Source organism: Strigops habroptila, chromosome 9, assembly GCF_004027225.2.
Source record: "Strigops habroptila isolate Jane chromosome 9, bStrHab1.2.pri, whole genome shotgun sequence".
NCBI lineage: Eukaryota > Metazoa > Chordata > Aves > Psittaciformes > Psittacidae > Strigops > Strigops habroptila.
Window position 1 is genome coordinate 23,482,142 of NC_044285.2, and position 265,107 is coordinate 23,747,248.

The window sequence follows — 265,107 nt, forward strand, 5'->3', positions numbered from 1 at the left end:
CAGAAGCTCTTCCCTGGGAGGGTGCTGAGGCACTGGCACAGGGTGCCCAGAGAAGCTGTGGCTGCCCCATCCCTGGCAGTGTTCAAGGCCAGGTTGGACACAGGGGCTTGGAGCAATGTGCTCTAGCGGTAGGTGTCCCTGGCCGTGGCAGGGGGTTGGGACTGGATGAGCTTTAAGGTCCCTCCAACCCTGGTCTCTTCTTCTGAAAGAGATGGAGCATTTACCACTTCTTTGGGCAACCTGCGGCAGTGCCTCTATCTTTCAAAGTAGAATCTCCTACTGCTATCCCCCGCCACGCTTTCTTGGCTGCACTAGCAGTTATCCCCTTCATTGCTGTGGCAACAGGTCGTTCCTCCGTTGCGCTGCGTGTTGCCTCGTTAGCCCCCCGCAGAACTGTGAAGCGGTTCTGGGTGGGGACATCAGGAGGAATCCCCTTGCTTTTACTTGTCCTCTTCCTCCTCTTTTTGTGCTTTTTTTTTCTGGTATCAAGTTCCCAACTGCCTGGATTACTGCCCTCTTTCCTTTCTGTTTGTGTTATGGGGGGAACTCTTGTGGTCCCTGCACAATTTGGGCTTGGAGCCAGCAGCTCAGCTCCCTCTCAGCTTCCCTGATGTCTCTTAGTCTCTTGTCTGTCTCCCACATCTCAGCCACGTGCTGCCGGAGCTCATGCCCAGGAGAGGTGTGTTCTTCCCTGGGTTGGACACTGGCTGGATGGCTGAGCCCCAAGAGCAGCAGTGAATGGTATCACATCTAGTTGGTGACTGGTCACTACTGGTGTCCCCTAGGGCTCAGTATTGGGGCCAGTGTTGCTTATTATCTTCATTAGAATCATAGCATCACAAAACCAGATCATTGGTGATCTGGATGAGGGGACTGAATTCACCCTCAGTAAGTTTGCAGACGACACCAAGTTGGGTGGGAGTGTTGGTCTGCTGTAGGGCAGGAAGACTCTGCAGAGGGATCTGGTCAGGCTGGACCGATAGGCTCTATCCAATGGTATGAAGTTCAAGAAGGCAAAGTGCCCATTCCTGCACTTGGGAGCATCCTGACTTCTATCAGCACTAGTGCGTCCAGCAGGACCAGGGCTGTGCTCGTCCCCCTGTACTGGCCACTGGTGTGGCCACCCCTCGAATCCTGTGTTCAGACCTGCGGCCCTCATGACAAGAGAGACATTGAGGTGCTGGAGAGGCTCCAGAGAAGGGCAACGGAGCTGGAGAAGGGCCTGGAGCACAAGTGTGATGAGGAACAGCTGAGGGACTGGGGGGGGTTTAGTCTGCAGAAGGCTCGGGGGTGCCTTATCGCTCTCTACAGCTACCTGACAGGAGGCTGGAGCCAGGAGGTGCCTGGTCTCTTTTCCCAAGGAACAAGGAATAGAACAAGAGGAAACGGCCTCAAGCTGAGGCAGGGGAGGTCTAGGCTGGATATTAGGAAGCATTTCTTCACTTCAGGTGTACTCAGGCATTGGAACAGGCTGCCAAGGGCAGTGGTGGAGTCAGCGTCTCTGGAAGTGTTCACACACCGTGTTGACGAGTCCCTCAGTGACATGGGTTAGTGGTGGCCTTGGCAGTGCTGAGCCAAGGGTTTGATCTGATGATCTTAAAGGTCTTTTCCAACGTGGTTGTCTCTACGACTGTCGGGAGCAGCCCTGGTGTGCCCAGTGGCCATGGGCACGATGCCGCCAACATCACCAAGCCTCGGTGGTCACTGTGGAGGTGCCCGTCACTGGTTGGGACTGGTTGGGATGGGTCGCGGGCATGGGTATCTCCATGGCGACCGCGGGGGCTTTGTGATGTGGGGGGGGGCCTCCTTGTGCCCAAAGGCCATTGTGACAGGGGTGGCCCCGTGGTGAGCGTGGGGTATCTAAGAAGCGAGATCCCTGGAGTAGCCCAGTCCAGAGGAGCAGCCTCCCTCAGGAGGCAGCAATTTCCCTGGAAGCCCACGGCAAGTCAGTGTCCCAGGACGTGGAAGATGCCCGTGGGTAAAGAGGCAAACGCCCGTTCCCAGCCCGCTGAGGGCAGGCCAAGCGCACAGAGGATGCGCCAGGTGAGAGCCAGGGCAGGAGGGAGAGGCCAGTGGTGGGACGGGGCCGCACAGAGCTGCCTCGGTGCCGGGGCTGGGCTTGCCGGCACTGCTGGGGCCTCTGTGCCAAGGCAGCCGCCTCCATCACACACCTCTTCCTCCTCCTCCTCCTGCCCGCAGGTGGCCAACAGGCAGCCCGAGGAAGCGCCGCAGGGCAGCCCGAGCCAGGCCTCGTCCCACCATGGGATCACGCTGCCACGGGTGCCCTACCCGGATAGGTTTCAGCCTGTCGTCAACCAGCAGGCACAGGTAGGGAGCCCGAGGGAGACGGGGCCGAACGTTTTCCTGACCCCGGGAGCTGCTGACGGGCAGGCGGGAGGTGCAGGAGGGAGCAAACTGAGCCCCTCTTGCCGTGCCCGGCAGGCTGCCCGGGCATGCCGGGGGTGCTCTGAGCAGAGGCCGTGGGCTGCGGGTGGCCAGCCCTGTCCCCAGCCGGCTCTGGGAGCAGGCGGCAGCTGCCTGCGGGGCTGAGCCCTGCCCTGGGGCTGGCAGGGGCGCCCAGCTGCATGAGCTCAGCCAGCTGGGACGCGGGCGCAAGGGACACCGTCACGCAGCCTCTCTCCTCGCTTCTCTTGCAGGTGGGCAGCCTGGGCATCGAGTGCACTGCCCCGCACCAGCGGGTCAACACAGGGCAGACACCCCCGTCTGCCATTGTTGGTGGCAATGGCACCGCGGCCACCACCTCGTTCAGCAAGAGCCATCGTCAGCTGCTGCGGGCTGCAACCTGTTCCACCAGCAGCCTCTCCACCTTCTGGCAGTGTCAGTGACTCGGCCATCAACAGCTCAAGCAGGAGCCAACGAGAGCTTCTCACAACTGCTGCCCAGCTGCGCCGCGTCCCCAGTTATGGCAGCAAAGCTGCATGGCCACACACATTTCAGTGTGCCCCACTCAGGTCCACAGCCTCTCCCCTCACAAGTAAGACCTCAGGCAGCATGAGTGCAGTCATGCGCAGGGACAGCACTGGGAGCCAGGGACCCCGGCAACAGCCAGTGGCACGGCAGGACCCAGCACAAAGCAGGGCTGCAGGGGCACAAGCAAGAAGAGACACTGTCCGGGCGGCCGACACCAGCAACGCTCCAGCCACTCAGCCCTCACTGAGGAACACTGGGCCAGCGGCAGAGCACCTGCCAGCAGTGCCGGCGGCAGGCAGCAAGGGCAGCCTCAACAGCAAGTCCCTGGGGCTGCACCACAAGGTGTTTCCCCAGCGCCTGCCCCCTCTGCCCAGCAAGATCAATCCTTCAGAGCAGCCAAAGAGGAGCTGCCTGGCCGGAGCTCCTGAGAAGCACCAGGCGCCTTTTCCACCAGTGGCACCGGCACGAGCGTCCCCTGACTTTGGCAAGCGGGAGGCACCAGCACAGGCACGGAGACAGGCACCTGTCCCGCAGAGCACTGAAGTCATGGACGCAGCTCTGCAGGTGCGCCCTGCAATGCACAAAGAGAAGAAGCCTCTGGCCCAGTCTGTGCCTGTGGTCGAGGGAACCAACCAGCAGCGAGTGGAACACCAGGACACGGCCCAAAGTGAGGATGTGACGATGGCAGCATCGTCCTATGCAGAACCAAAGGACATTGAGTCTCCTGCGGCTGCAGCACCTCAGGGACAGCCTAGCAAAGCCCCTCTTGTCCCAGCAGGAAGCGAGGCTGGAAAACACATGGTATATCCCATGTCTGGAGTCCATCAAGAAGAGGCCAGCAGAGCTGGTGTCTACCCGGCAGAACACGTAGGGGACGTGACAGATTCGTTGACTGAGATCCCTGGGGCAGAAGCTAGAACACCCAACCTTGCCCCAGGACCAGAGGATGAAGGAGAAGCAGCAGCTTCTCTCCTGGCTAAGGACTCTCAGCACCAGGTGAGTGACACACGTGTGGCTGTCGCCAGGGATGCCAAGGTGCTGGAGGCAGCCCCAGATTCCAAAGTATGTGTGGCAGGGACATTGCTGGTGCTCCCTGTGCCATCCTGCTGACAATCCCTCCCTCCCCTGCCTCTGCTCTTGCTCTCCCGTCCGGCATCCCTCCTCTGGAGCAAAGGCACGGAAAGAGAGCAGCCCGTGAGGGACCTCCCCAGTGAGCAGCCATCAGCAGCAGCCCCATAGCCCAAGTGATGGGCCAGTGCACCACCCAGCCCTGGCGCTGGTCACAGGGCTACAGGGGAGAAGGCAGCCAACAGCACAGCACCCACACAACTAGCTCCAGCCCCGAGAGAGACACGGCTGGGGAGAGCTGTCAACTCCTCATGTTCTGCTGTGTGTTTACAGGAGGAGCCAGCGGACGTGCCCAAGAAGGCAGAAGAGTGTGTTGGGGACATTGACAACATGCTGTCCCAAGTCAAACTTGTAAAATTACGCAACATATGGGCCAACCCCTTGGTCCCAGAGCTCTTCCAGGCGCCCCAAGTGGATATCCAGGGGGGATCCAGCAGCCACAGCAGCGTGGGCACAGATGAGGCAGGAGAGGCAACTGGAGACCTGCAGAGCATGTCTCCTGCCCCAGCCAGTCCCACAGACACCGAGCCGGCAGCTCCAACCCTGTCTGGAGATGCTCAGGAAGAGCAGCAGCACACACCTCCCGCTGCTATGGAACAAGAGCAGGAGGAAGCATGGGCACCCGCCTCCCCTGGCTTTGATGAGCAGGAGGCAGAAGCAGAGGCCCGGAGGAAGGCGTTTGCCCTGCTCAGCCCAACGGCCTCTGAGTTGGTTCGCCAGGAAACAGCCCGGCTCATCGTGAGGGGCATCGTGCACAAGGCTTTGGCTGTCATCCAGGAAATGGATGAGCAGCCTCAGAAACAAAAGGACATGGACCGAAGTGCGGATGTGTCAATGACACCAATGAGGAATGCAGCAGTTGAAGACATCGAGACTCCTGTGGCTGCAGAGCCTCAGGCAGAGCCCAGCACAGCCCCTCTCATCCCAGAAGCAGGTGAGGGTGGAGAAGACATGGTGTCTCCCATGTCTGGAGAACAAGAAGAAGCCATAACAGCAGGTGTTGGCCCAGCTGCTGAGGAAGAGGAGCAGCACGCACCACTCACTGCTGTGGCAGAATTGCAGGGAGAGGCACCGGCACCAGCTTCTCCAGGCTTTGATGAGCAGGAGGCTGAAGCAGAGGCCCAGCAAAAGGCATTTGCCCTGCTCAGCCCCACTGCCTCTGAGTTAGTTCGCCAGGAAACAGCCTGGTGCATCGTGTGGGGCATCGTGTGCAAGGCTTTGGCTGTCATCCAGGAAATGGATGAGCAGCCTCAGGAACAGCAGGATGTGGCCAATAGTGTGGATGTCTCAATGGCAGCAATGACACCTGCAGCAGTTGTAGACATCGAGACTCTTGTGGCTGCAGAGCCTCAGACGGAGCCCAGCACAGCCCCTCTCATCCCAGAAGTAGGCGAGAGTGGAGAAGACATGGTTTCTAGGATGTATGGAGACCATCAAGAAGCGGCCAACAGAGCCGGTGTCTTCCCGGCAGAACACGTGGAGGACGTGACACCTTCATTGACTGAGATCCCTGGGGCAGAAGCTGGAACACCCAACCTTGCCCCAGGACCAGAGGATGAAGGAGAAGCAGCAGCTTCTCTCCTGGCTAAGGACTCTCAGCACCAGGTGAGTGACACACGTGTGGCCGGCACGAGGCAGCCCCAGATCCCGGGCTGTGTGTGGCAGGGATATTGCTGGTGCTCCCTGTGCCATCCTGCTGACAATCCTTCCCTCCCCTGCCTCTGCTCTTGCTCTCCTGTCCCGCACCCCACCTCTGGAGCAAAGGCACGGAAGGAGAGCAGCCCGTGAGGGACCTCCCCAGTGAGCAGCCACCAGTAGCAGCCCCATAGCCCAAGTGATGGGCCAATGCACCACCCAGCCCTGGCGCTGGTCACAGGGCCACAGGGGAGAAGGCAGCCCATGGCACAGCACCCACACAACTACCTGCAGCACCAAGAGAGACACGGCTGGGGAGAGCTGTCAACTCCTCATGTTCTGCTGTGTGTTTACAGGAGGAGCCAGCGGACGTGCCCAAGAAGGGGGAAGAGTGTGTTGGGGACATTGACAACATGCTGTCCCAAGTCAAAGTTGTAAAATTACATGACATCTGGGTCAACCCCTTGGTCCCAGAGCTCTTCCAGGACCCCCAAGTGGGTATTCAGGAGGGATCCAGCAGCCACAGCAGATGTTTTGCTGTGTGTTTACAGGAGGAGCCAGTGGACATGCCCAAGAAGGCGGAAGAGTGTGTTGAGGACATCGACAACATGCTGTCCCAAGTCAAACTCGTAAAATTACATGACATCTGGGCCAACCCCTTGGTCCCAGAGCTCTTCCAGGCGCCCCAAGTGGATATCCAGGAGGGATCCAGCAGCCACAGCAGCGTGGGCACAGATGAGGCAGGAGAGGCAACCGGAGACCTGCAGAGCATGTCTCCTGCCCCAGCCAGTCCCACAGACATCGAGCCGGCAGCTCCAACCTTGTCTGGAGATGCTCAGGAAGAGCAGCAGCACACACCTCCCACTGCTGTGGAACAAGAGCAGGAGGAGGCCCAGGCACCCGCTTCCCCTGGCTTTGATGAGCAGGAGGCAGAAGCAGAAGCCCGGAGGAAGGTGTTTGCCCTGCTCAGCCCAACGGCCTCTGAGTTGGTTCGCCAGGAAACAGCCCGGCTCATCGTGAGGGGCATCGTGCACAAGGCTTTGGCTGTCATCCAGGAAATGGATGAGCAGCCTCAGGAACAGCAGGACATGGACCAAAGCATGGATGTGTCAATGGCACCAATGAGGCCTGCAGCAGGTGAAGACATTGAGACTCCTGTGGCTGTAGGGCTTCAGGCAGAGCCCAGCACAGCCCCTCTCGTGCCAGAAGCAGGCGAGGGTGGAGGAGACATTGTGTCTCCCATGTCTGGAGAACACCAAGAAAAGGCCATAACAGAAGAAGTCTGCCGAGCTGCTGAGGAAGAGGAGCAGCACGCACCTCTCGCTGCTGTGGCACAAGAGCAGGAGGAGGCACTGGGACCACCTTCCCCTGACTTTGACAAGCAGGAGGCAGAAGCAGAGGCCCGGAGAAAGTCATTTGCCCTGCTCAGCCCCACTGCCTCTGAGCTAGTTCGTCAAGAAACAGCTTGGCTCATTGTGAGGGGCATTGTGCGCAAGGCTTTGGCTGTCATCCAGGAAATGGATGAGCAGCCTCAAGGACAGCAGGACGTGGCCAATAGTGTGGATGTCTCAATGGCAGCAATGACACCTGCAGCAGTTGAGGACATCGAGACTCCTGTGGCTGCAGAGCCTCAGGCAGAGCCCAGCACAGCCCCTCTCATCCCAGAAGCAGGCGAGGGTGGAGGAGACATTGTGTCTCCCATGTCTGGAGAACAAGAAGAGGCCATAACAGCAGATGTTGGCCCAGCTGCTAAGGAAGAGGAGCAGCACGCACCACTCACTGCTATGGCAGAATTGCAGGGGGAGGCACCGGCATCACCTTCCCCTGACTTTGACAAGCAGGAGGCAGAAGCAGAGGCCCGGAGAAAGTCATTTGCCCTGCTCAGCCCCACTGCCTCTGAGTTAGTTCGTCAAGAAACAGCTTGGCTCATTGTGAGGGGCATTGTGCACAAGGCTTTGGCTGTCATCCAGGAAATGGATGAGCAGCCTCAAGGACAGCAGGACGTGGCCAATAGTGTGGATGTCTCAATGGCAGCAATGACACCTGCAGCAGTTGAGGACATCGAGACTCCTGTGGCTGCAGAGCCTCAGGCAGAGCCCAGCACAGCCCCTCTCATCCCAGAAGCAGGTGAGGGTGGAGAAGACATGGTGTCTCCCATGTCTGGAGAACAAGAAGAGGCCATAACAGCAGATGTTGGCCCAGCTGCTAAGGAAGAGGAGCAGCACGCACCACTCACTGCTGTGGCACAAGAGCAGGGGGAGGCACTGGCACCACCTTCCCCTGACTTTGACAAGCAGGAGGCAGAAGCAGAGGCCCGGAGAAAGTCATTTGCCCTGCTCAGCCCCACTGCCTCTGAGTTAGTTCGTCAAGAAACAGCTTGGCTCATCGTGAGGGGCATTGTGCGCAAGGCTTTGGCTGTCATCCAGGAAATGGATGAGCAGCCTCAAGAACAGCAGGACGTGGCCAATAGTGTGGATGTCTCAATGGCAGCAATGACACCTGCAGCAGGTGAGGACATCGAGACTCTTGTGGCTGCAGAGCCTCAGGCAGAGGCAATCACGGACACCGAGCCGGCAGCTCCTACTCTGGCTGGAGCTGCTGAGGAAGAGGAGCACCACGCACCTCTCGCTGCCATGGAAGAGCAGGACATGAACGAAATCGAGTATGTGCCAATCGCACCAATAAGGTGTGCAGCCATTGAGGACATCGAAGAACACATGTATGAAACAATACCACCAATAAGGCGTGCAGCCATTGAGGACAGTGAAAAACACGTGTACGAGACAATACCACCAATAAGGCGTGCAGCCGTTAAGGAAGAGCCCAGCATGCACAAGCGGCAGACACCAGAACAGGCACCTGCCCCAAGGCGACGCACGCTTATCGACAGAGCTCTGCAGGTCTCATTCAGGCACAAAGCGACAAGAGCACCTAAAAAGCATCAGGAAGAGGCCAGCACAGCCACCGCCTCCGCGCCATTACGCAAGGATGAACTGGCAGTGTCACCTGCAGCCGTTCACGACACCCAGGACGAGCCAGGTACATCCCTGAGTCGAGGGGCACCCAGGCCAAGCCAGCTGCAGCGTGTGCATGAGTTCGGCCGTGCCCCGGCCTCCCCTCCCTGGGCGAGGGCTGACAGCCTTCGGTGCAAAGCCCCCGCGGAAAGCCCTCGGTGGTGCGTGGCAGCAGGAGCTTGCCCAGTGCCTGCCCAGCCCCGCGCCTACAGCTCTCCTTCTCCCGCAGGCATCGCTGCCCTCCCAAATGCAGGAGCAATCCAACGGCGACGACCATCCCGCTTCAGAAGGGTGCTGAAGGCTCTGCGCAGGGCTTTCTGCTGCTCCTGCATGAACCCGCAAGTGGAGGATTAGTGCCCCGCTGCCAGCTCCAGGCCCGAGGGAGCTGCGCTGAGGACATCGTGCTGCAGCCTGTGCTCGCTATGGACACTTACTCGGGCCAATAAACCATATCCCTTTCCCCCCAGTGCTCGACTCTGCCTGCTCCAGCTTTTCCCTCGTGTTGGTAGCAGAGATGCCTGTGGAGCCACCTCTTTCCTTGCAGCACTTCCCAGCTGGTGAGCTTGCAGTCCTGCTGGCTCTTGGCAGCTCATGCTGCCCATGCAGGAAAAGTGCATCCCAATGGGATGAAACAGTGTGTAATGCAATGGCTCCCACGTCAGCTGGCTTTTGAAGCCCGGTGCATGCTGCAGTCTGGTGACCGGAATGAGAGGGGTGTAGAAGGGATGGGAGGAATAAGGAGTGAGGCTTGGCGTTGCCAAGGCCAGAGAAAAGGGACGAGAGATTGCGATTCTCCTGCTCCTCTTACATGTGCAAGCACTGGAGCAATGCAGTGAGAAGCTGGCAGTGTTTCCAGAAGCAGAACTGTAAATGGGAAGCAGATGGCTGACCTCGATCGATCGCCCCCGTCCCCATCCTGCACCTTCCAACTGGCCCAGCACGGGAGATCTTGTATCTGCCTTGAGCCACGGTCTTGTGTCCCTGGAGCTGAAAGTCCCCGGAGGACTGAAATACTCTTGGGACACAGGAGCCACCTAAAATGCACTTGGTTCCTCAAAGAACATGGAAGGAGCATCAAGCTCTCTACGTCCCCTTGGTAGAGAAGCCACGGGTGCCAAAAAGGTGAAATAGCAAAGAAAGCAGCTTAGCAGTTTAAAGCTATAAACCTGTCCCTGGCTGCTGCCATCCCCTTGCTGTACAATAAAGTCAGTCCCAACTGGCCAAGTCAGCCCTACCGTCTTACAAGGAGAGCAAAGGCTGCACTCAAGCAGTGCAGTGCCTGCCTGCAGCTGAGCCAGGGCTGTTCCGTCCTTCACTCGCACACCGCACGGGCACTGGTACAGTGCTCAGCTCCCATGCATTGCCGTGAAGACAGAAGCATCTTGACGCTTTCCAGTAGTGACCTTTGGTAATGCCAACAGGAGCAGCATCCCAAACACTGAAGAGCCCGTTTCCTCTCCTACGGACAGGCAGAACAGCCAGGACCTGCTAAGGTTCATGTGACAGATACCAGCTACAGGCACAGGGGAATCCTTTTACCTTAGTTAACCTCCTGGGCCCAAGGGGGTAATGTCTCTTCTTATGCTCCAAGGGCAAATTCAATCACTCCTGCATTAGCAGCTACACTCAGACCAACACTTGAGCCTTAAATCGTTCAAAACCAGTCTCAGATTTGCACTTCATTAATATTGCCATGAACAGATGGGCAGGAATTCGTCCCAGCTCTGGACATGGCCATCACTTGCTGCATGTCTCTGACAGTGACGTCCTTCTCCTCTGGTAGAGTTTCCCCTGTGTTTTCCTTCCAGACATCATCTATTAAAACCAACATCATAAAGTTTGGCCAAGTGTGAGAGAAGAGAGCTGAGATATCAGCAGGAAACAGGACCCCTTTAAAGCTCTTCTACTGCACTGGCATCCAATGGCACTTTCCCATCCTTAGGAGGTCTCCCTTAAGCTACAACCACGACCAGGACCAGCAGGTTTCAGCTCAAAGAGAAAGTAACAACTATCAGAAAAGGAGTTTTCAGCTGCTCATGGAAATGCAAATGCAAAGCCAGCTCCCTGCTGCCTGGCTCCTATTGCCCTTCACAGGAAGAGCTGTACAGTTACGGGCATGCACATCCCTCCCTTGCTTCCGCACTCAGAAAGAGTGGTCCTTGCAGCTCAGCTCAGCTCAGCTCAGCCCAACAAACATGCAACTGGCCCATAGCATCCCCTGGATGTCAGAGGAAGTGACCAGCAGGTCAATGACCAGTGGGTTGCAAGACCTTTTTAAAAAGTTGCTCCAAGTGATGGAGCAACTTTCAGCACGAGGAAACCAGCCCAGGCAGGAGCTAAAGGCCTCTGAACACAAACCACTGCCAGCCAGTCAGTGAGACCAAGCCTATCAATTCCTATTTGAAAGGGTGCTTTTCTAGAGAAGACCTGACATTTTACATCCTCCCTCTTATTCCACTGTATGTTAATAAAAGATGGTGGTGTTTGAAAGGAGAATCTCTTTCTCCTGGGTGTTTCTCATTAAGCAGCAATCTCCTCTCTGTCAGGTGAAAGCCATTCCCCCTTGTCTGGTCCCTGTGTTCCCTGGTAAAAAGCCCCTCTCCAGGTTTCTCAGGCTCTCTCAGCCTGGCTCCAGAGCAGAGCTGCTCCAGCCCTCACAGCAGCTCCGTGGCCTCCTCTGGACTCGCTCCAACAGCTCCATGTCCCTCTTGTGCTGTTGCCCCCGAGCTGGATCAGGACTGCAGCGGGGTCTCCCCAGAGCGCAGCAGAGGGGGAGAATCCCCTCCCTCAACCTGCTGCTCAGGCTCTGGGGACGCAGCCCAGCACATGGGAGGGTTCTGGGCTGTAAGCGAATAATGATCAGTTTAAAAAGGAAGTCTGGTTGTATCTGTTGAAGTCAAATGCAGTGGTGTCTGTAACAGAAAGATTTAAATTGGGAGAGGGTGCTGCCTCTCTAAAAGCTGGATTTTGCACAGTGCTGAACCCCTCTGCTCCCTGTGGACTTGGGGCAGACTAATTCTGTGCACAAGGCTACCTGGAAACTGTGTGATCTGAAAATCCTGGGCAGGAAACAGCAACGAGGCTTGGAGAGGGAAAGAAAGAAGAGAGAAGAGTGGAAGAACTGCCTTCTATCATTTTCCATACCCTGCTGAGCTGAACACAGTGTCACCTCTGCAACATCAAACTCCATAAACTTTATTATAAGAGGAAATACAGGTTTGCATCAAAGCAGTCATAAAAAACACAACTAAACAAAAATACTTGGCACAGGGAATTCAACACACAGGTGTTACACACGTCCATGGAGGCTGCCATCCCCAAACGCTACTGCATCTCCTCTTCCCTCTGGGCCCTGTACTCCTTCATGCTCCTCTGCAAACAAGAGCAAAGGACAAATGTTACCAGTATATGCCTGAGCGACTCATACATCCCATGCCACCACCCTGCTCTGTGCTGTGACTCCTCTGCGCAGTGCAGAGTAGTCTGAGCAGCTCTGACAAAGCTCCAGGTACCTTCAGAAGTGACTGAGATTTAAAGTCACTCCAAGGAAAAGGAAGCCAGGCCATGCCACAGGTCAGGCAGAGAAGGTCTGAGACAACTATAGGTTCTTTATGGCTACAATACAGCTGTCAGCCCCCTCCTCTCGCCTCTGAGACCAAGAGACAGAAAAGCTCCCTGAACTTTTCAGGAACGGTCTCACCTCAAAGGTGTTGAGCACATGCTGGCAAACACCCATCAGGTCGTTCAGCCCTTTCCGGAACGGCTCAACAGCAGGAAGGGCCCCTTTGGGAAAGAAGATGGGTCAGTGGTTTCCAAAGGGGTTGATAGCCCTCTCCCTCACCACTCTGGGCAGTGTGGTTGTTCCCCCGTGATGGGAACAGGTCTTACACCAGGCACATGCCACACACTTCTCTCCTACCAGCCCACCCTCAGCACCCTGAGAGCTGAGCTCAGGCCCAGGCTACAGTATAGGAAGAGCAGAGCCGAACCCTGCCGCAGCCCCCCAGGGAAGGGGTGCCCTTGGCAAGAACAGCCTCAGCACTACTCATTTTTAGGAAATTACAGAGTTGGCAAGCACAAACTAGATACTCAAGGGAACAGTCCCATAAGGAAGGAATGAAATAACACCGTCCTCCTGGGGCAGCAAAGCTGTGGAGCCTGGATGGAGGGCAGTGGACTGAGCTGAAGGGGTTGGTATGCTGGGAGGAGTGAGTGATGGCCAGAGGCTCAGAGTTGTCGGTGCTGCCTATCAAGGGGGAACACAGACCCCTCTGGGAGGCAAGTCAAAAGACAGCACAGACCGATGTGGCTTTTCAAGAGAGCTTTGGTTCACAGCTTGATGACCAAAGCTGGCAGACAGCCAAGAAGGGGAAGCAGAAGCAAATTATCTCATTGCAGCTATGTATGTCAGCATACTTTGGGTTGGCTTTCCAAAACCTCTGCTGATTCAGGGGCAGATGAAGCACCCATCACCTCTGACAGGACACAGCAGATCTACCTTACCCCAGCACTACAGTAGAGTGCTTGCAAAGAAGAGGGAGAAGAGTGGTTTCTTTATTGAAATGACTCATGGTGGAAACCTGACATGAGCAGAGGGGATGCCACAAAAGAAGGGACCTGAATATGAAAGCAATGCACCTCCCATACCTCTGGTCTGGATCCGGAAGTTGATCTTGCTTTCAGAGGGGTGTGTGATGCAGTAGCCACAGAACTCCACATCAGGGCTGCAGGAGGGGTGAGAGGAGAAGACAGCAGTGAAACCCAGGCCAATCCACAGCAAATCTCAGGGAAGTCAGAGGCTTGGGCCACCCGAGACCTGCCAGGGCTCAGGATGTTTCTAACATGACTGAGGGTCTTTTGGGAGGGATATGCTGAAAGGACACTACCCGTGTAACCTTATTCACACGCCTCCATCTATCTCTGAGCTACAGCTGGAGCTTTGTAGGGGAAAGACCTGGCTGGCACCCTGTTCAAACAGGGGATCCTGGGTGCTTGGAAACCTCCCTCCACACAAACCTGTTGCACTTCTGCTGGACAAAGGAGGCAGATGGGTTTAGGGCACCACAAGATGTTTGCAGACTGCACGACATCTGCCTTCACAAGCCGAGGTGACTGGTAGAACATTTGTGCACGCAGCAGAAAGCACAGCCCCTCACAAGAAAGCTGCTCTTTTTCTTGTCATGGTGATCTATCAGAGGAATCCACAAGACATTTGCAAGGCAACTGTCACTTGAGATGCTGCATTGAACTTCCTGCTGGAATTCTTCCGAGGCTTACAAGTGAGTCTTCACAATCCCCCAGTGCTCCCCAGCTCAATAAAATCAGAGTGAAGCCATTTGTATATTTTAATGGGGGCAGCAGGATAATTAATTTCCAGCATCAATTCATGCATCTTGATGGAAGCATCAAAGATGATCAATCTGCTTCATACTGGCTGTTCCCATCCTCCTTTCTGACAGCACTTGCCCCAGAAGGTGACATAGATACTGCCTGGCCACCTGTACTTACACAGAGTTGCACATCATTTCACCCAGAGCCACGTAAGATATTCAGAAGTCTGTCACAAGTCAGGCATTACATTTCCTCTGGAACTAACCATCAGAGCAGTGAGGGCTGGCTGTTCCCTCACTGGGATGGGGAGCTGGGAGCATGAACTGTAAGCCAGCCAATAGGGCAGAGGAGTCACTGGCCAGCCCTGTCCCACAGCACCCAAGCAAGGGAGTAAGGCGGGTGCAAAGGTGTAGCCAGGGCCAGCCAAGGGTCCAGGTCACCCGGCAGGTTTGTGGGGGTCAAAGAGGCTCGAGGCCAGGCCAGGAAGACAATCTGCAGGTCAGGTGAGGGTAATGAGGGTCAGACAAAACCTATGACCACCAAGCAGGTGTACAATGTACAACAATGAGGAGAGGCTGATGTCAGGTCAGGAAGTCAGCCCATGGGCCAGCATCCAACGGCCCAGTACAGGCTGAGCTGAAGACCCATATTCATACACCCTAGCTCAGGAGGGACTGAAAGCCCTGAGCTGAGCTTAAAGGGGGCTCCTGAGCCTGGGGGCAGGGTGTGTGTGGAGGCCCCAGGTGAGGCTGCTCAGATCCATCAAGGCCTATTAGTGCTCTCAGGGGCTAACAGTACAAGGAGAAAGTTAATCCAGTGAAGAGAGGGAGTAGGTAAGGAGCCTTTGGAACCAGGTCTGATATAAATACCCCAACAGGCACACACAGAGGTAGTTTTGCCTTGTTCCAGCAGCAACTGAGATGCAACTCAGTAAGGAGAAGGGCAGAGCAGGAGATAGAGGAATGTCCAGTAGTACCAGGGGCTGTGGGAACTCCACTTACTTCTTCATGACCATGTATCGGAGGGCATTGCCAAGCGTGTGGTCCTCATTGTGCAACACAAAAGTGATGCAGTTTCCATCTGTCCCATCTGCCTGGACCTGCCATGAACAGGGAGAGAAGAGGTGCTGTAAGGCTCTCTGAACACCAGCCCCAGGGTGAGAAATCAACAGTTGTGCTCAGCTTCCCCACAGGAACTGGGAGGACCAGTAGCTCTGGCTGGGCCATCGCTGTGGCTCATGTCTCAAGTGCTGGAGTGTGACCACAAGCAACTTCACAGAGGAGGGAAGGTGGCAAAATTATCGACCTCAGAGAAACCTCTCCCCGGTTATCACAGTGCCTGTGCACCCTTGCTCCTCACAGGAGAGAAGAGGAGCCCAAAGCAAGCTGCACCTTCAGGAGCCATGGTGGCAAAAAGCTGGGAGTGACTGTTCAGGTTGGTGTGATTCCGGGTCCTGCCACCAGCCCAGGGCTAGACAGCAATGAGAGGGACAGTCAAAACCTCCCCAGGGAGGCGTGCTGCCTGTCAGCAGGGAAAGCTTATCGCACCTCAAAGCCAACTGTAAGCTCAAATTCACACACTTGGGAAGCCCCTGGCGAGCCTCGGGCTGCTGAGCCCACATGTAATGAACCCCCGAGGCCAGCAGCCAGCCCCTAGTGTGGGAGAGCACTTTCCTCCTGCCTGGCTGTCCTGGAGCTCAGCTCTGCCCAATTCCCACAGACAGACAGGGACAGGGAGCGCCCGATGGTCCTGTGCCCGCTCTCCCGGTCGCTGGGACTTAGTGAAGTGCCCGCGGGGAGCCCACAGCACTTTTCCTGCAGGGCAGTGCCATCTAGTGCCTTCTGCTGCCGCAGCGGCTCTGGAGCGGGACTCAGCGGCCTGAATGGATGGGGTGAAGGAGAGGAGACAAAGCCGCTGCTGGCAAAGCCACCCAAGGCCTGACGTTACGCAGTGCTGGGCAATACCGCCAGAGGGGAGACTCAGCTGAGCTCTGAGGCAGAAGCTCTTCCCTGGGAGGGTGCTGAGGCGCTGGCACAGGGTGCCCAGAGAAGCTGTGGCTGCCCCATCCCTGGCAGTGTTCAAGGCCAGGTTGGACACAGGGGCTTGGAGCAACCTGCTCTAGTGGAAGGTGTCCCTGCCCGTGGCAGGGGCTGGGTGAGCTTCAAGGTTCCCCTTCCCTTAGATCTACCCTCACTGTCGCGATTTATCCCGAGGCCCGCACACTCCTCCTCAGCCTGCCCGTGCTGAGGGGCCCAGCCCAGGGAGGCTCCGCCGGCCGAGCACGGCCGAGTCCCGTCCCGTCCCTTCCCTTCCCCTCCCCTCCCCTCCCCTCCCCTCCCCTCCCCTCGGCCGGGCGCCGCGCTCCCTCCCGGCCTTCCTCACCATCTCCAGCGCCGCCTTCCTCTCATCTTCCTCCGCCATGCTCTCCGGACTACAGCTCCCAGCAGCCAGCGCGGCGCAGTCCCTGCCGGAACTGGCGTCACGGCGACACGGTGTCGGCGCTGGCGGGGCTGGTGCCCGAGTGCGGCGGGCGGTGGCGCCCAGGGAGCGGCCCCTCCTGCCGCGGTGGCCGGTGAGCGGGGCCGGGGCCCGCGGGGGGGAACCGGGGCCCGCGGGAGAGCCGCCTGGTGCCCTCACACGTGCAGCTCTGCCGCCTCGGGCGGCGGCGGGGCCGGCACTGACTGAGGGGCTGGGCCCGGGAGGCCTGGCGGTGGGGGGAGGGGGTGGCTGGATGCTCGCCGGGCCGGCGGTCGGAGGCCTCGTTCGGTATCAGCGGGGCTCGGGGAGCGGCTGCTGGCGTGCGAGGAAGGGAGTGCGGTGCGGGAGAGGTGGGTAAAGGCCGTCGGTGCTGCGCTCGATGCGGTTGGCCCCGGAGCGGCGGGTGGCGGAGCTCGGAGCCCGGGCTCCCGGGACCGGACCGTGATAACCGCCTGCGGTTACTTCCGGGGGGTGTCAGCGTGCTGGGGCCGCACCCGCTGCCTCCCCGGAGACTCGCTTGTGGAGCGGCTTCTGTTTCCCTGCGCCTCTCCAAAACACGGAGCGCTGCCCGCCGGAGCGGGTGAGGGGCCTGGAGCGGAAACCGGATTGATCCTGCGGTTTGTGTCCGAAAGGATGAAGCCGGGGGTACCTGCACTGAGCTCTGCGGGCAGGAAGGGTGCTAAACTTTAACTTGGTACATGGATGAGAGAGCTGGAGCAGCTCTGCTCTGGAGCCAGGCTGGGAGAGCTGGGCTGGGGCAGCCTGGAGAAGAGAAGGCTCCTGAAGGGGAGACCTTAGAGCAGCTCCAGTGCCTAAAGGGGCTCCAGGAAACCTGGAGAGGGGCTTTGGACAAGGGCCTGTAGGGACAGGACAAGGGGGAATGGCTTTAACCTGCCAGAGGGGAGATTGAGATGAGCTCTGAGGCAGAAGTTCTTCTCTGTGAGGGTGCTGAGGCGCTGGCACAGGGTGCCCAGAGAAGCTGTGACTGCCCCATCCCTGGCAGTGTTCAAGGCCAGGTTGGACACAGGGGCTTGGAGCAACCTGCTCTAGTGGAAGGTGTCCCTGCCTGTGGCAGGGGGGTGGAAATGGATGAGCTTTAAGGTCCTTTGCAACAAAAACCAGTTTGGGATTCTATGAATGTTGTGCTTCTCAGGCTTAAAATGAGCAAATAAACTTCAGGGCTCAGTGTTGGAATATCCTTTAAAGACATAATAACTTATTGCAATGCCAGGGGAAGGTTAAAGGGAAGTCAGGACTACTTGCTGCTGGAGTCACTAGAAGTGATCTTATTGCAGTGGGGCAGTTTGCAACTTGCAGGGTTGCAACATGCTCATTTCATGTTTGGAACCAGTGGGAATGGGATGCCCTTTGCTTTCTGTAAGGAGGATTTCTGGAAATGTAAGCAGTGATCTCCTCTGTCACTAGCTGGCTCTCAGGCTGTGAATCTCCTGGTGGAGAACAAGAGGGGCAGTACTGCTGATAGAGGTGGGGTGCAGGTTTCTGGGCTCAGTTCTTGCCCCAGCTCTCTTAACCATCAGATGGGTTATGGGAGATCTTCAGTGAGGTCACAGCAACAAACAAGTCAGTTTGTGTCTGACTTGAAAATCATCAGCCACCCCTAGTGAAGCTTTAAATGTCCTGTTGAAGACTGAACCTGTGTTTTGGCTGTTGTGCAGGTTTTTTGGTGCCCTTCTCTCCAGTACCATGGGCGACCTTGCAGACAGCAGAGCATGACTTGCCAGGAGTATATCAGCATACAAATGCAGTGCTTCACTCACCTTTGTGCTTCGTCTGCCTGAGCTGCCAGATGCTTCTGGCACTGCTTATGGAGCTCATTGGATCCGTAGTGTTTTCTGGGTGTCTGTGGAGTGCAGCTTCTTTCCCCTCCCCTCCTGATCTGGAGCCTTTCTGTGCAAGTCCTGCCTGGTGTCTCCGAGTGAGTTTTTCTTTTAGGATGGTTTGGTCTTGGCTACTTCCAGCCATTCAGTGTTGTAAGTTTAGATAGAAACCAATTGTGATCTCTAGGTTATACAAAGGGGTTGATTTTAATGGATTTAGTTCCTGACTCTTTTAACTTCCGAGCAGAGATGCTCTCTAACAGTTAATAGATGTGTGTTACATGAGTTTCACAGGACTGCATGAGACGCTGCTTACAGAGAGAAATATGCTCCTTCTCAAGCTGTTTTACTTCATTTAATCCATCCTGCTTAAAGCTGGGGGCAGGTGTCATTGCCAAGGATGTGGATTCTGTCTCAGAAGTAAGGCTGAGGGCTGTGGATCCAGTGAGTTGATGTCCTTGCTGTGGCAGGACTGTGGGATCCTGCAGTGCAGCGAGTGTCTCCTTCCTTGTGGTGCTACTCACTCTCGCCTCACTAATATGAGAACTGAGAATATCCACTGTTAAAAGAAGAGAGGCTTTTGGGAGTCGTCTGAACCACTTTGTAATCCTCAGTTTGAACCTGGAGTTCTGCTCCTCTGGGATTAAGGTGTCTCTTTGGTTGTGGACCTCGTTCTGAGGTTGGTCACTTGGTGCTTTGCAGGCTGCTGATCTCTTGCAGTGTGTGTGGTAGGGGAGGATTTTGCTCAACAGGTTGAGTTGTGTTTGTGTGTCCCTGGCTGTGCCCTGGTGTAGTACCATGCACTGACATAGGTCTGGTTCCATTTCTGGACTGGCCAAAGCATCACAGACAACTTTATTGTGGCGGATCTGAAGGCACATGGTTGTATAATCAATTCCTCCTTGTTTAGTTAGTATTGCTGCAGATCAGTGTGCTGTGGTAATGCTCACAGGTTCTTTGATTTGTTAGGAAAATGAGGGTTGGCAGCACCTGAAGAGATCCGCTGTGGAGTGAGTAGAGAAGAGTATAAAGTGCAGTTTGTGTAATTTGCATCTTCTGGCTAAATTAGAGCTGAGGTGTGGGATGCAGGGAGCCTGAGCTTGTAGAGAGTCACTTGTGAAGGACTGGGCAGTTGAAATGGGCTTTATATATATATATATATATATTTTTTTTTTTTTTCCCCCACAGGTATTACTTTTTTGCCTGGACAATGTCTATGCTCTCCCTGTAGCTGTGTCAGGAGTGAGCTGCTGTCTCTTTAACCAGGAGAAATGAGGAGCACTTGCATGGCTGTTAATCATTACTTCATACAAGATCAGGATCAGCTGTGCGCTGCCCTGGTCTCTCTGGTGTGATAAGCTTTTCACTGGAGTTATCCAAGGCCTGGGTTTGTTTCAGCTTTGTAAACTTTTTGGGTCTGGGTTTTGGTTTGGCTTCTCTTGTGTTACAGCTTCTTCAGGTGGAGGTAATGGCTCCAGTGGGAAGGCTCTAAGGAATTGCGTATTCCTTTGTTTTAACTCCGAGTAATCTCCACTTCTGGTCCAAATGCTCCCACCTTAACAATGCTGTGAGCAGCAGGCTGAACAGAGCTTTTGCCCTCTTCAGGTCTGTGGAGGGGGGACTTGTGGTTAGTAACTTACTCATGTTTAACTAGAGGTAGGTGAGTCTTGGAGTACTGGAGTCTTGCTTAGAGACCCTCAGACTTCCATGTCTGTAGCACTGAAAGCTTTTTCGTAAGGTCAGAGGCAGCAAAATCTCACTGGAATCTGAGTGCTTTTCCTGCTCTAATGCCATCAGTGAGTGGTTGATGTGGTAGTTTAAAGCTGGCTTAGAAAGAAACTAAACTTCTCTGTTGGCCACTGAAGTCTTCTGGTGGGTGTAATCAAGCTCGAGTGTGGATGCAGGTGATCAACCCGAGAGCTCTTCGGGTACAGCTTTCTGGAAGGCAGATGGACTTCTCTAGTGGGGCAGCTCAGGCACTGTGAGATGTGATGTGGCAGAATGCTTCAGTGGTGCTGGAGGGAGAAGGTTGTGGTCAGGCTTGTAAGAAGCTTTCCAAATGATGTGGCTCTCGCTTGTCACGTGAGGTTCTTGGTAGTTGAAGTGTTGCAAGGGATGGTGGGACGCCTTGGAAGGGTGTTTTGAAACTCTCAACTGGGACTTTGCCTTTGTGCAACTCCTAATTGTAGAAGAGCAGAGTGGGGAGCAAGAGCAGCCCTAAAGCTCAACTACTGTGAGAGTTGTGACCTCGGCTGGGGCTGGACCATGGACCTGACTTGGTGGGCCACCTGCTTGCTGCTTGAGGCTATTACTTGCTCTTCATAGTATTTCTCCCTGGGGATAAAAAACCCCTGAACTTCTGTGGCGTGACTCTTGGCGTTACACATGGCAGCACTGAGCCAGACTGAGGTGGGCCTGGCTCAGTGGGATGCCTTGAAGAGTGGAAGAGCAGAAGAAACTTGTGGTAAACTCTTATGCTCCAGTGAGTGGCTGCTTGGGTGAGATTTAATAGTGATTCTTTCTCTTCATAAACTTGTCATTTACTCCTGTGAACTCTCCTCCTCCACAGTAGCATGTGGGAACGTGCCTCAGAGGACACGGTGTGAAGACCTTCTTCCTTCTGCTGGAACCTGCTCTTGAGCTTTCTTTTCATTTTTGTGTTACAGCTAGTGAGTAATCACGACTTTCTTCTCTGCTTTGTGTGCTTCCTCCTGTCTTTGTGCTGAGGAGTTTCCTTCGGAAGTGTGTGAGAGGAAAAACTTGGTACCCTTGCTTTTCCATTTGTGGTGACTTCCACAGTCACCTTCAGGTGGACATTGATGTTGTTCCATTGGCCATAATAAGCACCCCCTGTCCTTGTGTTTAAAGATCCTCTCCTCTTAGATATAAATGAATTTGGGACTGTGACTGTGGGAGGAAACAAACCCAAACCTGGCTCTTTGTCACCTCTTTGTTCCCACGTTTTTAGGTGAGCTGGAGCTTGCTTGCTTCAGAATGGGAGGGGGACAGGGCAGGGGGTCTGTTAGTTTGGGCACTCTTCACCTTCCTTTTTCCTAATAGATTTTGTGCAAGCTGGGTGTAACTCCTGTTGTTCAAGTCCCAGAGCCATGTCCAGATGAGGCTGGCACCCAGGTGGGAGTGGTGGGTGGGAAACAAGCAATGTGGGAACCCGTGGACATGGTGAGTGAGGACAAGGGAAGTTGCTATCTCAGAGCAGCAATGCAACAAGTTGCCTTTGTTCTGACAACAGATCAAGATGAAGAAGCAGCAAGTGGTGCAGAGCAGCACAAGGGGCTTCCCTGTGCCCTTGGCAGAGGGAAGGGGCATGTGTCTGTCAGAGGAGAGGCAGCTTTAGCCCAGGAGGAAGTGAAAGCAGTAGATCTGTTTGGGCAAGCTGCTGCTGAGTGCTCTGGGGCTTCCTCCCCCTTCAGTTGGTGGTGCCCTTTGGTTGTGTTCCTGGTCAAGACGAGCAAAGGAGAATTCGCTTGTCTGGGAACTCACATGTACACTGTGTGAGGCTTCATCTGGCACGTTCTCCCTTCCCCTTTGCTGGCACTGTGACCCCTCTCAAGCTTTCTAGAGCGCACTTGGCTGGGTGCTCTGCTCCAGAGCAGTGTCCTTCAAGTCCTCTCACTGTTCTGCTTCCTGCTTTGCTTGCTGTGGCCTTTTGTCAGACTCACCCTTTGCCTTCTGCTCCCTTCAGCAGTGCTGGGTCTGAATGCCTCAGTTGTATATGGTTGTATTGACATAGGGGTGTGAGCTTTCCAGCCACAAGAGAGGGTTCTAGACACAAACCAAGGCAGGCAACATGAAGGCGGACAAATGCAAAGTGAAAAATAAGATTTTTGGGGGTTTTGCAGGGTCAAAAGTCTTCCTAAGTCTTTCCTAAGCAGAAAAGAGGCTTATGGAGGTACTGGATCAGCTGAGCAGATGTCACAGCTGTGGTCTGGCATGTGGTTTCACATGTTAAGTCTTGGCTCTGACAGCAGATTAACGGGATGATACTTGGGCTGATTGTGTCCCGTTATATGACAGCAGACATCTTCTTCCAGCTCTGGAGACTTCACAGAAGGCTGGCCCTCAAACACTTGCACGCTGTAACCTGCCTGGTTCGATACATCTGCAGGGATGTTGGCTTTAGAACTGGTGTGTGGCTGAGGATAATCAGCTTGCAATGGTGCTGTAGTGCTTTGAGACAAGGTCAAGTGCTTTTACAGCAGTCTGGAGACAACAGGCACCCAGTGAGTGTCCCCAGACCATGAAAAGAGGATGTGTGTGGGGTGACTCCACACAGTGGCAGGCTTTTTTCTACTTGAATTTGATAGCAATCAAAGCCCAGGCCTCACCCCTGAGCAGTCATGTGTTAGGGATGGGGGCTGGTAGGTATAATGAGCTGCTGTTAGTGTAGCTGTGAGGCTGTGACTTCCTTTCTGAACTGGAGCTCGCTGGCTGCAGGCAGTTTTCTCAACCTTGTTTTCCTCAACAAGCAAGAAAAAACTTTAGGGTCAGGTAAAGAGCAAAGAAATGTACTCATCATAACTGGAAATCTGAGTGGAACCAAGGTAGGTAGAATTCGTTATGGGGCCTCTGACTGTAGGACGCCAGGGAGCTGCAGTGAGAAGAATCCTCTAGAGGTTGTTGTAGCCTTGGTGGTGTTCTGAACAGAACCTAAAAGGAAATGGGAGAAGCTTTCTGATAATGGCATCCTGTCAAAGCACTGAACAAGCTTCTGCCTCCCTCCTGTTGAGGGCTCAGTGAGTGCTGTTAAGATGATGCTGCTTCCTTTGGCAGAACACGAGTCTGATCCTTGCAGTGTTCTGTTCCAGGTGAAGCCATGGCTATCCTGTTCGCTGTTGTGGCGAGGGGCACAACCATCCTTGCCAAACATGCCTGGTGTGGAGGGAACTTCCTGGAGGTGACGGAGCAGATCCTGGCAAAAATACCTTCTGAAAACAACAAACTGACCTATTCACATGGGAAGTGAGTAATGCTGCTCTGCTGGCTATGGGGAGAGGCTGGTGAATGTGCACGAGGACTGGAATAAATGGAATGTAGCCAGATTTGGATGTGTTTGTGTGCCCATAGAATGTGCTGTCAGCTCAACAGCTGCTTTTTTTCCCAAACACTTTGCAGCGTAACCAGGATTTGAATTTAGCTTAAGCAGTAAGTACCAAGACAGTTGATACAAACCCAGTTATCTACTTTTATGCAACTCCAGAGCGAGTTGGAGGGTGCTCAGCTGTGGAAGTTAAACTGCTGGAGTCTGGAGTTTGGCCTGGGGAGTCTTTTGCTGGCTTTGCTGAGGCTAGGACATGGCTTTAGGTAAGAACATCACCCTTCTCAGCTGGATCACTTGTGGCTCCTGGTTGCTTTAAGATAAGTTGTGCTGACAGACTCCACAGGTCATCCTGAGCTACCACAGGTCCAGTCTGTGGGATGGAAGGATTCTTCCCAGGCTTGCACAGAGCTCTGAACAGGCCTGGGTCAGTGCTGATAGAATGGAGGGATTAAATGTTACAACACCTGAGGCTGTGCTGACCCTCTGCATATGTGTAGTAGGTAAGTCAATGTGCTGGTGTGCAAACTAAAGAACAGACTTTGGAGAAAGCAGGTTTAGACACATTGGGCCCCACTTCAGCTCTGTTTGTAGCACGGGCAGCATGGCTGCATTCACACTACTGCCCGAGCTGCTGTGTTAAAGCTGTTCTGGCTGCCTGAGCATTCAAGAGATAAGAATCAGGGTAGTTTCCCCACATTCTTCCCTGTTTTGGGAGCCCTAAAAGTCCCTGGGGAGAGCTTTCTGAGGAAGCTGCCTGCCCTGTGGTTTAACATACTTCAGATGCTAAATCTTTCCTACTGTCATTTTAGGGTAGTTCTTTTCTTTTGTTTCATCTTTGCCTTGAGTGCTGTTCAGCCAACTACAAAGCTGAGTTTGAGGAGCACCATAGTGTGTTTTTAGAGATGAAAACTTGAATTGTGCTAGAGATTGGTATGGGCCTAAAATAACATCTTGGCTTAATTGTAATAGGTAATACTGCTTTGAACTGGTTTGCAGTGTTATTCAGGATGCTGAGGATTGCTTTAACTAAAGTCTGTGTTTGCTCAGCACCACATCTTTACATGAATGGTTAACCTGGGCGATGGATTCAAGCCTGCTTAGCCTGATTACTGTTCTAATTCACTTTCTGCTGGGGTTGCTTTGTCCATTAGCCTTTGTGGTATTGGAAAACCAAATAGCACAAGCTGGTGGTCACACAAACCAGGCTACAGAAGCAAGTCACTGTGCCATGGAGGCTCGCTAAGGGGTTATCTTCCTGGTCACCCCAGGTAACTGCAGCTCTTGTCACATGTGAGCTGGTGAATGGATGCTTCTGTGCACACTGATTAGGATTAGACAGAAATCTTACCCCTGGGTATCCTGTCAAGGTTTTGTTTTTACAAGGAAGTAGCTGGAAGGACATGGACCTGAAGTTGTTTGGCAACTAAATGCCCCACAGCATTATTGCTAAGCGTGGAGTGCTGTGCAGCACCTGAGGCCAGTGATCCTCTAACACGTAGGTGGTCTCTAATTCCCTGTAGCTTATAGGAGTGGAAACATTTACCTGAACAAAGAGGGCTGGCATATGTTGGCACCTGTGAGAGTTCCTGTAGAGTAAGTGGAATTTGCTGCTCTCCTCCTCCAGCCCTCAAGGGCCCTGCAGGCAGAAGTGTCTTCTGGAAGATTAGTCCTGTGGCAGCTCCAAATGACCTTTTTTTTCCTCTTCTCTGCAGTTACCTGTTTCACTACATCTGCCAAGACAGGATTATATACCTCTGCATCACAGATGATGTAAGTATTTTGGTTACAGCTATTGCCCAGACAGGCTCTTTGCAGGTTTTGGCTTTTCTTCTATTTATATGTCAAAGAAATTCAATAGTGGGTGCTAATCTGAGGTGCCTTTTTTCCATTGGAGCTGCTGCTTATGTTCCCACTCACATCACTTACAGCCTTGAAGTGTAAGCCTGGAACTGAAATGCATGTGAATGGTTAGTTTTGAGGTGAAGTTCTTGCTTTTGCCTCGTTTGTGTCTTAGCAGCCTCAGTGCAGTAGAGTCTAGATGCAGAGCCTTGAATTGTCAGTGAAATTGGAAGTGTTGTAGCAAAACCTTCTCCCTCACTGAAAGAAGGTACCAGGCACAGAATTAGAACTATGGATTCCCCAGTAAAGTCTGCTGCCATCCCACATCCAGGAGGCTAAGACTGGAATCTGGCTGCTGCTGAATCCCAGGATAACCAGTCAGATCCCATCATGTTACGTGCAGCATGAACTGATAATTACAATTTCTCTACCTGCCCCATGTACTTTGTTATTCCTTGACACAGCTCTGGATGCGGTCTCCTTTCTTCTTTGCAGGACTTCGAACGATCCAGAGCCTTCAACTTCCTGAATGAAATCAAGAAGAGGTTTCAGACCACGTATGGCTCGAGAGCACAGACAGCCCTTCCCTATGCAATGAACAGCGAGTTCTCCAGCGTCTTGGCTGCACAGCTGGTGAGATCTGTTGCTAAATGGAGTTTCCCAAACTTCTCCCCAGAAATCCTCCTTGTGTTTGCTCCCTTGGAGCTGAAGCACCGTGTTGAGCCTGGGTTTAAAGCTGGGGAGCTGGCTGTTCACTCTTACCCTGCTTCTGGGGTGCTTTGGTGGTAAAAATGGGTTTTAATGGGCATTAGCTGGTCACTGCACTGGAAACTAGATCTTAATGGTAGCATTTGGAACCAACCTAGTTCCAGTTGACCATCCAGTGCAAGCTGATGTCTCTAAGAGCAGGACAAACAGTTTCTGTTAAACCAAAGTTCAGAGCTTGAGTACCTGGTAATCCTGAACTGCTCTCACTTCTCTCACCTTTACTGCACAGTGTGACAGGGTATTTGCTTCTGGCACTGTGTCCTTTTCAGGAGGAAAGAAAATTGGGCTTGGGTTACAGGCAAGGGCTGTACACAGAACCAGGATAGGCTCTCCAGCTGGCTTGCACAGAGGCTCCAAGGATTTCCATTCCCAGGATAGGCAGAAGGTTAAAGAGCAGGATAAACAGCTTGTGAAACCTCCCATGTTCCCTGAGTTGGGATTTTCCTTGCACCCTTCCAACCTCAAGATTCAAAGTGTGAGGGTGTTACAAAAGTAAGGGGAGTATCTGCTTTACCCTCAACTTGTCCTTTTCAACTGAGGCCATGGTGTGTTCAGGATGATGCTGATGCTGGATTCCAAGTCTGGAACTAGGCACTGTAGGCTTTGCAAGACAGGTCACTCCACTGGTATGATTCCAGCCAGGAGTGAAGATGAAGCCCATGTCAGTGGGGTCTGGGTAGGTGCTGGGCGTATGAAGGGCTGTGGGACAGAGCCCTGGCACAAAGCAGTGCATCTCCTAGAGCACTTTGTCTTACACAGCATTGACGTGATGTGTGACCCTGCCCTGCAGACACCTTGCCCTGCTGCACAGGGGGTTTTGTGAGGGAGAGCAGGAAGAAAAGCAGGGAGCAGATGCTCCAGGTGTGGGGTTGGGCTGCTCTTAAAATAGGAGCTGTTAATGTTGTGGGAATGCTGCACTTCCCACCCTCCCTGGTTCTGGTCTGCAGAGGTGAGCTTCCAGCACCAGCAAGGAAAACAGGCCTGGGGAAAGCACAGACCTGCTGCTAGATGGAATTTCAAATTAAATTAATCAAGGCAGATGGAAAACATAGAAGGGATGAATGACTGCCCTGTGAGTCCTGATCAATAGTCTTAATAGTGCACAGAACCTCAGGCTACAAGGAAAGTGGTTTCAGTCTTGTGCTGAAGACTCTTAAGATTCCCTAATTGACTGCAGACAACTTCATAACCTGAGCAGTGTTGGCTTGGGGTGAGGTTTCTTTTGCTTTTGGGTTTGGTTTTGAGACCTCCTTTGAATTAAAGATAAAATGTCCGTGGAATATTGGGCTTCAGAGCTTGTACACAGTCAGTACCTGGGGCAGCTACACCTGGTGGTGCAGGAGGTTCTCAGTCTGCTGTGGCTGGTTAGTGCTTGTGCTGTTCTCCATGAAGGGCTTGGCTTTTTCCCTGCTGATCTACTGATAGCGCCCAGTTTGGTGATCTTGCAGTGCAGGAGGAGAGGTCCTTTGCTGGTAAGCCATCAGCATGGCTCCTGCCTGTAAATGTAAACACTGGGCGAGCTTTATAACCCTCTGCAGCAGCAATAGCTGCATGTTGAGGTGCAGGGTGAAGCCAGGACACTGAGGTGGGTGAAGGTGAGGTGAGGATTTGCGCTGTCGCTGCCTCTATTGGAGTTTGTGAGGAGCTGTTTGTGATGTGCCCTCGGTCACTACCCGAGGCCATGAGGAGCACAGACCTGCACATAGTTCTCTGCAGAAACTGGTCTTTGGCTTATGCAGCAGATAGAAAGCTATGAATGGTAATGTCAGCATGGCATTGTGCATAATAAATCAGCTTAATTCCTATCTGGAGTGAGGAGTTCTCCACCAGGCTCTGATATGTGGAGATTGGAACTATACAGGTGGTGTCAGAAAGCTCTCCCTCAAATGGCTCTAAAGCCTGCTGAGGCCAGAGCCCTACTGATCAAACACTGCATGTAGTGCAAGAGCAGGACTGTTACAGGTGATTTCTGTGGCTGCAGGAGTTTGGTGTGAGGCTGAGGCTGGAGGAGGAGATCAAGGCAGGTCAGAACTCAAGTTTAGCACGCAGGTAACACCACAGAGGGAGGCTGCACTTCCAGTACAACCAGTGAGCAGCTTTGCTGACAGGCCAGTCCTGAACCTTTGCCTGAAAAACAAGGAGAAGGTTTGAAGGAGCTGTTGCATTCGGTGCTATAACTGATGATTATGTCTCTGATATAACTTGAAACCTCTCATCCTTGTCTGTGCTGTCCTGCGGTGCCCGGGAACACGGCACTGCAGGGCTGAGGGTCCCTGCACTCACTGCCTCCTCCTTTGTTCCAGAAATACCACTCGGAGACCAAGAGCACTGACCAGGTGGCGGAGACACAAGCTCAGATTGATGAACTCAAAGGAATCATGGTTCGAAACATAGGTACCCGCTTCCCTCAGCAGCCGGCATTCCCGGGATCCCCGCAGGGAGTTACCAGAGTGTAGCTGATGTGGGGTGGCCTCTCTTGGCAGAGTGAATAGATGAAGAAGGGGCTGGGGGAGCCTGGAGTTTGCTCTGTTACTTGCCTCGCACATGGTAGAGGGTGGCCCATGGGTGTGAGGAGCGCACTGAGATGAACTTGCACAGGTTGTGGTGGGGTGAAGCGTGGTCTGGATTTGGGCTGCTTGTCAGGAGGCTTTCCTGCAGCTGCTCAGAGGAAAGTGCTCCTTGGTAGCTTCCATATCGTGTGTGTGTGTGTGTGTCTCAGACTCTGGTTTGGGTTTTAACAAGTCTGACCACTTAAAACAGAGGGTTAGGTCTGGAACTGACCAAAATTGAGTGAGGTCAGTCCCTAAACGTAGCCTGTGTGCTGTGAAACTGCTCCTTAAGTGCTCCTGCCTGGCAGTCTCTGAAAGGCTTGGAAGTACTTGATGTCCAATAAGCCACTGCCACGAGGTCCAGGATGGCAGCGGAGCCGGGGTGTGGAATGCAGTGTTTTTTCTGGGATTCTACCTGCAGCTTTGGATTTTTGTCTCTTTCTCCAGACCTTGTGGCACAAAGAGGAGAGAAGCTGGAGCTGCTGATCGATAAAACAGAGAATCTTGTGGATTCGGTAAGTCTGGGGAAGGACTTAGAAAAGGGGAATGGTCTTAATTCATCATCAGGGAGGAGTGGCGGTGATGACCAGTGTCTAGAGCTGCTTTTAAATAGACAGTGAAGCATCATCACTCTGGAGAGGGACTTTGGACAAGGGCCTGGAGGGACAGGCCAAGGGGAATGGCTTTAACCTGCCAGAGGGGAGATTGAGATGAGCTCTGAGGCAGAAGCTCTTCCCTGTGAGGGTGCTGAGGCGCTGGCACAGGGTGCCCAGAGAAGCTGTGGCTGCCCCATCCCTGGCAGTGTTCAAGGCCAGGTTGGACACAGGGGCTTGGAGCAACCTGCTCTAGTGGAAGGTGTCCCTGCCCGTGGCAGGGGCTTGGAACTGGAGGAGCTTTAAGGTCCCCAAACCAGTCTGTGGTTCTATGATCTAGATCTACAGATCCCTTCCTTCCTTTCCTGTGTCACACACAAATTGTGCCTTGCCTCCCCACTCCTCGTAGCTGTTTGACAAGCTGCATCCCAGCCCTGCTGCTCCATGAGGGAATGAGGGCACCCTGTGTCTGCTCTGGAGTTGTGGGTGACTCAATGCTGGACTGTGCTGCTGGCCATTGCTCCAGTCCTGAGCATATACACCTGCCCCTCCTGTATATGGAGCAATAGGGAAGCTAAAGATCATAATGAAACCTTCTCTTGCAGCCTGGGCTGAAGTCAGCTTGATCCAGACAAACTGGAAACATGTAGAGTTGTTCTAGTGTGTCAAAAGGGAAGGTGTAGCTGATTTAAACAAAAACCCACCACCAATAAACGTGAATTGTACTAAATAGTCTGTAAAAGACTCTGGAGGTTCATAGGGTGTTTCTAAGTGAGAAAAGACTGACACCCTCTTCTCCCCCCCAGTTTAATGTAGTTATAGAGCACTATGTTATCTAGTAAAGCGTCGTGCGCTTTGGAAGCTTTTTTGTCTTTCCCCTGGGGATCTCTGGAGGAGAATAGCTGCTTCGGGTTACTGGGGAGGCAGTAGCTGGGAAAAGTGTGTGGTTCTTGGGCTGCAGCTTCAGGAACGAATGAGCTGTTTGACTTTCTTTTGTAGTCAGTCACTTTCAAAACTACCAGCAGGAACCTTGCTAGAGCCATGTGTATGAAGAACCTCAAGCTTACCATCGTCATAATCATCGTATCAATTGTAAGTATGGAGCACAATAACCTTTAGCTCTGAAGTCAGGTTCAGCTACTGGAACATGCCCCCAGCACGCTGGTGTGTTCTCAGCTCTGTGCCTGGCAAGGTCTCAGCTGTAAACCCAGCGTGGTGATAGTGGGGTTTGCTAGCGTGGGGTTTGCTAACATGGGCTTTCCAAGCGTGTGTGTTGGGTGCCAGGCCAAAGCAGCGCTGGGCTGTGGCTGTGGAGGTGTAGCTCTTGTCTGAAGTGGCTGTTTTCTCTCCCTAGGTCATCATCTACATCATCCTCTCGGCTGTCTGTGGGGGCCTTGCCTGGCCGAGCTGCGTGCAGAAGTAACTGGAGGCAGCTGGTGTTCGTCACTTGGAGATGAGAATCACAGGAGTGTGGAGAAGCAACCTGCAGGATAACTCTGAGTCTTTCACTACTGACACCTCCTCTTTCTTCCATCCCTCCAGGACTTCAGACTTTTTTGCCTTATCACCCTAAACAGGCCCAGCTGGTCACTGCTTCAGTGCAGCGTTAGCCTCAAGCGTGGGCTGGTTTAAATTACTTGAAGGGATTATTATTATTTGTTTCTTTTCCTGTCCCAACTCCAACCTCCCCAGCTGGGTGGGTGCTGTGTCCAGCCCCGGGGGGTTATGTGCATGCTCACCCCGTGTCCATGTAGCTTTGCACTTTCATGTGAGTGTGCAAGTGGAGAGCAGGATGGCTGGCAACTGTCCGGCTGCGAGGATGGGGCTAGGGGTGGTTTTGAGCTCACCTAATGGGGCAGGGACGAGGTGAGGGGGTGTGTGAATTCCCACTTCCTACAAGTATCAGAGGTCCAGGTGCCTCTCCTTGCACATCTGGCCTCATGTGGTTATGGAGTGTTCTAGCACGTGGAGGTTGTGAGGGTGATGGTGGGAGTAATGAGAACAGCTTTGGGCACTGCAGGATGTGGGTGCTGCCGCTGTGTGGAGCCTCCCTTTTCCTGGAGGTCTTTGTGCAGGTGGTAGGAGAGGGTGTTGGGTCACCTCAGCATTTCCAAATGGCAATGGCTGCCTCTTCATCCTCTTCATCCTCACCTCTTCCTCATCTCCCCCCCCTAATGTGCGCTAAACCGATACGGTAAAGGAGGCGGTTGCATATAGTTAAGGTTGCAGTAATCTATATCTGCTTTCTCACATGTTTCTCCTGTTGTTCTTTTGAGGGTGGACTAAAATGCGTACTAACGTCCCTCACTAAGGTGAAATTGAGGGCCAATCTGTTGATCTGATTGATGAGGTGTCAGGTATGTGCTGCTTGTGCCTCTGCTCTGCAGGTGAGCGCTGTGAGGACAGAGAAGGGTGGAAAGTTGGAGTCGATGGATGGTGACTTTCTCTAGGGGCTAGGGAAGAAAAGCTCTGTCAGAGGATGTAGTAACGTGTATTCCTCTGACAAGAAAATAAACCTAAACCCACGGCTAATAACCAAATGTCAGGCCAGGTACGCTGCTGCTGTGCTACTGTCAGGGGCCAGAGGATGCTCTGCCAGATGTTGGCAGCTGTGAGCATTGCATTTCTGTCCCAGTCAGCCCTCAAGTCATGGGGCCCAGCCCAGCTGACCAAAGCTGCTGTTGCCTGGGTGAAGGCTGCAGAGGCTGAGGGCTTGGGTCTCACAGGGGAATAGAACTGAAAGCTCATAGAAGCATCAGATGGGTGGTGCAGGAAGCTGTATCTTTCTAGCCCAGGGAAGTGGCTTCTCGGGATGGGAGGAAGCTGTTGAGGTGGGGAAGGGAAAGCTCAGTTTGGTGACGAAGCTTGAGCCCTGGGTGGGTGCCATGAGTTCCTGGTGCCCTGCAACACAGGCTGGCCACAGGCAGGGTGACGATGAGGAGGAACTGCTGCCTTGAGGCCTGTCACACTGAGCGGGGAGCTCTCCAGGAGAGTTCTCCTATCGGCTTGTACACGTAACATGGGATTTACCTTCTATGAGGCTGAAACCTGGCTGAGGGTTATCAGGTCTCCATGCCCAGGAAGTGCCGGTGGTTCTGCTCCGCACTGGGGTCTGTTCCTGTAACTGAGTCAAATGTGAAGCTTAGAGAGAGATTTCCTTCCTCCTGCCGCCCGCCGCAGCTCAGCGTGGGCTCTGCATGTTCTAGGGGTTATTGATGTTCCCGTGTTCATTTCTATGATCTGTTGTCTTCTGTACAAATACTTTTTAAAGCAAATCCTTCCTTTCCTTTTAAAGGATGCACCAAGGCATTAGTGTAAAATCAAAAGTAACTTGGTTTAAATAAAATTCCTGTACAGAAAGCAGATTTCCTTAGTTTTGTGAAAGGCGGGTGTAGCACTGAGCGTAGGGACTACTCTGTGTAACCAGTGAGTACCGGGGGGGTGCGTCACCTGCAGTTCCAGCCCGGTGTCACCCATGGGGCTGCCTGGGGGGGTCACAGGGGCAAGTCTGGCTGTGAAGTGGTTTTGTGATGGCCGTGAAAACCTCCCTGTGCTGGAGGGATTCTGACTTGTGTTGATGCAGGTTCCTGAGCCTGTCCTGACCTGACAGGGGCTCATGTCTGGTGGTGGAAAGAAGCCACTTCTCCATGTTGTGAGCTTGGGGCATGTGTGAGTGCCCCAGGCTGAGGCTGGGGAGGACACAATGTAAATACCTGAAGGAACACACTTGGTGTGAGAACAGCTTAGAAAAATTAAAGGATAAAACTTAACCATTGCCCTAATGAGACTTTAATATCTTATAGAGTTCGGGTTTGTGCTTAATGTCCCTGATCTGTGGTGATGGCCCCATCCTGAAGTGGGACAGCCCTTCGGGTGCTGGGCGTATGGGATTTGCATTTAAAGTGCCCATGAATTCAGGCAGAATGAGGCCCTGGTCACCTCTTTGCTGCTTCTCTTAAGCCTCTGGTCTGTCTAGAAACGTGTAACAGAGTCTGTATTGCCGTAGATATCAGTTCCTTGGTTCTTCACAGCAGCAGTGTCACAGCCTGATGCACTTCAGCTGTGAGATAACCTTAAGTTAAACGCTGCACTCCTCCAGAAAGGTTTTGTTCTTTATCTAGCATTAAATAGATGTTCAGTGGCCATCAAATAGGAGGAGTTGTCCTGACTCAGGAGCCTGCAGGGAAATGCTGGCGTGCTCTTTACTGGGGGCTGTAGCCCAAAGGTAAGACAGAAGAGAACTCAATAGATAAAACCTCTCAGATCTGCTGCTCTTTGTTCTGTACAGGGAGAAGGTAAATAAGTAAGTTCTATATGATCCAGGTTCCAGCTTTACCACCAGGCCAGGTCCTGGAAAAGAACCTTCTCCATAAAAAAGCGTAAACAGGGCAGTGTTGTAAACCTGCAAAGCTTCATCAGGGAGTAGAGAGAGGCCTATTTGTGTAAAGAGAGTTGTCTGTGACACACTCATGGGGCAAGGAGGGGTTTGTGCTCTGAGAATGAGCTGCTGTAAAGCTTCCTCTTTGCAAGTGTTGGTTCCTGTATTTTGTTGTGCTTGGGCTACTTGTAGATGTTTTTCTAAGAAAGCCATGAACTGAGTGAGGGCTGTGAATGGAGTTTTCCTTTTCCTGATGAAATCCAAGGAGCTTAAAGGTAAATATCAGCACTTGCACCACATGAGACTCTCTGAGCCCTATTTACCTATGCAGAGTGCTAGAGGTGAAGTGCAGAAGCCAACTCCCGCAGGCTGGGAGCTGCTGCTCATTCCTAGCACAAAACCAGTCCATAGTCAGGCTCAGTTTGAATAAAGCAGATCTATTTCAGCACCATAACATTTTATTAAACTACACTATCAAAATCACATTGATGGCAGGGAGAACATTGCTATCAGTGCATATTTTCTGTACTAAGACTGTATTCAGAGCATCCAGCACTTGCTGAGGAAGAGGACACTGGAACAGAATCCTTCATAACCAAAGAGACAGTAGAAAACTCTGCTACAAAACCCAGGGCAGTTGGGAGCTGGGTGGTAGAGGGAACACTTCAAGTCAGATCAGGCAGGGAGGGTCATTGTTAAAAAGTTCACTTTTAACTGGTATTTAACTTTTCATCTGAGTTAAGATGCTGCTGAACAGCAGGTTTTAAATAGCAGCCCCTGTCCCTGCACCTGCCTGTTCACAAACCCACACAAATATTGTGTACTGCTCCTTCACTTGTGAACGGTGACACACGTTGACCACAACAGCCTGAAGTGTTACTACAGTTATAAAAACCTGCTTTGTCTTCTAGAACAAACAATAAAAAGGAGCAGGAACACATTCTATACAGAAGTAAAAAAAAAAAAGTCAAACCAAAAAACAGTTGAGTTTCAGACAGAGTCGAGAGAACACGAGGTTGAGTTTAAAAAGTCACTTCTAACATCTCTATAACTAGTTCTAGTCTCCCCGAGCTGCTGCTGTGGAACACCACAGCGACAGCTCCAAGCTGCGCCCCGGACCCTCAGCAGCCTGCTGAAGCCAGCACCCTCCAGCGCAGGTCCCAGAGGGCTGCAGTGGAGGTTTGAAGGAGATAAGGCTATTTTCAGTCTTCCTGTGAAGACTCGTGTTGCAGTAACGTTTAGAGCAGTGGAAACGCAGCAAAGGAGTTGTCTGTTCCACTGCTGCGAGGTCGGGCTCTTGGCAGGTGACATGGTGAGGACAGTCTGTGGCAAGAGAAGAGGAGCTATATACATCAGTCTGCAATGGGATGGGTCTCTCGAGTTCCATTGCATGCCCAGCCAGCTGGGGTCTGCTTCACAGGGGTGTTGGGTTGTCAGTAGCACCCATCCTTCCAGGAATCGTCCTCCGTGGTCTGTGCTGCCTGTAGAAACCTGGGTTGAGAGACAAACAGGAAAAAGTCACTAACAAACAGCTGCAAGAAGGAAGATCCCAGAAACCTGCTGAGCACAGGGAATGTTTGTTTGAGACTTTACATCTATTGATGCCAACATCTGCCTGCCTTGCGCAAATGGCTGCAGCCTCACATGTGCCACGGAACAGACACAGCAGCAGCAATTCCAGGCAGTGCAGGGACATTAAATGATGTTCATCCTGCTCTGCTGTTAACACGGTTGTAGGTTTTTCCTGCGACTGAATCCAGGAGAAATATTTTCCCTGCAAATATGACTGAACACCTGAAAAATAACCGGGTTTTGTTGTGTACTGCAAAATAAGACACTGATTTTAAATTAATACTTAGATGAGAGTTTTTAATTAGATACATTTCAATTGAAGGCTGCAATGGGACGTTAAAAATCAACAAGCACTTACTGTGTATGAGCCCGATACCAAATCAACTTCATTTCTCTTAATCATAAAAGTTTATGCTACAACTGTACCATAAAGAGCTGTAAAAACCCAGCTTTTGGCAATTTAGCACAGAGGGAAGCACAGCGGATGCCTCAGGATGATGGGATGAGCACATGCGTTGCTCCAGTGCACAGAGCAATCGGGCAGGTACATGTTAACCTGTCTTGGAGGCCTTATTCTTTAAAGAGATTTAATATGTTCTAACTAAACAGCTGCTGCTTCAGACAATCTACAGACTTCAGGTATCCACAGTGTAAGTATTTAGGAAGCTAATTGTAAAAGCCAGAAATAAATGTCAAAAAAAGCAAAGTCCAAACCCCTGCTGCATCTTTGTGGATTAAGGTGTGGCCCCTAAATCAGTTCAGATTCATGCAACAAGAACAAAGATTGTAAGTTATTGAAGCCATTTTCTATGCTCTGCTTTCCCATGTTGTAGAAAGTTACTCTAAGGATACAGAATCATTCTACAGACAAGCCTTGGTAATGTGTCCTACTTTCCAAACCCTTTAAAAACTCATTAGGCCTTGGCTGTGCCCACTTCAAGTCCTAACCAAAGACTAAGGAAGAAAAAAAACACAGCAACCTTATTTTAACAGTAGCAAAGTTAAGAAGCACCAAAGTAGGGCATCTGGGAAGATTATTATATGAACAGTAAAGAGTTTACTGGTCCTTTGGAAGAGTTTTTCCCCTTCCTACTGAATAAATATGTGCCATAACGTTCATTTCTTATAGAAAGAAGTTTGATCCTGTGGCTTTTCACTTTCCAAGATAATCAGTTGGTTTAAATAATACACTTTTTTAAACAGATGGAATAGTGAAATACTGAGTGGTTTGGTCACTGCTGATGTGGTGAAAAGGGGCATCTCGCTGATGTCCCAGTCAGTTCCCAAAGACATTCACAGAAGGGAACTGCACCCCTGTAACATCCATCTCCCACCTAAGTACTAATCTTCCCCAACCACAACCCTACATCTACAGTTAGTCAGTAGTTTTGACCCAATTCTATACCCACGTCATGCTTTAAGACTGGAGATGAACGTAATTTAATAAAGTGGTTTAATCTATGAACCAAAAGGCAGCTGTTCAAGTCTGTGAGGTTTGGAGCCTCACACTTACCTCCGGGATGCTGGCATTGGCTTGTTCTTGGGCACCGAGATCCCCCCAACAGACGTGCGGGCTTTGATGGGTGAGTTTTTTGCCACAGTGACCATGTTACTGCTTCTGGTAGTGCAAGTGCTGCTGGAAGAGCCTGTGTGGAGCTGTGAAGACGCCTGTGGCTTTCGAACTCCACTGACAGGACCTGTGTAACTGCAGGCTTTCACTGGCTGCCTGGGTGTGAGGAGAGAGTTTGTGCATGACCCTGCCTTCATCGGCTGTCGCACTGTCAAAGGAGACTGCCCAGCACTGGAGGAATACCTGAGCTTACCAGGAGCCAGACCTAGGAATGGAGCAACAAAAGGAAGAATAACCCAGGTGTCAAAGGTAGTTTAAGAACAATTAGGATAAGAGGTCTCTTAAGGTATCCTTAGGCTTGGTTAGACAGACAGAAGGGAATCAGCTGCAGAGGTGCACATAGAGCACCTCACACTGACCTGCTGACCGCTGCTGGGTTCTGGGAATTCGGCTGCTTGGCACCTGCAGATCCGACTCCAAGCTCCGACTGCTCCTTACGGACTCCAAGGAGCGGAGGCCGGTCCTGGCCAGGTTGGGCATGCTGTGCCGCATCTCCTCTGAAACCAAGAGCAAATTCTCTATTGCTGCTTCTTGTAGCAATGGGGATGTGTAACAGGTTAGGCTCTCTCTTGAAAAACATGTGTGATTAAAAGTAGACAAATCATAGAACACCAGGTTGGAAGGGACCTCGGGGATCATCTGGCCTAACCTTTAACCATCAGTGTATAACTAATCCTAGAATCCCAGACTGGTTTGTGTTGGAAGGGACCTTAAAAGCTCATCCAGTTCCAACCCCCTGCCACGGGCAGGGACACCTTCCACTAGAGCAGGTTGCTCCAAGCCCCTGTGTCCAACCTGGCCTTGAACACTGCCAGGGATGGGGCAGCCACAGCTTCTCTGGGCACCCTGTGCCAGCGCCTCAGCACCGTCACAGGGAAGAGCTTCTGCCTAAGAGCTCATCTCAATCTCCCCTCTGGCAGGTTAAAGCCGTTCCCCTTGTCCTGTCCCTACAGGCTCTTGTCCAAAGCCCCTCTCTGGGTTTCCTGTAGCCCCTTTAGGCACTGGAGCTGCTCTAAGGTCTCCCCTTCAGGAGCCTTCTCTTCTCCAGGCTGCCCCAGCCCAGCTCTCTCAGCCTGGCTCCAGAGCAGAGCTGCTCCAGCCCTCGCAGCAGCTCCGTGGCCTCCTCTGGCCTCGCTCCAGCAGCTTCACGTCCCTCTGGTGGTGTTGCGCCAGAGCTGAACACAGTACTCCAGGTGTGGTCTCACAAAAGCAGAGGGGGAGCATCCCCTCCCTTGACCTGCTTAATTCTTTGCTTCCATTAAATAACAGCACTTTTGAAATGTGTATGTCAAAATTACTTCCACTGGCTCACATCAAAGCTCAGCCCCAGCTTACCCTCGCTGTTGGCATACTTGAGCCGGTCCTGCATAGGAATTTGCACAGATCTCCTGGGGGGACGGATCCGGGAGGTGGATGACCTGCTGTAATCTGCGCTGGAGGAAGGGGACTGACACCGGGGTGAACTGAGCGGAGACGGTGAGTATCTGTGCGCACTGCGGTACGACAGGGAGCAGTCGTAGTCATCCTCATCCTCCAGGCTGTACGTGTCGAACTCCTGGTCGCTGTAGGTCCCTCTGCGCAGGGAGTGAAGGGAGGCGCTGGAGCTGCGCCGGGACACGGATGCGGAGCTGGAGGCACAGTCCTGACGGAGGCCTGGAGACAGAAACAACCTGGATCAGAGGCAGGCTTTAAATAGGAATCCCTTATCCAGATGCAGCACAAGTTCAGAAGCAACTCTTTTATCAGTGATTTCACCTTGGGAGGAGAGTCAAGAACTCGCTTCACTGAAGACACTCCCAGCTTATGGCACATCTAAAGTGGAACAGTGCCACCCAGATCAGCACTGTTAATAGAGCTAATATTCAAATTGACCTGAATTACTCCCTATGTCACAGACACAAGCAGCTGAGACTGTGGACTAGATACTGCCACACAAGCTCTGTGAGGTTAACTAGATGGAGGCTAATTCACAGTATGAATGTTTTAGTTCAATTAATTATGCACCCACCAACATTTCAACTGGTTGAAACAAAGATCTGAACTTCTGTGTCCAAGGGAAAACACAGCTGATTCTTACTGACATCTTCAGTGCACCTGTGTGGTGTATTTACAGGTCCTCCCCCAACTTACACCTTTAGTTCATCTTCTTGCCTAACAAAATACCAGCAAATTCCTACCAAGAACTAATACCGCAAACTGGCAGGAGGGACTTTGGAGACAGGCATCACTTAAAGGTCTGAAAAAGCCTCTTCCCAGTGCAGGGATTAAATAAAGCAAGTGTTGCCCACTCCTCTCCCTTCACAATGCAATATGAAAAGCTTCCATCATGCCAAGGATGAAGCACTTTTCATATTGCATTGGAAAGTTTGTAATGTGACAGGATTTTTATCACAAAGCATGAGAAAATACTCAAGTTTAGAAAGAAAAAGGCTGTTATTTGCTTTATTCACTTTAATACAAATTCTCCTCAGCTGCAATAAAGTGATAAAAGATCTTGTGTCTTTTGCCCTTTTTGATCTCATATCAATCAGTTCTTATCAACCAGTTCTCATACCTATCAGTTCTTAGATCATAGTGCTTTTTAAATGGATAAAGGCACAGATCTGAAGTCAGTGAATGTTCTCCAAACCAGAGAACTTCATTCTCCATTTCCTGTAAATCAAATTAAGGATTCATTTGCACAGAAAAACAGATCCAACCACTTTGTTCCACCTTCAATTAGGACCTCATCCAAATCCCACTAAAGTCAACTGAAAGTTTACCAACAATTTAATGGAAATTGGATCCAGGCCTCAAAATCCCCCCACTGGGACACAAACTTGTTTCATGTTTAAGTTAAATCCACAGAGCTGCTTCTGAATGGTTTACCAGAGCAAAACTTAAACTGTAACTCCAGCTCTTTCAGGTTTAGCACTCCTGAACTCCTGGGTTTATTCAGCACAGCAGTGAAACAGTACCTGCATCTTCTGTGCCACAAACAACATGTAAAACCCAGCCCTGCAGACAGCTGCTAACAGGGTTCCAAGGCTGCAGCCACTGCTCAGAAAAACACATGTTTACAAGGACAAAAATTGCTGGGTTCTTATTTCAGCTGCATCGGTTCTCCAAAGCAATCCACAGGGAATGTCCTGCTTGTGTTGGCTCAAGTGAGGGGGCTGCAACCAGGTGGGAACCGTGAGCTGCTGCTGTTTGAACTGCCATGACAATGAAACAGTCCCTCGTAAAACTACACCTGTACTTCAGAGACAACAAGGGATGGAGGAGTTCTGAGTATTAAAGAGTGCTTAGGTATTTAACAGTGGTGTTTGGGATAATACTTTCAACACTATCCTCTAAGAGGTGTGATCTTGAGAATGTTCTACAACTGCTAAGTTTGAGTGGCAGTTTGGGCCTGTAGAGTTTTAAAGGAAGCCCCTGCAAATCACAAACATTTGAAACGATCTTTTAAGTTATTCTTTTGTTGTTGGGGAAAGGGGAAGAGAACTCCAGTTGGAATCCACCTATGTATTTCTACAGTGCTAAAACTACAACACAAAGGAGATGGCCATCACGTACTTTCTTCCTGAAGGCGTGCCATGACCTGGACATCAGTCAAGTCCTGCAGTTTATATCCCATAGAGATGGAGTCATCAGATGTACTCAGCTCGCTGTCCACGGATGACTGAGAGCTCAGTGCAGAGTGCATGCTCAGATAACCTTCAGGAGGGAAGAGGAACACAAAAAGCATTCAGACATCCACATCCAAACCAAGAACGAGCAGCAGAGCAGGTATTCTGGTAATACAACCAGTGCAGTTGTGAAGTTGAGAGATGGTTGCTAGAAATAATTAAGTAGTTAGAAATAGTTGAGAACACAATGCTCAGTGTTTTAACCTGCAGTTTTCAGGAGGCAGAGTTGTGTCTGTGCAGGGAACAAGCTGTGGAAAAGGTAATTTTGGGCTTAGAAACATTAAGAGTATCAGTATTATTTCCACCTATTTTGAGAAAGAGGCAACTACTGATCTAGATACGTATTTGTATAAAACCCCCCAAACAAATCAACCAAACCCCACACAACAGAAAAACACCCCCCAGAAAACCACAAAAAATGACTAGAGAAATTTCTGGGAGCACAGAAGGCTCAGTGAATGCGAAACCTCTACACGGCAAATGTGCTCATCTATGCCACATGCTCCCACCATAACCAACTCTTGAACACAGACACATCAGACCATGTAACTCACAGAGCTATTTTAGGAGAAAATACATCATTACCTTAAATTAATTCCAAGAGAAGGTTACAATTAGTAGTATAAAGATTTAGACCCCACACTCTGACAGCAGATTGGATGATGCAGGTAGATATGCAAGAGCCTGAGAGCACTTAACATCACTTTCAGCTAAAGTAGGCTTAAGAGATACAAATCCTGTTCAAGCAGGGATTTGAGATCATCCCTTAAATAAAGAGCAACGAGCAGGCTGAGGCACACCAGCAGACACATCCTGAGTGGAAGTCAGCCTCCCAGAGAGCATCCATGGGATGTCATTCACCACCAACTTCCACTTCAGCTTCGGGCCTGGCCTGCTGTGTTCTGAGGAGTCTCCAAGGCAGCACATTGACTGAGTAATTCTCAACAAGGATGTCAGCAATACAACATTTTGCCTGTTCTCAGCAAAATACCTAAAAGCCTTTGCTGAGCAGCCCTTTTAAATAATGGTCAATTCCAGGCAGGCAGGAAAAAGTAGCAGGTTCCCAACGCTATTTCTTCAACCAGTTTTGAAGAGCAGTAACCAATGACATGGAAAAGACACATTTAAAGTCCAGGTGTAAAATACATTGAGCAAACTGCTTCCTAGCAGGAAGCCTCCAACTCCTCATCTGCAAAGTTCTTCAAGCTTCAAGATGCGACACAATACTATGAGAGAAGTGTGACTGTAGTGTAAGGAGTACGTCTGTGCACATGTGCTGCACAAATACACGCTCCAAGTCAAGACCCTCCAGTATTATAACTGTGCAACAAAATCCTGTTTTTCCTTCTGGTGTCAGGAAAAGACATTGGAGGCAACATGAGGGTAAGGATTGCACCTGCGGGATGCAGGATAAGGAATAAGCAGTTTCCCATACTAAAAGCTGTATTTTTAATGCAGCTGTATCCTGAATACAGCTGTTTAAGAAGTTCCCACTCAGTTGTATGTGCTTAGTTTGGTTGTTGCATTCCCAACTGCAGGTCTATTTTAAAACAGTCAAGGAAAGAAGAAGGAAAACATTCACATTCTTTCATCAGTAAAAAGCGCTGTGGCTCAACACTGCAAGATGAACTGATTGTGGTTTTCATTACAGAACCTTCACATATGGGTTTTGTCACAGGCTCTTTGTTTAGTTTCTCAGGGCAGTTACTGTTAAACAGTTTGCATTTCAGGGGAGGCAAGCTCCATTTTTCTCAGAAGTAATACTAGATTTGAGTCACTCAAGTTGCTGGTGAACTTTAAACTCACGTTAGCACTTCCTCAAGGGATGAGCCACCACACAGGTGAAGCAAACTCTAGTGCATAATCCCACCTGGATGACACCTGTTCTATACCTGCCTTTTTATGCTGCACCCGTGACAGCTTCTGATTTGCAGGGTGAATGAAGAAGCCTTAGAAGTTCCACAGACACTTTGGTTTTACACATCAGTTACTGTTTCTGTGTGAAAAGGTGGGCAGACATCTAGATTGCCAACCAACCTCGTGTTAAAAACAAGAGACTAATTCAGAGACTTTTCCCTGCAGAATCCAGCTTGCAAACCCAGCAGTCCTACATGCATCCTTTGTTTGCAAACAGAGATCAGTGTTCGTTTCTATTTACAGCAGAAACCCAACAGCTCTCAAGAGCATACCTACGCCTGTGAAAACATCCAGATCAACCCTTTCTTCGGTCCTTAAAAAAAGGGCTCATTTAACAGCAAGTTTCAATCCAGAACTGTTAAACATGCTTTAGGTTTTTAAACATGCAAATTAGGACATAGCAATTTCCAAGAAAACAAACAAAGAAAGAAATCAAGGAAGACTCCTTTGATCATAAAGCCAAGGGGCAAAGCCTTTGTGCTCGGAAGCTGAGCACGACCTGCATCCAGGATAAACGAGGCTCCTGGAAGAGCCCACATGGACTCCTTAGGCAGCAGCTTTAAATGCAAAGGCAGAACTGAGGCTTAGAAGCTTCATTATCATTCCTACAAATATGGGCTTCCAACAGGAATTGTGTGGAAGTGGCCTCTAAGGTAGGAAATCTTACTCCAAACACAATTATGTCTGACAAAGCTTTTGTTACGCTGTGTTTAGCTGCCCACTTAGCCAATTTAAAAGCTTCTCCTGGAGATTACACCTTTTACCTTAAAGCACAAGGCTTCTTTCCGTTGTCTACATTAATCAGGATTTACAAAAGAAACTCACAAGCCAGCAAACTGAATCCAAGGAACTTTATAAAGTTAACACCTACAGAGGATACCATTATTCAAGAGCTGTATTTTCTTTGCCCCAACAGCTATTTTCTGCCTTAAGTCACTTAAAATTAGTACAATTTATAAATATATAAAGTTATAAAAACCAACACCATGACATAACTACAAGGCATTTAGAATGCAAGGAGGTTCCTTCTAATGAATCAGAGGAGATCTGGGTCAGTCAGCAAGCAAAATAAAACGAGAAACCCCCACGAGTGAACTTGCATCTCTTAGTAACTCTTCTCGGTGTCATTTACTAAAACTCCTTGCATTTTAAATACTGGAGGTTTGCAGTGCTCTACTGACATGCCATACCTGAGCTGCCACAGGTTAGTAGTGCTTTGTTAGTCGATTTGAGATGCCCGGGAGAGTTTAGTGCATTGCTACAGGAGCCTGGCTCTGTATTCAGATTATGGGCGCCTGGTGATGCCAGCGGGCTGCAATACAGGTTTTTCCATCTACTGGCTAGAAGGAAAAACACAAAAAAGCCATCAAGGTTATCGAGTTATTTTGAAAACCAAAGAGCATAAGATAAAGAAAGGCAACAGATCAAACAAGATTCAATACTGTAACAGATGTACTTCAAATGAGACATCTTGACGGTGTCGGTTACCACTGTAGGAAGCAAAGCAGCGCCTGCCTCCTTCTTGTTCTCCCCTTTAACTTGTTCTGTCACTTCTGAAGAATTCCAAGAATAACTGCTGACAAACTGGGCTTTAAGAAGCCACACACTTCTGAAAGGTTCAGGGCTGGTCTTCAGAGATGGCTGTTTTCATGAGTATCTGTCACTTCTACACTCCATATTCCTTCTGAAGAACTCCACTGACCTGCATCTTTACACATCTGTTATTTTGACTTCTTCCTGACGGATTCAAACCAAGGTTACACCACAAAGCTGTGCCTTGGGATTGAACTGAGAGCAAACTAATATGGAAAACAGCCATTCTGAAACACTCGTTCAGCACACAGACTCACATATGAGGGAAACAGTCAAAGTAAGCCAGGTAGCAAAATTAGTGCACCCACACTTGTGACGCAGGAAATGAGCACCTAAGGAATGTGATTTCATCTGTGACCTGTATATTCAAGGGGCTGCTGGACTGCCCATGAGCCATTACCATTGAGAGAACAGTAGCTAAGAAAATAATGAAGATTCACTATATAAATAAGTTTTCTTGTTTATTCCCTCCCCCCCCCCAAGTATAAGGTCAGACTATTTGAGTTCGGAGTGATGGGGTACAAATAAAACCTGATGTATTTCAGACAGAAAGCAAAGAGTTAATGAAATGAATCTTCATTCAAGTTTTTAAGCGCAGATGGTTTATGAAAGTAAATGAAGTTTGGTCTCAAACTACATTCAGTTATCTCAAATGAGGAATTTCAAGGCTAAACTCAAAATAAGCCTGATCACAAGCACTGCCAAAACACCGTAAGAATGTAAACTTAAACCCAACAACAAATCAAAACCCAAACAACGAAAAAAGCCACCCAAAACCCCCCAACAAAACAGTGGCCTCTCAGACTTCAAATCACTGAGGTCAAATTACTGTCCAAACTGAAGTCAGAATTCTTGCATTCACATGGAGGACAAAGCCAGTTCAAACAAGGCAGACAGCAACTTCTGCACCAAGCTGGCGGCTGGATTTCAGCAGTTAAGAACATCCCTGAACCATTAATTCAGTTGGAAACTGCACTGTTTCAAACACTAACCCCTGCTTTTGTGTTTAGATGTTGGTGAGTGAAACAGACAGATGAGGTTATAACACGTCCTGCTCTGCGAGACTTTTCAGTGAGGAGTTGTTAGAAGAACACACTAAAACTGATCACCCCTCCAGCTGCAGGGTAAATCCCATCTGCCTACAGAGGAAAGCTTACGCTACAGAAAGCTGTACAGTGTAGAACAGGGTTACTTATCCACTTCAAACCCCTCAGTGGCTTGGCTACCAGCAATTCAGCCCATTTCCCATGCAAACCCAGAGTACATTTGAAAAGACATGGTAGAATATCCACCACATGGATTCCAGGTGATGTACGACAGGTATGCAGAAACAGAACAACCTTCTCAGTTTTGGAATGAAGTAAACTCTGCAGCTATTCTAACAGCTCTTACATCAGTGAAAGGCTAATGTGGTATTGATCCTTCGGTGCTCTGAAAAAGAAAACACACAAACCCACAGCCCCAGAATACTGCTGAACAGAAGGCTCTGTAGCATTTCATTTCAGGCAGATTGATTAAGGGCTTTTCCCTCCGTGGTGAAGTAACGCAGCTAAAAGCCACCACAAAGTGCTTGTAGGGAATGATAAAACTGGAATTGAAACTAGGTTTCCACGTGACTCCATTTCTTCAACCTACAGATTTTAATGTTTCATGATTGTAAGCTTTGAGCAGCAGACAACTACCCAGGTAATGGTACTAATGGTGAGGTACTGTAAGAATCATCACTATTAGAAACACTCAACACCACCAGAACTTTTGATATAGAGAAAAAGCTGCAAGAAAAGTTTTATATGATTCTCTCCCCCATTCCCCTGAAGCATATTATTCCCTCTACATATTTTTACACTGAAGATGTTTAAATATTAAAAAAAAAAAAAAAAGAAAATCAAGAACCTGCAAACACTAAAATGTATTTTAGAGTTTTGGCTCTAATAATCAAAAGCCAACAGAAAGCAAGGTGGTCAATCTGCCCATTAAATTGAAATGCCTCTATTTGCTTCTTAACAAATACATAGAGGTGAAAGACCACAGAGTTCCATTTGTTTGGTGTGTTCCTTGCTATCAGCACAGTTTTCTTGCTGTTTACAGACTGATCTCTTACCTTCACAGCCAAGGCATGACCAGTGTAACCAAAAGCAGGGAGGTTTCTATACACCACCACACAGGGCTGCACAAACATGCACAAATCTAAGCCAACACGTGAAGTGCTGTGTCTGCAGACATTCTGACCACTGCAACTGCACCCTTCAGGCCTCCTCTGCTTCACCTCTTCTCACTGATGTCAGGTACACAAGTGGAAATGAGGGACACTTGAGGCAGCAATGCTCCCAGATTACATACCTTGATCGAGTCTGCTCAGCAGCGTTCGACAGGCCACCTCTGTCTCGGGGCTGGGGTTATCAAGCACCTGCCGGCACCATTTTAAAGGTGAGCCTGTTTTCTGATCCACAGATTTCCTCGGGGATACGTAGAGCCTTTGCAAGGATGGAAAGGAGACAGGGAAAAATGCCTATTAACTCAAAGCACAAAAGCCAGTGAAGCAGCATTTACTAAAGTGCATCTAACAGGAAGCAATAGAGAAGTTACCCAAATTAAAAACAGGGGAAGAAGATTTAGATTAGACATTAGTAAGAAGTTCTTCCCTGTGAGCATGCTGAGGCGCTGGCACAGAGAAGCTGTAGCTGCCCCATCCCTGGTACTGTTCAAGGCAAGGTCCAAGTATTTGAGCATGAAATGATGATGAGGATGGTTTTAAGATTTCAAGGAATGTCTGCACGCACTTTACTGGCCTCCTACCCTCTCTTGAGCAATAACTTTTGACACTCCTGCAGCGAGATACATCAAGTCTTTCTGCTCCAGTTACTCATTCTCACACAGGCATCTTGTATTCAATTCATAAAACACTCCTTTCCACAACAAAACCAATACAAATCAATGGATATTTCAGTAATTATCCCATTATTTTCTGAAACCCTTCATGTTTAAAAGACACAGAAACATACTACAGGGCTCTCAGGTGTCTATCCATGTTTGGCCAAGGTAAAACAGACAACTGGTGTATTTAAAACACTGACATTAAAATGTCCATCTCAGCTATCACCCTGCCTCCTGTCTTGACTCCAGGGAAGGATAAGTACAGAAACAATCAATCCCAAAGCCATACTGGTGCAGAAAGCTGTCCTGGACTCCCTCAACCTGGTAATCTGAGAGTGTCAGATTGAGCATTTATCAGAATAACATTCTTTAGTGAAGCATCTAAGCCCTGTTTTGAATTCATACCTGCTTCTAGCACCCACAGCACCCTACTGCAGCGAGTCCTGCAATGCCACAACGTGCAGGGTGAAGAACCACCTCCATCCATTCACCTGCCCTGAAAATGTCACCCGCTATTTACTCTTATATTCCTCTTGTCTGGCTCTTGAGGGGTAGGTACAGGTGGAAGGTCATTATTCCCTATTGCCTCTTGACACGTTATTCATGACTTTATAGATCTTAATAACATCCCTGCCCCTGGTCAGACCCATCTTTTGCAGTCTCTTCAGTCACGTCTCCCGCAGAAGCTTTTTTATACCAAGCTTTACAGGCAAATACCAAAATCCAAAGGCTAATTTGCTATTGACAAAATAAATGCTGAGAAACACGAACACAATTTTTCTTGCAGCTGCAATATCCCCACGAGCACATCTTGCTGTGCTCCTGCACGGGTAAATGAGCATTGCAGCCACTCAGATCCAATAAACCAGAGAGAGCCAAGTGCTCTCTCTCTGGATTTATTTTACAGTTCAGACAAAAAAAGCAGCAATAAAACCATCAAACAAAAAAGAGGCCAATGGCCTCCTTAGGGCAGGTCACGCTGTTCTTCACGTATTTTAGGTTAAGGGAGGAAATCCTGCTCTACTTCAGGAAGTAGTAGTTCTACCCAGCTCCCTCCATACTTCTAATCATGTTTCTATGTGACTAGATGTATGGTAACACTTGTTTGATTGCCAGAACTGTTCCCACATGGGGCAGGGTGTTGGAGTCCTCTGTAGTCTGGCAGAGGACTCTCATTTCCCAGCTGACAAGTCTATTGGTAAGAGATGGTCCCACTTACAACTTCATACTATCACAGGATCAGTCCCAGCCTGGTCTGGGTTGGAAGAGACCTTAAAGCTCATCCAGTCCCAACCCCCTGCCACGGGCAGGGACACCTTCCACTAGAGCAGGTTGCTCCAAGCCCCTGTGTCCAACCTGGCCTTGAACACTGCCAGGGATGGGGCAGCCACAGCTTCTCTGGGCACCCTGTGCCAGCGCCTCAGCACCCTCACAGGGAATGGATTTCACCAAAGTCAATGAAGAAAGCTCAACTCAGAGCACTGACAGGCAGCTTAGTCGAACAAGAGGGGAATTCTGGTTTGATCCCACAGCATCTGGTTTACTAATTTTCCTTTTTAAGAAGTTTTGGGGAAGGCTTCAACATACCAACTTCTCAGGTCCGCTGGCATCATGTATCCTGTGCTTCTGATCCTGTAAGGCTGTTTGATTTGTCAGGTGAACTTAATCCAATAAGCATTGGTACAAATATGCTCAGGCGTGCCATGAAGCACGCACACAACTGCCAGTTCACTAGTTAGCCAAAGTCCTCTGGGTTTAACAAATATCTGATTCCTCAGTGAGCTTTACCCTGCATTTTGCTCCCTCAACTCAGCAGTTGGGGTGTGAAGTGTGTGCTGTTTAAATGCCAAAAGGTAACGCTTTGAATGTTTTCTGTGCTCAAATTGCAAATGACAATTTAGAAGCTATTTGGGTAGTTACAAAGCCTAATACAAAATTCAGAAAGTAAACATTTGGGCATATATCCTCAATGTGATGTACTGGGGTTTGCTGTGGAACTGATTAAATATAAATGAGGTTTTCTTCAGCTGCTGTGAGGAGACCCTTAGATAAAACATCTTTACTTTCTGCTTATTAATGTTGCACTTTCCCATAGCAAGTATTCTATGAAATGCAGATCTGGTGAGTGCCAAGTAGTTCCAGTTGTGCAGCAACTGTGACAACTTTCCCAACCTGCACAATGCATTGAAGAAAGAAGCATCTTCACAATTTAGGACACATCAGATGAGTTTTAAGTGTGCAAGCCTGTACTGCCTGAGAGTTTAAGATCCTAATCACATAAGATATTTGCACTAGTATGTCTATAGGTCGTAAGAAGACAATTCAGACTGCAGCAAGCTCTGTAACTAATGCATTAGGACATTAAACTGAGAGTAAAATGAACTGCAGTTTTCAAGGCATGTTGGTTTATTACACGTCTGCCACAGCACTTGGCACCAGTAGCTACTACAGCACTAAAAGTGAGTTACATACATCAGAGCAAGAAGGAGACCCGAGGTAGCTAAAGATGTTTAGAACAATTTAGGTTTATATGATATACTTCCAGAAAGTGCTCAAAAGGCAGCTAAATTCTTCTATAAAGGTATATTTCAAACAGGTAATACATCCATTTTTCTTTCCTTTATATATACATCAGACTTGAGAGAGTTGATTTTCACATGTTTTTCTGTGCTTTATGTTGTTCTAGTCTCAAATCTAAACACTATTGTTGAATAGAATAGTTCAACAATATACTGGTGTGGAACAACAGTGAAACAACCCTATATTATGATAGAAACTAAGGGGAAAAGGAGGAAAATCCTGTGGAAAACACTCCACACAAAGACATTCCAGTATTAGCCCAAGTAGAGGTTTGAGCCTTTCTTACCCAGAAACTGGAAAAAGAGGAATAAAATGATACTGCAAAGCCCTGAGGAGGCGCTGCTTTTCCTGCCTATCTGGTGACTAATCCTGCTCAACAAAATCCCCAAATCTAGACACTAAGTCCCAGAAGCTCTAAACACACATTAGCTTAAGCTCATGACACAGCCAATAGTCTGTAAGATGATCAAAAGGCACCTTGTGGAACAACTCATGAGCTGCATTATACGAACGCGGCACAAGGCTGCTGAGCAGCGTGCGAAGTGGGTTCCCCCCTCTCCTCTGGCAGCGGGACCGAGCAGACACATCCCTGCCCACACTCCATCCTAAGGGAAGAGCAGGAGCCAACACCTCGAGCACTTCACTAAGAAAGCAGTCGACTATTTCAAGTTAAAAATACCTCTGGAAGGTTTTCATAAGGTGACCAGCCTGAGAAACTAAGGCCTGGTGAATTGCTTTTCATAGAATCACAGAGTGGTTCTATGGGATCTCAAAGTGGAAGGGACCTCAAAGCTCATCTAGTCCCAAGCCCCTGCCACGGGCAGGGACACCTTCCACTAGAGCAGGTTGCTCCAAGCCCCTGTGTCCAGCCTGGCCTTGAACACTGCCAGGGATGGGGCAGCCACAGCTTCTCTGGGCACCCTGTGCCAGCGCCTCAGCACCAAACAATAAACTAAAAGCAGAGAAAAACACAACTTAATTCTTCCATGGGGGAGCACCTATGAGTGGCAAACACTGAGGAAGACCAGCAAGGTCAGGGTGCTGCAAGCACGGCTGACTGGATCCCTTCTGTGCAGGGAACAGCCTTTCTGCAAACCACTCAGGAGCTGACCTGCGCTGAGATGCAGCTTAAAGGAGCAACCCCGTAAGGGGAGAGCAGCACTTGAGCCTGAGTGGGGCCGAGCTGTGCTGACCCAGCAGCACACAACACTGACTTCCGCTTGATCAGGTCTAGGGGATATTTACAATTGTGAACAGCTATTTGAGAAAGGGACCTAAGGAAGCAAGTCAAAGGAGAGGCACCAAGAAGGTAGAGAGTTACAGCTGCAGCACCTCACGTTTCACAGAGTTCAGTCACTGCAGGGATGTTGTTATAAACACAAATCCTGTTGAAGCTGAAGGAAGCTGCGCAGAATCATGTGCAAGTTTGATCCAAATAAACCCAATAATTTCAAAGCAGTGCAGAAACAGAGCCTCTGTTTGCACCTGCAAACCAGACCCTCTGCCCTGCACCTTTGTGCTTCTGCCTTCCCCTCCTGGGGCGATGGGTTTTGCTGTTATCACATCAGTCCAAGGGCAGACTGCACCAGAGGCTTCAAACCTACTGAGAAGTTATGGTCTGTAAGAAAAATACCACAACAGAAATCACCCTGAAGTTTGGAGCTGTTCTTAGAACTAGAATGACACGAAGATCTAAGAACTGAAGCCTCTCTTTCTGAAAGCTTCTCATTTCCCAACACTTTCATATTTTAAAAGAAAACAAACTGAATTCTTGGGTGCTCTTTAAGGTACAAAGCATTACCCCCTCTAGTAGGTGATTTTAAAGATAAGGTCAGCAGACCAAAAAGACCAGGCTGTTAATTGAACAGATAGAAACAATGCAACATGATCAAAGGTTATTTATGATAACAGCACTTGCACAAATGCTCTGTAATACCACCATTATTTCAGCTCCTTGGGGCACCTCTTTTTAATATGTTTGCCTGTATGAGCCAAATCTGACAAGAAAACAGAGGTATCAACAACAGGAAGATCCTACACGGTCGAGTGAGAAGGGCACCTGGTAAAGAACAACCTCATGAGCCAGTAGCTCAAGGGAAGGTGAAGACACAGAGCTGCTGGGAGCAGAATCAGTCCTGATAGCACCAATGGCATCCATTGCCCGTGTAATCTCAGACTCCCTCTGGTTCCTTCACCCAGTCAATACAATTTGAAGAATCTCTCATGAAAATGAACATAAAACTGGCTGCTTTCATTAAAATGGAAATAATGAAGCCTGTCTTCCAAATTCAACTTGGTAAATATATTCTCTTTTAAGAAATCTGCTCCAAATGCTGTTTAGGCACGCTAAGGAGTTTCAGCAATCGAGTTAGAACCAGTATATAGGTTTTAAAAGAAAGCTTGCAAAGAAAAAAAAAAAACCCAACAAGCATGTTTTTAATATAACCTTGAATTTAGAATTGACCTGAGCTCATCACATTAATGAGCTCCATCCCATCAAGAGAAGTTTACCTTCACTTATAACGGCTAAAGTTTCAAGTCACAGCTACTGCATGAGCTGGAATTAGCCTCAAACTTCACCTAGCTTTGGAAGGGCAAAGGGAAATTAATCTGCTGATTTATAAAACAAGTTGTCAACGAGGCTGGTGAAGCAGAGAGTCCTACACAGTAAGCATGGCTGAGGATTACATCACTGATCTGTTTCAGTTCATGTCTCTAAACAAAAGAAACAGGTTAACTGTGAAGAAACAGTATTCAGGAAATAGCAATGATTTGTTGTCTTAGATACTAGCAAAAGCCACAAATTCCAGACAGCCTGAGGTCTCACTTTGTGTTTGACAACACTCTCATTTGTACATAACTATTAAATACTGTATCTAAAGTTTAAAAACGCCATTATTCATTCACCTGCATATGTTAAACACAAACTGGCAGGGAAGGGAAGTTTTCTGTGCTTGCTACAGCAGTGTCAGGAAGAAAGGGGAAAAGACAAAGCCTTACAGTTAAACTGTAAGGCTTATTAAGAAATAATAATAAATCATAATGCTCTAACAAAATGGTTTTAAAAATAAGACCAATCAGTAACAGGAACTGCATTCTTGCTACTAACAACCAAAGCACTGTATAGAAATCACTTCATACCCTTAAAAATCACTGCGCACCTCAACACAAACTCCCAACCATAGCAGGAGTTCTAAGTATCACGGAGGGTTTGAAATACCTACCAGCAGTCTTCTTCTTCGTTGCAATTTTCAAGTTCTAACACTTTGACTTCATCCAGATCCGTGTTATTGGACAGATTTTCTGATTCTCCACATTTCTCACTGGGATTTTGTTCATTTGTTTTAACTGAGGAACCAACACCTGCAAGGACCACACTTCCCGTCAGCTCTGTGCTATCACTCGTGGCTGTACGTGAGGAACACCTCATGTCACCATGGCCCTTCACTTCCACCTTACACACGCTGGAAGACAATTCCTCAGTGGCACTGCTGCCACTATATTGCGTTTGGGCATCTATATCTCTTTTGAAGCAGTTGTTGTCTTCTGCCTCTTTCCTTATCTTGCTTAGCTGGCTGTGCAGATCCGCCATGATTTGCAATTCCTGCTTCTCAGTGATGGCATTGATGCTGTTATTGATCTCCATCCCATTAAGACCAGAGCCGTGGTTATCCACACCAGTATGGAGCTCGCTCTGCACTGTTCCAAGCACGCTCCTGCTGCTCTTCGATCTGGGGTGCTGGTTCTCCATCTCCAGCCTCCTCACCAGCTCCCGCAGCTTCCGAACCTCCGCTAGCTCCGCACCCATCTCCTGGGGTGCCGGTGCCGTGGCAGGGCCCATGGCTGAGTTCTCCATGGAGTCTCGTCCTAAGGCTGGCTCCAAAGCATGATCCTGCTGTATGACCGGGACATTTCCAGGCACCACCATCATCCAAAGCACACAGTGGCACTGCAAGACACGAGAAACATCTAAAAGCTCCATGAAGATGCACCATATTTTTAAGCCAACTGGAATTAAACCCCCAAAATTCTCACTTGAGAATTCTCACTTCTATAAGCATAAACTAATTGGGGCACAAGGACATTTAATCAAAATCTATCAAAAGAGAACAACTGAAATTAGTAGAAAACATTTCAACAAACATGAATTACTCGTTGGAAACAGCAAGGATGTGTGACTTGTGCTACAAAGTGGCTGTATAAAAGGAAGCTGATTTAATCACAGTTTCCATCTGTTTACTAACAAAATATGTGAGAAAAGCACTGCCTGAGCAAAGCCAGGAAACATCATTAGCAGGTGGTGACGTCAGGCAACGACAGCACGAAGAAAATGCTAAAAACATCCTTTGTTCGTTACCAGGTTTATCCTGGAAAAGCAGAAAAAGAACTGGAGAATGTTTCTAGATCAACTCAAGCAAAGACTAACGACCAGAACCACAGTTACTGTGGGAGGTGAAAACAAGCATCATTCATGTCTTAACTGGCATCTTTTCCTGTTACAAGTGCAAAGGGAGAGGCAAGTTCTTTGAGGCCAACACAGCAAAAACCAGAACAAAAAGAGAGCTAAATACACCCCACCATAGATTACATATTCTAGTAAGTTTCATAAACCAAAGCCTTCTGTTTAGTTTTTGTATCTTAAGTGCTACTGTTCAGCCTGTGGCTATTGACCAGGGTGTAGAGCAGAGCACCATCACTCCGGCAGCTTTACACTGCCCAGGTACCCAGACTTCCCAAAAATCCACATGCATTTAACATCCAGCTTTTCACCACTTACAGATAAGAAGCAAACACTTTTTTCCCTGCACTAGTGATTTACATGACTTTTCCATTTCAACATGTGATTCATTTCTGAACTGACTCTTCACTGAAAAGCCCCTAATACGAGATTCATGCTCCAGAGAGGGAGTAAAATGGATTCCCCCCAAAAATTATAAATCGTTTCTATTTCGCAGGCGAGCAAACAGACTGACAGATGAGGAAGTCAGACACAACTACTGAAGTTTAACAGAAGCTCTGATGCAGGCACCACGACTGCACTTGCACCCTGGTTTTCTGTGGCTGTAGATGTCCTTCCTCCTTCCTTTGCTGCCTCAAAGTCTTCCTTGTTTTGAAGGCCCAAGTGGCAGCAGGTGAGAGGAAACCACACAAATTCAGTGTTGCACAAAGGACACAAACCCAGCAAGGTTAAAAGTACACCCACACCCCCTCAGCATCTCCCTGTTACTTCAATCACTTGTAACTGCAGCACCTGAGCGTGTTTCCTACAAAACGCAGTTTTGTTTTGGGTTTTTTAACTAGACAGTTTGTGGTTTTATTTAGGCCCTGTGCAGAGAAGATGACAGTTTTAGGCTTACGTTTGAATTAGTAATGAACACAAACAGCCCTTGTGAAGAGCTAACTGCAGTGCGCTTTGAACACCACTCTCAAAATGACACCTCTAAGGAGCATCCCTGAAGTCATTTTGACTTGGGAATGAGAAATTTAACACGTGGTTCCCAGAAAATCCAATTCCTACTCTTATGTCCACTTGGAAAATCTCCTTGCACATGCTCTCCCTTCTATGGGATCATCCGCTCTCCCCACGAGTAATGAAGCATGGAAGATTTCCAAAGGAACACGGAGGATTCCCGGAGGCAGCTCAAAGCTCCTGCTCAGGAACTTGCTGAGGATGCACCAGTGAGGAGTTTGAGTTCTACTGCCAAAGCAGAAGACCACAGCCCAAGGAGAGAGCAACGAGATCTGTCACCCAACAAATCCCTTCCCCTCTAAGGCTGAGCAGCAGCAAAACCTGCTTTTTCATTCACAGGGAGGGAACAAACAGATTTGAAACCTTTTAGCTTTTTCCCACGACCACCAAGTCTAAAACCCACCCGAATAAAGGAGCAGGGATACAGGAGGGGAAAACGTGCATCTGAAAAACTTGATTTCATTGTATGAAGGGCTCAAAAGGAGGGGGGAAGAGAAGGGAAGAGGCGGCCCCATCTGAAACCCTCGCTGTGCCGGAGACAATCATTCGGAGTTTCCCATCAAGACATCCGGGTTTCTAACGCGGGTTAACGGGATGCCCTCACCACCAAAGGCAGGATGCGGCCGGCGAGGGGGGGAACGGACGCGCCCCCCCCCCGCCCGGGCTCCCCGCCCGCCGGTAACGGCCGCGGCCGCGCTCCGGGAGGAGGGTCCCGGGCGGGAGCCGCGGAACGTGGACAGCTCCCAGTGCGCGGGCACGGCCGCGCCGAGGGACGAACCGGGAGGAGGAGGGTGAAGGCGGGGAGAGGGTCGCAGCCGGCACCGGGGGCGGCGGCGGGGCCCTGCCGGAGGCGCGGGGCCGTGAGGGGCGAGGGCGCGACCCTCCCGGGGGGCGCGGCCGGTCCGCGCCGGGTGCTGCGGCCCCGCCGAGCCCATCCATCCCCGCCCGCCCCCCCCGCACGGTACCTGCCGCCGGTGGCCGGTGCTCGGCGCCGCTCCCGCTCCTCCCGCTCCGCCTTTCTCCGGCGCCGCCGCGCGCCCCGCTCGCAAACGGCGGGAGGGACGCGCCGCGCGCGCACTCGGGCCCCGCCCCCGATGCGAGGGGAGGGCGCGGAGCCGCGCCTGCGCCGCCGCCTCAGCGCCGCGGAGCCCCGCCGGGGTCCCGGTGAGATCCCCGCGCGGTGAGCGGGGGCTGCGCCGGGAGAGGGTCCGCCCGTGGTCATACAGCCCCGCACAGCGCGGGGGACCCGTCCCAGCCCCGCTCAGCCGCTGGCATCGCGTCACCCGCCCGTTACAGTCATGGAACCACAGACTCGTTTGGGCTGAAGGGACCTTAAAGCTCCTCCAGTTCCAAGCCCCTGCCACGGGCAGGGACACCTTCCACTAGAGCAGGTTGCTCCAAGCCCCTGTGTCCAACCTGGCCTTGAACACTGCCAGGGATGGGGCAGCCACAGCTTCTCTGAGCACCCTGTGCCAGCGCCTCAGCACCCTCCCAGGGAAGAGCTTCTGCCTCAGAGCTCATCTCAGTCTCCCCTCTGGCAGGTTAAAGCCATGGCCCCTTACCTGCCCTTGCAACAAGCCCCTCTCCAGGTTTCTTGCCCAGCTACTGGGAGTTGAGGAATTTCGCATTGGAAAACAACACAAAGGGTTGGATCAAAGGGCAGGGACAGGCGGGTGTTACACAGCGACACAGGCGAGGAAGCTGCACGTGAGCAAAGGCTGTTTATTGGAGCTGTATACCGAGGTGAAACCACTGCTACAGGGAAACAGTGCTGAGGAGAGATGGTGCAAACACACAGTGGACAGATCCTCTTCCCTGCAAGGCCACGTACCCGTCAGGAGCTCTGGAGCCAGTGAATACATTCTTGCTGTAGATACCTCCTCAGGTGCAGCTGTAGCCACAGGCCCATCTGATCTCATGTTTTAAACAATCCCCCTTGAAACACTGAACAGCTGCTGTAGCCATCATTGCCCACTGCTGGTACAGGTCCCAGTGCTCCACGACCCTCTTCTGTTCAGAACCATCTCTTTAACATCTTGATAACTTAAGAAACACAGCCAAACTCAGTAGTCATTTTTGAACCCCCCACCTTGGTGCCTCCTGGTGTGTCAGGGGGATTCCTTCTGCCCAGTCTCCAAATGGAGCTGCCCAATGCCCCTGTCGAGGACACGACTTTAATGTCTCAACCTGGAGCTGTGACTGCTTTCAGCTGGAGTTCCCTCATGGAGTTGCTCCTGAGGTCGTGCCTACAACTCAGTTAAATAACTGGTACAGTGGCCTAGAAAAGCAAAGTGGTACTTGCGCTGTAAACCCCTCACTCGCTACTAAGCTGTTGCATCCACACCAGCTTCCCTTGCTAAGAATTATTCAGCGAACAAGAGTCTGCATTAGAGCTTTTGCCATCACCTATTTCCATGTGAGAGCTGCTACAGAACTGACTCAGGTGCTTTGCAGACACTCGTGATGCTTTCAAAGAGAAAACACAAACTCTCTGGACACATTTGGGGCTGTACTTGTACAGCACAGAGATGGACAATGTTTCAGCACTCACCTTTCTCAAGCTCTCAGCTTCTGAATTAAGGGCTAAAATTATGTGATTCTGGCTTGAATGAGTACAGCATCAGCTAGAAGTTCAATTTTGACACCAACCATCAGAGGACAAGTTAAACTACCAGGTGAAAGCATTATCTTCCCAAACAGGCAGCAGGGACACATGCTGCTGCAGCATTCCACTGGGGAGTAGGCAGGAAAGGGAAATTAAAGCTGACACACAATTAGAGTAAAGTGAGTCTGCAAAGTGCTCCTGAAAGCCCATGGAAAGCAAATGGAAATCAGGCAGAAGCTATTTCTAGGCAGAATTTGGGGGTGAGAGCAGTAGAAATAGGCTTTTGCTCAAAACTAAATTCAAACCCTCCCAAGAACCCAAATTTAGTGCATAACACCTCCCGTATCTTGCTTCGTGCCAGCTCACACACACCAAGCTGCAGCCTGGTTGCAGAAATGAAAGGAAAACAGAATCGGGAAAGGTTTCCCACAATTAGCTTGGACAGACCTAAGGAGCTCTGCCCAGCTTTCAGCACAGGGAACACTCTCAATCCTAATGGAGTTAAAACAGGCGGAGGGGCTCAGCACCTTTGGAATATCAGCCCACTCATCTCTGCAGGTGACGCTGCCTTATCTCATTCACACCAGCACTTGTCCTGGTGCAGCTGCAGCATCAGCCAGTGGATGTGAAACTCTTCATCGTGATGAGGCAGCAAGAGGGGAAAAAACTTGAGGAAAGGGGGGAGCAGAAATTCTGCTCTTAGCCAGTCAGGAACTGCTAGATACATTCTCATAGGTGCTGCTGAGGACTTCCCACTGGCTGCCTTCTCCAGCGGTGCAAAACCCTGCAAGCACATAAACACCAGGTGAGGACAGGCACTGGGTACCACACACAACACTGCATTACAGAGAGCAGCAAAGCAGGAACAGGATGAAAAGGGCTGGCAGGTCACTGCAGTAAGAGGCAAACAAAGCCACTGCACATACAGTGAGGCAGGTGCCCCTCTCTTCCTCCTCCCTTCCACCATGAGGCCTCTTTTTACAACCCCAGTGCAGCAGCAGCATTTCTGGTTGCCACTGTGGTGGCTCCTGCCCCATCCAGATAAACAGACAAACCCATATCCCACCTACTCCCTCGCTGGTCTCTCAGCAGAGCATACAACTCTCTGGTTTTCCCAGTGGATCCCTTTCATCTCAAAGGATTTTTATGTAAAGGAGTAACTGCATCTGGTGCTGCCTTCTTGCTGGAGGAATGTTCTGGCTGCAAACAGCACGCAGCCTGCTCCAGGTTAGCCCAGGATGGAGGGGGAACCTCTAATTACCTTCCAAGAGGACCCTCCACCTCTGAGGGACGGTTTCTCTCATCACTGGAGCCTGCCCTCTGCTTGTCTCCCCACATGAAGCTGACACAGCCTGTTTACCACACGATGGCCAGAGAGCCTGGCTCTAACTGAGGCCCCTGGGATCAGCTCTAAAATGTTTCCAGCTAATTCTGCAACAGCAGTCACTGCTTCCCACTGCAAAGCCACAGGAAAATCCCTGTATGGGTCACTCAGTAACTGGGGGGGTTAAATGCTCTTCAGTCAGAGAACTCCAGAGCTTGCTCATCCAACCATGTGTGCTGACACTGCCCAGGGCACTCACCTAGAAGAGCTTCTCATAGCACTTGTCACAGTGGACAATGTCCCGGTGGATGAATATTTTATCCAGAAGATCTCCCATTGCTCTGTGGCAAATTCCACACTGCCAAAAGGAAAACCAGGTGGTCAGACAGTAACCAAAGCACCGTGCAGGAAGGACAGGGGCTGAACTTCTCTACAGCAGATTAATGCCACTGCAGGCTTCCCCCTCCCGCACTTGCCATTTCCACTGACTTGTAAACTCTGCAAGGTTTGAGATGCAGCAAGACCTGCACTGGGGCACAAAGGCCACAAAGCAACACACAAGGCTGGGGACATGAGGAAAAAGGGTAAAGGGTGCTGCTGCTCTACCAAAGGACACTAAAGAATTCTCCTTAGTCTAGTACACATTTATGTGAGGAACTACAAAACTTTTGGGGACACAACCAACACGTCTTTTTTTGTCCCAGTGTGGATGCAAGCATTTGGCACACACTATATATACACGACTCAAAGTCTGAGGAGAGATTTTAACACCCAGATTCCAACCCCCACCACCCCATTTCACGGCAGCACACAGAAGGCAGTCGGTAGCTAAGGAGTGTTTTTACCCTGAAGCAGTATTCATGGCAGCAGATGTTAAGATGCTCTATTATGATCTTGGGGCAGTCTCGGATCTCTCGGCTGCAGTAGCTGCAAACGGGTTCACTGGACCTGTGAGGGAACAGAAGTGTGAATTCCTGTAACACAAGCTGGTTCCAGGCCCAGCACTGGTAGCAGAGGCTCCTTATCTACCACCAGCACCACTCCCCCCCATGAGCTGCCTGCTCCTACCCGTGTCTGACTGCATCAAGTGACAGTACAGAGCGACATGTGTTAACCCAGGGACACCACCAGGGCAATACAGAGCTTAATGTCAGTATATTTTCCAAACATCATTTACACTTCACTCTGTTATTTCACCAAACCCATACCAGTATTCTGACAAAGCATAACCTTAAAACCATTTGTGCTTAAGAGTTTGCTGAAACCCCCAAGGCAGCCCCGTAGTGTCCTACCTCTGCAGGGGAGCACTGGACAGGTAGCGGTGGTGGCTGTAGGTTGCTCTCTCCAAATCACTCATATCCACAAGGCTGCCACTGGAGACAGAAGGAAGTATCAGCACTTGGCAGTGATAGAAGGGAAAAGCATCTCAGATGGAGCCATTAATCATTAATCTAAAGCCCTAAGTGCAACATCCCAGCTGCCTGCTCCTTAGAGAGGACATTGGTCCGTCCTAGAAGGCATTTCCCTAATAGAGAGGGAGTGGGGCTGTCAGCAGCAGCATCTCCACCTTTGCTGGATTCATGCTGCACTTCAGAGCACTGGGAGATGCATCTGGCTGCTGCTGTCCCCCCAGGGAGAGGCAGGATGTGGGCAGCATGGCTGGGAAATGGGGGGATGCACCCTGAAACCAGCCCCTTTAAGCCTGAGGCCAAGGGAGGTGGCACAGCAGCGTGCCCTGCAGGGTGGCCCACCCTGGCACCCTCCCCAGGAGCAGAGGACATCAGGGAGTCAGTGCTCAGAGTCCTACACAAGGGTCTGTCAAATGCAGCTCAGAGGGGGCTGAGAAGCTCTAACAACCATGCCAGTGCAAAGGGAAAGATCCTGCTGCTCCCTGCTTTCCACTGGCAAAATGGGATGAGAGTGACAAAATCCTGCTCTGGCTGGGTGGGCAACCTGTGAAATCCTGCCTCTGATATACTCATCAGGGAAACCTCTCTGGCCTCACCAGGGTCCTGATGTTTACATATGGACCCTACAAACAGCAGCTATTTCACTGCTTACCACACTCCCAAATCCTGACCTACTAGGACGAGGCACAAAACACACCCTCAGTCTCACCCAGCTGAGTGTTCCCTCTCTGTTCTGTTTGCCTGTGGTGTTTCAGGCGCTGCAGCAACACGCTGATCTTTGGCTGCTGACATCTGCTTTGCCAGCCTACAGGAAAGGCTGGAGATTTATGGAGCCTGTCATCAGCTACCACAGTAATGCCAGCACAGCACTGCGAGGACAAATGCCAGCAGGGAGGCATTGAGCTGGGTGTTAACTGCCTGCCACGTCAGGGTAAGCCCGAGGTACACGCAGCCACCTTCTGCTCTTGGTCACATTGGTGTTAATCTGGAGCAGCTTTACACAGATACCTTTGAGCAGAATACAAAAGACTGGAGATTTAAGCTTGAAAATGGCAGCTTTTAACTTGTTCTAACTCATAAATAACTTTTTTTAAGTGTCAACCCTCCACCTCCACATTTTTCTCAGCAATTCCAATCATTTGCTTATGTGTATAAACGCACAGTGATGCCTGACACTGCCGAATATGCAGCCTAAAACACTGCAGCGACATGTTTTCATCCTGTCTCTCACCCTAGAGGCTGGCTCACTTTGGGGGGGGGTGTTATCCCTCCACTTGGAGTCAGGAGACAGACGTCCTCCTGTCTCCACAACAGGACTGACAGCAGGGTGAGGTCCCCAGAGCAGCATTCCCTGCCCACCCCATGCAATCATCCCTCCGGGGCTAATCCACTCCCGCTGACACAGCACTAACTGTGAGCTTGCTCAGGGGGTGTGAGCTGGCAAAGGCATACGCTGTTGCTCTGCACATGTATGTTGACACATGACTGATGTGGACACTCTCATACCTGCCATAGCACGGGGAGGCCGATAACTCGCTGCTGTTCACATACTCCTTCACAAAGAGGACCCCTTTTCTAGGAAGGATGGAAACACAACGAGAAACATTTGCATTAGAAAAGACTGGAGCTAATGAGAGACAGAGCAAAGGGCCACATGTGTGCCCTTGGACACATCACGTGCATGAAAAGGCACGGAGCGAGAAGCTGTTATTCTTGAATAAATACTAAATATCAAGCCTTGTTGCTAAATAACACCTAATAGAACCCTGTAATTAACCCACCGAAACAAATCAAGTTAATTACAAAGAATGGGATGGATACTACAACCCTTTCATCCAGTTATCCCCGGTTTTGCAAGGATAAGTCTTTTCCAAACCATGTCAGGATTACGCAGACAATAAGTATTTAGAGAGCTCGTGGTTCTGCCCGTTAACAGTAAAGCTCTGCTGGCACAGCACTGCTCACTGTGGCTGTCACTGGAGTATCTCCAGCGTTGTCATCCATTCTCAATTGCTGCTGGCTTGCTTTGGGGATGGCTTAGCTTACAGAGCTGCCCTTTCTTGCATATTCCTCCCTATTTACAATTCTGATTTCAAAATGACATGCCCCCATCTGTCTGTCTGTGGCTCTGTTGCAGATCGAAGGGAGACACAGTGCCCACCAGCTCTTCCTCCAGCCATGAAATGAACTAATCAGCCTCTTTCTCCATGGTGCATTTTGGTTGTTCCCTATAAGCTTTGATTAATCCTCTCTCCTTACATGAGCAAACTAAGCCATGGCACAGCTAAAGAAAGGAAAGAAAAGCTTTTTTTTGTAACTTAGAATAGACACTTCCCATATAAAGTGTTTCAGATGAGTCTCCTGCTCAGATGGGTGTTGAAATATGCAGCTGCAGCAAGGCTGCAGGACCCAAATATTGCCCACCAAAGCCTCTACTGACCTCTCACTGCCCTGAAACCCCTCTCTAAATTGCTGAAAACTGGATAGTGGTTTTCACCTCTGAGGAGGAGCCTGTGGAGACCACAAATCCCAGAACACAGCCCTGAGCTGACCATTGCGCTGTGCTGGGGCACTATCTTCTCTAACACACCACAGATCAGGGTCCTGCACCCACCCCACTGAAGTCCATGGCTCCACTTGCTGTAGATTGCTCACAAGAAGACAGAGAGTCTTGCGAGAGCCCCACACCTGTGATGAGTGTGTATGGCCTGAGGAGCTCCATCACATCCTTCCAGCTACAATGTGTTATGGAGGATTTGTGATTTTGCCACGCTAAAGAGACACAACTCACACAGTGAGCTACATCCTGGTCTCTATAAAAGGGCACCTGGAGACAAGCACCCAGCCCATCTCCCCTTTTGGGTGGCTCTGTCTATGCTCTTATAGCCAGAAGTGGCTGAGAAGTGTCCCGTGGCGCAGAGCAGCAAAGCTTGGCTGGTGTTCACCAAACCTCTATTGCAGCAGGGGCATCACAACCCACTGATCCTTACGCAGCAGTGCTGGAGTCGGGCTGGTACCCTGAGGCCAATGCTGGGCTGTTGTGTGGTGAGGCAGTGTTTGGAGCACAGATCCTCTCGGTGGAACTGGAGAGAAGCCTGGCAAGAGAGAGAGAAGTCTGTGGGCACTGGGGACATGAGCTGTGACATGATCCCAGCTGGCAGCCAAGGAAAGACTGACCACTGGGAAGGTAGGTTGGGAAGATGCAGTATTACAGCCCTTAATCATACAGATGGATTCATCTCTATCACTGACCAAAAAGGCTCCTTTCTCTTTTTAAAGCTACATAACAGGACTGCTTCCCTGGAGAAGTGATTTGGAAAAGTCCCATTTATAGGGCTGTGAGAGAAAAGATCAAACAAGATCTTTAAACCAGCACAGCCTTAAGTGAATGATGAAGCCTGAAGGGGAGCAGCTATGGAGAGAAATGGCACACAACATACTGCAGGAGAGGAGGAGATGGGGATGAATTGGCCATAGTCCAGTATAATTATCCCCAGCATAACCATCCCCAATTTAGTAATTTCAGAAGCTGCAGAAGGGAAAAGGTGGCTACTAAAATGCCTTTGGACAACAGCTCTGCCTGTCCACTCAGTGAGACCTGTTGAGTTTGCCTTGGAGGGGTGAAGCTGATCTTGCCTGGAGCCAGCCCTAGGCTATCCAAGGATCTTGTGCCTCCTGCTCACACCCACAACGTACTCCCCTTTACAGACCCAACCTCAGAGCTAAGCCAGTGCCTCCACACAGTGTGAGATGCATGTGGATGGACTGACACTGCCATGAAGGAGTGCAGAAAGCCCAGGGTAATGGTATTCTGTACTGGATACCTCCTACACCTTCCAACAGCCATGCTCTGCAACCAGTTCATTTAATCACTGACATTCTGGAGACAGTGATCCTCTCTCTCGACATCTCACTTTGGTTTTAGCTCTCTTTTTCCCTGTAGCCTCTGCAAAGGCCAGTTTCTGGTCAAGGGAGGGCAGCCAGGAACAGCCCTTCATTCTCCTGTCCCTCTGTTCTGGCACCTCACATGGTGAAAAGTTTCCAGAGATGGATGTATCACAGACCCTGTGCTGGTGGCTTTTGCTAGGAATGGTTTAAGAGTAGTTCTGTGCCTCCAGATCACACATCCACTCCCTGGAAACCACTCATCTCTCTCTCAGCTCTTGGCTTTGCTTCCTAGCTTCTCTTCTACCACAGTTTTGCGGAGGTTTCCCTCACAACCACGCAGACTGCCCATTTACCTGGCGCTGTTACAGTTTAAGCTGTCCATGTAGAACGGCACCCTGTGGCTTCTCTGGGAAATGGACATGGTGGTGTCTCTGGGAAGGGAGTCGTAGCTATAAAAGGAAGTGACACAATCTCAAGCACTGAACTTGAGCACGTGTGGGATCCTCACAAGAGAATCTTGGCTAAATGTCTCCCTGCTTAGCATCAAAATCACCCCCACACCACAGCCATCCACGCAAACAGCTCCTCACTGCATATGCTTAGATCCAAGGAGGTGGGCTGGGACACTCCAGATAGTGAGTGAACGTAGCAGTGGGGTGTTCTTTGGGTTAAGAAGCCTGGATCCCCCCACTTTGCCCTCTTACCGCCCAGCCATGGGGTTGAAGTCGCAGAGCCCTCTGGCACTGGCACTGTCGTATCTGCTGTTCCTTGGGCTGCTGCTCTCATCATAACCTCTCCCTTCATATTCTGGGGTAGGTCTGGTAAGGAAACACAAAGCCTTGATTACCCTTGTAGACCCTGGAGTCCCCACAGTGGCCAAGTAGTGTTTGTCCCACAACCACCACCGTGGTGCATCCTGCCTCTGCTCTGCCCATTTCACCAGTGCTGGTTCTGCACCTGCAGGGTGCACACAAAGCTCTGGGGCTAGGAAAGCAGGCTCAAAACCTAACCCCTGCACCACCCACATGTGTGAGATACTGACAGCTGACCCATCCAGTGTCAGGCCTGAGCATTTTCCCTTTTCCAAGGAAGAAATCATCAGGGGAATGGCTTTAACCTATGGGCAGAGCTCAGGCTCTTTCAGCAGAGAAAATGAGCTTAGGGCTTAGTGTCATTCCCTTTCTTGCAGGTGCCCTGGGGCACAGATTATGTTTATATTGTATATGAGCAATTTGATCCTGATTAAAGCTTCAGGCAACTGTATAACTTAATGTTCAACAATGCTGAAAACCCCTGAGAATCAATGCTGCATGAAAGAGAGAAAGAGGGACAGACTGGGATCATCGTAAGATGAGAAAACCCTGCTCTGGGCAAGACATGCGTTTGGTCTCTGATATAAACTCGAGGGCAGGAGTCAGGAGTGAAGTGTGAGGTTCCTGCACTGCAGAGACGTGTCAGCATCACACAGTGCCAAGGGTGACATCAGGCTATGAAATACAATGAAGATCTGTCCTGGTTTTACTAGTCCCAGTCTCAAATGCCTCCCAAAGCAAGTGAGAGCGTTGTGACACCAACTGAAAAATGCTGGAAGAGGTGTCGGTGGCATTCAGATCATATGAATGTAGACACCAATGTAAATAGTAGTTTTAAGTGTACAATTTCTCTCTTATGTCATTGAGGGTCATGAGAAATAACAATCGGACTGCTCCTGAACTGCTCTGCAGTTACAGAGGAGAAGCAGATGTGGTTTCTACACATCTGTCAGGTTTCCATGCTTTGGGTAGGTGATCTGAGCACAACCTGCCAAGAACTCTCTGGTATTACAGAGCAATTATCAGCTTGGATCTCCTGAATCCCTTCTTCAGCCGATCAGGTCCAAGAATGATGCTGTTCCATGTGTTGTGAGACCTGCCAGTACTGTTGCTCCCTCTGGGAACAAAATCATGCAACCTGGACCAGAGTTTCTGGCACATATTTCTGTGCCAGCAGCGTTCCCTGTCTCTGCACCCCGTCCCTAGGCCCTTACCTTCTGGTGCTGAAGGCTTGGCTGTCCACATAGGATGGTATCCTGTGACTAGGTGCTGACATGCTGGTGCTAAAGGGCTGGCGGTCCATGTACAGTAGCACAGGCTGCTGGGTCTCATTGCCACTGAGAGCACTCTCTGAGCTGAAGTTGGACCTGCTGAAGAATTAGAACCAATTTGACCATAAAGCCAATGACTATTTGCTAGAACAGCTCACACAAGTGTTCAGAATTTGCTGAGGCTGGATCATGCCTCTTTTCACTGGCAACAAGGAAAACCTGGGACATAATGCTGTTGGAGGTGCTTAAGGCCAAGGGAAACACAGAGGTCTGTCCTACTTCCCCTCACATACACGAGCTGAATTCCCAGCACAATGAGATGCTGCAAGATTCAGCAGTCATCTAAGTTGATTTGTTATCTGAAATGAAATATGAACAGCTGTATGTGTGTGGAATCCTAAACCCAACAACATTCCTTTTGTCAGCATCATTTGATTAGCAAATGCTGGGCAAATGCACACAGGCCCAGGGTTTCAGCCAGGTTTGTATCAAGAACCAGGAATGGTGAAGGATGAGGATTTGAGAGCCACTGATGGGGAGAAACAAAGGAACAGCCCCACAGTACCTGGCTGCCTGGTCAGGCTCATTGTGCCTCCAGTCTCCCAGGCTCTCATGGTGACTGTCTGTGGTGGGGCAGGTTTGTTCTTCCCAAGCTGGAGTGATCCTGGTCAGGGAGGAAAAAGCCTGTTAGAAGCTTTAGCACTTGTGTCTCAACCTGTCCACTGTGGTGAGTAAACACAGTGACACACATGGCTGTGTTGGTTTCTGAATTGTCTAGCCAAGAACTGAGCAGAACAGAGCAAGAGGGAGAACACAGGATGTAGGAGACAGCCATAAAGCATGCCTGATCCCTGACTCCGTACCTTTCCCGGGGTGGCTCAGGTTCATTTCCACATGGGGCCTCTGGAGCAGTGATGCTGCTTTCTCTAGGCAGAGAGCTGGACCTGCCAAGACAGGAGATCATTACAGTCTGGAGGGGTGCCACTGTGCATAGAGTTACTATAGCATGCAGCTGCAGCCCCTGCCCTCCAGGAAAGTGCAATGTCCCCGCATGGGAATATGCTGGATAATCCAAGAGGTGTGGAAAAAAGAGGGAAAATAAAGAAGCCTTAAAAAAATAAAGGTGAAAAATAAAGCTCCTGATGAGCATCACTTACCTGTTCCTCTTTCCAACTTGACAGTTGAATTCTGGTCATTTAGTTATGACCATTATGGGTTATCCTGTACCTCTGTTACATTTCACACTGATGAGAACATGACCTGGCCTCACTTGAGTACCATCACAGTATCCACTAGATAACCCCACTGCAGAGCCACCTTGGACTTACCTATGCCCACATTAATCCAAGGAGAAGTTTGTTTGATTTTTCTATTTTTCTGTTCCTCTGGGAATACTGATGCCCTGTACGAAATCTGGCACTGGCTTGGATTCCTGCATCAAAACTACATTTAGCTACCTGATTCCTTACCTAGTCATGCTGAGTTCATGGTCAGTGTGTTCCCTCGACCTGGGAGGCTCCATGTGGACAGTATGGGCAGCAGGTTCTTGTCCCTTCTCAGTATGGTTGGTTGAGTCTGAATACCTAAAAGAAAGATCTATGCTTAAGGCACTGGAGATAAAAATGGGTGGACATCCACTCCCTAGGCAGGAGCCATCAGGCAGGGAGCAGGAGACACGGTTTGGCCAGAGCTATTCCAAACTGCCCAGGTACCAGATCTGATGGGAATCATGCTTACAAATCACATTCTAGTTTGCAGGTTGCAGCTAAAGGCTTTGCATCCAAGACTGTTGCAGAAGGAAAACATTAGGCACAGGAAAAAGCACTCGTGTGAGAACTCCCTGGACTGACAGATGCTTCTGTCACCTCAAGACACACTTATGCATGATTCTGCAGCATTCCTAAGTGCTTGGAGAGTACTTGCTGAGATCCCTGGGCAGTTGGTCTCAGTTACATCAGGAACAGATGAAGACATGAAGAATTATGAAGTGTGGGTTCCTGCTGACCACTCACCCTTCTTGGATCAGCTCTGGTTTGTGGTCATCCACAGCCCTCGTGCTCTCATGCCCCCTTTCCCTAGAGGTGTTCCCTTCTTGGAAATCTTGGGAAGACCTGGCAAAGGGAAAGAAACTCCTCTCGTAGCTGCCAGGCACAAACACCTGAAAGCTCAGTTCAGTGCACACTGAGAAGGAAGAAAGTCATGAAGCTTTGGTTCCAAGGGCTAAGCTGTACCCAGCACAGTGAAGCACTGACTTCAGCACAGCACGAGGCTCTCCTTAACTGCTTGGGATTCAATGGTCAAGCAGCAACATTTTCACATGCTGAAATCAGCTCTTTAAAATACCAGCCCAAACTATGTTTTCTTCTAGCATGAAAGCAGAGCTGCAGGGTATCAGATTATTTACTGTGGCTCTATCCTACATCAGGTGGTGTTTGCCAAGCCAGGCATCACATCTGGTCCAGTGCCTGATAAGACCTAAGGCTGAATTTGAAACATTCCTCCTTGTCCAGTATTCCAAAGGGTTCTTTTCATAGCCACACTCACTCACTGAGTGTATCCAGTGATACCCCTCCACACAGCTTCACCTCCCCTTGCACCCCAGCTCCTTACATCGCTTCATTCCAGTATGGTTTGCTGCATGCTGGGGCCTCAGGACTCGTGTATCTGCTCTCTTGGGTGCTGCTGCTTCTCTCCTTGTAGCCCAGGACAGATCTGATAAGCAAAGAAAGGCCCATGGCACCTTTAACAGCTGGCACATGAATCCTCACACTATCTACTCACCAGGCAAGGCCTGTGTCAGTCTGTACCATTCACTGCCCCACCAGGACTTGTCTCTAGGGACCATATTTAGACTATAGTTGCATTTCAGTGTCTTTCAGCTGCCTTTCAGCTCCCTGCTGCCCCTGCAGCACTTCACTGGATTATCAGTGAATGAGGAGGTACCAACTGAACCCCACCAAGCACGAGCACCACGAGGAGGGAAAAAGCTGGAGTGGGGCTGCTTGGTTTCTATCAGAGAAGATGGAGGAGGGATACAACACAAACCTCTTGGTTTATTTTGCAAGCTGTGCTTTAAGCCTCAGCTGCCTCCACCCCAGGGACAAGAGCTGTGAAAAGAAGTCTCTTTCTGTGCCTGCCCATTCAGATGTCTGGTAATCCTCAGTAGTACTCACACACTAAATGTACCCCGCTCTTACCTTTTGAAGGAATAGTCTGTGTCCTCCAGGTGCACAGGGGCTCTCTCAGTAGGAGGAATTGGGACATCAGAGTGCGAGCTAGACCTGTCAGAAAAAAGGAAGGAATCTACAGCTTGCCAAAGGCTTCGAGGGCACTTGTGTGAAATCACAGCATTGCACTTCACATGGCACCAGAAAACAGGAGCTATTCTCTTAGAGAACTGATTTTCCTTCAGAAAAACATATTTTCACTATCTCTGATCAAGGAGAATAGAGGCTTTTGGTGGAACTAATGCAGCTTGTAGGCTTCACTTCACACACGTCTTGGCTGGATACAAGACTTTTCCAGCCTCCTACAGGATCATGCACCTGGGATGAAGTACAACAGGAGTAACATCAGAGAAGATATTCCTGCATTACTAGCAGCAGCTCTAGGTCTCGGGATTTATCCAAGTGGGAGCCCTGTGATCCTCCTCACCTCAGTTAGGAGGTCTGAAGACATCATTTGCTCACCTCAAGTCTTTTGGTAAGCAAATACATGGAGTCAAGTCCCAAAGTAATGGATGTGTAACAGTGACCACCCAGGATTTTCTGCCTCCCCTTGCTTTGGTGCCCCATTTGGATTCTGTTTCCAGCTCTATGCCAGACAAGTTACTTATTCTCCCCCCAACATCTTCCCTCTGTGACCAGCACTGTGAGAACCAGCAGCAGGCCCTGACCTTGCAGGTTCAGACTTTGCATCATCCAGGTGGTGAGAGGTCTCATACTGGAGGTGCAGCTTGTCTGTGGCATCTGCAGCAACGTCCCTGCAACCAGAGTTGGAGCTGGCAAGAGAAGAGAGTCGTGGGTCACAGAAGGAAGCAAACATCAGATTTTCCTGTCTCAAACACATTATTTTCTCCTTCCTGCTGAGCTTGGTAAAGCTCCTGCAGCAGACCTGAAGGGCAGAGACATAAAACCAACCAACTCTCAATATTGCAAGCAAAAGAGCTAGAAAATCTCAGCCCATTTTGAGCTGGTGGAACAGGTCCAGCCCCCTTTGCAAGTGCTGCTCCCAGAACACGTTTGTTAGGGAGTACCATGTCAGCAGAAGACCCTTCTCACTCCAAAATTGAGGAGAAAAGGTTATTTTTACACTGTTAGTAGGTTTACACTCACTTTGGTGGGTAAAATCCATTGTTGGCTTCTGTGTGTTCAGGGTAACTGAAAAGGAGAGACGCCAACTTTAGAAAGCACCTTTGGTTTGGTTTGTGATGTTCTACAATGATTTTCTTCTGCATTTAATAAACGAGAGGAGAGGAAAAACCTAAAACTTCCCAGAGATGTTCCTCAGTGTATTTCTACAGGTAAAATGGCATGAAACTTTGGGAAATTGCAAGTCAGTGATGGAATTTCACCCCAGGTCTACCTTCCATTCGTGGAAACCACAGTTGCTCTGGGGGCCCGTTCATCCCATGGGAATGGCTCGGACTTTTCCTTCAGAGGTTTGTCACTAGAAAAAGGAAAATGCCAGTGAGAGATGCCCTGACAGCATTTATACTGCACCATACTAGAAGAGTCTACCTACACCCATCTTTCACCCCCTCAGACCTCTCAAGCTGTGCATCTGTCTCCTTCCTTCCCTCAATTACTCCCTCTCCAGTTTTAGGTGGCTTCAGTAATGAGGCAGCCTCTAATTTCTGCCTCACAATTAGGAGCAGTTATGTGACCCAAATGACCCCAGGCACAATGAGTGCCTTGTCATCAGCCTGTCCCTGCAATGACATACACAGATATATTTACAGGCCTCAGCTGAAGGACCATGACAATAGTCCAGCCTCTACCTTTTCTCAAGCACTCCAGACTCTGCTTCAGCTGTTGGTACCAGTCTGGGGACATTTCTACCTTTATTTTCACTGATGGAGGTGGACAGCAATTAACTGTCTATGCTACAGAAACTCATTTGGTCAATCCAAGCCTTCTGCAGCTGCTTAAGCCCAACAGAACAAAAGGTGAGGCCACGCTTACAACTGCCTGCTTCAGTCTAGAGACAGCCAAACATTCAGGGTGGTAACACTGAGAACAAAAGAGCCCTGTTAACATGGGGTATATTTTATGTATCTGAAATGCTCCTGTGTACAGTCCAGAGGATAAAGACCACTGGACATAAGTGTACAAGGAAGAAGTGATTTCTCAGGAGAGCCAGAAGCTTCCCTGCCCTCAACTTCAAGTCAGAGCTCTGCCCCTTAACATGCCCATCACCTGTACCCATGCCTTTAGCTTCCCAATCAGTTCCTTCCTCAGGTTTTCCTCCTTACAACAGATCTTTCTACACTTTCCCATTGCTCAGCCACCCCTTCAGACTTTCTACAGGGTGCAGAGGACCAGAACCAATGTCAGCAGGAGCCACCAGCAACCAAGGTTCAGCACATCCCTTGGAGGAGAAAGCAGCTCCCCAGGGAACAGCAGCGAGGAGGCAATTGGAGCAGTAATAAGAAGAGTGAATGCATGAGGTAGACTCTTTAGGGACTGATCCAGAGAGGAGAATCCTTGAGGGAGGTGAAGGAAGAGTAAGCTGGCAAGCTGCAGCTTAGCCAGCAGATGATGCTCTTGGAGTGCAGCCCAGGACCATGACTGGGGAGATCCCATCTGCTCGAGACCACTAGCAGGTATATGCTGTGTCTGAGCAAAAAGCAGGGTTACACCTTATGTTCAGCAGCACAGATCAGCCTTTCTCAACTGCTTACCCGTCCCCATGCTGTGACACGGTTTCAGATGAGGATTTCCCATTAGGGGCCTGTCCATTTTCCCCATTTCTGCAAGAGAAACAGCAAAAATGATTAGGCAGGGAGAGGAAGGGACACAATGTGAGGCATAGGAGCTTTGGGGCAAGGGGCTTGTTGGAACTGTGCTGCCTACAATGCAGGGATTGGATTAAAATGAAATCCTCATCAGTTAAGGAGACAGAAAGCTCTGCTATTTCTGGGCATCATAAAGAACCGGGTAATGTTCAAGCTGTGGGAGGCCCATAGCTTCCATCTGGGTGTATTTCCTCACAGATTTCTAAGGGTTTTGTAAAGCTCCTTTCTCAGATTCTCAGTGCTATGGTATTTATTGTTCCAGCACTGCACTGTGTCCAGAGCAATTGTGTGGTGGGAGACCACAAAGTGCAGCACGTCCCTCACTATCCTTAGCAGAGCTTTGGGGTGATGCAGGGCCAACAGCCCGACCTGATTTCAGCAGAAGTGGAGATTCTCTCTGAAGTTTCCCTCAAGGATGTGGTTGTTTGGCTCTTGGTGCCTGTTTCAGGGCTGCAAGAGAAGGCAAAGAGAAGCTGTCATTGCTGAAGGAGCCAGCTCCCCACTGCAGCTGCCCAAAGCTTCCCTGCGTTCAAGTGTGAATGAATAAAATGGAACACACTCATCACTCTTTTCAATACATTCACTTACAAAGTCATCTTATCAGAAGCAATTTTTACCTTAAAACACTGACATTGCCAAGAATAGCTGCCTTCTGCCAACTACACACATAGAATAAACCCAACAGAACCAGGTCAGTAAAGCAAAGTGCTCTTTGCAGTGCTGTGGCAACCCAGGTCAACATTTTTATACCCCAGTCATGAAGTCAACCAAAGTTAAAAGCAACTGAAAATCATCCCGTACACATCTTTAGTGAGGTGAATTTTGGCAAGTTTGAGTTTTTCCTTTCAGGTTAGAACACTTCTATCAGGGTGTTGTCAGATCCTTGCAGGACATAACATGGATTTCAGACATGAAACCTTCTTTAAAACAGCAGCCTACATCTAAGAAAAGTCTCCTGTGTACAAGGCTGACAAATGTGCTTCATTTCACCCCCCAGAGGGGTGCCCACAGGATTCTCTGACCTACGCAACTACCTGTGGGCTGATACAGCTGCAGATGATGTCCAAGACCTCCTGGCTGTGCTGCAGCACTTACCTGGAGGGAGACACTGCTGTTGTCTTTGGCTCATTCCAAGAAGATCCAGTGGTGGTTTTTCTTAGCCCATTAGTACTGACAATAAAACAACCAAGTAACAAAGCATTAAACCCAGAAGATTTTTAGGTGCTTTCTGTGTGTGGGGACACATCCTCATCTGGCCCACAGCTCTGGTGCCTGCTTCCTGGGCAGTGAGGCCAAACCTTGTTGCTGTGCAACAACTCCCAAGTGCTGCTGTCCCCGTGCACTGCTGCACTGATGTGACCAGAATCTGCCTTTCTGCTGAAATACTCTGTCTTTAGAAACTGCCTTTTCCTATTTAACACTCTGGAGCTGTTTCTAGCCCCAGTGTTTGAGTTTGCACTGAAACCCAACTTCCCCAAACAGATTAAAGCTCAGTGCATCCACAAAATTGATTTTGCTATGTGCATGTGTGTAACCTGTGAGGGAAGGAGGAAAACTGCTTCCCAGCCCTGCCTCAAACCCACACCACAATGGCACAGAATTGGTACCAACATTCATGAGGCAGCTCCTTCATCCTGAAAACAAAGTGGTTCGGGCTGAAAGGCCCCATTTATTGGGCTCCCTGCTGGGCCCACTAAGGACCAGAGTGGCAGAGAAGCCAATAATGCTGCTGCCTGGCATCAAGCCACCCCTCAGAGCAGGAACACAGAGCTGAATCCCAAATGAAACAGATCTGCTTGAAAACATAGGAGAATCCTATGAGGATTCTTCTCTGAATCCTTCCATGAGGACGGACTGAGAGTTGGGCTTCTTCATCCTGGTGAAGAGAAGGCTCAGGGAAGACCGTGCTCCAGTATCTAGAGAGGGCCAAGTTGGACGGGGCTTGGAGCAACCTGAAGGTGTCCCTGCCCGTGGCAGGGGGTTGGAACTGGATGAGCTTTAAGGTCCTTCCAACCCAAACCAGTCCATGATTCCATGATTCTCCCTCCTAGGGCAAATATCTCCATTTCAGCCAAGCATTTCTGCATCTCACTCAGCCCCACACCACGCGCGGCTGTTCTGAGCAGTGTGGGCTAAGGGACAGTGTCACTGCTGCCCCTTTAGACCAGAGACAGCCTGTCCCCAGGTCTCATACACGACAGAAAGAATGCTCCAGCTTGTCTGTCACTGCTCCTGCCCGCACTTGGGCTTCACAGTAGCCTGTGAAAGGGGCTGGGGGTTTGAAACCAGGCTAAACATTTCCCATCGAAGCAAAGATCAATTTAAAGCTAATGAACCTCTCCAACCTCTCTGCTCACACCTCTCTGCTGCCATCAGAGCAGAGTAATTAAATCTAACTCTAAGGGAAGCAGGGAGCTGGCTCAGGGGAGAGCAGATAGCGAGGCATTGAGTATTTCATGTCTAGGTGATGAGGTCAGGTCACACAGCCAGTCTGGGAGTAAAGGAAGATCATCACTATCTGATGGTTGCTCTGACTCCTCCTGGAGTTGTCTCTCCAGAAGTGCCACCAGGCTCATTCCTGTGGTGTGAGCTCCTTGGGAAGTCAGGGCTGAGGAGTGTGATGAGCAGAGGGGCTCAGGGGCAGGTTGACCCACATTAGAGTTGGTCTGTTGTTAAATGCAGTTTGTCACCCCCAGGACTGTCAGTTGGGCACTTTATGCCTCCCCCTGTGCCTGCCCGTTTGTTCCACCAAGTCAGCCCATGTCATTTTCATTTTGGATATTTCCCTTTTGGCAAAAAAAGGGGCAATTGGGATTTTCTGAGCAGCCTTTTTGAAAACCCCCATCTCTAGTTGTGTTCAGTCAGCTGCTACCTTCAGGTAAATGCAGTTATCTGCAAAGCTGGCAAATCAGGTGCTCTGAAACCAGAGAAAAACAACACACTACTCCAGGATGAGGTAAATACCTGGTGTCATCTGGCGTGAACCTGCAGGAACCAGTCGAACTCCTCCTCTGCTGTCCCTCCTCTTCTATCTCAATTCTTTCAAAAGGCAAAAAAAGAGAGACAAATATCACTGCTTCCTATTCCCACTGCTGACTCAGGCAGCTTATCCTTGTTTCCCATAAACTAGGTTTTCCCTCTGTTTCCCCTAGAGGCAGATTTTCCTGCTCCTCATGCTCCCTGTGCTCTGCCATGGGTGAACACCTCAGCTGAATGAAGTGAGATCAGTGGCATTCTGCTGACACAGTTGCTTTACAAATAGCATCAGCTGAATGCTGAAATCCCAGAGAGTGCCCAAGGCATCATTCCCCATCCCACCCACTGCTTTAGAAGGTAAATGCTTGAAGAACATTCACCCTGCTGGTTGGAGCCAGCCTTTCCTGGAAGAAAAAAGGCGGTGAAGAGCCTCTCTTTGTTTCAGGTTGCCCACAACCTAAAGCATCATCAGTTCTGTATTCTCAGTGTTTCCAACTCTTTGGGCTCTCAAAGGCCAGTGTGAGACAACTCAGAGCATCCTTTTTAAGGGACATGTCCCTCCTGTGCTTTGAAACACCCAGGATCTCCTGTCCCAGCACTAATAGCATCCCTGGTACAGCACAGAGACAAACACAACCCCAGCAGTACTTCAGAGGGCCAGTGACCTACCTCTTGGCAAACAAGGGTGGAAATTCTTGTGTTGGGCTGCTGTAAAGGAAACATAAAGGCACGAGTTAAAAGTTTGAAGGTAAAAAACACACTTTGGGCAGGGCAATGCCCACAGAGGCTCTGACCCAAACTGACCCAGACGGTGCAAGGCATTAAGGGGTCATGTAACACTGTTTGGGCAGAGCTGGCAGTGACCACATGTGTTAAACCTCTGCAAATTACAGAGCAGAGGAAATAAAAATAGGAGGAGCAGCTACTTACAACATGTGAAGTAAAGAAGCTCTCCCAAAGGGCTTCTTTAATTTCATACCTTCCTGATGGCTGTTTTTCTTCCTGCATATGAACCTGCCACCCAGAGGAACTAACAGCCAGTGCAAACACCCTTAATGGCCTCACGGATCCCAGAGAATCCCAGTCTGGTTTGAGCTGGAAGGGATGTTAAAGCTCATCCACTTCCAATCCCCTGCCACGGGCAGGGACACCTTCCACTAGAGCAGGTTGCTCCAAGCCCCTGTGTCCAACCTGGCCTTGAACACTGCCAGGGATGGGGCAGCCACAGCTTCTCTGGGCACCCTGTGCCAGTGCCTCAGCACCCTCACAGGGAAGAGCTTCTGCCTCAGGGCTCATCTCAATCTCCCCTCTGGCAGGTTAAAGCCATTCCCCTTGTCCTGTCCCTACAGACCCTTGTCCAAAGCCCCTCTCCAGGTTTCTTGTAGCACCATCCAAACACTTCTCCCACTCTGGGCACAGGTGAGCGCTGCTGGCACATCGCCTCTCTGCTTCCTCCTGCCCTTGCAACCTCTTGGTGCCTCATTGTGTCATCCTGAATTATGTCAAGAGGAAAAGGATTTACAGTGAAAGCAAGTTGCAAAAGTCACTGCCATGATGGCTCCCGGGGGATCAGAGACCTAGGAAATCTGCTTCATTTTACCCTTTCCAGGAAAGAGATGGACAAAAAAGCCCTGAACACAAGTAGCTCCCACACATCTTAACACTCCTGTTACACAACCACATCACAGTTTCTTTTTCCCTCATAGAACTATTATGAAGCTGCAGCTAAGATCAGGACCTTGTAAATCTTATTATCTACAGTATAAAGGCAAACTGTAGCAAAAAGCTGATCCATGGTGGACGCAGTTTGTATTTGCTCTGATTTTCCCCCTGCATGCAACACACTGCAGAGAGCAGTAGCAAGAACTGAGTCTGAACACTGAAGTCTTGATTGCAGGCCTCCAAATGCCTGGTGCCCCAAGTGCAGATACCCTTGGCACTCCTGAAGAGACAGCAGCTCTGTCTTCTCCTCTCATTGGAAAGGAACCCATCCCCTTCAGAGAGGCCTGGCTCAGGCCACCACCCCTGCGAGCCCCCCCTGCAGCTCCTGCCCTGCCCCATGCTGCGTGCTCACCCGCTGCTTTTCTTGGCTGCAGAGAGGACGTAAGCGCGTTCCCTGCTGGCGCTGCGCCTCAGGACACTGTTGGCTGCCTCTGTCCTGGAGGGGAGGGAAGAGAAGAGGTCACATTCTGCTCATGCTCTCAGTGGCTGCTGCCTGTAGCCTTGAAGAGACATGAGGTGAACAACCCATGCGCCAGCCCTGCTCTGCGGAGCAGAAATCCAGCCAGAGCTGAAAGGAGTAACAACATCTGGTCTTTTTCTTTAGTATCATTGATGCTGGGCCACAGCACTTGCATATGGTTGTAAAGTAGAAGGAAAAACAACTCTTCCTCTTCCAGGAGGGCACACAGAGTTCTCCTTTTGAAGACCTGGACTGTTAATATTGCACACCATGGGACCAAAAAATGGGACACAGGCGTTGGTGCTGACATGTTACATGGACTACACATGTCTTACAGGCATCAGTACCACCAGACGTGCCAAGGGAGAGGTGCAGATCCATGAAAGGACTTTTGCTGTGGGCAAATAACCAAGTTTTCATCTGTAAAAGCCTCGTATCTGAGGAAAAGTATCTTCAGAAACTTGACCAAAAGCAACAGGGACTCTGGCTACATCGATGCAGATCCACCACACAGACAAAACACATTCTACTCCTGGGATGAGAACCAGAGGCTCATCTGGATCTGCACTTAGGTGCAAGTCCCCCGTGGTCCAGAGTCAGTGGCACACATGTGGGCTCTGAAAGGTGGTTCCTCCCCTCACTAGTTCCTCCCCTCGCCAGCCTGGTTGTAGTCTCTATCTTTCCACATACACACTATGCAGCTGATGGATTCCACAACCTATTTCCAAGCTGACAGATTAATTGGGGTATGCTGTCAGGTTGAATCATGTCAGGCTTTTAATTATATGTGGTTGGGAGTGCAGTCACCCATGGGCATAGCTGTGCTCTGGGTAGAAATATCTGCTTATCATTATCTTATTGCAATGAGCCCTAATGGCTCAGCTGCAATCATCAAACTGACCCTCCCAGTAACAGTTAAACTGCAGTGAAGTCCACTTGTCACTGCCCCTGCAAGCAGAAGGTGGTTACCTGAGAGCATACCTCTTTTTGTGTTCATCTGGAGTAAAAGGCACATCCTCCTCATCCAAGTCCACTGATTTTTGCTTGACATTATATGGAGCTCTGAAACAGAAAGGGAAGAGCCAGGGTAAAGGAACTGCTTCTGTAGAAACCCAAGGTAAATCCAAGGGCAAGGTATGTGGCAGTGGGTTCAGACCCTGGAAGTGTTGCACACAAGTGTGGAAGACATATTTTCCATGCATGTGTCCCATAGGATTTTGTTTTCTTAGTCGAGGGCTTAAGCCTAGAGGCTGGTTCATCAATAAATGCTCAGCTGCATTCCAGATTAGAGCCACAGTCTTTGACAGGAAAAGCTGTGTAGGAAACATCAGCAGTGCTGCTCTGTCACAAGGACCCTCCTTTCCCCTGGCTGCAGAAAGGCCAGCATGCTGCAAACCAAGTCCCCAGGCTGCATCCTCCAGCTTCTGCCCTCACTACTACCTAGTGATAAAGCTCACTCTGCACAAAGGCTGTTACCAGTTTGAGGGACCCCTGATGCCCACCCAGGCCTGAAGGGAGCACTGGGAACTGCTTCAGTTTCTAGTGAAGCTCTGCAGCACCTGGCTGACGAAGCCATGTCTGGGTATCCTGCACATGGGCAGCCTCAGCCTGCACTGAGGCTCTGCTCAGCACTGAGGTGCTGCTGAGCCTGGCACAGGCAGAATGCTGCTCCCCTTGGCACACTCACAGCTTCTTGTAGTCCTCAGTGGTCATCCTGTAGCCAGAGGAGGAGCGGCACAGGCTGGGCCGCTTTGTGGTGGTGCTGCAGATGCACAAACCACACGTTAACATGACCCTCCCCATCTCCCATCCTTCACCTCCCTCTTCCCCAGGCGAGCCCATGCTCCATGTGATGGGGGAAACAGGATGATGCCAAATATCCACTCTCTGAAGTCGGGGAATGTTGTTTAACTAAAGGGCAGCGTTTGTCTCCTTTGCACAGGCTTGGACTAGGATTTGAGGTCTGCTTTGCTTCCCCAGGGCCACTGTGAGCTGCCAGTATGAGCAAACCCTCTGTGGGATGGTGCTGCTCCAAGACACACATGTACCTTTTTTGTGCTTCATTAGAAGACGAAGAATCTGGCACAGAAGAGGTCTTATCAATGGTTTTTGTGAACACCCCTCTGGGGAGGAAAGAGATACATTAAACTGTTTTGCTGAACAGAGTTTGGAACTCAAATTAAGAGACTTGCAGCCATTCTATGGCCTAACAGTGTCTGTGTGTCCTCTTGGAAAGTGCTGATCACTGTATCACACAGAGGAGATCTAAGACTCTGTTAACATCACCATCAAGCTACCCATTAAAGGAAACACTCTCTCTTGACCAAGGTATTCCCTGAGCATTGTAATGTTCCTAACAGGAGAACCCCAAGACATAGTAATATTTTTCATGCTTGCTGCTCCTGATCTAGTTCTCCTTCCCCAGCAGCCCAAATACACCTCACTTTATACTGACCTGATGAGGTAACCAGACTGAGGCTTGGAGGGAGCAGACCTGCACAAAGAACAGACATCAGTGAGTAAAGAAACATGGGGAAAACAGCAGCAGCAGCACCAAGATGAAAGGGAAATGTCTATGTTAGCATTCAAGCTAACAATCCAAATTACTGGGCTGTGTAACCTCAGCTCTGCACACAGAATTGTAGGACATTACACTGAACAATGCAGGCTCTCCCCAGAAGCTATTTTTCATCAGTCACAGCAGTGAGTGGCTATGAGGAGGTGAAGAAAGAGCACAGGTTTGTGAAGAACCAGTGAAAGTGTGCACTGACCCCATGAGATAACACAGAAAGGAAGCAACAGGATGGGTCCCCAAAATTACCTGTCACTCTGGGGAGCACTGGGTGTTGGGGCTGCGGGTCCCCCACCAGCACGTCCAGACCTGCGTAAAGAGAGAACACAGTGACATAAGGAACTTCTGCTCTTGCTGAGCTGCCTCACTGAACATGGCAAGGATGCTGGACATCAGTGGATGGGGGAATGGCTTTAACCTGCCAGAGGGGAGATTGAGATGAGCTCTTAGGCAGAAGTTCTCCCCTGTGAGGGTGCTGAGGCGCTGGCACAGACTTTTCCCAGAGGAGCTGTGGCTGCCCCATCCCTGGCAGTGTTCAAGGCCAGGTTGGACACAGGGGCTTGGAGCAACCTGCTCTAGTGGAAGGTGTCCCTGCCCGTGGCAGGGGGTTGGAACTGGATGAGCTTTAAGATCCCTTCCAACCCAAACCATTCTATGATTCTGTGATTCTATGTTTTTGAAGAGAGTTGCTAGGAGAAGACCGATTTGGGCTTGGATTTGTTTCTAATCAAAGAGGAGCTGGTGCAGGTTGTGTTCCCTGGTGCAAGGGTTGCTGTGTTACACAGCCCTGTGAGCTGCAGGGGGAGATGCAGACCTGGCTGTTTTACCACTTAAACTCCCTCCCATCAAGGTCTGCTCCTGCCTTTGTCACCCTGGAGATGGTGAAACACAATCTGGCTTCAAACAACTTTGGAGTTCTCCCAAAGACTTGAGACCTGCCTGTGCTGCTGAATTCCAGCTCCCGGGAAAGGGCATTTCCCAGAGCTTCTCCCCAGCCTGCACTTAACAAGAGATAAGCAGGAGCACCTCTTCCCTCTGGCAGCGACATTTCTTGGTATCATGGGGACCTCAAAAGATGCTAGCAGCACATGTGCTGCTTCTGTAGGCTGGAGAAGAGAGTACTCCGGGGAGGCTGATGTGGGAAAGGGAAGGGAGAAGAGGAGCATTCCTCATTGGCCACACTTACAGCGTGCTGCTGCTCTTCTCATCCTCAGAGTCCGAGTTGTGGTGGTGGATCCAGCTCTTATCTCCTTTCAGGGTGGTGCGAACCTTCATCTGCTTAATGATCCTCCTGCGGTCTTCATCCGTGGGAGGAAGGGCACGTCCTGGGAGAGGCAGAGGGAAAGGGAGGAATGAGAAGGGTTGCTGAGAGAGGGAAGGATTAGCACCGTCAGCAGGTGAGCTGGGCGAGAGCTCAGGGAGCAGTCAGAGACTCAAACACTGGGTGAGTCTTTTGCCCCTTCTGATGAAGGATGGAGACAAGTGGTCATCCAGACTGCAGGAACAACCGGCCCTGTTGCCTCACCTCTGCAGAGGTTCACACAGGTTTTTCTCTCCTTTCAGAGCCCTCTTTAACATTAGCAAGTCATTTTCTCTCAGGATGACCAAAGACAACTGCAAACTAAATCTATTGCTAATGGAAATAAGGCATTTCCACTCTTCTCCCTGTTACTGTTTCAGGTTACCTCTGGATTTGGAAGCATCATTCCATCTATTCACATCTAAGTCCCGTGAGCATGTTGCTTAAAATTAAATCTAAGCCTGACACAGAGTTCTGCAGCGTGGGGATGTCCCCGGGACCACTCAGAGCAGCCTGGCAGCCCCAGTATGATTTGTTCCACGCTCCTCTGATGATAACACATCCTTAGGAGTTTATCAGTAATAAAGGCAGTGTTCTCATTGCTGTCTGGCTACTGCACACTGCAGAAGGGTGGTCTCAGCTCAAAACCTCAGCCAGGCTCTAAGCTCTCCAGCTCTCCCTACCTTCATGGCTACTGAAATTATAGCCAAATGCATTGTCATTCCGAAGCTCACGTTGGAGCAGGTCCCAGCTAAGGAAGAGGTGTCCCCTGCCTTGGACACACTGCACTGAGGGAGTTGATCAGAGACAGATACAGCAAAGCAAAGCCATGACAGCGGACAGATCCCAGCAGCCTGGGATGGGGAAAGGAATTACCTTTGGTGACTCCCAGGGACATCATGGTTCTCGGAAGCACCTTCCCCTTCAGTCACTGCTTGAAGACAACAAGCCCCTGGAAGAAATGGAAAAGGGGAAAAGCTATAAAACCCTGTGAAGCTCTGTGGAAGGGAGAGCATCACAGCAGCAGGGCAGCCACAGAGCCTGGCGCATGGCGAGGCTCTGCCATATCAACCAGTCTTGCCCCTTTCTCCCCATGCCATGTACCTTCAGCATCAAGGGTAGGAAAAGTCAAATCCATGGGACTTTTTAATTTGTGAGCAAACAAAAGGAATCAAAACCCCTCAAAACAGACACACTGTTTGGAGATCAGTAGAATCTTTATCAGAAATGTTTCTTTTCCTTTTTCACTCTACAGTTTTTCATGTAAAATGGGATGAGCTCTTGTTTCAGAGGAGAAAATCAAAGGTAACTTCCAGCTTCTCCAACCTTGCCTTGCCAAAACTCTCTGCTGAACCTGGATTCCTAAGTGCCTATGCTATTCATTACTGAAAACACCCAGCCCTGTTCAGGAGCCTGCGAATCTAAAATTAGGCTGTTATCTCCTGGTGGGCTTGTTCCTGCAGTCCCGCCGCGAAGCCACACGCCCATGAGGAATGCCGAGCACTGATCTCACAGCATTGCTTCTTGGCAAGCTCTGCTCCTCTGCCTTGTCTCAGCTGCAGATCTACCCACTGCACCATCCACTCCTCATCCAGTTTGCACTGGTGGGGAACAAGCTCTCTGCTATTACCCCAAGGCTCCCTCTCCCTTCTGAAACACTCCCAAGCATTAATTCAGCTTTCCCCAGGAGCAGGCAGCCCACCTCTGTCCTTATCCTTCCCACATCCCCCTTCCCATGCCCATTTAATTGACCCTGCTATGAGGGTGCTGAGGCGCTGGCACAGGGTGCCCAGAGAAGCTGTGGCTGCCCCATCCCTGGCAGTGTTCAAGGCCAGGTTGGACACAGGGGCTTGGAGCAACCCACTCCAGTGGAACGTGTCCCCTCAGCTCTGAGCACCTCCAGACTTTATGTGAGACAAATACTTTCTCTCCCAGTGGGTTATGTCCCAGGCTTCACTGGAGTGGGCAGGATTTCTGGAGAGTTTAGGATGCAAAAGCAGCTTCCACCTTGTGAGAGTCATTCAGTAGCTGGGAGCACAGCCCGTGAGTTTGGGAGCCAGGAAAAGCCTCTCTGGCAGCACTGAGGGGTACTCCACATGCTCATGTCTACAGCACCCTGCTGCTGACAGAGAGCACTCTGCATGCACACAGCTTCCAGAGCTGGAGCACCACAGAAACACATGTAGCATGGGAGAGGAGCATAACAGCAATCAACTTGCTTCCTCTTCTCCTGGCACACAGAGGCGGCCAACCCTGAAATCCTCTGGGATGCTTATCTGCACTCACCAACAAGCAGGTCTCAGGTTTTGAGTATCTATACCTCTTGTATAGAGCAAAACCTCTTTCTTCGGCCTCAAACTAGACCCATCCCTTCCCTCTTACCATATAGCGAGAGAAGCAGCTCTGCCAGGCTGGACACACCTTTCTGTCCTCTGTTTATTCACTGTCTCACAGAAGATGCTTCTGCTGTGTGAGTAGGAACATCTCTATTACAAAAGGACATGCAATAAGTCACCAAGTCACTGTTTAGATACCAGAGCTGGCCAGGGAATTACAGTCTCTCCCAAATATTCACTACAAATAAAATCTGAGACAAAACAAAAATCCATTTAAATAAAAATCCCTATTTATACAGCAGGTTTTCCTCCATAAGTCCAGTGGGAGCCCTTCAGAGCCAAGTGCCTCCTATTAAGTGTCCACACAGCACCAGGCCCTTGATCCCGATTCGCACCCTTGGGTGCCATTGTTATGTGAATGAGCAATAGTCCTTCCCCACTTCCTGATCCCAACAGTTCCTGCAGGCCCTGCTGCACCATTAGGCATTGCCTGGTTTGCTCCAAAACACTGGGCTTTGGAGGACAATTCCCTTCACACGCTTTCCCTGGACAACCTCACAGAGCCACCTCAGGCTCCATGTGTGCAAAGTGTCCTGGGATGCTGAAACAAATGGGAGATTGGGTTGTGTGACACCCAGCCCAGAAAGGAAGGAATTGCATCCATTGGCTGTGGACACACAGCCACGTATCTCCTTTGCTGTCCAGCAGCTTCAGGCTGCTCCTGCGGTATAACACTTCCCAGGTGCCCTGTCCAGGTCTGGGATCTCCCTGTGTCCTAACTCCTCACTGAAACAAAGCCAGTGCAGGCCTTTCTTCCCAGTTACATACCGATTTCCATGTGGGCAGAGCCCTGGCACTTGGGCTTCAGGAAGCTGTGGTGTACTACAGTAGGACTTTTACCTGGGACTGACATGAACTCGTGAGCACAATCTGCTACAGAGACACTAAACAAGCAATAAACCCCCCAACTGACCATGGAGGAGCAGCTCCTTCCTCAGCAGGGACAGCCAGGCATTGCCATGGCAATACTTCAGACACAGCTATATCCATCCATGACCTACCTGTCAAACACAAAGCTAGGGATACTTCCTAAGTAGCACAATGGACACAATTCAGTTCCTCCTGCACCTTCTTAGAGACTTCTGAGCTAAAATAACTTGGATTTCATCTGTTTTAAAAGGTCTGTGACTCACAGAGCCACGTGCACTGCCCGTGCAGAGCACATTTGGGTGCAAATTCAAACACCATACCCCAGAGCTGGATCAGGACTGCAGGGGGGGTCTCCCCAGAGCGCAGCAGAGGGGGACAATCCCCTCCCTGACCTGCTGCTCACGTTCTGGGGGTGCAGCCCAGCACACGAGGGGGTTCTGGGCTCAAGCACACTCTGAAGCCGGGTCATGGGGAGCTTCTCCTCACCCAACACCCCAAGTCCTTCTCCTCAGGGCTGCTCCATGCAGTCTCCCCCAGCCTGATGAAGACATTACCTCTGGAGATCCTCACCACCTGAATGAGAGCAATTACAAGGTGTTTAATAAGGAAAGGGAGCTGAAACCATGTTTAGATTCAATCTGCAGGGCGCGTCCGCCTGCAGGCAAGGCACCAGCCCAGCTCCCCTTCGGCGTGCTCCGGGGCTGCAGTGGTCCCAGCCCTGCCCCGGGTGTCTCAATGCACTTTGAGTTCATAAAGCAGCTCCCAGCTACGCCAGTGCTGTAATGGGAGAGTCTCTGTCTCTCAGCAGCACTCCAGAGAGTAGGTCCTGGTGAAACCCGTCACCCTGCCAGGCGAGCAGGCAGCTGAGCTACCCGAAACAGGCTGATGAGCTGCTTTAGCTGCCCAGGGACCACACCAGTGGGAACCACCAGCAGTGGTACCAGCAGAAGAGATGGCTCAGGCACCACAAACTCCTCTCTTATCCTTAGCAGGGCGTGATCCCTACGGATCACAGCCCATGGGCTGATGTGCTCTTGTCTGTCCCCACGGCCACTGTTTTTAGCTCTGGGCAGCTGGCAGAGGGTGATACATCCTTACCCACTCAGAGTCCTCTGCGCACAAGCTGATGGGCAGCCACACCGGCCCTCTTTGCTAATAAATTCTTCAAGTGACTGAAATCAGCAGCCCATCACTTAATTGGGAATGATTCTTCTTTCCATGTAAGCCACTTAAAAAAGCTGTAATTACACCCCAGGAGATGAAACACTCACTGTTCTTTAAAAGCTGACTGCAGCTCCTATTACCTGCAAGCACAGAAGAAAAACCTGCCAGCATCCTCCTTTGTGATGGACCAACTGCAGCTTTACCATGTTAATAACCATTTTTAGCCTGCTGTTGTTAGGAGCTTGCAGGGCACTTGCAGTAATAGCCCTTAATGGGCACCTTGCCCTCCGTTCATCCCGGTGATGAGCTGGATCCAGTGTTGGACCCAGTTCGGAGGACTGAATGAATGCCCTGGGAAAGGAAGCAGAGCTGCTTTGATCCTGTAAATACAGAGTTCCTGGAGTGCCACCGGCTGCCTTTAGACTCCCCATCTGTCCACACAGCCCAGGCCAGGCATCAGTTCATGTTACAGCACTCCTGTTCCCCGTGCCTCACTCCCTGCTTGCAGGATGGGATCTCCCTTTGATGTCCAGGGCACCAGGATCCCTTTACTGTGCTGGTCCCTGCGAGAGCTGCACAGTGAGATGCTCTGTGCTGCATCAGCCAAGCCAGCCCCTTTCTGGCCAGGTACCTGCAGCTGACCCATGCTGACCAAGTTAAACTCTTGATACTTCAACACAAAGGTCATTAACAGGCAACAAACTGCCCTAAACCTGCTCTTTCCTTCCGCCCAAAGCCCTCGTGGCATCACTTATGCGACCAACAGCAGATCAGTCCTGTCTCACCTACTGTGACCCAGGACCTGCAGGCAGCAGAGCCCTCCCGTGCCACCTCGCTGCTTTCCAAGGAGCTCTCACATGCTCCCCCTGGCCCTGGGTTGAAGCACAAAACTCATTTCACCAGCAAGGAACTTGTGTGCCAATGGAGGACTTGGCCAGTGACCTGAATGCTGGACCTCAGCACCAGCAGGATTGAGCTCAGTCATGCAGAAGAACATCCTGGTTTAATTGAGGCCTGTTCTGACCTTCACAGTCCTCAAATTAAAATGTATTTAAAGCTTGCAAAAGGTGTCACCCTTCTTCATTTGAACCTCTTAAACCCTGCTGAGAATCCTGTCACCAGGACCTAAACCAGGATCCCAAGCCCTGCTCTGAGCCCATGTGGTGAGAGGTGGGACCCTGGTTCAGCACTCAGCACATCCAGCCCAGCTCTGCCCGCAGGAGGCAGAGGCAGGCTGTGGGACTGCTGCTCCTGACTGCACGGGTTAGGTGTGGGCACGTACTCACATTGCTCTTGCATTAGCCAGAGCACACAATGCAAACTTTGTGCCTGTGTTACGCTTTTATGTAGCTGTTACCCGAGCTGCTGTGAAGGAGAGCAGCCTGGCTAGACTGCGCCTGACCCAGCTAAGCCCTGCCAGGGCACACTTAACCCTTTCTACTAAATTCACCAAGTTTGAAGCAGTAAAGGAAGTTTACACTGGATCTGTGCCCGGAGGCTGTGACAATTTGGAGCCAACATCCTTAAAACTAGATTTATTTCACCTCTGAGCTCTGACCTGAGTGACATCCCGTGCCTGGGAAGGATGGATGCTTCCATCCCACTGCCTGCACTTGAGGAAACCAGTGGCAACAGGACTTACACTTCAGGCGTCACACTGGGAAGCCACAACCTGCAATTTAGGATCTCATCCCACCTCCTGCACACTGAACATGTTTGAAGTGGGAGGCTGTCAGCTCTGAAAGGGCAGACCACAGCCTGAGGCACGGTCCTGGACTTGGACTGAGCCTCAGTGGCAAATGACACTTATTGTTCGCATATTGACTCAGTATTAGGAGCAACTGGATGGCTGTGGGCTTTCAAATGGAGACAAACTCATGCATAACCACCTCTGCACAGCTAAAGCCCAGCTGGGTGATCATCTGTACAGGCAGGGTGGTGAGTCCTCACATTTTAGGCAATGTTCAACTTCTCTGAAGGACCAGCTTTACTCTTGCCTTTCCCCTTTACCATGCAGCGACTATTTAACATTGTTCCAATGGTGATATTTAAGAAGCACCAGGAGATGCCCCATCCCTGGCAGTGTTCAGGGCCAGGCTGGACGGGGCTTGGAGCAACCTGCTCTAGTGGAAGGTGTCCCTGCCCATGGCAGGAGGTTGGAACTAGGTTCATTTAAGGTCCTGAACTTTAAGGTCCCTTCCAACCCAAACCATTCTATGATTCGATGATATCCCAAGTTAAACTTGTGAACCATGAGCAATGCAATAGTTGAAGCAGTCCAGACAATCTTAAATCAACCCTTCTAGGCTTGTGCGACACATCAGCTCATCCCTACCTTGTTCAGTGCATGCAGAGATGCTCTAAGGAGCAGCCAGGCTACAAGAGGAGGGAAAAGATGAAACCCTGCAACTGCCCTGGGGAAGCCTGCACAGAACTCCTTCACAGCAGCACAGACACCTTTCAGCCATGTCCAGGAAAGCTGCAAATGCACCATCACCATTTCTTGTCATTCACTTGCAACCACACACCCCATAAGAACACAAGGATTCAGTCTGACCAGATGAAGTTGGCAAAGATGTGAGCTATTGGGTCAGGAATGTGCAGCATACACTGACTCAGAGCAGCACCCAAACCTGTCCCGGATCAACCTGGGGCTCTGCTGTAAAACCTCTGCAGTGTGACCCCTCCAAACCCAAACCTTGCTGCTGTTACTGCCCAGAACTGGATCATTTTTCCCTATACTGGGTATACAGATTCATTGCTCTAATTACAAGGCATTAATTCCTAATTGCTCAACTAATTTCTGTATTTGAAAAGGAAGAAGGATGTGGAGGGTGTTTACCGCACCCACATGCCCTTGACCTTAAGCCTTGATGTCTAGAGATGAAAGCAAGACAGAAGGAAAAGTTCCTTCTGCTTTCAAAGGCAGAGCTCTGTGTTTGCGTCCCACAAACAGAGCAGGGCAGAAAACCTCATGGAAGCTTCATGACATTGCAGAGAAGGTACCAAGTTTTGCCAAGGAAAAAGAAAACATTCAGGGAAATGGGACTTCCAATTAAAACCTGATAAATTTGGGGAATGAACTAGGGTGGGTGGTTAAAATAAACCAGTCGAACATCCTGATCAGTGTGATGGGGGGACATCTCTGCTCCCCAGCTTGAGGTGGAACAACCTGTGCTGCTGAACCCAGCTCATCCTCCCGCGAGGGGTTTGTCCTGGAGCAGCCCAGGGCTGAGCAGAGGGGTGGGGATGGAGAAACAGAGGAGGCTTCACCAAGCTGGGATGAAGCAAGGGCTGAAGGAGGTGCTCATCTCCTCCTCACCAGCTGTACCACACCTTTCCAGGGTGCTGATTTCATACTGATTCAGGGAGAGCAAAACAAGGCAGAGCAAGAGAGAGCAAAATCTCTCTACCTGCACCCACCTCCATCCCACACGAGTGCTGGGAGGTGGGGATGGAGAGGCAGAAAGAGCCACAGCTCACCCCAAGCCTCTCAAGAGGTTGTCAAGGGTCATAGGCTCACATTTACTGGTGTTGTCTGGGCTCTGCTCACTCCTGCCCACACAGGCTGTCCCCAGTTAGCTCACACCATGCCACTGCTCTACCAGGTAAATTAAGAGGGGGACAGGTTTTGGAAAGATGTGGAACAATGGGTAAAGGAGAGAACTCTGATCAGACAGGGGCGAGCAACAAAGAGCCACACTCAAACCTCCCCTCTTCAGCCTCATGGGTGTACTTGTGCTAACACCATCCCTGCAGTACTCAAGCATCATTTTAGAGCCACTCTTTGAACCAACACACTACAGAAAAGACCTTCAATTCCCCTTGCAGGAAGAGGATTGAAGGTATCTCCCTCACCCCCCAGATCCCTGCATCAGCAGGTCAGGAAAGGACAGCCCTCCTCTTCCTCCTTCTCCTCCTCCCCAGGCAGAGAGCGCAGGGAGAGAAGCAGCAGCACCCCAAAAACACCCTGAAACACCAGAAGCAGCACCTCTGTGGGGCTCAGAGGACCAAGCCCCTGCCCAGCCCTACCTGCAGAGGCTCCTCAGCTGTGGTGTGCCCCCAAAGACCGATGTGCAGCAGCCTGCAAGCAACCTCCGGGCACTTCAGCCCCCCCGGGCCGGCAGCGGGTACCTTGGATGGCAGCAGAGGCAGCTGTGGGTGAGGCTGAGTGTTACCTGCCAGGGCTGAGAGGGCTGGCTCTGGAAGCCAAGCCTTGTTTTGAGGAGGAGACTTGGGTGTGTTTTGCCCTTCAGGGGAATCAAACAGGTTTCTCCTTACAGGTCTCCCCTCCCCGTGAGCTCGCCTCTACATTCCTCACATTCTCCAGCAAATGCCGTGTTCCCCAGCCCTGTGCTGCAATGGGGCAGCACAGAGCAGCCCCCTAGCTCCCACCCCACTGAATTTCACCCCAAGACAAGCATTTCCAGCCCCCCAGCTCTCACCCCACTGAATTTCATCCCAGGCCAAGCACTCCCAGCCCTGCAGGAAGGGGAAAGCAGCCACCTTACAGCTATCAGGTACTAGCAAGCCGTTGAGACTCAGAGCCACTTGCAGCAGTGGTACCCAGGTAGCACGAGGGACTGGTGTAATTAGCACCCAGTAGTGATTGTCTAGTTGTAACTAATTAAATGAGGTGCACAGGTGTGAGTGAGTATCACTATTCACTGCAGAGGAAATTGCCAGGTACTCTGCTCCTCCTCAGCTCAGCTCCCCTTCTAATTGCTGTGGTCACCACAAGACCCCTGAGGCCCAGCTTTAGTGAGTCTCTGAATGGGCAAAACAGGACCCTTGGACACTCATTTTGCCAGTTCCTAAAGACTGGTGGTTGGGGACATGAGTTTAGAGCACTTGTAAGAAACCAGGGCTTCAGCCCAGGACTGCTGCATGCTGCTGAGAAGGTGATGAAGCCCCAACTAAGCATCTCTCAGATCCTCCCCCCACCTCAACTCACACTTTCTCCTGCCCCATGAACCAACCAGAAGTATTGCCACGCCTGTAGTAGATGAGCTGCTGGAGAGAAGGGCTCCTGTTCTCTCCTTGCAGCAATGTGATGGATCTGCTGTAGGACAGTGGGCAAACCCCAGCAGGCTGGGCTGGGATGTGCTCTAACAGGACTAGTAGCCCATCCCTGGCTCCCAGCAGCACAGGGAAGATAAGGTCTGAAAAGCCCTGATGTCAACGTTGTGACTCCGATCCCAGATCTTTGTTTCTGATGTACTCAGGCTGCAACACCACAAGCTCAGCTGAGCTTCCTTCCCCAGAGGCTGCTGGTGATCCCAGCCGAGATAGGGGCAGGAGAGCAGATGTAATATCCACAGATGCACACCCTGAGCTGGGAGTGGGCACAGTGGGGTGTCCAACCCAGGGAAACACGAGGTGTTTGAAGTGGGCTGTTTAAAACGCAGCCCAGACCCTACCTCTATGAAGCATCCTCTGCTTCAGGGCTCCAGCTGACAGTGCAGCTTTATTTTCAGTAACCCCTGAGTCATCCCATCGTTTGCTGAAGGTTTATTCAGGTTCTTTCCTGAAATAAGAGTGACTAACAGCCTGGCCAGCCTCTCGGGTGCAGGTGGTGCTCTGCCAAGCAAGCAGAAGGGACACCCCAGGCTCTAAGGACTACGCTTGTTTTCCAGTGTGAACACACTGTTCCCCAATGAACATTCAAACAAACAAGCAAGCACCTATCATGAGCACCTTGATGTTAAGACACCAAAAGAAATTGATAAGGAGAAGCTAAACCAATACACACAGAAGCTGAGTGTTGTTTTACTACATGCAGGCAACTAGTTTGTTGAACTGGCACCCACACAGGCTAAACCATCAGCTGTCTATCAGCACTCAGAGGAAAGGAGCACAACAAGAACTGCTGTTCTAATTAACTAAGAGGAGATAGGTGCAGGAGATGAAGTTACATTGAAGATACAGGTCCAAGCACATGTACAAAACTTCAAAAGACAGGTCATGGTCAGGGGTGTGGTGGCAAGGGAGAGCAGCAAAGAATCTATTTCCGAGCTGGCAGCTCCATCACAACTTGGGTGCATGAGTTGTTAGTGAAAGACATACAGCACAGCACGTAGCCTGGTGAGATACAGAGACAAGAGACTTCTCTTCCAAGTGAACCACCATTCAAGCCTTGTCAAATCGACTCTCTAAAGTCTCTTCACTCTCCAGCCTCCTGATGCCACCCAAAGCCCCACTGATCCAGCACTGACCTTGCACAGCCTTCCTCTGCTTCAGGAGTGCATTCCTTTGCTGCTCCAGTCTGAAACCTGTATCAGTGCCACAGGAGGTTCTCCACACTGTTCTTACCCTGCAGCAATGCTCCTGAGAGAAGGGACAAAAGGAGACATTTTAAGTTCACTTAATCGACCCATGGTTTTCTGGTGCAAACACTACCTGGGTAATTCCAGCTGCTGGCTAACACAGCAAGGCTCTGTAAGGCTGTTGCACAGCAGCACTTGTATGAAGGACAGTATTTGTCTACTCACTGCTGTACATCACACCAGCCACATTCAGCTTCTTAGGAGTAAAGCAAGAGAAGAGTTAAGGCTTACCTGGGAAAGCCAAGGCAGAACTATGACACTGCTACAACTGCCACACATCGACAGCTTGCATTGGAATAAAAGGGGCTTTATTCTGCTAGATCCACTCCCCCTCTCAGCTGATTTCCTGTTTCAGTGGGGTACATTTAAGAAGTCATGATCCACTTGTGAACTGTAGCCCTGGGGAGGGACAGCAGCACAGCTTCTTCCCCTTATGTGCATGGTCCTTCAGCGCAGAGGTACCTCTGTCTCCTGGCAGTGCACTGCTCTGCTGTGGCAACAGTTAAGGTACCAGCTTATCCTTGCGACTAAACCCAAGACCTACCTGGCAGCTCCAGTCGTTTCCCTCTTGTTTTGAAGCAGTGTCACCCTTCTCTTCAGGGGAGCTGCTTTCATTTGCAGCAGGGAGAATCAAGCTCAGGCATCTCAGAGACTCAAGGTCTGCACAGGAGGATCACCAAGGGCAACATCACATCCCTAAAACACTGCACCCTTGTCACCATCTAGCACATGGCTGCCAAACACTGTTTCTACAAAGAGTAAAGCAGGGAAGCTCTTCCAGCCATAGGTGCTGCCAAAGAGGAGCAGGGAAGTGAATGCTCCAAGGATCAGGGAAGTGGATGTTCCAAGGACAGCATGAACGTCACAGACCTCTCAGGGTTTCCCAATTAACAGCAAGAGAAGGAAAGAGAGAGAACTTCAAAAAGCCTGGAAAGAAGCAGCCTCAAGAACAGCTGTCTTCCAGGACTGGCAGAACATGGAAAGGGACCTTCTATCTTTCTCCCATGGACCAGGACAACACCAGAGGGTCAGGGACAGTGGATACCACAGGAAATGCAGTATGTATGTATGTATATGCATGTCAGTACACAAGTAAACCACAACTTTGCCTTATTTCACGGTAAGCAGAGTAGAACAGGAACACACTTTCCCCTTTTTCTTTTTTCCCCCTGTAGAAAAGGCTTTCCCTAAGCTTTGTTCAGTTGAAAACAACCACAGCCAACGATGCAGACAGCTTACCTTGAACTGGAGCTGCCATGTCACCACAGTTCAGAGTCCTCCCATTCTGCAAACAGAGAACATCAGTGGTGCTCAGCAGCTTGAGCAGGTCAGGACCATCAGTCCCGAACAAGCCTTTGTGGGTTTATCCCAATTAAGCTCTTAGATAAACCACTCTTTCCAAACTATAGCTGGATGTCACTCACAACAGCAGGCATAGAAACCCTGATGGGTGTTTTGCTTCCTCCTAATTACAGGAGCATGTTCAGGTTTTAATGACATGGCATTTCAAACCCACAGCAGTGGCCAGAGGCAGGAGGGTTTTGCCAGCAAGCAGCAGGCCTGGGTGACATGTGGGAGAGCCCCACACCACAGGGCCATCAAAAACACAGCACCACCAGGTACCTCCAGAGCAGAGGCTAAAGGTGACGTCCAGTCAGTCTGCAGAAGTCAGTTCACTTCAGGCACTTAACTGAGACAACCAAGTCAGGAGCATCATCTCTCTCAGCTTCCAGAAGAAGCTTTGGGATAAAGACTCTAAATTTACATTCAGCCTGGAGAAGAGAAGGTTCCTTAAAGGGAGACCTTAGAGCAGCTCCAGTGCCTAAAGGGGCTACAAGAAACCTGTAGAGGGGCTTTGGACAAGGGCCTGTAGGGACAGGACAAGGGGAATGGCTTTAACCTGCCAGAGGGGAGGCTGAGATGAGCTCTCAGGCAGAAGTTCTTCCCTGTGAGGGTGCTGAGGCGCTGGCACAGGGTGCCCAGAGAAGCTGTGGCTGCCCCATCCCTGGCAGTGTTCAAGGCCAGGTTGGACACAGGGGCTTGGAGCAACCTGCTCTAGTGGAAGGTGTCCCTGCCCATGGCAGGGGAGTGGGACTGGATGAGCTTTGAGGTCCCTTCAACCCAAACCAGTCTGGGATTCTATGAATCCATTCAACACACAGTGTGTATGTAGGTGTGTGTGTAGGGGAGTGAAACTGGGTCTTTCTGCTACACTCTGATACTACTCTGAAGTTAGCAAAACTGTAACTCTTACCACTGCGAGAAGTAGCAGCTTTTCCCAGCTAGCAGCTACAGGTTAAACAGTGACAAATTCACAGTGCTTCAGGAGAAAGCCACCAAACTCAGTCTCACTGGCAAGACCAGTCTCACCTGGAGACAGCACACCCAACCTGCACACCTCTGGAGCAAACTCTTGACTTCCTCAGTCCAGGAGTAGAATCCAAGAGGGGCATTTGTTTCCTCTGTACCAGGTTAAAAACAAGAGAATCTGGCTTGAACCCTCCCTGCAGGTCTGGGCTCCTGCCCCTGGTATGAGCCTGGAGTATCCGACTTCACCAGGAAATGGATCCTCCCTGAATCTCCTTCACAAGAAAAGCACAAGCACCTCATGAAGCTGTTTCACCATCAGCACTGCTTGATGCTTGTTTCACTGCTGTTTTTCTGCCTCTTACATTCTTAGTGCACTGCAAAGCAGATCATTCGGGATCAGTGAGACATGAGAATTGCGTCACATGAGGAAGCTGCAGCCACAGAAACCACTCACAGGCTGGAGAGAAGGTGAAACAGCAAAGGGCTTAAAGGACTCTGTTTAGGTACATAAATAAATAATTTAAAGAAGAAACAGAAGTGACTTCACTGGAGTGAAGAGAACTGCCCAGGAGAGATCATGGCAAGTATGAAGGGTACTTGCATCAAGAAATAAACAGAAAAATTGAGGACTGAGCTGCAAACCAGACAGTTTCTAACAGGAGGTTTTCTGTTTGGGGTTTGTTTGGAAGAGCTGTGGGCACTGAACACTGCATTCAACAGAGGAGATACAAACTCCTTAGACTCCAGAGGCTGTCCCAAAGGGGATCCCTCAGCCCAGCAGAAGCAGGTCAGGCTGGCTGTGGGCTGCAGTCATGCCTGTGCTGTAGTCTCTTCTTGCTGGGGTACTTGCTGCTCTGAGCTCCCTTCTGCCATGGACACACTGCTACCACTTCCAGAGCAGCCCATTTAAAACCAGCTTGTGCAACTCTGCAGTTGTGTTCCTCTCCAGGGGTGCAGTGCACATACCTTTACAAACAGTGATGTCTGTGAGGTAGGAACCTGCTCAACTCACAACCCAGGCAGCCAATGTCAGGGGAAGGCGGTTGTACCGAGCAGCACAGCAATTCTTGACATTCCTACCACAGCAGTGGAGCCAGAGGCACAGTCTCCCTGACAGGCTTGAATTCAGTTACTACAATATATCCTTATATTTTCATTACTAACTTCTAGTCACAAGAAGTTGGCCACCACCCTCCAGAGCACTGAACTTCATTGGAACATTTCCTGTTCGTTCAATAACGCTTTCTCATGTGTAACTCTCTGTCCCCCATCCTTGTGCTGAAGGGGGGAGGAAGGTGACTAACCCATCAATGCTGTGGGCCTTTGCCAAGGTGACAGAAAACCAAAGCTTCAGTAGAGACTGAGCAGAGCCCTGATGAGTAGAAGGGTGTAAAACCACTACACCCATTTGTTACAAGGGAATCAAACTGGTTTTTCATGAGGTGTCATTACAAAGCACCGCCAAAATGCCAGACCTCACCTTCCTAATAGCAGGTAGCAGAACAGAATCGTAGATCCTGGACTATTTAGTGCTAGAATACACTAATATCACCCGTGGTCATGAAGACACACCTGCACAGGAGGTCAGGAGCTCTCAGCACTGAGACAAAACCAGCTTGTCAGCAGAGGCAGGGCAGAAGAGCAGCCACGGCTCGGTGCCAGGCTGATGGCATTGCTAAGGCAGGAAAGCAACATGTGCAATCAGGTAACAGAAACACCACAAACATGCCCTGCTGCAAGCAGGGAGATGCTTATTTATTTCTCATCACCAGCTCAGCAAGCTTCCTCCAGGCTCCCAGGCAAACAACTTGCTTTCCTTCTCCTATAATAAGCACCGAGTTGCACCATCACTTACATCTGTGGAGCTGGCACTTGCCAAAGGCTTGCACAAGCCTTAGCGAAACTCAGTAAACGGAGCAGGGCCTGGCCCACTCGTGCCATGTTTGGCTCTGCAGTGCTAAAGGGTGTGGAAGCTCCCACTGGTGCTTGGGGATCACCAGCATCAGCACATCTGAGTAACCTATGTGAGGATCTACTGAGCCAAAAGGGCCCCTTCCACAGCTTCGCAGAAGGCTGTGTTTGAGCACTGCCACGCAGCACAGTCATGCTGGAAGCCACTGGAGATACTGAGCTTCCACAGTGTAACAATACACACAGTTTGGGTTGGAAGGGCCTTTAAAGCTCATCCAGTTCTAACTTCCTGCCATGGGCAGAGACACCTTCCACTAGACCAGATTGCCCAAGGTCCCATCCAGCCTGGCTTTTCTCCTCCACCTGAAACCACACCTCAGGCCTGACTTATGTCAGTCTCTGTGTAAGGGGGGATATGGGCTTCTTGGTTACCTTAACTCCACCTAAAAAAGCACTTTTTATTCCTCCCTTCCCTTTCTCTACGGTAAGCAACAGAAGATATCTCTTTTATCTCTCCCACTGCTTGTCAAGCCAAAACCACTCTCAGGTCAGCAAAACTAGGAGCTGCAGCAAGAAGCAGCCAGGAAAGCAAAGTGAGAGATAAGAAGTTTGACAAGAGCACTATAGGAAAGTCTTTGAAATCTTCAGCAGCTCCTGGTGAGCACTACTGAGAACAACAGACTGCATCTGCCCTAGATATTTGGAAGGAGATGTTGATAATGGCAGTTTTGCTCTGCAGCTCCTGCTCACTTGCCTGCTGACACACACACACACACGAGATAGAGATTGTGAAGAGGTGGCAGGATGAATAAATCATAGGCAGGAAAGTACAGAAAGATCTCCTTGGCTTGCCCAGAAAACACAAGGTGGGAACTAGGCAGGTGCTTATTAGGATGAAAACATGAGTTGAGAGGAGGAGGCTTGATCAGGGATAGGGGAAGCTATGGATAAGGCAAGGTTCCTTCTCTGTTGTGGCCAGGGAGTGCAGACAGAGCACAGCCAGGCTCTGCCACAGCAACAAGGCCTGTTTACTCCTGGTTTGGAAAACAGAAGCCAGTGAGCCTGCCAGCAGAAATTCTGGGAACTGACCTAATTACATAGGGAGTACCAAGTCAACCCGACTTCAGCATGATGCAATGCCCCCTCCCATGCCCAGCTCTGGGAACTGCTCACCCCCATGCAAGCCAAACCTCTGGTTTACCCTTCTTGGATGAACCAGACACACGAGGGAAACCATGGTGCTGCTGCTGCTCCGTACCAGCAGACTTGCCCTTCCAGTGCCTCCTGTTTCCGTGGCACCTTCTGGTTGGTACCTTCACCTCTTACCTTGACAGTCCTCCAAAGACAAGGGGAGATGAGTAACCCGCCACTGGAACTGTGTTCAAGGACTGAGACAGACATTTTGGGGCCTGATTGAAGCTGTAAGGCAGATCTAGCTGGGAAATGCCATCTAGAGGCCAGAATGTGCTTTTACCCGTTTTTGTATGTCCGGCTTCAGGCAGTGGTAGTGGTTGCTCCCTTCACTTCAGCACAATCCTATTCTCTCATCATCTCTGTGTGAGGGCAGCATTGTCCCTGCTTCACATGCAAGGAGCTGAAGTTCTCTGCTGTGCACCATGGGTTCTTTTTCTATGTCACTATGTATATACAGATGGGGCACTGGTGCACTTAGAGAACCACTGAGGGAAGAAAGCATCTTTCCATCGACACTGAATTTGTGCTGGCACATGGATGGATCAGAGGTTCGCACGGCTCAGGTCTTTGAAAGCAGCAGCTGTGTCCCACTGAAATGGGATGTGGGATGACACAAGCAGATTCCAGAAACCTAGCAACCACAGGGCTTATTCTCTGCACTCCAGAATTCAAGCTTTAACTATCTAAACTTGGATGGAGGGGAAGGAACAGAGAAAAGGCCAAAGTGGGTGACCAGTGCAAACCAGAACTCTGTGAACTGGCCCAAGCAAGTGGCTGGTATTCACTTCAAGATCCAGCAAGGCAAAGGTTGGTAAGACTGGTTATCTGCTAAAGCACCAGGTAAGTGTCCAGAAGGAAAAAAGCCCAACAAAACTCTCCAGAGAACAGCCAGAAGTTAAAATACAGCTGATTTTTGAGGACACCAGCAGCACACTGAGCTCCCAGATGAGGTTCAGGCTCATTGAGCAAGGCACTTCCCATACTTCTGAAATCTGAAACACCCAAACTCCTCGGGAGGCAGAACCGGCACAGAAGCAAGTTCCAACTCTAACCTAGACTTTCCATTTAAAAACTAAACTGAAGCACTTAGAAAGATTATAGGGTGAAGTACACTTAATATACATGTCAAACTAAACAGCTTGGTGAACACAGTATTATGAGAACCATTTTCTTGTGGAAAAGAGGTTCTTTTGATATACTAAGTGGCCAAAGCAACAAACCCCACCATTATCAGCAATAGCACGTCAGACAAGAGGAGAGCTTTGTGCAGGAAGATCTTCCACCCAATGCAGCTCTTGTGGGAAGCAAGTGAGTGATGGTACAATAGTGCAAGCTGACTGATGACAGCCCCAGCAAAGACTTCTCCCCCCTCCAAAAAGAGTGACTGAAATCCTATCTGTGCTGAGAGGATCAGAATGGGATCTGCCCTTTCAAAGATGGAACACAAAATTAGGAATTGATCTCTTCTTGATTTATTTGGGTTCTTTTTGGATAGAAATAGGCTCCTGCAGAAAGAAAGGTAAATGCTTCCTTACAAAGACAAGCCTCGCATGCCCTTTCTCAGGTTTCCTCATGATATCTTAGTAAGAAGTCAAATCACCCACCAGTCATGGAGGGAATAACAAAAGCAGCTTTAGTGATTTAAGAGATGATGGCAGGACTCCTTTTTGGCAGCCTCACTTTCATTTTTCTTGCATAAGAAAAAGCCAACCATGGAGGAATCAGAGGTGAGAAGTATCTCATTGAGAAGAGGTGGCTGTGATCACCAGAACAACAAAACAGAGGACAAGGGTGGAGAGAGGAATGCTGATGTGCTGGGCTGGGATTGAAGAGGGCACAGCAGGGTGTTTATTCATAGTCCACAGGGTTCAGCAGCTGTTTCGAAACAAGGAGTCACACCAAAAAGAACTGTTAGCACAGCTCCTACAGGAGCTTTCATTTCAACCCAGACAAAGCCATCTTGATAATAGCGAGAGGGAGGAGGGACTTCTCTGGACTCTGTTCCAGAGAATTAGTGAGATTTGGCTCATTGTTCATGTCAAGATGTCAAAGCAATCATGAAAATCAAATAGAAAAGAATCCCTGCAGGGCTCCTCAGGCCTTGGCCCGGCGTAGGTGGGGGTAGCTCTTCAGAGTCCTCTCTATTGCTTCATCCAGGCTCACCACTGGTGAGTAGCCCATGGCTCTTTTAGCCCGGTCACAGCTGTAGTAGTGGAAGGTTCCAGCTAAAGCCACCCGCATAGGGGTGAACGTGGCCTTGATGGAGACCAATGGGCTCAGCAGCCACAGCACCAGAGACAGGACCAGGGCCAGGTAATACGCCAGCCAGTAGGGAATGTGGTACTTGGGAGCATCGTAGTTCAAGCCAGTCAAGATACGGGACATGAAAGCCCAGAAAGGAATTGGTTCATCATTTGTGATATGAAATGCCTGGAAGAGAGGAAGACAAAAAGCCAAGTGATAAAATCATTGTGGTTTTCACAAACTGGTCTCTATGATGGTCCATCTCATGTTCATGCTGAGGAGAACTGACATCCCTGACTTAACTGAGACCATGAGGAACTGCTTTGTGCTGACCACCTCTGCCTGGAAAGCGATGAACCCCTCCTTGGCTAAGGAAGGCAGCTACTGCTGACGCTCCAGAGGTCAGGATCACTTGTAAACAGTCCAACTGAATGACTTAGCACAATGCAAACGCACCACAGTATGTGCATGGCAGTGCCATGGAGATTTAGAAGAGTTTCTCCTGCTTTGAACCCTATTGTAAAAGCTAAATAACTATGTTTCTCATGCACACATCTTGGCTGCCCACAATTCTGCCTGGATTTCCTTTCACAAAGAGTTTTATAGCATGAAATTAAAGTATAGTCCTACATCTTAGCCCATGTGGTTACATGCAATGGTCACCACATGGACAACCATTCATTATAGCCACAGACAGAAAAACCCTGACCCATTTGCGTGCCGTCTCCATTCATCTCCACAATAGAGGTTCAGGACAAACAGCAGCATGAATTACAGAGCAGACACACAAAGCCAAGCAGGGCCTGCAGATGAAGGTTGTCTGAGGGACACCCACTCCCCTGCCCAGCTCCTTCCTTACCTTCCCACACAGGGTAGAGCCTTTCTGAAGATTTTCTGCAGCCAGGATGTGTCCATGGACCACATTTTCCACGTAGGTGAAATCTACCAAGTTCTTTCCATCCCTGCACAGACAAAAGGAAGAAGTTTAGCCCTGAGGCAAGTTAGGCTGAAAGTCTGCTAAAGGAAGGACTTCCCCACAAGGTATATTTATTCCAAGTTTCCTCTTCTCCCACTCTTATGCTGCAACTTCACGCTATACCATGTCAGAGAGATGAAATCACTACATATGATTTTAGAGACAGAGGAAAGGCTGTTACTGGCTCAGCTTGTCTCCAGCTTTACATACCTGTAACAGTACCAGTTCTAAACCTCACAAGATAATCAGGTTTTTAGGTGTTGCAGATCCTACAGGGTCAGAGTGATTCACAGAAGCAGAACAAATAGAAACAGAGAGCAGAGAACAGCACAGAGAGAGTCACTTAAGGACAAGCTTTCCATTATGAATTTCTTGGCTCAGGAAGTTCTCACTCACTCCCTCAATGAGCCAACTTCAGCCCTGGCTGAAACAGATTTAACCCACTGTGTTTCTAGCCAGGTACAGAAAGTGAATCTGCACGTCACTTTCAAAAGCTCAGCTAAATCAAACCAACAGTTTGTTACAAAACCATCACCACACTCATTTGGCCATAAATCAGTATTGCTGCAATCCAGCATTCTGAGAAAGAGTGATTTTCATTTCCTGCATTCATTGATGAATAACTTTGATTTGCTTTCTTGGAAGGGATGTACAGGCTGTAGCTGTAGGAAAACTTAGATGGGGAATGCACACAAACCAGCTCCTTTTATGAAATACAAGTCTATTATAGATTAAAGAGCACATTTCTTCTCCATAGCATAATACAATCAATAAAAATATCCTCAGTAGTAGCTTGAACTATTTCTTGCTCTAAACTTCCAGCTAGAAGCACTGCCAGGCTCAATAACAAGGCAAATACCTTTGATCTTACAATCAGAGATATTCAAACACTGCCATAGAGGCCTTTTAATTGCTACCAGAAGTGTGTATTAATTAAATTAACAGCAACTAATCTGAGCTTTCTCATATTTAAAAGGGCAGCTCTTTACATCATGTAAAGACAGCTCAAGCTACATCAGCTCTCCCCACTGACAGCCTTTTTGCACTATGAACACTTACCTAAGTGCAGGAGTCCCTGACACAGAAGGATTGTTTAAAAGAGAATCCTGGATCACAAGTGATAAATCAAACCTCCCCATACTCCTTTCCGTGCCACAACAGCAGCTTCAATTTAATAACAGCTTTAATATTATTCCTTTCCAAAAAGCGCTTTGTAGGTTGAGCATCAGTTTTAACAAATGCTATTAAAGGACTGAGCCTTCCTCACCCAATGATGAACTTCATCTTGCCACTCTTAGCTGCTTCAATGAGGATGGGAACCAGCTGAGGGTCTCTAGGACCAAATATCCCATGGGGACGAATAGCAGTAGTGAAGAAGTTGTTGTCTGGGTCATTTGCGCTGAGCACTTCCTGTCGGGAAAAGAGAAAACCAGATCAGGAGAGAGGCTGGGAAGAAAAACACAGCTTCATAATATGTTCCCAGATCATCACTAAGGGGTGGGTGTTCCCCCATCTCCTTGAAAAGGCATTAGTGGAAGAAACAGTCCATCCATCTCTTTACAAATGATCCTACCTTTCTTCTCCCACTTCTCTTAAATAAGAAAAACAGACAAAAATCTGTTCTCATTATTGAGCGCTTCATGAATTGACAGACAAAGCAAGGGGACTCCTCACCTCTCTCATTTAACACCACAGGAACCAGGGGAGCCTTTAAAGTTCCTTCACTCCACTGGAGAAAAGAAGGACACTGCGGAATTCCATCTCTCTCTCATCCATCAATGGATGATTTCCACACGATTCAGGAGGAGTGTGATCCCACCTTCCTGCAGCACCAAGTGCTAAGCACATTTAGCCAGGCATCTTTGGAGATAATTTAACTCTACTGGGAGTTTCCGGTATTAAACACTAATACTTTCAGTGTTTCACCCCAAAGATGTGATTACTACTTTTAGAAGGGCAGTTTTAAGCATTGGGAAAAACAGTCTTGTCCATATGACAAATACCTTCTCCTGGAGGATCTTCGTCTCTGTGTAATAGTCGATGGGGTTTTTTGCATATGGGAGGTCTTCTGACCCGTTTTTTATGTCTGTGCCCTCAAAAACGACACTGGCACTGCTGGTTAACACCAGCCTCTGCAAAAGATGCAAAAAAACCCAGCTGTTTAAAGCCCAAGACAAAAGGCTCCTTATTTACAAAGGCTGACTAAAGACAGTAAGAATGTTTAATCAACTGAGATAAACTAAGTGTAGAAGAACATGGACTTGCAGGAGATGATCTGAAACTGCAGGTGAGAAAACTCCCACTTTTAAATCGAATTATTTAGTGCTACCTAAAGGAGATTGAAACATTTCCACCAACATCCAAGGCCAAACATGTCAGGAAAATCAGAGCACCCACTTGGCACATTTCAGCCCTTAACACACAACGAGTGTTTTTAAGATATATTCACTCCTCTTGATGATAACAATATCACAGAGATTAAAGCAGAAAAGAATTCTAATCTTGGATGGTTTTGTACACTCCTGGATCCAAACCAGGAAATCAGTGATGTCTTGGAGTAATCGGAAACATGTGGGTTTAAACAAGATCTACATTGTAATAGAAAGAAGACCAGATCCAACAGAGTTCCAACAGGATGGATCTCCTCGCTCTGAAAGAATCCAGACTAAGCCTGAAGGAAAACGCCACATGGCCCATTTCCTATAACAGTTTATTACATGAAGGGAGAAACCACCCCAGCAAATAAGAAGCTGTGGGCTGGGAGCCCTCGGTGATAGACACCAGTTAATTGTAGACATTAACACTGCTGCATTTGCGCTGGTTTCCTCTGGCTCTTTCTTTTTTGGGCAAATGACTTTCCAAATCAAATCCCACTGAGCTTATGGCACAAGTGTGTTCCTTCTCATTGTATGTTAAAGAATTCATATAGGTAATAGATACCATGAACACTTCCACTGCTGGAAAAGCTCTCTTTAGAACCATCCCCTTATTACAGCCTGAAAGAACACACTTGTGGGTGATCTCCCATGGGTGATTCCCAGACGACTGGTAGGACAAATTTTAATGGATGCTTTTCCTGCAGTCAGGAAGATTGCCATGAGTGGGTTTTCTGTGGCAAACACACCAGACACTAAGCAGGAGACCAACTGAGTCTCTTCTAATTTTCACAGAACAAGTAGGTATTTGCTGTCTCAGACACCTCTATCCCTCTCTCAAACTAGACTGAAATTGGTCCATGCTGCAACTGTTACAAAGTCACATCAGCACCTTATAGTCTGTATGTGCTTTTCTTCCCTTACCTGCACTCCAGCTTCTTTGCAGGCTTCAATGACAGCTTTGGTTCCCATAAAGTTCACCTTATAAAACAGTTCTCTGTTGTCGCTTGAAGGTGCTGGCGACGCGCAGTGAAATGCCACTGACACACCTTGTAGAGCTGGGAGCAAAGCCTGGAGGAGACATCACATGAGGCAGCAGTGAAGCAACAGCAGCACCACTCAGGGGAAACAAAAACAGGGAGGAAATAAAACACAGATCTTTTTCTTACGGAAACAAACCCACTAAATTTCAAGTCATGTCCCCTCTATAAAGGTGAGCAGCTGTAAGAGGATTAGCACCCAGGATCTCCACCATGTCCTCTCCTTCTTGCTAGGTAAAACCATACTACATCTTTCCTTCCCAGGGAAGAACCTGGGAATTTTCTAAGACCTAGAGGCTACCTTGACTTAGCAACCTGCAGTAGTCTCAGTGCAGGTACGAGAAATTACCTAGAGACAGGAGTTAGAAAACCCAGCAAGCAGCAGGTTTAGCAGCACCAGTACCCCATGGCACTGTTTGCATTGGAGATGACTGGCAGAGAGCTCTGAGCCATGGTTCATTACCCTGCTGGGGAGATGCCTGTTCACATCACATACAAATGTTTTGCCAAGGCTCATACAAGGCTGAGCTAAGGCAAGAGGTCTCAGCTGACTGTTAGGAGTGATGCATTCTGCTGTTCTCATGCAGCTGGGGTTAGCCAGGAGAGCACCCACACACCATTACCAACAGGGACTGTAATTACACTGTGTGTCTGAGCTAACAGTAATGCAAATCATGATACACAAACAAGTTCTGTTCTTTTCAGCTTCAAGCAGACATCAAGTAAGTTCCTTTAAATGCTCTAGATGAAGGTTTGAAAACTGCTTTGGCTACTGGCTTCCCAGGGCACAGCTGGGGGCCATATCCACACACCCTTTACAACCTGTGCAATGCCTTCAGGTGTTGCGGTGCCTCAGGCAAGGCTCAGTAAGCTGCTCAAGGGACCATTTATTTAAACAGACATCCCTTCTCTCTGCCCATATCATTAGTCTGTACCTCTTTGTCACAGAGGTCTCCCAGGAAGAACTGCACTCTGTCATTGTCAAACCTCTTCTGAATATCAAACACGTTGACTGCATAACCCTTCTCCAGGAGCTGCTCCACCATGTGCTGGCCTAAGAATCCAGACCCGCCGATCACGGTACATTTCTTACCAGCCTGTGAAGACAGGGAGAAAAGCACCTTAACATGCAGACATACACCAAAGTGCACAAGTAAACTGCTCTGAGATCTGAATGTGCTGGAATGTTGCTCTAATCAGTGTGTAGTTTAACTATAGGAGTCTGTACTTAGGTATCAAAAGACTCTTGAATCAGTCTGTGCTTAAAAGTTCAGACACACCAACAGTCCACATGGCTCACGCTGGTACTTTGACAGGACTCTGCCTTAGAACCAAGTGGCTCCCATAGTAGAGAAGAAAAAGAGGAATGGCTCTCACAAACTCTGCCCTGTGGCAAAGCAAACAATCTGCTTCAGCCACATGGCACAGATAATTCAGAACACCAGAACTGTCACCATTAGCAAGGGCAAAACCATTTTCAGACCATGTGAAACTTAAGTTTCTCCAAGCCAAGAAAGCAAACAGGTCAAGGCAAGGATTGTCCTTTTCAGCCGGCCATTGGTAGTTCCTTCCTTTTTTTTTACGCTTGTTCAAATCCATGGCTAGAGTCACTCACAGATTCCAGTCTGGTCACTCATGTAACTAAGACCTCACCCCCAACACAGAACATGCAAGCACTGAGTCTGAGGAAGCTTTCATACAAAGAATGCTCTGTTTGGGTTGGAAATAGGTGTACTTATTGTTGCTACACAAAACCCCACCTCTGCAGTTACACTATTGAGCTGAAGGGAATTTTAACCCAGTGAGACCGCACAAAAACAACAGTTATTCAGAAGTTTCCAAGTGCTACATCCTTAAACAAAGGTTCTACTGTGTCAATTACCCACAGCAGAAATTAGAGGAGCTCAGCACTGCTGCTCAGTCACAGTAAAGCATAACCAGTTATTTAGAATGGTGCATGCAAAGCACAATATGATTCAAAACATTAAAATAAAGCTCTAACCGGTTGGCCCAGCGGTCTGTGTGAGTTTGATAGTTGGAAGAGAACAGAAAGAGAAAGAATATGTGAGTCTAAGGACCCTCTGCAGCTCACTCTCCCACTACAACAGTTTTACACACACTTGCTCATCAGCTCCCTGATTCTCTAAACTCAGTCACATCCCTCTGCAGTACCCTCCCCCAGTCAGCATTTGCAGCCTCTTCAAAGGCAGCCACTCCATTCCATCAATATTTCTCCTTGCCTCCCCGTGTCCTTTATTCTAAGGCTCCTTCCAAACCAAACCACTCTGATTCCAGCTCATTCTTCATCAACTGAGAGCACCTGAGCTGTGCACCACACTTGGATGTGCTGAACTATGTTCTACAGCGGCAGAACAACGCCCTCTAGCCCTAACCATCAGGATCATCTTCTGCTAGTACAGATGAGACAGTCCAGGTTCTTCTGAATGATAGTTCTCCACTCCCCCAGCTATCCTGGCAGTATTCTAACTGGTGATGAGCAGCAGAGTATTTAAATAACCTTTAGTGCACTTTTAAGATACACAATCTAGTGCAACACCTCTTGGGAAAGGACTAAATGAACCAGAGTCTGCAACTGCAGCTAATGGGGCTGCACCTGGACTCATCAGTGGGTAGTAAGCCACGCTACACATGGTTGTATTGATTTTAGGATATGAATTACTACCTATCTAGTGTTGTTCTATGAAGATACAATAGCTTGTTCACACTCTACCATGATACTACATTAGGTTTTCTGTTTGTTTCCTAAATTTCTGAGATTCACTGGTCCCCCATAAGCTTCATATGACTTAATAAAATAGTTCAGAAGGTGGAAAGTTATCTACAAACAAGAGCCACAGGTAGTACAACAGCTGAGTAAATTGTACTTCTAAGATCAATGTCCAAACCCCCTTCTGAGCTAAGCAAAATGTTACTCTTTCCATGTTCTAACCTCCTGTGCTCAATGCAGTAACCATAGAAGGAGGTTACAATGGGAGGTAGATCTCAGGGACCTCAGCTGGGCCTTTATAACGAGAAATATGTTATAAAACATGTAGAAATGCTCTTGGAGTAACTAAACTCCAGCCCAATTGATCTGGCACTCATAAAGCCAGGGGTGTACTTGGGGGGCTGGAACATTCCTGGATCTCTTTGGAACTAAGAACAGCAAATGATTCCTTAGAAAAATCCCATTTTCTCTGCCAGTATCTCTAGAGTTGGTGTTAATGCAGCAGCAGTCTCGTGTCTTCCCTTGTAACACTCAGAAAGATCTATGAAAATGTTTCTGCAAGACAAATCTTCATAAAGCATCATTTAAACCCTGAACTCACCGATCTGAGGTGTGTGGCCATTTCTCAGGTGATTCCCTCTCAACCTGATTCCTTTAAGAGAGAAGAGGATTATTTCATTCACAATACCTTTTAACACATTTCCAGTTAAAGAAGTTGGAGTTTGAAGCCATTACACTAAAGCAGAAGCATGAAAACAGGTAATTCTCCCTGCCCTGCTGAACAAAATGAGCAGTACAAGAGTAACAGTGACTTCAAGCAGCTTTCTGAAAGGCGTAATTTTAATATCACAAAATCCCTTTGATAACAAAGGCACCATCTTATCTCAAATGCTAGTGTTAGCTTCACAGACTTCCTTTAAGCCTTAATATTTACACCCCAACCAACATGAACACAACTTCAGGTTCTGGCAACGTCCTCTTCAAACATACAGTTGTTCAAGAGTGTCAGGAACAACAAAACAAACTGGAGCTCAAGCATTTCAGCAGCACCAAGCCCACCTGCTCCACAGCAGCAAGCACAGCACAGCCAGCTTCTCCCACGCCGCCTCTCCTCACCCCTCAGCCCCTACCCCCAGCACCCCAGGCCCAGCTGCCCACCTCACACACCCAGAAACTACCCTTGTACCCCCATCTCCCCACACCACCCCCACCTCCTCCACACACCCCTGCCCACGCCCCAGCCCTCCTCACAGCCCTGCAACCTCCCTCAGCTTCCCTCCCCACACACCCGGCGCCATGTTCACACCCACTCTCAGCCCCCTCAGCGCCCCAATCCCCACAACTCACTCCCCGCCCCAACCCTCCCCACAGCCCTGCGGCCTCTGCTGCCTCCAGCCCGCCCCTCCGGGCCGCCCAGGACCCTCACACCGACCCTTCCCCACTCACCGCACCGACACCGCTCACACCCTCCGCCGCCCGCCCTCTCGCCCGCCCTCACGCCCGGCCCGGCTCCGCCCACCCCTCCTCGCCCACCAATCAGCGCAGACGCTTCCAGCAGACCCCGCCCACTCCGCCGGCTCCCGCCACTTCTCCTCCCGCGCGCCCTGGGCTGAGCATCGCGTTAGGTGCCTGTCGCTCGCTGATTGGCCCGCGGCCTCTTCCCTGGGGCCAATCGCGTTGACAGAGGAGGGAGAGGCTCTTCCCGCCCTCCTCAGTCGGCCTCTTGGACCCGCCCCAGCCACCTGTTGGCCAATAGCAATTGTCTAAGCGCTTCCCAATAGGAGTGAGGGTTGCCATGGCAGCGGCGTAGGGGCATTAGCCAATGAGAAAGCGCAGCTGCCGTGACCGGAGCCGCCGCGGGGCAGCGGCCGCCGGGATGGTGAGTGCGGCCCGGGCCGGGCCTCGGGCCCTGCCCCGCTCCGCTCCGTTTTCCCGGCGCCGCGGGGCGGGCTGGGGGCTGCGGCGGCCGCTGCCCTGCGGGCCTCACCCACCCTTCTCGGGGCGGCGCGGCCTGATCCTCCTTCGCTCTTGTGTTGCTGCGCCAAGGCCTCCAGCTTGCCGAAGCCCTCTCAGGGAGGCGCGTCCCGGGAGAGGAAAGCGAGCCCCAAGCTGGAGCTCACCGAGGAGCAGAAGCGGGATATCCGCGAGGCTTTCGACCTGTTTGACACGGGCGGCACCGGGAACATGGATGTTAAGGAGCTAAAGGTGAGAGTGTGCCCGGTGCTGATGGCGCAGTTCTGCTGAGGTTGCAAATAATAGAGGCACAAACGCCTAAATGTCCTTAAACGGGAGAGATCCCCCCGGCTTAAAACGCTGCTGTCAACAGGTCCATCTGCCTCTTTAATTCTAGCTCTTTCCTGCTGCTATCGCGTGCCTCCAGGGCTGGGCTGGCCAAAGTGCATGGATAGTTCTGTACTCTTGTACCATCACCTCTGCTACTAAAACATCAAAAAGGGGTTGTGTGTATTAAAAAGGTGGGGTTTTCCCTGCATGTGTGTTGCTGAGGACTGCATGCTTTGTAAATGAGGTTGTCCGAGCTATAGAACATATCAATGGGATTTATTTTCATGCTTTTATTGCAAAACATTTTCGGTCCCTCCCCACCCCTGTCCTGTTGGAAGAATAGTAACCAGTAAATCAGGACTTATTTTGCTTTCAGAATTTGCCTTTCCTCTTTGTAGCTGGATGTGCATGTACTTAAGACCACAGGGAGGAGAACTGATTCCAAACTTGCCACTTGTCCCTTTATCAGAGGAACTAAAGCTAAAGCCTGTAGGTGTGCATGGGGCTGCAAGGGAAGGCATCCTCGAGTGCTCTGCTTATGAGACTGTTGTCAAAGGCACACAAAGTGTTTGAACTGTATTTTCCCAAAATTCACTGGAAAAAGTTTTTGTCACTAGAATAAAAAATCAACTGAGTGAAGTTCCCTGAGGTCTCCCAGCTTCAGACCTTCCACGTTTGTGCCATCAGATCTGTTTGTTAGAGTCCAGCAGAGTTGCAGGTGTGATAGAAGCTTCTTTCATGGTGTCACTTCGCTTGAAGTTATTTTGTTGAGACACTTCTGGGTCTCCCACTTGCCACCTTGCTTACAACAGGCCCTGAAATAAGCTTTATTATCACTATTCCTATTCCTCAGTGTCACGTTTCTCATTGCAAAGGGAACACTGGTAGCAATTCCGCTGGCAGGAATGACATAACATTCAGTTTTCCAGCAGCTTTGGAAATTGCTCTCCACAACCCTGTGTGACAGTTTGGGATTTTTCCTTCAAAATATGCATGGAAGTGGCACTCTCTGAGTGCCCATCACAAGAATTTTACAAAGGACTTACCAAAATAGGCTGCGTTTAGACAAAAAATCCACATTTAATCAGAGAAAACACTTCTCCAAGGCTGTGTTGCAGAGCTTTGTCCTCCAAAGTCTCACCAGTTCTGAGCTGGGAGTGGGAGATGCTTTTTTTCTGGAGACACAGGACTTGGTTACAACATGATCTGGCTTAAAGTTCAACTTTCCCCCCTCCTGTGGTTCTGTTTAGAGTTTTCTATGATTATAATTGGTTTTTGTCCTTACAGGTGGCCATGAGAGCGCTTGGGTATGAACCTAGAAGAGAAGAGATCAAGAAAATGGTATTGGATATCGATAAGGAAGGAACAGGAAAGATCAGCTTCAGTGGCTTCATGAGAGTGATAACACAGAAAATGGTATGTGACTTCGAAAAGCACTTCTGAAAGTGGCTGAGCACTTTCATCTGGTTTTAGTAGGAGATGAAAGCACTATTTAATCTTAACAACGACATAGCTAGAAGTTAGAATTGCAAGACAGTTTCCCTGTCTCATTTTTTCCAGGCAAGGTTGAAATGTTGGTGTCATGAACAAGTTTCTTTAACAGTTGGGTTTTCATGTGTGTAAGAGAAGAGGAAAAACCCAAAATCAAGATTTTTATCACAGATTTAAACCAGCTCTGGCCTGCAGAAAGCTGTTGGGGGTATCACCACATGACAGGGGTGGTTGCATAGCAATGGACTGTGCTGTCTTTTCTTGAGCTTTAGAATATATTACAGGTGAAATCTCTGGTTTCAGAAATCTTAAAACATATTGAGTAAAACCAGATATTTAACAGTAGAAGATCCCTTTTTTGAAATCCCAGAGACATCTGGCTTGGTTAAATTTGCTCTTCAGAGAGCTTCTTAGTCTAATGCTTGTCTTAATAACCTAATATCAAGTGTTACCTACCACATAACCACTACTTTTTTCCCTTAAACTTATTCTTCCTTCTTGAAGGTTGAAAAAGATTCCAAAGAGGAGATTCTCAAAGTCTTCAAACTTTTCGATGACGATGAAACTGGCAAAATCTCTTTCAAAAACCTCAAACGTGTCGCCAGAGAACTGGGGGAGAATCTCACGGATGAGGAGCTGCAGGTTTGTTTGAATGGGAATTACCTCAGTGGGGGAAGGAAGCTCAGGGTCAGCTTCCAGCAGCAGCCACTTGGGTTTAGCTGCTGTCCTCTAAAGGAATTGTTAGGAAAATCTGCCTGTCCTGGCAGAGATGGAAGAGCCCCCATCAGGCAGGGATTGGAGATCTTCACAGTAGCTGGAGCACCTCTGCTGTGGAGCCAGGCTGAGAGAGCTGGGCTGGTTCAGCCTGGAGAAGAGAAAGCTCCTTAAGGAGAGACCTTAGAGCAGCTCCAGTGCCTAAAGGGGCTCCAGGAAACCTGGAGAGGGGCTTTGCACAAGGGCCTATAGGGACAGGACAAGGGGAATGGGTTTAACCTGCCAGAGGGGAGATTGAGATGAGGTCTTAGGAAGAAATAAACATTTTGTGGCATAGCAGGTCTGACGTTGAGCTAACACTGTCCCCTCCAATGCAATGTACTAAAAAGTGGTTCTAATTCTGAATTAATGAGATAGTTCTAATCCAGTCTAACCTGCCTCTGATTCCTGAACACAAATATCTTCCAGGAAATGATTGATGAAGCGGACAGAGACAGGGATGGGCAAGTGAACGAGCAGGAATTCCTGCACATCATGAGCAAGACCAGCCTTTACTGAAGGTTTCATTTCTGTTTTGCACATGTGTATAAACATTTAATCGGTGCCTCACTTTTTTACAGCGTTTATTTCTTTTGAGACAGCAGAAAATACAGGTCAGTGTTCTTCTTGAAGTGGTTCTTTTTGATCTTACACTCATGTTTGTGAGCAGTTTGCAAACCTGTTTACATGTAAAAACGTGGCTGCTGCTTTGTGCTCGTAGGATCTTTACACTCTGTGTATAAATCACATTTGTCAGTGCCGGTGTTCAGACCTTTCTCTGACCAAAACCCATGTGTCAAACGATTACGGTTTGGCAAAGAGAGGACTCAAAACTCGATAGTGCAAAGCTATTATTCAGCAGTTGATGGGTTTAGTTCAATGCCTGGGTTTGGGCCCAGCTGCAGTGGACTGTTTATATGACATATTTGCAGGGATCAGCTCTTTAAACTCTGTTTTACAGTGATTACCCTCTCCCCCCTTTTTAGTGTGTTCTTTAAAAATAAATAAGTAAATAGATTGCTGCAACTTACTGTACTGTTGCTCAGTACCAACCTTTAGAGAACTCTCTTTGCAAAAGGAGAGGAAAGTGGCCAGTGCTGCTGCTGCAAGCTCTGGATGTTTGCAGGAATCATCAGTGGCTTCAAATATAAGATTGTATTTAAAATAAAGTGTCTTATTTTAAGCCATCAGAGTTGTGGAAGGAAGCACACAAATGGCGCCACAGGCGCTCTTGTCTGCTGACAGAGGAACAGCTGACTCTTTGCTTGCCCTCATTTCCCCTCATGAACCTCCACACGGCTTCATTGCTTGTTTCATAGAATCCCACACTGGATTGAAGGGACCTTAAAGCTCATCCAATTCCAACCCCCTGCCACGGGCAGGGACACCTTCCACTAGAGCAGGTTGCTCCAAGCCCCTGTGTCCAACCTGGCCTTGAACACTGCCAGGGATGGGGCAGCCACAGCTTCTCTGGGCACCCTGTGCCAGCGCCTCAGCACCCTCACAGGGAAGAACTTCTGCCTAATATCTAACTACCTTTACATGTCTCTGGGCTCTGGAGAAGAAAACCTGGCCAGAATTGAGAACCTCTGGCCACAGTGAGCTTTTAGGTGGTGAAGTTGTCCCAAAACTCTCACCCACTTTCCTACCCTGATTGTGAATTTCCTCTGTCACATTTTCATGAGCACACCAGGATAACATTAACCTAGAAAGGTTGGACCAGGTGACCCTTGAGGTCTCTTCCAACCTGGGGTTCTATGATTTTGCTAACTCAAGAGAATAATTTTACCTCTTCCCCTCAGACCTGGATGCTAACATTGGTTTGATTCTGCTTTCACTGATATTACGTTCATGCCCAAGTCTGAGTTCTAACAAATCCCAGCAAAACAAGTGGGGTTTTGCTGCTGGTGACTTCTTCCTGTATAATTTTCCCACTCATTGGCCAACCAGTAGCACATAGAGCCTGTCCTAATCCCGAGTAAAAGGCAAAAATGAAGCAGAATTCAGCCTATGTAAAGTGTCAGCTTTTATTCAGTAGCACAACCACATTCCTGCCTTTTGCCACTAATTCATCTGTGAGGTGGAGGTGTGGGGGAGCCTTGCAGTGCTGGCAAAGATGGATGTGTGAGAAGTCTCAGACAGGGACTATTGCTGTTGACACATGACATGCTCATGTTGGGTCAGCCCAGTCACACTGACATGACCCAGGCAACTCCTCAGCCACTCCAAACCAAGTCAGTGGCTGTATTTGGGCCCTGTGGAGACCTGGGTTCTGCATGGCAGCTCCATGCGTGCCTACGCTCCAGTTCCTGCCAGTTTGCTGGGCTCTGTCCTTGGCAGAGCACAACAGCACTTATATTCCTCTGGAGTTCTGCCTCCTCAGCAGCACCCGTGCTCCAGTGTGGGGGAAGAACTTCGTTTGAGCAGCAGTTTGCCTGCTGAGATGTGGATGTGAAAGGGGAAGAACATTATCCGAGGCTCCGTGCCTGCCCTCCAGAGGAGATGGGTTCTGTGGCTTTGTGGCATTCAGGCAAGTCTGACCACTTCTTTGACCATTTTTCCAATGCCATCGTAGATGTCATGGATGGGGGCGTTGCACATGAAGGCGCTGGTGGTCACCAGCTTGTTCTTCACATCCACATGAATTTCGGTGACGTGTTTATTCACGTGCTTACAGCCAAGTTCCTTCATGGTCTCTGCAGTCTTGGCGTAAGGCCATCTACAAGAAGAAAAGAGAATGAACCCTGGGTGGGAAGTTGTCATTACACAGAGTGACTGATGAAGGCCAGGAGTGAAAAGTCTGATGATCACAGGGAGATGGATGGTCCTTACAGAAAGCCAGCTCAATAGGATCCAAATGTTTTTCTGTCAGGGGAGTTTCTCTGGGACTATAGAACCAGGAAAAACTTCACATTATGGTGACATAATAAAATGATTCTCCCAGGTATTCGAAAGGTTTCAACTTTTAACTGTTAAGTCTTCCCAAGGGCCCTGGTTACTAAATGCCTCACTCCAGAGCTATGGCACAGTTTGTCTTTGAAGTGGCATCTGTGGAAGTAAGAGCATAACTGAAGGGTGGCTTTTGCCATGGGTTGGAGGGAAACAAGCTCCCTCCTGTTACTTCTCTTTGTTCCACTGATCCTTCTGGTATCCTCCCTCCCTATTCTTAGTAAAGGAGAGGACATATTCCTCCTGTCCAGAAATCTTAACATTTTCCTGACTCAAACTCTCATTTATTCCCTTATGATTCTTGCAGTCTCTTGTACCCCACATGCTAAACCAGCCCCATTGCAGAAAACTGTACAAATAAAATCAGATTTCTAATTTTAACATGAGGAACATGTAAATTACAAGGGGGACATTAAAAACTCTGAGTATTTAGTTTATCAGCCAAGTTAATGCATAACATGGATCATTCATTCTCAGAAATAACGTTCAGCTGGGACAGGGTGCTATATACACCCAGGGGGCATTGCTGATTCCATGACATTCCTGGTGGGATTTCCTCTGGACACACTGAGGCTACTCACTTCTCACACTCTGTGTCATGACCCACGGTCAGCTCACAGCCTGGGAAGATCTTGGCTGCCAGCACTGGGGAAATGCAGCACAGGCCAATGGGCTTCTTGGCAGCGTGGAATGCCTTCAGGACGTCCTCCACCACTTTGGAGATGACGCAGTTCTTGCCTTGGGTAGCCCAAGTACTCAGGTTTTTAGCCACTCCAAAGCCACCTGAGAGAAGAGAAACAGATTAGACTGGAAGATCAGTACTCCAGGGCAGGATTTTTCCAGGTATGACTTGGTAGGATGCTAAAATGAACTGGGTGCATGGCAGCATTTGCCCAGTGTGATAAAGGAATTAAAACCAGACAAGCTGAATGTTTGTGAGCTGGCTGCCAGGAGATGAGACATCACAGCACCTTCCTTGCTTCCCTCCAGGACTGAAGCAGAGAGTTAGCAATGCTCTGTTGGGTGCTGTGTTTCACCCATGAATTCTTTTCTGAATTAGGGTGGAACATGCTGACAAGTTCTCACTTGTCTCTTAATCCTTGCTCCAGGCCTAACCCATCCCCACTGAACTGTACAGTCCTGATAAGGAAGTAGCATTCTGGGGAAGGAGAGGCTGCTTTTGCATCCAGTGAAAACAAAGCTCAGCAGGTGGCAGGATGCTGTCCTACCTGGTATGATGAGGGCATCCAGCTCCTTGACATCCAGCTTGGATAGGTCCTTGATGTTGCCTCGGGCTATCCTGGCACTTTCAACCAGCACATTGCGCTTCTCCTGAGTTGGCTGCCCTTTCACGTGGTCCACCACGTGCATCTGGTCAATGTCAGGAGCATAAACCTCTGCCTGGGGAACGACGGGAAAAGTCTGTTATCCTTCAGCCATGTAGCCTAAGCATGTTAAAGATGGTAGATAGTGAATGAAAACACTTGAGTTACTTCATTAGGAAAGAACTCTATTTTCTGTTCTCCATTCCCTGTTCTAGTCTAGTCTAGTCTAGTCTTCATTCCATTCTATTCTCAATTCTCTTCTAGTCTATCCTACTATATCCCACCCTATCCAATCCTCTCCTTTGCTTTGCTTTGCTTCCTTAGACCAGCATGACCGAAAAATAAAAGCCAGGGATTGAACTAACTCCTGAGTTTCCTCCACTAGAGGCCCCTGCTCATCAAGGGATGAGGCAGGACGCTGCTCCCAGCTGCCAGCCCCGGGAATGGCAGGAGGGAACCGACTGCAGCAGCTCCGGCAGAGAAGAGGCAAAATTACACACAGCGGACAAAAGGTCTGGGCAAGTCTCAGCTTTAAGCCGAAGAGAGAATTCACACTTTGAAGGCTTTGGGATTGGGTGCTCTGGCTCCGAGGCACGGGTACATCACCACGGTGGCTGTGTAACTGAGCAACTCCCATTGCCACGAAAAGAGCTCGGAGCTGAGAGTGGTGTTACAGAGGGCTTCTCTCCCTCCTCTTCCAGTCTCACAGTGGCTATTGTCACTAATGGAACATTAGAGCAGCTGCCTAAGGGTCTCCTCTTTTACCCCTACTCAAGTTCAACTAAGAACTTGTCTGTTTTCAGTTCTAATCTTCCGGGGGGTCAAAAAGATGAATTTCAAACAGTGCAAACCAGTAGTAATCTTTTAAGCAGAAGACGGAGTGCAAGCCAAAAAGAACTGAGAATGCGCTTAGGAAAGTTTGTTTCAGACTTTGGAAACACCCCACACAGAGCTCCAAGCCCTCATACAGCAAAGCTGTGAGGGCAGAGCAGAGCCCAGGGAGTTCTCCACGCTGGCTGCAACATCCCCTTCACTGTGCTGTTCATTCTGACTCCAGTCACTTACACTTGGCAATTCCCCTGGCAGCAATGGGGAGCTCGGGATTTGTCCAGCAAGCTGCAAAGCTCCATAGAGACAAGGCTTTGGAAAAAGAGAGGAGTTGGGAAGCAGAGGAGGGTGAAAGGAGCCGGAGACGGGCTTGGTGCTGCTGGGGTGCCTCTTACCTGCGCCCCTTCCCTGCTGAGATGCACCAGCACGGCTGAGGACTCATGGATCTCACTCCCATCGTACACCCCGCAGCCAGCCAGCACCACGGCCACTCGCTTTCCCATGGTCACAGCCAGAGCAGGAGGATTCCCTGGAGAGCCCTGACTCGCTGTGAGTCTCTGTTCAGCACCCAGAGACTTTTATAGCCCGATCCCTCCCCCTGGAGCAGGTGGGGCCGGGAGGGTTGGGCTCGGTTTCTTCCTGGCAGGAGGGGTTTATTTCCAGTACCACAGGCAGGGCATGTAAATATTATTTGTTTCCTCAATTGGCTGCTGCTCTGCAGATCTTCTTCCCAGCACGTTGTGTTCAGAGCATCCCCAGCTGACGTGACCCGCGCAACAGAGCAGCAGTGTTTTTCCTTCTCAGCCCTCCATTTTCCATTCTATTTCAGACCAAACTACCAAAGTCTTTGCACATAGGATGGTACCAAAGTGAGCCCATCCAGAGCGAGTATTCAAGCCAGCATGTTCCTCTATGTGCTCTGGTTTTTAAACCCTGCACTCAAGCCTCAGCCTTTTAACACCAAGATTTCCCTTTCTGACCTTCAAATGTTCTCATCCTCGTATCCCATCTCTCAAAAGTAGACATTTTGCACTCAGTTGTAGTTGTTTCCTGGCCTTTGGGTCCGAAGGTTAGACATTCATCACTTGAATTTGTTATCAACAGCACATTATCAACATCTTTCCATGTGCCAGGAAAGTGCTACCGGGAACTGGCAGAGCCTTGACCTCTGCAGGAGCAGATGGCAGCAAGATTCGCAGTGTGTGATGGGGAAAATCCCCTCCTCATCTTTGTTCTTCTTTGAGCTTTCTGTGTTCTCACCTGAGATGATTATGTACCTCTCTACTTCACCTTTGCGCTGTTGAAATAACTGTGGCCCCTTGAGGCTGTCTTGCCATTCTCAGAGAACAAAAAACTTCATACAACACGTTGAGGAATATTTTTCAGGGGTTATTTATGAGACATTTTCCTTGGGTCACCATCATATTTGCAGGAGACATGAAGTGTATGTATATAATGTATATAAACATGTATATAATGAAGTTATACTTCATTTAGTAGTCAGTTATAGCAGGCAAGAGGAAGATCCTCATTGGTAATGCAGATGGCGTCATTTATTCCATGCACTTAAAACTAGTGACCCCAGGCACCACGTACTCCTATTTGCTACCTATACAAGCAGGAACAAATAGCACGTGAGCAAGGAATTGCAGTCCAGCTGATCTAACACAGGCTTTGCCTTTCAGTTACTTCTATTACCCAGAACAGGAATTAAACTGTGAGCTCTGAGTGGAAAACACCCAAAGCCTTTTCACCCCTGTTTGTTATACGTTATCCAAGGTGCTTTAACTGTATTTTAGAAACCTATCATTTCCTCTTGCTTGAAAAAGCAGCTGAATCATGCTGCAACTTGAAGATAGTTTCTTCCTCCTTCAGCTGGTTAGGGAGCAGTCCCGTTAACGAAGGAACAGAGATGGCCAGAGGTGATGATTTCAACCAACTTCACTTAGCTCTTCCTGTTGCAAACTGATTGAGCAGGTTCCCCTTACCAGTATAATTCCACTTACCAGGTTAGGTGTAACTGGACACATCAGGCTGGTTCCAGTGCCTGCTTCCTCCTGTAATAAGGTCTATCTCAATCAACATATTGAACCTAAAAATCTATCTGCCATTGTCGTGGTTTGAGCCCAGCCGGTAACTCAGAACCACACAGCCGCTCGCTCACTCCCCCCCCCCCCCTTCTTCCTCCCCCCCGCTCCAGGAGGGATGGGGAGGAGAATGGGAAGAATGTAACTCCCACGGGTTGAGATAAGAGCAGTCCCGCAACTAAGGTATAACACAAAACCACTACTGCTACCACCAATGATAATAACGATTAGTGAAATAACAAGGGGAGAGGATACAATTGCTCACCACCCGCCGACCGATACCCAGCCCGACCCGAGCAGTGATCTGGGCCTTCCGGGTAACTCCCCCCGGTTTATATACTGGGCATGACGTGCTGTGGTATGGAATACCCCTTTGGCTAGTTTGGGTCAGGTGTCCTGTCTCTGCTTCCTCCCGGCTTCCCCTCCTCCCCAGCAAAGCATGAGACTGAGAAAGTCCTTGGTTGGAATAAACATTACTTAGCAACAACTAAAAACATCGGTATTATCAGCGTTGTTCCCAGGCTGAAAGTTAAAAAACACAGCACTGCACCAGCTACTAAGCAGGAGAAAAATGACTGCTATAGCTGAACCCAGGACAGCCATAAACATATTCTTCATAACACTTTTCAGCTGAGTTATTCCATTCTGTGTGTGAATGTCAGCACACATTTATTATGGCAAAGACACTGGGCTTTGATATTAACACCTTGCTTTAATCTGCAGTAATATTCCAGTGAAGATGAGTGTGGAGGAACCCTCTTGCCTCAAAGCTCTCCTGGAAGGGTGAGCACAGTTAAAGATGACTGTCCTCCAAAGCACTAAAGAAACCAGGGGAGCCTGAGGGGCACTGTAGGGATGCAGCTGTGCAATAGGAACATGCCATCATGCTCCAGCGGGCTGCCTAGAGGAACATCACAGCTTGCTGCTGTAGGGCCTCTGCAGAGTCACCCTTGACCAGCCCAGTCACAGCAGTGGGAAGCTCTTTACACTGTTCTACATCTGTCATCTTGTCAAGAGGCTGAGAGTGGAATTTGCTGTAACTGGGGCTGATGGGGACAGGAGCTGGGTCCTGCATGGGAACAGTCCACACACTGGCCCATTGCTCACCAACAGAACGATGGGGGAACATACCCGAGACCAGACAAATGTTGTCCCTCTTTTCCATCAGAGCTCTGTCAGCTCCCACAGAACAGTTCTCTGCCTAATTCCCACTGGATCCCAAGACCACTGTCCACAGCTTTCTGCAGCCTCTCCTCCACTGGTAAACACCTCTGCCCTGATCCCATATCCTCCATGGGAAGCAGTAGGAAGCAGTGAATAGGTCCATCATGTTGCCTTTGCGATACAGCAGCAACCATGGCAGTGCCTGGTGCTCAGTTATTGCCTGCATAGTTCTGTAAAGCCAGGAAGGCTCGTCTGGATTCATCCTCACACCAGTGGTCTCGAGACATGAATGTTTGCATGTTCACCTCACTCATGAGAACCACTTAGGGGGAGTTCCCCATGAGGGTATGCAGAGAGGCTGGATCAGATGGATGTGGAGTGACACATGGACAGAAGTCACCTTTAAGGGAACGGCACTGCCTCTGCCCTGGGTTTGCCCAGCACAGGACGGTGCTGCCAGGCATTCAGAGCTGTGACAGGGACAAACAGCAGGACCATGGCCAGTGTTAGGAGAAATAACTCGTCCCCAGGGAGCTCCTGGGCTTGCAAAGAGCTTGTTTGCTCCAGTGAGATGCAGCCTTTAAAAAAACCCTTCATTTTAACTGCTGCAATTTCCCCACTGGCAGCAGCAAAAAGGCAGCGACAGGAATAAAGCCTCGGCCTTAGTTTTTAAGTGTCTTTTTTAACAAGCGTTAATCAACAGTAAAATTAAGAGGCCCCTGGAGGGAGCTACCAGCAGCCCCGGCTGACTCACAGTGGGAAATTTATTGTGTCACGGAACTCATCTGCATTTCCTCCCGCAGGCGGAAAGGGAGCGAACAGGAGATGTTTGTAGGGAAAAGGGGTGGAGAGCAGGGAGGAACGCGGGCCAGAGGAGCTGCTTTGGTTATAAAGAGCTAGGGAGGCAGGAGAGCAGCACTTCAGCCGCTGCTGGGTCCGCAGCGGGCTCTGCGATGGCAGACAGGAAACCTGAGTCACTGCATTCCTCCATAGGGCTCTTGGGCATTTCCGCAGGTAGGGATGGAGTCTTCTTGGCATGGGAGGATGGGGTTGGGATTAGCTTGCCTGGACAGCCCCTTTCCAAAGGGGGCTAAAGAGCCTGTTTAGTCGGAATCTTCTCTGCCTGGGTAATAGCTTTTTGATCCGGAGATCCCGGTCCCTGTTTCAGCAGCCAACAAAATATTTGTCTTGGCTTCCAAGTGCTGGCCTGAACCTTTGGACTCAATCCATCCTGGGTGGGAAGCAAATCAAAACTTTGTGGTAGTCATTTTCATAAATGCTCTTGATTTGGATGCACTTTCCTCTCTTTTCCTTTCCTAGCTGTTTTCTCTGCAGCCGTTTTCATAGAGCCAGAGAACCCCAGACTGCTTTGGGTTGGAAGGGACCTTAAAGGTCATCCAGTTCCAACCCCCTGCCACGGGCAGGGACACCTTCCACTAGAGCAGGTTGCTCCAAGCCCCGTCCAACCTATTCTGTGTTCATTTTCTTTCATTTGCTCCTTCTCTGTTTCATCTCTCTGGGTGCTGCCCCTTCTCATTTTGGGCTAGTTTTCTGTCAGCACCAGGTTTATGTGACCATCTGTAGCGTGTCCATTTGTCTTCCTGCCTGTTGTGTGACCCTCAGCTGAGTTTTACCTTTTCCTGACAACGGGGGAGCCCTTTCAAACAGGATTAAGTTCAAGTTTCTTAAAGCTGAGCACTCAGAAAGAAGTGAGACCTTGGACACAAACTGAGTTACAACACCCCCTTCCAGCTCCCCTTAGGTTTCACTGTGTGCAGATCTTGTACTCTTGTTTGTTCCTGTTCCCTGCCCTCGCCACTGGTTGTCTCCTGGTTTTGGGGCCAAGTTTACAAGCTTTTCTTCTTTCCCCCGTCCCTTGTCACTCACAGGAGCGCTCTTACTGGCGGTGCATTTCTACAGCTTGCCCCGAGCAGCCCCTCTGATCCCCAGCACAGCTCTGGGCGTCCTTCTGTTGGTCTTATCATCTCTCTTGGCATATGCAGGTAAGACTCGGGGGGTGGCCAGCTTCAAGGCTTCCCCCTGCTATAGCTTTGCATGTACTTGGTCTGCTTCCCAACAGGGTTGTACACACCACATAGCCTTGTCACAACCCTGATTCATTCTGCTAGAGGAGTGTGTCAGCACAGCAGATTTTTCTTATATAGACAGTCAAAGAAATGGGTATTAGTTCTGACCAAATGCTTTACCAGCATCTCCGAGAGTTTTAACAGACTGAATACACAATTTCTCTAAAAACAGTTCCCAGGATTTCAGGCTTCCATGGGTTGAACTGGCAAATGTGCAAATGCCAAAAGAACTACTTATGTGAGAGAAAAAGTCACTGGCTATAACCAAGTCCACACTTTAGAATGAATGCTGAGTTGTTTCTCCGTGTTAATTTGGAGTGATGAGCTCCCCTCAGGCATTCTGATGGACACACAGTGTTGTGCTGATGAGTCTTTACAGTCATGTCTACACAGTGTAATGGGACATGGTACAGACCTACCCAAACTCATTATAGCTCTATCTAGCATCATGCGGGACCTGTGGAGCTCCATGCTAGCATAGTGATCATGCTTCCAACACACTATGTGCCTATAGCATAACCTACTGTCTTGAGCTCACAGTCTGTCTCCATTATCATTTGTTTCACAGGAATTTGGAGAAGCCTAAGAAATGCCTCTGTGCTCCTGTCCCTCTGCCTGACCATCTCAGTGTTCTGGTGTGGCTATGGAGTGGTCTTCATCCTGGAAGGGCAAGGAGTTTTGCAGGAGACTGGTGATTTCTGCAATGCCGTGGTGCCTGGCCTGGTCACCTTTACTTTGGCACTTCTCATTATTGCAGTGGTGGGCTTCCTGTGCAGAGAGGTCATCCTAGCTATGATTGCTTCTGCTGTCTCACTTGCCAGTGCTCATGAAGTTGCCATGTATTATAGCCCAGCTTTCGGTTCCTCTGCTGTGGCTTGCAATTATATGGTTGTCTGCTTGGCTGGTGGCTATTTTGCTCTGGGCAGGATTCTCTATTTCCTAACCAAAGAGAAAGTTGCCCTCCCTGGCACAGATCTGGCCAAGAAAAAGAGCCATGAACAGATCCAACCCTCCAATGGCAGTGTGAATCCCTTTGCAGTCACAGGTCTCATCCTGAACATGCTGTCTGCCAGTGTCTTTGGCTGCAGGCTTCTGGGCGTCACTGGCAAACTCTTTATTGGTCAAGTGCCCTGGCTGTGGGCAGCTGGGATCTACCAGATTGGCATCTGCATCTTATCATACCGTGCCATGGATGTGCTTATGGCTACATTCTTTGGTTTCACTTCCATCCTGAAATTGGCTGGAGGCTATTGCCTTCTGTACCCAACCTGGCAGCCAGAGGAGCCATCTTTCCCTACCCCATTCCTGGTGGTTTTTGCAATTCTTTTTGCTGTCTTGGCTCTTTTCCTCACCCTGAAGAGCCCGGTGGATGGCCTCTATTTGCTGGTTTATGTGGCCTACTGCATTGCATTAGCTTGCCGCCCCAAGGGGTTTTTTGAAGGTGGACCCCAAGGTGTGGATGTGGCCATCTTTGTGGCCTCAGCCTTGATGACGCTCATTCACCTGTACAATGTGAAAGCAAGTGCCAAGATCCCAACAGGGAAGGGTGCTGTGAAGGCCTTACTTGCTCGCAGCTCTTTCCTGAAGCTTCGTGAAGGGCCAGACCTCCATGCTCCCTACTTAGGGTATTCCAAGTATGCGGATGCAGAAGTACTTGGCTATGCATGCAGTGTCCTCGCTTCTTTTGCTATCACAATGACAGGGGACCCACAGGCTCCGCTTGCTACTGTTGTAATTCCATGGGTAGTGGTAGCTGGTGGGATCCTGAAGCTTCTAGGTGGCTCAGTGGCCTTTGCCCGGGGTAAAACCCTGGAGAGCAGTGCCTTCATTCTCTATGCTGTCATGTGGATCATCTGGGGCTTGACAAGATATGCTGGCCTCTATGGAACTACCAGAAGCTTCCACGCAGCAGTAGGCATCATTGCTTTCATGCTCTTCAATGGTTTCATTGTCTTCTGCACACTCTTCTTAAGCATCGCCTGGTTCTTTTACTCCCTCACCTTCTTCCTCATCACCGTCAGCTTCTTGCTGGATGCCATCCATGCTCTTCCAGCTGGCTATGACATTGCTGCCACTCTCATCTTTGGTCTGGTCAGCTTTTACTGCTTCCTGTCTGCCCTTCTCAACAGCATCTTTGAGGGTTCCTTCTTACCAATGGGTAGGCCCATTGTGCAGCTTAGTGGTGTGGGGGGAGGAATGACCAAGTGCCTTCACCTGCCTGCCAGGAAAGCTTCCTCAGTCAAGAGAATTGCAGGTAAGAGAAATACATAGGGTCTAAAGTGGGGTGGAGAGTAAATTCTGGGGGGTTTTGTAGCAGAACATTATTAAAAGGACATTGTTCAATCCAGAGGTGGAAAGTATGATAATCTGATGGCATTTTGGTGGAGTGGGCCAAGTTACAGGAGTCATTAGAAGATAAAGACCTAAGGGGAAAATAGGACCAATTTCTTGGTAGGAGCTGGGTTTAGCAGTGATTTTGCTGCTGTCTCTCCTGTATCATGAAGGTGCTGAGGCGCTGGCACAGGGTGCCCAGAGAAGCTGTGGCTGCCCCATCCCTGGCAGTGTTCAAGGCCAGGCTGGACACAGGGGCTTGGAGCAACCTGCTCTAGTGGAAGGTGTCCCTGCCTGTGGCAGGGGGTTGGGACTGGATGAGCTTTAAGGTCCCTCCCAACCCAAAGCAGTCTGGGATTCCATGATTCTATGATCATATCTGTCTATTCATCCAATCTGAAATCCTCGAGGCTGGGGCTACCACTGAAAGATTTGTACAGAGAAAGTAGGGCAAACGCATGGTGCTTGCTCTCTCCACAGGGCTGAATTTCTTCTGGCCCTGATGAACGTGGCCCAGAACTCCCCTAAATGCCAGCTCTCCTCTTGGATGAATGCTAGAAAATGCACTGTCAGAGGAAAAGCTTTGTTAGGTGGGAACAGGAGATGAGAGCATCGAGTTGGCTGTTTTGTCTGTGACAGCTCTCCCGTGAATTACAGCCCCTCTCTTCTAGTCACTCAAGGGGTTCTGCCCTGTTCACATGCCAACAGATATCCTGAAGAATGGAGGGACTTGCGGCATCCCCACAGATACTGTCTATGTGCTTGTGGCAGCCTGTAACCGCCCTGATGCCGTGGAGAAAGCTCACCAGTAAGTATTTGTCCTGCTGCCCCAGTGACGGCTTCCTTGGCTTGTCTAAAGAAGTCTCTGGGGCTTAGAGCTGCTACTCAGTACTGGCTACAGAAGCCATCAAGACATGAGATGCATAGCTTAGCCTTCATGGGAACACCAAAGTGAGAAGCCTGGAGGATGAGGCCTTTCCTGAATGAGGAAAGGAGACAATTGAGCTGCAACTGTCTTCTAGGATATTGAAGGCAGGTGATAGATAGCTTGAATATCATAAGGAAACCCTAAAAAGTGGCAAACATACCTATTTGTAGGTATAAATTGTCACAAATAAAACCCCTCCCATGTTAAACAATTGCCTCTAGGTGTACTTACTGTAAGCAGACAGTACCCCTTGTATTAGTGGGGTTTCCTTAGAATTTGGGCAATTGGAACTTCTATCCATCACTGTGCAAGAAGATTAAACCTTGATGTGGAGCAGACATCCCAGATTGGGAATAGTCATTAATGTCATGAACAGTCCTATTTAGACTACAGAGTGGTGACCTGGGGCAGAGCCTACACAGCTTGTCTATACACAGTTTCCTTTCCAGCTGGAAAATAAATTCCCATCTTACTTGCAGGGTCATTTTTCTTGCCTCCTTTCCAGGTCCAAGCGCCAAGCTCAGGATCGCCCCATGTCACTCTGGATTTCTAGCCTAAAGCAACTGGAACCTGCGAAGCATTTGTTCAGTGCCCTCCTCTGGGACTTCATGGAGGCTGCTTGGCCATCTCCTATTAGCTTGGTGGTTCCCAGAGGTGAGGAAATGCTGTGACTTCCAAGCTTTCTTGGAGAGCTTTGGCTTTGGAACTCCAACTGGAGTTGCATCCCTGCAATGCCATGTGCTCCACAGTGATATTTCTGGTAACATCACTGTGATCGCACTGATGTGCATCCGTAAGTGTGGTGTGACTCTTCCTCATGCAGGTGAATGGGTGGACTTCCTGGGGATGAAGGACTCTGCTAAATACGTGGGTACACCTCAGAGCGTCGCCATCCGCATCCCCGACTGCTCCGTCACCACACACCTCATCGACTTGGTGAGTGGCCAGAATACGCTCATCCAGCAGCACCAGACCAGACCTTGTCCTTCTGCTGCCCAGGGAGCAGGCTTGGTGCCAGTTACCAGCACCCAGGTCCTCTGGCCTGCTGGAGGGGAGGATAGTGAGAGGCTGGAGCACCCTAACAGCCCTCTTGGCATGTCCTTCTCCTCTCTTGTTGCTTTTCTCAATGAAGAGGACTTCCTAGCATGTCCAGATATGTTTGGGGAGTGAAAAGTGCTAGAATGAGTAACTCCCACAAGAAAAATATCATTAAGAAAGGGTGGGGAATGCAAGTAGATGGTAGCTGATTTTATTGCAGAAAAGTGGCTAAAAGGAATAACCACGAGGTCAGAAAGCCAGAAAATATTCAGTTAACAGAACACTGACTTACTGCACAGAACACTTCTGTTGCAAGCATGGGCCAGGATAAGTGGTCTAGAACATGGCCAGAGGAACTGTGATCCTCTGAATGTTCTGATCATCTCTAGGACAGACACTGTAGGTCTTTGACAATTGCTGTTGCTGGAAAACAGAATGTTCTTTCCTGACCAACACCAGTAAACCTCAATTCAGCAGGGTGTTAGTTACCCATACACAGATTTGGTGGGACCTATGGAGTAGATGTCTCTATCTTTGAGTCACACTGAGTTCTCTTTAGTCACAGGGACTCGTGAGTGAACTTGAGAGCTCAAGTTATCTGTTTTAGACAGCAGAACCTGCTCAGAGCTTTTATTCCCATTTTTCTGTCACCAGGTTGGTCCCATCGTGGTCACATCAGCTAATCCAACGGGAGAGGCAGACACAACGCACCACAACCAAGTGTATGCCAAGCTGGGAGATAAGGTAACTGGGGCTCTGTGTCTCTTTATTCCGGCTGGTCCCAAAAGGTGTGGGATGGAGCAATACAACCACTTTGTTTCCAGTAGACAAATTGATAGAGGATATTGAATCTGGGAAAGTAACTCATTAAAAACTTCTTAAGGACACTCCTCACGTTGGTGTCAGTGAAACAACAGTGTCAAATACAGAACTTGGTGGGAGACCAACATTCTTCTGATTTATACAGTCTAGTTATGGCTTGGCAAAATGAGTTAGTTCATCTTCCAGCACAGAATGATAGAAGCAACAAAAATAGGCTACTTTGCTTACAAGCAATAAAACCACTGATGCCTGAATACGCCCAGGCTCCGGCTGGTTTCGAGCTGTCAGAACACAACGGATTCCCACCTAAAGCTGAAGCTGGTCTAAAATTGGTGCTAAAGCTCCAGAATATTCCTAGCTTTTAGAACTTTTCATAAGTTCTGGAGTTACAATGGCCATGCCATTGAAATGGCTCTTTCACATCACTGAGTGTACCCTGAGTGTACCACATGTCCTGTATTCATGGCAGCTTTAAACAAAAGGTTGCACAAATGTTTAACCTGTAACTCCTCAAAAACCTGGTTTCCCACACATTTCCTTTGTGGATGGGACTTCTTCAGAGCCCCTCAGCTGGTGTAAACCTGTCTTTGCTGACCTACACCCATAGAGCTTTCTCTCTCTTTGCTTTTATTAAGTTCATTCATCCCAGATTCAGCCCTCACTGTCAATACACTGGGGCAGGAAGGAGCAGAGTTTGCTTTGATAATAATTACCTGCTGTTGAGAGCGGGAAACTGCCCTCTCTTTTCCAAGGGGAACTTGGTGTGAGAATCCGTTGCTCTTTAGGTGGATGCAGTCCTTTGTGATGGGCCTTCTCCAGAGAACATTGCCTCCACTGTTGTGGACTGCACCAAAATAGACAGTGGAAACATAGGGTTCTTCAGAGTCGGTATCATCCCCAAGTCTCAGGTAAAATTAATCTTCATTCTATTTCTACTTCTTTTCTCCATCTCCATTAAGTGGGTTTCAGACTGGAGAGTTCTTGGTTCCGTAAGGAGGTGAAGAAATATGTGATAGCACAAGGAATTATCATAGGGGGGTGTGAAAGAGCAGAAAACCAGAGCTCCATGTTGCCTGTGTCCTGATCCTGCCTCTGGACCACCACTGCACCTCTCTGTGCGAGGTGAGACTGATCCGTTTGTGTAAAGAGCTCTGAGATGCAAGGTCATGGACATTCATGGGGCAGGCTATCCCTTGGGAGAGAATAGGGCATTATTTCAATAGCTGGAGAAGAAATCAGTGCTTCCCCCTAATTACTGACCCACTCACAGCGGTGTTTACTAATTCCAGGTACTGCAGATACTGGAGGAGGTGCAGAAGAAACACACTTTGGTTCCTAACAGTGGTCCTTGCACCACAAAAGGCCATGAAGAACATGGGAATCATGGCCATGCTGTGCACAATGGGGTGGGAATGGCTGCCTCAGAAGAGGCAGTGCCGGTGCAGCCCCACGACGATGGCTGCGAGAATCACACTCGCCTCTGACTCTGTGCAGGTCAAGCAGTTACGTGCTCAGGAGGGAATTGGGTGCTGGAAAATGACATATAGGTCACATGTGGGGAATGGGAGAGGTTTCCCAGCTGTGGGGTGATTTACTCATCTTCCTATACTGCTAGAATATCCCAGTGCAGCGCTGAGTGACACACCACAGTCACATAGAAGTACAATTTTCACTTACAGAGACTTTCACTGAAGATCAGACACAACCAAAGGAAGTGTTATACCATGACCAGAGTGTCAGAGCTTTATTCCTTCCAGGATGATTTAATACCTTCAGTTTGGGGCACAGAATAACATGAAGTGTTTCATGATTATGTGTTGGTGGAAAATCACTGCTTGAAACTTGACGTGGGAGAAGGGAAGGTGTATTCAGGTGCTGTGCTGTGAATACAGTGGACATTCTGAAATAGGTGAGGCAAAGCGTGGTCTCAGGAGCTGGGCTGTCTTCTGACACATCTTCTCAAACGGAGCTCACAGAACCCAACACTAAAAAGAAATGCCATTAGCTGAGGTGCCTTTTTCTGTATTTCACTCAGTGTGAGGGTGGAATCACCGTTCCGATGAGTCCAATAATATCTCCTTAGAAGTTCTAGAGCATTATGGAAGACCCTTCCTTCCCACGTTATCTTAGAGTATGAATTTCAGAAGGCTCATCTGCACTGCATTTGAGGATGCTAGAAGCTGGTCTCTTGCCCTACAGCATAACTGTACACATCTCATTGTACGTTTCCTCTGGAGTGCAGATTTAGTGCAGAGTGGTAGCTGCTGACCAGGAGGAGGCGAAAAGAAGTTTCAAACCAACATGAAGAGTTTTCCTTGGCAAACACTGCGTGGCTGCGCAGGTAATGGTGCATTTAGTCTCTGAGAACTGTTGATCTTATTCTTACCTGACTCAGGTGCAAGGTGCTGATCAAACTCCAGTTGAAACCAATGAAACCAACACCCCCTCAAGGCCAGGTTGGATACAGGGGCTTGGAGCAACCTGCTCTAGTGGAAGGTGTCCCTGCCTGTGGCAGGGGCTTGGAATGGGATGATCTTTAAGGTCTCTTCAACCCAAACCAAGCTGGGATTCTATGAATGGATTCATTGATTTCACCTGAAGTTCTTCTGGAACTTAACCATAAATGCTGTGCAGTCAGAGGAGCTCAACCTCTACGAGCTACAGGAACACCAGGTCTTCCCAGCTTGTTCTTACAGAACTGGCTGTCTTCCTGCAGAGAAAGAAAATGCCAGATAATCGAGTTTGTTGAAGAATTTTGCTGGTCTATTTACTGTATCTCTTTGGAATTTATCAAAACTGATTTTTAGAAACCAATAAAATATTTTCAATACACAGTTGTGCGTCACATAGGGCTGTGCTCTCATCCACAGCATGTACCTGGAAAAAACCCTGGGGGACAGAGGGTTTGGGATGCTAGGATGTCAGCGTTCCGGGCCAGGCACAAAGGATCTTGCGAGGGAATCAAGTTGCATCACTTTCCACGGTGGGGAAGAGGAGGGCAAGAGAAGATAACTCTTAACATCAACCCCCTGGTGCCAGTTCCCATGCTCTGGAGTGCTCATGAGCGCATGAACACCAGGGATGAATTTCACCCCTTTCCTTAACTCAGTTATAACACCCCAACCATAAAGGCTGAAATCTGAGGAGGGGTATAAGAAGCATCTGGAGGTGGTGCTGAAGCATCACAAAGCCTTCTGCTTCAGGAAAACAGCCCTGGCTTAAATACACCAGGGATGCTGCAAATAATGGCACATTTCAGTGTGCCACGAGTTCAAAGTGGTTTAAAAAGGTGGATTCCTCCCCAGGTGCCTCGCCTGCCTCCATCCTTCCTCTTTCATTCTCTCCATGGTGTTTGTTTCTCACTTACAGAAGGTTTTGGTCGCAGTATCAGGACACTGGGAGAACGTGGGGGGGAACTAGTTCTCACTTTGCTGAGTGAGGTGCAAGACAGGGAGATATTTCAGTTCAGTCCTTATTTCACTCCACCCACATCTCTCCTGTGCACAAACAAACTGGAAAGAAATAGTTGAGGGAGGAGGAGATGTAAAAGAGATGTTTCAGTTAAATCAAGGCAAAAAGAATTCCTAATATTTCCAGAGTTTTCCCAGCATTCAAGGTGAAGCCAAACATTTTTTAAGGGAAGTGGAGATAGAAACAAGAGCTGCTGTTTCATGTGGCAAATCCAAAACGCTTCAGCCAGAAAATATTGAGATAAACACTTGGATATTGCAATAGATCTGCTGGAAAATCACAGTTCAAATCCGCGATGAGCTACCGACAATATGTAACAAATATTTTCACCACTAAAAATGGAGGGTTTGGTCAAAAAAGGTTGCCCAGGACTCCTCGGAGACTTACTGAGTCCTCCTGGTGATGTTCCTCGCCTGTCCGGCTTAACAGGAAGGAATTGCTCCATTGTGGTGTACCAGAGGTGAGGGACAGAAGAGGACTCGGGGTCCTCAGACCTCCATCCCAGGAAGTTTGAAGTGACTGAGGAAAAGCAGACTTCTGAGAAAGGCCCATTTTGGTTGCATTGTCAATGACTTGGAGGTCTATAGGCCTCGAAGGTCACCCTGGGAGACAAAATAATGTCATGAATGGGCTTCTTTGTGGAAAAGCCAACATTTCAATCCTACTGGGATTGGAAACAACCCAGGAAGAAGGGTTGTCCCACCTTGATTTTGCCCTTTGTGGAGTCTAGACATCCGTGTCAATGGAAAGAAAAAAAAGGGAAAACAAAGCAGTGTATTTTCCGGTGGCAGGAAAAAGCCAGCTCACCCTCCTGAGAATAGAGCCGTGCCATACGAACAGGATCTGACTCAGCGACATCTTCGAGGATGCATGTTGGTATAGAGGGCGGACCTGATACTAGAGTGGGCAGAGTGGTTCAGAGAGGAAGGGTGTCATCACAACCGCCTCTTGAGTGAGACCAGCCGAGCAGAAGCCTTGAGACATGGGCAAAGCTGGGAATGTCATTGACCACCTCCAACTTGGAGAAACACCAGGACATAGGAGCCCTGTAGGGACAGGGCCCTCTCTTCTTTGGCTTCTGCTCCTGAGATATGAAAGCCAAAGTCTACCTATAGCTTCGGATGGGACATGAGTTGGAGGAAAAGGCAGAATCAAAGCCCTGCTTAATCGGGTGGTAATCAGTCAGAGCAAAACCCTTTCATCTTGGTGCTCTTGAGGGCACAGCATCTGAAAACACGACCTGCAGTGATTTGATGTCACACTCACCTCACTGCATTCTTCCTGGTACTCCTCCCAGGTACACCAAGGGCCTGGGGTTATTAGTACAAAGCCGCCAGATAATCTGGTTTATTGCTTTTGGGGGAAATACCGAGAGCACCGAAGAAACAGCATATTTCGAAATCAGATCTTCAGCTGCTCCACAAAGCACAGCTTGGACCTGATGGCTGAACCATGGTACCTAGCCAAGAGCCAGACAACAGGTTGCCCAGAGAGGTGGTGGATGCAGCATCCCTGGAGACATTCAAGGCCAGGCTGGATGTGGTTCTGGGCAACCTGACCTAGTTGAAGATGTCCCTGCTCACTGCAGGGGGTTGGACTAGATGAGCTTTGAAGGTTCCTTCCAACTCAAACTATTCTGTGACTTTATGAACCTCTCATGGTCAAGAGCCCCTGATGTTTGTGCCAGCTGAAATGCTAAATTTACAGAAGAGCTCTGAGCTGAGCCTCAGAATAATGCAGGACAGAGAGACCTAGGTGACAGCAGCCGGGCACTTCACCAGAGCAGAAAACGACTCTGTTATCTTTTGCTGCGTTTCTCCCTTGTTGTAATTCATGGTGCACCTGAAGTTGTCTGGTTCAGAACAGCAGGAGGAATTTATCTGTACCTAGCGAATAAAATCAATTGTGGGAAAACTCTCATGGGAAAAAGCAGCCATCTGGAAATGGAGCTTCTTGAGTCATAACAAGAATTAACAGGATTAACTTCCAGCTGTGACTCCATCATATTCTTTCTTTCTGCTCCAATTAGAAAAGCATCTGATGGCTCCAAGACTTTCACCTCCTCTTTATGGCACTGTCATAGCTGGGGCTGAGGGAGGAAAGGCTTTGTGATAGCTGCACCTTTGGGCAGGGATGGTGGCTTTATCAGATCACTGCATCCCCCTGCTCCATTTCCATGGTTGCTGGTATCTCACTGCCACCGGGGCTTGGTTAATAATGGACCATGCATGTGAGGGCTTGTGTTCAGCTTGGTGGCTCCATGGTGTGTTTGTGTGTGGCCTCTAATGCAGGTGATCCTGCACCTCTGGCATTGTCAGTGTAGATGCTGAACCCAGTAGCTCTCTGTTCACACTCAGTACGCATTGGTGGGGTGTGAAGATGCACAAAGACAGGATCCAGCCCCCCACACTGGTTCTCTCTCTACTCAAGGGATCCCACAGCAGTGCTGCCTTGGGTCCCCTCAACTTCTCACCCCACATACTGGACAGGAGATGATAAGCAGAAGGTGCTGCAGAGCAACATGACCAAGGGTCGTGTTGGGGGCTGGATGGGGAGGTCTGTCCTGTACATCCAGTTCAGCGCTGCCTCCGGCCATGGTTCAGCAGCTCTAATAAATACCTCAGTTGAAAGCCCATGATGAAAGGTTCAGAAGTGTTAGTTTGTGTGAGAATCATGTTTTCTTTCCTTCCTGGAAAACCCAAAGAGAAGATCTTACTCATTTTGTTATCTCTAGATACCAAGAAAACAGGAATTTCAACAAATCCTTCTGCTCTGGCCATGAGACAGATGCCAGGGTTTAGACAGTTATCCTGAGACAGATATGTCCTTCTCTGGAGCTGTGGTACAGAGACACTGCAGTCCCTTCAGGACCATGCCCAGGTGCCCTTGAGGAACCTCCTGTTCTCCACGTTCTGCTGCAGAAGCAGAAAATCCACCTCACAAAGCAGCCTGTCTTGGCTCTGTGCAGCTCCCAGAGGAGCAGGACTTGTAGGATCGCATCCCAGACACTCTCTACCTGTGCTCCTCCATTCTCAGACCCTGTTTTTCATGGTACCCACCCAGCAGGAAGTACCATGGGCCTTTCATGAGATGTTTATTGACAAGTTTCAGTGAACAGCCAGCTCTGAATTCCTCCTCTGAAATCAGTTACAGGATCAACCTTCCTCCTTTGGTAACTGCCAATTCGCACCAAACAATCGCTCTCTATTTGCTGATCCATGTAAGCAGTTTCTCACTGTTATGGGTTCCACCGTGACGTTATGCAGCCAGTGACAACACCCTACATTAGGAGGATGTGCCCAGATTGCCTTTCACTGCACCATTCTTGAGAACCTGAAGAATGGGTAAGTCCCAGCAGCTCTGACTCTGCCCCTGACCAAGCTCACCATATCTCCTCAGTGTCCCTAACCACCTCTGGCACCCTTTCCCCTGCAGCCTTGCTAAGGTCTCTGTGCTCCCACACTAGGTTATCAGATCTTACCTGACCCAAGAGGGACCACAGACCCTGTCCTCCTTTTTACCACCTCCTACAATTGCTCCGGGCCCTCCTTGCCTGCGGCTGCCAGCAGCTTCATTCCCTTGCAAAACAAACCAAGTCCTAATTGATAACACAAGAGTCTCCTGTGGGAGGGAGAAATGGCCATAGGGGTGGAGGAGGAATAAGGAAGGAGCAGACACAGAAACTTGCTGTGGTTCCAGGTGTGAAGAGGAAGCCAAATCCAGAAGGCAGCATTGACCATGACGGCTGGGACACAGGATACAGGCTTGCTTCTCCTTGTGATGGGGTTTCCACAGACATAATTAATAGAATCATTGAATCCCAGGTCTGAAGGGACCTCAAGGATCAGCTGGTTCAACCTTTCTCAGCAAAGCATGACCTAAACTAGATGTCCCAGCACCCTGTCCAGCTGGACCTTAAAAGTGTCCAGTGCTGGGGAGTCCACCACTTCCCTGGGGAGATCATTCCAGTGATTGATTGATGGTCCAATTGATGTTTATTATGTTCTTCATCTCGGTTCCAAGCTCTAGTTGCCCCAAGGCACAGGAAAGTGTGAGCCAAAAGAAGCTAAAGGCCTTGCCCATGTCTCTTCACAGCTAAACTGGTATGAAACAGAGCAGCTTTGGGGGGTTCATAACTGAAGACCAGCTTTACACAGTGGCTGTTGGATCTTTTGAAGTTGCTTGCCTTGGCTGTGATGCTGCAGGTTTTGGTGACTTTTTTAACTTTCTGGATGTGCTTTGCCCAGAACGGCACCATTCATTCCATCTCTTGAGGAAGTGAGTCCCAGCAGGTCTCTGGCAAAAGGGTAAGAGTTGGGTTGGAGAGTGCAATGAACGCAGGATACTAGTTATTTTTCCTTCTATTCTGCACAAAATCACATTTAAACCATGCATTGATAAAATGGAAATTAGTGGAGTTATGACCTCACCACTTGTTGGAGATGCCCTTTCCTCACTCGTAAAATTATCTGAGAGAGAAAATGAAATAATCAATCAGTGAAAAAACCAAGAAGGAAGGAGCTCAGCTCCCTTCTGAGGAAGCACTAGGATGGGAAGTGGGGGCAAACTGAGGAAACCCACCCACAGGAGAGATCTAGGGACAAAGATGACGTGGTTCACGTCCTTCACCCCTAGCTCAGTTAGAAACTAAAGGAGTGGTTGTTCATTGCTGATTCCAAGTTGGAAATGAGCCTTCAGCAGTATATAGCATCTTGTAGCAGGAAACACAGCAAGAGCTGTTAAGTATTAGCAATAGCCCTAATGAAAGGACCTTGTGTTTTAAGAGCTTGAATAAAGGAACTGAAGGCTCCCACTGTTGGTCTAAGGGACGTGTGTTTCTTTCCCTCTAACCTTGCCCAAATGCTGGCAGGGGCAGTGCAGACCCAGGGAGATGGGGAATTCCCAGGGAAGAATTAAGGATACATGATCACCCAGATGTTGCTGCAGGTCCCCACCTTCTTGTGCTGGGTTTATGGGAAACAAAGACCTGTTATGGAGCTTCGACACGGTGCTGCTTATTCACATGGGGTTGGTACTGAACAGTTTTCCTTGTCATTATAACTATTCAACACCCAGTGACAAATCCTGTCTTGTATTTGTCTAAACCTGATGTACAGACCAAAATCCCAAAGGATCTCCAGAGATCTGACAGCCAATGCTAATGCTATTGGGCAAGATCTCATCACACGTGCTTGGGATTTAGAGTTGTTGTTATTGGGAATACAATGAAATTTTATCATGTCTCATCGTAGAATGAATTGAGTTGGAAGTGACCTTAAGGATCATCAAATTAAACCCTCTTGGAGGCAAATATGGGTGACTGCCTTGGGAAATCTGGACTTTTCTTTGGCATTTGTTGGGGATATCTGGTGGGCATGAGCTCCCAAGCCAGACACGTTGCCTTCAATTGGTTTAAGTTTTACACTTCCTCCACTCCCATGGTCTTGCACATGCAATTGGGTATTTCTGACCAACACACTGCAGGTTATAGAACAACAGGTTTGCTTGTCAACAGAAGAATCATGATAAATCCCAGCTAAGCCAGCAAAACTTTAATGATACTGTAAAACACTGTAATTCACAGCATTTGAACAAAAAGACTTTGTCATGATGGGGATTTACCCCAATATGTTTTGTAAAGGAAATATTCCACTCAGCAGCAATGAGACAACACAAAGCTAATTTGTTTCCTTGTTTGCGGCAGAGACACATGCTTGTTCCCAGCACGAACTGGGGGAAAATGAAAGAGATTGTGTGGTTTATTGTGTTAAATAAAAATATTTATTTCCTTTTTATCACGCTACACCTGATGCTGGAAAACAGATACAGTGCAAACACCTCTCTCCAATCACTTCTCATGAGTCATGAGAACACATGAGACAATGAGTATCAAGGTAAGAAACCCAGATATGGTGAATGGTTTCCTGTAACATCATTTGTTTCCTTGGTCATTCAGCAAACCATACAAAATCAATGCATGAGTCCTCATCTTTGGGGGACTCTAGCCCATACCCTGCCCACAGGTACAGATGGTTTATTGATTTAATTGTGCTCTACCAGTAATTCTTTGCATGTTGTCAACAGAAACCACCATTCATGGTCCTCTGTCACCTGAAGCCAAGAGGCTCCTGTAATTTTCTAGTCTCGTTCTATTTATAACGTAAATTATAGATTTGTCCATAGCTCTGAAGTTGCAAAATAGTTTCTATTTTAACCCCTGATTTCCCAATCACCACAATGCTCTCAAGTGCTTTCCTCAAGGGCTGAGACGTCCCGGTCTTGATTTACCTGCCACATAGCAGCAGTGCATGCTCAGCATGCAACGTCCTAGGAGCCCGCAGCCCTCATGGGTGACTTTTCCAACTGGCCAAAACTTGCCTTGATTTACCCAGTCTTGGTCTGTTTGGTGTGTGCACTGATCACAGCAGATGGGGAACTCCATATCCTTCCCCTGAGCTGAAATGTCCCGTGCCACCAATGTGGGGAGGGTCTAAAGCAGGCCCACAGCTGCAGAGGTGACAAGTCAAGAAGGAACTTCCTGGCTTTATTTGTACCAAGAATTTATGGCCAATATTAAAAAAAACCCCAAACTCACTTGCTTGGAGAGGTCAAGTATTTTTTCAAGTATTAAAGTATTAAAATATGAGAGAAGTCCCATGTTGTGGGACTTCACCACATCCTTAAAGTTAAGTCTCTGCTTGGTGGTGGTGGACCTCAGCGAGCGCTTAAATGTGTTTATTGAATAAGGGCTTATCATAAAATCCTAGGATGGTTTGGGTTGGAAGGGACTTTAAAGCTCATCTATTTCCAACCCCCTGCCACAGGCAGGGACACCTTCCACTAGACCAGGCTGTTTGGCTGCCATAAGGTATGTGCAGGGAGGAGAGTGTGACTTCATTCCACTTACAGATGCTGGCACAGGCAGGGAAACCGCAGGAGGTTGGGAATACCCATCTGTGCCTGAGCAGAGTGAACAGGGTCTGTTCAGCCCAGGAGCAGAGGGTACAAGTGGGTTTGCAGGGACAGAGTGCTGTGGGGTGAAGGGAAGCCTGTGTTCAGACCCAAGGAATGGCTGCCAAGGAGTTATAACCAGGAGTTTGGGGAGCTGCTTGAATGAAACAACATCTGTCTCCTGGAGCCGGAGCAAAAGCTGCTATTTATGGTGACTCCTGACTGCAAACCAAATAGCAGGCTGCACCTCGTGGAGGATCAGATGGACAACAACCCTGGTGCCAAAGCAAGCTGAGCACGGTTAAAACCGGAGTTACTGTTTACATGTTAGTAATGAAGCGTAGGAGGAATCCAGCCCCAAAAAGCTCCCAGGTTTGGCTGCTCAGGTCCCAGAGCCGTGTTGGGTGAGCAGGGAGAGAGCAAGCTCCTGCCCATGGGTGTAGGGGGGTTGTGGTTTGAGAGAGAAGCCCATGAGCAAGACAGAACGATGCTCCAAAACAATGATAAGGAAGAGAAGGGAAGGAGCTCGTCTCTTGGGTGGTGGGAGGTGGCACCATGGCTGTGCCAAGGGAACAATCTCCCTGCCCAGAGCAGGAGGGAGGAGAAGGAACAACTGTAGGGAACTGGCAGAGATCTGCCTCTTGGACACTGCCTCCAGTACAGGAAAAAACATTACAGAAACCCTCCAAATCTGTAATGCACATCTCAGTGCTTTGGAGCCAGTCTCCTGCCTTTGGGTCCTAACTCACTGTTTCCTTAGTTGGGGTTTGTCTTCATTAAGAGTGAATTTCCCTCATCCCTTACTCTCCTGGGTCTTATTGGCTTTGGGGGAGAGGAAAGTTCTGTTCTCTGCTCTTGGCAGAAACCTCCCTCCCCTCCATGCTGTGTAACACAGGTCCATGTGCTTGGGGCTTGGCCACGGACCCACATCAGCCTCTGCACGTTGTGAGGAGCTGAGTGCCCCAAGACCGGCTGGGGGCTCACCTGGGCCAAGCAGGGAATGGCTGGGGGGATGCCAGAGAATGACGGTGAATGACTTACTCGCTGTGAGCCCTCTGTTAGAATCCTGCCTTCCAATATTTATTCCTTCCTCTAGCGTTCGGCCATGGAGCTTGCAACTTCTGGAGGATGAATAGCTTGGTGGAAAATCAAATGAAACTCAAAGCCTTTATGTTCCAAAAAGAGGATTTATTTAGTGGATTTTAGCAGTTTAAAATACACAGATGTGAGTGCTGTGGAAGGGGATATACAAGCAGGTATGGGATTCACAGTTCAAGGGATTTAGGAAACAGGCACTCTGGGAATTCCTGCAGTGAGGCATCAGCTCCTGATCCTGCCGCACTCTGTGGGCAGGTCTCCCGGCGGTTTCAGGCACTTACTGGAGATAAACAATAAATTGCCACAGACGGCTCCCAGGAGAGATGCTGGGTAGGGAAGTGCTGCTGTTTCCCAAGGAGGTGAGGGCTTGATTAGGGAAGGTATGGCTTTCACAGCGCCACATCCTCCAGCGAGGCTCGGGGTGCCTCATGTCCTTCAGTGAGAGCAGACGCTGCTCCTTTGCTCAGGGAACATTTCCTTCAGTTCAGACTGCTCTGTTCTTCACTCTTTCAAATATCTGCATCACTTTGCCTGCTGGTATGCAGCCTTCTCTCACGATGGTGATGCCACCTTCCCAGAGGAAGAAAGAAGTTAGGATAATCCCCAAAGAGTCAAAGGGATAGGGGTATGAAGGAATATCTTGGACCAGTAAAGCCATCCAAGTGCTCAGGACATCCACATAATAAAGTTGTGTAGCAAGACGACCAGAAACTTTGTCATTAAGCAAAACCACCTCCTGACACTGACCCCACGCTTTGTTCAAGGGTTTAGTTTTCCACTAGTGAATCCCTCTCGAATGACAACCCACATCCAGCTAATGACACCTCAGCTTGCGCTGTTACGTCGTTGTGGATGAGGTTCATTCTGGTGGTCTGCAAGGAGCATCCACCCTTCCTTTCAGAAGCATCCGCCCTCCCACTTGAAGCATTTTTGCTGTTTTAAGGCAGGTTTTGCTTGCACAACAGTGTTTCTCCTCACTGCCTTGTTCTCTGTCAACACAGAGGTCTTCCAAGGACATCTTTTGTTTGTTCCTCTTCATCAACATGTTTGGAAATGTCCAGGCACTAGAGAACTGTTACTTTTGGAGCATGCTGTGCTGCCAGATTGATACTACTGAAAGGGCTGGAAACCTCCCAGGAAAATGCAATTGCTGACATAGAAAGGGTGGTTCTCACACTCACTTTCGTCAATCTTTGTGCAGTTGACCACAGTGGATGCCACCACCTCATCAGAGTCTCCATCACACAGGACACCCTCCAGCTTATGGCCAAGACGCCTGTAGGGAGAAAAGAAAGCAACAACACTGCACAGTACTTCATATTAGATCATGCCAAAGTTACCCTCAATGCAGGGCATAAAACAGTGGTCTATACACCACCCAAACGTGCTGGCCACCCCCCGTCAGTGGCTTGCACTGCAACAGGAGTGCTAGTGAACAGGGTACTCACGAGATGACCATGTCGTGGTGTGTGCTGTCAACCTCCCCACTGGGATTAGCAGACGTGATTGCCAAGGGCCCTGTCATGTCAATGAGGTGCACCAGGACAGTCAGGTCAGGCACTCTGATCATGATGCTGTCTTGAGTTCCCACTCTGCTGTAACCTGCTCCAACCCCTTGAAAGACAGACAGAGGATGCTGGCAGAGGCAAGACTGGCACAATACCTGGTATAGCATCAGAGGGAGACCTCCTGCTTCCTGCGCAAATGACCCTGCTCCATACTCCAAACAAAATTGTGAGTCTCTATGTATATGTTCAGAAAAGCAGCATTCCTGATCAGAAATCCATGAGAGCAGCTGTAAGTTTTGGGGACTAACTGGGTTAAAAGGAAAAGATTAATGGCTGGAGATCAGCCTAACTTTTTTCATGGACATAGGATCATAGAATCATGGAATGGTTTGGATTGGAAGGGACCTTAAAGATCATCTGGTTCTAACCCCCTGCCATAGCAGTGACACCTTCCACTGGAGTCTAACTTCTTGTGATCATTGCCTACCCTCTCACTCCCATCACACTCCTCTCCTTGTTACGCACCCTTAACTCCTCCTGTGTCTTCAGCCTGTAATATTTTCATTGATTCCCAGGAGCAGGTCTGAGTGTGAATCATACACTGCTCACAGTGTTGTGACTTTGTCCATAGGATGGGAAGCAAGAGGCGATGAGAAGGAATGCACATAGGAACCCCATCCCCCTCGGGACCTCTCATCCATCTGATGCTCCATCCAGGGTTTGCTCATTCCCAGCTAACGGTTATGGGCTTGAAGGAGGTGACCCTCCCAGGCTGATGAACCTCCCTTGCTTCAAGTCTGACTGGGTTAAAGAAATCATGCTGCTGGCTCACACTGTTCATGAGTCATTGCAGCACATTAACAGCCTCTTTAACATTCACCGAGGCATGTAATTGCTCCAGAGATGATTTCTGGGGATGAAATGAACAGAATCTCTCCCCATTGACATCCAGAAGGGTGTGTGGATTGCAGACCTACTGTGCTAAAAACGTGAAAGCAGAAAGAAGAGCTGTCCTGTTCATCTCACCTAACTTCTTCAGCCACTCTCCTTTCTTGATGATGCAGCCAATGCCACCAGGGTAAACGTTTTCCATGAATTCCCAAAGCAATGGGCTGATGGGGGGAGCAGCTGCTCGCAGCTGGTCCAGGTTTGAAATAAAGATGCAAATGGGCTTCTCTTGAGGCCTGTCCTGCAAAAAACAGGAATAGAGGAAGGGAAAAAATAGATGAAGACAGAAAGTTTGCGTTTAGAAGATAGAAGCCCACAGGAACCCTGGTTTGTGTGCTTCCCAGGGACCAGGAGCTCCAAGGAGGCAAGATGCTATCTCTACACCAAATGCTGAGCACAGGAGGGGACTGCATGCTGTGACTGATGCCACAGCTCAGATCTACATGCGAAAATAGAAGAGCAGTGGTCTGCTTTTGGGATCTTGGCATGATGCATCCAAATCCTCTGCTGTAGACACAACCAATGCAGGGTCACTGATGGTCTGCTCTTTATCAGTGCTTTTAACACCTTATACACCAGGGCCCTTATTCTCTTCTGACTTACACTGGTATAAATCAGGGTCAAACCCACCAATACACAACAGGATAATGGAAGGGAGACCCTAACCCCTGCAAACCAACACTTACATGACCACTTCGTCAGTGCTGTGAAATAAGCTTCCTGTAAAATGAACAGTGATATGGAGAGAACATAAAAAGAGCTCACAAAGCAGTGTCCTTTCAGTCCTCAACTGACATCAGTTTCAGCAGGGCCAAATGACTAAGGAACTGAGCATGTATTTACATTCTGTTTATATTATCTCATCGAGAGGGAAGGTTAGCATTGGCACCAAAGCAGGACAGAAAAGACTGCCTTTGTTGCTGATGTTCACACTAAGTGCCAGCTGAGATAGTCTGTTATGCTTATTTCTCCAGGCTAGCCAGGAAATTGCCTCATGGAGAATAGACAGGGCCAGGCTGCAAAAGTTGTATTGAAGCTGCAAAGTTTGGGTCTGATTCCAGCACTGAATGTCTCCAAAAGTCTGGGGGAATTTAGAGCTGGGATTCTGATTCAGCACTTCGCAAGACAGAGAGGACAAATAGAGGTTTGGACCCACTGGTGACAAGCACCAGGGTGGTTCCAGTTTGGGTTTGTGCTTTGCCCCCCAGTGAAGCAGGATGTAAATGTCTAATCCCCAGTGTCCCACACCCAGAGCAGAGGGTGTTCCACACCAGGTTGCTCAGCTCAGGAAATGGTCCCTGACTTTTTGGTTTGGCTGCTCATAAACTCCATCCACGGTCAAATTCTGAGGCTTAGGACAACTTGAAACAAGGGGCTCCCATTTCTGCTCCTGTACATGACTCATCTACAGGACATAAGCAGAATCCAAGTAACAAGACGACAGCCTTGTATTCACACCTTGATTCTGTAGACCTTCTCGATGGCTTGAGGGTGTTTGCAGGAGGCTGCCAAAGCATACACAGTGTCTGTTGGTACCCCACATACCGCCCCTGTGTTCAGCAAGTCAGCAATGGTCCTCAAGCCACTTGTACAGTGGGACCTGGGGCAGACGCAGGGTGGAGGATCCTTGGCGTCCTTCTTAGAGCTCTCAACCTGGCAACAAATCCATTATGGTGAGAATAAGGAAAGATATGAGGCACAGAGTAGGATACAGTCCACCCAAAAGCTGATACCTCACTGTGCCATGCTTCCTTGATAGCCAAAAGGCGTAGGCAACACTTCTAAGAATGTTTCACCTCAAAGAGGTGAGATGAATTACAAGGCAGAAGTGATCACTTCTGTCCCAGTAATAAAGTCAAAGAGACTAGCTCAGGTGCGGATTCAGAGGAAGGGAAATTCCATGGAAATCTGAACTGCCCTGGGTAAGACTGAAGACCCCAGGTTATCCCTCCTGACCAGGGAAGCTACACCATCATGCAAAAGTGTCTTACTCTGAACAGTGGAGTTCCCATCATCATGAGATCTTTCCCAAACATGCTATTTGCAAGTGATGCTGTTGCTCCGTAGAAGCAGATGATGCTGAAGATGCTCAGCATCACAACTGGGAAAGAAAAAGAGAGAGTCAAAGGCAGGAAGGGTGATGGCCAAGTTTTATTTTCTTCCATATCTCATCACTTCCCAGCATTGCAAACTTACTTCAGTCTTTCCTGTCATGCACCATTTGCAGTCTACTTGTGGGTCTAAAATGCCAAGGCACTTCCAGCCTTGCTTACCTGTGCATCTTTTGCCATATGGTTTTGGGGTTTTGTCCTGGTAGAAAAGCTTCTACAAAGCATCTTGCTAAAGCACTTTACATCATTACAAATAAAACTGTCACTTGCAGCAAAGCCAAAGTTTCAACAGAACTACAGCCATTCACACCGGTGGCACATTTAGCTCATCCCAAGTCTTAGCTCACTGCACAGCTACTAGCAAGAAAGGCTCTACAGAACCTCAGGAGGTTGCCTTCATCCAGCACCATCAGCCACATTAGGAAGCTCAAGGACCTGGGGATGATACGAGGAAAGGTTTCCTCCTCCAATCATGGAGCTGAGAGGCCAGTCTTGTAGGGAAAGATGACACACTCTCCCACTTGTGTTTTTCCATATTGAGTTTGTGCAGAACATTGCTCCCCAACCAGGCACCCACTCACTGCACTCTATGGGTGGAGGTTTGATGACCAAGTTCACCTAAAACTCACTTTCAAATGGCAAAGGGAGTTTCTCCAATGTAAAGAGCAGAAAACAAATGGTCAAGAGCTCCATTGCAAGGGTCATGCAGAGAAGCACCACCTTAAAAGTAGAAGCTGTGAAAAGAAATGGAAACAAGAGGGAACCACATCAGAGAATGGCCCATAAAAATGTATGTGAAACAGCAGAAGAGTTCCTAAATCAACTTCATCTTATCTGATTAAACTGAGCAGTCTGTGGCCTGACTTCCCCGTTCATGGAGGAAGAGAGGCTTGGCTATGGCTTGCTCAGCCCTCAGCTTTTAAGAGACAAGCTGCCAAACCCTTAACTTGCCAGTACACTGTGCTCACATGGAAAACACTTCCTGGGCAGCCAAGACTCTGATTTACAGCAGCTGGACCATGGATCAACGCCAGGGGCCCAGTCCATCTAACACTTTCACCTCATTTGAACCGTTTATTTTCTTTGAAATGTTCTTCCGTTCCCTTATGACTGGCTCTTCTAAGCCCAAGTCAGCTTCTGTTACTGGCTGTGGGCAAAACATTTCAGTTCTTGCTTAATCGGCGTGACAGAGAGAGCTGAGACTCCTGTGCATCTCCACAACAGAACAACCACAGATGGGATTAACTCTCTGACCCCAATTACCCTTCAACAACCAACCACACATAGCTCTCAGACTTACCTAGAACAATTAGAAAAGCATTGAGCACCAAAAAGGCAACAGAACCTGCAGTGAATCCTTCGCTGTTCCCCACACTGATGCTCACCAAGTGGCCTGAAATAGGACCAGCAGGTTAGGTTGTGAGCAAACCATCAAGTGCAGTGTAACAGAAGAATGACGTATCTGCAGTTGGAATGACCACAACTCAAACCAGTTGATGATGGCCACTATAAAGAAAATCATTCACATCCAAACCCATTGCTTCTGAAATGCAAAACATTTTAGGTATTAACCGACGCTTATCCAGAAAAGGTGATGATTTTACCTCCAGCTTGCAATAAACAGGGTCTGGCTAAAAATTTTAACAGTTTCTTGCTATTACCTCTTAAGCAATAGCTTTAACTTTCCCCACAGGTGCTCATTTTAATAGGACTCGGCATGGAGGCTCTATGAACATGCTGCCCACCTGGAGCCAAATAAGGCTTTTTAAAGCCCAGGCTCAGCATTCTGAGCTCTTCTTTCATGGCTATGACCAACTAAGATGAGTTGCTCCAGGCTTCTGAAGGATAAATCCAGAACCTGGAGCCTGCTACTGACTGAAAAGCATCCCTGAGCTGTTATTCTGAGATAACAGTGCAGAAACAGCCTGAGTGTTGTCTCACAATAGTTTAGCAGGAACATTTTGACCTGTGTCGGGGTTGAAGACACAGCTTGGACTCTTGTAGCTGTGAGAGTACCAAGTGACGGCAGCAATGGCAATTGATTACGTGAGTAGATGCTGAGGTTTTTGGTCATTACCTTTTTACAAGGAGCAATGCTGGTAAACCTGGTGTCACTGAATCTCCTGGGAGAAGGAATTATGTCAAAGAAACGAATCTGGAATTTCCTAAAAGCATCCCTTTTTTGAGTAAGCGAAGTAATAATCCTGACCTTGCATTACCTGCAAACCGAAGCCAGGTCCATGCTCCCCAGAAGGCAGCGTAGCAGAATGGAAGAACACAACCAAACCTTTTCCCTCTTTGAACCTGGATCCTGCAGATGTAGAGCTGCATTATGACTCCTGGGATGAGCACGGAGGGTATGGATAGTTGTTGTCTGCTGGGGTCACTGAAGCTACCCTGGATGGCAGAGACTGCAGCCAGGCCATTGCAGATATAGAACAAAGCATCTGGCACTTCAGCATTGGTGCCACTTGGGAAGTTCTTGGATCTTGTGAGGCAGGCTTTGGCAGCCATCAGCGTGGTTTGAAGAGCTGAGCTGGACATAGCCTGCATGCCAACTGGAATCAAGACCTTCTCCCCGATGGAGTTGATAAGGGTGGCAAAAGTGGCATACAGCGAGAGGGCAGTGCAAAGGCTGCAGGCAGCCCCCAGGAACAGGTAAGCACCTGGCATTGGGATCTGATGGATGGAGGCAGCTGTGAGGACGATGAATGAGGCATTTTGCAGCATCTCCAGGGTATCTTTGTGGGTTGACATCAGAAACAGCATGCAGGCAATGGCCAGGAAGAACCACCCTCCAAACATTCCCAGCCTGCTTTCCTGAGCCTTGGACAGCCCGAGGAAGATGGTGACTATAAACTCTTCCCAAGACATCACCAGCCAGTAGAGGCTGTGGACACTAAGTTTGGTTGTGTAGTAGACATCACCTCTCAGATAGCTGTAGAAGCTGGACAGCAGCTGGCAGCTGGAGATGATGGATATCCACGCTGCTCCCACACAGAAGGTCTTCATGTACCCAAAGAAGTAAAAGGCAAATATAAAGGCAGAGACAGTGTCGCAGATGTTGCCTAGGGCCATGGGCTCAGCATACTTTGTATTCTTCTTCTTTTCTTCCCCAATGGCCTTGGAAGAGCTCCTCTGTGCTGACCCCAGTAGCAAGACATTGAAGAGAGGATGCCCAAAGCCTGGAAGGACGTACCGTTGTGTGATGCCCTTCAACAGGAGAGCCACAGCTCCGTACAAGCCGCAGATGACAATGACAAGCTCAATGACAGCAGACACTACCAGGGCCCACTGGCCAAACAGTGCAACTGCTTCAAAGACCAGGGCGAGTGCGATGGCCCCGAATATGAAGGGCATGATGTAGTTCACTGTGGCTGAGCAGAAGGAGAGGATAAAGGAAATGGAAATGTAGGCCACCAGCCCAGCCACCGCGCTTTGGCTGGCAGAGAGCTGGGCCATGTCAGTGGGCAGGATGTGGCTGGCATTCTCCAAGGGCAGTGTTATGTTCTGCAGGGAGGTGTAAGCGGCTGCAATGATGCGTGTAACCCCATAGCTACTCCACAGAGCAGAGAAAGTGAAAAAGGCTGCGCCTCCAAGGTGGTCATACTTCCGGAAGGTGAGAAATCCTGCCAGGAGCTGGACAAAGCCTCCAGTCAGGATGAGGTGCACACCTGAGAGACACAATGAAAAGGTCAGGTAGGAAGAGTGAATTAGAGGTTAGAATAAGAGAGAGCTAAACTGTTGAGGTGAATCCAGAAGAGGCCATTAAGATGCTCTGAGAGCTGGAGCACCTCTGCTGTGGAGACATGCTGAGATCTGGGGTTGTTCAGCCTGGAGAAGGGAAGGCTCCTTAAGAGGAGACCTTAGAGCAGCTCCAGTGCCTAAATGGGCTACAAGAAACCTGGAGAGAGAGGCTTTGGACAAGGGCCTGTAGGGACAGGACAAGGGGGAATGGTTTTAACCTGCCAGAGGGGAGATTGAGATGAGCACTTAGGCAGAAGTTCTTCCCTGTGAGGGTGCTGAGGCACTGGCACAGCGTGCCCAGAGGAGCTGTGGCTGCCCCATCCCTGGCAGTGTTCAAGGCCAGGTTGGACACAGGGGCTTGGAGCAAACCTGCTCTAGTGAACGGTGTCACTGGCCACGGCAGGGGGTTGGAACTGGATGAGCTCCAAGGTCCCTTCAACCCAAACCAGGCTGGGATTCTATGAATCAATTTAATATGCAATGTGTATGTAGGTGTGTGTGTAGAGGGAGTGAAACTGGGTCTTTCTGCTAATATACACAACATCTACAGTCCAATACTACTTTGAAGTAGTCCCAGGCCAAGTTCACCTCTGAGCAGCATCACCCACCTGCGAGGATGTCCTCTGCTCCCTGCGGCCTGATGCCGGTGTGCACCACGGTGAGGTTCTGCAGGCAGAGGAGGAAGGCGCTGACCACATTCGCCAGGAGCCCCAGCACCGCCGGCTCACTGTAGAAGACGGCGGCGAAACCCGCGGTGCTCGCCATGGCCCTTGCAGACACAACAGGAGCGCCGGTGGTCACCCCAGCACCTCACCATCCCCGGCGTCTAGACCAGCGCTGCCTCGGTACGGGCACTCGGCCAACCTTCAGAGCCGTGCCCCTACTCCAAGCAGGGAAGAACTGGTGACAGGCTCAGGTGTTTCCATCGTGCCTCCCCACTCGTTGCTCCACACAAAGGCTCGATTCAAAGCAGAACTTTAGGTGTCTACTTTCCGGAGTCCTATCCAGAAAAAACACACACAACCTATTTAGGCTACAAGGATTTCTGGCAAAAACATGTTTAGGTGCCCCAAAGAGCTGCAGGTGTTGGTGATGGTTCCTGTCCCCTCTCCTCCAAGCTGCTGGAGATGAAGAGCAATGAATAGCCTAACACAAACGAACAAACATTCAGACGAAACCCACAAGGTATTTTTGAGCCGTTCCAGGACGTTTCTTATCCACTGTTACAGACAAACAGGCAGGCGCGACGCACGCATACACAGTCTCCCTTCCAGATGGAATTTTCCAGCTCCATCCCTTTCTTGAAACCCCAGTGACTAAATAGTCTATTTTCAAACCCTTCATATTTCTACCATTAACTCGTCTATTTGCAGGCAGCCCCCACATTTCCATTCCTCTGCACTCCTGGGTACCATGAGCTGGAGTTTTCTCTCTGGAGGTTTTTGTTAGGAAACAAAGATGAAAATAAAACAGCAATGTTCTTGTTATTTTGTTATTTTTAGCACACCAAATGACCTAAAGGAGCTGGAAAAGGAGAGAGTGATGTATTCTGTTCTCAGCCATTCCAAAAAGCCTTTTGGAAAGCAAGAGAAGCATGCAGCACTACTACTGACATGGGAAGTGAAGAGTGGAGCAGCACCACCCAGAGAAGAGTCAGTTTTGTGAATATTAATCAACCCAAATCCCAATGTTTGCTCTTAATCACACAGTATTCATCAGCAGATGTATAGTTTGCAAACATCATAGACCTCTGGACTCTTTTGTTCTACTAAACCCCCATGTTTTCCTTCTCTCCATTTATTCTAAAGGATGTGATTTTCACCAAAATGAGGAATGAAGGATAAATTGACTCCTAATAGCTCTGAACTGATTCAGTGACTTAAACTTCATGAAATGTGGAAATGGCAAAATTATCAAGTGAACTTTGGGGGCAATTCATTAATACCATTATTTGGTTGTGCTAGAGGTTAGATTTTTTTGGTTCAGAGAGAGAGATATGCACTAAACCACAGTTCTGTTGGAAGAACAATCATCTCTATAAAGTACTGAGCTGAAGAAGGCCCTAAGGATGCACCTTAGGATGAGCTGAGCAGTACCTGTGCTGTCCATGATATCGTCATGCCAAATGGCATTCAGATATAAAGAAGCCATTTGGTTTACATGGTTATACTTGGAGGCGGGCCACGATGTTAAGTTCCTCCAGATGTTTTGCTCTAAAATAGCTCAGACAGTGGCTTTCTAGGTATGCTGCAACAAGCCCCTGTTTTGAGTCAGTCTCTGGAGGAGGAGGAGATGGGTTTCTGGAGGAAGATGGGCTGGCCAGGTGACTACCTGGCTTGCAGAAGTGCTTTTCAATTTGCCAAGGCTCATGTTGGCAGTTCCTGCATAACTAGTGGTTTTAGAGCCTGCAACATACAGCTTGGTTCTGTGAAGGATGTAGAGACACAACTCATACGGATGTTTCTCTCTTCTTGCAGTGCAACCCTTCATAGGACATCTGAGAATATGCCATATCATGCTACAGAGGTGTAAAGGGAAAGGATGTGAGAGGATTTAGAGCAAGATATGGAAAAGGAGGAGGATGAAGGAGCTTCCCTTGGGAGGAGGAGGGCTTGGGGTTGGAACTGCTGCAGACCTACCCACAGCATCCCCCCATGCTCTGCAAACACAGACTCTGCATTGCTTCCCCCTCTATTTCATGAGGACACATCCAATAATGAATTCCCCCCTCTTGTTTTCTCAGGCACAGCAGCATTAGTGATGCTGTGGGCTTCAGCAATAAATGAGGCTTCTGCATGGAAACAGAGGTATTATCTGTTCAAAGCCTTGTTTGTCCATAGGATTGCTCATTGATGCTGTCGCTATCTGTTTTGCCACACGCATTACTGAAAACCAAGCGTGATGCCTCTCTGCCCCATGAAATACAGCAAGGAGGCATCTCCACCAAGCCTTTCCTTTGCCCTCAAGCTTGCAAGCTGGGTGTCCTCAGCTGGGACTGATGCAAAGCAGATCTTTGAGTATTCTGCAGGCAATGCAGGGCAGTGTAGAGGCAGAGGAGGAAAGGGGAGGTCTCTTTCTACCATGTGGAGCTAGCAGCTCTCTGCAGATATGGGGTACCAGCCAGCACAGCCACTGTCCAGGAAACCACAAGGATGGAGATGTCCCCCCACTGAGGAGGCACCTGGAGAGCTGGGGCACCGCCAGGCCTGGCAGACCTGGTTCTACTGGATGATGGGGCAGCCCAGGGTGATCCTTCCTTTGCACAAATCCCTCGTGCAGCAAGGACAAAGCCAAAGCCATCCCTTTCCTCACCCAACCTCCTCCTTTTTCCTGCTTGCCCCTGACATTCATCAGCCTGGGATTTGCAGAAATGGCTTGTGAGATCCTCCCTCCATCCTGGCTCTTGTCCCCGCAGCATGAGCCATGCCCATGTGGGCTGCTCGCTGCAGCCTCTGATCAACTTTTTCTTGCCTTTCTTTCAATAACTCTCTTTCCAGAAGAGGTCATACCCCTCTGCACCTCTTTTCCACCTCACTGCTGTACCTGGGCTTTGCAGACACCTCTGTGTGCATCTGCTTTGCACTGGCATCTGTGCTTCACCTTGACTCATAGTAATGGGAATATGTTGGTATGTGGACTTAGTCTCCACAAGGGGTTGGAGCCAGGCTTAGCATGCCGTGGAACACATACCAATATGTTACATTTATCAGACTCTTATTCCCAGGTGGCATTTTACTATTAGTTTTCCATCCCACCTTATTAATGATAACAACTGTTTACACAGCTCAGAGGAAACACTGCATCTCTCCAGACAAGCATGTCAAGAGAATGAAATGAAATTCTTTCTGGCTAAGCACACAGCAAGATTAACAGTGCACAACAATGCCATGCAGCTGGGTTAAATATCCCAACCCTGACTCTTCTCTGGTGAAAACCAGCACCAGCTTGCCTGAGGTGCATTGCTTCATCCACAGTGATCTAGGATCTGCCTGGTATTTAGTAGAAGATTCAGGCTGGTTTTAAATGCAAGGTGTATCACACCAGGCTGCTATTCTGTACAAAAGAACCTGCAGCATGTTGAATGTCCCCAGGTTTCACTCTTGGACCAAGCAAAGAGCCATGGCATCCCCCCAAAGTCCAAACATTCATTTAGGAATGAAAAGTCCCAACATCTCCTGGCAGCTGCAGCATCCACCTCTGCACTAACCCTTCAGTGAACCCACAGCCTGTGGCAGGCAGAATCACAGAGCTGAGTATTTAGAAGGAGGAGAGCTATGAAAAGATTCAGCCAAATGACAAAACACTGAATGTATTCAAGAAAAGCACCAAAGAAAACCACCAATGCTACGCTTCTCCCTCTGCAGCTTGGATTACCTGGTTTGGTGACACTTCAGCTCAATGGGAGGATGCTCTTGTCCCTCTCATTTCCTGGTCAGTACCAGTTTTATAGTCCTCCTCTGTAGGAGGAGCTTGGGGCCAGTTGCTTCACACACTGGCACCTGTAGCATTTGGAGACAGGAATTTCCTTGAACTTTGTCAGTTATTGTCCTAAATCTTTTTTTATTTCCTGAAACCAGGGGGGGTTTCCCTCATGTTCAGCAGAGGAAAACCACCCCTCCTCATCTGTTCCCCCCACCCTCTCAGTCCCCAGAGGCTGATGTCATCACACTTGAAATTCAGTTGCAAAAAAACAAAAAGCAAATTGCCTTTCAGAAGCATATATAAACCCTGACACCAAAGCACCTTTCAGACAGACACCTCTCCCATCCCTCGAATAGCGCAGCGCAGAGCTGGGCACTGAGCAGTGGTAACAGCCACCAGCATGGTCTACTTAACCTTACAGGTAACTACTATTTCATGTACAAAACCTATCCATCTCTGATCTCTCCTTCTTCACTTTAAAGAGGCAAAGTCATTTTTCGGGCAGTTCCTCAACTGGTCAAAATTGTCGTGACATGAAGTGGGAACCTGCTCCAATACTAACAAAATAAGAAGGTTTTCACAGACACTCTATTTACAGTTTCTAACCTGTTCCTTTCATACCTGTTCCTTTTTATGTGTCCCACACGGGTTTTGTACGGTGCCATGGCAGGGGGGTTGTTGTTGTTGGGACGTGTTGTGTGGTTTTTTACTCGCCGTGTCCACCCTGAGCCGGTGCTGCTTGTAGCCGGAACGGGATTTCATGGTAGGTCTGCAAAGGCTGTGCTGCCCCTTCTACTGTACTGCTTTATTTCCCTGGCTATTCTTGGCATCCCTGCTGGACTGAGCATTGGAAAATGTTTTTTTCCTTTAAATATGTAGCCAGTTTTATCCGTCTGTTTGATCTGTGCATGTCTCACAGTGCCATGTTAGAGGCACAACCAGAGTCAAGCGGCTCTGAAGGAGTTCAAGCAGCTTTGGTGACAAATGCTTTTTCTCTGTCTCTACCCTAGAAATCCCAGAAGTTCTTGGCAAGCTCCCGGCAAGTTCACAAAACTGCTGCTCACGGTTTGTACCTCTCTGCACAACAGCATTCCCTGTCCTTTTTTAAAGAGCATCCAAAATAACCATGTTATTACTTTAAAAAAGAAAGGTTCTGGGCTGCGCGCACTGAGATAAACCACTCAAATCCTTGGAAGACAAACGTGTTTGGGGGGTCTTGGTGTGATTATTGCCCTTGGTTGCTAAAGAACAAGGAGAAAAGTAACAAATGATAAAAATGTTGATTGCTAATCCAGGAACTTTAACTGATTTAGAACCAGACTTTCCAAATTCTTACTCTTTGACCATAAAGGTGAGATATTGAAGTTGGAGCTGTCGTCGGCTTGCTCAGATCCTTAACTCCCCTGTCTGTCACCACTCCTTTATTACATCTGATCTTGCTATTAGCACTGCTTGAAGGGATTCAGGGGTCATTCTCTGCATCTCACAGCATAAGAGTTTCTGCACAGCTACAGCTTCTCACTTCAGGCAAATTAAGCATGACTTTGCTGTGTAGCCACTTGGTCTATTATAAGTTTGTCTATTAAGTGATTTTAAAATGTGTTATTAATACAATAAATGCAATGAATGCTGCTTAATCAACACTTGAGAAAAGAGGATTAGTAATAATCCACACAGATCTATTTGGTCTTGGATGGAGTATTTTGGGGTTTAGTTAAGTTCTGCAGCACCATCACCATACTTGGACAGAAACACTGGAGTCATGAAATGCTTTTAATGGAAGGGTTAAAAAATATCTCTGCCTACTGAAGTGACAAACAGCATTTGATAACAGGAAGGAAGCAATCCAGATTTTATGGCCATGGTGTGATTCGAGTGGATTTTCCTCCAGCCTCTCCAGTCTAGTTTGTTCCTTCTCCTTGAGGGCAGCGGTTTGTGGGACACTAAAGATGCTCTGGGTACACAGAGAGGACACAGATTTCTGCCAGCAGAAGCTTTTCCAAACTGCTGAGTGTTACAGATTCCTATAGCAACGTATTTCATAGAGCCACTTCAAGGGGGGAATGTTATCCCTGTGAGTCACAGCCATGATGACATTCTCAGCTGTGTTTACAAATGGATTTTAGGCTCTGAGGCTCTAGGTGAGTCCAAATACACTTGCAAGCAAACTGTGAGTCAGTAGGCATGACATTTAAGGATGAATACAAGCTACTGAAATTAGGGAATGGTCATTTTTTTCAATTGGGATGTTTTCTGTTTGAAAAATAAAGCGTCATCATCTGCTAATTCTCATGAGGTTTCCTGTAAGATGCTGAAGCAAAGTGTTTTTACTTGGTTGCTTCACTCATCCTCACTTTTTCATGCCAGTAGTTTCATTTGGATATTAATGCCAGCTTTGATCTCTATGCATGTGTGTGTGTACCCCCCATATATGTGGATTTGCAATCATGCATGTGCTAGCTATATTGAATTTTATCATTTTCCTGCTCTCATCTGCACTCTCAAAATTATATTATAAATTATAATGAATCATAAGAATTATAAATCTATGAATTATAAATTCATCAAAATAATTTGTCACTGAAATTAAAAAGTACAACGGACCCAAATTGGATATTTTCCATTGAGTTTTACCACCACCAAAGATTCAGAAATGGTGACTTCCAAACCCAAAGGTGTCAGGAGCTTGTGCTGTCTGCCCAGCTCTGCCTTACAGGTCATAAACACAGGCACCAACTTTGCCTTGGGAAGCTTGATATGTTGCTTCTTGTCTATCAGCAAAGATGTTCCCAGAGACAGGGAAAACTTTCCTTCAAACATCAAGCTCAGGAGATGTTCTGTTTAATCCCCATCTGAAGCATAGGCTGGATCCTCTGATATGCTGAGCTCAACTATGAAGGAGCACAAAAGGATTTTTTTTTAAGCACTAGCATCCTTTTGAGTGCATAGGGCTTAAGAGCTTTGCTGGCTGAGTCAAGACACCTCAGTGACTTGTAGTACCCAACTTCTGGATAAATCCAGGCTTTGGGTCTAGTCCTACTTGCCAAAACATAATGGAAACTACAGGAAGTTTCATTTTCACTCCTACCAGGGCACCACTGGTAATGTAGCAGGGCTCCTGCTCTGCCTGTTCTCCAGATAAAGGGACATAATTTGTATTGACTACATGTGAGCCATCAGCACGTGGCCCACACGTGTCTTTACCCCCTCCTCTCTCTCTTGGTGTTGCAGTGGTGGCCAGGAGTGCTCCAGAGGAGACAGTGACGAGCAGCTTTGCCTCCTTCATCCATGCAGTTCAACCCGAGCACTTGTCCAAGACTGTCCGTCACAGAAGCAAGAGGATGATCCTCGACAGCATCGGGGTTGGCCTCGTGGGCAGCACGACACACGTGTTTGACATCGCTCTGCAATACTGTCGGGTAGGAATGACCCCATATCCCCATGTAGTTAATGTAGTCCTGACACCACCATCACATCCAAGTCTTTATTTCATGGCTGGCATAGGACTTCTGCCTTGCAGTAGAGGGATGTTCTGGCATCACACAGTCACTGTGTCATTCAAGGGCCTCACCTGAACCTCCCTCCCTTTCACAGGAGCTGTACTCTTCAGTTGCTGTGAGCTCTGTCTATGGCAAGGCAGGAGTAAAGCTCTCCCCCACGCTGGCTGCATTCACCAACGGAGTTGCGGTAAGGCGGGCTCTTCAGGAGCAGCTCTGCTCCATGGTGCCTTCAGAGACACTGGTTAGGATGACAGGAAGCAGTGGGTTGGAACTGGATGAGCTTTAAGATCCCCTCAAAACCACTCTATGATTCTATGGGAAATACTAGGTGACTGGGTGGATGCTGTTACAGATGCAGCCTCACAATATCAGCAAGGACCTGTAGCCCCACACCAGCATCTCCTTATCTTCGTTTCTCTGGCAGACTCACTCCATGGACTTTGATGATACCTGGCACCCTGCTACTCACCCATCAGGGGCTGTGCTGCCAGCTCTTCTGGCAGCTTCCCAAATGCTACCTCCAAGCACCAAACCCAATGGCATGGATTTCCTGCTGGCATTTAATGTGGGTCTGGAAGTGCAAGGAAGGCTCATGCATTTCTCCACTGAGGCTCATAACATTCCAAAAAGGTAAACCTCCTTTTCTTCACCAAGCAAGAGAATTGGTGAGTCTGTTAACAGGGCTACTTAGGGATTCAAAATGTTAGTTTAAGACCAGTTGAACTCAGGATCAGGGTAAGGATGTGGGAGCCAAATGCCAGTTCTCCCAGAGCTGATGAGACATCACATATTCATTTGGTGACCTCCAGTGATCTTCCTTCAAAATAAACCGTCACTTCCAATGAAGTTTCAAGAAGACATTTAGGTTTTAGATGGCCAAATTTTGAGTTTGGTGAATCCCACCTGCACCAGAGCCATGAAGGTGACTGGCAGTTCATTCCAGTCCCATAGGCAGGTCTGGTGGATGAGGTTCTTGGGTGCTCCCTGTGCCAAGCAGGCAGGGATGCTCATATCTGCAATTTCCCCCCATATCTGCAGGTTCCACCCTCCCTCAGTGGTCGGTACCATGGGCAGTGCTGCAGCCACAGCGAAACTGCTGTCTCTCAGCACAGCCCAGTGCGCACACGCCTTGGGCATTGCTGCATCCCTTGCAGGGGCACCCATGGCCAACGCTGCCACCCAAGCGAAGCCATTGCACATTGGAAATGCCACCCGCCTGGGCTTCGAAGCAGCTCTGCTGGCTGCCAGAGGGATGGAGGCCAACCCCTTGATTCTGGATGATATCCCTGGTTGCTCTGGATTCAGTGCTTTCTACAGAGTCTATCAACCAAAACCACTCTCCACACCAAGTGACCACCATGAGTTCCTCTTGGAGAAGCAGGATATTGCTTTCAAGCGATTCCCAGCCCACCTGGGGATGCACTGGGTGGTGGATGCTGCCTTGTCTGTCCGGAACCTCTTCATCAACTACGCAGGGTCCTTCTCTCCCTCTTTGATCCGCACCATTGTGCTGAAGATCCCAGTGTCAAAATACATCAATCGGCCTTTCCCCAGCTCTGAACACCAGGCTAGGCACTCCTTCCAGTTCAATGCCTGTACTGCCCTGTTGGACGGGGAAGTGGGCCTGAGCTCCTTCACAGAAAGCAGCATCCAGCGGCAGGAGCTGAGGGAGCTGCTGGACAAAGTGGTGGTGGAGCACCCTGAAGATAACGTGGCCAACTTTGACAAGATGTACGGAGAGGTGGCACTGCTCCTGCACAGTGGGGACTTCCTCACAGGCAAATGTGACACTTTCTACGGGCACTGGAGGAAGCCTCTGAGCAAAGAATCACTCCTGAAGAAGTTTCGCTCCAACGCCTCTCACGTGCTTCCAGAAGATAAGATAGATACCATCATCACTATGGTGGATAACCTGGAGAACCTCTCAGACAGTTCCCAGTTGGCCTGCAGCCTGTGAGGGAACAGCAAGTGGGGGTTTGGTACGGGGCTTGTCCCAGTGAGACTCTGATTCCTCTCTTCATTGGTGCTTTACTTTTGTTTTCCAATGACAGGAAAATTCCCACCCCTTGAAGTCAAAGTAGGCGCTTTAATATCAAAGGAGCCCACGAGGCAGTAGGTGTGCCTGTGTCAGTGATTAGGACACAGATTAAATTTCAACTGATGGTTGATGCTGTCTAAGTAGCCGCAAGGCCACCACAAATAACAAAATTCCCATGGAAATCTGTGAGAATCCTGGGGTATCACCTGGAAGCCGGTTCCCCAGGAGGAACCATGTCTGGATCTTTTTTCAAGCTGCATTCCAAGTTTTTTCTGTGCAGGATGCCTAACTGCTGAGTCTGGGAAGGAGAGGAAGCTCAGCTGCAAGCTATGTGCTTTTCTTAGTGCTCTTCTGGGCACTTTTGTGATCATGGTTAGTTAGTCACGCTGGCCAGCTGAAAAATCTATCAGTTACTGTAAACAGCCCTGCCTGCAAAACCCTTGGGCAGAGATGTATTATTTTCTTTTCCAGTAAAAGCCTCCCATTTCTCCAGCACTGGGGAAGTGTTTTTCACTTCTCTGTGTACAAGGGATGGTTTAAGGAACTTGTATCTCTTTTCTGAACGGAAGGCTGTTGAAAGGTGAGGAACTACACCACCCCTACATCTGATCCTACACCTCCTGCGAGGTGATCCCTGCCAGTCCTTGGGCTCTGCCACATCATCCCTCCCAGCTTTGCCCAGCCATTTACTCAGAGCTGGCTCACCAGAGGTGGTCTCTATAGTCTCTGCAGAGGTGAGCCCCTCTGGATGGTGACCTGGGCACATACGCTCCATAACTCGCATTGGGAAATTCCTGTTTCTCTCCCCTTAGAGGAGGGAAAACTCACTGAGACTCAGTCCTTAACTCATCTGTCCAGCCAGGGTGAAATCAGTACTTGTGCTCCTGCATAGCCATTCACTGAAAGGCCTCTGACCCTGCATCCTTTGTGAGCACTGTGCAATAATCCCCTGTACATGAAACAGATACTGTGATTGCTGATCCAAAGGACTGGTCTTCAATCCAATATAGTGAGGGTTGCCTTCTGCAAGGTGGACCAAGATGGGACTAGACAGGCAAAAAGGAATGTGGGCTGGTTCCTTTTCAGCTTGCTGGTAGTGGTCTTTGCAGAGAACTTCCCAGGCAGAGCAGAACTGTTTGCCCACCTGTAAATCCCCTCTCTCATACCGTCTAGCATATTCCCACTGAATCTTTCTGAATAAAGAACTAAGTAAATTAATTTTCTGCATGAATATTTAATGCTACATTGTGTGGACCATCAGGTTTTCAGTTTTAATCTGAACATATTCGGTACAGAGGCTTTTCCAACAGATGGGGAGCCCAGCAGAGGCTAGAACAGGGCTAGCTAGAAGGCTGACCTGTGGCCAGGGATTTCTCCAGACTCATACTTACATTGAGCCCTGCAGGCTGTTTTTGCTGGTGAGAACAATAGTTCATAGCCAGCAAAGCCTGGCTGTGGTTAAACATGATCTCTCAGCAAAGAGAAGCTACACAGTATTTCTCTATTAAGCAACAGATTCCAAGGGCTTGTCAGGTTTACATGACAAGCTTCTGGTTTCCCTTGGTTGGAGTCTCACCTTTTACCAGCTTTTCAGCTGAGTTTCAGGCTACATTTTGTCCCCAAGATCCAGAAACCCTTCTAAACCTCACTCATGCCTTGACTGTCCCATCAGGTATAATCCTGATACCTTGCAGCAGACAGTGTGTAAAATTAGGAAGGGAAGGCACAGGAAGGCTGGTAGGGCTCAGCTTCCCTTTTATCAGGCCCCTTATGGGTTGAAGCAGTACGAGGCTTTTCCAGAGGACCCAAAGGCCTAGCCAAGGTTTTTTTCTTTCATGATATTTCCTCTAAAAGCCAAGAAACCTGAAAACACCTCCAGTATCCCAGTCCAGGAAAGTGTCTCACCTGTTATTTCCACTTTCAAACAACAAATGTTTCATATCCTTAAGTAATTCAAAGGCCCAAACCCCTGTCAAGGGAAGCAAGACCTTAAAAGAGCCAAGGAAATGAATGACCTGTGAAAATTATAGACCAGCTTGTGTGTCACTGAGGGTGTTCAGCGATTAATATGGTGCTACCAAAGTCCCTAACTTCTCTCAGGCTGAATAAGAAAAGAGCCATCTTCCTTCTTTCTACTGCTGTAGAAAAATGACACATAAAATTAAAAACAAGACACATTTCTCCACAAACGTATTTATGGTAGCAAGCTCAGTGACTGAAAGGACACTTGCAGTGCAGAGACAAGCAGAATCCGTGTTGGTAATCAATCAATAACTACAGTCCCACACCAGAAATCAATAGGGCTCTGCTGGCACAAGCACTTGGCCACAAAGAAGCCCGGGCCAGTGGAGAGCGGAGGAAAGCTGTAGAAGGGCTGGCGGGAGCAGAATGCCATCAGCCCTTTCCTGTGGGCAGGACCCACTCGTGGACAGGACCCACCCATGGCATCCCATGGGCAGAACCAACCCTTCGGCAGGACCAGCCCGTGGTCAGTTCTCACCCATGGGCAGGACCCACCCGTAGGGTGCCCGGGCGGGGCCAGCCGCCGCCGCGCTCAGCACCCTGGAGAGCGGCCGCCGCTCGGGGCGCGGGCTCTAGGACCGCGCGGGCTCCGCTGTCCCGGGGTCCCCCCTAGGGTCCCCCCCCAGGGTCCCCCCCCGTCCCCGTTCCCAGGGTAACGCTGTGAGATGTCTGCGGCTTCCTCCCAGCTTGTCCTTGGCTCCCACAGGGGCTCAGCCTCAGCTGGAGCTGGGAGAACCTTCCTTCCCTCAGCCCCCACCTATGGCAATCCACAGCTCTGCAGTTTTTAGGGACTAGCATTTTTGCACGGAGCAATTTGGATTTCCCGAGAAATGCCAGCAGAAAAAAACCCACAAAATAGCACAGTTCAGGGATTATTTCAATTTTAGAGAGGATTTTGGCTGTAGAGGTCAGAAGAGGCCTCTCTGCTTTCCAGCAGTGATGATAACATTGCTACCGCAGTGTGGCCAGCTGGGGAACTGCTCTCCTTGAAAACCCCCAAGTCCTTCCTTATTGTTTTATGCTTTTTAAATAATCGTGGGATTGCTTTTTAAATTATTCATTTGAGCCTCGTCCTAGGTTTGCAAAATAAAAGCTTGAACCTGTAAACTGGCCACCAAAAGCCTGGCCTCTGCATCCTGCCGACTGCTGGGATGCAGGCACAGAACAGGCTGTGGTCAGGGTTCTCCTCTGTGGGCTGCAGTCGCATCTGGGCAGTACCTGGAAACCTCGATCAGGTTCTCATCGGGGTCTCGGAAGTAGATGGATGTTATTGGACCCATGGCACCAGTTCTGGCCACGGGACCTTCCTCAATAAGCACCCCACAGGCCTGGGAGGAGAAAAATAACAGGGGTTTAATACTGAAAGTCACTCTTCCCCCAGCCTTGAAAACATGAGCTGACAATTCTGTCACTCCCTAACACAGAGACCCTCAAAGTGTCACTTGGGAGGCTCTGGCTTCATGTCTCCTGAGGTCCCACTGTGGACACTCTGTGTCTTCCTCACCTTCAGATGATCCTGCAGCTGGTCCAGGGGCACCTCTGTGATAAGGCAGAGATCTGCAGAGCCAGGGACAGGGCAACGAGCCTTGGGTTCAAACTCCTTCCCAGCCTCGTGCAGGTTAAACTTCTGGTTGCCAAAATGTAAAGCTTTGCGAGTTCCCTGTCCCCAGAGAAAAGAATCAAAGTGCAGTGAGACTTCCTGAGCTGGAAGCTTTTTACACTCACCTTTGTAGTCCTAAAAGTGCTGGGGACCTGGCTGTGTCCTGCTAATTCTGAACATCTATCCCCACCCCAAGGACATGCCCCAGAGAACCTGTCACAGATCCACACAGACCAGCCACTGGCCCAGAACTGCAGCTCCCTAGACCAAGCCAAGCCTGCGCCCCATGTTACCTTGAAAGTCACCACCTGCATGCCCAGGACTTTGGAATAAAAGGCCACGGTGTCCTCAATGCTCTTCACAGTCAACACAAGGTGGTCCAAGCGCTGGATGAAACATGAGGGTGAACTCATACGCTCCTCCTTCCAAGACATTATCTCGGGGCTGGGAACCAGCATGAAAAACCACAAAACATGAAAGTCAGGAGCAAGCAGCTGCTCAGGGAAATGGTCCAGGCAGCTCTGAACTGAGCTGTGAATGGAGATCAAACAGGTTTGCTTTTGGCCTGCTGGTGGCACAAGTACAGAGGCAATAAATCTTCCCCCCTGGAAGGGACCCAGACACCCGCTGGGTCTGGTGGGACCTGACCATGCCATGCTGGGGGCAAATCCAGAGGACGTCACTGAGGGATGATATCCCAGAGATGCTGAGCTCTCAATGCACAAACCCCTTTGTGCACCAAAGATGGACCATGTGTGTGATCCTTCCCTCCAGCCCCCTCTGGGGTCCTCCCAACCTCCTTCAGGAAGGGGACAGAATCTCTTCTGGTCCCTATATAATGTAGATGTAAAACATGGACCATAAGATATGGGATGTGGCCTTCACTGGCACCAAGAGGATGGGAACTTGTCACCAATGTGACTGCACTGTGGGACTGAGCCCAAGGGACAAATGAGGGCTCTGGGCTGTGCCGTGGTGGCTTGGCAGGGGAAAATCAGTTTTAGGAGAACCAAGAGTGCTGTGAATACTTCAGTGAGTTACGTGTCACATCTCTGCTTCCCTTCAGCCCCATCCACACTAGAGCAGGATCCCTGATGATTCTGCTCTGATGAACCTCTGATGATCCCTGGTCATTGCCCTTCTGCAGCAGAGTGCCTGGGAAATGCCTGGCAAGGAGAGATCTTAAAGCCCCGCTGGCACAGGAGCAAGGTCAGCATAAAGCAACCTGCTCCAGTGGAAGGTGTCCCTGCCCGTGGCAGGGGGTTGGAACTGGATGAGCTATCAGGTCCCTTCAACCCAAACCAGTGGGATTCTATGAAGAGGAGCTGGCTTGGAGCAGGACCCTATTGTCCCCCAGCCCAAGCTGGAACTGCAGCACTGCCCAGACTGTGACCAGTGACTGCACCAGTTATGGTGGGAGCTGTTAATGGAGGCAGCAAAAGTCACTGCTCCTCCTTGCTGCAGATGGCGTTTGGTGTTTAACACCCTCACTTCTATCAGCCTGGGCTCTGCAAAGTCTGTTCCACCCAGGAAGTCCTCCTGGGTGTTCCCAAGATGGGGAGCCCTCATGCCACAGCATCTCCCTGCTCCTGCCCAGCAAACCTTGCCAGGACAACCCTCCTCTCCCATGTAAGCCCTTCAGCAAACAGCAACAAGGAAACTGCACTGCAAAACCAGGCCGAGTACCTGCGAGAGAGGTCACTGCGCAAGCCGGTGCCGGATTGTTCCCTTAGGACTGTCCTCTTCCTGCTGCCCGGAGCTGAGCTGTGTGAGCTGACACGTCACGGGAGAATGAGGGGGAAAACCCAATGAGATTAAACAGAAGCTGTGAGCTCAGCACACTGCAGAGGTGTACTTTGACCCAAAGGAGCTGGAAGTCTAACTGCATAAAGTTGCTTGAAATATCCCAGAAAAAGAGCCTGGATATTTCAGCCCCTTTGCAACGGAAAGATGTGTTAATGTGCTATATAATGTGCTACATTAAGTTGATCTTGGTGCTCAGTCTGGGGTAAATTACTGCTAAGAAGAAGCAAGGGTATCCCCAGAGAAGAAGAGCTGTGGCAAGTAGCTGCAGTAGGCTTCCCACCTTCCCACCTCCCCTGTGCCTATTCACCTCTTTGCCCCCAAGATGATTTCCTTGCATCATGCTGAGATCTTATCCCCCTGTGAGGCACTTGCTGTCCTTGGGAACAAGCTCCCACTAGTAAAAAATGTACGGGCTGTAGGTACCAAGCTAACGGCCAGTATGTAGCAATGAGCAATGGAAAAGCAGCCTCAGGGTGATGCGCACAGCTTTGGGCACCCTTTTGGACCCCTGCAAACAGACATGCCCAAAGGGCTCTCTGGTCCGTGGCAGAGTTACAGATCTTATTTTCCTTCCTCTACAAAACCCAAATCTGTCAAAAATCAAATGGAGTTTTGGAAGGTCTGAAGCTCTCCGGGCAGCTGGCTTCAGAGGAGTGAGTACCTCATCACAAGACATGCAGGAGGTCACTGTTATGGTGATTTCTGCTGTCCTGACTCCAGATCAAGAGGTTAAACAGCCACACAGTGGGGCTGACAGCAGGTGGACCTCCCAAACCTCGTTTTCCTGGGAAAAATTCTCATACCTTTTTTTTACAAAACCCCCAAAGTTGTTCCCACAGGTGTGAGTAACAGGACCATTGACATCTGACTGGGCTTTGAAGGCACTAATTTGCCTTAATAGTCCTGACCAGCCTCACCTGGAGGCTCCCACCCACATCCATGGGTCCTGGAGCATATTTAAGCTCTTCTTGGGGGCATTCATGCCTTGCTTGAGGTCTGAGGTAGGGGTGTTGGTTTCTATTTTAGCTCCAGATGTGACTGTGCCTGGCCAATGGCCCTGCTGGTCTGGATTTCAGCTTATAGACTGATATTTTGGTCCTTAACCTGGTGTCATCATTATGGACCTGTTTGTTATTTTATACTGAACCAGAGTTCAGGATCTTTAGGTTTTTTAGAGAGAAGGTTACAATGGGCAGGTTTACCCCCATAGTTATCATCACAAGATAAGAGGCCATATTTTAAAGAAGAAAAATATATTAGCAAGTTGTGATGTTACTATAGATGCATCAGCAGAAAATGAGGTAAGAATGGGCAACTCCCTGAGAGACCAGTTTGGATCTCTGGAACTGAAGCACTTGCTCTGCTACAGTTTACATGCAAGTAAATCCTTCCTAAAAGCAATTAAACTTCTTATATTAATACCTTGGAACTTCCATCTTTCTCTGCTGAAGAGCTGGTGGAGCAATGGTGTATGTTCTGATACCTGAGTATATTTACACTACACACATCTGGGTGTCTCACTGTGTTGTAACCCTCTTGTTTTATTACAGGTTTGCTGTGAAATCTAAGTGCAGATAAAGGGAGAGTTCCTGGAGAAAAGATGCTTTTCACTGTTCAGCTGCAGTGGGAAATGCTCTGCTGAAGAGGTGCAGTGCTGGTACTTGCTTTGGCAGAAATTTGAGGTTTGGGATGTTCCTTTACTAGCTGCATGATGGTTTCTTGGAGCTGGGAAGCTGTTTTAGTTTGGGTCTGAGAACTCCACTTCTTCAAGAGACATCTAGACTAAAATTAGTAAGTCAGAGGCACCTTGGTGTTAATTCAGGATGGGACCCCCATATCCCACACTTCAGCTTGGGAAGGATATTTTGCTTAGGTCCTTCAAGGTGCAGCTCCAGACAAGGGTTCCTGAGCTGCTCCCAACAGACACGTGGGGAGGGCTCCCTCTACATATTGGACACAGTGATGGAGCTGAAGTAGCTCAGCAAGTCCTCCACTGTGAAGTCCATGGCAATCCCTGACCCTGCATAACAGCGCTGGATCAGATCCTCAAACTCTTGGTACTGATGTATGAGCTCCTGCTCCATAGCATGCCACACCACCTAGAGAAAAGCAGACCATCAGCTCCCTTCATAGCCCTGTGACAGCCACACATGCTTTGTGGCCCTGAACCCCCAAAACATCACAGCATTACACCCAGACCATGCACCAGTTACCGGCAAAAGGTTTTCCTCAGGGGAGAGATCCTTGTGGATTTTCTTGTAGAGGGTCTCAAGGGCTCTTTTCACTTCCTTGCCAGGGTATTTGTCAATGACCTTCCTCAGCTCCTGCTTGCTGTAGGCCAGCTGGAAGCTGATCTCTTCTTCCTTCACCCCTTGAGCCACACGGGCCTTCACTCCTTCAAAGAATTGCTGGAAAGACAAGGAGACATTCACTGGTGAGCTACCCTAAGGTAGACTCCTGCATCAGGGCTGAAACCTGATTGCTTGCCTCAGTTCCCTTCTTATGTCTAATTAAGTGGAAATGAGGCATTGGAAGCTGTTTGTCCTCCAGGAAAGCAGGGCATAGGGAATTTCATCAGTTCTCTTCCCTCCCTGCTCAGCAAGCAGCATCTCTAAGGGTTGCAGCACTGTGGAGCAATGGGACTGCTAGGAAAATCACTTGTGTTCCTTGATGCTTCATACAGCTTTGCTCACTACAGAGGGTTTAGGGCCAGACGTGGGGCTGAGGAATTCCAGAATCTGCTGAAGTCTAAAGCAAAACTCAACTTCTCTTAGTTCTTCCAAGTATTGTGTGAAAGCAGGACAGGCTGTTCTGTAGGGAGGAGCACATCCCATCCCAGGGATGGCTGTTGCTTGAGAGCCCAAGGCTATGCCAATCCCAAGGGATACTAGACCTTGGCTAGCTTTCAGGAAAGTGCCAGGAGCAGTGCAGCTCCACGGAAGGCTCAATGCTGTCAAACATCTTCCTGCATGAGCTTTTCGGGCACAGAATCTGTCAGGCTGGAAGGGACCACAGGAGGTCTCTAGCGCAACCTTCTGCTCAAAGCAGCTTCAACACTGGATTCGAAGGATGGTACCTGGGGGCATTTCTCAAGGTAGGTTTTAAAAACTTTTGAGGAAGAGGTCTGCAACCTCTCTGGGCAGACTGTTTCAGTGCTTTATTATCCTTCTAGTCATTTCTTCCTTCTATCCATCTGGAACCTTCCTTTTTACACTTTCTGATGGTTGTCTCATCCTGCTGTGCACCTAGTAAGTTTCTAGTTTGGCTTGGAAGGGACCTCAAAGCTCATCCAGCTCCAACCCCCTGCCACGGGCAGGGATACCTTCCACTAGAGCAGGTTGCTCCAAGCCCCTGTGTCCAACCCGGCCTTGAACACTGCCAGGGATGGGGCAGCCACAGCTTCTCTGGGCACCCTGTGCCAGCTTTAGGTATTGGAAGGCTGTACTTGTATACAATCCAAGTATCCTCATATGTCACTTGCTTTGCTTTGTTGTGAGCAATGAAATGCTGCTTTCCCTCACAGAGGAGGTATTTGAAGCCATGAAGAGGCAGGGCTGCAGGTAGCACAAGACACTGAGCCAATCTTCCAGTCGAACGTACAAGATGTTTGACAGCAAAGCCTGGAAACAAATTGAAAGTAACAGGCCCTATAAATAATTCAAGCTGATCTCAATCTGAGACACTTTAGGCCAGTGAGAAGAGAGAAAGAGCAGAGTGAGGAGGGGTCTTGGGAGTAGTCATCTCCAGGAAGAAGGGGATGTCTGTTTGAGTTAGCAAAGCCAGATGCTCTGAGCATCATTAACAAAGCAGCCTCTTGGGAAGTGTGAAACTCTGTTAGACTGATTAGCCCAGGCAGCTGTGTGAGAGGAAACTGTCAGATGCAGGCACGCAACTGGGAGTGGGGTCTGAGCAGCAAATCATGCTGCTGCTGGGATGCAGGACTGGTACCAGCATCTGATGCTGCTGAGCCCTGTTCTTGCTGGGGTTGTGCTGCCTGGGGAAACCCAGCACTAAATGGTCAGAGGAGGTGTGGGAACATTGGGGGTGTGACAAGGAGCTGATATAATCCCAGACTGGATTTGGGGAGGGGTGATCTGAACACCAGTTAATTCATAACTTTGGGAAGTGCCCTTTGAGACTCACTTTACCCTATACTCACATTGAGCTTCTCCAGTGGCTGGCCCAGGTATGTGATGATGTATTTCTCCATGTGCTCACTATATCTTTGCTTGGCTTCTATCTTCTTGTCTTCCAGGCAGTGGATCATCTTTTGGCACAGGAAGCAATGAATGTGGTGGAAGTTTTCCATCATCACCATATCTGTGTTCACCTTCAGGTTTGCTGAGGACAGGCTATTGACTTAAAAGGAAGGAACGAATATAAATCTCCCCTGTCAATTTAAAGCCATTCCCCCTCGCCTTACCGTGGCTTGCTTTTGTAGAAAGCCCCTCTCCAGCTTTCTTGTCAGCCCACTTTAGGTACTGGAAGCTGCTCTAAGGTCTCCTAGTGCAGCTACCTGCCTTGCTCTCCCAACCCTTCTCTCCCCACCAATACACCTAGGTGTTTGAGGGAAGTTGTTTGGCTGCTGCTCCCAAGACCTCTGAGTTTGTAAGAAGAACAGTGCGATCTGTAGGGAGGAGCTACTCCACAGGGGGGAAAGGAGAGGTTGACATTAGTTTCAAAGCTTAGCAGATATCTCAGCCCTGTCACAACTGGGACCATCTTGGTGCACCAGATGCCATGCACCTGGCATGCCATGCTCTGAATTTGCCTGCTGCTCCCAAGTGAAGGCAGTTTCAGCTCCAGGCAGTGCTCAGGAGGCTGGCAGCCTGCACATACCCTGCTCAGCTGATTGCTGGTAACTCCTGAAGCTGCAGCTATACACTAGATCTTAGGCAGAAGCTCTTCCCTGTGAGGGTGGTGAGGCATTGGCACAGTGGCAGGGGGTTGGGACCGGATGAGCTTTAAGGTCCCTTCCAATGCAAACTACTCTATGCATCCAGCCACCAGTGTACTCACTGCTGCTGAAGACACTGCTGGCCAGCCTGAGGTGTGCTTTGTCCAGCTCCCTTCTCCGCTGAGCTGTCCTGAACACCTCCTCTGAGAAGCTCACGAACTCCTCGAAGCGGCTCACAGAGGGCAGGATCCCACCTTTCAGCTTGCTGGGCATCCTTGTCTCCTCAATCTCTTTGCACAAGGTCCCCTGGGAACAATACACAAGACATGGCACTCAGATCTAGTGTGGCCCCAGCCTCATTTCATGGTGCACTGAGGCACAGGCTGGACTTTCTCCATTTACAGTATCTCCTATGGGAAGATACATGAGCCTCTTTGAGGCTGGATGTGAAGCTGTGTGAGCTGCTCTCCTGGAGCTGGTGTATCTGGTCTCCCAGGCTGTGTAGGTCTCTGCTCAGACACAGTACTGCAATCTCCCCATGGAGACATCCATAGCTCTTAGAGCAGAGGTGTTCACCACTGCCTCTTCTTGCACTTCTCAGGCTGGTTTATGAGCAGGCTTCCTGCTCCAGTTCTTGGCACAAACACAGTTGATGTCAACATGTGACTTTCCTTGACCTCAGTGGTCTCAGAGGCAGGTTTCTTGGCCAATTCTGATGGAGAGCTTGGCTCCAGCCATCTGACATGCTGCCCTTGCTCCCACAGCCTCCCAGTACTTTATACACAGGGGAAAACCTTTTGGTTTGACCATCCTTGTAAGAGGAGGCGCAGATGGCCCTTAGGTTTGTCCCACCTCTCTCGGACACAATCCTTAATGCAATGGGGTTCTAGTATTCCCAAAATCAAAAGAGCACGATCCCTGCCTCATACAAACCAGCATTGCTTTCAATTATGTTAGAAGTTTAGAAGATTCTGGAGGAGGTCAAACATTACCCAGATCTACTTGGGTTTACTCCTCGTGATACTCACAATGCATTTATTGAAGCTGTTCTTGGTCAAGAGCAGCATGTTGCCCAGGATGGTGTTGAGGAAGGACGCGGGGAGAGCTGAGGAAGAGTCCCACATCTCAAAGATGGAGTCATTCAAGGTAACCAGGACCTGCAAGCAGCCAAATGGGTGGATCTTATTGCAGATATCTAGAAACCCTCTCAGCTCTGGTTCCAGGCAACTGAAGATCTCGCTCAGCAGCTGGGTCGTAGGTTCTTCTAGTCTGGAAAAGGAAAGGTAAGCAATTAAATGGGGAGGGCACTGGCCCTCTGGCCAGCTGCAGAGGCAAGGGCAAAGCTAAAGAAAGAATCAAGTCTTCTCTATCACAGAGGAGACTATCGATGCTTGGGTCATCAACTTGCATCCTCCTTGCAGGAGGACACTGAAATGTCCCTGTTTTGCCAGCCGAATGAAAAATTCCAGTGTTTTTATGCTGCCATTTTTATAAGGTTTCTGTTCCATAGCATATTTTCACTTTACAACATTGCTAATAAGGAAATAAAACTGATCATGATTTCCATGAAACATAAGCCTTGCTTTCTGATCCCCCTGCAGCAGAGCTGCTGCAGAGAGGCAGGACCAGCAGGCTCTGCTCAGCCTCTCTGTGTGCCCAGCTATGATGCTGGCACAGGGTCCAAACCTGAGGCCACTTAGTAGACACCAGGATGGTCCAGAATTAAATATCCTTCCACCAGTTCCTCTGGTTGTCCCTGCAGGACACTCCAGATTATCTCATCACTGACGTACTGGCTCCAAGGCTTGGTGCATGGAGGGTCCTCAGGAGATCCCGAGCTCTCTCCTCTCTTAGTGGCAGATGTCTGGAAAAAGGAATGGAATGGGAATCATGAGAGGAAAACTGGAGATCTGGGTTTCGTTTCTCCTGCCTCATACTGGAGTCCTGTGTTTAATGCTTAGAGGTCCTGTGATTTTGCTGGAGCTGCCAGTCATGTTCAACTGGGACAAGAGATGGTCTCAGGGTGCACCAAGGTTGGTTTAGATTGGATATCATGAAAAACTTATCCACCAAAAGAGTTGTCAAACATTGGAACAGGTTCTTCCAACCTAAATTATTCTATGATCAGGAATCTTAAGCTTCTCCACTACTGACGCCACTAGAGGACAAGAGCCCAGGAGAGCTCAGGTGTCTGATATATCTGTGCTGTGCCTGCTGTGTCAAGCTGGAGGGAGGACTGGCTAATGGGACCGGAGAGGAGACAGTCCTTGCACTTACCTCCAGGTCTGCAGCATCATGGCTTAGCTGGAAGAATTTTTCAATGAACTGCTGCTCTGCGGTGCAAAGGGGTTGTAGCTCTCTCAGTACCTGCTCCAGTATCTGCTTAGAAACCATTGGGCATGTTAGAAAACCCTTGTAGCACACACTCAGGACCCTGGAGTAGATGTCTATGTCCACCTGATGTGACATCTAAGCCAGCTCAGAATATCTCTGCTTCTGCTCCAAGCACACAGCACTAGAGGGAGGACCATAGGATGGGTTACAGCACCGAACCCTTTAGAAAACCTCAGCTCCTTACCATGATGATGTTTCCTTTGTCTGATGTGTGCTCCTGGCCTCCTCTGCTCCCAGGGAGACTCCATCGGGACTGCTGCCTGCTTCCTGTCGGCTTCTCTAAGCTTTCCTGAAGACCTGCATGTTGGTAGGTGGTGAGACATCTCCATCCCCTTCGCCCTTTCCAGATCCTTTGATCATTTTAACAGATTTAAAAGTCTCTTTTATATCTGATCTTATGCGTGAATTGGCCTTTTCCTGCTGGATTCGGGGGGGGGCGGGGGGGGGGGGGGAAGCAGGCTTTGCTCTTGGTTTTTTTTATCTCCTTTCACATCTGTTTGTTTCTTTTTCATCACTTCTTTTTCTTTCACTGTGATGCTTAGCCCTTTGCTATTTAGTGCTTAGTCCTAACTCTTGAGGACTGGGGAGTTAAAAATCTTAGATGATAAGAGCATAAATCATCAGCAATGCTTGCAAGAGCTCCAGACGTTGTTGCTTAGTTTTGATGGTAAATTGCCACAAAATAATACCCAGGCAGGGGGGAGGGTTGGCTTTCCTCAAGAAATAGCCTTTTAAACTGAGAAACACTCATCTAGAAATGAATGTACTTCTCAAACATTACTAGGTTTTTTCCATAGTGTTTTCACTGGCTGCTCGGCTTAAGTGGAAAAGCTGAAAGATTTCTTTGAAATGTGCATTAAAAAAATACTATTACACTTACTGAAAGAAATTGGTGGGGAAACATCCATATTTTCTAATTCATTCTAAAAACTGGCATCATTCCCCTTACAGAGGTCCAGGGTGAGTCAGGCCAGCGTTCCGTTCCTCGTAACATCCAAAATACCCTCATGTGAGCCACTACATGCAGGGCTTTTACCTTTGGAAAGGATTTGTCAGATGCCCCTACATGCTGAGTGGGATGAGGGATGACAGTGAGCCCTGCTCGTGATCTCAGCCTTGTTAAAACCACAAAGAAAACTAATGAGCTGCTTCATCATCTCTTTCCCACTTTATGCAACAGGTGATAATAATTTCACTTCCTGGCAAGTGGCAAAACCAGGAAATAGGAAAGAATTCCATGAGCCTGTAAATGTTAGTGTGGAAAAGGGAATGGGAAAATGAGCAGAAAAGACTTAATTATTGGCTCATGATTAATTACACGTACCCTGGGGTTTGCCTTCGAAACTCTCTCGTCATACTGAAACAAGGCAATAAATCATCAGGTGATGTATTTAGAAGCAATGGACATAAATAACCCTTTTTGAGGGTTGATTCCCTGCCCTCATAACTCACTGCCAAGGTAATCAGGAGAAAAAGAGGCAGGGAGAGCAAGCCTGAGATATTTCAAAGCAGGGATGAGGGATGTTATCGGGCAAGTGGCCTCGCAGTCTGGGCTTTCATCCATGCAGCCGCTCACCCCAACGTGCTGCTGAGCAGGGAAAGACCTTGGATGAGGCTCCCGCAGAACTTCATCAAAGCCAAACCTGCACAAACAGCTTGAGAATAGCCCATTCTGCAGGAAAATATTCCAGCAGGAGTCTCTGAAGGTCCCTGGGAGCTGGGGGAGACCAGGCTTGCATCAGCGCCCATTGCTACCAAGCTCCTTCTGCACAAGGATGTGTGCCTGCATTGCCAGGGTGCTGCTGGCCCTGCGGTAGGCCCTTAAGCCACAGAGAGGTCAACTTCACCTCCGCAGGGATGTGATGCAGGAGGAGATGAGATGCTCTCCCTCCTGCTTTGTCCCCATGGTCCCAGAGGTGGGCAGGCAAACCTCATCTGGTGGCACCACAAGCCCTTGGGAAGGTGTCTTAATGCTGGGCTGAGCATCCCCAACCAAGCCTGGAACTTCCTACCTGTCCCAGAGCTCACCCCAGGGAGCAAAGCACGGTGCCAGCATATCCCAAGCACCAGCAAAGCTCATCTCGCCTCATCCCATGGCCATAGGAGAGAGCCCAGCAACAGGCAGACACCTCTGGGTGATTTATGGCAGTGCAGTAACAGGTTTGCAGCCATCAAGGTGTCTTCCTACCACTGCAATGGGTTTCACAAACACTGGGTTCTCTCCTTGGATTTTAATTACTCCCATTTCATGGGGTTCACATAGGCATTAAAGATAGACAGAGCACTGGAAGGAAACTACTGGTTTAACAGTTATCAAAAGGGGATCAGGCAGATCTGGCTACAACACATGCCCTACTCTGTCTTTCTTCTTATTTAACAAGCCTGTTTTCATCATTTCTCTCCCCCTGCAATGCCCCCATATTAACAGCTTTCTGAGCAGACCCAGCTGTCCTGAGGAGACAAACTTGGGTGCTTCTATTTTCTGTCACCCAGCAGAATTCAAGTCCCCTGCTTGGAGCCCATCAATCACTTTGCAAATAGGAACCTCTTTATCCTACCCATAATCTTTGTTATTTCCTTCTGTTTAAATAAAAGCAATCGCCCTTCTTCAGGAAATGCTGCTTGATCACATTATCTTATAAACCACAGATCAGCGTTTGCTTCCCCACTGCTAATTCCCCAGGCTTGCTGCCAGTGTGTTCATTACCTCTTATCAGGAACTCCTATTTTTAAGCGAAAAAGAGCACGTTTTCCCAGGAAAAGCTGTGTCCGGGCATGAAGAGAGGGGGTGGGAGAGGAACATTGTCTTGTTTAACTATTTCTTTTACCCAGTGTGTCAGGTGAGGCAAACTGCATGCCCCTCTCTGCTGCACTGAGTGCAGGAGCTGTGTGGTGAGGGAGGAGATGGCAGCAAAACGCCCAGATATTCACCCTGCCCTTTATGACCAACTCTGAAACTGCGGGAGAGGGCCCTGGAGGGCTACAGAAGTGGAAATCACCTGCAATGGTCTGATCCTGCAGCCTGGTGAGCTTTGGGATAGCTACCTCTAGATGTCCATGGGTGGGGCTCCCTAACCACCCCTTGTACCTCACCAGAATGGCATGGACTTCACCCCAGAAGACAAAGGATGGGTGAATATCAGGGCAGTGGGTCAGCTGGATGAGGGATGTACAATCACTGCTGCAAGTGCAAAAAGGCAGAGAAGGCAGAGCCCTTTCCCATGATCCCTCAGCCACCAGCTCCATTTCCTTCTCCAGGCTTCATCCTCTGGCTCCAGGGTCTAGACACCAGTGATGAAGTAGGTGCAGATCTGGAAGAAGCCAGGCGAGTGCTCTGATAGACTAAACACACCGTGCAAAGTGGGTTTTGACATTCAAGTTGGGCCAAGCTGGCATGGAACTTTCCATTACAGTGCTTTGTTTTGCTGAAGGAAAATATGACTTCTGCAATAAAAAACTTTCAGAGGAGACAGATCAGTTTCTCTTTTTATCTTCAGAAACACCTGACTGGAATATTTTGAGTCAGATGCAATGATTTCAGTTGAAATGATCACCTTGGGACAACACAGCCCCACAGTTGGCTTACTATGAAATCATTCTGCTCTCACAAATACTGCTATGAATACACTCGTGTCTCCAGGGACAGGATTGGTGCCATCTCTTTACAGGGAAACAGAGTGTCTGAGGAGTCCGTGACCAGCTCTGCTTGCATGAAATATGCTTGCATGAAATATGCAGGTATTAGCCAAGCAGTCCCATGTCCTCCTCTCTTACAGCTATAGCATCATTTCTGTGTCCTACAAAGGGAAGGTGGATAAAAGCTACAGCTTGGAGAAGCAGATAAAACTGGGTAACCCCCAGAGCCAAGGCTGACACAAATACTGCCTGGTGTAAAGTAGAGTGGGCCTTGTCACGTGCTGCCAACTGCAGAGCCAGTCCCTGGAGGAGATAAATTCATGGCACAAAACCTGGGGAAGACACCTGCAACAGGGGATGATTCCCCACTTGCGAACAAATCACTGCTCAGCAGCGCAAAGGTCATATTAGCAAATCACTCACTTCCTTTTCTTCTTCCTACCAAGAAGGTTTTGGCCTGTTCAAAAAGGGCTTTGATTTCCCGGTCATAGAGTCTGCTGAGGTTCTGAGCATAGACCTGGAAAGTAGAGAAATGACCAGGTGAAAGCAAAAAGACCCAATTTCAGCATTTCAGACCTTTTCCTTTAAAACAGTGTTTCCCACTGAGTCCCAGACTGCCTTCTGTCAAGCACAGAGGTCCAACCTCGTGTGGCCAAGTTGGCCTGACATTCTCCTAGAAGGGCCAGCTGCTGGAAGCTTGTAGGTTGTATGGGTTAGGTGAAACCAAGCTCTCATCATGAATTAACCACTTTGACTAAACTGTTCCTTGTGGATGGTATGCAGTATTGGTTCAGGATTTCAGCCATACCTTGGGGAGATCACAGAACAGAACTGGGTTTACATTCCTCAGCCAGGCCATGAGCGGGGTGTAGGGCACCAGTTCCTCATGGTGGAGTGCATGACTTGATGCAGATGGCTTGTCAAAGGGCTGAGCAAGATCAGGGACCTGAGCATTGCCCTAAAGCAACACAAAGAGCAGTAGGAGTCAAACAGAGCATAGCTTTGAAAAGCTCTGTAAAGTATTTGCTTTATAACCGCCCTGTATTTCCAGTTCTGAATATTTTTGAGAAGCAAATTCAAAGGGTGAAGCAGAGCATCCATGATCACTTTGAACTCTAGTTTTAATCCTATGTCCTGCGAACAATTCTGAGCCCAAAGGAATGCCCAGGGTCTGGCAGTACTGGAACATGGCACTCACAGACTCACAGTCATGTAGGTGGAACAGGAGCTCGGCAGGTTCAGAGCAGGTCCTGGTGGAGCATCTTGCTCAGGGATGTGTCCAGTCAAGGTCTGAGAATCCCCAAGGACGGAGATCCCAGAGCTCCCTGACATCACATGCCTTCCCAGAGTCAGTGCTTGAAGGTACGTGAAACAACCTCTTTGGGGAGACTCCTGAAGAATCCATAGTGCCATCCCCTACACCACTGGTGCTATTCCACCAGAACATTCAAATGTACCAGGATTATGAACTGCCATGTAAAGCGTGAAGCTCACCTGCATCTCAAAGATGTTTGTAATGTGACTGATGAAAGAGCTCTCGAAGTTCTGCTTGAGTGTTTCAAACATGATCAGCTGCTCAGCCACAGACTGCAGCTTCCGATAGCCTTAAGGGGAAAAAGAAGAGAGCATCGTGGTATTGAGCAGCATGAGTGGTTGTGGCTGCAGACCAACATTGCTCAGCACACTGGCAAACAAGACAGGTCTTCAAGAAGGAAGTTCTGGGATAAATACTACCACCCAAAAGCTAACAAAGGGGGAAAGATTTGCTGTGGTACCAAGCAAAGCATCCATCAGTCCAACCATGGGCAAGGACAAACGCCTAGTCTCTTCCCCAGGAATACATGGGGTTTCATGCCAGGATGAAGTACTTGTACACCAGCAGGTCTCCAACACCACCCACAGGTGAATGCTGCTACAATGAATGATCATTTTTCCATGCTCAAGGCACAGGTTGCCCAGAAAAGCTATGGCTGCTGCAACCCTGGAAGTGCTCAAGGCCAGGCTGGACAGGGAATTTAGAGGAATTGTAGAGGTCTTGACATAAGTTTGCCTCAACTCTAATGTAAACTGGACCAGCCAGTTCCTGAGTCCAGAGGGAGGTGCCTGCAGAGCCTGGATACATTTGAGCTAGTTCCTGGGAATATCCCCTCCATCTGCAGTGGTTCACGGGCCCCTGCAGAGGCTGGACAGCAGGGAATGGTGCTGGGTGCTGGTTGTGGATGAGCTGGTGGCTCTGCTCTCTGCAGGCATAAATCTCTGCTCTCTACTCACCGGGATGGATCTGGATGTTCATGCAGGCAGATAAAGCCTCTGCTGCAGCAATACAGGCTTTCACCCTGCTGGGGCTGGAAAGATCTGCCCGGCTCAGGGCATCACAGTGTTCCCTGCTGAGGTTGAGGTGGGTCTGAAAACAAAGCCAGAAGAGAACAAGTACAAGCACAGCCAGCTTCTCATCCTGTCTCATCCCATCCAGAAGGTGCTGGCTTGAAAAAGCCAGGCTGCTCTGTCCCCACCAAAATCAAAGGTCTGCACAGTAACAACTGCAGTGGTGGCCAAGGAAGCCCTGGCAAACCTCAGCTTGAGTTTCCAAACTCTGGGACCTCTGGGATCCTACTGGCAGCAACATGGAGGGGAGGAGAAAGCAAAAGCTACAGAAACTGCAGCTCGAGCTGCTCAGAAATGAAAAGGTCAATGGCACAGAGGTCACTGTAAGCAGTGGAAGTGAGGATTAGCTGTGCTATTACAGCACACTTCTTGCATTTATGGTATGTTATGTTTGCAAATAATCTGCTTTCCCATATTCCCACAGCTCATCAAGAGTCTTTCCACTGGCTGTGCTGTCTCCTGCACCAGTGTCTCTGGCTGAGAGCTGCAGAGCAAAGCTTCTCTGGATGCTGAGACAGGCTGATGTGCACAAAGTCCACAGCTGATGGCAGACATTGACCTAACAGTGAAGTTACCTTCAAGGGTAGAGGGAAAAAGGAGAGAAAAGGAATGGGGAAAGTCCCATTAGCGGGAAGAGAAGGAACAAGGTCTCTGAACAAACATCCTCTCCAGGGAAAACACCCCCAGAATGGTTCTCCCATGGCAGATGTACAGTTTTCTTCAGGATCCACCCAACATTCCCATCTGTTTCTCTGCATGTGAGGTTATCAGTGCTGGTGGGAGCAGGGGTGGGTGTTGCACACTCAGGCTCTAATTGCTGGTTGAGTACCCTGCTTGTCTATTCCTGGGTAACGATTATTGGCTATTGCATTGACCACTGATCATCTGCTAATGAGAGCTGGATTTCCCTAGGACAAAGATAGAAACTGAAAGCTACCAAGTGAGGGGAGGAGGAAAGCAACTACCTTCAGTGACCATTGCTTCCCACAGGAAACCCCACAATCCAGACATGCCTGGAATTTGAAGGCACAAGGCTGGGAGCATCTCAATGCTTTGGGTGCACAGGTGAAAGCATTGCCCCAGCAGCCTCCCAGGAAGAAGGTCCTAAAGCTGACAGTGAAAGGTGGACTGCAGCATCCCAAGTGAAAGGCTGCAGAGCTGCATCTGTAAGGTCCTTGTCATTGAATCATTTGAGGCTAATCTTGCCCAGGAAAAGGACTTTCAGAGACCCTTCTTACAGCCCCGGAACACAGTGAGGGTACTGCACATCCTGTCTATCTGCAGTCCATCCCAGCTGTGTGGCCATCCTTACATTATCAAGACAACAAAGTCCCTCATTTCTAAGCCAGAGAATCTCTGCAGCCTTTGCAGACAGAGAATAGTTTTCAGAGTTTTTGAGGCTCATTGGAAGTTTTTCCTAATGGATTCAACAGGCTGAAGGTTTATGTCTTTGCAAACCCACCCACCGTGAGGAAGAGGATCTCATCCATCAGCCTTGTCTTGTTGGAAATGATGCGATGTAGCAAGGAGTTTTCCTGGTGGATGTGGTCCATCTGCTGCTTCACACTTCCCAGTAGCTCATTGTAGATCTGCAAGGTCTCCTCCACTCTGGCCACCTCTGCCAGGGCCTCATCAATGTTGCTCATCAGCTGTGTCACCTGCTTCTCAGAAGAGATAATGGCTCTAAGGTTGGCCTGTGAAATGGAGAAACAGAGGCCTTCAGCACTGTAGCAGGGACTGGCCACCACCACTCAGAGGCAAATATCCTGACCTTCACCCTGCCAAGTCAAAGCAGAGACCCTGTTGTTATAATGTGCAAGGTGCTGCTCTAATTGCATCAAGTGTCCTGCATCACTGCTTGAACAAGGTCAATGTCTTTGCAGTTGGCTAAACTCTACATCAGCAACCATCTGCGGGTCCCAAGTGCCAGGGCAGAACAAACCCCTTCTCTGGGCAAGGTGTACACTCGGAGGACTTTCATCTGCCACAGCAAAGATGATACTGTGGAGTCACTGGGTAAATCCAACAGTATTTGTAGGCTGGGAGAGGGTACCAAGCCCTGCTGGCTTCTGCACCACTAGGGAAGCCCCAAGTGGACACTGCATGGAGTCTCCAACCCTCAATCCCCACAACTGTTGAAGTCCCCTGAGGACCTGGGTGCCCATCCCACAATATTTGTAAGGAAACATGCCAGCTTTGAGGCACTGGCCATTTCTGCCTGGCTCTAACACATTGATGCAGACTATGGCCATGCCAAGTGCCTGTTGCAGCACGTTTAGCACCGCTCCGGGCATCGCCACTTCTGCCAGGGTGTTACCCAGCTGAGCTGCTCTGGCAGGGGATTAATAAGCAGTGAAATCATGCGTGAGACACACACATAGATGTCTCTAATACAAGAACTGAAGGCACAATTTGCCTAGGGAGGTCTCAGGCATTTGCTTTGACGGGTGGTGGAGATAGATCAGCGTGTTAATGGCTGCTGACAAGCTCCACTAGAGATTAACCGCTTCCAAATGTTAATTGTATCATTTTCAAGGCCTGTGAACCACGCAGGGTATCAAAGAAAACAATCAATAGACGCAGGCCTGGGAGGCACGACGCTTCCAGGCTGCCATTTTTCTCTCCATTAATAAAGCTTTAAAGAAGTTTGTCTTTTCTGATATTTCAATTATCTGATGGCTTTTTCATTAAATGAAGAACAACAGCAGAAGCATCTGCACCCCCCAGTACACCCCATGCTCAGGTCGCTGGTGGGAAATGGTCAGAGGAAGAGAAGCAAAGTCTTGTCAACCCAACTGTGGCTTGGACCTAGCCTGTGCTCAGGATTAGGAGTGTGCTGAAAGCACAGTAGATGCTGGACACCTACAACCCCTGTGTTAAGGACTTTCTCTTCCTCAAGCTCTGCCTGTGTTGCTATTGGGATAAAAATGACCTGCAGTTCCAGCTCTGGAGGTGCTACATGCAGGATAAGACACTGGAGCAGTGCTAAGGTGCTTGTGAAACATGTGAGAGTCACGCTGCAGCACATACCTGGACTTGGTGGCCTCAGTGTTGCTGGCAGAGCATGGGTTACACTCTCCTGTGACAAACACAGTGCTGCTTTAGGAAAGTGTGGGAGAAAGGACTGTGGGGAATGGCTTCAGAGCCAGGCACATTCACAAAGCATCTGGTAAGGTCAGAGGAATTGTGTAGAAGAGAAAAGCCTGATATCACAGCAAACACAGCAAAGCATCTCTACTAAAGGGTAGAGATGAAACTACCCCACTGCAAAGTGATGCAGCTTCCCACGGGGAGCCTGGTGATGGCAGGGCAGGCTGAGGTTCATTTGCCAGCAGGCTCAGGGGTTGGAGTTGAAGCAGAGCTTGCTAATGCACACATATACTCATCTCTGAAAACACCAACGGGTGCTCCAACCAGCCTACACAGGCTGGTGAGAGGGAGCTGGGAAGGAGCAAACTGCCCCGCTCCTGGACTGCTGCTTTCCAGCCGTACACCAGGGACCCAGCCTCAGCACCATGTTTTATTAACTGTTCCTAAATCACAGCCATAAGCCCATCAGTGCTGCGCCTTCAGATTGTCTTGTTAAGGCTGAACAGGCCCGCAGGGGGTGCCTGGAGCAAAGCATCACCGGTGGCACTGGCAGGGCAGAAAGGGCTCTCCAGAGAACCACCACATGGGAAAGGTTAATAACTGCCCTGCTGCCGGCAGCACAGAGCTGCCAGGCGCTGCCTGTTTTCAGCGGGTGCCGGGATCTTGCAGGTGTAGGAATACCAATGTGGAAATCAGAGCTCGCGGTGCCGGGGCCATGCTCTCCCTCCCTCCGAAGCAGGTAAGCGCTTCCTTGCTGCTGGTGCGGTGTTTGCCATCCCCAGAAGGGATGGGTTAACAGAAGGTGATTAGTGTTGGAAGAGGAGGACAAGGTGTCATCACTGGGATGTGTGGAAAAACGTGTGAATATATGCATGCGCTAGTCTAACCTGCTGGTATTAATAACACTTAATATCATAGATTAAACCTTAGAAATAGAAACATCTCATTAATTAATCTGTATTAGCAATAAGTGACATTTATTCATTAGAGGGCATTAAAATAATGTATTCAGTAGTGCCTTTCATCTCAAATAACTTAATAGAGATTCATTAGTTGCTCTCATTGGGTATGTTACAGCTGGGAACAGTCGCAAAGTGTCTGGAAGACTTGCCAAGAGCAAGCAGGAGCAGACCTCAGGAGTTTGGTTCTCCAGATTAACTACTAAGTTTCCAAGCAAGTCATATATAAACACAGATTGGGAACACTGCAAATACTGGAGGTAAAGGAGGTTGGATTTAGGGGGTTTTGGGTTCTTGTATGGTTTAGGATATTTCCTTTGGCTTATTTTTTCCCCTTTGTTCTTCAGTTACTTGCTCATATAATCCTAATAGCAGATATATTAGCTTAAGATAAATGCTCAAAGCAGCTAACTCATTATCTTGCTCCAGCACTCAAAAGAATCAGGTTATCCTCTGCAGAAATGCAATAAAATATAGCAACTCTAATAAGGTAAATTACACTCTCCAGCCTGAAACTAATGTGTGCCTTCTCTGCTACAGTTTGACTTTTTATCCCTTTCCAGTTCTGTTAAATTTTCCCCTCATTTTCTTCTCCCTAATTGCTGCTTTTCCTTCTGTAGGGATCATTGCTGACCCTTTCCTTTCTTTCCAGAGATCCCTACCTGTCAGACCACCCTGTCTGCTCTTCATCGCCCCCCACCTTTTATATGCACTTTCATCCCCTCCTTCCCTACTCAACAGCCTTTATCCTTCCTATCCAGACGAGGTTAAAGGCCTTCTGGTTGAATCACAGCCCTTGGTCACCCCCTTACCTCATCCAGCACATGGAGGTCATTGCTTAGCTGCTCTGCAAAGGCCACAGAGTTGTTCACAAGGGGCTCGTACTCCTCCATCAGCTTCAACACATCAGCAGCTTCCTTCGGTGACATCTCCTGGTACATATGGAGCTCCTCCTGGCTCTCCGCCTCTGCAGGGTCATTCCTTTCTTCTTGGGGCCTTTGTTTCGCTACATGGGCAGGAGGAAATGTGGAGATGGCCAAAGCCTTCTATCTATGTCATTTTATTAGCCCTACTAATATTAGCCCCACTGAGTCCAAGTGACATGAGTCCAGTGGTCTCAGTCTGCTGTCAGTTAGAGTAAGATCACAGCATGAAGCAAAGAAAGATGTGCATGAGATAAAGGGTCAGCATTGTAAGAGGGACAAAGTGGACATCTGAAATGTAATCTGAGCTCTGGCTGTGTTTTTACTTGCTCACCTCTCAAGGACTGTGCATTGGGGCATGTTGATGTGTTTGTTATACAAAGCTGAGACAAATTTCAGAGATGAACAGGATTCTTCTGATAAAATACACTGATAGTCATGTGTTGTAGAGTGAAATACATTTTTATATCTATTTCTGTCTGTATTTCTTGGCTGGGGAATGTTACCAGGCAGGCAGCAAGTCTCTCCCAGCCTGATATTACCAACACTTTATTGCTCACCTTCCCCATCCCAGAGTGCAGATAGCATCTCTGGAGATAAGATAAATTGTCCATCTATTTGTCTTCCCTTCCTCGCACTGTCTCCATGGCAAGGGTGGATATATCAGGTGGCTGTGCCGTCAGATACACAGAACATGGATTCTTGGGCTTCCCTCTCACTCGTACCCACCTCAGCCTCTCCCATCATCCCCATTCACATTAAATGTATTCACCTCCCGTTCCTAAAGCAATGATAGTGATGATGCTAAAAACCCAAACCCTGTGACAAGGAAAGTAATTACCTTCTGCTGCACAGGAAGGGACATTCACAAAGGCAATAGAGCCGGCCAGGAATCGGTGGTTCAGCTTCCGCAAGCATCTGATAAAGGTTTTCTTCTCTTCTAAGCTGCTTGCGGTCCACTTGTAAACCTTATCCAAGTGCAGATCAAAATCCAGGCTTGCCTAGATGTCAACAGTTCATTACCACATCAGTTAGACACCACTGAGCAAGTGGGTAGGATTTGAGAGGTGTGTTCATGGCACTTGGCAAATAATCACAGGCATGATAAAAGCATCAAATAAAATGCCCAGCAATTCTGAACCTAGACATGGACACCAGGACACCCACAGTGGGTCAGACCAGTGATCAACCAGCCCCAGTGTCCTGATCCAGCATGCTGGGTACTTTTCAGATTATACAGCTCCCTCACCTTTTACTGCAGGTTGTGGGGATGAACGCTGATGAATCTTGACAGTGGCTGGCGGCAGATTCATGGGAGAAAAGGGTTCAAAGGGCAAGTTCAGAGTTGTATTGCCTTCAAGATTCCCTGCCAGCCTCCCCCAGCCCGTGATCCAGCAGCTCACTGAGCCAGAGGTTGTATCCACAGCTCTGTGTTTAACAGCCCTTGAAGGACCTCCTGTCCCTGATTTCCTCTAATGGCTTTTTGAACTTATTCATAGTGTTGGCATCTACAGCATCCTGTGCCAATAAGTTCTGCAGTATAACAATGTGCTGAATGAGAAAGCTCCAATCAACTGGAGTTAAGCATTTGGGGTAAGCCCAGCATGCACCGTGCCTTCCTCTGCTGACATTCCCCTCTGCAATCCTCATCCAACCTGAAATCTCAAACCTCTCTTTGCTCAAGAACTGGGAACAGCCAGAGAAAACCCATGAACAGGCTGCCACAAGCTCAGTCCTGAAACCTTCACCTTCATCCTCTCGAAACGCTTCACATTACATCTCTCAGCAGCCCCATTTCCTGGCAGGGGAAGGTCACCTGAGATAACAGGAGCATGGACTGGAATAAAAGCACCTTTTGCATTTCCCCATGTTGTTTTCATCTGTATAAATGTCAATATCTCTGCATCTACCTATGCTTTTGCCACTATGTGGTACTTAGTGGAGATAATAAGGGAGGTTGCTGTATGAGGAACATCCCACGGAAAGAAACTCCTCCCTGCACCATCTCACCAGCTCTGCGGCACAACCTGATCTCATCTTCTGGAGAACTTTAAAGCCACACTTACAATTATTGATACTAATCGTCATAACAGACGTAGCACTGATGAGCATGGATGTAGTCCTATGAATTTTAAGGGTTGCTTTCCAACCACCCTGAGGCAATCCATCACACCCCGCATTGCCTTGCAGGCTCTGTAGCAGCCTCTGCAACAGCACAGAGCAGCAATGCCCAGGGAGGATTTTACGTGCTCGTGGTTTATAGCACATCTGAGGAGGAGCTATTAAGGCAGGGAGGCATCTGCTAATCGCTTCATAAATATTAATACTGGTTTGGTCAAGGGAGCTGAGGCTTTAAGCGCTGCTGGGCTTGCAGTGTCAGTACTTTGCTGATGCCAAGGAAGCGAAGGCTTCCCAGTGCACCAGAGCAGACCTGACGACCAAGCCCTTGCTGTGTGTACTGAATATTGACTCACTAGCTGGGGTTTGGCTGTAGTCAATACTATCTGCTAAGCAACAGAGGAGAGCTCTTGGTTTGATTTACGTGGACCTGCCAAGCAAATAGGGAGGGAGTGTGCTGACTGGGTTGCACTGGGGAGCTTGCCTTGTGTAAGGTCTCCATAGTGGGACCCTGAGAGATGCCAACAGCTTACTGCTTCAGCCTCTCCTCTGCCTGGGGACCTTGTGCAGCAGCTCCAGCTGGTGAGTACATCCCATTTTCACAGAATGGTTTGGAAGGGACCTTATCTAGTTCCAACCCCCTGCCACGGGCAGGGACACCTTCCACTAGAGCAGGTTGCTCCAAGCCCCTGTGTCCAACCTGGCCTTGAACACTGGGGCAGCCACAGCTTCTCTGGGCACCCTGTGCCAGAGCCTCAGCACCCTCACAGGGAAGAGCTTCTTCCTTATATCTTTTAGGAATATCTTTTAAATATATTTTAGGAATTATATGGGTGATTCTGGCTGCCTGCCTGCAAGAAAGACAAATTCAGAGTGGAAGAGGCAAGGAAGAGGACTCCAGGCCTGGTGAAGGGAGAAGAGAAGTCAATACAGAAGAGGAGCCTAGGAGGTCAGTCTGCTTATCCTGCCAGAAGGAAGGGTAATAGGGGAGGTCACTGCAATCTAAAAATATATCTGCAAAGGGGAAGAGCTGCCTAACTTAAAGGACAGCCACAGCACAGGCGCAAACAGAGATGATGTGGGCAGGAATACAGGACAATCAAGTTCTCCGTTTACATCCCAGTAGGAGGGGGTTCAAAAGTACACCAGTACTTTAAGACAGAGCGTGACCAGTTTATCTCACTGGGATGGCAAATGAGGGGGAAAGGACTGAAATCCTGGAGGTGTCTTCTAATCCTGACTCCTGAGGAGCCAAAGCAGTTTAGAAGACTTGGTGTAGCCCAGCTTATCTGCTAGAAGAAAGCCCATGCAGAATGAAAGCATGTCCTTCCTTGTGTACAGGAAAATGTAAGACAAAAAGATATCAGTTCGGCTCTACCCATAGCATCAAGATGCTCTGCACACCTGCAGTTGTGATTTTGCTTCCATAGAGGCTGTGCAGATGTACTTTATTTGTCCTGGATGAAGAAGTGGAAAGCTGTTCTTTTCCTCATTTATTTCTATGTTTGTGCAAACCCAGGCACCTCGCCAGAGCCCCTAGAACATTCACATTAATAACAAAACTAATTATACCGACTTTAACGACGCTCTGCCAGCCCCAGAGGCAGCAAGCTAGGATCTTGTCCACGCTTTCTTTCCCAAAACACCTTCATGTCACCCTAAAAGTGCAGCCTCATGCTGATTCCAGCCCCCTATAATCCTCCTTTCACTAAATGCCTCCATTTAAGCTGTAAATACCCCATGCAAATGCCTGTCAAGAAGCTTTGTCAAGATAGATCGACAGATGGGCCTGACAATGTGCTCTGCAAATGCTGGAGACCTGACAAGAGCAGTGCTTTGCAGCCCATCTCTCCAGCCTCTGAGGGCTGCTGCAGAGAGCTTCAGGAGGTCCTCTGCCTGAGGAATAACGGGAGTTTGCCCACTAATGTTGATAGAAGCAGTGTCCAGGCACTGGTCACCCATCCACTGATCACCCTGGTCAGGTATTTGGCCAGCTTGACATTTCCTACCTTAGAGAGGGATGATGCAGGAGGGAGGAAACCCCCAGCATCTTGGGCACAGGCATCTTATCTTCATAACCGTATCTCTCCCACCCCCATGATCAGTTCTGCCCTTTGCCAGAGAAGGAAAATCAATCCTACCTCATCCAGAGTCTTGCCGTCTACCAGCTTCAGCTCTGCTAAAGGCCACCTGTAGGCTACCTTGTACTGCTCTCCTCGGTCTACCTTGACCTTCACCAGAAGCGGCTGCATCGGCCTGAAGGTGTCCACTGAGGGTGAGGGACAGGAAAAAAACAACAGAAACAACCCACAATGTTACTGGTAGCCCAGTACACAACAGCTCAGTGTGAGCAGACAGGTACAGATGGACACACAGACACTGATTTTACACTGTGGCTGTATGGAAAGATACTACAGGTTTCCTACTGACTTATCTCTTCACTGAGTATTTACATATGGGAAATGCTCTCCAGGATTTAACCCAGCACGCTTTGAAATCTATGGAGGGATTCCCAATATATTCAATGAGTTTTAAACCATTGTGCTCTATACAAGGCACAAGAAATACTTCAGCAAGACCCAAATGTGATGGGAACAGATCATCCTAGTGCAATAAAATTTATGAGTTACATACCATATTGCTGGCCCAAAGGGGTCCAAAATCACTTCACTCTGATACCCATGCAACATATCCCTTCAAAAACCAGTTTCAGTGCCAATCCACTTACAGTCACCTCTTGATTCATTTGGAGGTGATCACTGTACATCATTCTGGCTATTACATCATCTCCCATATGAGCTAGATACCTCCAGAAAGCTGACATGGACAGTTCCAGGGGTAACTCCTGTGTTTTAGGTGCTCTTTATAGGCTACATCATCCCTTGGAGATATTCCTCCTGCCCTCCACTGACGACAGTGGAAGCTGAAATGCATCATTTAGGTCAAACATGGTGGGTAAAGCTGTAGAAATTAATCCTAAGTAGGTGACTACACCGTCTAGAATGTCATTGGCAGGAAAGTCTCTGCCCCTGTAAGTTTGTCCAAGAAAATCTATGCTAACAAGTTCTCAGGAGTGATGGAGCAATAGAAAAGCATAGACCAAAGGAGATGGAAAACCTCCCAAAGAACTTGCACTTTGGATCCTAATCAAATAAGATCCTGAAGTGTCTGGGTACCATTAAAACTCTCATCAAAGCTACAGAGAGAATGAGGCTGCAATGCTGTGTCATGTTAGAATGGTTTGTTGCTGACCTCTAACGACAGATTTGATGTAAATTGTGAAAATAAATAACCTGACATTGATGGAGGGCCTCAGCTCTCTCCAGTCAGCTAAAGATCATCCGATATTCAAGAGGGAACTTGTGCATTCATTGCCAGTTCTTGACATACTACAGTGACATGGCACAGCTCCTCTGTTTAGATAAAGATTTCCTTCGTTTAATCTTAGAATACAGCATTCTAATAGTGTCCTACCTCTTCTCCCAAATGAGGAGAAGAGCCATCAGAGAACAAATTGGACTAGAACTGCAAGAAACCTTCCTGGGTTTGCAACTCAAACAGCCCCCCAGGGTTCTCACCCACAAGACACAGAATGGACATCTTCTTCCTCCTCCCTGTCTTCCAGACACGAACAGTTTCCAGCAGCCTCTTTTTCTGTGGGTTGAACATGTCTTGTTCCAGTGAGCTCCAGAGAGAAGCCATGGTGGGACCTGAACACAGCAAGTGGTACCCAAGTGTGCCTCCTGCTGATGCTTGTGGTCACCGCAGGATAAGCAGCACCTCCTGTGAAACACAGACAGGCTGGAGAAGGGATCCACACACAATAGCACACCACTAAAATACATCACCCTCACACTGATTTCTCTCTGTTGTCTTGCAGACAGCATAAGGTCTAAGTAATTGTTGTAGGTCAGAAGGGTCTGAATTCCTGCGCAGTGCATCCAGCCCAGTAAGGCCACAATAAAACTTTCCTCGCAGGTTTTATGTGCTTGCAAACTCATTAAGCAAGTCATCATTAAGAGCCAGCAGCTACTAAACTCCCAAGGAGACCCCCTGTCTCCTGCTCTTTTTAGCTTCCCTGGCTCCAAGCTAATCAGCTAATCAACCTGAGAAGGTAATAACACAGAGGGAATGGGAAGCCCAAGGGTGGTCTCAGTTGCTGGAGCTGAGCCCTTCCTACAGCTTGCCATGCTTGTGGTCCCTGGCTGTGTGCTGCGAGCAAGCACCTCATGGAAATGTGCATGCACTCACAGCCAAGTTCTGCAGCCAATGCAAGTTTTTAGTTTCATAGTCTAAGAGAAAATGAACCCGAACTTCTTCTCCCCCTCATTTGGCTTATGTAGCTAGATGTGCTTCTCCAACAGCCCGAGAATGGCTGTGATGTGCAGGACTAAGCCATCAAAGGAAACCTCAGCATCCAGCTTTAAGCCTCTCATTATGTTTTGTGAGAATACCATGACCTCCACTTCACAGAAGAGGAAAGAAAGCACCCTAATGAAGAGGATCTCTCCTGACTGCCTCCTTAAAAGCAATGCTCAAAGCGCCTCGGAGTCTCAATCCTGGCTCTGAGTCTGGCCCACACAGAGCAAGGGATACAGCAAGTGCAGCCTCTTGAAAGCTCAACAAGTTCAGTGCTAGGCTGGAATGAGGCAACGTTGAGGTATTAAAACACTGATTCAGGTCAACCCAATGCAAGAAGGAAAGGATTTAAGTGACCATAGCAGAAGCAGTGTTTTTAGCAAGAACCTGTTGCTTGGTCACAAACTGCTCTTTTTTAAGCACAATATTCTTAATGGAAAGTTCTCACACAACTTCCCAGTCAGACCTAAGGCTCATGGAGATGTCTAGGTAAAAGAAACCCAGCACTATCAGGGTGGAGATGGCAGCTCATGTCCTGTATATCATGTCTTAACACCCAGCAGTTTCTAGTAGAGCCTTTGATGTAGGTCATGAGGAAATGAGAAAGTGGCTACAACTAAAAGGTGACATTTAATGCAAATATTTTAGTAAGAATTAGGGATAAATAAAAACATAGACGGCAGGAAAATAATAATATTTAGAAGAGGCACTTTGAATGTTTGCAAATAGAGATGGCTTGTTACTGAAATTCACTGCTTGCTCTGCAGTGAGCTGAGGCAAATGAAACCTTCAGCAGCTCTCTCCCCGTCGTGATGGGGCTTTCAGTGCAGCCACATAGGTAATGAGCTTGAAATCACATCTGCAATTAGTTAAACCAATTTTCAACTGTCTGTGGCCAAAAGAACATAAATAAAGAAGAGAATTTCACTGCCAAAATGATTCTGTCACTGCAGCATCTCTTTGAGCACACTCCCTCACCCGGTTATCTTGGTTTCTCCATCCCTGTCAGCTTTTCAGTCCCTGATGGCATTCACCTCCAGAGGCAGGATGGCAGCCTGGAGCCCCAACCATCTACACTGCTCTTGCTTTTGAACCCACTAATTCATTTCTAATAGCACTTGAGCAACAGCTACAGGACAAAGATTGAAAGCCAAATAGAGGGCTCAAAGCTCCCTGAGAAGTTAATGCAGGAAGCACAATACTTCCCATGAATGTAATTGAAAAGCTGCCTGAAGCGGAGCCAGTCAAACCCCCTCCCATCTTCTAGAGACAACCTGTGAGACTTCAGGATCTCAGGGAAGCCTTCCAGAAGCTTTCCGAGGCGCCCATCACCCATCCAGGCAGCTGCCAGTGAGGATCAGAGACTTAGTGAAAGGAAGAGCATTCAAACACTTTACCAGCGGTGTCTTGCTGAGGATAAATTGCAGGATTTCAGTCACCAGAAGCCTTCGTACAGGAAACTTTGCTGGTAAAATGAAAGCTTTAAGTGACAAACAGGAAGCCTGAAGGACCTGAGCAAAGCCTGTGAGCAGCCAGCTTGAGGTCAGGGCAGGAAATCCCTCGTGCAGACGCTGCAGAGATCAGGTGCAGCATCGGAGCAGCAGGGGATGGAGTGTGGTTTGACTGAAAGCAAAGTAAATCTGCCCCCCATTTCCTCCTTGTTTTGTTAAAGAGAGTCAAAGTGGTGAACAGGGAACAGCCTCTAGCCAGATGCTGTCTCTCTGGTCCTCCTCCTTTAGCAAAGGGTCTCAGAAACCTGTAAGAGCTTTTGGGGTCTCACAGGATGCTAATGGCACAGTATGTGCCCTTATTAAGCAAGATGCATAATCATGATGCATAACTTCATAGAATCCCAGGCGGTTTGGGTTGAAGGGACCTCAAAGCTCATCCAGTTCCAACCCCTGCCATGGGCAGGGACACCTTCCACTAGACTAGGTTGCTCCAAGCCCCGTCCAACCTGGCCTTCTCCAGCATGTTCCAATGGGGCCACAAAGGTGCACTGGTTAGGTCAGTGAGGTGGTGGAGACTCCAAATTAATCCTCCAGCGTCAGGTCTGGGTGCCAAACACAGCTGAGTAAAGCTGTGCCTACATGCCTTCTATCTTTGGTGCCTTGGAACAACAACTCACTTAATTTGTGAGCTTCAAGGACATTACGTGCACTCTGGAGGGTAAATTAGATGGGACAAGCGTTATGGAAGAGAGGAAAATACGATCACTCTGCACAGCAGGACTGCATTAACGCAGTATCATTTACTGCAAGGCAGTAATGATGCGATGCCAGGGCTTCCATTCATGATTTCATATTATTTCCGTTAACTCAACCTTTTTAACCTCTTCTCACTCACAGAGCAGGTTTTCCTCTCCTCCAGCCAGATGTGCCTGTCTTCATTATCATTCATGGGCATTGCAGGGAGCACAAGGGGGGAATATCTCCTTGCACAAAATACCTTGCATGAACTCAGTTGATCTTGGTCCAGATGCCAGCCTGGCACACGAGGCCCGATTCCACTGGGAGCGGGGGGGTGGGGTTTAAGACCATTCTGCTTGGCTAATAGCAAAATACAGGAATAACACAGGAAAGGAGGAGTTCCTATAGGATTCCTGGCTTTACTCCGACATTCCTGGAGCTCACAGAAAGCTGCTCACAGAAAGCTCACAGTAGCACTGCAGTCTCAGCCATCAGCGCCCAGATAGATGATTTCCCTTGAGTCTCATGGCTGGTGTAGACAGTGAGGAGTCAAACCCTTTATTTAAAGCAGAGCCTAGCTTTCGGAAGGCTGGGGAAGGAAAAATCCCAAACAAGCCTTGAAAAAGGCAGCCATTGCTGGCATATTCATCCCTGCATCTGCAACCAGGGTGAAACAGCTGCAAGAGGGATGCAAAAGACCCATTAATCTCAATTGCTGCAGACTCATAATCCTAATGAATGACTTTTTCAAATACAGGGGTGTTTTTAGCAGTTCTCATGCAAAGAGAAATTAGGAAATTGGGTGTACAAATGAGCTAATGAAGAGAAGGGAAATACAAGCATGGAAGTGCAGTGTGCCTTGCATTGATTTATCCACCCAGTTCCAAATGCAGTAATAACGGGAGTATTTTAACCTTCAGGCTGAAGGAATCAAACCCGTACACAGTTTGGAGTGTGTGATTGCCATTCCCTGACCGAGATTAGCAATCTGCAGTAGTTTGCTTTTCTCTTCCTTCCCAAAACAGGGAACAGAAAACTGCTTTTGCCTCAGGCACAGCAGAGAATTTAAGCTATTTAATTTTCTGCCACAGGGATTTGTAGTCCTGATTTGATGTTGAATCTTATTTTTGGTGCTTAAACAGCCTGCATTCCTGGAATACTCAACCATTTCAGTGTTTAATGGCTGGCCTTTGCCATTCCAAGTAAAAGAGAGGTGGCAACCGGGGCTTCTCAGGAAGGACTTGCTTTGGACCAGTAGATGGTCAGTTGTACATGGACAGTGCTGCTCCAAAAGTGAGCAGAGAGCCCCAACCTTTCTCCTTGCTCCTACTATGGATGTTCTTCAGCCTCCTTGCTGCACATGAAGGATAAAACCCCCTTTGCCTTGCACCAGCAGCCGTGTGGGATATATATACCCACCAGGTACATGGCTGCTGCCCCATATACCCAGTTATGCCACAGAAGAATGGGGAATGGCTTAGCACGGGAATTTTCACAGTAAGTCAATGCTGAGATAACAGTGATAGATTAGGGTAAGGCAAATGCAAGAAAGGGGTCGCCTTGTCCTTGTCCTTATCATGGCTCCCTATGTTTAATATCTGGAGACATTTGTGGCTCATGTTGAAGGGCAAGCAGCAATGCTGGTGCACAATGGGTGCTGTTTTCTGCCCTCACCTTTTCCCACACAGCTGCTCCAGTGGGAGAACCTTACAACACAATCTTTAGTGATATAACGAAGGATGAGAGCTGATTTGTGAGGCAGAGGAAAGGCGAGAGCTGAACAAACACTTTATTTGATGGCTCCCCCTTTTTTGCCTTTCCTCTCCCCAGGGCTGAACCAGAAGGATTTCAAGAGATTCACATTCTGAATTTGTTCTTTTGCAGTTGCAGATGATCCACCGTGTAACACTGCTCCTGCCTCCCATCAGTGCTCCAGAGCATCACAGTGTGCCCTCCGCCATGTCTGGCTGAGGCTGTGCAGGATAGCGGGTGTCAATGGTAAAACATCAAACAAAACAGGTCAACTTTGAATCTTGATGTACCTCAAGTGAATTTGGACAAGATCTTTCATTGCTGGGGATGGTGCATGTGTGTGCATGCAGTATTTAGGTCTGTGGACAAGCCCTAGCATGTGGTAATCTCCATGGCCTGAGACGAGCTCCTTCACTCCTGACCTGTTGAACTGAGGTGACTTGGATGACTACCTCGCACAGACAGGCATGTGTGTGTCAATCCATCTTCTTAGTAAGATGATGCTATTTAAACATAAACTAGTATGATTAATAAAACATAATGCCTGTTTTCCCCCACTGTTTGCACCTCCTCTGCTCTCTCCTCACATTTTTGCTGGGCGGATGGGTTTCTTACATGCCCCAGATAACTCACTGAGTTTCATCTTCACTGCTTTTTCCACATGCCTGCTCTCCTTTCATTTTTTATGAAGACTCCTTCCTGCTCTGCTAACATGCTCTTGATCTCACTGGTAAATCAAGGTAGCTGTTTGCCTTTAGCTCTCTGTTTGCTTTCAGGAACATGAAGATAAATCTAGGCACTGTGCTGGAGCTAGATCAACAAGAAAGCTGATTTCTTCCTTCTTCCCTCCCAATTCATGATTGTGCTCAGCTGGCGATAAGGTGTGTTTGAGATCTGAGAATGTTCCCTCTCCATTTTCTGGGGTGAAAGCGGTAAAACAAATAGAAAGACTGAGAAATGACCTCTCTCAGGCTCTTCTGGGCAAAACCACACCGCAGAGAGCTCTGAGATATGTTAATGCCAAGAGCCCAAACGGGGTCAGTGCAAAGGCTCCCAGACTTCCTCTGATGCTCTCAGATTTATAAACTCCATAACTTCTCCACATCTTTCTGCACTGGAAGATCTGGATTGTAAAGTGGAGCACACTCATGGGGAGTCCCTTGCAGACTGCAACTGCTAGAAATAGGAAAGCAGGCCAGGAACTGGCTTCCCTTGCAGTCCAGCATCGGAAGAGACAAGGAATGAGGCATGGCCAAGCCTCCCTCTTATTCCATCTCTGCTCCCTGAGTTAAAGGTTGCAGGTAGCAGTGCCCAAGTGGGATTTAGATGCCCAGGCCCAGGAAAGCTGGCCCTGCAAACATGCCATGTGTTGGTGCTGCTTTGTCCTGTCAGCTTTCCCACAGAGGAATTATATGCGGGGTTCAAGAAAGAAAAAACAAACACCAAATCTCTATCTGGGTTCAGTTTGCTATGTCTAGAAGGTATATGGCATCATAATCCAGATTTATGAAAGAGAGGAAATATTTTAGGAGAGGCCATTTGTTCTATTCTATTTCCCATAAAATCTGCAGAAGTTGTTTGTCGGTCGATGTGGCAGCGACACTCAGCTTGGGAACAAAAGCCCACCCCACAATCAAAGCAGTAAAGCATTAAAAGACACAAAGCAACATCTTTCTAGGCCACTTATAATTGCCCTGGGGAGCTCACTGCCTCTGGATCCCAGTCAGAAAAATGGCTCCAAGATTTATAGAAGTCCATCTGAGTGTACCCAAAGGGCTGGAATCAGTGGCCAGGATCCAGGCATGGGCAGCTTCTTCTGTGGGAGATCACATCAACGTACAAAAGGGTCTGGCACAGACTGCCCTGGTGGTAGCACAGCACCCAGCATGTGCTGCCAATGAGAAAATAAACCAGGCCAAGTGAGGCACTGGTTTGTTATGGGGAGAATTGGGGATGGATTTTGCCCCATGTCCTTTAACGGCAAATTCCTGTAGGATGATTTTTGATTCCTCCCAGTTTCTTACTTTGCAGCCAGAAAGGAAACATGCACGGGGATGTGGGGAAGCTGCAGAATTTGGGACCTTCCATCCTGGGGGGATGTGGCCAATCCCCTGCTCTTCCTGGAGGATCAGCCCCAGCCCCATTCTGGTCTTGCAGGTCATGTGAGACATTTAGGACCTATAAGTCAGTCTTCTAATATGTTCCTTTCATCTCAGAGCAGTCCTGGGGTGCTCTGACCTGGTCCCTGCCGCCATTCACCATCTCAAAGAGCTGAGGCAGAGGAGAGCTGAGGGACTTGGCTGCAGCAGTGTGCTGTGTGATCCATAGACCAGCCTGTTTGGCACCTCCACCACTGTCCCTTCCCTCTCTGGACGAAGTCCTGGTGCCGGAGGGACCTTCATCTTTCTGCATGAGCAGACCTTGGTGGGTTCTAGAGTGGTCGCCAGTGCGTGAAAGGGCCACACATCCTCATCCTCCCTCGGTGTGTGTGGTTTTAGGGGATGCTTGCAGAGCAGGACACGGTGGAGATCCCACTAGAGGGTGCTGCCCAGCTCTGCTGGGAAACACCAAAAGCCCTGCGAGCTCCTGGGCCTCCAGATATCCTTGTTAATTCCGGGTGCCTTATTTCCCTCGCAAGCCTGCGCTGCCTTCCCTTTCCCCCTGATTTATCTCCAACCGTACCACTGCTATAGATTGCCACTGCCAGCAGGACAAATGAGCCCGTCTCTAGTTTATGGATCTGCTTTTCCTTTTCTTCTTTCTCTTTTTTTTTTTTCCCGTTGAGTAAACACAACTAATAAAGCAAGTGAGTCCAAGCGAGGAATGGAGATTACAGGGCAGCCAAGTGCTCAACTTGCTTTGTATCAGCAAAATGAGAGCCTGTTACACAGAGACAGGTTTCTTCCCCACCTCAGTGACCTATACCACTACCAAATAGCAACAGGAAGGCATTTACCCGCCTAAGGAACATATTAGAAGACTGACTTATAGGTCCTAAATGTCTCACATGACCTGCAAGACCTATACAGCTGTCCTCAGGGGAGCTGGGGGGAATCATAGAATCCCAGGCTGGTTTGGGTTGGAAGGGACCTTAAAGCTCCTCCAGTTCCAACCCCTGCCACAGGCAGGGACACCTTCCACTAGAGCAGGTTGCTCCAAGCCCCTGTGTCCAACCTGGCCTTGAACACTGCCAGGGATGGGGCAGCCACAGCTTCTCTGGGCAACCTGCCTTGTGTCCATTTTCCTCTCAACCCACAGCACTTCTCTTCCCGGAGGCAGCATGAGAAGATGGTGCCCTGAATGGGTGCCTGGCTGCACATCAAGCCAGAGCCCAGGGTTGCACACGGAATGGGATGCTGACATCCTCCTTGTGTGATGTCTCTTTGGAAGATAAACTGCTCATTGGCACTAAATTCCCATCTGCAAAACGTGCAGCAACAGGGAGTGAAACATCTCTACAAGTCCTCTGACAGAAATGCCCTTTCAAAATGCTGTTACAAACAAACTCAATTTAAAGCTGAACTTTCTCTTCCTCCAGGCAGCTTCTGCCTCGAGGATGCTTCCATCAGTGGTCCATGAGCACACAACATCGTACCCATGTAGCAGCTGCTGTCTTCTGCAGGGAAACCAGGCAGTTCTTACTCTGGCATTAATGTAACACTAATTCAGCCAAATACACTCCTGGAAGGCAGTGCAAGCGATGGGGAGGTGTAAGTGCTCCTCGACAGCTCCTGTCCCCAGCTCTTCTGGAAGCTGGTGCCCCTTGCAGCTAAGACAAGGCTGCCTGGGTGCTCGGGGCCTGTACTGACCCAGAGGATTTCACTCATCCCTGAAACACATTGGGAGAGTGGTGAGGACACAAGTGTGAGGCTGCTGCTGGAACAGAGACAAATACATGACACCACAGGAGTTTAAACTGAAGCCAGAACAGCTCGGGGGTGGTGGGACTGACATAGCTCAGGGGACCCTCTTTCCCTCCAAGGCAGAGACCTCAGTTCTGAAGGAGTCTCAAAATATCCTGTTTCCAACACTGGAAAGGGTTATTTGCTCAAAAACAGGCAAAAGAACAGGGCAGGTACATAGTGATTTCCCTTTCCACCCAAAGAAAATCACTGTTTAAGGGATTAAGGCTCCAGTTTAAGGATTTCCTAAGCAGGGAACAGCCTCTTCTTGTGTCATAGCTGCAGTGGATCCTTCTCCCATGAACTCCTCATGTTCCTCGCTGGAACTAAATGCATTTTCAGCCGCCACCCTACCCTCTAGCAAAGGTCCCACAGTTTGAAGATACTCTCAATATTTAACTTGGGGTTTTGGCTTGAAGCTCCCACCTGCCAGGTTTCCTCTAGAGATGGAGCTTTGGCTCCAGCATTTGGCAAGGATAACTTGCCCTTGCTCTGAAGCACCAGTCGTGGTGGGCATCACACACCCAAGCTTCTGCAGGGCTTTCCAAGTGGTGGAATCCCAGGGATGCTCTGGACCTGCAGGATACACATGTCCTAACATACATCCCCCACTGCTGGCTCCTTCATATTCGTGCTGCATTCAGAGATGGCTCTTTCTCTTCTTCACATGGCAGGATGGGAGCATGGATATGCAACACACATGCAGGGGCTGATGAAGGTGTTTCCCAGCTAAGCAATCCCTCCTTTTGCACAGCATACACACTAAAAGATAACATCTACCTCCAAACTACTTAATGGAGAAAATGAGCTTCATCGCTCCCCATCTGCATGAAATATTCAACATTTCATCTCTAGTTTTTCTTCTGCTTGTTAAGCTTTGACAGAAGCCCATTTGCCATTTGCTGACTGCAGCTCTGTGCCATGCCAGAGGGCAATAAACTGGGTCACCCTGCAGTGGGGTGGCCTCTCTGTCCTTGCTGTCTAAATCCAGTTGCTGCCATTGGCATTGCTGTGGGTTGATGCGATGCCAAGGCCTTATTGGCAGCAAGGGATGAGCTTTATGAGAGAAGAGGTAATGAAGGGTGAAGGATGAGGGTCCCGTGGCTCAGGTGGTGGCCCTGGTCCATTTTCTGAGGTGGCTGGGAGTTTTCCAGGAAATGGGAATACTGAGTCATGGACACCAGAACTTTTCTGTTGGAGCAGCAGTTTTGAGGGACAACTACCTGGTGAGGCTGTTCAAAGTGGAGGAACTCCTCAAGAGCTCCTTGGCAGTGTGGACATGCCAAAGACTCACATACCCACAAGAACAGCCGGGTCCAGGTCCTTACCAGGCCTGGTTCCCATCAAAGGCTGAAAGGCTGGGAAGGTGTTAGACTTTGTGCATGGAAAAACTCCAAAATACCTTGGCTGCTGCTCAGTGCCAAACTGCGCATTCCTGAATCCTCATTTACTTCCTTTGCAAGACATTTCCTTCCTCTCATTGCCACTCCTTGTGTGACCATGGGGAAGTTGCTCACCTCTCCACGACCTGCTCCCCATTTGTGCTATGAGGACAGTGATCCTGGTTGTCCCTTTAGGTTGGAGTCACTACATAGCAGAGATGAATGTTTATGAGGGAAGTGAGCACTGCTTGAGACGGATGAGAGAAGACAGGAGTTCCCAGAATCATAGAATGATTTTGGGTTGGAAATGACCTTAAAGCTCATGTAGTTCCAACCCTGCCTTGTTTTTAAAAGGAGAGGTTTGGGATGAGGGACAGAGCAAGGGTGTGTAGGGAGTTACACCACCAGTAAAAGGATGATGGAGGGTACAGACATATATTACAGCCAGATGTGCAGCATGGTGATTACAACGAGCTTCTTCAGACTCCAGCCTCTGATTTTATGTCAATTCAGCATGTTTCCATGCTTCCTTAGCCACATATTTGTGGCCTTAACAGCTGTTGTGCTTTTGGCCGGGTGCCTGATGCATTCCTCTGGAGGGGGATGCGATCAAGCGTGTTTCTCCTCAAGCTCCCTTAAATACGGCGAGTGTCAACCTGCTTCTGCCTGAGTGATGCTTTTGATGCTCAGAAGGAGGGAAGTAATAAGAAAAAGACCAAATATTATTACTGGCTAGATCTGTGGAGTAGGAATGTTGCAGATGCAGAAGAGATGCTGGTAGCTTTGGTGTCCATCTCCTCAGCTGTCCTGCAGGTTGCTTGGTCTGTAAATGGGGACCCCACTTGTTTGCAAGAGCAAAAGAGATCACTGAATTGTGTCTGGAAAACTCTTTGGCCTTGGTTTTTGATGGAAAAGGTTAAACATTATCATTATTTGTAATGGATTTTTCCAGCGCTGCTCGTGTGCAGGTTGCCTTGGCATTGCCATGGCATCAGTCCTGGCAATAATGTCAACTCAACACATGGCAGGGCTGACAGATGAGCATTCCAAGCAGGTAATGTGAGGGTAAAGTCTGAGTCACCTCTTCCAGCAGTAGCATGACCATTGCTGTCACTGTGTTCTCTATGGAAACACAATGGCAGGTAGTCAGGAGATGCCAGGGAACAAATGCTTTCATGTTTTCAGTAGATTACTTTGGCTTTTTTTTCCAGTTCTAGTTAAATCCACCTGTAAAGCAGCTTTTAAGTGGCATTTTACTAAGAGGGGTAAGCTAAGGTTTGAATGGGAAACATTGCAGGGGGTTGGAATTAGATGATCCTTAAGATCCGTTTCAACCCAAACCATTCTATGATTCTATGGAAAATGTGAATTAAAACAGATTGGGCTTGGGTGAGGTGAAGCTCCATGTTCTGTACCATCTCCTGCGCCCAGGCTTGCAGAGAGGATCTGTGCTATGGAAAACAAGGCACCTAGATTCCTTCACTGAAGCATGCTATGAGGTTTCAAGGTAGAAAACACCTCTTGGACAGAGCTGTGACCCTTACATTCCCCTTTGCTCTCTGCTTGTTCTCAGGGTGGGAGGGCAGGAGAGCAACCACAGCTCCTGCATGATTCAGCTCCCCAGGGAAGGGAAACTGATATTCTGGCCCCATCCTGGCTCTCTTAGAGCTTTGTCAGTGGTGAACTGCACGTCTGGAGGATGCACAGGGGACAGGATGTCTCGCTCTGACGGCAGCGCCTGTGTGCATGGGCTGGTGGATGGAACATCTGCAGTCAGTGGGGATGCAGGAGTGTCCCGTGGGTGAGTCCTGCTCTCTTGGACACCCATCTCGGTTAGAAAGAGCTGCCACCGGATCAAGAAGGGCAATAAACCCCGTGTCACTCCTTGGAGTCACTCCCTATGATGATGGGTCACCTCTCAAAGAGGATGGTGAATGAAATGTCCCCATCACACCCAGACCCTGCTCCCTGCCCGCCCCCAGCTTCCAAATCCATGAGCTGCCTAAAGGCAAACTGCTGCCAAAGGAGAAGCTGATCCCAGGCAGTAGTAACCCTCTGGCCTGGCTCTAAAGCCTGGAGAGCTCAGGATGGGGCTCAGCCACTTCTGAGGCCACCTTCAGTAACAGTTAGCCATGCTCTGTCCATCAGTATTTATTCCCTCTTAACCACAACACTCGTGCAACTGTGCTACGATGGACTGCTTTGTCTCAGTGGCACTAATTTTATCCTTTACTTTGACCTTTATGGCATTATACAAATAGGCTGTGAGTGTGGTGGCCTGACCTGTGCTCTGCTGCAAGCAGCAGCATCTTTAACGCTGAGTATTAACACAACAGCCTATAGGAGGAAGCATTGCCCAGGGGTTGAGCACAGGAGTGGAAGGGATGGCAGATTCAGGGTTTTCTCCTGCCTCGGGCTGTGTGGTGCTGGGAGAATGATTTTAAAAGGGTGATAAAGAAGAAAATAGAGGACAAACCTAACGTACCTTAACCTGCAGTTCAGTGTTTAGTGCCCAACAAGTGAGCTCAGCCACAGGAACCCCTTCAAAGGCAAAATCAAAGCCAACAACAAAACATGTTTGTAAAAGCTCTTCCTTTTAATACTCCTGTGGAAGAGCCTACACAGTGCAAACAGGTTTGTCCCAGCAGCTCCAGTGCCAGTCCAAAAGCCTCTCTCAAGCTGTTTGTGGTCTTTTTGTGCCTGTGTGTCCCCACCTGGGTTTCACAGCGTTTGGAACTTTGTATTATACAAGTCGAAATGAGAAAAAGGTTTGATCTAACACAGGGTACGAACTGGGAAGAGGGTTATCACTCCTTTTCCCTATGTTTTCATAGTTCCAGCACAGTAAGATGATAAATATAATGAATACTAATAAGTAAGTATTAATTCAGCACACTCAGCTAGCTATTAAGATTTCTTTTTCTGATAGATGGTACAGATAGATTAATTAAATTAAATCATATCTAGGAGGAGGAGGAGAATAGAGAAAGAGATCTGTAGCATAGGCTAAACTGGGAATATAAGAATAGAGTTTTACTGTCAGCTGGGAAGCAAACAGGAACTGGCCCAATTTAATTCAGCTGGTTTGCTCCCTGCCACTCTATATAGACCAGTAGGATTCCTCCAGCAGCTCCAGCCTGCAGGAGCTTGTCCTCCGTTAGCCTCTCCCTCTGCACCCTCCTGGACAAGCAGTGGTAACTCAAGCAGAGGTAACTAAATCTTGGGCTAGCTTAAGAGGAGCTCGTGGCAGGCTCAGATCAGATATCTGAAGGCCAGGCTGAACTGGGAAGAAGCTACAGGGAAGTCAGCCAGAGACAGATTTTCTGCTTCAAAGCAGCTCCTTGAGAGCCTGTAATCAGTTCGCATCCTCACAATCGATCAGCAGCAGATTAACGCATTTGGAAATGCCAAGGGCATGGAAAATGCCATTCTGTCACTCAGGGCAGAGTCTGAACGCATGGGATTCTCCTGGCATCATGCTCACTGTCACCTACGGCTCCCTCCTCTGTCCTAGCAACTTTCAAAGGCTAAATTGACTATTCAGAAAGCTCTGCTGCTTCTCCTGGCAGTTTCCATCGCTCTGTCCCTGTGCCATGCTGCGGTTCTTGGGATGCTTGGGAGCCCTGCATGGATCTTGCCCTCAAACCTGGGTCTTTGGTCTTCAAAACTAGCCTCATGAGAAGAGCTTTCCTAGACTGGAGTCAGATCTAAGCAGGTGGGCTGGAGAAGTCGGTGCTGAGCTGCAAACACCCTTTAAAGCACAAGGAAATGTCTCTTCCAAGTCTGTCGCTGAGCGCTGGCACTGCCGGTGCACTCCGAGACATGAGGCACCCAGGGCATGATGCCAGGAGAACAGGCCAACAGGTTTCCTTGACATAGTGCTTGGATAAAACTCTGCTTCCCAGAACTGATCCTTGGCTCCTGCGGTTGACGAAGTCGCATCGATTCTCTTGCGCCTCAGTCTCTCCATCTGCAAAACGGGGGCAGTAAATCCTCTCTGTGTTTCTAAGAGGGTTGGAACTGAGTGAAATGATGGTGGTAGCATGAGAAGAAGTGGAAAGAACAAGCCATGCACACTTTTAGGCTGGGGGTGAGAAGGTTCTCAGAATGAGCCCTTTTAGCAAGAGCTGTGGTGGTAGAAGTCCTGACCATACATTCTGGACGTGGTTTGTGTGGTGAGGCTGGTGTGATGGCACAGGTTGGGACAGGGTGACCTTGGAGGACTCTTCTAGCCTATGTTCCTGGCAGACCGACAACACTGCAGTGCTGTTTGCATGTGAGAGATGGTGTTTCTAGCGGAGACAGACGAGGTATGGAGCTTGATGCTGCAGCCCTGTTTCCAAGGGGCTGTAGAACATAGACAAAGAGTCTTTCAAGCACTCCCATGCATACCTCAGAAACAGCTTGGTCCTCCCTCCTCTTAAGGCAGGAGTTTTGAGCCATTTCCTTTGCACCTCAGGTTGAAAGCAAGCCTTCTGCTCTTCTGAAAATGTCCTTTTGTGATTTGCAGCGTGTCCTCATGTCATGTTGAGCATATAAGATCTTTTTCTCATCTCTGGCATTAATACAGCACCTAGAAACTTGTCAAAGCTGGAAGACATGGAAAACTGAGGTCAAAAGCCCTCCCATTTGCAGGACAGTTTGGGGAGGGCAAACACAAGAGCTTGCTTTAGGGTACCCTGGATTTATTGCTATGACTTGCTGCTGAAGCAGATCCTCCTGTCTCCCTCTGCATGCACCAGCACCATCCTCAGGCTGCTCTGCCAGGCCAGATGGCACCTTCACCCTGGGGTGCTGCATTGGCAGAGCCCAAGGAACAGACTGTCTGCAACGAGGCTGAGACAGGTTCCTCCTGCAACCCGCCTGCTGTCTACCTCGGTTTAGACTTCAGATCTTCTTATCACATCTCTGCTATATGAGGCAAGCTTGGGTCTTACTGGAAAGCACCTAAATATATCCTCTGTGTATGGAAATCTAAGTGTACATGGTGAGTTTTATAGCCCAGGTTGTTTCCAGCTCAGTGTCTCGATGAGCCGCATCCTAGAAACACAGCTGGCAGGATGTTTGCTTTTGCTAACGTGGGGGAGTGACATTGTGAGAAAGCAAAGGCCACAGGAGCTGTTTCAGCAACTGGGTTACTGGCTCGTACCAAGGGTAGAATTTGATCTGGAGAATCCATTTGTGGAGGGGGAAAATTCCTCCAGAGTAATGGAGTGAGGCAAGGCGGGGAAACACCTGGAGTGCTCAGTGTGCCCATGTCCTGCTTGCTCAAAGCTGCTCTGCTGCCCTTCAGAAGATGCCAGGCCACTCTTAATCCTGTTCTCTCTGAGTATTGAAGACACGGTGATATATTTCCAAACCTGCTCCAGCCTCCTTCCCTGTTGGACTTTGCTCTGACAGTGCTCACCTCAAATGCAGTGGCCTTTGTGGTCATGTGCCGTGGCTTGAAGCTACCAGTTTGAAAGAAGTCATGGTGAAAAGGCTGCATGAGACATCTCTGCTTCAGGGATGAGTAGTTTCCAAGTGGCCATCCAGTTCCTGAGTCCAGATGGTGAAATGAGATCAGTGGGTATGCATGTTCTTGTAACTGTTAGCAAATAGTGCACAGGATGGAGATGGATCTCTGATGCATCATCTCTGAAGTCAGTTGTGGTGATGCTGGTTTCATCACTGCCCAAGAGGACCCTAGAGAATCATCTTGTAGTGATGACACCAAACCAATACCTTCATCCTCAGCAACTCCCACATTCCAGGAGGAGTTTGCAGCCCAGTCCTCATCCTGTCTCTGATTTCTAACCTCACTTTGCTGCAGGAACACCTAAGCTTTCATAATGAAAAGCCAATTAAAGCACACCATTAAGCACAGCCCTTTTCCTTCCTTGTCCAAACCTATCTGTCACAGAAAGAACACCACAACTGTAGTGCAAGTTGGCAGATGTTGCTAAAAATGGGGAAGATAAGATGTATAAGTAAATTATTGACATGCCAGCCTGAAGTCTCCAACAGGACCACGACAGCCAGGGTCAGATGTATGTGGCTGCTTATGTGCTCCATTACCAGAACTGCAAAGCCACCTGAGCTCCTGCCCAAGCAGAAGCAGATTAACCACCTTTTATAGAAGCTGGCAATGGCTGGAGTTTCCAGGCTGCTCCCTCAGACACAGCAAGTCGTCAGCAGGGAGAGCAGTGAGGTGTTCCAAGCAATGAAAACATCGTCACTTGTAGTTAACTTCATGTGTGCGCGTTGGTCTGTGCCTACCAGCCGACCTGTACAGCTCCTGGAGAAGGGAGGTGAGGGAAGAGCCAAAGGTACATCTCAGTGGTGCTGGTGGGGGTTTGCCGCTGATTTATAGGCACTGAGGAGACTGTGTTGGATCCGTGACTTGACATGAGACCCCTTTGGTCCTCAACTGTTCTCACTGACACTTGACAACCTCAGGGTGGGATTTTAATTAGGGCATAAAGAGGGAATGGCAAGAGGAAAGCAGAAAGAAACACTGCACAGGGGAAGAAAGGAGAAATGCAGATGGGGATGAGGGAGACAGAGCTGGAAGTACAGGAGAGGAACAGGGATGCTGTATAGTGTGATTCTTCCACTGACTGATGGTGATACAGCCATGAGACCCTGGATGTATTAAAACTAGTGCCCCATCACAACATTGCACTGAGCGCTTCTGCTGCCCTTTTAGGACTAGCTCAGCTCTGTTTAAGGATGAAAGATTCCTGCATTTAGCCCTCATTCATGAGTCAGAACAGTGGCATAGTGGAATGTGAACCTCTGCGTTCATTCTGCATGATGGACCCCTTCGACGCAAGAAATACGGGGTTTTTCCTCTAATAAATATTCCTCCCTCAATGCGCATTTCTCTGTTATCTCTAGATAAGAAACTGATGTAGCAGATGCAGCAACATCGGTTTCTCTGTGACAACATCCTTGCAGCGTGATGTATCACAACATCATCGTCAGAGCAGGGCACATACCTGATTTATTACTATATTTTTTTCCTTTTTAGCTGAGGAAAAAGTCAGGCAATGGAAAAATTTGTCTTATCTTCAGTTTATGGTCCTTTCAGCCCTTAAAAATGCATATTTAAGGAGTGTTCGAGCAGCAAAATGGAGCTTTTAGGGATGCTCAAGGTAACTGGAGAGCAGGTTGGACCCCACAGTCTGAGGATGAGGAGGTCAAGGCACTGTGAGGTGAAGCGAGTTGTGTCCAAGCTCAGCAAACACAAAGAGCTGGAAATAGAAGCCAGGAAGCTCTGCCAGCGCCTTCCTTGCAATCATCAGACCACAGTCTGTGTAATAACAGAGTGGACACAAACACACACATATTAAGCCCGTTCCTCCCTTCTCTTGGGACGGGGATGAATCATGTTCCACTGTTGTGGTTGATAAAGGTCCTTAGATGTCAGAGAGGGACCCAAATTCTCTCTCTTATGGAAGAACTTGTAAAGGCTGCTTTATAAAACCTCTTGGCAATTTCTCCTGCGCTTCCAGACCCCCTCATTGCTTCTGTGGTGCCAAACATCTTCCCCTTCTCTGGAGATCACACATCAAGTTGCCTCAAGACACATCAGCAGTAGCCTGGATGTTTTCCATCGCAGCTCATGAAGGTATTTGCACTGATGTCAGTCTTGGTAATGCGGAGGACAAAGCACTAAAGCAGCACAGTGCATTTTTACTTGGATGGGAAGGTCTGGGGAAGGGAGGAGTGATGCTCAGATGATGGTGGACAGGAATTTGCAGGAGGAATGAGTCTCATCCATCTTCAACCAACCGGAGAGGCAAGTGCCATCTAACATCCATCACTCCAGTCCAAAGGGAGGCCAGAGGAGAGCGACTGAACTTGCTCTTCCAGGATGTAGTGGCACAGACACAGGGTAAATACCCACACTGATGTATTTGCTGCATGCCTGGAGCCCTGTATTGAGTAGCTGAGGCAAACCATGTTTTCTCCACAGCTTCCCAAAACCTCAGCACCAGCATCCTCCCTGCACATCCTTGTGCTGTGCTCCCATCTCTGCATAATGGCACACAGCCTCCATTTGACCCCAAAATAAGGTACCCATCCCTCTTCTGACCCCAAAATAAGGTCCTCATCCCTACACTGACCTTAAAATATGGTCCCCATCCCTCCAGCCTCACAGCTCCCGCTTCATGCGGTGATGCCACCTTCACAAGGGCAACAGGCACAGCATTTTCTGTGGGATGCCTCCAACTAACGCCTTGCTTTTGTAGCCTTCCAAAGGCATTATCAAGCTCAGGTTATTTTTAGGCTCGTTTCCTAAGGAAACAAGATGAATGCGATTGCATGTGCTGTGTGCGAGACAGCGTGTGCCTCTGCTCTGCCCTCCCACAGATAGTTTGAATTCCTTGGGCAGTTTCAGCTGAGTTGGATGGAGCACTGTAAGATCTCAAAGAGATTCCTTTCTGATGGACTTGGTGAAAGCAGTGGACTGGACAGAGAAGGAACTTAATGTACTTCTAGAAATTAAAGGTAATATATTCACCAGACTGACCCCCTCCAGCTTTCCCTTCCCTTATTGCACCAGTGCTGGGAGGGAAACACAAGTCATGGGGGCTCCTGCAAACAAACCCCACCACTCTCTATCCTTGCTGAGTCCCACATTGAGTAGACAACCCCTTCCATAGGCATGCGGGTGTGCTTTAGGGAGCTAGAGCCTGCAGTAGAGGTTTTAATGCCAAGTACAACTGCCTGCACGCAGCCTGCCTCTTATTTGCATCTGCCTGCTCACACTTGCTCATGTCCAAAAGCCTTTTTAACAGGGCTCCTTATTCCACGTCTGCCTGTGCTGGCATCAGATAAGGTTCTGTAAGTCAGACACCAGGATTTTGGCCAGGGAGAAGCAGAGAAATTGGTACAGAGAGGTTTTTCCTGTGTCCTTTGCTTCTCTGCAACCTGGGCCAGGATGGGCCAGAGGGAAGATGGGCTGAAGGAGGAATTTGGCTTTCCAAGTTTTCAACTTCTTTTTCTCCTCATTTATAGCACTTGCAGGTGAAACAAAATCTTGAGGTAAAGAAAGTTATGATGTTAAAAACGTTTCCTATTTCCCCTTCCTTTTTTCTCCCCTACATTTTTGTAATTTGGGGCATTTTTTGTTGTTAATTTCTATAATCTCAAAGCGCTTTCTCCCATTTTTTATTTCCCCCCATAAATATATTCCACAAAATATGTACATGGGAAAGTTCCTGGTTTGATGTGTGAAAAGTGAGCCTTGAGGCCTGATTCCACACCACTGATAATCACAGACCCTGAATTCACAGGATGCTACTGAATTCCAGACACCTTCACTAAGGTGTGATTTTTTGGGAGCTATAATTTATTCTATACCTATGGATTTATTCTTCCAAACTACTGACAGACGCAGGGAAGAGAATCCCAGCTTGATTATTCAGAGATGAAGAACCATCCCATCTATTTATTCAATGAGATATCCCATCTCTAAGTGTACTTCTGGCGACCATATCACACATCTGTGCAATGGTGCTGCTGGGATGCAAGAAGCCAGCAATGAGAAACCCAAACTTGAATTTGGGTTGAATTCCTTGAATCTCAGTTCCCAGACTCGGTGTGGGATCTGGTCTTCAGGTGGAGCAGAAATTCTATCTTCTGCCCTTGCAAGATCTGACAGGTATACGTAAATAAGCTCATAAACAAACTCAGGCCAGCTTCACTGTCACAGAAGCTGGATTTTAGGCTGCCTTCACCAGACTTTTAGGAAATGGGCAAATATTAGGATGTTAATTGAAGGCATTGTCTTTTCCTGTCTTTACAGAAAACTGGCCTTTGAAACAACAAGAGAAATGCCAGCCGGGTCTGACGGTGCAGGGCAGGTACCCCGGGACCTGCTGCTGGGGATGGGATGCTGTGGGGCTTTTTCCCAGCAGGGAAATGGCATTCAGAGCAAATCCTACCTTGCTGGGGGATGGATGAATGGATAAATGGGTGGGTGGATGGATGGATAGATGGATGGATGGATAGATGGGTGAACGGATGGAGACGAGCCCAGCCGGCATCCCCAGCCCCGAGCACGGAGCTCCAAGATGCGGGGTGATGCGGGGATGGGGGGGGGGGGGGGGGAGACCGAGGCGGCTGCGGGGGGGGGTGGGCGCGGAGGCGGGGCGGGCCCGGGGCCGGCGAGGGAGGGCGCTCGGCGGCTGCCCGGACATAAAACGGCAGCGCCAGGGCCGGGCGGGCAGAGCGGAGCGGAGCGGCGGCGCGGAGCGGATCTGAACCGATCGGACCGGCTCGGCTCGGCACGGCCCGGATCAGACCGCACCGGCTCGGCTCGGCACGGCCCGGGCCGCCCTGCCCTGCGGAGGTGAGCGGAGCGGGATGGGGCAGGACGCGGAGCAGGGTCCCTCGGACGGCTCGGCGCTGACCGGGGGTCCCCGGTCCCGGCAGCGATCGCAGCCCGCGGCAGGCGGAGGGGGGGTCCCCTGTGTGCGTGTCCCCCCCAGCAGACTCGGATCCCGGCCGCAGCCGTGACAAAGGGACCCGGCTCTGTCAGACGCGCTCCCGGCACAGGCGGGCTCCTGCCTGGTGTGCTGTAACGGGGAGCACCGGGAAAAGGGACTAAAAGCCGCTGCGGGAGAGGATTTGGGAAGCTGGGAGCGCGCTGGTTCTCTTTGCAGTCTCTTCCTTGGCTTGTCCAAGTCACTCCTTGCTTAAACTGGGTTCGTCCTGAGTATCCCCATGAGCCGGGAGGCAGCGTTTGGCCATGAAATGCAGCCTCAGCTCTCCCCCCCACACCCAAAAGTGCCCACAGAGTTTCATCTATGCCCTTTAGTCTCTCTGAAATTCGCATTAGGATCCTTTTGTGTGGCTCCTCTGAAGCTGCACAGGACGCAAGGATGGGGCAAGGCTTAGTGTTTCATGGCTGTGGGACCAGTTCCGGGGGGTGCAGGCAGCTGCTACCAACTTCACAGCACTCCCAGGGCTGCTCTAACATCCTACAGTGGGAAGAGCTTGAGGCCAACCCTGCCAGGCAGTTGGGAACCCCTTCTCTCCACTGTCTTCCATATCCCTGCACAGAGCATGGCTTGGCCAGGCTGGATCCGGAGTCCATCTGATGAGCCAGGTTTATGTAAGCACTGATTTGCACTGTCAAGAAATGGTTAAGAATGAGCCTGCCTTTAGGAATGTATAAATACGGCATCTGGCCCAAGCTGTACCAGTGTTTGTCTTGGTCCCAGCCCCTTGGAGATGTTCTGCCACCTCTCACCTGCTCTCCACTTGGCTTTAAGTCTCTATTGAGTACTTTCCAGGAGCCAGGATGGAGCAGGAGTGCCAAAAGGCACCATCAGTCTGTCCTTTATAGCGCTATCATCTAGTGTGGCTTGTCTGGCAGACCTGTGTGTGCTCCTTGCATGGACCACAAAGTCCCCTCCAAGCTCACCAGCTTGGCAGGAGACACCGTGCTGTAATGCGGTCCTCCCTTGGCACGCTCAGCAGGATGCTGGGCCAGGCAGGTCACCACTCAGAGCTGGGGTGTGACAGCCCTGGCTTTCCTGTTAACATCAGTACAGCGTCATTGTGCCTTCCACATCAAAGGTGTTGAGCCCCAGGAGCTGACTGGTGGGACCACAGGCAATGCTCTTCCCTTCTTGTGCCGTGCAAAAAAAGGCAATGTTAGGTATTGCTGCCTATTCCAAGAGCAAGGGACTGGGGAGGAGAGCTGACTTCCAGACCCCTGGAGAGGCAGGGGCCTGATCCTGCACTGCTTGCTGATCCAAATAAAGTGCTTGGCTGGGGATCAGTGGGAAAACGGGCTGTGCTTGCTGGCAGGCTTAACACCTTGCTGCTTTCTGTTGCAGGTGGGGAGGCAGCGGTAGCTCACTATGGCCCTGGCAGACAACACGGGCTGTGCCAAACCCAGCGAGGACTTCCCCTTCCCTGAGATCATTGAACTCAATGTGGGTGGACAAGTGTATATCACTCGCCACCCCACTCTGGTCAGCGTGCCCGGCTCGCTCCTCTGGGAGATGTTCACCCAGAAGAACATCCGCTCCCTGGCCCGGGACAGCAAGGGACGGTTCTTTGTGGATCGGGATGGGTTCCTCTTCCGCTACATCTTGGATTACATGAGGGACCAGCAGCTGGTGCTGCCCGACCACTTCCCAGAGAGGAGCCGCCTGCAGCGAGAGGCCGAGTACTTCATGCTGCCGGAGCTTGTGAAGATGCTGGCCCCCAAGCTCAGCAAGCAGAACTCGCTGGGAGATGACCCATGCCAAAGCGACCCCGAGGAGCTCTCCCCCAGCGCGGATGCCACCCGCACCCTGACCTCTGCCAGCGCCACGCTCCCCAGCGCCGTGGCTGGTGGCCCCGGGGGTGCTGTCACCACCGGTGCGGGTGCTGCCAGCACCGACGTCCGCAGGGCAGGATTCATCACCATCGGCTACAGGGGCTCCTACACCCTGGGCAGGGACAGCCAGACGGATGCCAAGTTCCGCAGGGTGGCTCGGATCATGGTCTGCGGCAAGACCTCGCTGGCCAAAGAGGTCTTTGGGGATACCTTGAATGAGAGCAGGGACCCGGACAGGCCCCCAGAGAGGTACACCTCCAGGTACTACCTCAAATTCACCTTCCTGGAGCAAGCCTTTGATAAACTGGCCGATGCTGGCTTCCACATGGTGGCTTGCAACTCCACAGGCACCTGTGCCTTCGCCCATGACCAGACAGATGACAGGATCTGGACCTCTTACACCGAATATGTTTTCTATCGTGAGTGACACCAAAAAAACCCAACCCCACACACACCAAACACCAACTCTCCCTTTCCTCTCCTGTTGCCTAGAAGGTAGACATGCAACCCTGAATCCCAGCGTCCTTTTGAGTTGGTTCTTGGGTTTTTCCCCTCTTCCTTCCTCTACGTTGAACCTGTTCAGCTCTCCCTTGTAGTAGCCGTTGACCACCAACCTTCTTCCCTCTCTCCGACTTCTGCAGTAGCTGCCTGTAGCTCCCAACCCTCCCTGGATGTGTGGACTTGGACACTGTCATGTACTTGTTTTGGGTGGGAGGGGGGGGATACTCCAGACTCTGCTCTGGGCTGGGATTCCTGCAGCTGGATGAGCTTGTCCGTGTTGGACACTGAACTTGGCTCTCGTGCCCTGTGCGCCGGGAACATGCTGCTTACGCTGTATTTGATCTGCCAAGGGGTTCAAGGGAGAAAGTGTTGGGTTTAGGACATGGAAAAAGGTGGGAAGCAGCGGGGAGGATGGGCGGGAGTGGGGTGGATGGAAAGATGCAGCCTCGCAGCATGGATATATTGCCATTAGCCCATGTAAGCAGCTTAGTGTTTAGACTGTCAGTGCTGGGGAAGGTTAGATAAAGATGCACCCTGTGTTTGCAGTTGGGATTTGGAGAATTGCTGCTGCTCTGGGGTGCCTTGGGGGGGGGGGGGGGTTTGGGTGGTAGAGGGTGGATAGACAGATGCTCTGTTCGTGCATATGTGGAGGGAGGTGGGGGGGAACGGGGAGGGCTTTACATGCTGTAGGGTGTAAAATGCTTATACATTGAATGGTCTGTCAGAAAAAAGTCCTTTCATCTTTCCTGTGGAATACAATAGAGATGTGAGGGATGGGGCTGGATTGCTCCGGTGAGCAGCAGCCACAACTTCACAGATTAAAGGGAATCTTTGCCCAACATGAAAGTCTTTGCCTTTTGGGCAAACTCTTCAAGGTCTCTTCAATCACAGCTCTCCACGGCCTGCTTCTGGGCCAGGGGCTGGCTGCTGCTGCTTCTTCACATGCCTGGGCAATGGGTAATAAAGGAACAAAACCGACTCACCTCCGTCTTTGTGTGCCAAGGAGCAAAGTCAGCAGTGCTGGTGCTGTGCTGTGTGCACCCAGGGTGTTGCTCCAGCAGGACAACAGCACGTGGGCAGGAGGAGTGTGATTTCATAGAATCATAGAATGGTTTGGGTTAGAAAAGACCTTAAGATCATGTAGTTCCAACCCTCTGCCATGGGCAGGGACACCTCACACTAGAGCAGTAGTATATGGTTATGAATAAAGAGGAGAAGGAAGGAATACAGACTCACTGGAGCCCTCTTGCCCTGCTCTGACCCCCCTTCTCTTTGAACCCTTGCTCCCACCCCAGCAGGGCTCAATCTCAATGCAGAGAGCGCATCCCTGCAGGGATGCTGGTGCAGGTGGTTGGGTCCAGAGTTACCCCCCTCTCTGCAGACCAGCCCTGGGTGATGCCTTCTTCCCCATCACCCAAGCAGGGCCCCCTTACACCCCCCATCCATCACCAGTCCTCCCCCTCTGTCTGCTTCCTGAGCAGCCCCTGTGAAGCTCTTGGTGCAGGGAGCTGAAGGATCACCTCCTTGGATGCATGTTGCCCGAAGGGGCATTTCTGTTTGGGGATGCAGTTAAGATATTGGAGGGCTGGAGTCCGCTGGCGCACAGGGCAAGCAAAACCATCACAGCCAGACAGCCCCTCCTGAAGAAGGGGAAGGCAAAAATGGTGTTTTTGTAAGTGCCCGTTCCTCATTGCAACAGCATTTGAAGAGGAAATGACAACCAGCTTTAAAAAAAGCAAAGAAAAAGGAACTTGAGCTCTGTGCAGAGAGAGGCTGAAGGACAGAATTAAAACCTTCTAAGTAAAGGGGGAAGGGATGTGCATGTTGTGTTGTCTTCTTGGCTTCTTTTTAACTAGAGATCTTTCTGTTCGTTATTGATTAGGACTGATTGGAGAACAGAAGTTGCTGCCTTGTGAGAAAGGTGGTGTTTGATGTTTGCTTTTCCCCTCTAGAACTGGGCTGCAAAATTGATCTCACTGAAGGAAGCATTTTCCTGAGGGGGAAACCATAATGGCACAGTCACCACTAAGATGGTTTTGATCTGTAGGTTATGTGATCTGGGCTGTTAAACCTTATACCCCGAGTGAAATATGACCAGAGCAGAGGAGATTACTTCTGAATTACTTTGAGTCTGATGGTCTCCATGAAAACCAATACTTCATGAGAAAATGCTTCTTCTGAGCTCTAGCTCAACAAAAATACAACAATTTGGGGTTGTTTCGTTTCTTTGCACATCTCTGGTAATGGAAATAGTGTCCTTTTGCTGCTGCCCATGGCCAAGAGGAGAACCTGGTTGATTTGATCCTTAGGAGAGACTATAGTGGCATGGAAAAGCATCTATTTGAGGTCCTCCCTTGGCATTTCCCAACTGCGCTTGCTGTTGGCACATGTGGTGATGGAGAGGGGTGATGGGCACAAGTTACTCCTGGGGAGATTCCAATTGAACACAAGAGGAACATGTTTCACCATGAGAACAATCAGCCACTGGAATCACCTCCCCAGGGAAGTGGTGACTCTCCAGTGTTGGACATTGTTAAGTTTGAGCTGGACAGGGTGCTGGAACATCTAGTTTAGGTCATGCTTTGCCGAGAATGGTTGGACCAGATGATGCTAGAGGTCACTTCCAGCCTGGGATTTGATGATTATATGATTCCCAGATGGCAGACTACCTATTGTCTTGGCCTCGAGGATGGTTTTTAGGAGACCAAGGGGGTCTCATTCTGGTAGCAGGTCCCTTACAGAAGAGTGTGGACCATGGTGGGGAAGAGTGTCCCTTGGGAAGGCATCTGGTCTCACTGCAAAGCTCAGCAACTGCTGAGCTCATCAGAAACCAAGGAATAACTTCTTTAAAAATAAAGGCCTTTAAGCTTTTGAAGCTTATTTTCCTATTGAGGGGTAACATAACTCACCCTGTCATTTAGGGACCCCCAGGAAATCACCCATCCCAAAATAACATCCCTCTTTCGAGTGAGGCAGAACATCAACATGGGCTGGGTCTGTGTTCCCAGGCGAGCACCCTGCCCACAAATTGCTGGTTACTGGCTCAGTGTCTTATTCTGCACAAAAACTGCAGGAACTGAGCTTTTCCCATAAGGAAAAGCCAAATCCCATCATCCCATCTGTCTCCATCAGATGCTTCTGCCACCCTGAGAGAACATCTGAAAACCTTCTATATCCTAAGTCTCTTTTTAGCCCCTCTCTAAAGGGACCCACTTTGGTGGCAGAAAAGTCCTGCCCTGCCCAGAAGCTGAGCTCTCCCCATCCTGCCAGCAGCCAGGAGGCAATGAGAATCAGAATCCCAGCCTGGTTTGGGTTAAAGGAACCTCAAAGCTCATCCAGTTCCAACCCCCTGCCATGGGCAGGGACACCTTCCACTAGAGCAGGTTGCTCCAAGCCCCTGTGTCCAACCTGGCCTTGAACACTGCCAGGGATGGGGCAGCCACAGCTTCTGCCTAAGATCTAATTGGGGTGGAGCAGATTGATACTGGGAGACTGGGAAGAGGACAAGCAGGGTGCTATAGGGTCCAGAAGATTAGAAAGGCTGGAGGGGAGACAGAAAACCCTGTCCCCAGCCTAGAAATCCCATCCTGCCATGGACAGGAGCAGCCCAAACTGCTCAGTGCATCACAAAGACTTGATTGTAGTGTTTTAATAGTGAAGGACTTCAGCACCGAAAGGGTGGAAGCAGCAGTAGCTAGAAGCTGGAACCAATGTCTTCTAATGCGAAATATAAACCCCAAACCCTACCTTTAACAGCATGGGTATTCGCCACTGAGAAGAACAATCAGAAGGATGGGGGTTCTCCAGTTCTTGGTGCAGAAGCTGGATGCCTTGCTGTAGGAAGGGCTTTAACTAAACAAGCTTTTAGGCTCAGTTTAGCAGCTGACACTGGATGGCTGCAACGTGCAGGAGGTCAGACAATAACCAGAGCATTGCCCTGCTCTGGCCAGCCATGGGGAGACCTCTGTGGCTCCTTTCTGGGGAGGAGCAGGAGAGGAGACGCAGCTGAGCAGCCAGTGTTTGTGTTTGCTGGGCTGGATAAGCTGCTCCAGCAGCAGCACTTTGCCAAACAAAGCTTGTTCAACCTGTGCTGACAGCTTGCTTTGAGCTAAAGCAGGTGACCTGGGCACTTCCTGACCTGCAGGTGGTTTTCTTCAAGGCTCTTGCAGTTAAACACAGTTTTGCTTAGTTCTCAGTGGCTGGGAATTATCACCCCCTCCTCTGGGAGAGCTGTACAGTATCTGACTGAAATCTCTCCTTGCAAATAGGCTAAACCAGATTTCATCTAAATCATATTTGATGCACAGCCCCTCCATCCCAGATGTCTGCTACCTCTCCCTGCTTACCCTTCTCCAGGCCAGATCCACAGTGATGCAGAGTCCACTTTGCCAACAGCATCCTTTGAGTGACCCTAAAGGGGCCATCACCCACCAGCCCCGGGCAGGAGGACAGATCTGCCATCAGAAATACACTTTCTTCCTGTTTACAGCCTATTCCAGAGCACAGAAAACACAGCTCAGCCCCGTGGTTTCCCAGGCTCAGAAATTGGATGATGAGGTTCAGCAGGAGGCAGAGGAGCATGCAGCAATTATAGAGGATAAACACAGCTCTTTACTGCACACTGTCAAGTGCCATCCTCTCTTGCAGCTCTAATCAGGGACACAAAAAGCCTCTCCTGCCAGCAGCATGAAGAGGAGCATTTGAATGGGAAGCACAGTTCATCTGGCTGGTGTTACTGGAGGAGCTGGACAAGCTCGGCCTTCCTGGATTAATTTAGCAGCTCTGCCAAAGGTTGATCAGGGTTAGCAGGCAGGAATGGTCTGGTGTTCCTTGTTGTTGGAGCAAGTGAGGTGAAGCCTTGTCATGGTCGTCTCCCATCATCTGTGGGAAGAGAAGCCTGTTGCATCCTCTTTCTCTAGACATGTGGTCCTTTGCATCCCTAGTTGATGCAAAGGACAGGACGGTTCAGGCCACCCATCCCTGATGGGAGAACCTACCAAAGCCACCACAGCAGAGGACAGATGCACAGCCAGCCCAGGCCACAGCAGGTCAGCTCAATGCCCTGCCCAGGGCCTTTTGAAGAGCTTGGTGTTGAACACCTTGGTGCCCACCACAGGGACCATGGCTTGGAGAACAGCCATAGGATGCACAGCCTCTCTTTCCCAGCCTTCTATGAGCCCAGTTTACACCCTTTTAATGCTGAGGAAGGTGCCCCCAATGCCAAGATTGTTTTTAGGTCTATTTCTTAACAAGTAAGGTTTGTGTAACCTCACACAGCACCTTCCTTCCCTTTTATTCAAGGACCTGACCCTATGGGCTGGTTTCGCTCCAACCCGGCAGTGTTTCAGCTCTTAGCAGCTTGTCTGTTGTGTGAAAATGGGGTTTGGGACACATCAGACCTCCTCAAATCCCTTTCCCCCTGCCCAGAGCATGAGCTCAGCCCTTCAGCAGCAAAACTGCACAAGCAAAGAGACTTTGGGGGCTCCCTGCCATGTGCAGGCTCCACGGGCAGCATCCCGCTGAGCCTGTGCAGGAGCTGGAGAGCCCTGGAGTGCTCCACATCAGCTTCATGGTTAATTTACAGGTCCCCTGGGGACACAGATGGAGGTAGTGAGCAGAACTGCAAGACCAAGGATGCTCAGATGCTCAAGGCTTATGCTTTGAACCTGTAGAGCATTCATTGCGCCTCTGCCTTGGGTGGCACCTTGCCTGCACCAGCTCCTCCTTCACCCCAGCAGAGCTGACTGAGACATGTGGTGAAATAGCCCCCAGGATTAGAGAGGTCAAGGGCAATCCCTGGAGCTTGGCAAAGCATCAGAGCCAGATGTGCCTTGAGACAGGCAGCAGAGTGTTGCTCTGTTGTTAATGGAGGGAAAGCAGCAGAGACCTGCAGAAGAGCTGCTTCATTCACAAACCCTGCAGCAAGTCCCTGCCTTTCACTTGGATCTGTTGGAAAGCAGTGGTACCTTTAGCAGGAGGAGAAGTCCTTAATGAAGAGGCAGCAGGAGAATTATTGGAACAAACAAGTGGGTTTCTAAGAACAAGGAAAGGGAACATAAAGTCTTTATTTAAGGAAAGGGAACACAAAATCCAGAGTAAAGCTCAATGGGAGGGCATGGGAGCCCTGTGAGCAACCTTTGGGATTTCTGTATGTCCCATTGCTGCAGAGCCATCCCAGAGAGTCAGCTCCAGGGCATGCAGCCACAGGCCACCACACAGCCTGGACGCGAAGCCACTGGAGCCTGGGAGCGGGGATCACCCTCCAGCCAGGGCTTTTGGAGGGGTCCTGGTGCTCCAGGAGGCGGCTGTAACACCTCGGTGCTCCTCAGTGCTTGGGACGTGAAGGAGGGATGAGCAGGAACAGCCTCGGGGGCTCCCAGCGGAGGATGAGGGAATGTTGCCATATAAAGCAGCAGTAAAACAACCAGCTTGAGGCTTTGCTATTCCCCTTCCATACTCTCCACATCAGTTCCTGGCCACAGCCCATGCCCCAGAGCAGGATGTGGGATCTCAGCATGGCCGGGGTATGGTGACGCTCCTCCTCTGCAGGAGCTGCTGGCTGTCTCTTCCACATCACTCTTCCATCCCCAGCATTTTAACATTTCTCCATCCCCACTCAAAACCGGGGCTGGGTATGTGGCAAGGAGCAGGTTTGGGTGCTGCAGGGCTGGTTATAGCCTTCAGGGGCAGGAGAAGCATCCTTGCCCCTGGGGGTATCAGGGGGTGCCACTACCCTCCCCGTACTGCATCCCATGAACGGGCAGGGACAAGGCAGAGGTAACACAGCCAGCATCCTCTTTCCCTGTCAGTATCCCAAAAGACAGAGACTCCTTAAACAGTGCCCAGGGGTGCAGATCAGCCTCCTGAAGCTGGGGGGCTACTATTGGGCATCGTCAAAGATCATGGTGCTGCTGTGCCCTGGCTTGGGGCTCCTCTGTGCTGGTATAAGCATGTGATGCTGTCCTACCAACCCCAGATTCATGCACCTATGTGCTGGTCTGCAGAGATGAAGTGCTGCCCACTCCTGAGGCCGTGCTCATGGACCTCTGCTAGGTGCTGTCTGCAGCCCTCCTGGCTTTGCTGGAAGCAAATGCACCAGATATTCAGCTTTCAAGTTCGTTTGGCTTTTAGTTCAGGGCCCTTTTCCATGACAAGGGAGGGCTCAGAACCAAAAACCAAACAAAGATGTGGATGTTTAAGGCTCATAGATGAAAAAAGTAAATAAAGGAAACTGTGAAAAACAAGATGTCAAGTTTTCCCCAACCCGGCCTCATGCTTCCGCACCGGTCAGACTGTGTTTGTCAGCACCAGATTAGCAGATACTCACAGGCTGAGAAGCTGATGGCTTCATGGCCCTTGAGCACCCGAAGAGACAAGGTCTAGTGAACCCAAAGCAGGGCTTCTGCCTGATCCTGCCTCTTCCCTGCTCCATGGGGCATAGTCAGAGGATCATGGAGTGGTTTGGATTGACGGGAAATTAAAGCTCATCCAGTTCCAAACCCCTGCACGGGCAGGGACACCTTCCACTATAGCAGGTTGCTCCAAGCCCCTGTGTCCAACCTGGCCTTGAACACTGCCAGAGATGGGGCAGCCACAGCTTCTCTGGGCACCCTGTGCCAGCACCTCAGCACCCTCACAGGGAAGAGCTTCTGCCTCAGGGCTCATCTCAATCTCCCCTCTGGCAGGTTAAAGCCATTCCCCTTGTCCTTGTTGGCCCCTTCAGGCCCTAGGCACAGGCCGTGGGTTCAGCCCTACCCTGCACTGCTGCATCCTCGCCCCTCTCACCATGCCTCAGTTTCCCCAACCTGCTGCATGGGGCAAACCAGCCCTTTGAGATCCTTGTGAGGATGCTCTGCAGACCCCAGCTGTGCTGGGGGTGATGAAGATGGATCCCTCAGCACTTCCCTCCCCTCTGAGCTGTCAGGAAATGCCTGATCCAGTGCAGAACGCAGGGCACAGCCTGTCCACATCTGCTGCCCACCACGGGACCTAGCAGGCACAGCGAGAGCCCTACACCCTTGTAAGCCAACCTGGTTTAAAATAGCCTCCAATCCCTGCAGTACAAATAAGGATCCCACTGAGTTACACTGTTTTACCCCAGCTGCGGATCACTTCCTCGGAGCTGAGGCTTTCAACCAAAATAAAGAGCAATGCTCTAATCCTTCCCCTTTACAGCAGCACAACGGATTACAGCTCATTTAGTGCAGTCCCACTCGCCATCCAATTACACCCTGTGTGTATCTATTATTCCCATTACGCCCAGGTATTCTGGCTAATATCCTATTTTAATCAACTCGAAGGATTAAATGCCATGAAGGGCTCAGGAGGATGGTCTTTTCCAAGCAGATGGTGCAGGGATGCGGACGAGTACTGGACTGGTCCGAGGGAGGAGGAATGGGGTAAGAGGGGACAGGGCTTCCCCTGCATTGCTGGTAGAGGCAAGTTGCGTCGGTAGAGCCTGTAGTTAATGGACTACAAGAAAGAGACGAGTAAACAGGAAACTGTTTCGCAACCTCCCATCACCAAAGCTCTGCCCCTCTCTGCCGTGCGGCAGATGCTGCCTGCCCCAGCGTCTCCCCAGGGATGTGCTGCTCATGCGGACTCTGCAGCAGCAGGTCTTGCGCCCTGCAGATCAGACCCGCACCTCGTCTGGATGCTCGCTGCAGAGCCAGTTTGCTCCCCAGCATCTCACAGCAGGGTTTGAGGGGAAGGGGAGCTTCCCATGCAACCCCAGAGCTCCTGCGTGTCCTAGTGACCTTGAGGCTCCATCAGAGCCTCACAGACATTCACCTCCAATGCAGCTGGGATTCCAGTTTCTCCTCTGTGTGAAGTGGAAACAGCTCCTTTGACTTGAGCCACTTTAATGCAGCAGCTCCAAATCTGAAGAAACCGAGGGAACAGCCAATGCTTCCCGACGGGCGTTCCCAAAACCCCATTGTTCTTTGCGTGCCTGGGGAGGATTTAACACAAAGCCCCAGGGGAACACAAGAACATCAACAAGATGCCCCACGCTGCAGGCTTTTAACTCTCCTTGTGCTCCAGGGGAACTGAAGTCCCCATGTCCTGCTTTTTGGAAGGATTCCTAGTCTCCTAAAAGTCACAGGAGCGAAATAAGCCAGGAAAGTACTTACCAGCATGCTGGGAAGCTGAACACATACTAAGCACATCGCGGTTATAATAAGGGCTTGTTGCATTATGACAAATACCTCCGTGCTGATGTCCCTCCTGTCCCCCTCATTTAGTGCTGTTGCTCCCATCAAACTGTGCTTTTGCAGACCCTGGAAAGCAAAGACATTTCCTTGTGCTGGGATATATTTGTATTTGCCAGGAATAGTGATGTCCTGGCACCAGGACCTTCACCACAGTCAGTTCTCCTCCCTCCCTCAGCAGGAGCTGAGGTCATCCATCAGCGTCGTGTAAACGGAGGACAAACCGACCTTCTCCTGTCAAGCAGAGGGTTGGCAGGAGTCAGGAACTTCCCTTTGTTCTCAGGTTTGTTGGCAGACACCCCAGCGGTGCTGGTTCCTCCCTCCCGCTCAGGGCTCGGCCACCACCATCACCTCTGTCCATGCTCCCCACAGCCACTGAATCCTGCAGCAGCATCTTCTGCTTGCAAGCTGCTCCAGAAGTTCCCTGAAGCATGGCACATGGGCACACTCAGCCCCCAACCAGTGTATGCCGCCCTGTTTCATAGGTTAGTCAGTCAGTCAGTCCTGGGGGCCAGAAACCCCAGCCCTGGCCCTCCGTAATGCTGGGGCTTGCTGGAAGCAAGGCTGTAAGGAGCCTTCAGGGAACTTAAGAGAACAGGCAGAGCCTGCAGGAGATGCAGGAACACTGGAAGTCTCCATGAACTAAAAAGCTTTGATCTACTTGCCATCAGCTCCAGCTGGGATTTCCCATTCCCTTCCCAAATTCCATCAAAAGCAATTATTTCCCCCCAGATTATCTTTTGCTATAAAAGGCAGGAGGAGGTCTAACAGCATGCACGAAGGAGGTGACCAAGAAGGGGCTGAGGTTTCCTAGAGGATTGATGCACAGGGGTCTCCGCCCCCCCCCCCCCCCCCCCCCCCCCAGGGCAAAGGAGGCTTCCCTGTGTGCTCATGGCCAGAATTACAGCCATGCCCTGGGTATGGTCACTGTGACCCTCTGTGCAGATGAATGTCCCACCATCAGCAGATGCGATACCATCAACAGCTCTGTGTACTCACAGCGAGATCCTGGATGGAAAACTTGGATGGGGCTAAGAGCAGCTGCAGAGTAACACGTGTGCTGAGGCTGAGTCCTGCAGAGCCAAAGCACGGACACGTCCTTGGAAGCTGGCAGCTGGCCTGGAGAGGTGGGAAAGCGCCAGGAGACAGTGACCCCCTGGAGCTTGGTCACCCCATTCTCCACTCATCAACACTCCAGCAGGATGGGGGCTGTTGAGCAGTAGGGAGGATGGTTACAGCTGAGGATGCAGCTTCAAAACGGATCCATTGCCAAAAGTGATTATTTACTTACCTGAAGGTGGCAGTTTGTGTGATCAGATTGATCCATTTTAACTTCCCCTTCTTCAATCTGGATGTCAAAGGCTGCACCTTTGATAGGCTAGCAAGAGAAGTGAGCTGTGCTGGAGGGTCAGATGCCTGTCTGGAGATGACATCTAGACATCTAACATGGCAGGGATTCACAGGCATCAGAGATGCAGATGTCTCTCCACGGACTCCAATAGGAACACCCCAGCTCCTTCTTTTCCTAATTGACCTCTCTTTATCAGTGCGCATTTTAATGTAGACTTGGGGAGGTAGATCAGCCACAAGCACATCTCACATTGTCCCCAAAGAGACTGAAGGGATCTCATGTGGGTGACAGACCATTGACAAACCTTCCTGCCAACCCAGGAGAACAATCCACCTTGGAGTCAGGATCCCCTTTGAGATGCTGTACCAAGACCCCCTGTGGGGTTGGGGAAGACCTTTGGGGTGTATCTCCCCACTTGAGCACCAGGTTGCCCAGAAAGGCTGTGGCTCTCACGTAATCCCATACAAAGCCATTATCGTCAGTCCTGTGCCAAGGAAGACATGACATAAAAGTGCCCCGGTGTTGAAAGAGGACCATTAAGCAAAAACACACTCCAGGCACCGACCCAGGGGAGTGAAGCTCTCTCATGGGAAGCCCAATTACACACACTAAAATAATGTTCTGCTGGAGCGACCTGTGTGCAACATTTGCTGTGCAGTGATAGCAAGAGGGGGTCCTAATTCAAGTTAATGACCCAGTAGATGCCTTTGTCAGCCACTGAAGAAGACAAGGTGGTGAGCAGAGCCCTGATGCTTTATGCTTATGGTGCTGAATGACTGTGTGAAGCAGTGAGGTCTCCTCATCCTGCCTCAGTACCCCGAGCAGGCAGTTATTTACTTCTAAAGCTGTTTCTCATTAGGCTGAGCCATTAGCAATCATTCATTGTGCATTTCTAGAGACTCCACGTTTGACTTTCCTCCCTTTTTGGCAGCCTGGGCTGGCACCACCAGTTGTGCCCTCAGGTCTGTCCAGCCCCAAACACTGAGGATGGCTTTAAAAGGGGAATTTATCAGAAACAGGGGAATTGCAGGACCCTAGGGTGCAGCTGGGGATGGGCTGATGCTGACCAAGGCTTGGAGCTGCAGGAAGCCAAGCAAAGGATGAAGCACAGCTTCAGGCAGGTTTGTTGCCCTGAATCAGCTCCTGGGGGGGTCTGTGGGGCTTTGGAAAACAACCCAGCTCCATCACCATGAAGGTGCCCCCATTGATGGAGGGCCCCATCATCCACAGAACATCCCCAGAACATCCCCTCACTGCAGACAGTGCAAATCCACAGCCTAGAAGGTGTCCCTGCCCGTGGCAGAGATTTGGAACTGGATGAGTTTTAAGGTCTCTTCCAACACAAACCATTCTATGACTCCTGCAGTACTGTCCCCCTCCTCGATCCCCAGCCTTAATCATGAGCAGAGACCAGTTTCGGGAGGGGGTGCAAGGGAATTCCATTCCTTTGCAATTCCATGTGCGCTCCATGCCTGGAATAACACAGCCCCACCTGCAGAGCAGCCTGCTTTCCATTCCTCCAGAGCCCGAAGCCATCCCTGCAGGGGGGGCATGGCTGGAGCCCAGCACCACATCTGCACAAACAGCACTCGGGGACGGATCCATCATCAGGAGGTTCATGTGAAGGGGCTCGAGCGATTCACTAAAATAACATCCCTACCCTGTGTTTTAACCTCTTGGAAAACGCAGCCCCAGCCCTTTTCCAGACAGCAGGGAGGGGAAATTGCAGGTTTGGGCCTTTCTCTGTGGTTCAGAGGAGGTTATTTTCTCCCGGGCTGTGTTTTCCAGGCCAGCACTTCCTGAGAGAGCTGCTGGTGTGGGAGCTTCCAGCATTAGCTCAGCTCTTGGTAACCTGGAGCCCCCGGTCAGCGGGTGAGACACATGTGGAATGAGTCTGTGGGGCCCATCCCCACTGCAGAGGGTGCAGGGGCCTTGGTTTGACTGAATCTGAGCCTTGCTGTGGGGAGTAAACCTTGAAAACAAGGAGAGGACAAAGGAAAGGCAGAAAGTAATGCAGAATGAATTACTTCAGATTTAAAACAGGGCCTGCAGCTCTGATCTCTGCATGACTGAGGCTGGCACAAATGCTTCTGAGCTGAGGTCTGGGCAGGCAGGTCTGGGTACATCTGATGCAGACCCATGCAGCATCCAGGGTTGGATCCTTGAGGGGCTCAAGTCAACTATGCTGGGTGCCACCAGGATCTGGGTGCTGGGGTTCAGATCTGGTTTGTGAACACCACTATCTGCAATTCATGCATCCTCATGGATTTCTTCGGTTCTTTTTGTTGTGAGGAGAGAAGCATCCTGGGTTTCCTCTGTGCCCATCACCAGCAGTGGTACTCCCATGGGAAGGTCAGTCCCCATGGAGACTGTCAGTACTGTGGGGTGGATGACAAGCAGCCAGAGAGGGGTGGGAAGCAGCTTCCTTACCCATGGCAGCTCAGATCCCTGCACACATCAAGGTCAGACCTTCAACAAGGAGAATGGGATGGAATGGGGTGGGATGGGATGGAATGGGGTGGGATGGGATGGAATGGGGTGGGATGGGATGCAATGGGATGCTCCAGACCTGCCATGTGCCCACGGTGCCCCCACCACGTGCTGAGCATGGTTCCTGGCCCCAGGCAGCCTGCCAGCCCACTGCAGCCAAACTGAGCCGCACGAGAGGCAAAGCAGAGCTCACTTCGTACATTCAACACAACATCACACAGAGGGAACCGGCTCCTTGGGGCGATCTGGCAGGAGCTGCTGCCTCCCCCTTCGCTCTGCAGCGTGGAGCCATCCCGAGCTGCACATACACATTAAAACTGGTGCTTTGGAGATGTGCAGATGCCCATAGAGCTGTTTGGCAGAGGTATTTTAGAACCTGCAGCCACCAGCCAAGTATGATGTGCTGCCCGGCTTGGGCAGCTTCTATTGGTAAGAATAGAACCAATGGCTCTTTGTCCAAGCTGCATCAGATACAGGATATAGGCCAGGTTGGATGGGGCTTGGAACAACCTGGTCTAGTGGAAAGTGTCCCTGCCTGTGGCAGGGGGTTGGAACTGGATGAGCTTTAAGGTCCCTTCAACCCAAACCAGTTTGTGGTTCTGTGAACATGCAGCTCCTGCAAAATGAAGGTATTTGTTAATTCCCCCTCACTCCCTGCTCACCAGAGACCTGTTGGACTCTGGTTTAACTCAAATAAGAGCAACACGCCCCAGGTAAGAGCATCCTGAGCCTCTCCCTAGTGTTGGGTGTGATTTTCAATTCCCAGATGGTACCACAGGCCAGAGCTGGAGCAGGATGTGCGCTCTCTGAGTCCAGGGTAGTGTTTGCCTTGTTTCTGCACTGCTCCATACTCCTCCTCACCACTGTTATCCCAAGAGTGCAGCTAAAAACATGTTTTCATCCCCACCGGTGGCATTTCAGCCACATCAAGCTGGGAACCTCCTGAGCCCGGGAGCACACACAGCAAATAGCTGGGTAAAATCCCAAGCTGTTAACACTAGCCCAAAAGCCTGACTCCAGCCCTATTGACACAAATATTCCCTGAGCATCCACTTTTCACCACTTCTCCTCAGCAGCCTCACTGCTGTTCTGAGGTTTCCTGCCCCAAAAATAGTCCCTGCTAAGGGGCTGTAGCTGGCTGGGCTGGGCAGGCGGGATGGGAACACACGGATGTTCTCCTAAGCTGAGAATCATCGCTGAGATGAACTCAGGGGAAAGCAAATGCTCAGCCAGCTCTTAAATTGCTCTCGTAGCGGTTATCACCAGCTCACTGCTGGAGCAGGGAACACAATGAGTGGCACCGCAGGACCTGCTCTGCAGGGCGGCCGTAGTCGGTATTCCCATTAACATCTCTGCTAATGGGAAAGAGCACCCGTGCGAAACACATGGGTGAGCTTCATGTTGTCCCAGATTGTCCTGGCTTTCCAGCTCCCAAAACCATCATCATCATCTGCAAGCACTGATCTGTGTGTGGCAGTGGGGGTGTCCCCTCCACTTAGCATCTTCTGCATGGGTTTAAGCCTCATGTTTAAATGGTTGTCCTGGTTTTGGCAGTGGCTCTGAGCTGGGAGGTTCAAGAGCATGAGTTCAAAAGGATGGGAGTCTTTGCACACAAAGATGTGTGTCAGATAGGGATGTGTTTGCAGGAGCCTGGGTTGTGGGAGACCTGACATGGGGGTATGTTGTTCTCCTCCTGATGCCAGGACTGGAACACACTGCCCGCCTTGGGATGATGGGTTAAGAAGGATGTTGATGAGCTGGAGGGAGTCCAGAGGAGAAGCATGAATAATAAGATGAGGTTCAGTAACCACAGCTTATTAGGAAATGTTAAAGAAGCAGGGCTTGTTTAGCCTGGGAAGTAGGAAACGTGCAAACAGGCCATCATCAGCCAAAGTTTAATTATAAAATACCATTTGAATATGAAATGTTAATCAGTTGTACTGGAAGGTCACTGGAGAAAGGATCAGAATAAAAGCAAATCCACTGTAGGGAAGGTTTGCGTTGGACATTACCAAAAGCTGTCTATCAGCTGCAGTGGTAATGTGCAGCACCAGTGAGGCAGGTCTCTGGGGAGGACTAGTATCTACTCGCTGGAAAATTTAAGGTTAGACAAACATCCGTCAGAGATGATCCCCAAGGATCCTGATTATGAGCTGAGAAAGGGAGGGTTAATACATCCATCCACTCCCACTGCGTGGGCAGACCCCTGAAATGTCGGGCTATAAAACTAGGGGCCAGATCTTTGTGTCCAAGGCAAGAAGCATCGCCAGTATTTTAACAAGTGATGTCACTCAATCCAGCCTGGAATAAACATCCTGCCATGCATAAATCCTGGCAGAGGAGAAGCAATGGGTCCAGCAGTTTAAATGCAAATGCTTTCCCACCAGACCCAGTGCTGATGAGTGCACACAGGGATGTTCTCTGCCTGCATCCACCACCCTGCTGGGTTAGACCACGCTGGAGCCCCGTGAGTGTGACCCAGGAGGGGATGCTGCTCCCTCATTTCTATCTCAGCCTTATGTCTGATCTTGCTGGTTTATATCACCTCCTCTTCCTCTTCTCCGCCAGCACCTACCTGCACACCCCACTGCTGCTGCTGCATAGGAGGTCCTCTCCTCAGCTCACACCTCTGCCCAGGGCCTGATCTGAACTGGCATCTCTTTTGGCTTCCTGAAGGAAATGAGCTGGTGGAGGGGGGAATATGCACAGCACCTAAATTTAAACACCTTGCTATGTAAGAAACAGAGGGAGGAGGACTCTAGCAGGCAACTGAAAGCACCCAAATGGTGCTCTTGGTGCCTGAGAAGCTATGGCTCACCATAGGCCCACCAAAACAGACCATCTGAAGTGACCGTTCTATGGCCAGCACTGCCTTTTTGCCCTTTACCTGCCACAACAAGACTGGAATCAGCCTTGATGTGAATTGTAACAGGGAAGAGATAGTGACAGGCTTGTCTTTCATCCCTTGCCTTTCCTCCTGGCAATTCCTGATGTATTTACCAGGCTGTTCCCTGCATGCAGGGCGCTGCCTTGCCCTCACCTACCTGTGTAGCTGGCGAGATGTAATCCAGCAAAGCTGTGATTTATGTTTCATGCCATTTTACATCTGACCTGCACCAAAATCCGGGGCTTTTTTTTCTTTTCTTTTGAAGACTAGAATCAAATAAAATAAAAAATCAAGCCATCATTTAAATAATTGGTGGATGAGAGCTCAGAGACACTGATTTAAAGGGATTTAGCTCCAACCTTAAAGCCTGGAGGGGGCTGCAATTTTCTGATTAATTCTTCCACAAACAGGGGTAAAAACCATCCCAAGACTTGCTCCTGCTCCTGCTAAAGGTGCATTGCAGAGAGTGAGCCCTGCGAATGGGTTGAGACAGGAGAGGCTGGACTGCAGCATTGGGCCACTCATGGTGATGCTGATACTGGAGCACACATCACCTGCCCCTTCTCCAGGCATCTCCTCCTGCCGGTGTCCCTCCAGGCTGTACCACCATCATCTAATATCACTCCATTCTCAGAAACATGAACTCAGCACTGATCACATTCTGTAATCAATTCAGACCTGAATGACGTTAAAGGAGAACTGGAAAGCGTTTTAATAATGAATAAACCAAGGGGGATTAAGAGCCCTGCCCCATCTAGAAATGACCCATGGGTGGACTGAAAATGCAAAGTAATACATTAGATAACAAGATCAGGAGAGGATTTATCAGGCAGGAACAGGCAGAGGATGTGTTCAGCTCGATGTCCTGCCTTTGACACTGCCTGGCACAGAGATTTCAGACCAAGGTGGAAGAAACCCCAGGTCTGGTTTGCATTAGCCCCTCTCCAGGAGAATTTCTCATTGCTTATGAGTGATGCCCAATACCCTGCAGCATTGTGGTTTCTGTGTCTTATCATCTTCAATCTTATCTACACTCATTTTGGAGGGAGGACTTCCTTAAAGGGAGCTTCCCATAAAAAACCCACATGGTTTTATGATGATGGCAATGCTCCCATTAGCTTCCTTTCTTTTTTAGCTCTGACTATCCTGATCTTACCCTCTTCATTGCAAAACTCCCTTTATACCTTTCACAGTGTTACTGAATGGCTTTGGACAGACTTTAATCTCATCTGCCTGTCCTGAGAAGTGGCCAGGACTAAACCTAGAGCACTATTCCATTCTCTATAGGTATATTTTATGTTTTCTATGGGTTTTTATGCCCTAATCAGTGCAATCTGCTGTGTGTGCCACCTCTGCCTGCTGAGCGAGCGCTTCTTCATCTCCTCATCATTACACAGGGGCTGCTTTTTTGAGTCTGTCTCCTGAGTCACTAAGGGCTCATTTAAAACCTACCAAGGTGTATGAAAAGCCCAAGTGACATTTTCTAACGGGCATTGCCTTTCAGTGTTTGCCATTTCGTTTAACCCACTGGCTGGCTCTTCACTAGTGTCCCTTCCCCTGCTCCCCTTGCAGCTTACACTAGCCTGGTATTATGTTCTATTCCCTGCAAAGTTTATCCACTTGACTCTTTGCTCTTTATCCCTTGCATCATTAACAAAAGTCCTTCATCCTATGATGGGCTCTCAGGGATGTCCTATTATTACATTATTTATACACTGAGAATGAACTCTTGATTCCGTTCCTTCCTTTCTCTGTCTTTATCAGCTTTTAATACACTGTGGAAGTTGGACAACCCCCCTTTGGCTCTTGAGCTTCCTTAAAAGCCTCTTTGATGGTCTTTATCAAAAAGACCTCAGGAAAATGTATTAACTGTTCTCCATTAGCCACTGCTTTGTTGACTTACCGTAAGACAAAAGGATTTTCCCCCTCTGTATTAGAAGCACACAAGACTTTGTAATTCTGCCTTTAATTATTATTTCAATTTGCTTGCTCTATACAGAAGCAGTTACAATTCTTCAATGGATCTTTGCAAACATGCTGAAAAATGCAGATTTAGGGTTAATTCATCAGCAAGTACAGGAAATAGTGCTGAAAAACCCCTTTTTTGGCATGTGAAAAATGCATTTCCTTCTGATTTTAAATAAAATATTGTAATTTCCCCTTTTCAAACACTATTTCAAGATAAAGGCGATTTTAACCTGCTTCTCCACATTGTAATAATGGGTTTCTAGGGACGATTTTCAGTAGCAACCGGCTAAAACCAGAGAGGGAGAAATGTCTTGTTTCAGCCCACTGTTATTCCACAATGAAAGCATTTGGGGTTGTCCTTCAGACCTTCCCCTCCTCCCACGCAAGCAGAACACAGATTGTTTTTACCCTCCTACAGCTCAGGGATGAGAACCAGGGTCTATCCTCCAGGCCTCCAAGGAGCAAGAGAGCAGCTCCTTCACTCCTCCAGGTGGAACAAGAAGGAATAGAGAGATGGTTGTTGTGATGCCCAGGCTTGGGACCCCCTCAGAGAGTACCAAGGGAGACATCCTAACCCAGAGGGGTCGGTCTGCTCCCAAATCTTCATCATCTCATGGGAATGGATGCACTAGCCCATTGCCTTGTCCTCGCACCTACAGGACACCTCTGAAAAGTTGTTCCCTTCAAAAACGTGCTGGTTTCTGCTCATGTGAGGGCATCTCTAACTGAAACTGTGCGATAGGTTTGAGATGGTGAAATTTTGTCCAGGATTAAGGGGGGTGTCACCTTATTCTCTGCTTCAAAAAGGTGTGAAATACTCTGGAGGGGTGCAACAGGTACCTAACAGAGACATTTTGAACAAGGGCCACGTCATGCACTGTACAACCTGGCTCATGGTGCACATCCAAGGGAAATCATTTATCATGGGATGGGATCACAGAGCTTTTTCTCTTTCCTTGCACCCCCCCCAAATGGTTGCACTCATATGAAGATGGGTCAGCAGAAAGGCTTCGTGGTGGAGCAGAGTGCCAGACCCACACCTTCTCCTTTGTTTCTAGGTCCTGTTGTGCGAGGCCAACTCTCCAGACAGCTCTCCAGGCACTGCAGCCTTCCAGGTAAAAGCACCACGAGGGATGTCCTAGGGCAAGGCAGGGATGGGTGAGGGTGCTGCTGAGGGTGGGTTCAGGTCTGTCTGGGCAAGGAGGCATCTAGAGGATTTGAGATTCAATATTGGCTCTGTACTTCTTCATGGTTCCCAGGTGGAATCATGAGACCAGACTGTTTGGTCTCACTGACCATGAGAGCCTCCTCGGTGGCTTCAGTCCCTTCACTGCACCCACAGGACATGATCTAAGCTCTTGTGCTTGTCAGACAAACTGGGTTTGAGACCAGAAGTGGGGCTGCACCAACACCTTTCATTGGGGACTGTGAGGTCTTCCCAAATCCTGGGTTTTAATCCCCTCAAAACATGATCAGGGCTGAAGAGGAGGCATGAAGGAGGGACAGCCACCTCTCATACAAGCCTTTAGCATTTGAGCAGGGACATTTAATAAGAGGTTACAGGGAGCATCTGCATGGATGGAGATGCTGGCCAATGGGGCAGTTTGTACCTCACTTGAAAGCACAGCTCGTGCTTGGATCCCAGAGCTACACAGGGAGGGTTTATTCTGCACATTCCTCAGCTTTCGGGAAAGGCCATAGTCGAGAACCACAAATAGTCATTGCCCAAAGGACTTAGCATTCCAGAAAGGAAATGGAAGGGGATAACTGCAGCTGTAACATTGAAGGGAGCTTCCAAAGGCTGGATTAGACTCTGGCAGATTTTCCAATGAGTGATAACTTGGCTTCAAACTCTCTTTGAGTAGGAAAAGGTGCAAAGAGTGGGAGAAAGGTGCAGAGGGAGGCAGATTTTGCAGGCTGTATGGGTTTAGTTCTCTGCAAATTGCTTCACCTCCCTATGGCTTACTGCTGGAAAGAGATACTGATGCTTCTGCTGTCTACACCGGCTGGGGAAGGAGTTGAACACATGTGCTAGACCCCTGCCATACAGATGGGGGGTTCAGCTGGACCCAAACATCTAACTCATGCATCTCTGTGTACTGGGACAGGCTTCAGCTCGTGTAATTGAGGCAGCTGCAGTGATTTTGGCAGACCTCAGCTCCATAAACTGACACCAGAAGAGAAGGGGATCCATCAAGTCTGGTGTGAGTCTCCAAAAGGGAGAGGCTCGCCAGGAGCTCTGCACACAGAACACACCAGAGCACGTTGCTGTATTGTCTGGCCCTAAAGTACTCTCAGATCTGGACAGAGTTCCTGCAAAATAGGACAAGAATTTCTAGAAGGAGGAATAAAAAGAGGCCACCTCCCCCTTTCTTCTCACCCAGAAGCTGAGACTCTGCTTGGATGGAGGAAACATGGGTCCATGCTACATGTACAGACACTTCCTGCTGTGTAGGGACAGGCAGTGCCTTTCCTTCTTGCTGTGGGGAATTTAAACCCTTTGCTTTTCTTAACCAAAAGCAAAATCAACTCTTCCCTTTGGTATTGAGAGGAAAAAAAATGATAATAGTGTGGTTTGGCATGACGAAAGGATTATTCCAGTTTGCTCTTTCTCTCAATACATTACGAGCCGCAATGATTCCCACCTTTCCCTTTGCCTTCCTGACGCTCCCAGCTTGGCCAGTGAACCCAGCATTCGCCAGCCCTGCCTGCAATCCCCTTGCGAGGTCATTACTTTGTGGACTTTCTGCTTTGGCAAAAAATATCCAATAGGAAGCGAGCACAGCCACATTCCCATGGAAAACACTGATGGAGCCGCTTTCTGAGAATGATTTCTGGAAAATTGAGAGAAAAGCAGATTCCTGTGTAAAGAAAGGCAGCTGGAGCCCTTCTTGTGCAGCAGACACCGCCAAGGAGCCATCACTGGGAACGGCGTGTTCATATCTACAGTCCTCTTGGAAACTGTGACCTGGGGAGCACCTTCCCACCTCTCCCCATTGACTCCTATACAAGTGCTGCCTTGATGCTCTTGGAACCTCCCCTTTTGCACCCTGGGGTAGTGGGCAGGAGTATGTTGGGTTGTTATAAACTGAAGAGCCCAAAGAACAAGAAGCACTGAGGTGAGGAGCTGTCTTCCATACAACAGGGCAAAGCATGGCTCAGTTCTAGCAGAAAGCAGAAGGTCAGACAAGCTGAACAGTTTTCCCTAGAGATAGCAAGGAGCTTGGATGGGTGGCGATGTTGAGCCACGAAAATGCTGTCCTTTCCGTCTCCTCAGTGCTGGAACGGACTTTTCAGGTTTATGGATGAAGCTGTGCCTTGAGGAGGGAAAATAGCTCCAGGAAGGGGCAGCCCGTATGGCCCCAGAAGGAAGGGTATGAAGTTTCAGTCTCTCTCAACGCTGCACAAGTCTTGGTGCATCCTGACCTCTGTTTTCCTACTGGTGAGGTAAGGGAAGCATTGACCCTCTCACTATGGGATGGACAGGCTCAAGGCTTTTGGCACCAGGAGATGACCCTGCTCTGGTGTCTCACTCCTCACATGGTGTCAGTGAAACCAGGGGGGAGCTTCTGTTTTATTTGCTGGAGTCATTTCCCTCCTTGTGAAAAGAGACTGGCAGGTGACCAACAAAACTCCATAGTTCTTCACTAAGTGCCTCTCATGATTCAGTCCTGCCAGATGGACAAGCCAGGATCTGAATCTCCTCAAGCCCTGCTCGGGCTGACTCCAATGGAGAGTTCATTTCCTGGCTCTTCTCCCCATCCTTTCCCCTCTCCTCTCCCCTCCTCTCCATTCTTGCTTTGCCCATCACTGAAGAAGGATTTAACCCGGGATTAAGACCAAGAGCACAAACAAACTGCAATGTCCTGAGGGAAGAGAACTACGATGACTTTAACTGCCATTTTATGGATGCAAGGCCGTCACTTCCAATCAAACCACCAACTGGATGTGATATACAGCCTGCCTATACATTGCACATATGGCACTGATTAAAGAGCAAGATGAGCTAATGGTGTTGAAGTCACTGCTGTGAACACATGCAATCCCTCATGTGCCTGGAGCGCTCTGCAGCACAAAAGCTCCCAAGACACTGTTGTATGGTGTTATTATGAGGTTGGGTTTTTATCTCTCATGAGATGTGAGTTCAGTCCTGCTTCTGCACCCCTGTGTGACCATGGGCATTAAGAGCATTTGGTTCTCCCCTCATCAGAGGGTGAAGTCCTGAATGCTGCAAACTGAGCAGCTCTCTTGCAGTTCTTCCTCATCCAGGCTGACCCAGCAGGGAATGTCATCCCACGGAGCTGTTATGGGGCCTCTTGCTGGGCAGCTGGGGCAGGTCTGGGTGTGAGCAGCATCCAGAGTGACCCTGGACATGGGAGAAATCCAAGTCAGGAGGAGGATGCAGAGAGCAGAGGGATCCCCTGAAGGACACAGATCCAATGCAGGGACATGGGGTGGAGATTTGCTGGTTATCCTCCCTGACATCTCCTTGCAAACTAACACTCAACCTGTTTGTGAAGGAAACGTGGGGTTTGCTGCTTCACCCTTGGCTCCAGGCAATTAGAAAACCTATTTCCATGATGTCCTTCAACATCAACTCATGTGAGTGATTCACAAACCTCATTAATTTAACCAAAGGGGAGAATGAGAGAGTGAAATATTAAGTAGAACTGGAAAGAAAAACTGGGATAAAACAGTTACCATAGATTTAACCTTTACTGTATCCTCAAATTGATCTAGTTTTGCTCAGATTTAGAAAGAAATCAGGTTGGAGCAGTTTACATCATGGCAGAATACCTTTTGAGTTGGTTTTTATAGATGCATCACTAAAAAGGAAAGTTTAAGAGCTCAAGAAGTGCTGCTGGCCTGGATTTTCATTTTAGCCTCTTCCTTTGCAGAGGCAGATGAAACTATTTGTGTTTCTTCCAGCCTGGTCCAAATCCAGGCTTCTGATCCCAAAAAGTCCTTGCAATAATGGAAACTCCAGCCATTCCCAGCTGGAATTTTGAACCAAATGGGGATTAATGCAGTTCTTCTGGTGGCGGACGTGGAGCAGAGCACAGACCTCTGCTCCTGGGCTGCACCATCTCCCCTTGCAGAGCCTGAGGGATTAACCCAAAACCCCACAGGACCAAGGAGGGTGCTGGAGCACACTGCTAGAAAGATTCCCCCAACGTGTGCAAGGAAAAACCCCTCACCCTCAGCTGGATCCTCCTCCTCCGCCCAATCCTATTAGTATTAGAGAGGGATCGAGTTATAAGAGGAAAAGCCCATCTTTAGCAGCAGTGCTGACAGCTTGCCTTTTAAATCTTTCATAAGCACTGGCTTGCACAGCCACCCTCATCTGCTGCACGGCAGCACACGGAAGCAGTAACCCAGTGGCCTGGCCCCTGCCGAAGGGCTGCTGGATGCTGGGATGTTTGGAAGGTATGTGGGGAAACTCAGCCATTCAAATGGAGCCTCAGCCCTGCAGTTCTTACTCCATCAAAACCTCTTTCCTCCTCCACTTGTGTGCCAGGACCAAAACCATGTTTCCGTGTCCCATACGGAGGTGAAGGCTGCTGTTCCCTGTGCCCTGCGACCAAGGAGAGAGGGGACAGGTCTGCTGGGTGGCTGAGTTCTGCCCTGTTCATCCCACACAGCTCCCAGAAGGGTTTGCAAGGGCCCTGTGGCATTGAATTGTCTCAGTTGTCCTCCTCCAGACCTCAATTTGGGACTGCACAGTCCCTCTGCTTAACTGGCTGCAAAAATAGCTGCTCTGGGGCATGAATTAGAGCCCTTTATAGCTGCATTGACTGACAGTGACCACGGAGACTCTGCCAGAGTCTCTGGGTGAGGCTAGAGAGTATGGAACTCTGTCTGGGGATGGGTGATGAGGTAACAGAGTGTTTGTGGGTCAGGATCAAAGGGAAAACAGCAACGGGGGACATTACGGTGGGGATCTGTTACAGGCCGCCTGATCAAGAGGACTCTGTGGATGAAGTGCTCTACAGACAGATAGGAGCAGCCTCACGCTCGCACGCCCTGGTCCTCATGGGGGACTTCAACCATCCTGACATCTGTTGGAGGGACGGTACGGCCCGGCACAAGCAATCCAGGAGGTTCCTTAATTGTGTGGAAGACAACTTCCTCTTTCAAGCAGTAGAGGAGCCGACGAGGAGAGGTGCCATGCTGGACCTTGTGCTCACCAACAGGGAGGGACTGGTTGGAAATGTAACGCTCCAGGGCAGCCTTGGCTCTAGTGATCACGAGATGGTTGAGTTTGAGATCCTCAGGACGGTGAGAAGAGCATGCAGCAAGCTCACTGCCCTGGACTTCAAGAAAGCAGACTTTGACCTCTTCAGGAACCTCCTTAGTAAGGTTTCATGGGATACAGTCCTAGAGGGCAGGGGGGCCCAAGACTGCTGGCTGATATTCAAGGATCACCTGCTACGTGCTCAAGAGTGTTGCATCCCGACTAGAAGAAAGTGCAGCAGGAGGGCCAGGAGACCTCCATGGATGGACAAGGAGCTGCTGAGGAAACTTAGAGGGAAAAAAGAAGCTTATAGAAGGTGGAAGCAAGGACAGGCGGCCTGGGAAGAATACAGGAGCATTGCCTGAGAAGCTAGGGACCAGGTTAGGAAAGCTAAGGCCCAGCTAGAATTAAGTTTGGCAAGGGATGTAAAAGATAACAGGAAAGGATTCTATAGATACGTAGCAAATAAAAGACAGGCTAGGGACAATGTAGGCCCTCTCCAGAAGCTATCAGGAGAACTGGCTACCATGGATTTGGAGAAGGCTGAGGTTCTTAATGACTTCTTTGCCTCAGTCTTCACCAGCAAATGCTCTGACCACACAACCCAAGTCTTGGAAAGCAAATGCAGGGACTGTGAGAACGAAGACCTTAGGCCCACTGTAGGAGAGGATCAGGTTCGAGACCATCTTAAGAACCTGAACGTGCACAAGTCCATGGGACCTGATGAAATCCATCCACGGGTCCTGAAGGAGCTGGCGAATGAAGTTGCTAAGCCACTGTCCATCATATTCGAAAAATCCTGGCAGTCAGGTGAAGTTCCCAATGACTGGAAGAAGGGTAATATAACCCCCATTTTCAAGAAGGGGAAGGTGGAAGACCCGGGGAACTACAGACCAGTCAGTCTCACCTCTGTGCCTGGCAAAATCTTGGAACAGTTTCTCCTGGAAAACATGCTAAGGCACATGAAAAACAACGAGGTGGTTGGTGACAGCCAACATGGCTTCACTAAGGGGAAATCCTGCCTGACCAATTTGGTGGCCTTCTATGATGGAGCCACGGAACTGATGGACAGCGGCAGAGCAGTCGATGTCATCTACCTGGACTTGTGCAAAGCTTTCGACACTGTCCCACATGACATCCTTGTCTCTAAATTGGAGAGACATCAATTTGATAGATGGACCACTCGGTGGATAAAAAACTGGCTCGATGGCCGCACGCAAAGAGTTGTGGTAAATGGCTCGATGTCCAGTTGGAAACCTGTAACGAGTGGTGTCCCTCAGGGATCGGTGTTGGGACCGGTCCTGTTCAACATCTTTGTCGGTGACATGGACAGTGGGATTGAGTGCGCCCTCAGCAAGTTTGCCGATGACACCAAGCTGTGTGGTTCGGTTGATACGCTGCAGGGAAGGGATGCCATCCAGAGGGACCTTGACACGCTTGTGAGGTGGGCCGATGCCAACCTTATGAAGTTTAACCAAGCCAAGTGCAAGGTCCTACACCTGGGTCGGGGCAACCCCAGGCACTGCTACAGGCTGGGCAGAGAAGAGATTCAGAGCAGCCCTGCAGAAAAGGACTTGGGGGTGTTGGTTGACGAAAAGCTTAACATGAGCCGGCAGTGTGCACTTGCAGCCCAGAAAGCCAACCGTATCCTGGGCTGCATCAAAAGAAGCGTGACCAGCAGGTCGAAGGAGGTGATCCTGCCCCTCTACTCTGCTCTTGTGAGACCCCACTTGGAGTACTGCGTACAGTTCTGGTGTCCTCAACATAAAAAGGACATGGAGCTGTTGGAGCGAGTCCAGAGGAGGGCCACGAGGATGATAAGAGGGCTGGAGCACCTCCCATATGAAGACAGGCTGAGGAAGTTGGGGCTGTTCAGCCTGGAGAAGAGAAGGCTGCGTGGTGACCTCATAGCAGCCTTCCAGTATCTGAAGGGGGTCTACAAGGATGCTGGGGAGGGACTCTTCCTTAGGGACTGTAGTGGTAGGACAAGGGGTAATGGGTTCAAACTTAAACAGAGGAAGTTTAGATTAGATAGAAGGAAGAAGTTCTTTACAGTGAGGGTGGTGAAGCACTGGAATGGGTTGCCCAGGGAGGTTGTGGATGCTTCATCCCTGGCAGTGTTCAAGGCCAGGTTGGACAGAGCCTTGAGCCACATGGTTTAGGGCAAGGTGTCCCTGCCCATGGCAGGGGGGTTGGAACTAGATGATCTTAAGGTCCTTTCCAACCCTTACGATTCTATGATTCTATGATTCTATGATTCTATTGGTATGGGTAATAGAAGGCCATGTTTATGGCTTAGGGAGGAGCGCTCAGAAATCACAGCTAATGACGGCGGCCATAGGCACGGAGCGTGCTGGGATTCTGCTGCCCTCTCCTGGATGCAGCTTCTGGATGTGGCCCATGAGTGCTGGACATTGGAGGTCAGGTTGTCTGCGGGACAGTCCCCTCATGTCCTGGCTTCTGGCCACCACAGGCCATAGAAAGCTGCTCATCTGCTGGTCCTTTAGAGGCTGGGGCGCCCAGTTCCACCTCTTGCTTGCCATGGTGAGGTGGGGAACGTTTGGGTTGTGTGTCAAATCAGGGTGACCTTGGCCAAACGCTGCTTCTCCCTTTGCAAGAGCAGAGGTGGCTGCACTGCTCTTAGTGCATGAAGGGGTTTACCCAGCAGTTGTCCATGAAGAAAGCTCCATTTTGATGCTGGGCCAGTGGGCAACCACTGGTCCAGCTTTTGGAATGGGCTTTGTTCCCAATGCAGCACATGAAGTCACCCTCTCGGGTGGGTGAAAAGCCAATGTTCTGGTCTAAACCTTGTTATCAGCTGTTTGACAGCTCATGGGTTTGGGAGAACAGAGATATCTGCCCTAAAGATGAGCAGCAGCTCTGCTTTAGACTCTGTGGAGTGTGACCACCACACAACACCCTGCCCATTCTCACACTCCCTGTGCATTACTTGCCTTCTGAGATTTAATTCTTTGGGTGTCCATTGTTTTAGGTAGCTCCTGGCTTAGCCTGCCTATTGCCCAGCCTTCGGAACCAGAGCACAGCCCCAAGAAACGCATGTCTTCGTCTGAGCCCATCCTGGATCTCAAGACAGACATGGCAGAAGCACTTCCAGGTGAGAAACACACCAGTTTGCTGTCCCGGGTGCCCCCAGCCACAGTGCTGGGCAAGGTGGGATCCCCAGATCACCCCTCTCCCCACATGTACCTGTGCTGTTGCCTTCTTGCTGTTTAGTTATTAAGTTATAAGTTTAAATCCAGGATGGCAAGTGATCACTGATCTCCCGTTCACACATGAGCACCCTTGGCCTCCTCTGGATAAGCCCCAAGACAACCTCTGCTGTTTCCCAACACTGGAGAAAGGAGAAATACCTGTTTGTTGGAACTTCCCAATGAGAGACATGAGGATGCAAATCCCCAAGTGCGGACCTGCTGCTTTGCTGCATTCACCTGCGTTTCATTTGCTCCTTTAGAGGAACCCAGTGAAGCAGAAACTCAACCTGCAGGCATTCATTTCTGGGGCTTCTAACCATATAAGACTTAATGTCCTTTCATATTACAGCCAATGACTAGAAGAGGCCAAGAATCTCTTTTCTCCCCAAAATATCAATGCCAAACAAGTTCTGTGCTTCGTTTTCTCATCTGCACATTTTATTTCCTCTCTAATCTTTCCAAAGCTGTGGATGCAGGCAGAATTCCATCATCCCACTTCAGGGATATGTCCAATGATGGCCTTCTGTGGCAGGGGACAAATTCGTCCTGGACAGAAATGGACAGCCTGAGAAAAGTACAGACCTACAGAGCCTGTCAGTGACTGCCAGGAGAAAACTGACCCTTCTTTTAAGAGTATGCTGAAGTATCTTTATGGTTACTAGAGCAAGGATTTTCAAGCCAGGATGCAGCTGAAGCTGAGCAGGAGCTGCTTCTCTTGGCAGAGCAGCACCTTTTGACAAGGGTTTGCCATACACAGTATTGATCACTAACTCCTACCAAGAAATAGGCAGGTCTTTCCCAAATTGATGGGCTCCACAAGAAGTGCCTGGTGAAAGCTGCTTCTGCTTCACATGGTATTGAAATGCCTCCCCTAGGCCAGATGTTGTGGTGATGTAAGTCAGCACAGCTCCTTTGGCTTCAGTTCCTGCAGCTTACAACCTCTGAGGGCCTGGCTCTGTGCTGTCACCAGCATTTGACCTCTCATTCTGCTTTGCTAAACTGAGACGTGCTATAATTCCCATCCCTGCCATAAAGCTGGAGTCATTGCACTCGGAAAGCACATCCAAATGAAGCAGTCATGCAAAGTGTGAATCCAATGAAGCTGCTGTCCACCACGTGCACGTTCACCACCCCTCAGCTGGACGTACTTTAGGAGGCATCTCACAGTTCCTCCAGCAGATCACAGAAAGGGCTTTCCAAGCACCTGGGACATCCCAACATGAGGGGAAAGCAAAACCTCTGCCTCCTGTGCCAGAGAAGGCAGAGAGAGTTGGGAGACCCTTGGAATGGGGGACTTGCTGCTTCTTCTCCCACCTCCCCTGGGAGTTCAGCCAGAACTGAAGCAGATCAGTGCAGATGCTAAATTAACCAGTGACATTATCCCTTGGGCAAATATCCACCACTTATAAGTAAGGGTGAAAGAACTGCACAGATCCACACTGAGCAGGAAATGCAGTTTAAAACTGACAGCAGAGCTCATACCCTTTCAAAACAGCAACAAAATAGATGTGTTTGGGAAACATCCACAGTTTCCCAGGGGTAGATTTGAGTTGCAGCAATAGCTGTGTAAGAGCAGGCAGTAACAGCCCCAGGCTCCAGCCGGCACACTTCTCCTCTTCCTCAGCAGGCAGGGAGAGCTCGCCTGGCTGGGGCAGTGCCAGCTCCTGCCAGGTCTGGGTTGGAGAGGAAATAAGGAGGAAGTTAGAGATTAAACCCATGACGGGATGAACTTAGAACAGCAATTAGCCTGCTGATGGATACCGTGTCAGCGATCACCGAGGGGCTTAGAGAGTGGTGAGCACTGATTTAGATCACGGCGGGGGCTCAGTCCGGAATTAACTGCAGAAACACCATCTCCAAATGGTGCTGACAGAAGTCATGTATAACAAACGGTGGCTTGAGTTAGATACCCATCTGTCACTCCTGAGTGACAGACACACTGATCTGCATGCAAAAGAGGTCTGGATTACACAGCATTCATATGCACAGTCCTGCAGAGCTCTGAGCTGCTGCACTTCTCCCCTGCACAAGTTTGCAGGATGGATTCGTTTCCACGTTGCACCTATTCCTGCAGTGTGTGAATATATTCACAAGCACACAGCAAACACTTATTTCATTCAGATGGTCGCTCGTGAGGGTATTTTATTTCCTGTAACCACATTGCCCCTGCACGTACCATGATCCTGCAAGCTAAGCATCCTTAGAAGAGGTGAAGTTGTGACCTTCATCCCAACAGGAGACGAAGAGAGTGGTGTTTGTGAGCCTATTGCCATCATTTATACACTTCCCAAGCTGTTCTTAATGTCTTTATCACATACAAAATATGCAATCATTTTCATTATTAACACCTGCTTTCTGGGCACAGCCTAAGCTCCCCATCACTATCAGGACCTCAAGTAGGAGTTAATGAGAAACATTTTGGACAAAGAGTAAATCTGGGGATTTTAAGGCAAGCAAAATCTTGGTTGAAGGCAACTGTTTAGGTCCTTTCTCCCTTCTCCAGGCACATACACATACACAGACTAAAATTGCTCTTCCAGCTCTTGTTTTCACACATCTTTGTGCCACAACACCCTAAGTTTAAGAGGCTGGAAAGGAGTTTAATAAGCTTGTAAAGGAACTGAGACATTCCTGTTTGACTCCGAGCAATGTCTTGTTGCTGGGTTTTCATTTAAAAACTGGAAGGAAAAGAGTTGTTGAAATCCAGCCATGGAATAAAGCAGCCTGAGAGGCACAGAGCTCTGCTTCTACCCTGGTGAGGCTTCCCCTCTGATGCCCAGCTCTTGCTCATACCTCGGCCACCTGGTGTGAGCTCACAGAATGCAAAACAGAAGAATCTCATTCTCTATTTTGGGGAAATCTGGGTTTCTGCAGCAAATGGTCGGAAAAGAAAATCAATCTCTGAGGCTCACACAGACTGAGCTGAAGATCCCCCATTTGGCTGGGGAAGCACCCCGGGAATGACCCACTCTTCGTCTATGTGTCAGGACCTTACGACAAGCACCTTCATCTGGAAGCACACAGAGAAGCAAACCTGGTATTCGAGCCTGCCCCTGGGCTCCTGGCAGGGAGCTGGTCTTCCTGTCTCTCCTTTTCTCCCTGGGAAAAGAAAATGCTATGCCAACCAGCAGCGAGGGGTTGGGACAGTGTGTGCTTCCCTGCAAAGCACAAGCTCACTAGTGCAGGAGCCTGGTAATTGCACTCAGCAAGACTTCTATCAGCACCATGGGGCTGCATCGGAAGCGGCACTTCTGCTCTTTAATTGATGCTCTAGAGAAGATAAAAGCATCACAAAGTCTGAGCAAATGAAAAATATGATGAGAAAAGCAGTCCATGAAGCAGATCCCTTTTCCCAGCTCAGTAGCTGTGAGGTACACTTGGAGGAAGAGTTGTGAGGTGTCCTAGGATCATCTTAGGAGCTATACCCCACATTGCCAGACACAGGCTGCCCCATGGAGAGGCACACCAATGCAAGGGAAGCTTAGATCAGGGGAAATTAAGTTGTTTGTCCAAAGTTACACAGAAGACAAATGACAAGGAAATATCCTGGAAGACCCGGAGGCCACGGCGTTCAGTGTCAGGTTTGGTCCAGGTCAAACTCTAGCCAAAGTGATGCCCACACTCTTGGAATCACTAGCACAGAGAAAGAAAAGATACACTCATCCCAATATCTGGGGTCAGAAAAGCTCTGGTTTCATAGACAGGGTTAAGCATAGATACTCAACCTAAGTATCTTGAACAAGACATATGGTGGCCAGTGGAGAAGAGAGATGAAGAGGAACATCCACCCCTTGGCAGCTGCCTGTTGTTGGATCCTGCAAATTCCAACTTGGAGCTGACTTCCCTCAGAAAACCAGTGCAAATCCACATTGCTTTTTCCCCCCACCCCGCCGCTCCAGTCCTTTGCTGTTTGGAAACACATGTGCCTGTGCAGGTGAACTCGTGGGCTGGGATAGAATCATAGAATCAACCAAGTTGGAAAAGACCTTTAAGATCATCAGGTCCAACCATTAGATGCTTGGCCAGGAGGAACCACGTGTTTTAGCACCGTATGGGGAACACATAAAAACCTGCTGAGCTCTGCACTTCCCAACGAGTGCAAGATGATTTCTACAGATGTCGGTCTGAGAGCCAGCAAAGCAGGCTGGGATAACCTGCCCTTGGTGAATGAGATAGAACAGAAGTAAGTAAATGTTATGGCCAATTAATATTTCCAAAGAGAAGACATTAAGGCTCATTAGGTCCTTCATGCAAAGTCCCTCAGCTATCTAGAGATGGCCTAAACTACCTCATCATACCTAAAGAAGCAGGATTTTACACTGCTGGTACCTGTAAAAGAGCTGGACCAAGCTGTGCACTGACCCAAGGGGCTGTGCACTGGAGAGGTACAGGAATGGCCCGAGCATCACCTTCTCGTGGTTTCAAAGCAAAGAAATAATGCCTTAGCAAACCTGTGCTCTAGCAGGGGATTGTTCAATGGGGTTTACACTCTTGTGCTGCTCTCCCCAAGCTCAGCAGCCCACCACACATCCCAGATAGACCCAGATGCAATGGGAACATAGCAAGAGCAGAGAGACTTCCACAGTGTGGAGGCTGCAGGTTGCAGTGAGCTTTGCCACACCATGCCAAGGAAATCAGTATGGAGAGTGTGCAGGAGCTGGACCCAGGAGACCTGGTTTTGTTCTCAGCTTGGTGACCTTAATGAATTATTTCACTTCTCTGTGCTTCAAAGGGGAATAATGCGATGTAAAATGTGTTGAAAGCTTTAGGAAAAACCAAATGCTACAGCTACAGCCCTTGGATGCTCTAAATGATGTTAGAGAAGAACTGAAGAGATTTGAATCCAGTCTCCAGCTAAGCCATAGGCTCCTTGTACAAATTTGAGTGCATCAGCTTATGCTCCCCGTGCCTCAGCTCCCCGTTCTCAAATGCAGCGGTGAGGCCCGCAGATAAGGTGATTAAAGCAATATAAGAACTCAGAGACTTTACTCCATCACTCAAAGAATTTGGGGCAAAGATACATTCTTGTAACTTCCTGGAGAGATTTGCCAGAGAAAATCCAGCCTTCAAGGTTCCTGCTCAGTGACGGATGACATTTCCGCATTCCACCTCTAGCGATTTCAGTGCTGGAGCTGCTCAAGTAAATGTCAAACGAAGACAAGAAGAGGAAGAAAGAGGAGGGGGGAAAACTCTGTCCTTACAGAAAGTTTTCAAGGAAAAATAAGATCCACCTTGACATTTCCTGCTTCCGTGAGGGGCGAAGTGTAGGATGAGGAATTTAAAGTAGAAATGCTTTATGTCCTGCTTTATATCTCTGCTAGTAGATGTGCTCTACAAAATCCCAGCAGGTCATTTAGATAAAATCCTTTGTTTTCAGAGCTCTTTGGTCTTGAGAAATGGGGCAGTGGAAAGCAGAAGAACAAACCATGAGGGAAAAGGGGCAGGGAAAGCTCCCACAGGAGAAGCAAGGGAGGGTCTCACCAGCATGGCCTCTGCCAGATTCTGCTGCTCTTCCTATAGTAGATTTGTGCTTTTGATCAGGACCTAAACTCCCTTTCATGTGCTAATAGCAAAGGCTGGAGCACATCTGGCCAGGGCAGATGTTGCAACACTGATTGCTGTTATTTTGGGGCAGGTGCATTACTGGTAGTGCTTATCAACTGCCTAAATGTTGGTTACTAAAGGTTTCTGCTTGAGCCCTGAGCGCTCCCTTGTATAAAATCCTACACGGAAAACTACAAGGGGAAAAGGGGAAGGATAATTCACACCCCGGTGGCAATCAGTTCCTATAAACCCCCACACATCAGCATTTCACAATTCACTTTTGCTGTGACATGCAGAGCATCTTCAATGCAAGCGTAGATTTATGGCCCCAGGGTATAGGTGAAGGGTTGGAAACTGAAAGGCAGATGGATGCTATGAATGAAAACCTCCAGAGCAGCAAATAGGAGGCATTACTCACAACCCTGTGCAACAACAGGGTTTCTTTTAGGTGCTTTGAGAGGGAGCCGTGAAAACTGCTGCCAGGTTGATATCACTGCTCAGAAAGACAGATCTTGTTAGCGTGTTTGATGTGACCCAAAAACCAGCCATGTAAATGAAGACAATGACAAGAAACAGAGCTTTCAAAGAGCAGGAAGGTCTGGGCTTCTGCCAAAGGTACTTAGAAACACAGGAACTTTAAGGGAAAACAAAGAAACAAACATAAACCAACCACTTCCAAAACAAATCTCTGCTAAACCAGAAACATTTGGGAACGTCTCTGGTCCCTGCCAGCTGTGGAGCAGGGGCTGACCCCTGCAGCAGGATAGTCATTGCTGGGATAGCACCAGAGGTGTTGGCATCAGGGATGAGGCAGGATGTGTGGGATAGGTCTGCTGGACCAGCGGAAGACCCCTCTCACCTTCTTGTCCATGCTAAGCATGGCTATTAGCCAACATTCCCCAAGGTTCAGCTATATGTGCATAAGCTGCTCTGTGCAAACACGAGGAGGGGCACGGGGAGGCCTCTCCTAAATGCTTCCTTAGCAGTTCCCATTGACTTTTCTCCCTGACCGATTTTCACAGCAGCTGGCAATTGGAAGGGAATGGCTATTTCCCAAATCACTGCTTGTTTTCCACTGCTGTTAACAAACCCAAGGTCTGCAGGAGGCTGTGCCATTTCTTCTTCCATTTCCCTGCATCCTGTCCAGTTCAGACCATTCCTGCTCTCAGCATCCGTCTGCACCACTGCAGACTGAACCACAGACCACAGGAAGCCTATAACCTTTGCAGGAGCACCCAAGCCCACCCTGAGGTTTGGGTCAAGGATCACCAATGTGGTGACCAACAGCACCCTGCAGGGTCCCAGCTGTAATTGCCCGATGGCCAACTGAACCCGGCTACCTGCACCCCAGTGTGACTGCACCCAGCCTTGCTTGAGGTGCACCCATCACCACGGGCCGGTCACTCTTCTGCTCCTGACACATCTCTCTCCTTTCATTCCCCAGCCCACAGTGATCCAGAGGAGATGAAGCAAAGCCACAAGATGAAGCAGGACCCATCAAGCCCCGGCGGTGGGGATGACTTTGCAACCTCCAGCTCGAGCAGCCATGATGAGTCCATCCCAATTCCGGCCACGGATAAGACCCTTTCAGGAAGGTTGGAGGGGAGGGATCCCAGCCCCACAGAGTCCTTGCCATGGCCAGAAGCCCCCGAGGAGAGCCCAGCACGTCCCAACACCCTGGACCTCTCCAAGTCCCTGAAGAAGCTGGAGGAGGTGAAGCAGACGGGGCAGAGGAGAAACAGCGACCATGCATCACTGAAAGAGAACGGGGTGGAGGTCAGCCCTGCCGTGGTGGTGGTGAGTGAGGAGCGGCGGGCGATGGAGACCGAGCTGGGCAAGTGCATCGAGGACTTCCGCAAGATCAAGATCCCCATTGCCTTCCCCAACAAGAAGCGGCAGTGGCAGAGCGAGCTGCTGAGGAAATACCAGTTGTGATGGCCTCTGCTGTGCTGAGGTTCTCCACCAACATCCTTGGGTAGCAGCAGGAAGTGTTCACACTCCCAAAATGAGGAGTGTAGGTTGCTCATCAAGCCTATCCATCAGACAAGAAGGGTACAAGCCTGTACCCACAATGGAGTGCTCCTCATCATTGCCATCAGGAGGGTAGCATGGTATCCTAAGTGGCATAAGCATAGGTGGAGGGGCATAGAAAAAGGAGGAAGGTCCAGGGTGAATGCTCGCAGCCAGAGCTTCCATCCAGCAGAAGTTCCCACATTTATGAGAATGACTTTTCCTAGTTTCAAATAATAAGTTGTAGATGGGGTCAAAAATGAATTCCAGTCTCCTCGTCCCTTTGGTGCAGATGTTTGAACTCAGCTGCTCCAAACTGTACAAGTGGTTCAGACATTCAGTGTTCCTGGATTACTTGGCTCCTCGGGGAGCAGATGGAGAGACCGGATCTGCATTCTTCTTCCTTTTATATGCAGCCACACTGGAGAAGTGTTTACAAGAACATGGAGAGCCAGAGCAGTGCAAGATAACATGGGGCAGAGCTGGCAGCCAGCAAAAGACTTTATGAAGGGGGGTGAAACTACATCATCCCCTGCACAGGACCTTCACTTCCCAGCAGGCAGACACAGAGCTCATAAGAGCAAAACTGCACGAGATGGGGCTGAGCCAGAGCCCATCAGATCTGGGGCCTGTCCAGGGCTCCCCTAGATGCCCTGCAGTAGAAAGCTGCAGGAGATGTTGCTGGTGCTAAAAGAACCATCCCTGCAGCTGATGTGGCACTTGGAGGCAGCCCCATCTCAGCCTCTTTTCCCCAATTCTTGTGCCTTGGGGGGTGTCACAGCTTCGCCCACCCAAAGGCACGCTCCAGGCAGGCCCTCACACTGCCTCCAGCTACAAGAAGTACCAACCCTGCCCTGAAAGTGATTCCTTGGTGGCAGGGGCACACTGGCTTTTGGGAAGGATGAGGAGGCTTGTTGCTGGCCAAAGCCCTTGCAGGTCCTTCTGCATCCTTCCTGGAGCTCTCTGATGGCACCCATCGCTCCTACAGGTCTGGTTGTGAACACAAGCAGCAGCAGAATTTGCCCATGGGAGAGCCAGCCAGCACACGAGAAGACAAATGAACTGCTCTTAAGCTAGGCACCAGCCAACACAAATGAGCTTTGTGGTTTGTCAGGCTGTGGGGCAACAGCAGCCAGCCTGGTAAGCAGCAACCAAGAGCCACCAGCACTGCTTGGGCACTAGGAGGGAGGGAAAGGCTGTGTCCTCAGCCCCGAGGGCTTTGCATTTGAGGGAAATTGGGTTTTAAAAGCATCTTGGACATCCAGTGGCTATCAGCTGAATAGATGAATGGGGAAGCCAGCAGTCACAGTGGCAGACATGGTTATCACCCTTCTTGGATGGTCCTCTGCTCTCCAGGAGCAGCAGGAGTGCTGTGCTAACAGGGACCAGAGGAGTTTAGGCCCTGAAATGTTTATACCCATCACACACAGGGCTCATTCAGCATCACAGAGTGTTTCTAGCCAGCCAGGAACAGCTGCTGAAGTGAGTCGTTCCTGTTTATCCTTCAATATGTGTCCTTTATTCAAACCAGGGCTGTTTGATTCAGGAATTTTTTTACACGTATCTCCATGTCTCAGGAAATTCAGGGGTTTTCCTGTGCTCTCCCCCAAAGCTAATAGACACAAGGCCTGTTTTATCCCAGATACTTTGGTCCTTTGACATCAGTGAGAGCAATCTCAAGTTCACACATGCCAGGCACAGAGCCAGACTCACCCTGAGCAGAGCCCTGGGCACAGTGTCTGAAGGGGGCTCCAAGGATGCTGGAGAGGGACTCTTCATTAGGGACTGTAGTGATAGGACAAGGGGTGATGGGTTCAAACTGAAACAGGGGAAGTTTACATTAGGTATAAGTAAGAAGTTCTTTACTGCGAGGGTGGTGAGGCACTCAAACAGGGTGCCCCATCCCTGGCAGTGTTCAAGGCCAGGTTGGACACAGGGGCTTGGAGCCCCTGCTCTAGTGGAAGGTGTCCCTGCCCATGGCAGGGGGTTGAAACTGGGTGATCTTAAGGTCCTTTCCAACCCAAACCATTCTATGATTAAATCAGGTCTTGTTCCTGCCGTTGACCTGCTGTGTGATGCTCTAAACACCAGGTGCTCACTGTTTGTGCACTGATCCTTGCCAGCAACTGCACATCGTGGTTGCTGCCAGCTGAAGGTGTGTGGATGGGTACCTGGCGCTGCAAGGTCGTGCAGCCATGAGCATCCTCCCTGTGTCAGTGGAGGTTCAAGAGAAGCAGAGGTCACCAGGACACAACCAGCACCATCTCCGGCCAAGGGAATAAACATCTCAGCTTCTCCCATCTATTTATTTTCCACAAATGTCTCGGCTCTGCTTGAGCAGCAGGAAGCCATTAATTACCCAGTGACAGTGTTCCACAAGCATCCCTTAATTGAATGCCATTATCCCTTAATTAATTAAATACCAATTAATTACCAGGAACATCGCATGACATGTAGCAAATGCCAGCAGCTACTTGAGACAGAATCATTTAAAACCTGGGGAGCGTGGCCCAAATAATAATGCTCGGGAATTGTCCGGCAAAGGAAACAACAAGGATCTTTATGTCATTCCCTTGGGGCAGATTGGGATGCGCTTGTGGGGAAAGCCCGTTTTCAGGGTCTCATCCCTCCAGGAAAGCTGGAAGAGATTTGGCTTTCCAATCCTCAGTTGGTTTCCTCTGGCAGGACCCATGGATTCAAAGCTGGTCCAAAATGTCCCAGTAGCCACTGATGCTGAGTGGAAGGAATTGATTCATTCCATGGGCACAGAGTGGTGGAATAAGTGGTTCTCTCACTTGGATGTGTCGTATTTGTACTGAGTGGAATTTAATTATACAGGAAAACGCTACGCTTTGACTTTTCTTCCCAATGTGGAGCATTCTCCCTGGGGGCACTGCAGGTTTGCAACCCCTCTGTTCACAGCAGCAATGGGACAAAGCCTGGAAGAGGGAACAGGAGAGATCCCTGAGATCTCCCAGCTCTTGGATGTGTGGAAAGGCAGCAAAGCCAGGTTTCCCCTATCCCCAGCCGCCTGGCAAGCAGGATGTTGTGCTGCACAGCCAGGCAGGAGTTAAAGCCTTAGGTGACTTGGAATCCTCTGCCAGCCAAGCAGAGATAATAGCCTTTCTCAGAGGAGCGCTTAATGGCCGTAAGGGAGGATTGTAATGGGATTATACTTTTATTTTAAACCAGCAGGAAATCCAGGAGCAGATCCAGAGAGGGGAAACAAAGGCACAGACACGGGTGCAAAAGGCAGAAGTAACCCCCTGTATAAATACCTGTTTCTAAAGGTCACCATCAGGCACCTTCCATCTGACACAAGTGCCTGCCTCTCTCCCACATTCTTACCTTGCAAGAACTTCACTGTAGGACTGCTTAGGAGCTCACTCTGCCTCTTTCTTTGGGTGTCAGAAAGCTCCTGCTGCCAGCAGGGAAATCAACCCATTTCAGTACAAGGCTGGGGATGGGACTCAGGGAAGCGTTTTATCCACCTCGAACACCTCCTCAAGGATGCTCTTCCAGGCCAGGCTGGCACTAGCCCAAGGCAGTGGTGCCCTCCCAAGTTTGGGAAGGGGATTTAGCTGCATGAGCAACTTGTTTGCAAGTGACAGAGAGATTCACAAGTAAGAATTAGGTTTGGTTTAGCACGGCAATCTTGGGAATGCCCTTCAGAAAGCAGGGAACCACTTGGCTTTGTCAAAGACATGCAGAGGTTTTCCAGGTGGTCTCAGAAATGTAGGCACACCATAAGCAGCTTCCCAGATCTTCTTCCCATCCCAGAGGTACCAGAAAGCCACCATTGATGGTCGGCCACAGCAGGCATGTTGTCGGGGGGGATGGGTGAAAGGTTTAGGACTCAGGAAACTTGAAACTACTTATTTTCATCCCCAAAACCCAGAGTATCTGATCAAAACAGTTCATTGTGCAGCCAGCAAGGAGAAAAGGAGCCTGCTCTGGTTTAATACATACAGTGATTTAATTGATATAATGATCCTAAGGTTCTCCTTAAGGAATGCTGCAGCCTGAGTTATGTCAAATAATCTCATTTTTTTCTTCTGCAATTAATGTGATTTATGTCTATTTTCCAAGCACTGGGAGGTTAAAATCAGATCAATGAACTTTCTGGAAACTATAAGTCAGTCAGAGAAGAATCTTGTATTAAAAGGCAAAGCCCAGATTTGACCCATTGGTGGGGGGCTGTCGAAGCTGTAAGAGGGGCTTCAAGGATGCTGCAAGTCTGAACAGCTCAGTGGGGATCCTGGGCTTGGCCAAAGCAGGGCAAGGAGATGGAAGGGGAACAGAAGCTTCTTTCCCTTCCATGCATGAAGTTCCTTTGGTTTTGATGTCAGGCAGGAGGTGGAAGGCCTGGCAGGAACAGGGGCCGGTGCTGCCTTCAGGAATGATGGATGGTAAGTACACACATCGTCTTCTGCTTGGAGGAGACTAAATCACTTAGTTCCCATTACATTAGCACCCAGAAAGCCCAATGGGACTTTGCCTGCATAAGGAAAACTTATTATAGCCTATAACTAACCACCATTAGTTACAGGCAGTGCCAGTGGAAATACTGCAGGGAAATTAAGCTGTTTGTTTGATGCTTTCTCCATGCTCTCTTATTAGAGATAAACAGCTTTGATCTCCCAGGACTCACCTCACCAGGCCAAGGCCAATGCTTTTATCTGTTTCTATGGAGGATTTTATTCTCATCTCTTATTTTGCTGTTCTTTGCTCTCACCATCTCCTCACAGAACAAGCATCACCAGAGTGTTATGCACTGGTGGAGGCACTGCTGCTGCTCAGTCTTGGAGCCTCATCCCAAAGCTTCCCCTGAGGATGCTGCTTGTGCCAGGTCCTCAGGAGTCCCCCTTTCTCCCTTCCTCCACAGGCAAAGACCTGCAGAGCGAAGTAGTCTTGGCCACAGACCTCACGGGCAGTGGACATGTTGCTGGGGATAGCAGAGATCCCAGCTTCTGGTTCAGTCTCATTATTGTACTAGTTAATGCTATGTAATTGCAGCAGTTATATATTTCGCACAGGGGAAAAGAATCAAATTGCAATGAGGAGGTGCAGAGGGACCCATTTGCCATTTAAAACTCAGGAGCAGCCGCATGCTGGAGCTGCTGTGTCATTAAATCAAACTTGCTCAGTGGATGAGAAACCATTTACTGAGCAACTACTTGGTCCTCAGAAAAACTTGCCAAGAAGCTTTCAGCAGAAGGGTTTTCCACTTGAATCCACTGAGGGAGACAAGAACCAAAGCAAGTTTTCTGACACTCCCATTCTGGATCGGTGGTGCCAAATAGAGCTTCCAATGCGTAACATCAAATCATTTTGGTTTATTATATCAAATAATTATTGTCTCATTTAATTTACTTGAAGTTTTATGTTGCACTGAAACATGAAGTTTGATATTGGATGGGGCTTGGAGCAACCTGCTCTAGTGGAAGGTGTCCCTGCCCGTGGCAGGGGGTTGGAACTGGAGGAGCTTTAAGGTCCCTTCCAACCCAAACCATCCTGTGATTCATTCTATGATAGTATTTGATACTCTTGGTGACAAGAGCTCTTCCAAAACATATAAATGGGGTTTTGGTGGTTTTCTGACCAACCTGCAAGGTTCTAAATGAGAATTGCTTTAAGCTGAGAAACCCGCAGACATGTTGGGAAGTTCCTGCCAAGGGAGGCATTGATGATTATTTATTTCACAAGTAATCATCCACTGTAGGATTGACAGGAGCAAAATCCCCTTTCTGTTAGGGGTCTGTCTGTAGTATGTGGTAAAACTACCTCCCCTCCTCCACAGAGCAGATGAATGGGGACCTGGTCAGGTAGCTCTGCACCTCTTAGAGACACATCTCCTCCTCCCAGCACTGTTCTCATCTAACCCAAGGCTGGAGTTTTAGGCTTTATTCTCCCCTGTTACAGTCACATTCTGCCCCTGACTCTATTGCCCATAGGCTTGCTCCCAGCTTCTCAGAAGAAGAAAGATGACTGAAAAGCAGCAAATCCTTTGGATTCCTCCATCGAGGTGTCTCCATGCAGCCCCAGCACTGGTCGTTAGAGCTTGAAAGGAGGGAAGGGGAGTGAAGGGGTGTTAAAACACTGATTGTGCAGGCATTTTCTCCACTGAGCAGCAGGAGAAAGGCAAGATCTTGTAAACCTCAGCAGAGCAACCTGCTGTAAAATCAGATTACAAAGACAGAGCCTGATGAGGAAGGGAGGGAGGGAGGGAGGAGGTAGCTGGTGTGTGCAGAGGGTGGCAGGGGTTGTATGGCACCTCAGACCCTTCTGCCTGACTTTTTTCATGAACCCATCACATACTATGAAATCAAACATTCCCCCTTGAAAGCAGGTTAAAAATGGGATCCCATCAATCCAAAGAGCATTGTCCCTTTAGCATCACAATGTCAGCAGCAGCCCTAGAGCTGGAGCAACACGATCCACCTCCAAATATTACTATGGACAGAAGCCTCATTGAAATGGGTGTCCTGGGCATGACAGCTTGATCCTTGCAGGAAACAAGGGTATGATGAGACAACAGCATCTCCTGTGCCAAGAGCACATTTGGACTGAAATATCTCTGGGGTCACCGAGTGGATTTTCCAGGCAGAGGATTACTGCAGTCAGAGGGATTGGGGGTTTTATCTTCTCTGCGCACTTTCTGCCTTGGCACTCCTTTTGTTATATTTTCAAACATTGTTCTTTGAAAGCACTATCAAGCGATGCAGAAAGAAAGGGTCTGAGATGTATGGGCTGACCATTAGTCTGATGGGTGAGGAAAGAATCCACTCACCCCCGGGCTCTGCGCATCCTGATGCAAGTCGGTGCTTGCCCTTGATCTACTGAAGCATCTGTGGGCAGATGAAGTGCTGGAGACCTGAACAGACCTATGGAATCAGCTCTGCTGATTCTCTTGGATTCCAGCCCCAAGAGGTGGTTTATAGACTCAAAGCTCTGCAGAATTCCAGCCTGCATCAGCAGACGTGGCCTCGGTGCTCTGGAAAGGCTCTTCCACATCTGCCTGCTGGCCCTCAGGCCAGGTTTCAAGCCAGGGCAGGATGTGCTGGTAGGGAAGCAGGTCACAAACCACATGTACATCAACGTCTTGTTTTCTTACAAGTAAATATTGGCCGTGGCTTCACCTCAATCAATATTTACTTTGTGGGTCAGTAGATCATGATAATCACTTCAAGTGAAGGCAGTGGCAGCTCCTCTTGCTATTGATACTTCTTTCTTTTTCCTTGGGGAAAAGCTCCTAGTTCCAGTGACTTGTACAGTGGTGAGTTAAGAGAGTCTCAAAATCTTCCTGAAATGCCTTAAAAGAACACTCTCAAATACTAATATCAAAGACTTGAATATATACTAATACCAAAGCCTTGAAACCACTGGACTCGAAGATGGGTAGAAAGATGGAATTTCTGTCTCTTGGGAATTATATGTTTATTTGTTGGGGGTTTTTTAAGATAAAAGAGGAATTATCAAAACTTCTTGCAAACCAAACTCTGAATCTCCTTGGAAAAGGTTGAAACAGAGAATTTCTGACTTCGAGTCCTGAACAAAGACTGTGCTAAAAGAAACCCTGAGTGTGCCAGGGAGGTAGACAGGAGCCAAAAGCACTGGGTCTGCTTTCAGCTTTCTGGCTGGAGGATGCAATGGCAAAGGGACGGAGCAGATGGTGGAAGCAGGAACAAAAGAGAAGCCCCACAGAGAAACCTTTGGGCAGATGGAAAAGAGACACAGGGAGGGGGGTTGTAGGAGAAGAGAGGTGGGTTTTCTGCAGGAGTAACCCAGACAGAGACAAAGCTGATCAGGATGGGGACAAACCTGAGCCTCAGGAGGATGGACGTGGATGATAATCAGCAGATGCAATTGTAGGCTTCCAAGGATGGCAAACAGGCACTGGGGGAGCAGAGCTGGGCAGGAGGGATACCTGGAGGGGATGAATCACTGCTCTTGGGGGTAGGGAACAGTGGGGCTGTCTGGGCCATGCTGTCACCCATCCGAGCCCATGCACAGCAAGAATTTGGGCTGGAACAGCCGTGGCTCCCACCACCAAGAGGTGTTGGGCAAAGCCGTAGCACAGGAAGGACACAGTGCACTGCCAGGCAAGGGGGCATTCTGGAAACTTCCAGAATCATGGAATTAGATCAGGAGAGATAGAATTCCTCCCATTAAACTACCTTTATCAGCTCAGTCCATAGGTGCCCTTCAGCAGCGCTCACGCAGAGCAGGCAAACATCAGCTGTTAATCTTCCCAAACCACATGTGGGAAATCATTCACTGTAAATATTCCTGAGCCCTTCAGCGTCTGTGGGAAACTTCTCAGGTCTGTAACATTGAGGACAGTGGAAGGACCTGCACAAGGCACTGGGGGGGACTGGGTCTCCAATAGACACGAGCAACCTCCCCACAGGGGAGATAAGAGATGATGCAAGAGTTATTCATGAGAGGATGGGTAGGAACACAGGTAGCAAATGGACCTAACTGTGGAGAGACATCAGGCTATTTCCCATATGGAAAAGGCAGTGGGCGTGTGGGCTGGAGTGAATGAAGCCATTCAAATCAGGAAAGCATTGAGCAAGCAGCATCAGGAGCCCACAGGCGGCATGAAGCTGCCTTCTGCCTGCTCCATCACATACACAGCTTCTTGTGGGCAGCGGGCTGAGATCATGGGCCAGAAACATCTCCTCTCCTCTCCTCTCCTTTCCTTTTCTCTCCTCTCCTTTCTTCTTCTCTACTCTACTCTTTTTTCCTTTTCTCTCCCCTCCATTAGACCAATATCAGCAAAGAGAAGGGCTAGTGGGGATGAGGGAATGATGCAGTAGAGAGGATGTCAAGCTGACACCCTGCACAGCAGTTTTTATCAGGCTGGGAAAGCAAACACCACTTGATCTGCCCCTTGCTGGTACTCCAGGGTGCTACAACAGCAGCAGGACACACAGCCCTGGTGATGGCACTTTGGAGGTGGGCTTGGTGGGACAGTGTGCCACAGGACCTGCTGCCTGTCAGGTAGGAGATAGGGCTTGTGTGCTCCCCGGGACTGTTTCAGCTCAGGATTCCAGACAAGATTTAACTCTCACTGCACACAAGCACACAAGGCAATAGTCAGCGCAGTGTTGCAGCACAATATGAAGAAAACAGAGCCAGAAGCCCCATGTAACGCTAGAGAAACTGATTAAAACAAGCTGAAAATCCATCACCATTGTGGGGCTGTGTCTGTCAGATGCTTGCTGCTCTCTTCTCCTGTCTCACCGACTCCCTGGAGACCTCACGCTGAAGAGCAAGGCTCTCAAACAAGACACCAGTGCTCACAAACCAGAAGCATCTTGTGGTTTTTATAGTGTATCTTCTGACTGCAGAGGAATGTCTTTGAAATCAAAACCTCTAGAAAAGGCAGCACTTTAGTGCTGATATTGTGTTTTTATGAACTTGAGCATCCATGCTAATGGATGCCCTGCTGAGCAGTTGCAGCATGGGCAGGGGTGGTGGAAGGTCTCCTTTCTGGCCTTTGAGACACTGACCACAACTCATGGGTGAAAGGACAATGAGGCATGGATGGCTTTGAGCAAATGGTTGCTTAAATCATGATCTTAGCCCCAAATAAAGAGGATATATAGAATCAGAGACTGGTTTGGGTTGAAGGGACCTTAAAGCTCATCTAGTCCCTACCCCCTGCCATGGGCAGGGACACCTTCCACTAGAGCAGGTTGCTCCAAGCCCTTGTGTCCAACCTGGCCTTGAACACTGCCAGGGATGGGGCAGCCACAGCTTCTCTGGGCACCCTGTGCCAGCGCCTCAGCACCCTCACAGGGAAGAGCTTCTGCCTCAGAGCTCAGCTCAATCTCCCCTCTGGCAGGTTAAAGCCATTCCCCTTGTCCTGTCCCTACAGGCCCTTGTCCAAAGCCCCTCTCCAGGGCATGCTGTCCCTCGGGCACGCTCACCATGGGCTCCCTGCTCCCCATGCATTTTCTTCCAGGAACAAAGCCACCAAGAGCCATGTTAAATACAACCCAAATGGCTGATGCTTTGCAGTCCCAGCTTCCTGAATAGTGTATGAAGAAGAGAGACGTTTTCACAGCACATTTTGCCTGTTGATTTAATCCAGTCGCTCCTGAAGATATAAATAGCACCTTCCTGCTGCTCCGATCCCTCCCACCCAGCAGGGATGGGAGCTGATCCCACGGGCAGAGACATCACACACAGTCAGAATAACACCGTCCTCAGTCTTTGCTGGTCCCAGCCAAACTTGTCCTGTCCCCTGCAAGCCTGCAGCAACATCACCCTGCTCCAAAGGCTCTCATGAAGCTGGTCCAGGACCTCTTCTGCCACTCATCACACCTACAGCATCACTGGCTCCCGCATGCTGCCTCCTCTGGCCAGGATATTGCTGTTGCTCCCTGTGCCAGAGATGTGTGAATGTCAGTGACATTTCTGGGAAAAATCCATTTCTGGGCAGAACAAGCAATTCTTGCCCAATAACAGCAGGGCCTCAGGGCCCAGAGGCAAACAACATCCTGGGAAATCAAGCACTGGTTGTGTTTTGAAAGAGCTCCAGCCACAGATGACCAGATCTACTTGGACTGGACCCAAGTCAGGCCTTTGACATCCCATTTCAAAGGCTACAGTGAGAGGAGCAGAGGTCCAGAAGGCTAATATTTGGGCCAGTAGGAGTCACCTACTTGGGTTGCTTGCAGGCATGAGCAGAAGGAACAGAGGCTCTTCAGCCTCCTGGAAGAGACAAATCACGAAGGCATGGAGGGAGGAAGGGAGGGAGGAAGGGTTTTCCTTCCTGCTGCTGCATGTCGAGCTGCCACCTTGGATTTCATGCTTGCAAAAGCGTGAGACAAACACTCCCCAGCAGTGGCTGCGTGGACAGAAAGGACGGGAGGGTGGGCATCGCACAGCATCCCAGCGCCATCTCAGCCCAGAGACTGGTCCAAGTGCCGCAGCAGCAGCCAAAGGATGGAGAGGTGTGGGGAGAAACAGTGCGTGAACACCTCTGCCATCGCAGGGGAGGATCTCTGAGCATGGGTGAATGGATAATGTTTGCAGGAGCAGCCTGTAAACCCCACCTTTATTAGTAAACATTAGTAGTGAAGTGTTGGTATGATCCTGCACCCTGCAGCAATCTGCTTCCCAGCCTCCCAACCCTGAGTCGTGCCGTAGGCAAAATTCCCATTCGAGTCAGCAGGACTGAGGCTCTGGGCTCATGAATAACTTAGCTGTGCCCAGCCTGTGCCAGAAACCTCTCATCCAGCCCCTGTCTCTGCAGGTATTTCTGTGCCAGCCACAGAGGGAAATGCCGGGAGCAGGAACCTCTCATGCTCTGCTGGAGATGTTTGCTGGGACAAACTGGGGCATTAAAGGTCTTTGCCTTTAAATCTGTTGATTCTATGATTCTATGTGCCTGGCTCTGACCTCCCGGTCCCTTTGCACTCTGCTCACGTGGGTAGCTCTGTATGCGGCTGATCCCATCCACCCCAGAAGATGCTCCCTGGCAGGGTTGGAGTTACGATTGGTATACACACTCTGCTGACCTGATTTAGCTGCTTTGGGGGCTCAGCTTCCAACAGGAGGCAGGAGCTGCTGGGACCATCCAAAACAGGCATTGCCTGGGCTGTGATGGGGCTGCAGATCAGCCCCAGCCACCGAGGCTTGAGCACAGGTCCTCTTCACTAGGCTGGATCACACTATTTCTGTAAGGCACATGAAGACTGGTGGTCCTGGAGACATCCTTGATAATGGTGGAAAAAGCACTCATCCTTTTTGACTTCCTAATAGCTGGGATGGCGGGTTGGGCGCCAAAACTGCATCTGGGGTGCTCTGGGGTGCTCTGGGGTGGGGAGGCACAAAATCACCAGCACATCCATCCCTTGGAGCCCCCACTCCTCTCCCCAGGCACTCGGAGGCTTCATGGTTCACAGCCTTGGGCTTCCTGATTGCTTAACTGATTTGGATCTTTTCTCATGCTTCTGCTCTATCAAGGACTTGCTAAGTCAGAAGGAAGGTGGGTTTGGGTTTTCCTGACACACACATAAACAAGATGTTGGGACGTGATTCCAGTTGTTCACCGTGGCTGGTTTGTTCATGCTTTGCTGACAGAAACAACCAGCAAACCATAGTGAAAACAGTGCTGTCAAACATAACTGCTCTGAGGCCATCAACAAGCTTTGATGGCCCTGAGCAGCTTCACCTGGGGGTCACCCACACCCATGGGCCCAGGAGAGCTATTTAAACTTGGCCCCAGGTTCTCGTTTCTTCCCTGAGCTGTGCTGGAGGACTGTTGGTCTCTAACACAATCCAGCTTGTACCTCGCTATGGAGTCCCTTGATCTAGACTTTTTAGATTGGCCTTGTCACTATGGACCTGCTTGATGCTCCTGACCTATGGACTGAATTCCCAGCTTGATCTTGGACCTGCATCACCATGGTATTGCCCTATAGCTTGGTCTCTTGGTTGGACTTGGCCACCATCTCTGTGTCTGTCCTCCTTGCCTTGCTTGGCTTATGTGGGTCTAGGTCCTGAGGGCTGTGTGATCCACCTTGGCCCACCTTCCTGAAGGCAGCAGCCCTGCTTTTTCTGCTCCATGATGCCCTGGAGCAAGCAGGTGGTTGCAAAGCTTCACCTGCATGTGGCTGTCACTGCATACATGAGTCCTCTGCTGGGAGCATAAAGCAAGAAAGAAAACCTGGAAAGTATGAGGTAGGTCTATGCACAGAGTGTATTTGTTCTTCATGTATTCTGTAAAGACAAAATAGTGTTGTTGAGTGAAATGAGGGGGTTTTCTAGAGGACAAAAAACTGGAACCAGTCACACCTACTTCCTCATTAACTTCCCAGCTCTCTCTCCTTGGCTAGATGCTTATCCATCAGGATGATTAGCTGGGGGGAAGTAGCAGCTTCCAGCCACTACCCAAGGAAATCTATTTTGGGATACTATCAGCACTTTTGTTTTTCAGCCACATGCTAAAATGCTTAGAGCTCTGGACAGCTCAAATCCTGGTTTTGTCGCAGAATAAATAGGATGTGACTTATCATATTTATTAACCCCACTATGGCAGGAGCCTCTTCTCTTGTAAGAGGTAAGGGTTGGTGTCTTATGGACCATCTAGGCTCTTATCTTGCACTGGAAGGATATTATGAACAGGTAACATCAGACAAAGCATTTCATGCTCTTCACTGCTCTCCTCTCCTGGCCATTGCTGAGTCAAGGGAGGAACCAAAGACTTGAGAGTCCTTGCCAAATCCCTTGAGCTCTCTTCAGCCATCTCAACCAACTAATGAATATAGATAGCTGTTTTATGAAAAATGCATGATGAATGTACATCTCATCTCAGAGAAGGAATTGTGCATCTCTTTCAAGCCTGGAAATGCACCAGAACCTTGAGGAGTGTACCTGAAGTTTGCCTGAATGACCTTGTAAATAGGGAGATGTTATTCAGCCCATACAGTTAAGAATTTGAGTGTTCTTTGCATATGGCTCACATAGTCAAGAAGCAGAATCATCATAGAATGGTTTGTGTTGGAAGGCACCTTTAAAGGTCATCTAGTTCCACTCTTCTGCAAGGGTAGGGATACCTTCCACTAGAGCAGGTTGCTCAAATCAACCACAGGCTGTATGATAAAATCCTGTGTACACCTGAGAGGTGTACAATGAGGCATTTTCCCCTCTTCTGATATTTCAGAAAGCATCAGGACCCTGGATGCTGGGGGAGGAAAGCAGGAGGGAGCTGCTTTGTGGACCTGCACACTGAAGCCAGGAGTACACACTGAGCAGATGGTACATCCAGGGCTGCAAACATCCCACTGCGTTCCTCTATTATATGCTTGTCAATGGCCTATTGCTTCATTGACCAAGTCATGACTGGTGTGAATCACAAAGCCAAGCAGGCAGGGACAAATCAATGCGCTGTAATTCCTCCCTTCCTGTGTGTCTGGAGAGCCTCTACCAAAGTTGTGCAGCTGGTGCTGATGCTGACAGGGAGGGAAGTGAGGGAAAGGGACATTTGCTCACTTGGAAGTCTCTTATCTCTCATGCTTGCTGTGATTCCAGATGGCTTCAGCTGAAGTCCATCTGGTGGGAAGAGACTTTTCCCCATGGATCTTCCCAGTAGGCAAGCATCCGCACACCTTCCTAAAACCACCAGTACAGAGCCAGGCTCATCTTGTCCCATCACATCTTGCACTTCCCAAAGGAGTGAGAATTATCCTGCAAAGGGTTACTTGAACAGTTAAATCCCTTGGTTAGCTTGGTATGGACGTCAAGTGGTCTTGGCTTCCTATTGCCACTTATCTCATGCAAGATAACAGGCAAGTCTCTTCCTATATTCTTTAGGCTTTACTTTGGTCTTGAGACTGCTTCCTGTGTTGCTGCTCCTGCACACACACTGGGTCATCAGGAGGAATTCATTCAGAAGTCCTTTCAAACTGATTTTTTTTAATTGACAAATGAATATTTAAATTTTCTCACTTTTTAAAAGATTAAAAGATAAACTCAAAAAAAAAAACAAACTTTTCCTGTCTGGCTATGTCAGCACAACTTGTCACTGCACAAACCATCTGCATCTCTGTCAATCATTCCCTGCCTCAAATAGCATCTGAACCAGATGACCACTTTTGCTCAGCTTTGAACAGAGCTGCAGAAGACTTAAGGCCAAACAGGCTCTTGCCAGCCCCATGGAGCACAGTAGCTTAGTGTCTGGTTGACTGAATATGGGTTGTTTTTCCCCCCTCCAGATTTTCCTGTGGGGGAGAAAGTTTTCTTATAGCCAAAAATCTTGTACTTTGGGTTTGTTTTTCTGCAGAAGTTGAAGAGAAATATTCCACGTCTGCACCAGCTCTAATAAATAACAAAGACTTAAAGGCTCAGACTTACCTGGAGCTGTTATTAATAACTGAGAAATAGCAGGGTTTTTCTTGCTTGCTCTTGCTGAGAGAAATGAACCTCAATCTCCAATGGAAAAGCAGCAAAGTTAAAGCACATCCATCGCCAGCCCAAGCTAGAAGGGTAATTTTGGCTGTGAGACTTTGAATGAAGCTGTGTCTGTGGTTCCTGTCTTTGTGGGAGATGAGTTTCATCCAGACGCTTGTGTAGGGGTCTGCTTAGTTTCATGGCTCTATGTTTCTTTGCAAGTAAAGTCTTGTCTATAGTGCAAGAGGTGTCATTAGCCCAGCCTGGGCCAGCAGATTGGCAACATCAGCCTGCAGAACATGAGAATTGATCTGAAGACTCAGCATTGCTTGAAGGTTCGAAGGTCTCCTCAGGTTTAAGTCTGTGTCCTCATTCTTACCCCTTTGCTGTGTACTAAGAGTTTTACAGCCCAGCCTGTGTAAAGAAGTGGAGAGAGAAATTCAACCAGCAAGGAGTTTCTTTGTCTTCTTTTATCCCTGCAAATATGTTCAGCTTGGTTGGTCTCGAGCTTCATCATGTCGTCTTTAGCTTAGTGAAAGATGAAAATAACGAAGTGATAAAGCCCCCTGAGGAGATAAGAAGCCATCATGCTCCCACCTTCATAATGCTGCATCCAGTCTTAGGCTTATGAGGATACCACTGACACGAAGAGTGTCCTTGGGGCTTCCCAGGAACATCATTTCCATGTTATCCTTCTGGTCAAAGCAGTTGTCAGACACCAGGAATAATGTGTGTATGTGTGAGTGCAGGGAGAGGTACCTCCTTCGATGCTTTCCTGCCTGTGGATTAGGCCAAACTGCAAAAGCAGCTCTGTCTTCCTTAGGCTTTTCCCAAGAGGATGGAGAGTGTTAATGCAGCACTGGAAACCTCATGTTCTTGTCAAGCCCCCAGTGATTAGTGTTCCCAGATTAATAGATACAGCTCTACTTAAAACCAGATCAATAGTGTTTTCACTCCCTTTTTTTGGTTTCATTCCCTGGAGCTGAGGCATTAAGTGATTGCTCCTGGAGATATATTGCACAAGGTGCAGTTCTGTATGGAAATGAGCTTCCCGAGGAAAGCAAATGTTCAGATAATAGCTCATGCCTTTGACTATGGCTTTATGGATGATGACTGCCTGGTCAGTGGTATGTGTGATTTCAGGGCTGTGAATAATCACTAACCTCACTCAGCAACTGATGGAACTGGAAAAGTTCCTTTCTGGGGACTCGACCAAGTGGTGGTGGATAAAGGAACATGGAGCACTTGCTGTTCATGAATATAGGGAGCTCCACCATCTTGCTCAGAGATAAGCCTGGTGAATGCCAGGTGTGATCAAGGGGTATTCTCCTGTTTTCCATTCATTTTAGACTCAGATTTGTCTCCCTGAGACCCACTTTGCTCAGATACCAGCTCACTGCTGAAGCCTCACAAGCAACCTCAAAGCATAGGAGATGTTTGGCTTTTCCTGCAGCTTGGTGATAAACTGCTGGGCCATGGAGCATCATGTACATGGATTAAATACCCACTGCACAAGGGTATTTAATCCATGTATACATGGATTCTGTATTCTGTAGCGAACAGGGTTCTTGTGTCTCTGATTTTCTCCAGGCAGGACTGATGCCAGCTAGAGACTGTTGTCATGGGATAATGGGTCCCCCACCAATGCATCAGCACCAAGGCAAAGCCTCTCATTTTCCATGCAGGAGATGCTCATCTTGTGACAGAACTTCTTGCCTAAGACACTAAATGATTGATGCTGCAGATGCAATCATTTGCTTCATTGGACATTGTGGGAGCTGTGGTGATACACACTAAAACCATTACTGAGCTGCTCTGTCCTTATGGTATCCCTCACGCTACAGGACTCTTGAAGAGGCATCAGCCCATCTATAAAACAACTCCTCATCCAAAATGCATCTTGACTCAGTATCTAGAGGGTCCCTGACTGACGAAGCTTTATCTTTTAAGATGTTTTCCTGTCTGCTTCTCTTCTGTTTGCAGGGTGACAATGTGTCCCTGGGCAGATATTGCACTCAAAGTACAATGGTGGGAACTCTGAAATGATGGATTTATGTGTGGGGACTGTTCCTTGTGCAGAGGCATTGCAAGAAACTATAAAACCTTCCTACCCTGGGGAAGCAAAAAGCTCCAGAAATCTATTTCTGCTATGGAAATGATGACAGACACTCTTTTCCCCTGTCTGGCTGCGACGATCTCGTTTTGGAGGTTGTAAACTTGGAATCTGAGTAGATTTGCATATGTTAAGAGGCTGAGTTTCTATAGGAAATGACTGTGTCCTGATTGGACCCCAGACCTGCCCCATCCCCACTGAGGATCCCCCCTTGGCTGTGGGCTGCCTACCCTGGGGAGAGTTAATAGGGTGTAATAATACTTGAGAAGCAGGTAAGGGGCTGGTTATCAGTCTGTTATGACAGCATTGCAGCAGGGCAAGCTGGGCTTAGACTTGTGTGCCAGGGAGCAGGCAGGAGCTTTTGTGAGCCTCTTCTCCCCACCGGCGCTGCTGTGATCGAGACCTTAGTGGCTGGGTCTGCTTCTTTGGACACAGACCCTGCTCTGAGGTCCAGAAAACCTCTGTTCAGTTGTTCCCTTCTGCACTCCCATTCTCACTGCCAAGCTGGAGAAGTGTTGGAAGGAAAACTGAGCATGTTACTGCCAGTCTGAAAGCAACCTGGGCAGGGCTGTGGCTTTGTTTAGATGAGCATCACCTGCACATGGAGCACAGAAGGTTTGGAATTGGATGGATTTGCTGATGGTGGTACTTTGTCTGTGACATCCTTGCTTCACATCCTCCCTTAGCTAGAGAACTGGAAGCGCTGGGGTCTGGCTGGTGCAGACATCCCATTTACTGTGAAAATCCCTCTGGAGTCTATTGCGTTTCCACCGAGTGCTTCTGGAATTGTCTTTTGTTACTTCCAGTGAGCTCAAACTGTATTTCTGATATGAGAGGAGCCACGTGCTGTCCCCAGCCCGGCGCTGCTCCCATCAATGCCAGCTAATTGGGGAACCAACTTCCCCTGATAAAAGGGTCTTATGCAACGGGACAAACCTTCTGTGTTGCCATTTCAAGTGATCAATGAGCCTGACACATCCTGGTAATTAGATGTCTTTGCCGATATCTAAGCTCGTACTAAATTAGACTCATCTCCTGCTTTCAGAAGCAGATGTGAGTTATCTGCCATTGACGTGCTCTGAGCGCAAGTGACGGTTCCCAAAGTGTTGATCTTGCTTTGAGGGAGCAATTTCCTGCAGGGATCTTGGCATTGAGCTATTCTGGGTACCAAGTTTTTCTCTCCCTGCTTTGGGGCTGAGCCCTGCACCAGTGCAAGGGTGTTATCACCCACCTGTGTGCCTTCTGCTCTCTGGATGTGATGCTCTGTTCTGCGAGGTTGGTGCTGTTTGACTGCTCTCTTTGGTCTCTTTGGCTCTGGCCATGTCTTTACATCAGGGTCCAAGAAACTGGGAACTCCAGGGAACAAGAAACAAGAGGCAGGAGGGGCTGTGGTCAGAGATGGGAAAGGCACATGAGAAAGTATTCCAGGATGGAGCTCAGGGTCTGCACCTCTGTGTGTAACTACAGTCAGGCGGGGCTTATCCCGGAGCCCTCGGTTGTGGCAGTGCTCATATCCCCTCTGCTGGCTTCCCCAGATAGGGCATCCTCAGCCACGCTTTTGGGAACGTACCCTGCTGGGGTCTGGGCCGTCCTTTGGGAATGTATCCTGTTGGGGGATCCTTGTGGGAACCAGTCCCCAGAAAGACAGCTCATCCCTAACACAGACAAAACCATCTCAGCCTCAGCAGGCAGCCGGGAAGAGATGGCCACCAGCAGCAACACTCATCGCTGTGTGTTTCAAGGTATGTTCAGTGATTTCTACAGACAAAAGCAGAGCCAGGAATGCTTTAGAGAACAAAAGAACATCTTCCTGGAGCAATTCGAATTTCCCCTGCTGCACTGAGAAGTAAAAAACGTTTGGGTGCAGGGTTCATCCTCTGCCTGCTTTATCTGTCAGAGGAAGCATCTTTTCTGAGCCAGAGGCAATAACTAAAGGAAAAAGGCTTGGGGAGAGCTTACAAAATGCTGTGGAGTAGTGGGAGAAATGGCTGAGCTGAAATTCCTCCCCTGGGAGAAGGGGAAATGCCCCCAGTTCCTTTTCTGGATGTATCATCCTCTCAGGACAGAGGCAGATAGGTGCAAGCAGGAAAGGTGAAACCCCACCGAAGGGACCCATGGGTGCTGGACTGCTCTCCGCTTGTTACCTGTTTAAGTGAAAACAGATCACCCAATTTGACCCAAATCTTCCTTCTCAGAAGTGCAGGACTTCGTGCTGGAAGCACTTTGCCCTTCTGGCTCCCCTGTACAGCCTCATCCTGCCCTTCAGTCTGCAGTGACTGCTCATTGCCAGGGTCCCTGATGCCCTTGTTAGCACCCTGGTGTGTGCTGACCCACCTCTCTGCGCACAGAGACCTTGAGGAACGAGGCGTTAACGATGCTGCTCCTGCTCTCCCTCAGCTGTCTCCCTGGGGCCCTCCTGCCTGCGGTGCCCTCAGCGGGGTTAATTGGAGCAGGAGCCTTTCCAAGGAGCCTGTTCCAGCAGGGTGGAAATCAAAACGTTTCCCTGGCTCGGTTGCTCTCCAGAGAGCTCAGTTATGCTCAGGACGGCTGCTCTGCGGCTCCTGCAGCACGCGTGGATGCGGTGCCACAGGCTGGGCAGGGAATGGATGAAGCAGCCTGAGGAGGAGGACTTGGAGGCGTTCAGAGCCCCCCGTGTGCTGGGCTGCGTCCCCAGAGCGTGAGCAGCGGGTCACGGAGGGGATTCTCTCCCCCTGCTGCGCTCTGGGGAGCCCCCCCTGCAGTCCTGACCCAGCTCTGGGGCAACAGCACAAGAGGGATGTGGAGCTGCTGGAGCGAGTCCAGAGGAGGCCCCGGAGCTGCTGCGAGGGCTGGAGCAGCTCTGCTCTGGAGCCAGGCTGAGAGAGCTGGGCTGGGGCAGTTGTTCCAAGCGCTGATGGAAGGTGCTACCAGGGAGAAGAGTTTATATGCTTGAATGGTGTGAAGGGACCAGGTCCGGGGAGAGCCTTTTCTCCTGCCTCAATTCAGGTCACAGAACAGCTCATTTCAGGACATGTTACATGGATGCTCTTGGTCCTCAGAGAACAAGCCCACACTTCCCAGCTCAACAAAACTGCACCAAACTGGGAGAGGAAAGTCTCCTACACCTGAGAACCCTGAACTCTCTGCTTGAACTTCTCAGTGTCCAGGACATCTGCAGAGTTATATGGAGTTTTTGCAGATCTCTTGTCCTAATTTTCTCTTTTGTGGCCAGACATTCCCAGAGGAGCTGACATCCTCCCTCACCCAGCTCTATGTGATGGGAAGAACTTAATTTAGCACAACACAGGTGATATAATGATAAGTTAGAGAAATACTGGCTGAGGGAAAAGTTTGCAATGGGTTCAATGCTGTTGAAGATCTAGGAAAGATATGGGCACTGCAGGTATGGCCTGGGCTTAACAGGTATTCCTTGAAGTTATTAAAGCTGATAAAATACCTGTCAGGTGGCATGCTCTGATTAGAGCTCTGCTAGAGATAGGGATCTATCAAGTGCTTATAGACTTGCAAGTTTGAGAGCTGCTTCTGCTTAGGTTTAAAGCAGCCACATACAGATTCACCACCTCCAGAAGCGGAGGTGCAGGTGAGTGGGGAAAGGGTGCTGTGACAGACAGTAAGGGTGCAGCACAAGGTGGCATTTCCCAGTTGAGAAGCTGAGGTTTGGGATGCAGAACAGCAGCAGGCAGGCAGGGGACAGGATATGCTAAAGTGTTCCAGGAGCAGAGCCGAGCAAAGCGAGGGCTCTGTATCATTCCCCGGCAGTGCTCCGGTGCTGGGGAGCCATAAATGCCACTCGTGATCCGCAGTCCCTGATTTATGAACTTCTCTTCTTCCTGGGCTTTCCTTTCTGCTCACGCTGCAGCCTCCTGGGAACTCAGTGCCTGGGTGCCACCGGTCCCACTGGTTCCAAAGCATTCCCCTGTTGGGGCTTGCCTGCCCCTTGCTGCTCCCAGAGCAGCAGCTCTGGCTCTATGCTGCATCCCAGACACATCATCCATCCACAGGGATTAAGCAGAGTTGCTCCAGTGGGTACCCACCCCAACACTTCCCAGCCTCATCCCCAGTGATAAGCCCTAATTGCTGCTTGTATCATTATTTATTACACGGAGAGCATCCTAAAATGCAAGAACAACACTTTGCAGCTCTGTTCTGGACTGAAAGCCAAGTGATGCTGCACCACAAAGCTCTGTTTTATACAGAAACCTTCTCAGGTGTGTTTATTCAGTGAGGCTGACTGGTACTTGCTCCTGGGGTGTTTAATTTGTCCCTGTTAAACAGCTATTACCCTGGGCTCTCTGGTGCTTTGGGGGCTGTTCTTGCTGAGTAACCT

At 49.3% G+C, this 265,107-nt stretch overlaps 12 protein-coding genes across 23 annotated transcripts; 5 read left to right on the forward strand and 7 right to left on the reverse strand.

Moving 5' to 3' along the window:
• Positions 1-11,880: 11,880 nt before the first annotated feature.
• On the reverse strand, positions 11,881-16,968 carry LOC115612644 (DNA-directed RNA polymerases I and III subunit RPAC2-like). The gene is made up of 5 exons (XM_030497186.1): positions 16,422-16,968; positions 15,041-15,138; positions 13,356-13,432; positions 12,409-12,491; positions 11,881-12,080 (listed from the first exon to the last, which is right to left on the reverse strand). Exons 1-5 carry the CDS (start codon positions 16,458-16,460, stop codon positions 12,033-12,035), a joined length of 345 nt encoding a protein of 114 aa, XP_030353046.1. The 5' UTR covers positions 16,461-16,968; the 3' UTR covers positions 11,881-12,032.
• Positions 16,519-33,986, forward strand: VAMP7 (vesicle associated membrane protein 7). Of its 3 annotated transcripts, none has more exons than XM_030497183.1 (8): positions 16,519-16,611; positions 23,182-23,335; positions 25,127-25,184; positions 25,749-25,886; positions 28,325-28,415; positions 29,018-29,085; positions 30,163-30,255; positions 30,518-33,986. In XM_030497183.1, the coding sequence occupies exons 2-8, from the start codon at positions 23,190-23,192 to the stop codon at positions 30,584-30,586; spliced, it is 663 nt and encodes a 220-aa protein (XP_030353043.1). In that variant the 5' UTR covers positions 16,519-16,611; positions 23,182-23,189; the 3' UTR covers positions 30,587-33,986. The 3 variants fall into 3 exon arrangements, with proteins under 3 accessions (XP_030353043.1, XP_030353045.1, XP_030353044.1); XM_030497185.1 differs by lacking the exon at positions 16,519-16,611 and adding an exon at positions 18,295-18,453; XM_030497184.1 differs by lacking the exon at positions 16,519-16,611 and adding an exon at positions 20,748-21,024.
• LOC115612642 (SLAIN motif-containing protein-like) lies at positions 33,959-55,938 on the reverse strand. 2 transcript variants are annotated; one of them, XM_030497180.1, is made up of 9 exons: positions 55,811-55,938; positions 52,600-53,324; positions 46,262-46,395; positions 43,519-43,668; positions 40,299-40,439; positions 38,079-38,396; positions 37,103-37,240; positions 36,627-36,948; positions 33,959-35,032 (listed from the first exon to the last, which is right to left on the reverse strand). In XM_030497180.1, the coding sequence occupies exons 2-9, from the start codon at positions 53,304-53,306 to the stop codon at positions 34,975-34,977; spliced, it is 1,968 nt and encodes a 655-aa protein (XP_030353040.1). In that variant the 5' UTR covers positions 53,307-53,324; positions 55,811-55,938; the 3' UTR covers positions 33,959-34,974. The 2 variants fall into 2 exon arrangements, with proteins under 2 accessions (XP_030353040.1, XP_030353042.1); XM_030497182.1 differs by lacking the exon at positions 43,519-43,668 and having other exon boundaries at positions 55,811-55,932.
• A 609-nt stretch (positions 55,939-56,547) lies between these two features.
• Positions 56,548-92,255, reverse strand: LOC115612645 (zinc finger protein 185-like). 8 transcript variants are annotated; one of them, XM_030497191.1, is made up of 32 exons: positions 91,846-92,255; positions 82,077-82,152; positions 81,087-81,225; positions 80,150-80,209; positions 79,784-79,822; positions 79,377-79,451; positions 79,016-79,090; positions 78,310-78,390; positions 77,221-77,304; positions 75,816-75,851; positions 75,135-75,209; positions 73,266-73,340; positions 72,540-72,620; positions 72,057-72,125; positions 70,739-70,822; positions 70,489-70,533; positions 70,050-70,154; positions 69,352-69,435; positions 68,765-68,866; positions 68,167-68,265; positions 67,624-67,737; positions 67,018-67,098; positions 66,720-66,818; positions 66,098-66,253; positions 64,776-64,889; positions 64,425-64,520; positions 63,174-63,278; positions 61,690-61,758; positions 60,067-60,147; positions 59,620-59,722; positions 59,034-59,132; positions 56,548-58,234 (listed from the first exon to the last, which is right to left on the reverse strand). In XM_030497191.1, the coding sequence occupies exons 2-31, from the start codon at positions 82,099-82,101 to the stop codon at positions 59,034-59,036; spliced, it is 2,550 nt and encodes an 849-aa protein (XP_030353051.1). In that variant the 5' UTR covers positions 82,102-82,152; positions 91,846-92,255; the 3' UTR covers positions 56,548-58,234. The 8 variants fall into 8 exon arrangements, 7 of the variants coding, with proteins under 7 accessions (XP_030353051.1, XP_030353050.1, XP_030353047.1 ...); XM_030497190.1 differs by having other exon boundaries at positions 66,098-66,250; positions 75,816-75,854; XM_030497187.1 differs by having other exon boundaries at positions 75,816-75,854.
• Positions 92,256-98,820: 6,565 nt separating this feature from the next.
• NSDHL (NAD(P) dependent steroid dehydrogenase-like) lies at positions 98,821-108,247 on the reverse strand. Of its 2 annotated transcripts, none has more exons than XM_030498244.1 (8): positions 108,181-108,247; positions 107,336-107,386; positions 104,942-105,103; positions 103,891-104,037; positions 102,595-102,723; positions 101,859-102,001; positions 100,475-100,577; positions 98,821-99,801 (listed from the first exon to the last, which is right to left on the reverse strand). In XM_030498244.1, exons 2-8 carry the CDS (start codon positions 107,354-107,356, stop codon positions 99,466-99,468), a joined length of 1,041 nt encoding a protein of 346 aa, XP_030354104.1. In that variant the 5' UTR covers positions 107,357-107,386; positions 108,181-108,247; the 3' UTR covers positions 98,821-99,465. The 2 variants fall into 2 exon arrangements, with proteins under 2 accessions (XP_030354104.1, XP_030354105.1); XM_030498245.1 differs by lacking the exon at positions 108,181-108,247 and adding an exon at positions 107,794-107,849.
• Positions 108,248-108,513: 266 nt separating this feature from the next.
• Positions 108,514-112,020, forward strand: LOC115613054 (caltractin-like). The gene is made up of 5 exons (XM_030498077.1): positions 108,514-108,613; positions 108,781-108,939; positions 110,305-110,433; positions 111,013-111,150; positions 111,691-112,020. Exons 1-5 carry the CDS (start codon positions 108,557-108,559, stop codon positions 111,778-111,780), a joined length of 573 nt encoding a protein of 190 aa, XP_030353937.1. The 5' UTR covers positions 108,514-108,556; the 3' UTR covers positions 111,781-112,020.
• A 1,254-nt stretch (positions 112,021-113,274) lies between these two features.
• Positions 113,275-116,911, reverse strand: LOC115613053 (glutamine amidotransferase-like class 1 domain-containing protein 3A, mitochondrial). Its single transcript, XM_030498076.1, has 4 exons — positions 116,759-116,911; positions 115,440-115,611; positions 114,792-114,993; positions 113,275-113,980 (listed from the first exon to the last, which is right to left on the reverse strand). The coding sequence occupies exons 1-4, from the start codon at positions 116,864-116,866 to the stop codon at positions 113,788-113,790; spliced, it is 675 nt and encodes a 224-aa protein (XP_030353936.1). The 5' UTR covers positions 116,867-116,911; the 3' UTR covers positions 113,275-113,787.
• A 2,582-nt stretch (positions 116,912-119,493) lies between these two features.
• Positions 119,494-129,652, forward strand: LOC115613055. The gene is made up of 9 exons (XM_030498078.1): positions 119,494-120,628; positions 121,504-121,617; positions 122,270-123,955; positions 124,741-124,840; positions 125,466-125,614; positions 125,784-125,896; positions 126,653-126,742; positions 127,606-127,728; positions 128,110-129,652. Exons 1-9 carry the CDS (start codon positions 120,568-120,570, stop codon positions 128,302-128,304), a joined length of 2,631 nt encoding a protein of 876 aa, XP_030353938.1. The 5' UTR covers positions 119,494-120,567; the 3' UTR covers positions 128,305-129,652.
• A 17,765-nt stretch (positions 129,653-147,417) lies between these two features.
• Positions 147,418-156,533, forward strand: LOC115613073 (cis-aconitate decarboxylase-like). Its single transcript, XM_030498111.1, has 5 exons — positions 147,418-147,499; positions 154,308-154,495; positions 154,671-154,763; positions 155,001-155,206; positions 155,615-156,533. Exons 1-5 carry the CDS (start codon positions 147,418-147,420, stop codon positions 156,531-156,533), a joined length of 1,488 nt encoding a protein of 495 aa, XP_030353971.1.
• A 2,258-nt stretch (positions 156,534-158,791) lies between these two features.
• On the reverse strand, positions 158,792-160,694 carry GLOD5 (glyoxalase domain containing 5). The gene is made up of 3 exons (XM_030498329.1): positions 160,530-160,694; positions 160,141-160,296; positions 158,792-159,964 (listed from the first exon to the last, which is right to left on the reverse strand). Exons 1-3 carry the CDS (start codon positions 160,692-160,694, stop codon positions 159,812-159,814), a joined length of 474 nt encoding a protein of 157 aa, XP_030354189.1. The 3' UTR covers positions 158,792-159,811.
• A 2,869-nt stretch (positions 160,695-163,563) lies between these two features.
• LOC115613180 (exocyst complex component 1-like) lies at positions 163,564-186,146 on the reverse strand. The gene is made up of 17 exons (XM_030498328.1): positions 186,023-186,146; positions 184,586-184,713; positions 181,168-181,327; positions 180,216-180,409; positions 176,821-177,048; positions 175,241-175,373; positions 174,464-174,573; positions 173,778-173,927; positions 173,393-173,486; positions 169,518-169,630; positions 169,217-169,318; positions 168,733-168,803; positions 167,968-168,208; positions 167,062-167,245; positions 166,202-166,401; positions 164,256-164,450; positions 163,564-164,141 (listed from the first exon to the last, which is right to left on the reverse strand). The coding sequence occupies exons 1-17, from the start codon at positions 186,144-186,146 to the stop codon at positions 163,986-163,988; spliced, it is 2,583 nt and encodes an 860-aa protein (XP_030354188.1). The 3' UTR covers positions 163,564-163,985.
• Positions 186,147-206,241: 20,095 nt separating this feature from the next.
• On the forward strand, positions 206,242-209,832 carry LOC115613141 (BTB/POZ domain-containing protein KCTD12-like). The gene is made up of 2 exons (XM_030498261.1): positions 206,242-206,370; positions 207,866-209,832. The coding sequence occupies exon 2, from the start codon at positions 207,890-207,892 to the stop codon at positions 208,778-208,780; it is 891 nt and encodes a 296-aa protein (XP_030354121.1). The 5' UTR covers positions 206,242-206,370; positions 207,866-207,889; the 3' UTR covers positions 208,781-209,832.
• The last annotated feature ends 55,275 nt before the right edge of the window (positions 209,833-265,107 follow it).

Coding starts and splice junctions, on each gene's coding strand:
- LOC115612644 (XM_030497186.1), bottom strand. CDS start 16,460: ATGGCGGAGGAAGATGAGAGGAAGGCGGCGCTGGAGATG. Junction 13,433..15,040: donor CGATACATGGTCATGAAGAA/GTAAGTGGAGTT, acceptor CCCCTCCTGCAG/CCCTGATGTGGAGTTCTGTG. Junction 12,081..12,408: donor ATGTGCTCAACACCTTTGAG/GTGAGACCGTTC, acceptor TCTTGTTTGCAG/AGGAGCATGAAGGAGTACAG.
- VAMP7 (XM_030497183.1), top strand. CDS start 23,190: ATGGCTATCCTGTTCGCTGTTGTGGCGAGGGGCACAACCATCCTTGCC. Junction 23,336..25,126: donor CTGACCTATTCACATGGGAA/GTGAGTAATGCT, acceptor TCTTCTCTGCAG/TTACCTGTTTCACTACATCT. Junction 29,086..30,162: donor CAGAGAATCTTGTGGATTCG/GTAAGTCTGGGG, acceptor TTTCTTTTGTAG/TCAGTCACTTTCAAAACTAC.
- LOC115612642 (XM_030497180.1), bottom strand. CDS start 53,306: ATGATGGTGGTGCCTGGAAATGTCCCGGTCATACAGCAGGATCATGCT. Junction 37,241..38,078: donor CAAGTATGCCAACAGCGAGG/GTAAGCTGGGGC, acceptor TCTTGGTTTCAG/AGGAGATGCGGCACAGCATG. Junction 35,033..36,626: donor CCAATGCCAGCATCCCGGAG/GTAAGTGTGAGG, acceptor CTCTCAACCCAG/GTTTCTACAGGCAGCACAGA.
- LOC115612645 (XM_030497187.1), bottom strand. CDS start 82,101: ATGATGTCCCTGGGAGTCACCAAAG. Junction 75,855..77,220: donor GCAGCCAAGAAAAGCAGCGG/GTGAGCACGCAG, acceptor TTTCCTTTACAG/CAGCCCAACACAAGAATTTC. Junction 73,341..75,134: donor TTCACGCCAGATGACACCAG/GTATTTACCTCA, acceptor TTTTATTGTCAG/TACTAATGGGCTAAGAAAAA.
- NSDHL (XM_030498244.1), bottom strand. CDS start 107,356: ATGGCCACACACCTCAGATCG. Junction 105,104..107,335: donor TGGCCACACACCTCAGATCG/GTGAGTTCAGGG, acceptor CTGTCTTCACAG/GCTGGTAAGAAATGTACCGT. Junction 102,002..102,594: donor CGAAGATCCTCCAGGAGAAG/GTATTTGTCATA, acceptor TTTTCCCGACAG/GAAGTGCTCAGCGCAAATGA.
- LOC115613054 (XM_030498077.1), top strand. CDS start 108,557: ATGAGAAAGCGCAGCTGCCGTGACCGGAGCCGCCGCGGGGCAGCGGCC. Junction 108,614..108,780: donor GGGCAGCGGCCGCCGGGATG/GTGAGTGCGGCC, acceptor TGCTGCGCCAAG/GCCTCCAGCTTGCCGAAGCC. Junction 111,151..111,690: donor TCACGGATGAGGAGCTGCAG/GTTTGTTTGAAT, acceptor AATATCTTCCAG/GAAATGATTGATGAAGCGGA.
- LOC115613053 (XM_030498076.1), bottom strand. CDS start 116,866: ATGGGAAAGCGAGTGGCCGTGGTGCTGGCTGGCTGCGGGGTGTACGAT. Junction 115,612..116,758: donor TCAGCAGGGAAGGGGCGCAG/GTAAGAGGCACC, acceptor GTCGTTCCCCAG/GCAGAGGTTTATGCTCCTGA. Junction 114,994..115,439: donor GGATGCCCTCATCATACCAG/GTAGGACAGCAT, acceptor CTCTTCTCTCAG/GTGGCTTTGGAGTGGCTAAA.
- LOC115613055 (XM_030498078.1), top strand. CDS start 120,568: ATGGCAGACAGGAAACCTGAGTCACTGCATTCCTCCATAGGGCTCTTG. Junction 124,841..125,465: donor GCCGTGGAGAAAGCTCACCA/GTAAGTATTTGT, acceptor CCTCCTTTCCAG/GTCCAAGCGCCAAGCTCAGG. Junction 125,897..126,652: donor CCACACACCTCATCGACTTG/GTGAGTGGCCAG, acceptor TTCTGTCACCAG/GTTGGTCCCATCGTGGTCAC.
- LOC115613073 (XM_030498111.1), top strand. CDS start 147,418: ATGGCCCTTGCAGACACAACAGGAGCGCCGGTGGTCACCCCAGCACCT. Junction 154,496..154,670: donor TCGCTCTGCAATACTGTCGG/GTAGGAATGACC, acceptor TCCCTTTCACAG/GAGCTGTACTCTTCAGTTGC. Junction 154,764..155,000: donor CATTCACCAACGGAGTTGCG/GTAAGGCGGGCT, acceptor TTTCTCTGGCAG/ACTCACTCCATGGACTTTGA.
- GLOD5 (XM_030498329.1), bottom strand. CDS start 160,694: ATGCTGGTTCCCAGCCCCGAGATAATGTCTTGGAAGGAGGAGCGTATG. Junction 160,297..160,529: donor TGCAGGTGGTGACTTTCAAG/GTAACATGGGGC, acceptor CTCTGGGGACAG/GGAACTCGCAAAGCTTTACA. Junction 159,965..160,140: donor AGCTGCAGGATCATCTGAAG/GTGAGGAAGACA, acceptor TTCTCCTCCCAG/GCCTGTGGGGTGCTTATTGA.
- LOC115613180 (XM_030498328.1), bottom strand. CDS start 186,146: ATGGCTTCTCTCTGGAGCTCACTGGAACAAGACATGTTCAACCCACAG. Junction 184,714..186,022: donor GTCCATTCTGTGTCTTGTGG/GTGAGAACCCTG, acceptor CCTCACCCTCAG/TGGACACCTTCAGGCCGATG. Junction 174,574..175,240: donor GAACATCCAGATCCATCCCG/GTGAGTAGAGAG, acceptor TTTCCCCTTAAG/GCTATCGGAAGCTGCAGTCT.
- LOC115613141 (XM_030498261.1), top strand. CDS start 207,890: ATGGCCCTGGCAGACAACACGGGCTGTGCCAAACCCAGCGAGGACTTC.